Source organism: Phascolarctos cinereus, unplaced genomic scaffold (assembly GCF_003287225.1).
Source record: "Phascolarctos cinereus isolate Bilbo 61053 unplaced genomic scaffold, phaCin_HiC Scaffold_5;HRSCAF=322, whole genome shotgun sequence".
Taxonomy (NCBI): Eukaryota; Metazoa; Chordata; class Mammalia; order Diprotodontia; family Phascolarctidae; genus Phascolarctos; species Phascolarctos cinereus.
This window is the reverse complement of record NW_027555958.1, coordinates 92,600,294-92,885,009: the sequence shown is the minus strand read 5'-3', so window position 1 is coordinate 92,885,009 and position 284,716 is coordinate 92,600,294. Positions and strand designations below refer to the sequence as shown.

Sequence of the window (284,716 nt, the reverse complement as noted above, 5' to 3'; positions counted from 1 at the left end):
TTTCTATTACTCAGATCTCAACATAGATTTAGAGGAATACCATATGAATCTTGGCCAACAGTCAGTACATCTGGGACAGAATAGGTGAAGAATGAACAGGCACCAGCATTGAATGGGAGTGGAAGAGCAGGTTAGATTGTTTGGGGAAATTGCAAAATGCTTTTTAACAATCTCAGGTTTTCCAGAAAAGCCAATGCCCATCTTTCTTTCTTTTGAGGCAATAGAGTTGAATGATTTGCCCAGGGTCACACAGCTACTAAATGTCTGAGACCAAATTTGAACTGATAATCTCCTGATTCCAAGGTTGGTGCTCTATCCACTGCATCACCTAGCTGCTTCTTTCTTCTTTCTTTCTTTCTTTCTTTCTCTTCTTTCTTTCTTTCTTTCTTTCTTTCTTTCTTTCTTTCTTTCTTTTTCTTTCTTTCTTTCTTTCTTTCTTTCTTTCTTTCTTTCTTTCCTTCCTTCCTTCTCCCATCTTTTAAAGACTTTGATTTGCTTCACTTAAGGTCCAGTGATTGTGTTGTCAGAGTTTTGATTAATCAGTTCAAGTTGCATTGTGAGCTCTGACTCCCAAGCCAGAAAAACAGCTCTTGAGAAAACTAAATTATTAGTATATTCATTATACATATCCTATCGATCAATATGAAAATTATACATTCCTTGCTCAATGTGATCAGACTGCAACATATTATCAATGAGGATCTCTAAAGAAAAACAGAAATAAAAGACATCATGAAGCAATTATATGAAAAGAAAAGAAGATGGGCTGGTCACATACTACTAGTGACAGATTACAAGTAGACAACCCAAATGCTCCACTGGTACCCTTGAGATGTTGGAGGAAATGTAAGAAAGACTCCAGCATACTGGGTGGAACTCCTGTGATGAACTTTTTCTTTTCTTTTCTTTTTTCAGCCAAAGACAAGGTTTATTAGAACATCCGTCATATTGGGCAGACTCTTAAGGAGTCTGAACATAATAATCTGAGCAGTGGCTGGATTTTAAGAATCTAAGCACCTTAATGGAGACAAGATGGACTTTATATACAGAAAGACTGTGGGAGGGATCTAGAAGTGGCCAAGTAGTTTGGGGTGACTGGAGGAGGGGTCTAAGGAGGATCTGGATGGGAGTGGCCAGTAAGCTGGGGTGAACAGAACACCAGGGACCTAGGTTTTTCCTTTCTGGGGTCCAGATCCCAACCCTTGTGATGAACTTTTAAAAAACCATAAACAGAATTACAGAGTATGGGCAGGCCTGGATAGGTTGTGATTTCTATCAATAGAGGGAATTACTGAATTGATAAGCTCACAGATCCATTTGAGGATTTTATCAGTATACATGTTGCTTCCATCTAATAGATGGTAAGCTTCTGGAGGGCAAGGACTGCTTCATTTTCATTTTTGCATTTGCAGAGCCTAACATGGTGCCTGGCATACTTTTGGTATTTAATAAACACTTGTTGAATTGAATGGAATTGTAAAACATCAGGGTTCTGTAGAATATAATTTGAGAACTATGGCTCTAGTTCAACTCCATCATTTTAACAGAGGAGGAATTTGAAGCCCAGAGAGGTTAATTTGACTTGCCTTAATTCACAGGGTTAGTCAGGGACCGAGTCAAGATTAGAACTCAAAACTCCTGAAAATTCCAATGCTCTTTCCACTACGCTTAATCAACAACTATTTCTTGAGTTCCTAGTCTCTGTCTAGGTATGGGATGATTTCATGTGGAATGAGTTCCTACGAGATCAGACATATTGATATCCAAGTGAAATACAGAAAATAATGTTAAATAGAAAGCATCATTATTTTCAAACATTGATTGAGCACCTATCACATGCTGGGTACTGAAGATGGAAAGAAGTGGGAGCCAAGTCCCAGCCCTCCGGGACGTTGTGATTTGGTTGGGGGTGGCAGGGAGGAAAGGACCTGCCTAGAGATGATAATGAATAATAGAGAGCATCGCTTATCACTTTCAGCTGAGGCAGAGAAGGCTTCCTGGAGAAAGAAACTGAAGCTGGGCCTGAAGTTCAGAGGAAAGAGGGAAGATGTTTGGATTCCATACAACTCCACAAACATTCATTAAGTATCACTCCAGGACAAAGTGAAGGAATAGGAAATAATCACGGAATTTAGAAGCTCACATGTTAAAGTTCTCCCTTATCGCATTTGATTGATTTCAATTAGTAGGTTTCCTATAAGATCCCAATATAATGCAGACTTTTTTTTTCATGTTGAATGTAAACTCATTGAAGGCAGGCAGTATTTTGATTTTTTTTGTCTTTGCTTCCACAAGGCCTAGCTCCATGCCTGGCTCATAACAGGTACTCAAGAAGTACCTGAAGAGTTAAATTGAATTCAAGCAACTACCATGTGCAAAGAAAGCACTGTGCTAGAATGCAAAGACAAAATCCACACTGTCTTTACCCTCAAGGAGCTGGCATTCTACCAAATCATCCTACTTTTTTTTTCATTCTCAATCTAAAGGATTCCTGCAATTCTACACTTAGACAATAATGGCTGAAATTTTTAGCCCAGAAATTATTTTCTTGATAATAAATACATTTTTTTTACCATAGGTGGCGTGGTTCAGTCATTACCTACTCTTTGTGACCCCATTTGAAGTTTTCTCAGCAAAGATACTAGTGCAATTTGCCGTTTCCTTCTCCAGCTCATTTTTACAGATGAGGAAACTGAGGCAAACAGAGTTAAGTGACTTGCCCGGGGTTATACAGCCAGTAAATGTCTGATGCCGGATGTGAACTCAAGTCTTCCTGACTCCAGGGCTGACATTCTATCCACTGTACCACCATGTTGCCATAGGTAGCATGGTATTAATATTTTACAGATGAAACCCATACAGAAGAGACTAAAAGTTCAGGGAGGTTTTGCTCAAGGTAAAACAGCTAGTAAATGTCAGAGCTAAGGTTTGATCCCAAGTCTTCTTATTTTAAGTCTAGTATGTCTATACCATGACTCCTCTCTGCCAGATCTTTTTGTTTAGGGCTTGTTTAAGGCAAATATCCCTGACAGAAGTAAATCTACTCCATCATTTATAGGTCAGTGTAAATGAACTTATCAGATCTTTTAGTGAGAACAAGTTTCAATAGCAGAGAAAGCAGGGGATGACCTCTAGCATCCCTCCTCACTCTAAATGTATGAGCCTATGAAGGTCCCCATACACTGGGATCCTGGTAGGCAGAGAGGTCAGAAGGTCACAGATTTAGAGCTGGATTTTAGAAACCTCGGACACTATCTCGTCCAACTCTTCATTTTACAAGTGGGGAGACTGAGGTCAAGGGAGGTTGTAACTTACACAAGGTCATACAGGTAGTGTCAGAAGTGAGATTTGAATCTAGGTTTTCTGGCTGCAATGGAGTTCGTATGCCCAGCTAGGTAACTCGTCTGCAGAGCACTGGCCTTGGAGTCAGGAAGACTCATCTTCCTGCGTTCAAATTTGGCCTCTGACACTTACTAGCTGTGTGACCCTGGGCAAATCACTGAACCCTGTTTGCCTCAGATTCCTCATCTGTAAAATGAGCTGGAGAAGAAAATGGCAAACCAGTATCTCTGCCAAAAAATCCCCAACGGGGTCAGGAAGAGTCAAACACAACTGAAACGACTAAACATCTTCGGACTCCAGAGACGGTGCTCTTTTCATTGTACCAAAGTGAATAAAAAATAAGCTTAGAGTAGAAGAAAACAAGCATTTATTATGCATCTACTATGTCCCAGGCTGTGCTAAGTACCTTACAAATATTTTTTTTTCATTTGATCCTCACAATAATCCTGGGAGGTAGGTGTTACTATTATCTCCATTTTACAGTTGAGGAAACTGAGATAGAGGTTAAGTGACTTGTCCAGGATCATATAACTGGCAAACGCCTAAGGCCAGATTTGAACTCAGGTGTCCCTGATTCCAGGCCCAGTCCTTTAGCCACTATGACACCTTGCTGGGGACATAAACATCACAGTTTTAGGTAGAGATATCTAAGTTCAGCAAAGTTATTATGAAGTAGGGAGTAATGTTATGTTGTGGGAAAAACACTGAATTTGAAGACAACACTTGGGTTCTCGTCCTAATCTTATCATTCACTAGTTGGGAAACAAGTCATTACACCAGTATTTCCTGATGTTTAAAATGAGGATATTGGATTAGGTGACCTATGGATCACTTCCAAGGTCCTCTTTTCAGCTCTTGATTCTATAAAACAAATCAGCTCTTTCTATGCTGTTCTCTGAAGGGTGGCAATGTGAAAGTTAAAAAACCACAGCTCGGTTAGGGTCATTCACAGCCTTTGAAAGTGAGGACTGCTAGAGATCAGATAGGATTTGATTCCATCTGGATCTAAATAGGTCTTGGATATTATAAGCTGTAACCCAATCTGTGCAGTCACATGTTACAGTTATGTCTACCAGTTGTCCCTTTGGGGGTGCCTTTTGGAAGGAATGGCTTTCCATGCTTACAGTTCTGAGTCATCAGCCAGATATGTCCCTCTAACCTTTCTCCTTTTCCTTCTCCTTCTTAGCCTCCTTCTCTTTTTCTTTTCTCTCCTTCTCCTTTTCCTTTCCCTTCTTCTTCTCTGTGTCCCTCTGCTTCTTCTCTAGCCTCAGACGAGCTTTCTGATTTCATATGACTAAAGCTGTTGGATTGTGCTCCAAAAGTTTTGTCTCTTTACAGATCAGTGGCCTGGAACGGCTCGATGTTAGCTTTCAATCTTCTCCATGCATCGGTGGGCTGGTGTCAGTTGCTTGGACAGTCTCATGCACACCCTCCTCCCTAGTTATTCATGTTCTGGATTTAATGAAAATTAAGTATGGCTAAGATCCCATAGTGGGTGCTCCATAAGCCATAAATACAACCAACTGTTAATCATTGATTTGGGCGAACATGAGCTAAGACTCAGAAGGCTTGCATGTAGTCATGCTTTGAGGGCTAACTAAATGGGTGACCTTGGGCATCCCTAAGTGTCTTTTTCATCATTTATAAAAGAGGAGTAATTAGGGCAGCCCCAAGGTAAAATGTTTCCCTTCCCCACTCAGGGCACCAATCCCGTCCCTTGCTCAATCTGGGTCTTCCCAACCCTGTTCTCAGCAAAAGATTCTGATATCAGTATGAAGTTTAAGTCGATGCCCAGAGTCAGTACAGTTTTAAACATAATCTCTAATTGTGGAATGAAGAGGATTTTTTTTTCTTCCCCTCTTGCTCTCTCTTTTTTTTCTTTTTCTTTCAAGGAAATTGGGGTTAAGTGACTTGCTTCTACCAGCTTTTCTCTCTACCACCATTCCTGAACCACCTGTCTTCCTATGAGGTTCATTCTATCACAATTTATTAATCTAGATTCTGGTGGCAGTTACCTACAACTTCCAAGGACATTCTTCCTTGTTTCCCAATGACTTTAGTGCCAGGCTTTCTACCTCAACTCTCGCTTACATACTGGGGGACCTCATTATTCTGTAAATGTTGATGTCCCCATATGTATCCCAACTCTCCAGGCCCTCAATCTACTCAGCTTCCATGACCCTTTCTGCCCCTCCACCTTAGATTCACACGGATTGTTTACCTTTGATCTGGCCATCTCCCATAAGCGTTCCACTTCCACCATCAAGAATTCTGAAATTACTTTATCCAAACACAATCTCCCACCATTCCATCTCCCTGTGCCCTTTTTCCTATGCTTTGCTCTCACCATGACTACAACTTGTTCACTTCTCACTACTTTGCCAGGTCATAACAGCTGCTGTGGCTATATTCTTTTCCTCTCCCAATCTCTACCCTTTACTGAAAACAGTTCAATTTATATAGTTATTCCTTCCACATCGCAACTTTACCATCGTGGTTTTGATATATCGCGGGTCGGCATAAGAAATTAAATGGGAATTTGGAGGCAGTTTTGCAGAAGCCACAGACAACATGCAAAAACCAGCAGATGACATAGAACCTATGACCAAATAATCAAATTTTACAATAAGGTACTGTCAACATAAAAGAAAAAGAAAAAAATTCAGACTTCTCTCTTATGAAAGGAGGGTGAAAAAATTTGATGTGGATCACAGGATCCACAGGATCACAGGAGTGCCGCACCCCTAACCCCAGTGAGGTAGAAGGGATAACTGTACTACGCTCTACTCTCAAACCCCTTGCACTTGTCCTACTGCCAATTTGCCAAATCCCAACCCTAGATTATTTCTAGCATTAGCCTTTTCCAATCCTACTCATGTACTGCTGAATGAGTTTGTGATGACTAGATCCGCTACAAATTTATGTAATCTAATCTCAACTGAACCCTCACTATAAAAATAATCCTTTTACTCTTCCCTAATTGAATCTCTATCCTGCTCTCCTCAATGGCTGTTCCAAACTTTCTCTTCTTTCCTCAAAGCCCTTACAGCATTCCCTTCTTCTACCCTTTCAAATGAAGTACCTGTCTCATTTACTGAAAAATAGAGGTCATTCACCAAGACTTTCTTCTTCTTCCCCATGTATCCTCCTGTCTTCTCCAGCATTTTGCCTCTGCTATCAACCCCCCTCTCTGATCTTCAATACCTCCCAATCTACTGATTCCTTTCCTGTTGTCTACAAGCATACCCAAATTTTCCCAGTCCTAAAAAATTAAAACAAACAACAAACGAACAACCTCATTAAATCTCCCTCCTACCAGCACTTTCTCAGCCGAACTCCTTGAAAAGGCCAGCTACACTTGCTGCCTTTAACTTTCTCTAACAAACCCTCTAAAATCTAGCTTCTGATCTCATCAACAGATACTGTTCCCTCCAAAGTTGGCAAGGATTCTTCTCTCTTCCCCAGGTCTCTGTCTGGGACCCTCTTCTTTTTTCCTTCCATATTATCTTGCCTGATAATCTCATAACCGCCTGTGGAATCAATTATCACCTCTGTGCAGATGATTCTAAGGTCAATATGTCTAGCCCTCTTCTGACCTCTAATCTCGAAGCACTAACTGACACTTGGACTTCTCAATTTGGATGTCCCAGAGACATCTCAACATGTCCAAAACAGAGTTTATGTTCCTTATCTCTCCTCTTCCAAAATTCCTTATTACTGTCAAAGGCATCATCATCATCCTCTCAGTTACCTAGGCTTGTAACATCTACTCCCCACTCTCGCTCACCCCACAAATCCAATCTGTTGTCAAATCTTGTCATTTCTAACTTCATAGTGTCTTTTGTATACGTCCCCTTCTCTTCATTCACACAGCCACCACTCTTGTACAGGTCCTCACTTCTCCCCAGGGACTAGTGCAGTAAACCCTGCCGCATCTTTCCCCATTCTAGACCATGCTCCACTCAGGTGTCAAAGTGATCTTATTAAAGAACAAATCTGGCCATTTTCTTCCCCTCCTCCCATAAACTTCAGTGGCTCCCTATTGCCCCCAGGCAGGATCAAATACAAAATCTCTTTGGCATTTCCAGCTATTTACAACCTGGTTCTTTCTTAGATTTCCAGTCTTCTTACACTTTATTCTTCTCCACACTCTATGATCCAAATACACTGGAATACTTGTTGTGACTCATATGTGATACTCTGATCTCCTGACTCTAGCATGATTCAATGGTAAATAGCCTTAGATTTGGAGTCAGAAGAACTGTATTCAAATTCTGCCTCAGTGTCTTCCTAGATATGTGATCCTAGGCAAATCAATCCACCTCTTTAGGTCTCCTTTTTCTCCTCTGTATAATGATGTGGTTGGATGTGATGACTTTTGGGGGTCTTTCCAGCTCTAATCCTTGAGCCTATGAGCCTATGTGTTGCAGAGCCCAACCCACTTATTTCCCATCTTCCCACCTCTACCCTTGACCTTTCTAAGCCCCTGCTGCTCACACCTACTTCTTGCTGGTTAGTGCGCTGGGGAGAGCTGAAGTCAACTTGCTCTTGGGTCCAAGAGTGGAAATTTCCAGATGTACCTCACACTGTTTACATCTGCTCGGGCTATGCAACCGTATAATCTTTGTGTACAAAATATGCCAGACTGCAACACTAGCGTACTAGCATACTATGGTAGGGCTCTGTTTGATTATATAGATAGCAAGAAAGATGATAGCTATGTTTTAGGGGCTGCTAATGTACACTCAGGGCATCTCTAATCATGAAACTAATTTCTAGAACGAGGGAAGGGTAGGGTGCTGTTTTGCTTTGGGGGTGGCTTTAGCCTTATCACAGAACTAAAGTTCCTGAGGGTTTTTTGGTTTTGTTATTTGAAAAAAACAAAAAACCAAAAAAACTGCCCCACCCTTAGCTCCCTGATTAAATTCAATTTTCCTGCTCTATGTTGAAGGCTAAGCAACTGAAATCGAGGGTTTGGGCGCTCTCTACTGGTCGAAGGCTTGCCAGTGCAGGCTCTGAGTGACAAATTTCCAAACACCAGAATTCTCTGTATGGTTAGGTGGAACCCAAGTCTTGGTTTGACTTACAGTAGTTCCTCATTAACCTCAGCACACACTAGCAATAATAATGCTGGCTATTTAAGAGACCAACGTTAATAGCAACTAATTGGGGTCAGTTCTTTGGTGGTGAAAACAAACTAGTTGGAATGTGTGAACTAGCTAGACCTCTTCCAGTTATATATCTGTGATCCCATGATCAGCTTTAGGGAAAGTTGGAATTCCCATCTCTGGCCCTCAGTTTCCTTACCTGCAAAATGAAGGGACTGATTTACCATAATGTGTTTAAACGTACTTCTGGCCCAGCTTTCAGTGTCCCTAAAGGATACGTTAACAAGTCTGGTAGTAGTAACAAGTTTACATATGTGTGGATGTTGGGGGAGGGAATATTTTTTAACAAGAAGTGTGTATGTGTGTGTGTGTGTCCCTGCCTAAAGGGTATTTTTTTGGGTGATGCCGCACTACCTTCCACCTTTCCCCTGCCATTGCATATCAAATTCCCACAATTAGAATGACCTCTTAAAGATAAGCGTGATTCCAGAAAAACCATGTTAAATTATACATGTTAACTGGGCAGAGTAGAAAAACCAGCAACCATAAAAAAAAAAAGAAACCAAGTTCACAGACCACAGGTTACATAGCTTATCAAATGAACATGCTGTCAATCTTAAAAATGAAGAGAAGGAAAAGTCCTGAATGTGAAGCTTCTTCTACCGGGAGTTCTTGACCTGGGGTCTGTGAACTTGGTTATTTTTTTAATTTAATAGTTGTATTTTAATATAAGTGTTTTCTTCATGTTATGAGAATTTTTGATTTTTGATTTCATTAATTTATGTTATTTGGGGGAAGGTCAGAGCTGTTTCTCCTAGTTAAAAGGTTATTGAAGTGGCCAAAACCTGTTCCAAGGTCTGCACAAATTTGCTTAAGGCCTCAAACATTCCTCAGATAAGAAGCCAAAAATGGTGACAAGGCTTCCCAAGTAATATGACTTGTGGAAGGAGTCATCTGATTCTGACTCTGTAGGCATATAAATCTCCCACCTCAATCAGTCAGCCCATTGTGAACCCTCTAAATGTAGTTTAATTTGTAACCTGACTTAGTTTACCTATAGAGTCTGTTTAACTAGATTTGTTTCTTTTGGGGAATCTGAGTTTATGACTCAGTTTGTTCAGCTTTTATGACATTATAGGAAGCATGGGATTATGAATCGGTCTTCTTAAACTTTTATAGCCTAAAGAACATACAAGATTGGAACGTGCAAAAGAATTATTTCTCTGTCATTCTAATGTAATTTTATCTATAAGATACCTTACCTTGTTAGAATCCTAATCATTGTTCATGGAGTATTTTTTTACCCCTTCGAACCTGTGCCTAAGCATAATGAAACCTAGGTTTTTACCTTTATAATTCTGTGGTATAGTAGCTCTATTTCAGCAACAGTTACCTACCACATGAACTCAAGAAAGAGATAGTACTCCCATAACATTATTTAACCCTTTGTATTTTATTTTCTGTGTTTAGAAATATTCTGATACTATTGTGCTATAAGAAATGATGAACAGGCTGACTTCAGAAAAACCTGGAAAGACTTGTATGGTCTGATGCTGAATGAAGTGAGCAGAACCAGGAGAATGTTGCACATAGTAACAGCCACGTTGTATGATGACTAACATTGACAGAATTAGCCCTTCTCAGCAGTACAAGGATCTAAGACATCTCCAAAGGCCTCATGATGGAAGATGCTATTCATATCCAAAGAAAAAACTATGGAGTTTGAATGCAGATTGAAGCATACTATTTGCTATTTTTTCTTCTGTTTCATTTCCTCTTTCTGGTGGTTCCTTCTATTAGTTCTAATTCTTACAACATGACTAATGTGAAAATATGTTTAATAGGATGTATATATATAGCCTATATCAGATGGTGCGCCATCTTGGGGAGGGAGGTGGGGAGGAAGGAGGAGAAAAATTTAAAACTCAAGAGCTTATGAAAGTGATTGTTGATAATTCAAAATATATTAATTCTAAAAAAAGAAATATTCTGAGAAGGGGTCCATAGGTTTCCCCATGTTGCCACAGGGATCCATGACACAAAATGGTTAAGAATCCCTAAGATATAGGGAGAAGGACAGTGTTTCTAGGCAGTAATTGAGCTCTCAGATGATGGGGGACAGTGAAGGGATAGGGAATTCTGGGAGAGAGGGTCAGAAGTCAGTCACTTCTGTTTCATAATTCTGCTATGTGTGTATATGCATGTGCAGTGAGATTGTACAATTCTGGAATTTCAAACCTGTTGCTAAGTTAGAAGTGATTTCTCTTCCTAAAGGACATCTCTTGCCCCTTCTAAAGGCCTTATGTTTTAGAACACTCAAGTACCTGAATAAACATGGCTTGGCAAGTGGCTAAACCATTGTAAACTTATCTGACAGATGCTAAAACTTTGAATGTACTGTAAGTGGTGCTGGAGGTAGTGGTATCGGGGGAGACTTTGACCTTTAGACCTCATTTACTTTTGTGAGAAGGAATGCAGAGTTGGTCTTATGTGCATTGCTAGAGAAGGCAATCATCCAAATAGCGTAATTTAACAGGTACCAGGGAGGCACCCATAGAATGAGCTCTCCCCCTTGGTCTACCATCTTATTCCTGAAATTCTTCATTAGAAATTCATTCCTGGGGCAGCTAGGTGGTGCAGTGGATAGAGTTTCGGCCTTGGAATCAGGAGGACCTGAGTTCAAATCTAACCTCAGACACTTACTAGCTGTGTGACCCTGGGCAAGTCACTTAACCTCAATTGCCAAAAAAAAAGGAAAGAAAAAGAAGAAAAAGAAATTCACTGTTTTGAGTGAAAGCATTTGTGTAGGAGTCCTTCTAAAAATTTTCCCTGAAAGGGGCAGCACAGTGACTTTTTCTGTAATGAGGCTGGGATTAGAAAAGATTAGTTTGTGAGACTGCTTTGCAACCTGACAGCGTAATAAGAGAGAATGGGTCAGCCATCTACTGTACATTGGCAGAACAAGCAGTCACCTACTCTTGCAAATTAAGGGGTTCCAGGAAGGCCCCACTGTTCATCTCTCTCATCCTATGTTCACATGGCCTCAGATTCTTGGTTTGGGGGACTATGTATATTTGTTAAAAAGGAGGGCCTGTATTTGGGGGGTGGGAGAAGGCTGCAGGTGAGGGGTAATTATGAAAAAAAGGACAGCAGTAAAACATTTTTAAATGCACAGAAGAAAACAAGAAAGTGCAAAAAATGAACGAAAACAAAAGAGCAATTTTGTTACTGCCTTGTTAAATTTAATATACACATGCTTCTTAAGAATATTGTATAACGGACGTTTCTTATGTAGTTTTTATTCTTTTTTATATATTAAAATGTTTGTGTATTGACAATTTGTGGATAAAAAAGAAAAATTTTAAAAGTTTTACCTTCAACTTATCACTCTACCTGAAATTTGCCAACTAGAATAGCCCCCTGTATTGGGATGCCCCTCTCCTGTCCTCCCAGTTACTTTTCCCTCACTTCCACTTATCAAAATCCTGCTCATCCTTATGGCCAGTTCCAATGTCCTCTTCTCTAGGAAGTAATCCCTGATCCCTAGAGTTAGTAATGAATCTCCCTACCCACCCATGACACCTCCTTCCATAGCAATCAATTTACACATACTTCCATTTGCCCACATATCATGCATCATTTTGCACAAGTATTTATGTATATAGACTGCCTTTCTTATTTCTCATTATATATCTACCCTTCAACATAACAAAGTAGTAGACTCTTAGAAAATATTTGGTAAAGTTTGTTCTTGAATCTGATCTTCCAAAATGCAAATACCCTCCAAAGACTAATAATAATAGCTAACACTTATATAGCCATTTAAAGTTTACAATGCACTTTACATATATTATATCATATAATGGCTAGGTGCCAGCTAGGGGCTCAGTGGATAGAGTGCTAGGCCTGGAGTCAGGAAGTACTAAATTCAAATCTGGCCTCAGACACTCACTAGCTGTGTGACCCTGGGCAAGTCACTTAACCTTGTTTGCCTCAGTTTCCTCATCTGTAAAATGAGCTGGAGAAAAAAAAAAAAGAAAACCACTCTAGTATTTTTGCCAAGAAATCCCCCAATGGGGCCGTGAAAAGTCAGACATTACTGAATGACTGAACAACAACAAATGAGATTGGTGCTTTTATTATCATCCCCATTTTACAGAGGAGGAAACTGATGCTGAGAAATTAAGTGACTCCTCCAATTTCAATACAGGATTGCAGTGTAGGTGTTCTTTTTTTTTTAAGGCAATTGGGGTTAAGTGACTTGCCCAGGGTCACACAGCTAGTAAGTGTCAAGTGTTTGGTCTGAGGTCAGATTTGAACTCGGGTCGTCCTGACTTCAGGGCCGGTGCTCTATGCATTGTGCCACCTCGCTGTTCCTCAGCATAGGTGCTCTTGATACCAGCTCCGGTGCTGCATCACACCTGCCACAAGGGTGCTATAAGTTACTTATACCACAGTATAAATTAGTTTAATAAGTTTATATTCCTTTAATGGATTAGGATCTGCTAATGCTGAAGGAATGGGTGTCATTCTGGGAAGGGAAGCTGGATGAAGAAGTAATTCTGAACATGGAAGACTGCTGGGGCAATCAGGCATAAGTCTGTTTAAAGTAGGGAGATTCGGGCATTGAGTGAACAGTGAGCAGAAATGGGGCATCAGGAGGCGTTGTTGTTCGTCCTTCATTCTTGAGGGAGGTGGAGGACGCCATAAAAGATTACTACCTATTTTCCAATTCTATTTATAGTAGGTCCTATGTATTTTTTTTTGTTACTATGGAAGGATTTTGTTGTTTGTTGTGGGTTGTTGGTTTTTTTTGCCTTTTGCTAGGGCAGTCGGTGTTAAGTGACTTGCCTAGGGTCACACAGCTAGTAAGTGTCATGTGTTGTGTGTCTGAGACTGGATTTGAACTCAGGTCCTCCTGACTCCAAGGCCAGAGCTCTATCCACTGTGCCACCTAGTTACTCCCTATTATTGTTGTTATAAAACCAGGAAATAGTAGTGGAATTTGTTTTAGTTTTTTAATAATTAGAAATAAAAACTCTGGATGTTCATTTTTAAAAGCTCATTGACTGAATAGAATAAGCTCTACTTTAACTTGATTGTTCAACATTTCAATTTTGTCTGTCATTCCCTCTCCTCTTCCTACCCCTGTGACTTTGAGTTGAATGATTTTGACCACATTTGGGACAACTGTTGAGAGGTATCAAAATATATTCCAAGTTCCTTTTGTGATTTGGTCTATCATATGGAAACAACATTTTCAAATGGGCATGACTGAAATAATTTTAAACCAATTTCAAGGCAAATTTGGTGTGTGAGGGTCAGGGTTACAGAGTGGTATGATTACACTGAGTAAGGTCTATAGTTCACAGAATGATTAAACCTATTTGTACCAAACTGGAGATGTAGACTAAGTAAGTGACAAGGCCCTGAAAGACCATCTAAATCATTCAGATGGGCAGTTTCTACACAGGGACTAAGCTTTTTGAGGTCGCTGGTCCCTGGTTTGATGCACAGCTTGAGATGACTGCTAGTTACTGCTTAAGAAGAGGGAATTAAAAGTCATGACTTGAGAATGCTTGTCAGCTGGCATCCACTCCCAAAGGCATTCCTGAGTGTCATACCTCAGGAAAGTAGGCCAGTTACAATCATTCCAGATAAAGTCCCTGGCTTTCACTCGGTGATGATACATGACATAAATAAAACAGAATCATAAATCAGAAGGGACTTGCTAAAATGTTTGTTTCCTATTACACAGACATAGCCAAAGGGGCATTTTTTTCTTTTAGGATTTGGGTGAAAAGGCTTAAAGAACAGTAGGGGCCAAAAAATGAACTCAGAACCCTTGTGTTGGCTTCTCCATGAGGCTTTCTCTGTATATAGGAATTGCTTTAGGAAATACGAAATGGGGGCAGCTAGGTGGCACAGTGGATAGAGCAGGACAACCTGAGTTCAAATCCGCCCTCAAACCAAACACTTGACACTTACTAGCTGTGTGACCCTAGGCAAGTCACTTAACCCCAATTGCCTTAAAAAAAAAAAAGAGGAAATAAGAAATGATTGAACAATGGAGCCAATTTATAAAAAGGCTCTACTTGACTTGGACATGCAGAAGCCAGTTTAGTACTATGGCCTCCATCAATGTCAATCCTCTAATGACTCATCTACTTGGATGTTGTTTGTCATGGGCCCTGAATTCTCAAAGGAGAGCATAAGCTTCAAGTATAGATCCTATGACAGGCACAGGTATGAATAGACTGTGGGCTGTATGTGTCAATATGCCCTGGAAAAGTTTCCAATGGGCATGACTCCTATAATTTAAACAAGATTTCAAGTAATTTAATATGTGGACATTGGCTCTTATAGAGATGTAGATTTAAAGGCAAAAATTACCTTAGAGGTCTAATCCTTTCACTTTACAGATAGGGAAACTGAGTCCCTGAGAGGTGTAGTGATTTGCCCATGGGTCACCTAGTTAGCAGACTTCTGAGGCAAGATTCAAATCTAAATCTTCTGACCCTAAGGCCAATGCTCTGTCAACTGTACTATACCGCCTTTCCTTCCCTCATAGGGGACAAGTAATATTCACCCCAGGGTGTACTGGCAAACCTTACCCATATTTTATGTACATCTAAAGAGATTGACTGTTCCATTGTCCAAGGGCCTTCATACATAGTCTATCGATCTGGCAGAGATGTTTATTATCACCACAAGCATAACCACCAGGTGATGAAAGATTGTTTTGGCCAAAGCAACTCATGAAAACTATCTATACTTTCATAGAAGTTTGTGAGTTCCTGTGGGGTGAGTTCCCATCTGTATGAAATAACAAATCTTTTAAAATACTGAAGTGTAGGACTACTGACTAACAAGATTCCCTCCAAAGGAGTGTCAATGCCCCTAACAAATAAATCCCCATGAAGTGATCAGATTGATTCTGTCCTTTTTTAATTAATCATATTTACAGTTAATTGATTTTGTCATGTAACTGCCGAAATCATGGTTCTTTGTCTCTGAACTTAGTTCAGAAATTCAGCTGAATGAGTTAAGTTTAGAAGTCTAGTTCTCCTGCTAATCATTGTTTTATTCTTTTTTTAATTTTTTTACATTGTTTTATTGCTGCCTCAAGGAAATCTGTTATCCTTAAGGGATGTGGTTAGATACTAGGGAGTCTGGTCTAGTATCTTTACATCATCAAGCTATCCTTCAAGGATCTCCAGCTTGCTATCCAAAGAAGTCTGGTCCACTATCTCTAACCTTTCAGGTGGACTAAAACAATGAACATTTCTTGGTCAGAGGTGGGAAGGAGGGGGCTGTTGCTAGCCCCTCATTCCCAATTTCCAAACAATCATATTGTCCTCCACACCTCAACCCTGTAACCAGTCATACTGATTTCTCCATTCATGAAGTTAATCTCTTTTAACCAATCATAACTTGTTCCTCCCCTGAACAAATTCTTTGTTTTATGTTCTCCCAAAACTATAATAGAGAGCTGTGCCCCTCATTTGGGGTATTAGCTTCGCTGAGAAAGATGAGATCCTGTTTATTGGTAAATTCACAATTTACTAGTAAATTGATCATGCTTGGAATTTTGTGCCTCAGTTTACCTTATTAATATTAACTGTTACACCTAGAATCATACTTGTTGATTGACAGTATGGTACTGAAAACTGTCACTGACCCTGGCTAGCTTTCAGTAATCCACATTGTTTAATTATTGAGTCAAGAAGGTCAATTTGTTCTTTATATAGATAGATTTTAGAATCTAGTATTCTGAGAACAACGATGAGAGATATGTCAGATGTCTAGATAGCAAAGCTTGAGTTGGTGGGACAGTGGAGTACAAGATGGCAGAAATACCAAACATGAGTGAAATCAAAACAGGAATATGAGTGGTCTATAACACATATCTGAATTACAATGGCTTTAAAATATTCTTTCTGAATCCAGGTTCTCCCCTACCAATATGTCCTAGATAGTAATCTTCCTTAAATGTTGCTTTCATCGTGCTCCTCTCCTACTCAAAAACCTTTAATAACTCCCTATTTTCTATTGTATCTCAATTTAAAGCCCTTTGCCTTGCAAAGGGAGGCAGTGTGGAAGGGACTCTGGACTCAGAGTGAGAAAGCTTGCGCTTGAGTCCCAGCTGTGATGCCAACAATGTAGACCATGAAGAAGTCATGTCCTGAGTCTCAGCTTCCCCATTTGTAAAGTAGGAATCACAGAACTCATACTACTTACCTCACAGGGTTCTTATGAGAAAAACACTTTGTATTTCAGGGACTAACTTTAAAGCAATATAGACAATTGAATAATTTACTTTCATTTTATTCCATATCTTGCCTTCTTAGCCAAGAGGTTTCCTTGGTTTACATGATAAAGAAAAGGCTTTAAAAAAAAATTAATTGGATTTCTTTCTCAGTTTTAAAATTCAAAGGAGTTGGGGGCAGCTAGGTGGCGCAGTAGATAGAGCCCTGAAGTCAGGAGTGCCTGAATTCAAATCTGGCCTCAGACCAAACACTTGACACTTATTAGCCGTGTGACCCTGGACAAGTCACTTAACCCCAATTGCCTAAAAAGAAACAAACAAACAAACAAAAATTCAAAGGAGTTACCTAGCAGAACAACAGTTAACACATTTTTTTTTAAAAGAATGCATTTTGGATTGGGGTAAGCTTTTTTTCTTTTCCTGACAGCTCTTCCCCTCACCCATCAGCTTTTCCTCTCTTTTCTTGCCTACCTGCCTTCTTGCTCAGCCCTGGGTCAGCACGCTCAAGAGCCCAAATCATCATTTGAATTCCATTTAGACACATTAACTGTGGAGAAACACACAGGTTTTCTTCTTGCTTTTGTACTTTCTTTGTTTGTTGCTATCTCAGTTACACAAATGTATGTTTCTATATGTCTTTACATATGCAGACAAAGTACATGTGTAGTAGGGGTGATAAAGATCAGACCGTGGAGCCAGGAAGACCTGGGCTCAATACCTGCATTGCTGCATCCGGGCAAAGCACTTATCTCTCTCCTCATCCTCTGCTGGTGGTGAAGTGGATAAAGTGCTGGTCCTGGAGTCAGGAAGTCCTGACTTTAAATCCAGCCCCCGATATTGAATAGCTGTGTGACCCTTGGCAAGTCACCTAACCTCAATTTCCTCACCTATAAAATGGAGATTACAATGGCACCTTCCTCACAAGGCTGTTGGGAGTTATAAAGTGAGATTTTTTTTTTAAAGCACTTAGCACACCACTGGGCACAGAGCAGACCCTATACAAATGTTTATTTCCTTCCCCAGCCCTCTCCTCAGTGCTCTCCAGAGATGCCAGACTACTCCCAAGGGTGCTGAGCACCAAATTAAATGCAACTGGGAAATGTTTAACAACTAAAAATACACTACAACATAGATGACACTAATTTGTGGTTTTCTGGATCAATATGCAGCAGCAGGGATCCATCCCTGCTGAGCAATTCTCAAAAATTTTAAGTTGCAGAAAAAGTGCTGAGCATCATTAGTAGAGGGCTTTTCCTTGTCTCTGGATTCCCTGGACCAATAAAATAACAGTATAATATCTATTACATTGATAGATAGATATAGATGTACATATAGTAACAGAGCTATAGATACAGGTCTGTATAGAGATACAGCTATAAATCTATCTAGTTATATGCATAGACATATATACATATACACACATAAATATTTTATCCACTGGGCCATGATTGCCTCTACACATAAATTGCACTTGCATGCATGCATGTGCATGCGCGCACACACACACACACACACACACACACACACACACACACAAGAGGCTGAGTAACACGTGTACAGAGGGCCAGCCCTGAAGTCAGGAAGAACTAGGGTAAAATCCTGTCTGTGACACACACTCTCTGTGTGATCACACACAGGATACTTAACCTTTCAGTGTTCTGGGGAAATTACTGAGATTGGAAGTTACTAAGGAGTCACTAATTGACATTGGTAAAGAAAATTTCCACAATGGGAGGTTGCTACACTGATGAAATTACAGGTCTGGGCCAAAGAAATACAACCACTCACATTCATATACATGTAAACATACATGAACCACACACGTGCCAATACATGTATTCTGCATGTGCATACATGTACAAATAGGTTAGTCATGCCAGAGAAGAACTTACTGTTCGAATAAAAAGCTGGAGATAAATAAGGAAGTACATAAGATATCAAAAGGAAACAGCCAGCAAAGTAAAAACCTAGAGCTGTGCCCAAGAAAAGGAAGTTGCAGTGAAGAACAGGAAGGAGAGCTAAGTAATTTCCGAAGGTGAAGTAGGTTCTATAGGTTTCTAGTCCACAGGCCTGTACTTTATAGAAATATAGTTTCTCCTTCTTTTCTTTTTTCGGTGAGGCAATTGGGGTTAAGTGACTTGCCTAGAATCACACAGCTAATAAGTATGTGTCTAAGGATGGATTTGAACTCAGCTCCTCCTGACTCCAGGGCCCATGCTCTATCCACTGCGCCACCTAGCTGCCCCTGTTTTTCCTTCTCTTAAAAAAAAAAATCAGTATCTCATCTGTAGCTTTTGATTCTTTTTAGCATAAAGGCTGTTTACAAATATATTTGCCTCCACCTCCAATGCAGTAACACAATCTCTAAAATGCCCCAAGCCGGGGCCTGCCTGGGTGCCCCTCTCCATCACGGCTGTATTTATAGGCACAGATGAATTGAACAAAGACAGCGTTAAAGTCAGACTGATTATCGTGAGATGATTAGTAACCAGCCACCAGCCACTCGTTAGACTTCTCATTCGGTCACGTATGCACATTGTCTGGCAGGCTTGTACATGGAGATGTGGCCTTAAACTCCTTTCAAATTGCACAAATGTCATAAAGAGCTCATCAAACTTCCCCTCTGGGGTCATACGTGTCTTCGCTGAGATTGTGGGGTCTTAAGCGTGTCTACTTTAGGCTCCTATGCCGTGTATGAAGCCTTCCTAATCATTCTTGTGCCCTTGTCTTCCTGCCAAGGAACATGTTGGGAACAGCTGCCATTCTCACGGGAAGATCTCTGTCTATATCCAGTGCTAGCTCCAATTTCCCAGGAAATACTGCTTGGAGGTGTCAAAAGGGTATTTGGGCTTCAAGCTTAACCTTCCCTTTCTATCAATCCTTGATTGATAATGCTGTTTGCTCTGCATGAACACTGTAAAGATTCCTTTAAGAGATTCGGTTCCATCTCGAGTGAACTTAAAGTCACATCAGACCTCTTATTGCCCTCTGTTGCATGAAAAAATTTAATCCCACATTAAGAACTGAGTTTTCTTCCTCCAGGACTAAGTTTTGAAAACTCAGTTTCCTGGACAAGTGTTGAATTTTTCTGTATTTACTCTTCCTTAAATCAAGTAATAATAATGATATTTTACAACTTGTGGAATTGGACACGATCTGACAGCAGGGTTGCTGCATATTGTATGTTTCATAGATGGGGAAATGATTAAAAAAAAAGTGAGTTAAGAGCATTGGAAAGCCAATATCTTTTATAGGAATAGAAACCCTAAAGTCATGGGCTGGTTTATGCAGTGAAGCTCAAAATAATTATTTTATTTCCTTTGCCTTTTTAAAAAGTAGGACCTTAATTTACTGTTTAACCACAGGCTATGAATTATTTTTAGTCCCCTCTTGGATGGTAACTTTAATATAGTTGTCTCCCTGGAATAATATGGTGCTTTACTTCCCCAGAACAAAAACCTCTTGTACTCACCGGGTTCTGTGTTGTGGTTGCCATCAAAGCTTCCCCTTCGTGCTGCTCCCTGAGACTGTGGATGAAGCATGATGGTGTTGATTCGGCTTTTGAAAGAGCTGAGTTTATAATCTCATGACTAAACTAGAACTGAGTGGTCAGAACGGTTGACTAGCATTTCCATTCAGGGCTAATGAGAAGATTCCAAGCTGAGTGTACACACACACACACACACACACACACACACACACACACACGCCAGCTAGTCCCTCTCCACAACAAAAAAATCCAAACAGTAGTTCTTGCTCACTGGCGCTGTCTCATACACCAAGTGAGATCCCACACTTTGACCTGCCACGTTCTTAAGAGATTCGTGCTGCAAGGGTCTGTTTTCAGCATATGCATGTGCATAGGACTGACCTTGTGCAAACTGGATTGCAGAGCACCTCTGGATTCGGTAACAGTGATCAGCTTGCTGACAGGCTTCTATGTTGGGAAGGTGGTTTGGAAGCTCTGTGCTCTTCCCCTGGATGTTAAACAGAAAGGGGTTACCGGAGTTGCTGCTTTTTATAGCGTGCACAGGTGGCTCTGGTCCTCTCTCCCATATGGGCCTTTGGCTTGTGTTCAGAAGGGAGAGAAGCTCTGATCAACCCTGTGCTTTCTTTTGGAGACCTAACACTGCCTGGTGCTCACAGAATCTCAGCAACATAAGCAACCTGAGTGGCCCAAACAGTCCCACCCAAACCTGCACAAGAATCCCCTGTGTAACCCACCCAACAAGAGGTCATCAAGCCTTTACTTGAAGGCCTCCAGAGAGAAGAACCCACCACTTTCTGAGTCTTCCGGGTGTCAAGTCTAAATTTGCTTCTTAGCAACTTCCATTCAAACTCCTGAGAGCAAGAAGAACACATCTAATCTCTCTTTTATGTGAGAGTCCTTCAAAACCTGGAGATTGCTATCATGCTCCCTCCCTTCCAAACATCTGATGCATGATCTGACCATAATTAATTTGTTTTTAGTTTTCAACATTCACTTCCACAAGATTTTGAGTTCTAAATTTTCTCCTCATCTCTCCCCTCTCCCCCCACTCCAAGACTGCGTGCATTCCAAATACCCCTTCTATGCAACTGGGAAATGATCATATTAATTTTATAATTGATTGAATCTTTTCACACAACATCTATCTTACGACTTGAGGTGTTTTTGCTGGCTGTCCCCCATGCCAGGAACTCTTCCTCCTCATTTACACCTCCTGGCTTCTCTGACTTCCCTTAGATTTTACCTTCTCCAAGAAGCTTTTGCCAATCCCTCTCAATTCCAGCTCTGCTGATTATCTCCAGTTTATCTTGTATATAGCTTGTTTGCACATAGTTGTTTGTATGTTGTCTCCCCCTCTAGACTGTGAGCTCCTGGAGAACAGGAACTAATTTTTTTGGTTTGTTTTTGCTTTCTTTGCATCCCTAAATCTTAGCACAGTGCCTGGCACACAGTAGGCACTTAATAAATGCTTGTTGACTTGAGAACTTGGCGGTAACATAGAGTGCACTTTTAGACATTTCCCTGGTATGAGTACTCCTTCCCCCAAAACAGATCACAACCTTTCTATACTCGAGTAGATGATCTTCAAGAATTATTATGGCCAAAAATAACTTTTTTGAATTGTCTTGTGGTCAGCCTCCTGGTGATGAGCCTTTCTGGATTTAGGTAGGCTGGTTTGTGAATAACAGACGTACTGATAAGCATCAAACCCATACACATAAAACCACAGGAATTTTCCATAGCAACATATTTGTTGTTGCTCTGACCTGTGATTTTACCAATGGGTACTTCTTTCCCACCAATGCACTGAATAACCTGCCCAGGGTCTCACAGGTTGTATATGAAGGATTTGCACCTAGGCCTTCCTGGCTCTGATGCTAGCCCCTCTATTCATTATGCCACACTTCCTCTTACTGAGCTAATGCGCTATAAGATCTTGAGAAGAACTTTTAGCACATTGAGGGGCTCCACTGTAGAGGATCTATAAAGACTATGGATTAGAATCACACAGGTTGAGAAAGCATAGATGAGTTTGATCTATACCAAAGCAGAGGAATACCGACATGGCTGAGATCCCAGATCCACTGAAGTATTAGAATACTGATGTACCTATTCTAGGTATTAAGAAGTCCTTGGAAGAGCTGTATTTTGATGACAAATATCAACTTGGTAAGATTGGAAAAGTATTTTGTCTATTGCAGACATTGCAGTCTTTCCTATTCACCTAGTCTTTACTTCATTTATATTTAGCTTGAATGGTCACAGTGGCTACAGATACTTCCATGCACTGGAATAAATTTTCAATAGCCTTCACTTTAACAGAATTACACACCCTGAAAAATGGAGACTCGCAGTATAGTGGAAAGTGCACCGAATATAAAATCACAGAATTTGGGTTCAAGGCCTGCCTCTGAATTTTATTAGCACAGGGGCAAAGCTCTTAATCTCCCCTTGCCTCAGTTCCCTTATCTGTAAAATAAGGGGATTATAGATCTACCATGGGACTATGCTCATTTTATAGATGAGGAAACTGAGGCATAGAGACATTCAGTGACCCGAGTAAGGTCGTTACCAGTGGGTTGCGACCGTTGTTCAGTCACTTTTTCAGTCATATCTGACTCTTCATGAACTCATCTGGGGTTTTCTTGGCAAAGATATTAAGAATAGTTTGTCATTCCCTTTTCCTGCTCATTTTATAGATGAGGAAACTGAGGCAAACAGGGTTAAGTGACTTGCCCAGGGTCATACAGCTAGTAAGTGTCAGAGGCCAGATTTGAACTCAGAAAGATGAGTCTTCCTGACTCCAGGCGTGGTGCTCTGTGCAATATGGTGCCACCAACTGTCCATCACAGGTGAGACTTGAATCCAAATCCTTTAACCCCAGAGCCAGTGTTCTTTCCACTGTATCATGTAGTGGGTGAACTAGATAGCCTCTAAAGTCCTTTCTAGATCTAGAACTGTGACCCTAAACGTCAGCCTTTTTAAAATCTATCCCAGATGAATCAGCTAAAATTTACAGAGAGAAATTTTCAAAAGAACCACATACTAAGAAAATGACTACTTCATGCTTTTTCAAGCATCTTAAACTACTCAAGGAAATGATCCACCCCATTCCAAGAATAAAAGGAAACTCTTCAAGGAATATTCAATTTTGTTGAGATGAGGTTGCTTTCTTTTTCCACAGTGAAAGATGAACAGATTCATTGATTAAAAAGCAGAGAAATTTGAAATAAATTTCATCTTTCATGAAATACTTATTGGAATTAATTCCATGCTAAAGGAATTGTGAAGGACATGCACTGAGGGCAGCTTTAAAGAGATAAATGGCAGGAACCATAATTCTTCACTAACATTGACTCCCATCAGAAAGAAGGCTAATCAATTTTTGTAACTCAGAGTTACAAACTGGCAGAGACAAGTGGATAGTAATGAAATCTTAGCCTCTTTCTTTTGCCCCTTTTCCTTGACATAGATTGCATGGCTATGTTAAAATTATGTGACTGGGTGAGGGTGGAGAGTAGGGGAAACTTTCTGCAAACTACATATTTCCTGGGTTGGTAGTTTGATTTGGGATGATATTGCCAGCCCCAGCTTTAAAAGTTCTGTGTATTTTCTCTCCAAATATCAGCAATTACTATTATAAATAATGTGTTTATCACAAGCTCAAACACAAGCTTAAAATGTGTATCCAAATTGCTAAAATTACTTATCTCATGGTTTTAAAGGAGGGAGAGAGTATGAGAGTTATCCTTTCTTTTTTATCTGATGGCCTTGGTGGCTGAAGTAAGTGCTTAGAGCTTGGTCAGACATTGAAGATGCCAAGGTCATCCACCACACCCTGGTTCATTGCCAGTTGTCCTGACTTTTGTCCTGCCATTGGACTTCTATGACTCACAAAGAGAGAATGAGGCTCAGGACTTTGTGCAACTCTGCCTCACCTAAATCCAATTCACTGGCAAGTCAAGACATCACCCAAATGAAGGGCAAACAACAAGGGTCTCATTTAAGAAAGGTTCTAATTTCAGCTGAATGGTGAGGAAAATATGGAAGAAGTCACACAAATGATTGATAATCATGCTGTCTCATCCCCTTTCTGTATTTGATAGAGTGAAGAATGGGCAGGGAAAATGCAATGACCTTTTGGAAGAGTAATTCTTTATTGAAATGTGGCCTTATCAGAAATAAATTGGCAAAGCCAGAAGACACACTAAGATTAGTTAATATTTCATTTTTTTTTTCATTCCCTAGTTATTACTTATGAGATGCATGAAGGAGGATTTATATGTTTGGGCGAAGATATAATATTCCTACATGAGCTATACTGAATCTCATTCATATACACTGAATCAGTTCTATCAGATTTTGAGGGAGCATCTCAGGGAGTGAATTCAGTCCTTAGGGTAATAGGTTGGAATTATAGGATTTTAGTTTTAGAGCTAGAAGGGATCTTAGAGACCATCTAGTCTAATCTCCCTTCATTTTACAAATGAGAAAACTGAGGCAAAGAGAAGTTAAGTGACTTGCCCATGGTCACATAGCTAGTATCAGAGGCAAGATATGAACCCAGGCCTTCCTAATTCCAAGTCCCCCAAGTCTACTAGGCCACAAAGGCAAGCAAAGCATCTCACAAATCTTAAAGCACTATATAAACATTATTATTATCATTATCATTATATATTGTAGAAAAATCATTATTTTAGTCTTGTTCAGTTCAGATAGAAGGAGTTAATTAGGACAGAAAGGGGCAGTTAGGTGGCACAGTAGATACAGTGCCAGACCTGGAGTCAGGAAAACCCATCTTCTTGAGTTCAAATCTGGCCTCAGATACTAGTTCAGATACTCAGATCTTACCCTAGGCAAGTCACTCAAGCCTGTTTGCCTCAGTTTCCTCATCTGTAAAATGAGCTGGAGAAGGAAACGGCAAACCACTCCAGGACTTACGCTAAGAAAACCCCAAATGGGGTCACAAAGAATTGGACACAACTGAGCAACAATAAAGACAGAAAGTCTTGGGACAAGTTACTCTGTGGCTATAATTCTTTTATTTTAAAACACATTTTGTGTAGTATTTTATAGGTGGATAAAATAACCATCCTCTCTAGATAAAAGTATTAAGATGTAAGCTCATCTTTGGTAGGCTCACTGAAAGCATCCTTGCTACAATCTAGCGGCAAATAGGTCAGTGAGGATGATCTAACCTTCATACTGTTTCCACAAGATTTTTTTTTTGTTTTAGGCAATGGGGTTAAGTGACTTGCCCAGGGTCACACAGCTAGTAAGCATTATGTGTCTGAGGTCAGATTTGAACTCAGGTCCTCCTGAATCCAGGGCCGATACTCTATCCACTGCACCACCTAGCTGCCCCAAGATTTTGATGACTTATGGTAGATCTCTATATTTTGAAAGCTTATCATTCTATGGAGCTTGGAGGTTATGAGTATTTGGTACAACAGCATCTATTAGAAATGCTGTTTTTAAGTTTTTATGGATCAATGATATGTACAAACAATTGTGGGCAACAGTTCATCTGTGACAATGGGCCAGTTCCAGTTTATTGGTTGATAAATGTGGGTCTGTATTAGTAATATGGAGATTTGTTTGCTAGCTTATGAAAGACAGCAAGATTCTGATGAATAATCCTAGCCATCAAACTATATCCTACTACGTATTTGATAAGTGCTAACTTTTTGCAACCTAAAGTAGGGTGTTGTCTAGTTTCTATCATTTCATTGCATAATCTTGAAGTGGCTAGGTGGTGCAATGGATAGAGCACTAGGCCTGCAGTCAGAAAGTGCTGACCAGACACTTACTAGCTATGTGACCCTGGGTAAATCAGTTAACCTCCATTGGTCCCAGTTTTCTCAACTATACAATCGGGATCATAATAAAGCCTACCTCTCCCTACCCTGGGTCATTATAGACATTAAATGAGATATTTGTAAAATGCTTGGCATATAATGGATTTTTAATAAATGCTCATTGCTCCTTATCTTCCCACCCACCCGCCTCCATAATCTACATTGATAATTAAGTCAAGAGTCCTTAAAGAAAAATTTTTTTTTGTGATTTCTGATAGGTGATGATCTGGTCTTAAATTGCCATCATAAAGCTTTTTGTTTCTACAAATAAATCCATATGGCTCAGATGTTTGCTTGATGCATTTTGCCTACATATCATTAGCTGAATTCATGTAGATATCACCCATGGAAGTCCTTTTGATTTCACCATGTTTGGCATTCCTGAACTTTGTCATTCCCTCTCCCCTAGCCTCCTCTTTCCTGTTATGTGGACTACAGGTTAGGCTTTGAGAGGGTTATTATTATTGTTGTTGTTATTGGCACTGGAGTGCATTTACTCTGCTTGGGATTAGAAATCTGCAACAATACCTGATCCCCTCCCAGACTGAAAGTGCCTGGTCTTCTTCAGTGTCTAACTTTACTACCAGGGAGGGACTGATTGATTTTGGACAAATAGAAGACATCGTGTTCCATGTTTCTATCTGATTTGCTGCCTCAGGCATACTTCTTGTACATGAATTTGAACTTTTTAAACTTTTTAGTTTGCATGTTATATTTTGGCTATTAGCATATCTTATTTCTGTCTTCAGGGTGTTTGCCCTTATGCCCTCTACCTTCCATGTTATTTGTAGCAGCTACTTAGCCTGTATCATCTGCTGTTTGGACAAGCATGACTTTTGTCCCTTCTCTTAGATGTTTAAATAAAGCCTGGACAGCCCTCTGAGCCCCTGACAAGATTCTTCCTGGAGCAACATATGCTGTCATTTGTAATTCCTTTTATGTGTCATCCTTTGGTCTACTGTTAGGTTTTGACTATGCTTTTCTCTGCTGAGAAATTAGTTGTTACTACTCAATCAGAGTCTATTCTGGCCATATTCAGCACTTTAGGTTGTTTAAAATATAACTTTAGTTGTATTTAACAGCCATAGTCAATTCAATATTAATCATCTACGCTGGGCAAGGTTCTATGCTCCTTAAGATAGATAGTTACAATACAGTTCCTGTTCTTAAGGACCTCAAAATTGAATGGAGGTAAACAAGAAGTCCACAGATAATTGTGATAAATGGAGACAAAGAAGGATTTAAAAGGAAGGGCTAGGCACCCATTTGAAATCTGAGGAGGGAGAAAAATAACTTTAACCTAGACAGGACAGGGGAACATCTAGGCTGGATCTTGAAGAAACCATGTTGGGAAAAATTTCAACAGGTAAAGAAGGAGTTCATTTAGGGCATGGGTTAGAAGGTAAACAAAGGCATGGATGTGGAAGAGGACAGGAAGAGAACAAGGGATGGAGAGCAGTCGATTTGACTAGAATATAGACTGTGAGGAGAAATATCTTCCTGTGCGACCTTGGGAAGGTCACTTAACCTTCTCAGGACTCACTTATTCCATCTGTAAAATGATAGGGTTGGACTAATTAGAGTTCCTTTCTAGCTCTAGACCAATGATAGTATGAGGTAAGACCTGGCCAGACAGTTTGTGAAACTCCAGAGTTTCTGGAAATCAAATCAAATTATCAGAATATGTGGGCTTTATCGTTACCTTTCCATTCAAAGATATGGCTGATTTAGGAAATCAAAGTGCATGCAAGTTACTCTTTAATTCTTCAGTGGATCCATGATCTCACTGATGTATTTCCTTCACTAATGCAGATCACAGGCATCTTCTCATCCTGTGTGATTCTTGTCTATCTCACAGAATTCCTCTATCCAATATCCACTCAATATTTTAAAGGCTTTCTTCTAAGTCTTATTATTTTTCTTGGGTATCAAGGTAGTAGTTATTGAACTTTAAATGATAACAAGGGGAGGTGACAAATATACATATACATGTTTCATAGAGGGCATAATTATACGTGTTATTGATGGAAGAATACACACATACACATACACATGCAGAGAAATTCACATCCCTGTGGGGATAATAATAACACTTCCTTCCCAGGGTTGTGAGGATCAAATGAGAAAATATATATAATTTGAATTCCACACAACAACTCCAGGAGGTAGGTGCCATTATTATTTCAATTTAACACATGGAGAAACTGAGGCAAATAGAGTGAAGTGACTTGCCCAGGGTCACACAGCTAACAAGTGTCTGAGGCCAGATTTGAATGTGTGAAGATGAGTCTTTTTGATTATTTTTAAATAAGGGAACTACTCCTACTGCACTATAATCATAATAAACATTAAAACTTGTGAGAAATGTGGTGCAGTATTTGTCAATTTAAGGTAAGTAATTCCAGCTGTTTTTTCCTTAGCTGTTTTATGAAAAACCTCAAATAAAAAGGGCATGTTTTGCAATGAAATTTCAGAGTCACTGGAAGAAAAATGAAAGCATCAGTGAATATGAGCTGTCCTTACCACCTTTCCATCCATCCAGAGGACAAGACACATGATATGTCGTGGCACAATTATGTCCTGTGTTATTTTAATACTGCTGCCCTGCATTTGATTTTGGCCCAGAAAAACCTTGGGTATTTGGAGGGATCTAGAGCCTTAGTCAGCAAAATACAGGAAAGAGAAATATTCCCTGGTTGGCACATTATAGGAAGTGAATTAAGGGGCAGGCATTATTCAACATTAGAAGTACAGCCACAGTTTAAAAATTAATGTATAGCAGTATTGGTGGTGAATTCTGAAATTCAATTTACCTCTATTATAGATGCAGGCAATAAGTTTGTCACTTTGTATGGCAGAGAACCCTGTGCCTTCCGTCCATTATAATCACAAGCATACAGGGTATTATTTGGGTGTTGCAAATAAACTTAACCATTGGAAGTCATATATTGGTCAGAAATCACAGAGCAGTTTTATTTTTACAAAGCATATTTAATACTGAAATAGAGAATTGGATTCTTCATGCTCTGCTCTATTATTTTTGCCTAGCTCCTTGCAGTGTGGTACAAATTCCAAATCTAGGGCAGAATCCTCTAATGTGTCAGTGAATAATCGCTGTCACAGTCTAAAAGAAAATTAAAGTAATACTTTAGGTGTATAAGATATTTCTGGTAGGGAGGTCAAAGACCTTGATAGACAATGGTCTCATGAAACTATTTGTTACCATGGTGAAGAAAGCAGTGTGGTATAATGGGAAGAGGATTGCAGGAAGGACACTAGTAATCTGGAGAGAATCCAGAGGAAGTTAATCAGGATGATTAAGGGCTCTGAATTCATGCCATAAAAGCATAAGCTGAAGAAAATGGGGTGTTTAGCTTAGAGAAGAGAAGACTTGGAGGGGGAGGGACAGGTGAAGTTTGATGGAAAGGCATAATTCTAGTATTTGAAGTCCTATCATGTGAAAGTGAAAGATGGGTTAGACTTGTTTGCATGGCCCAAAGAGATTAGAACTAAAAGCAATGGGTGGGAATTGTAGACACACAGATTTAGTCTTGGGGTAAGGAAAAACTAGGACAACTAGGTGGCACAGTGGATAGAGTGTTGGGCCTAGAGTCAAGAAGACTCATCTTCCTGAGTTCAAATCTGGCCTCAGACATTTACTAGCTCTGTGACCCAGGGCAAATCACTCAATCCTGTTTGCCTCAGTTTCCTCATCTGCAAAATGAGCTGGAGAAGGCAATGGCGAACCACTCCAATATATTTGCCAAGAAAACCCCAAATGGGGTCATGAAGGGTCAGACATGACTGAAAAAGCAACTGAACAACAACAAAGGAAAAACTTCATAACAATTAGAGCTGTCCAAAAGTGAAACTGGCTACCTAGGGAGGCAATGAGTTCCTCCTCACTAGAGATCTCCAAGTAAAGGCTAGATGAATGTTTAGTTATGTTGAAGAAGGGCTTTTTGTCTGGGTGTGAGTTGCACTAGATGACCTCCAAGGTCACTCCCAACTCTGAGCTTCTATGATTATGAAAACAGGATTTGGAATTAGAAGATGTGGATTCAAATCTTAGTTCTGCTACTTATTAACTGTGTGATCATGGGCAAATCACTTATCTTCTCTGAGACTGTGTCCTCTATAAAACTAAGATAATGCTACTGAGACTACCTACCTCACAAGGGGGATGTAGTGTTCAACTGAGATGATGTATGTAAAGCACTATGTAAATGTAAACTATTATGACTAACAAGGAAGTCATACATTATTTTATCTCATTCATTCTTCTTTCTGACTGCTACTACCCTAGATCAAGCCCTTATTGGATTACCGTAACACTCAGTTTGGTTGCTTTATTTCCAGACTCTCCAGATTCAATTCAATTCAGGTCAATTCAATAAACATGTTATCAAATATCTACTATATGCAAAATAGTGTGATAGTTTCTGGGAAAGATTCAAAGCATATGTACAGATACAGAATAAGAAAAGCATTTTTGGACTGGGCCAACATTTGTTTTGCTTGACTATGCTTGTATAATAGAAGGATTCTGTATCTTAATTCTTTCCTTCCTTCTTCCTTCCTTTATTCTTCCCTCTCACCCTCTCTTTCTTTCTTCTTCCAGTGGGGGAGGAAAAAAGTTTGATAATTGAGAAAAAAATTGTTAAAAAATAAAACACTGCTTTCATTCTAACCCTGTTGAAGAAACTACAATGGCTCACTGCTGACTACCACATCATGTTCAATTCCTTGGCAGCATGGAAGCAGAAAAACTGTTGAATCTGGAGCCAAAGACTTTGCTTGCCATCCTGGCCCTGCTGTTTAGGGTATGTGCAATCTTGGGTAATTTGGGCAAGGCCTCTCTAGGCCCCAGTGAACCTTATCTATAAAATAAGAGGATTGAGCAAGATAATCTCAACAGTCCCTTCCAGCTCTTAATCAAATGGGATAAAATGCATGTGAAATATTTTGCAAAACCTTAAAGTGCTAAAATGTGACCTTCTACTGCTGCTGCTGTTATTAGATCTATAATCCCATGATCCTCTGTCTAATTTTTAAGGTCCTCTGTAATGCATCTCTACACTATCTAATTTTTTTCTCATTACTGGTTAGTACACACCTCTCTTACAGTCAGGTAAGTCTTTTCACTATTCCCAGCACATACCATGCTTTTTTACATCTACATGCCTTTGTTCAATCTATCTTCCTGCTAAGAATGCCCTTTATACTTCTTACATATCCCACAAGACTCAAGTTAGAGCCATCTTGTTTCATGTGTCTTTCATTTACCACTTTAGCACCTATATCTCCCTTCTCCGAATTCCTGTTGTACTTATATCTCATACTATAGAACATTTAGTTCTTCTCTATTTGTTTCTGATTTTCTGGCCAGAGAGGAAGGTCCTTCAGAATTGAGGCAATGTCTTACACTTCTTTTGTGCTGTGAGGGTATCTAGCTCATTGCTGGTCCCATGGTTGTTCACCCTTTGTTTTTTAAATAGGACCAATGACACCAAAGGTGATGTCTTGACTTGCGCGTGAATTAGATTTAAGTGAGGCAGAGTTGTGCAAAGTCGTCAGCCTCACTGTCTCTTCTAGTCATTGAAGTCCAGTGGCAAGACGAAAGTCAGGATGACTGGTGATGGCCTGGAATGCAGTGGATGACCTTAGTGCCCTTCATGTATGACTAAGCTCTAAGCACTCCAAAGCACCTGCTTCAGTCACCTTCATGGCCATTGGAACAAAATGTTCTCATCCACCCATTCCACCAGGGAAAGTCTTCACATGCTTGGGGTAGACATCCCCTTAACTCACTGAGAGGTCTGAGCCCTATTGGTTACCCTCAACCTAATTTAGCCTGTCTGCCAAGAAGTTTTACCAGGGTGTGGCCACTGCACATGCTATAGCTTTTGGGAGCTTTGGTTGAAGGTAGACATGGTGGATGAGCAGGCCTGAAAAAGACTCAGCAAGCCCTCATACCAGAGATGCTAGTTCTTCCTTTATACCCCGTACACCCCAGTCTCATAGTAGTCGCTAAACAGTTATTGGTTAATTGACTGACTGACAGAGGAGGAAACTGAGGCCAAAAAAGCTAGGTGATTTTCTTAGGCTCACACAGTGAGTCACCACAGAGGCAAAAAAGAACACCTATTTCTCAGGGTATCACTCTAATCAGGGCACTGATGCCTCTTACTTTATTATCAAAATAGAAAGTCTTCAGTTGTAAAATCCACACAGTTTAGGAATATCCTATCCAATTAGTTCATGCGAAAATCTGTGACTGAAAACCCTCAACTAGATGTGAACTAGAAATATGTTTGGATGGAAAATTTTTTTCAAGTAAAAATAAAGTATAAATTCATCCCATTAATTCAGCATTCCATTGATTTGTGAGCTCACATTACATATACAGAGCTTTGGAGTAGGGGTTGGAGGCTTGCTATTGCCATGTTTCAGAGTAGAGAAAAGATCTCATCTCCCAGATCTTTAGCCAGTCAAAGTGGACAGATAATGTCATTTCTAGTCAGCAACCTGTTATCTCGATCATGAGTCTCTGCTTCCTCCTGGTGGTGGACAATTGTATGGTGATAATGGTTATTGGGATGATTATCATAATAATTTACATTTTATAGTACTTTGAGGTTTTAAAAGTATTTTCCTAACAATAACCCTGTGAAGCAGATTATGTAAATATAATTATCCCTGTTTTTACAGATAAATAGTATACCAAGAGCAGAAAAATGGAGAATGAATGGAACAGAATCATAGAACTGGAAGGAACCATAGAGCTCATCCAATTTACCAGTGGATAGGGCACTGGATTTGGAATCACAAGTCCTGGGCTCAAATCCTGGCTCTGCTATTTAGCCCCTATGTGCCTTAGTTTCCTCATCTGCAAAAAGAGAGAAATTGCATTCCAGTTCTAAGTCTTTGACTCTACAACCCCCTTAACTTTACAGATAAAGAAATTTCAGGTCAGTGAGAGTAATGTATTTAAATTTACATAGGTAATTGGTAGCAGAACCAGGACCTGGATGCAAATGTGACTCTCAGTCTAATGCTCTTTGCTGTGGAAATCTTTCTTCAGCTGCTGCCTCATCCAAGAAGCCTTCTCATATTCTCCAAGGTGCAAGTGACTTTCTTCCTCAAATGTTTTGTGTACTTTATCTCAATCTCTTCTACTTCTCAAACATTTCCTACATTTATCTAACCTTCCTCTTTACAGAAAGGTACATGAAACAGTTAACAGCTCAACACAGTACATGCTTAAGTATCATGATGAAGCATCATGGATCTTTAGAGATCCTGTTCTTTCCCTACCTGATTGGTTAATCAACTGACTGCCTGACAGAAAAAGGAGAAATCAGGCTGAAAGACTAGGTAATTTCTTGATACTGTCACTTCTAGGTTTTTTGGTACCATCATTTCTATTGCCCCAAGATAGCAGATAATTCCAGAATTCAGAGGTGGAAGTGACCTCTATTAGTCTATTTAGTTCAATAAGAATAAGACTCTCTCTCTCTCTCTCTCTCTCTCTCTCTCTCTCTCTCTCTCTCTCTCTATATATATATATAATATATATATATATATATATGTATATATGTATGTATATATATGTATGTGTATATATGTGTGTGTATGTATGTATATATACATATATATGAATGATATATGACATATGGTTAGTCAGTATTTGCCTAAAGACCTCCAGTAAGGGGGGATCTTTTACCACCATCTTAGATAGCTCTAATTGTTAGAAAGTTTTGCCTCCTGTTAAACTAAAATTTGCTTCTTTCTAGTTTCATAGGCTTGTAGGCTGGAAGTGATGTTATAAATCATCAACTCCAAATCCTCACTTTATTTAATGAGCTGTTGTTGTTTGTCCTTCATTCTAGAACAGAACCGTGACATCAGGGAGGTGATACCATGACTTGCAAATAAATTGGATTTAAGTGAGGGAGGTCTGTGCAAAGTCACCAGCCTCACTTTTTCCTCCTGAGCCATCTGGGTCCAGGGGGAAGATATAGATCAGGATGACTGGAGATGGCCTCAGATGCAGTGGGAGTTCTTGGTCTTTTTAAGCTAAGGTTTTCTAAGTTCTCACCTTGACTGAGGCAATGCCCATTCAGTGATTAAGGCTAGTTAAGAAATGAGCCTAGGAATGGCCCCTTTTCTCTAATAAAAAAAAAAAATCAGGGAGGAGAAGACCGTCAGGGTTTCTGGCCAAAACAGAAACAATTACTATTTGCACTTGATGAGCTAACTGCGTCCCAAAGAGGTTAAAGTCACACAAATAGCAAGCAACAGAACCAGAAACAGAACCCAAATTCTCTTTGAGTCTAGCCCTCTTTTTACTGTACCATGATTAATGCATTCAGTTTTTTAGTTGCTCTTGACTCATATTGAGTTTACAGCTTATGAAAATTTCCAGCGTCTTTTTTATACAATTGTCTAGGTTATATGCCTCCCATACAGATCTTTTGCCTTGTGAAGATAATTTTTTGAATCCAAGTGTCAGATTTTATTATTTTTTAAAATTCCATCTTATTGGGTTTAAAATATCATCAGCACTTATTAAGAGCCTTTGGGATCCTGGTTCTGTTAACAGACTAGCTGTTCCTCCCACATTCCTGTCATTCATAGATCTGTTAAGAATGCCATCTAGCTCTGGAGTCAAGCCACTGATAATTTTTAACAGAATAGGATAAAGGATAAATCTCTTGGCACAACATTAGATATTTCTCTGGGTTGACTCCTGGTTCAATGAAGGCAAGTGGCTTTTGTCATCAATACAACCCATACAAATAATAAGTAATACAATATGTAATGCTGTAAAAGGGAGTCAAAAGAGTCTTGCTGGATTCCAGTTAGAACTAAGAGTTCAGGGAAGGAAGCACATGAGCTGTTCTTAAAATCTTGGCATTTTAGTTATTAATACTTTAATAATTTTATAGTTATTTTGTATTATAGTTATCTATGTTGACATATTCCTCACTACACTGCTTTGTGAGGACCAGGACTCTGTTTTGGATAAGCTTATCTTTCCTAGCACCTAACCTAGTGATCTGCAAACAGTAAACGATTAATAAATGTTTATTGAATTACTGTTTGTTCTGATAGTTAACCAAAAAGCATTAAATGCCATTATTATTAACAATCTTGTTCAGGCTACTCCTGAAATTTGACCTGTGTTAAGCGTAAGCAAGCTGCGATGTGTTTCCAAATAGAAAACAACATAATGCCACAAGGAAAGGAGGTGGCCCTGCTTTGTAGAAAGAGTGAGGAATAACATGTAGAGCCCATAGTGTTGCGGAGGTTTCCTAGGAAATACTGCAGGACTTAGAGAGAGACCTAGTGTCTCCAGCAGACTTTCTACGCAAGATTTATAGGGTAAGCACCAGAACTGCACAAAATGAGAAGACTTAGATGGGCTGCACCTGCAGTGATGGATGGAGAAATTTACTTCCTGAGATCTCAGGTTGTTTTAACTTGAAATAAATAACCTTAGCAAATTTATTGGAACCCTGTTCAGCATTCCCTGGCATTCTGTAGTACAGCTAATATAGCATAAAATGGAAAATGTACATGTGATATCTGTTAGTGATTAATTAATCCTCTTGTAAATTTCAAACACAGGTTAAATTATTAAGAGAGAGCTTCTACGTCTATCTAGGTTACTTGGTCAAGAGGGAAAATGAATTTAAAAAATAATTCTAGATGAAAGGTAGCAACTTTTTTTTTTGAATTGTATTTGGCACAGGGCTTTTGGGTACCATTAAGAACTGAAATTATCAGAGAAATATGTATTATGGCCAGCAGTCATTCTAGCAGAAATGCAATTTTGCATGATGTTGTAAAGAAAAAAAGCAAAGATTTATGCATACACAAACTGCATGTGCATATTATGATTGTATTAAGACATAATGCATGCACATTTTAGTGATATTAGATATAATTCATGCTATCAGTGAGGAGTAGCACTGTAATTTGGCAGGGGGAGGGAATAGTTTTAATTTTGTACCCTTACAACTGAGTGTTAGGTCTCTTTGGAACACCTCTCCCACCTTTTCCCTATTCCTTCCTCTTCCCTGATTTCTCTTTTGTGTCTCTTCTTCTTCTGGCAATTGGAGTTAAGCGATTTCTCTAGGATTACACAGTTAGTAAGTGTCAAGTGTCTGAAGTCAAATTTGAACTCAGGTCCTCCTGACTATAGGGCCTGTGCTCTATCCACTCACCACCTAGCTGCCCCTCTCCTATACTTATATTATCTCTTTATTCCTCTCCCTATCTTCAAGATTTCTCCCTCCTCAAACAGGAAGAAGCTATTCCAGTTTCTTTTTCTCATGCTTAATCCACAACATAATGTGACATGCATTACCTGATTTGGGATCAGTTAGGATAAGAAAAACTACTGGCTCTGTTTTCAGAGTAGCAAACAGATAAATTTGTCCTTAAAAGATGGGGGGGGGTGTCAGAAAAGATGAACAAGAAACAAGGGTTTTAAACAATGATTTCCCAGTTTCTAAAAATTCCTGTTTTTTTTCCTACAAAAGCTATAATATCATGGAATTTAAAGTCTAATTGTAAATGTTCTCTATGAAGTCTTACAGAGGTCACTATTAAAAGATGATTAGGAGCAAGCATTCGGTTACCAGTGAAGGGAATTTAAACTGCCAAAATTGCAAAAGTAATGTATTACATAATTTAGACTTCCTTTATTTCTTTTTCTTTTATCTAAACCTAGAAGGTGGCCCTGTAAGATAAATAAGTACATATTTCCTCCTCCATCTGAAAATATTCTCCTAACCACACAATCTTTTGTTGGTCTTATACTGTAACTCTCTGTCTCTGGCTGGCTGGCTGGCCCCATAATTCCTGGATAAGTTTTAGAAATATTGTGACCATAAGTCCAGATTTTAAATATCCCTAAGAAAGAAAACATTTTTCTATTATTGTTATGTTTTTAACGTTGCATTTTACTAGGAATCTTCAACCTTTTGTGAAAAGAGACTACTTTTCATTTTCTTAAAGACTTTTTATCATGGTATATTGCAGTATGGCTCTGTGTTTGTATCTGTGCATGTGCATGTATGTATGTATGTATGTATGTATGAAGGAAAAAGAGAGAGAGAGAGAGAGAGAGAGAGAGAGAGAGAGAGAGAGAGAGAGAGAGAGAGAGAGCTTGCTCGCTAGTTGAGTTTGGGAAGGGATTCAGTAGTTACTGACAGCAAAGTTTCCAGCCAAGACTGGGCTAGTTGTACTTTTATGCCCACCAGGAATAGCAGAAAATTTAAGGGAGAGAGGAGTGAACGTTAGCAACAAGTGAGGGGGATGATGATGGTAGCATCTGCTTAAGGAGGCATCACACAAGAAAGAATTTGAGGGATAGCTGTATATTCCTAATCCAGTGTTTGGAGGTCTCTGAAATTAACCTAAATTATAACATAATCCTTGTTATTTCCTTTGCCAAAGCCATGGGCAAACTGGAAGTCAAAGCTCTGCTGTCCAGAATGGAATTTTTTTCTTGTTATGACCCACACGTTAAGAAGGGGCTGAGTTTCAAAGAGACAGTGATATTTCTTTTCGCTATGTCAAGAAGGTGAAATAAACTGGGTCACCCATATGTGAGGCAGATGCTGAGCATGAGATTTGACTGGGAATAAGAAGAGCTTCAGAAGAAGAATGGAAATGATGACAAAGTCTGATAGTGATGAATTCCTTTCCCCAATCCTCCCATGAGAAAACTCAAGTGAAAGTCATTTTGTTTCTGCCTTTTTTTCTTTATCTTTCACCCACAAAGAAAAAGTGTGTGTATATACATGTACACATATACATCTATCTATCTATCTATCTATCTATCTATCTATCTATCTATCTATCTATCTATCTATCTATCTATCTATCTATCTTCAGAGTGCTTATCACTTTCCTTTTCTTTAAAGTTACATTTATCCTTTCGGTTTAATTACAGTAGCCTAGAACAGAGGTGGGGAACCTGATGTGGCCCTCTAGGTCCTCAAGTTTGGCCCTTTGACTGAATCCAAACTTCACAGAACACAGGTTTGGATTCAGTCAAAGGGCTACACTTGAGGACTTAGAGGCCCACATGTGGCCTCAAGGCCGCAGGTTCCTCACCCCTCTTTTAGAATAAAGGAATGATTCTAACTTTTGCTAGTTGTCTACCTCATTATTTGTAAAAGGCAATTATAAAAAAAGAAGACAGGGCAGAGTGGCTCAAATATATGAGAAAAAGATAAAGATAGGGAGGATCAAGACCTTCTTGAATTGCCAAGATTCTATCCTGGCAGGGCGCTTTAGAGTCACTGAGAAAGAATCCCAGGGATTATATTATAGTTTATAAACTTTCTAAAGCAGAGTGAAAGAGGAGACTCCAGTTTTCCCTTGACAAAAATCTGAGTCATAAGAAAGCAGATTTCCCTCAAAAATTCCCTCAGGTGATTCAGGCAAATTTATTTCTACCACTGTTCTCTGGCATTGATTAAGGGTAAGTCATGCCCTTGAGACTAGCTGAGGGCAGGTGTTAAGAAAGAGTAGCTCTGCCCTTACAAAAGTGACTGGCCAGATGACAGGCAGTAGCTAGTTTTGCTGTTAAACTATTTCCAATCCCAACACATTGTTACATTTGGAGGATTGTCCTTAGGAGAAATATCTATCTATCTATCTATCTATCTATCTATCTATCTATCTATCTATCTATCTATCTATCTCTATCTATCTATCTTATATTTGCTATCATTTTATCATTTGCTATCTTACAATAAAAATAAACACATATAAAATATTATACACATACATAAAATATACCTAATAGCTAATAATAGCTAACATTTATAGAGCACTTACTATGTGCCAGGCACGACACTAAGACTTTACAATTTTTATCTCATTTGATCCCCACAACAACCCTGGGAGATAAGTGCTTATTATTGTCTCCACATCTCCATAGTATCCCCATATTAGTATTCCTGCATTTTTTTTTCTGCTTGGAGGTCGTAAAACTATTTAAATTTGGGTTTTTCCCCCCGTTTCTTTTAAGCAGACTGTCTAGCAGGCATTGGAGATACTTGAATTACAAAAAAAAAATTAATTTTGTTTTTTTTCTGAATATTCATTTTTTCCTTTTGTATTTTTGTCTTTACAGCTTTGAGTTTAGAATTGACTTTAATTAAACATTTGCTACTTTTGACAAGAATTATTATTTATTGAATTAAAATAATTTAATTTGCATTTTTGGAATTATAACTTTGGTATACACTTTTGTTGCCTTTTTAACTGGGCTTTTATTTTGCTATATTTGGATTTCATTTATTGTGGATTATTTTTTGTTTTTCTTTTCTTTCTGTTATCTACCTTTCTGTTGTTGTTGTTCAGTCATTTCAGTAGTGTCCAATTTTTTGTGACCCATTTGGGTTTGTTTGGGTTTTTTTTTTTGGCAAAAATACTGGAGTGGTTTGCCATTTCCTTCTCCACTCTTTTTATAGATGAGATAACTGAGGCAAACAGGGTTAAGTGACTTGTCCAAGGTCACATAGCTAGTGAGTATCTGGGGCCAGACTGGAATTTAGGAAGATAGGTCTTTCTTATTCTAGGTCAGGCACTCTATCCACTGCCAACCAGCTGCCCTTCACTTACCTTTACACTTTGTCTAATTGTATACATTACATTGGCACTGTATATGTATGGCATATAGCATTGGCTTATGAATAAATGCTTATTATTTCATTATGCTAACATGAACACTACTATTTAACAACAAATGGAATGCTGTTGCTATTATGGATGTTAATCTGCAGATTTGTCTTCGTGATACTTGCTAAACCAAATATTTTAGTACACTGTAGCATTTGTATAATTTAAAATTGATCAACTAATATAATTTTCCTTTAGTAACTGGTCAAATATTGGCATTGTGGTCAAATATTGGTATTACAGATCACAATTGTTAAAATATTATATTTTCATATTATATTATTTGCATTAATGTTTTCAGTTTAAATATTATATTTCACTCATTCAATGGCTCTCTCATTACCTTCAGGAACAAATATATTTACTATTTTAATATTATTTAAAGTTCTTTACCACCTAGCCTTCTCCTACCTTTCCAGGCTTCTTATACTTTACATCCTCCACCTCTGCAATTTAGCCATACTGACCCACTTGCTGTCCCTAACAGAGGAGGCTATCTCCCGTCTCTGGCTCTTTGCACTGGCTGCTTACTATGCCTGAGATGTCTTTGCTCATTGCTACCTCCTTGAATCTCTGACTTCAAGACTAAACTCAAATGCTACTTTCTATAAAGACTCTTTGCACTCCTCTTACCTGCTAGCGGCCTTCCCTCTAAAGCTCCCTTCCATCGGCTCTATCTATATCTTGCTTGTACTTATTTATTTACATGCCACCTTTCCCACTAGAATGTAAGTGCCTGCAGGCAAGAACTGTTTTTGCCTTTCTTTGTTAAGGCTAGCCTTTGGTACCACTCACTGCCTGGCATTTGTTGTTGTTGAATCGTTTCAGTCACGTCTGACTCTTCGTGACCCCACTGGGGGTTTTCTTGGCAAAGATACTGGAGTGGTTTGCCATTTCTTTCTCCAGCTCATTTTACAGATGAGGGAACTGAGGCTAACAGGGCTAAGTGACTTGCCCAGGGTCACACAGCTAGTAAGTATCTGAGACTAATTTGAACTCAGGTCCTCTTGCCTCTAGGCCCAGCACTCTCTCCACATAGCTGCCCCAACCGGACATATAGTAAGTGCTTAACAAATAGTTGTGATGATTGATTTATCCATGGTCTCCCACAAATCCTCCAAAAAGTCTTCCTGAAAGAACTATCTTGGGAGGAAGTGGATTAGAGGGCTTCAATCAAAGAATGAATTAGCAATCTGTCAGAAACATCATAGAAGATATTTCTATTCAGATACAAGTTGCACTTCAAGGTCTCTTCAAACCTTGAGATCCTGGGATTTCACTGAGCTCAGCTGCTTTCTCTCAGAGCAGGCAAATGGGGCCAGTGTCAATAGCACAGAAAAGGTTCTTCAAAGTTTGCATAATATCTATTATTTGTAGAGCACTTTATTCTTTTCAAAGTGTTTGTCATGCCATGTGGCCAATATAGATTTTCCTCAGGAAAGAAGCAGAACATTTTTAAAGAGATCAAAAAATCACGGATTTTCAGAGTTAGAAGGCATTTAAATGGTCATCTAGTCTGACCCTTACTCTAATGGAATCCTCATTATGATCTACCTGACAAGTGGTTGTCCCATCTCTGATTGAACACCTTTGAGGAGGGAGAACCTCTTTTTTTTTCCAGGTTATAGTGTTTTAAAATTTGTATTATTTTGATTTATCAACAATCATTTCCATAAGCTTTTGAGTTTTAAATTTTTCTTCCCCTCCCTCTCCATTTCCCTCCCCAAGACGGCACGCAATCTGATATAGGCTATACATATACATTCCTATTAAACATTTTCACATTAGTCATATTTGTAAGGAAGAATTAGAACCAATAGGAGGAACCACCAGAAAGAGGAAACAAAACAGAAGAAAAAAAATAGCAAATAGCATGCTTCGATCTGCATTCAAACTCCATAGTTCTTGCTTTGGATGTGGATAGCATTTTCCATCATGAGACTTTTGAAGATGTCTTAAATCCTTTCATTGCTGAGAAGGGCTAAATCTATCAACATTAGTCATCGCACAACGTGGCTGTTACTGTGTGCAACATTCTGAGGGAGAACCTCTTAATGAATCCCAGTCCACTTTGGGGGAACTTGAATTCTTAGGAAGTTTCTTGGGATAAATTTCTAAAGAATATCTGCCCAGCATGCTGGAGACTTTCTTTTAACTTTTTTTTTTTTAAACATTCTAGTAGCACCAGGGCAACACCTGGGCTACCCATCTCTGACCACCCCATGAACAAAGAAAATCAATGCACTTAGTAAATGATTAAAACAAGGCCTCTACCTTGGAGACTCATCTAGTTGGGGAGACAGGATACATGCATGAAATGACAAATAACAATAGAAGGAAAAACATGCTAAGTGCAAAATAAGTGGTTGAATATGCTTAATAATACCATGTTACAGAGTAAACATTTTTTAGGGGAAAAAGTAGGTCCTATTTGTGCACATGTGTTCTTGTGACAGTCCTTTATTTTTATCTTAGGATGGCTGAATGCTTGATTACACCAAAAAATAATGATATAGTACAAAGAACACACCCTCATATTTCAAGTCTATTTCGTGTTAACATGCCTGAGTTTCAATCTGGGCTTACAGCCAAGTATACCTAGTTTAACTTAATGAACTTAATCAACTAGGTCTCTTGACTTAGTTGAAAGTAGTCAAGGGATCAGTGCAAAAATAGCAGAGCAGTTGGTACTTTATAAGCTAGGAATTTGAGGGATTTCCTGTTTAATCATATCAGATAAAATATACAGACTCCCGTCCTTTCTGCTGGAGTCATCTCAGGCTGGAGAGGTAACCCAGAAGCCAGCCTGGAGTTGAACCAACCTCCTGGGATGGAACCAGATTGCAGATCCACTTCCCTCAATGTCTTCCCTCCATCCAATGACAGTTTATGAGTCAACAATTGGGTTTCAGAGACCTGGTCTTGATTTTGCTCTTGGGGTGGTTTTTTAGTAAAATATTTTTTATTGCTATCTTTTGTTTTTACATCCCTTGTATCACCCAAAATATTCTGGAGAGTCATCCACAACAAAGAATAAAGAGGGGAAAAATGTGGAGTAGAACTAATCCAAATGTTGACAAAGTCTGCCATTATCCATAGTATTCTTCAACTTATACTCCCCTAACTCTGCAAAGAAGAGAGGAAAGTTTTCTATCTATTTTTTGTTGCCCTTCTTGGTTATTTCACAGCATTCACTTTTGCTTGTTCTTTTCATCCACATTGTCGTAGTTGTGTATATTGTATTACAGGTCCTGTTTAATTCACTTCACATCAGTTCATATGTCTTCCCATGTTTCTCTGTATTTATCATTTCTTTGAGTGCAGTAGTATTCCATTATATTTACCACAATTTATTTAGCCATTCTGTAATCATTGGGCTTCCTCTTTGTTTATAATAAATTGCTACTATAAAAAGCTATGAATATTTTGATGTCCATATGAGTCCCTTTTTGTCATCAATCTCCTAGTGGTAGTACATACCTATCAGTAGGATCTCTGTGTCAGAAGACAGGGACATTTCAGTCATTTGCTCCATCAGCAATGCGTTGGTGAGCTCATCTTTCCAAAAACCCTTTAAATATTGGCTTTTCCAATTTTCTTCATTTCTTTCAACTTGTTGGGGGTGAGAAAATTTCAGAGGTGTTTTGATTTCCATTTTTCTTATTATTGATTTGGAGCATTCTTATATCTTATATCTTTTGGGGAATGGCTTCTGGTGTTTATAGTTCATCCAGATGCCTATATATCTTTTATCAGAACCTTATCAGAGTTAAAAAAGACTTTTTCCCTCATTGACTATTTCCTGTCTTATCCCAATTGCGTTAATTTTGGTTGTGAAAAAATGCTTTTCAATTTCACGTAAGTTGAAATGTAACAATCTAGATTGCCTCAATCCTGGGTTTGTTTTTTAAAAACAAATCACCTTTGGAGTAACTTCTATGATTCCCTTTACCTTACTTTTTACAATAAAGAGTAATGATATTTGACATCCCTGGGTTACTGAGGCATACCACCTCAGAAAACAAGCCAAATTTTCATGTGGACTTGTTAACTGGTGTTTTACCTGATTTAAGACATTCCAGTTGTGGCTGGTTGTAGGGAAAAGAGTGAAGCAAGGAAAATAGGCTGCAACATTTTAATCCTGGGTTTTAGCAGACAATTTGTAGATGGTACAGTGGAGAGAGTGCTGGGCCTGAAGTCAGAAAACCCTCAGTTTAAATCCTACCTCAGATGTTTTTTAGCTGTATAACCTTGGGCAAGTCTTAACTTAACTTGTTTGCCTTAGTTTCCTCAATTGTAAACTGGGGATAGTAATAGTACCTACCTTCTAGGGTTGTTGTAAGAATCAAATGAGATTGCATTTGTAAAATATTTAGCACAGTGCTTATAGTAGGTGCTATATAAAAAAGCTAGCTATTGTTGTTATTATTATCATTACAGCTAATTAAAGGTTGTCACTGTGGAAATTAAAAATCATATGGGAACAGATCTTCCACTAATGTCCCACTTTTATGCCTCAACATGGAGTCACCATAACCTGGATTCTCAAACGTTATGTCAATAAGGTGAGAATTCCAATAGATCCTACCAAGTTGGAAAGGCTTTGAATACAGGCCAAATGAATGAATGAATGGAAAATAAAACCAATACTAAGCATTTACTATGTGTCAAACAGTGTTCTATGCATTGGACATGTGAATACAAAAGTGAAGACAGTCCCTGCTTTCAAGTAACTAACAGTTTAATACAGATAGACCACATAATAGGGGAATGGTGGTAAGGGAAGGGTATTATGGTTTGGAAAGTTACAAGGATATGATTGGCCCCATAGAGTAGATTGATAAGATTTCTGGTTTCAATAGCAATATTGATTTGTTTAGAGTTCCAGAACTGGAAAGCAATAGTGGGTTGAGGGGATGGAAAAGGCAGCTGGAGGGGGAATGATCAGGAAGTAAAATGAAATATGGTTAGAACCTGCTTAGATATAGTGGGCCACATGAGGCAATCAGAAAAATGAAATCCCAAGGCAAAGATTCTGGTTTCTACAGCAATGTGGCTAGTGAGAAGATAGCCACTGAATGAAGTCCAGTGACTGGGTGACTGTTGTATTAAGATCAACCTAATTCAATTCTGAGAAACTTTGCTGTTGTTCAATCATGTCTGACTTTTCATAACCCTGTTGGCCCACTGTCCATGGGGTTTTCTTGGCTATGATACTAGAGTAGTTTGCCATTTCCTTCTCCAGTTTTATACACGCAGGGGTTAGTGACTTGTCCAGGTCACACAGCCAGCTAGTAAGTTTCTGAGGTCATATTTGAACTCTGGTCTTTCTGACTCTAGGCCTAGTGCTCTATCCACTGTGCTACCTAATTGCTCAGTTAAGTCCAGAGAAACTTGCTACCAGGTTAACCAAAAGAAAATGGATTTTTTTTGGCCACAGCTATTCTTGAAGATCATTGACTAATTTATAGAGGGGTTACAATCTGCATCAAAGGAAGGATTATCAATACCCAAGAAAATCACTAGATCCTTGAAGTATTTAAGTATACTTAAATATTATGAGTACTTAATATATAATAATATAATAAGTATACATTAAAAAAAGGAGAGGAGAGTAGTATCCTGCAGGAGAGTCATAGAAGTATTTTGAGGTACACAGGGGCTTTGAGGCAACTCTCAGATCATATGGGTGCCCAATGATGCATAACTGTAACTTAACTATTTCTCCCATAACCATACTTGAAGGGATATAACACCAGGTATTATAGGAGTTGGGGAGGAATAATAATAAATAATAATAATAGCTAGCATTCATATAGCACTTTAAAATGTACAAAAACTTTTATATATACAGTATTATTTAGATTAATAAGAAATAAAGGAAAACACTGTGCAGTGACCACTGTATCTACAGTATTGGGTATTCCTGTCCTTAATGTTAAGCTCTTAGGGAGTCTCCTTCTATTCGATTACCACAAAATTACGCAGTGATACTTGGAATAGGTGCAGAGTTTGCTGATATCAAGATAGCTTTTCTCTGGCCCCTAAAGATTCTAGTTTCTAATGACAAAGTATATAATATACATACACACATACATAGAGATGCATTTGCATTCCGAGAGCAAATTACTCATGACTTTATTGATTCAGAGTAGGCTGTCATACAAGGTGTATCTGTGTACATAGTAAGGTACATAGTACCTGACAGTACTTTTGAACTTGGTGCCAAATGCCACCCAGGGCTTCTACTATTTCCTTGGCATTTGAGCTAATTATACCAATTACTTTGGAACATTTCCCTGTAACTGGCACTGTCTAGACTATTTGTCTAGCATCTTTGGGGCAATATGCCCAGTTGTTCATGATCTATTCAGTAATTAGTATCTCCATGTAGAGAGTAGTTTTAATAGCTGGAAATACATAGTTCCAAGAATCATAAAATTTGAGAGTTGGGAGAGGTCTTTGGATTCATCTAGACCAAATGATTCATTTTAGAGAGGAAACAGGCTCAGAGAAATTAGGTGTCCTGTCCAAGGTCACAAAGTTAGTGACAGAACTAGGGATGGGATTAGAAATTTTGGGTCTCAATTTAAGGATCTTTCTAGTACATCATGCTATCTCTCTGACTTGAGGTTGTGGGAATCAATAACCAAAATCTCTGAAAATTTCTCTCCTTGAACTAGTCAACACTCGATTTATTGGTGGTTATTAAAAAAAACAACCCAATATTGATAATTATCTGATTTAGCAAAAGAAATGCATAATTCATTTTCTGGAAAAAAAATGACATTTTCACTATTTGGTTCTTTCCTATTGCTTAATTGCACGAACAATATGTGTTTGTGTGTATATATACATATGCACACACACGTATATGTGTATATGTTTATAGAACCTGTAGATACATAAAGAAATATTAGTTGATGATAAAGTTGTCTTTATATTGCTGGATCTGATAGTTATAAATACTTGTCTACTATGTAGATCAGTGGCAGGTGGCTAGTTCCTTTTGAGTAGCTGTAGCCACTGCTTTTCAAAGGACTGGGACTGAAGCTCCATGTAATTTTCAAAAAGCTTGTTTTCTGGGAAGTGCTTTGATGAGGTGAGTGCTATCAAATAAATGCTACCGTCATTAGAGACCTATACAGTTCTTTCTAACACTGCATCAGGGCTTTGGACCTGGATAAACCTAGGAGGTCCACTCTGGCTTTGTACCATTAGACCTTGCTTGAGATCTAACTAGCCTCCAAGGTTTTAGGTGAAAGGCTCAGGATTTTTATTTTGCTCTAAAATCTGGTAGTAGACCTGAACAAGTATAATTGTATTTGGGAGCAACTTGGCATCTTTCTGTATAGATGTGAATTGGACATAAGAAGTATTTATGATCACAACTGACTAATTTCTCCTCTCCCAAATAGTATTTATAGTGGGATGGGTAGTTCAAACAATGAGATTAAGAAAAAAATGTTAATAGAAAAAAAAAAAAACATACCCCAGAGCATGAAGAAAGATCAGAAATGAAGTCATTTCCCAAAAGATATATTAAAAAAAAATTGAACAAACAGTTCTCAAAAGAAGAATTGCAAACAACTCTCAAGAAACAACACAGTCAGCTGAGGCAGTGTGGTGTTGTGGATGGAGAGCCAAACCTGGAGAATCTGGATTCAAGGCCTGCCTCTGACGTGCCAATCAATCCACATTTATTAAGCCCTTACAATATATCAGGCACTGTGCTAAGTACTGGGGATACAAATACCAAAAAAGCCCTCAATGATATCCAATGAGGGAAGACAAAAGACAAAAGGAGCTGAAAAGGGGAAGGGGAGGACAGGAGAAGGTACCCAAAGTGGGTCATACGGGGAAAAGGTAGAGAAGTCCCAAGTAGTGCAGCCAATTGAGAAGTGAGCTCTTTTTGAGCTGAGCTCTTTCCTTAAATGGAGGTTTGGAGTTTATGGTCCCATCCTCCAATCAGAGAGGTGGAGAATAGTAATGAGGTACCCAGGCTGCTGTAGGCTGTGGAACCAGCTTCTCAGTGTCTCAGGCAGCTTTCTAATGCTATAAGGTGCAGAACAGGTATCCATGTGTACTGAAAGGAGGAGTTTGGTCATCAGGCATTCCTAACATTAATGAACTCACAGGTCTGGTCTCCACTAACCAAAACCCACTGACAATTTGAAAGATGGATCCAAATAACTGATAATAAGAGAAATGCAAATTAAAACAATTTTAAGGTTTCATCTACCACAAAGAAAATTGGCTAAGATACAAAAGTAGGAAATAATGCTGGAGGAGCTGGAGGAAGATAGGCACACTGTTGGTGGAGCTATTAATTGGTCTGTTTTGAAAAACTTGGTATTACAACAAAGGTAATTAAATCGTTCTTACTTTTTGATCCAGAGATTCCACTACTAGACATTTCAAAGAAGTCAAAGACAACAAGAAAGGTTTGCTATGTACTAAAATATTCATAGCAAAACGTTTTGTGGTAGCAAAGAACTGGAAACAAAATTAGTATCTATTGATAAGAACATGGCTAAACAGTGTTGATATAATGCATATAATGAAATATTATTGCATTGTAACAAATATGAAAATTCAAAGAAAGATAGAAGACACATTAACTGATACAGGACAAAGGAAACAGAACCAGGAAAACAAAATACATAATGACAATAATATAAAAAAAGAGCAATACGACAGGACTGTGTAATTAAAATGATCAATCTTATGCCTGAAGAATAGATGAAGAAATGTATATCTACTTTTCATTGCTGAAGCTGATGAATCAGGTGGTTTTACCTAAATGTTTTTTCTTTGTTACATTGGAAGGCTTAAAGATAGTCTATCTGGAAATGATTATGATGAAAACAAAAGTGATCAATACAACTTTTTAAAAAAGAAAATGAAGTTGGAAGAAGGCAGGGAAGGGAAGATGGTATGCTATTCAACTCAATAAATATTTACTGAACTTCAGAGTTCTTGAAGCATTTACTGGTCTTTGATTTGAAAGGCCCAAATTGTAATACTCTTATTGTTAGTCACAAAATATTATGAAAATGCATACCATGTGCAAAGTACTGTGCTAGGTGCTAGACATACAAAGACAAATGAAATCGTCTCTGCTGTAAAGGAATTTCCATTCCTTTTCCACATAAAAGTTTCAGGGGGAAAAATAGGGAGAGAAATTATAACACATATTTACAGAGTACTCTTCTCACAATTACCCTGTTTGGTAGGTAGAGTATTTATTATTTTTCCTGTCTTACCGATGAGGAAAAGGAGACTCAGAGGAGTTAAATGACCTGCTTATGATTACACAACTAGTTACGCACACCAAGGATGCAAACTCAAGTTTTTCAGCTTTCAACCCCAGTGCCCTATCCATGGTACTCTTTCTCTCTAGCATGAGCTTAGGTGAATTTGGTAGTTTTTCACGCACTCAGTGTCCTGCGTCATCCAGAGGCGTGCTGGCCGTGGGATGCCAGTCAGCAGAGAAACCTAGATGAATGCTTCAGCTAGCAGACATCTTTAATCTTGTTTCAAGGACACTTCATTTATCCCACCTGCTGGCTGCCCCATTACTGTATGGATACCAGGGAGACCAAACACAATAGCAGGAAGGTTTCCAAGAGCATCAATGGGAAGAAAAAGGAACTGTAGAGTAAGCAAGCAGGGAGGCTTCGGCTAGGGGTACTTCTGGAATTCTAGCAGCTCCAGATCAAGGTTTTGATCAGACTATTCCTTCCCCAGAGCAGATGTGGAAACTTTTGACTAGGGCAGTACAGTTCTTTGTATAGTAAACACTTGTTGCCAAGCAAATATCATTGGAAGGAAGAATTCTTTCTGATGCCAGAGGGAAAAAGACTAGAATTAGGAGTGATAGGGAAAAGCAGCTGAGAGAAACTGGTTGTACTGAGAACATAGTGCATTGGTAGTGGATAAGAACGGTTCATTTCATAATCAGCTAAAAACTGCTTCAAAGATAAGTCTGGAAAAAAAAAGTGAAAAGAATTTTCACATAATAGGAGTACCTGGGCAGTTATTTCACTTCTACTGCCTTTCCAAATATGGGGCATTTCCCAAGAATCTCATTTTACCTCTTTCAGAGAACAGCTAAGTCTGAGTGCACCATGGTTAACAGCCACTGGTATCACTGGTCACCTGATGTCCTGGATGGGTTCTGAATCTCTCCCACAGCTTTGGCTGATTCTGAAAACGAATTGAACTGAGAGACGGAACCAGTTTCTGATGATATTCCTGGGATTGGTGTTGAGCAGTTTATATATTCTAGAACCCAGAATGTTTTCCTAGATTTCTTAGCTTGAGCCTACACTTGTGTGGCATGGTTTGGCAAAAGTGAATTCTCTCCACAAGCAGAACATGATTAGAGAGTGAAAACAATATTTGTGCTATAATTATGTTAAGTACTACTTAAAGTCTTATGTTCTACTTTTACCTGCCAGAGCTTTGGGAAAGTGATCAAGCCACTCTGATTTCTGTTCTCTCCACACACAACAAAATGAGAATAAGCCCTAGCTCAATGACTTTGATCATGTCTTAGATTAAAAAGCTCCAAACAGTAATGCTCTTACTAGTCACATAATATCATGAAACAAATTAGGACTAATCTAGGGCATTATTTTCTAAGTGAGGTATCCATGGATCCTGAGTGTTTGGGAAGATGGCCTATAAGACTCCTGCAGACTGAGACAAAAATATCCAAATAAATAGGCCCTACTTTCACTAAGGAGTCCATGTTGAAGTTGATTTGCGTTAAAGTCAACAGAAAAGTTTAAGAGTAAGGTGCCTGCCAGTTTTTGGAAGAAAAAAAAATCAAAGGCATCAATAGTCATATGAAAAAATGCTCTAAATTACTAGTAATTATAGAAATGCAAATTAAAACAACTTTCAGGTACCACTTTGCACCTATTAGATTGGCTAACATGACAGAAGAGGAGAAGGACAAATGCTGGAAGGGATGTAGAAATGCAGGGACACTAATGCCCTATGAGTTGTGAACTGGTCCAACCATTCTGGAGAACAATCTGGAACTATATCCTTTGACCCAGCAATACCACTACTAGGTCTGTATTTCAAAGAGATCAAAGAAAAAGGGAAAGGGCTTATATGTACAAAAATATCTGTAGTAGCTCTTTTTTCTGTAATGGCAAAGAATTGGAAATTAAGGGGATGCCCATCAGAGAATGGCCAAACAAGTTGTGGCATATGATTGTGACAGAATACGATCATGCTACAAGAAATGGTGAGGGGGATGGGTTCAGGAAAAACTAAGACATATGAACTAATGTCAGTAAAGTGAGCAGAACCAGAACACTGTACACAGTAACAGCAATATCCTAAGGATGATCAAAACTGTGAAAGACTTCATTACTCTGAATGATATAATGATCCAGGATAATCCCAAAGGGCTAATGATGAAAAATGCTATCTACCACCACAGAAAGAACTGTTGAACTCTTAAGTGAAGATTGAAGAATATTTTTTTCACTTTATTTTTCTTGCTTTTTTTTTTGCAACATGGCTAATATAGAAATGTATTTTGCATGACTTCGAATGCATGACAGGTATATTACCTGCCTTGTCAATGGGTTGGGGAGAGGCTGGAGGGAGAGAATTTGGAATTTAAAAAAATGTTAAAAATTTAAGTTAGAAAAAAGAATTAAGTATCTGAAAGTCAATCAAAAATTCAATTAAAAATATCAATTGATACTAAGCACATTCACTAACTGTATAGATTAAATTACAATTAAAGAAATAAATAAATAGCTGGAGGAATATTCAGTGCTTGTAGCTGATCCATTGCAATATAACTATGACAATACTACCTAAGTTAATTTGCAAATTAGTGCTATACCAAACTACCAAAGGGATACCTTATACAACTATAAAAATAACAACAAAAAACCCCTCAAAACTTTCTTTCCTTGGAGAAACAAAGTAATTTCAAGGGAAAAAATTAAAATAGGTTAAGAATGAAGAGGGAATAACACTTCCAGACCTCAAACTATATCATAAAGCATCAATCATCAAAAAACCATTTGGTGTTGGTTAAAAAACCAGAGAAACTGATCAACGGGAACAGGCTAGACAAGGAAAAAAATCACATACTTCCACACACTACTTTCTGTCCCCATTCAATAACTGCCAGTTAGAAACTGCATTTCTAACTTTTCTAAATTCTATTCCTGTCATTTACTTCTTTCTTATTTTGGTTAATTTGTCTAGCTCTAAAAGGGGTACATTGACGTTCCCCATTTTTATCTATTTCTCCCTTTCACTCAGTTTTTAAGTATTTAGATACTATGCCATTTAGCGTACATATATTAGCTACTGAGATTGTCTATGGTATCTTTTAAACAAATGTAGTTTCCTTGTTTATCTCTTTTAATTAAGTCTATATATTTTGCCATTATCCTAGAGATTGCTACCCTTTTTTGAGTTCAGCTAAAGAACAGATTCGCTCCAGCCATTTAAGTTTGTGTAGCTTTGTTTCAAACGTTTCTAGTAAACATTTTGTTGGATTCTGCTTTCTAATCCATTCTATCTTGTTTTATATGAAAGTTCATCTCATTCACTTTTAGTTATGATTTTTATGCCTTTCCCTCCATCCTATTGTCTCATACTTTTCATTCTTTGCTCCTTGCCCTCTTTACACAGGAGGGTTTGGAATAGAAATGTGCTTAGTACCAGCGCTCTAAAATTGATACAGCTTCCACTGTCCTTTCTCTCTTCTCTATCCTCCAAATAAACTGCTACTTGCATCTCCCATTAGGGGGTTAGTTCACTTCTCTTCACTTCCAGTACATCTCCTTCACCCTCTTTCCTTTCAAAACATAACACCACTACTCCCAGGTGCTCCAGTGTATTTGATATCCTCAATGACCCCGGATAAGTTTACACTTCTTAAGATATACTAGCATCACCTTCACCTTCCTCTATTAGAATGCAAATATTTCAACCTTTGACTTTTCTGACTGCTCACCTAAATCTTTTTATGTTTCTTTCTACTCCCATGTTTGTATTACAAAGTTTCTACCCAAGTCTAGTCTTTTCATCAGGAATGCTTAGACATACATATACCCTCTTTCATTAAATATCTATTTTTTTTCTCCTATAAGATTATATTTAGTTTTGCTGGTAAGTTATTCCTGGCTTTAAGCCTGTTATCTTTTGCTTTCTGCTTTTTTTTTTTAAACAAAATCATGCTCTTCTCTCTCCCTACCTCAGTAACTTTTTCTCCTTCTAGGGTCTTGTTCATTATGCAACTCCCAAACTCTGTTAATAATAAACAGAGGGAAGACACAGGCAGGAGGTTTAAGACTTGCATGTGGTTCAAGCCAAACCCCCATGTACAAATTAGGAGTAATAAAAACACACATATCAAGACAACCAATTAAAACTCAACGAATCATTTTTATTAAACATCCAAAACAAAAGTTCACACTAAAGAACTTTCATTCCCAACTACCCTATGCTACAGACTACTGAAAACGAGAGGCTTATACTTACTGACCATCAGCTGTAGCCCTTGATTTTTCCACAATGGTAAAAATTCTTTAAATTGATAAACTGTAAACCACCCAGATTTTTAAGAAATCAACTGCACTGAGCTTTTCAATACACTTTCTAATTTTCTGGAGTTGAGGCAATTAACTCAAACCTGTCCTCCCCAATATACGTAAGTATATCAGGAAAAATATTTAAAACTGTCAGCAGTTTAGACAACAGTTAAAACTGCCTTTCATTTCTTGAAACTGTAAGTTGTAGCAACTCCAACTATGGTAGGTCAGTGAAGATTTCGGGTTCACAACTCAACCTCAGTTACTTAAGCCCAATCCAATAGTGATACACAAAAATTGTATCATTTGGATGTGTCCTACTTGGCCAGGAAACTGACAAAGTTTATTTGATATTTCATATAAGAAATGTTTTATTTTCCTTGATTTTCAGGTTTTATTCTAAACCTGCCCATTCCCTTATGATTCTGGTAAAAAAAAAATAAACGTAACAACTGCAATATCAACTTTCAAAAATTTCAAAGTTAAAATAAACACCTCCTAACTTACCTAATATTCCACCCCAACAATGTCTTAGTTAGGAATTTCCCATTATAAATCCTTTTTTCTTCATCTCTTAGGAAGATACTTTTAGGATAACTAAAGTTTTTGCACTGGCTTCCCAGTAAAAGATTAAAGGACGTGCTTAATGAGTACCATTAACATCCTCATTACAAATTTCTTTATAGATCATCCAATTAAAACACCAGAGCTAGAGCGCTCTCCCAGGTGCTTTTTATCAAGTCACTAAAAATGAAGCATAACTGTTCAACGATTTACTCAATATCTTCTGGGTTAGAAATCACCTTGGAAAACAAGAAACATCTTCAAAAAGCTTAGAAATAAAAACCGTCCTACTACGCAGCAGCATTAGAAAAATGCTATTATAAATGATCACTCCCACGAACAGTAACACGGTCATTTTCTAATTCTGCTTAAAGAAAGTATTGCTAGACTAGGTTAATAAATAATACAGATCTGCTCAGTTACTGTTCCTCGGGTGCTCAAACTTGCAAGACCTCAAGGCCCCAACGCCGGAACCAAAGCCACTTTTCTCAGTTTCTGTCACCTGATAATTTTTCAGGCGGTTTCCTGCTTAATTCTTGCGCAGAGGCAGGGAGATGAGTCAGCTTTGTGGCCAGTCGGCTGTTTTCAGAAGCACCGGGATCTGTCTGCAAGCCCGAGCCGTCTTTTTTTTGTCTGATCGTTCGTAACGCCGGGCTTTGGTCCTTCACTGGTTCTGCACTATCTTCCCGTAGCCTCCTCTCCCGGCGTCGTAGTCCTGTCTGTACTCGTCTCGCACCTGGCCCCCGGACCGGCCGCGGCCGTACTGGCGGCCCTCCCGGAAGCCCGCGTCCCAGTCCGTGCGGATGATGCGGTCGTCCAGACGAGTCCCGTTAATGTAGCGCATGGCGTTTTCGGCGTCGGCGCGGCAGTAGTACTCCACGAAGCAGAAGCCGCAGGCCGTCTTCTTCACCTTATCCAGGCCCATGATGATCTTCTTGATGTCCCCGCTTTTGCTGAAGAGTTCGTAGATCTGTTCCTCCGTGGTATAAAAGGACAGGTTGCCGACGTACAGCGTGCAGCTTTTCTTTAGTAACTTTTCCTGGTCGTCCATTTTACCTCGGAAGTGCTGGTCGCGGTACCAGCCGAGCTCCACGTAGGAGTCGCTCTGCAGCGCGCTCAGGAGTCCCCCCGACATGATGGCGGCGGTGGTACAGGGCGACGGGCAGCGAACGGCGGCGGCGGTGGTGGAGCGAGGTGGTCCGACTAAGAGAACTGGCACCGCAGAACACCAGCACGACGAGCGGCGCGATCTGGCGCTCACTGAGGCGACTCTGCAGCGGTTGGCAGCGGACTTCCGGGGAATACCGGAAGCTTCTCCCGCTGGGACCAATCACAGGGCGCGCCGGCCGGAAGCGCTGCCTTAGTATCTCTTGCCCCGCTGTAGCGAAAGAGTCGTAGTCTTTGCTGCCCTCTACTGTCGGATGACTTTGTTCCGCTGAGACCTTCTAGCAGTGTTGCCTGGAGATGTAAAATGCATAGAATAAAAGGCGCGTCATTTTCCTTTTCCTGTTCACCCTCTTCCGGCGCCCTGCGCCCCGCCCCCTTTCCTGCTTGCCTTTGGGAATTCCTCTACCACGCCCACGTAAAGCTTCTAGGCTTGGAGGATATAAACAAAAGAGAACTAGATGGCCCCTGCCCTCAAGAAGCTTACATTCTAAGATTCTGTGATTCAATTAGGTGGAACATAAACATAATAACAGAACAAGCAAAGGAGTTCTGGGTTCTGACCCTAAACCTCAGTTTCTTCGTCTGTAAAATAGGAACATGATGCTTCTGCCCCAGGGTTGTTATGAAGAAAGAGATTTCTAACTTGAAAAGGCCTAACATGAATTATTATTAGATTTTTTATTGATGGTGGTAGATTGAGAGGGAAGTCCAGAAAAAAAAAAGAACAACATGAAAGAAGGAATGACCGTGATCGGTTCACTAGACAGTGAGAAGACTGTAACTGGCTACAGTAGGGAGAAAGGGGAAGCATTGCATTGCTTCTCTTTAGGGAAGTGTTATGTAGGGTATGCTATTAAATGCACTGAACCTTCAAATGGGATCTGTCTTCAACAGACCGCACATATTTGACTTGCCATATGCATCAGAATACTTTATGGGCAGGCAAAAAAGAAATTCTTGTCATAAAGCCAAAGCACAAGTTTGCAATCTAATAAAAATACATTAAAAAATAGAATAGGTTCAAGATGTGGATTGAAATTATTATCAAAAGGATGCACACATGGAGAACGGACACATGAGCAGGGGTGGGAGTGGGTGTGTCAGGATTTTTACTGAGCCGTCCTCTAATCTGAGAATGCTCCCAGCCACACAAAATCAGGCCTTTGAGACCCAGTGACAGTAATCAATTTAATTAATCAGTTTCAGAGTGAGGAATGTTCTCCTAGCTGAAGTAAAAGCACGGGTTATATACTTAAATCACAACTGGGGAAGGAGAAGGTGCATTACAAAAAATCAGTTTCCCACAAGAAAACTACAATACAACAATTCTGGAGTCAAGTCTGGGGGTTGTGACCTCCCCTAATGTACGGCACCATTCTGTGACAGCAACAGGTTCTACATTCTTTGATTCGATTCACTTAAGGTCTAGTGATTCTGAGTTTTGTCAGATTGTCAGAGTTTTGATTAATCAGTTTAAGCTGCAGTTGTGAGCTCTGACTCCCAAGCCAGGGAGGCAGCTCTTGAGAAAACTTATTAGTATATTCATTACACATATCATATTGATTAATATAAAAATAAGTGCCTTCTCAAGTGGAAACCGGAAGTCATAAATTTTACAAATTAAAAAAGTGGACTTAGGCCTGTACATACAACTTTGCCTATACTCGAGCCTCAGGCAGAACTAGGTAGAATAGAGATTTGTAAAGTTTGAAACCAAAAAAATCCTTAATCCTCAGAAAATGTTTATCTTCTTTGAGGATGGAATTTGAAATGGATTTAAATTTTTTTTAAAAGTATGTTTTTTCATTAATGTACTTATTTATTGCTTTTTTTATTTTATTTTTTTTTGGCAAGGCAATGGGGTAAAGTGACTTGCCCAGGGTCACACAGCTTAGTATCAAGTGTCTGAAGCTGGATTTGAACTCAGGTCTTCCTGAAGGAGGGCCAGTGCTTTATCTACTGTACCATCTAGCTGCCCTTTATTGTTTTTGTTTTTGTTTTAACCACCATAGGAGGTAAAAGGTAAAAAAAATAGTAAACAAATTTGTAAATAATTATAAATAGTTCCATGGGTAGACAGTGGGGGCTTTACCAGCCTTAGTATTCACTAGTATGGAACATGGGTGCACCAATTTCTTTAAGTAGGCTCTCTATTTGAATATTATTATTTATTATAATGGGCAGCTAGGTGGCAAAGTGGATAGAGTACCTGGCCTGGAGGCAGGAAGACTCATTTTCCTGAGTTCAAATCTGACCTCAGACACTTACTAGCTGTTTGACCCTGAGCAAGCCACTTAACCCTGTCTGCCTCAGTTTACTTATCTGTAAAATGAGTTAGAGAAGGAAATGGCAAACCACTCCAGTGTCTTTGCCAAGAAAACCCCAAATGAGGTCACAAATGGGAACATCATTGAAACACTTGAACAACAACAAATTGATTATAATAATTATAGAAGTCAGAGAAAGGTTCATTAGATCATAGAGAATGTTAGAGGGGGCAGAAACCTTTGGTTTCACTTTCAATACCTATAGAAGCAGCTGGTAGCAGTAGCTGTAGCACTGGACCTTGTGTCAGGAAGACCTGAGTTCAAATCCAACTTCAGACACTTAGTAGCTGTGCGACTGTGGGAAAGTCACTTAACTTTTGTTTGCTTAAGGTGCCTCAACTGTGAAATGAGAATAATAATGGCACCTACCTCACATATGTGAGGATCGTATGAGACAATATTTGTAGAAAATTGCTTAGTACAGTTCCTGGCATGCGCATGTATGTATGTATCATATAAATTATATTATATATGTATATGTTTATATATACATATATGTATGTATACATATATGTGTGTATACATGTATGTATGTGTATATAGATATAGCCTGGTGTTATATAAATGCATAAAATATATAAACACAATAAATATATAAAATATGTAAACGTCATATACACGCTTATCCCCTGCCCCATCCCCCTTTCTATTTATTAGCTGAAGACCACATAGGTGAGCTTGGTCAATTCTTTTCTTTCTCTTTTATCCAGGCTTGTAGAGTTATGTGATACGGCAATACAAAAAAATCTAATTCCAAATCTGGGCCACATTAAAAGAGCAGACCTATAGAAGGAGAGAACTCTAGAGGTGATTGTAACCTTTCTCTGCCCTGATCAGACCCCATCTGGAATATTGTGGGCACCCCATTTTAAGAAGGATATTGATAAGCAAGAGACCATCCAGAAGAGGGCAGCCAGGATGGGGAAGGGTATCAAGTTCACAACATAGAGAATCAGCTAGGCCAAAAAAGAGAAGGGAAACAGGGTATCATTTGGAAGGCTACTACCTACAAGAGCAGATGAGATTTTCTCTGCTGATCTTCCAGGGCAGAACTATGAGAAGGGGGTGGAAGATGTAACAAGGCAAGTTAAAACTAAATAGAAGGAAGAACTTCCCATCAGCTAGAGCAATTGAAAAGTGGAATGAAGGGCCTCAGGCAGTGATTGACTCTCCCTTGCTGGGGCCTCTTCGGCAAAGGTTGGATGTCACTTTGTCAGCTTCCTGATAGAGGGGATTGTTCAGGAGTGAATTGAACTTGATGGACACTGAGGTCCCTTTCAACACTGTGATTCTGTGATCATTTGTTGATATATTCTAACACAAACACTCCAGTAAGAAATTTCTAGTAAGAAATTTATGTCTAGTAAGAAATTTATAATTTTCATATTAATCGATATGATATGTGTAATGAATATACCAATAATTTAGTTTTCTCAAGAACTGCCTCTCTGCCTCGGGGGTCAGAGCTCACAATGCAGCTTGAACTGATTAATCAAAACTCTGACAATGCTCACAATCACTAGACCTTAAGTGAAACAAATCAAAGATTGTAGATCCTGTTCCTGTCACAGAACTATGGTTCTGTACTTTAGGGGAGATGGTCACAGCCCCCAAAGATTTGACTCCAGAATTGCTGTATTGTGGGACTTATGGGTTTCTCGGGGGAAACCATTAGTTGATTGTAATCAGCTAGGAGAACATTCTTCACTCCGAAGCTGATTAATTAAACTACTTGATTACTGTGGCTTCCACCTCTAGGCCTACTTTGTGTGGCTGGGAACATTCTCAGGTTAGAGATTGGCTCAGTAAAAATCCTGTTACCAGTAACAAGGGTTTCATCTAAATGAATAGACACAATCTATAAACCATCAGGCTTACTGGAACAGTGAGTTGACCTAGGAAGGTAAAGCCAATCTTTCTACATCATATTTGTTTGAACGGACCATCTGTTTATATGTATTTGCTGAATGGCTCCCTGAATAACCAATCACTGATCATACAAGATAGGGCAGTCATGAAGGCCTAGGTTCTGGGCCCACTTTATTCCCCTATCCAGATAACTCCCCTGAGAGCCTATAGGTTATAGCACGTGATGCCTTTTGGGTGTTTTAGACACCACCTTCATATAGTGGTTGTCCCCTGTTAATTCTGGTTGAGTAAGCTGTACAACTCTTGTGCAGAACACAGATGCCTGAGTTATGACTCTCAGGAATAAGCCTGATCAGAGAGAGACCTGGAACACTTGTTTTGGCCCACCACTGCATTATCCCCACCAAGAGCTCTCACGGGGAAACTCATATCGTAGCATTTGGGAATGGTAGTGGAATTCAGTTAGAGTGAGGGGAACTTAGGAGGTGGACCATGACTTCTTTAGATTTATGTAGCTGTGCTCAATGGCAACTAGGTGGCACAGTGGATGGAGCTTGGGATGGGCATCAGGAAGACTCATCTTTGTGAGTTCAAATCTGGCCTTAGACACTTGTAAGCTGTGTGACCCTGGGCAAGTCACTTCACCCTGGAGCTGGAGAAGGGAATGGCAAACCACTCCAATATCTTTGCCAAGAAAACCCCACCATGGGATCACGGAGAGTCGGACATGACTGAAATGACTGAAAAACAGCAACAAGAAACTATGGTAAATGGGGAAAGGAGTATGGTGAGGAAAGGATACAAAAAGGATGAGACTGGGGAAGAAGGAAAGACAAAATAATAATGAGAGGCCAAAGGTGGGGAAACTGAGCAGAGAAATGATATGAGGGCATCAGGAATAATTCTCTGTTCACATGGAAACAACCCTAGTGGAAGTCCTTGTCACCTCTCACCTGGACTGTTTGGGTGGCCTCCTCGTTGGTCACTCAGCTTGCAGCTCTTCCCTCTCCAATCCATTCTCCATGTAGCTGCCAAGATGATTTTCCTAAAGCACAGTTTCAACCATATCACTTCCCTCCTCAAGCATTTTCAGTGGTTCCTTAATGCTACTGGGAAAAAATACAAATTCCTCAGCATGCCATTTAAAGCCCTTCACAGCTTGATCTCAATCTACCTTTCCAGACTTATTTAACATAATTTTCTTTGAGACAAACAAAGGCTTTTTGGCAAAATGGAATTTTTGTTCACTAACATCTCTCCCTCCTTCCCTCCTCCTTTCTCTCCCTCTGTCTCTCTTTCCCTGTCTCTCTCTCTCTCTCCTTATCTTTCCCCCACTCTCATACTTTCAGAGTTCTGATTATGTCATGATTAGAAAATATCATCAGAGAAACTTTCTTTTTTCCTGGATGATAACTCCAAAATGTGTTTGTCTAAGGCTAGGCACTAGCTCAAGTTGCAAGGAAAATTGTCTTATATCTGTGAAAATGAAATAATGCTAATGTCAAAAGATATTATTAGCATATCCTAATAATATAATAATAAATATATAATCAAAGAAATGAATATTAAAATAGGGCAGCTAGATGCACAGTGGATAGAGTACCTGGCCTGGAGTCTGGAAGAACTCTCTTCCTGAGTTCAAATCTGGCCTCAGACACTTACTAGCTGTTTGACCCTGAGCAAGTCACTTAACCCTGTTTGCCTCAGTTTCCTCATCTGTAAAATGAGCTGGAGAAGGAAATGGCAAACCACTCCAGTGTCTTTGCCAAGAAAACCCCAAATGAGGTCATGACAAATCTGAACATGAACAACTGAACAATAACAACTTCCAGCCAGGCTAGTTTTACTTAGAATATGGATTAGTCTATTTCCAAGGATCTCATTCTCACTGATCCTTGCATAATAAATCACAGGGTCATAGATTTATAACTGAAAGAGATCTTAGAAAAAAATCTAATCCATTTTGGATTTTTAAAAGTTCTTTTTTTTCTTAATCTCTTCATTTTACAGATGAAGAAACTGAGACCCATGAAGTGAATTGACTTGACCAGAGGTCACCCTGGTAATTAGTAGCAAAGGCAGAAATTTGAGCCTAGATCCTTTGACTTCAAATTCAGTGATTTATTCCACTGAGTCTCACAAACATTCATTTCTTTGACTTAAGGCCTCCTTCCCTAAAATGTAATATTTCTTTTGGAATGATTAGACATTAATGATACAGTATAAATTAATTGATGAGTTAACTTTAGGCTTTCATAGGAGGAAGAATGGGAGAAAATGAGGACACAAAAGGGCCTGATAGAGGTATAAGAGGGGAGGCTTGGGATTGGGAAAAGGCATAAAAAGGGGTCAGGGACAGTCTAAATATATTTGTTCTCCAATTTTCCCTAGAGCTGGCACGATTGGAAAGCATGTTGTCACCTTCCCCCCACACACACACACACACACACACACACACACACACACACACACATACACACATTAGGTAATGTGAGGCAGGATGAGATCCTACCTCCTGCATCCTCAGAATTTTGATGCCTCTCTGTGTTAGTGAGGCTAAAGCTTCATAACAGCCTTCAAGAATGATCCAGATGTCATTTCTCAGACAAATGACGGGAAAGAATGTAGCCAGACTTTTCTGTTTCTGAGAGTTTCTGTCAATTGACTTGGGCCTGAAGCTTGGGTACCTCTGATAACGTACTTTGCACACAACGGACTTGCGAACTAGCATAGTGCTCAGTGCTCAAATACTGTTGATTAATTGGCGATGTCCTTTCTGTTGGCCCTTGTTGGGTCTGGGGAAAGCACACACTGGGAAGGCAGCCCACATCTGTTTTCTTAAATTTAATGAGTGCCTGGGCCAAGTTTTACAATCGACAACTACAATTTGGAGACTCTTCCTAGCTTTCGAACCCCACCCACACTCACCATTGCCACCGCAACTAACCAAGCCCACTTTTTTCCTCCTGATTTCCATGCTATACCATTAAGTGTCTGTCTAGAGGAAAACGGACAAGGGATTGTTAAAAAGCAAATTTAAAAGAAAAAGAGACGCAGTTTATTAGGATTTACCTAAGTTTTAAAGTCTGATTTAATTTAACCCTAGCCTGGTTTCTTTTAGCTTACAAGTTCTTAGATGAGTATTAATAGGCAGTTTGTCTCATAGTCCATTTATTATTTTCATCTGACATGAATCTGTGAAAAGTTTGGAAAATAAACCAGAAATTAAAGTTTGTCTTCTTTAGGCCCATATGAAGAGACCTATTTAGAATCCTCTAAAACTGGGGCAGAGCTAGCTTGGATGAAGATTGAGGGTGAGTACTTCAAATGTATCTTATCCCTCTACCACAGGAATGACTCCAGGACTCCTCTGATCACCATAGGAAGGATCTATAGTTTGATATCTGCCCTGCTGCTAAATGCCACACCCTTCAGAGCCCCATTAACTCCCACTGCTGTCCACCTTTTGCTCAGGAGTTGGAATCAAATTGCCATAACCATTGCTACTGTAAAGGGGATGATAATCTTTCATGGCTTCACTAGGAATCCTGGTGATTCTAAATCACGGTCTGCCAGGCTGAAAGCTCTCTTCCCTGGCCACCCTCACCCCCAGAATCAGCCCTGTTCCCCTCCTGCCCCTATCCTACTATTCATTTAGCCCCCATTCTGCTGTTTGTTTCTGCTTTTTGGATCATTCCTCTGATTTCATCTGTATAGGGAGCTCCCAATGAGGTACTCTTTTTGCCAATACAGACAGGTACCTTTTCAAAAAATTATAGGCTTGAAAATTGCCCAGAGCTACAAAGAAGAAATAAATGACTTATCCCCGGTTGGCATAGTCAATGTGTTTCAGAGGTAGGACATGCTACTACTATTACTACAACTTTGGCTCCTCCTCCTCCTCCTCCTACTGCCAACTACTGCTGCTACTGCTCTACTACTATTACTACTACTGCTACTGCTACTACTGCTACTGCTACTGCTACTGCCATTACTATTACTACTGCTGCTACTACTTTACTACTATTACTACTACTGCTACTGCCACTACTATTACTACTGCTGCTGCTGCTACTACTTTACTACTATTACTACTACTGCTACTGCCACTACTATTATTATTGCTGCTACTACTTTACTACTACTGCTGCTATTTCTACTATTACTGATGCTGCTACTACTACTACTATTGCTGCTACCGCTACTATTTCTATTATTGCTACTGCTGCTACTACTACCATACCTAAGTCATTCTCTAAGAAGAGTAATTCTCTAAGACTATATAAGTTGCATTGATAAAGGAAGTTTCCTCACCTGGGATTTACCTATGCTAATGAAATTATAGGTCCAGTTTCTATGGCTATGTTTTATATTTCATTTTCTATGTACATATTGTTTCTTTCAATAGAACGTAAGTTCCTTGAGGTTAGGGGAATGTTTTGTTTTGTTTTTTAATCTGTAAACTCTCTTCATTTTAAAGCCTGCCCTCTGCTGATTATCTTTAATTATACACCCCCACACACATATCTTGTTTGCATATAGTTGTTTGTATTTTGTCTCCCCTGCTGTTAGATTGTAAATTCCTAGAGGGTAGGAGCTGTTATTGCTATTCTTAGTATCCCTAGAACTTAGCATAGTGCCTGGCACATAGCAGGCACTTAATAAAGTCTTGTTGACTGCATTTGACCTTGTATTCTGGTTGGTTACTAATGTCTTATCTTAACTATTAGACAGTAAATTCTGAGGGAAGGGACAGTATCTTATTTTCTTTATATTCCCCACAGTACCTTAAACATAGTCAGCACTCAATAAACATTTCTTGAAAGGATGCATCTTAGAAACAGGCTTTATCTTGTTTCTTAATCACAAAATATTACACCTGGGAGGAACTTTAAAAATTATCTCCTGCATCTACTCATTTTACTGTTGAGGAACTGAAGGATTCTGTTGTAGGCCCTCTTTTCCCTCTATACAACTTTACTTGGTAATATCAGCTCCCAATGGATTCAATCATCATTTCTATGCCGATCATTCTCAAATCAGCTTCAACCTCCTCAAATCCTAACCTCTCTCCTAACCTTCATTTTGCATTTCCAATTACCTGTTGGACATTTGGGACTGCATGTTCCATAGACGTCTTATACTTAACATCTCTGAAACAGAACTCATCTCTCCTCCCAAACCCTCCCCTCTTTTTTAACTTCTCTATTACTGTTGAGGGTACCACTCTTCTCCTGGGTGACTATCCAGGCTTGAAACTTAAGTGCTATCCTCAACACCTTCTCTCACACTGCCACCCCCCACCCAATCCAATCTGTTGCCAAGACCTATTGATTCTACTTCTGTAATAACTCTTATATATACTCCCTTCTTTCCTCTGAAACTGCCACCACAGTGGTACAGGTCCTCATCATCTCATTCTTGGACAATTACAATAGCCTATTGATTAGACTGCTTGCCACAAGTCTTCCCATTCCAGTCCATCCTCCTTTCAGCTGTCAAAGTGATCTTACCTGAAGCCCAAGTCTAACCATGCCACCGCCATACTCCATAAATTCCAGGGGCTCCCTAATACCTCCAGGATCAAATATAAAATCCTATCTGGTGTTCAAAGCCCTTCATAACCTGTTCCTTTCTTATTTTTCCAGACTTCTTACATCTTACACAAGCCAAATACCGTGCAATCTAATGTATTTAAAGGCAGTTCAGAATATTAGAAGGGCTAATGACTTGTATTATCCTGGAGGATGATTTGAACACATGAATTCATTCACTAGCCCAGTAGTGAGGGCCAGGAGTTTATGAGGAGATGATGTGATCAAAAGGTCCGCTCCATCAGAGCAGTAATGTGTCTGGTATTGGTGCCAAATGGGCTGGAACAAAGAAACTTTTCTGCGTGCTTGTAAATTTCTAGAAGGAGTTAGAAAGCCACAGTAAGAAATGTTCATAAAGTGGTTCCTTTTTTCTTTTTGAAAATGAAAGATAGTAATGATTTGGAAACATCTTTTTAGGCAGTCTTCCTTAGACACAGGCATACTAGAAGTGGGAACAGAATCAGAATCAGAACACTGAAGTGAGTTCTTTGATCTTCTAATCAAATCAAGGACAATCTCAAATGAATCCAGGGCAGATTATTCTGAACTAGTGATGCGAAAAATCTCAGATTTGTACTGTGTAACACTGAAATAGTACACTTATGTGCACCACTGTAGAAAAGTACACCCTCCACTGTAAGAAGACATGTAAACACAGATTTTATAAATCTTAAAAAATTTAAAAATGGATCAAAGAATTTAAATTTCCCAAAGGTTGCAAAAGTTTGTCAATCACAAGGCTTAAGGTAATGAGATTCCATTTATCTTCTACACCACCCAGCATATTAGGCACACAGTAGTTGCCCAATATGTACTTATAGATTACTTCACTTTTGTTTAGACCAATCTTTCCATATTTATTTGCGTATTTATTGAGCATTTGCTGTATACCTACTATTGTGCCAGGAGTCATACAAAAGAAGCACAAAACAGAAGATCAACACAAGAAACACATATGAACTAGTGAGCAATAAAAAGATTTGGTTTTCCATGTAAGTCCTCCTCTGATGCTTTACCATGATATGGAGGTGACCCTTGTTGCTCAAAGTTTATGTCAGCAGAACACAAGCTCTGGTATACCTTACCAAACTAGAAAGTCTTGGAGTACAGGCTCAGGGAAAGACTATATCCCCGTTGTTCAAGGATCAGCCTATTGAAATCTGGAGATGTTTTTCACCAGAAGGTTGGTAACCAACCGATGATTTTTTTTTTTTTGGCCAAAGCAATGCATTAAATGATTCCACTACCTGTGGAAAGGACTGTAATCCATATTTAATCAATCAATCAACAGGCATGGATTAAGTGCCTACTGTGTGCTATTCACTATGTATACCAAACCAAAAATAAAATGGTGCCTGCCTCTGAGCTGTTTATATTCTACTGGATGAGATGACATGTACATACATATGTATATACAAAATAAACAAGGCCATTTTGTAGAGGAAGGGTACTAGTAGCTGGAAGGATCAGGAAAGCTCTGATGAGGTGGCATTTGTGCTGAGCTTTGAAGGGATTCCAAGGGATTCAAAGAAGTGGAGGTGAGTGGAGACAGAAGATGGAATGTCATATGTGAGGAACAGCAGGAAAAGTGTTTGGCTAAGTCCAGGGGTGGGGAACCTGTGGCCTCGAGGCCCTATGTGGCCCTTTAGGTCTTCAAGTATAGCCCTTTGGCTGAATTCAAACTTCACAGAACAAATGCCCTTCATAAAAGGATTTGTTCTATAAAACTTGGACTCAGTCAAAAGGCCCCACCTCAAGGTGGCCTCAAGGCTGCAGGTTCCCCACCCCTGGACTAAACCATAGAGTGCAAGAGAAGGAGTAATGAAAAGTTAGAAAGGTAGTTTGGAGCCAGATTGTGAAGGACTTTAAATGTCAAATAGAGGTAGGTATATTCAATTTTACAAATAATAGGAAGCTGCTGGAGTTTATCGAGAAGGGTACTGACTGCAGCCCTCATTAGCCTTTCCCCTTTCTCAATTCTTTTAGGACTTTGTGTCTCACCACTTGGTCAGACATACCCTTTAGGAAAAAATATTTTAGCATCTTTGAGGATGATAGATAGGAGAGGGAAGAGATTTGAGGCAGGGAGACCAATTAGAAAGATATTAAAATGGTCCAGATGAGTGGTGATGAGGTCTGGAACTAGAGTGGTGGCCAAATGAGTAGAGGGAAGGAATACAGGGGACAGATGGTGTAATTGTAAAACTTACAAGATTTAGCAACTATGGGTAGGGAAAGTGGGGAATTAAGAACCAATTGGAGGTTGTGAACTTGGGGGACCAGAAGGACATAAGAGTTAGCATTTGCATAGCACTTTAAGGTTTGCAAAGCACTTCACAAATATCTCATTTTATCCTCACAATAATCCTGAGAGGTAAGTGCTATTACCACCATTTTACAGATGAGGTAGCTAGAGGTTAAGTGACATGTCCAGTAGTAAGGCAGAACTTGAACTCAGGTCTTTCTGATGCTAGGTCTAGTTCTGTTTTAGACATATTGAGTTTGAGATGCCTTTAGAACCTCCAGTTAAAAATGCCCAATAGGCATTTTGGCACAAGGAAAATTCAAAAAAGAGAGAGATCAAGGAAGGCTGCTGTAGGATTTTGGTCTCATGAGATCATAGATTCAGACCTGGGAGGATCTCAAAGGCAAACTAGTCCAATCTGACAGGCTAAGTGACTTGTCCAAGGTCATCAGAGAAGGGTTCCTGAAAGGAGAAGTATTTGGGCTGTATTCTAATCTGGTCATGTTTCTAAAGTATTAAGGTAGAAGTTGTATGGTTTATTTGCTTTTTTGTGACTTAACATCTAGATTTTTAGGCTTGCTGATAACACCTCCAAGAAGCCTGGTTGAATGTTGGATGCTAGAAAAAATTTATGTGGGCTATGCTGCCTCAGAATGCCACATGCATATTATCTTACTTGATATTCACCACAGCCCTGTGAAAGAAGTGGTATATCATTATTCCCATTATACAGATGAAGAAACTGAGGCTTAGAAGCAGCCAGGTGGCACAGTGAACAGGACCATGGGACGTGGAATCAAGAAGACCTGAATTAAAATCCTGACTCAGACACTTAACAAGTATGTAACCCTGGGGCAAGTCACAACCTCTGCCTGCCTTAGTTTCCTTAATTGTAAAATGTGGATAATAATAGTATCTATCTATCAGGGTTGTTGTGAGGACTGAATGAGCAAACATATGTGAAGTGCTTTGCAAATCTTTTTTGGGGGGGGCACTAGGCAATGAGGTTAGGTGACTTGCCCAGGGTCACATGGCTACTAAGGGTCAAATACCTGAGGCAGGATTTGGACTCAGGTCCTCCTGACTTCAGGGCCAATTTGCTATACACTTCACCACTTAGCTGCCCCAAGCTTTGCAAATCTTTTAGTGCTATAGAAATGCTAGCTATTAATTAGAGAAAGCAAGTTACTTTTCCAAGGTCATATAGATACCTTAAACAACACTATTGGAAGAGAGATATATACTTATATTATCTGAAGTGTTTTTTTCTTCCATATAGTTTATACAGTATTTTGGAACCTATGTCTGGATGCATTTCCTCCTCATATCTGTCCCTTCAAATCCTCTTACTTCAAGGTTCATCTTAGGGGCCAACTTCATCCTGATCTTCCCATCAGAGTGCAATTTCTCTTCCTTTTCAAAGTTCCTAGTGCCCTTTGTTAAGATCTGTCTTTTGCCTGTTTCATTCTACCTTGTACCACCTTTGTGTCCCTACTGTATTCCCTTTTTAGACTGTAAGTTCCTTTGAGGGCAGGGATTCTGTCATTTTTAAAATCTTTGTATGCCCGAAAGCTGAGCCTGTGCTTTGTATTGGTAGGTGCTTAACATAGGTTTGTTGAATTGATGTGACACTAGTGACACGAACAGAGTACCTGTAATAGTCCACTATATAAAAATGACAGCAGTTGGGGGAATCAAGATCAAATAAGTCTATTCTTTAGGCAGACTAATAGGCAGGGCTGTTTAAAATCAGCATGTGATAGCCAGAGAAAAGATGGTCAGGCATAATAAAATGCATAAGGAAAAACAAATGATTGATTTAGTTATGAGCAGGAAGGATAGGGCAAGCCACAAAACAGAGAGAAATCTGGAAACGGATGTTAAGCATTTTGGATAAGGTTCATGTCTGCATTATCCGGAGCTATTTATTTAAGAGGACAAAGTGGATTCCTTGGTTTGGAAGTTAAAAGGCTTTTTTAGAGCCAAAGAACAAGGGAGGGGAGAGGAGCGAAGGAATTTCCTTGGCTTGTTCCCTTTACACATAAATCATTACCTCTCCAGAAACACCAACCAGATTTCAAACCGCATCCCTCAGTCACCCTCCACCCATTTGGTCTCTCCCTTGCTCCGCCTTTCTGGGCACCCCATCCCGCAGTGCCCCCTGCGCTGTCCGCGCGACCCGGCAGGGGGAGGCAGAGGAACACATAGAAAGAGCATCAGCCCGGGCAAAAGCCTCCTCAGTGATGAAGTGCGGTGCTGGGGTGTGAAAGACGCACGGACGGCACAGGCGGGCGCTGGTCACTGCTCCTGTGAGGGTGTAGCGGGGAGGGAGAGAGCTGGGAGCTGGGTTGCATCACAGCCAGCATTTGTGGGGACTGCCCCAGGACCGGTAACTCGCTTGCCTTCGCGGAGTCCTCTTCCTGCCCTCCCGTCTGGGGTCTGGCAGAAGCAGTGAGCCATTCTGCAAGGCTGGTAATAACGTACACTCCGGGCTCCATGGCTCTCACGGGGCGCGCATCCCGGCTCCCCGGGCTCCCGCTGCTCTTCCTGGCCGCGCTCGTCTACTTAGCCTCCGCGGAGGCACCAGGTACAGTTCCCCAGTCCCAGGGGAGCAGGTTCTCCTCCCCTTATTCTTCTCCCCTCACTCGTCTTTTCTCCCCTTCCATTTCTCTTCTCCATCTCTCCTCCTCCCACCGCTCCATGCCACCGTCCTGTCGCTTCCTGGAGGGGCCAATTCCAGCCCCACTGTGCTTTGCAGTGTGTCACTAACCTGTCCATCCTCATTCACTCCAGCAAGGAAAGGGGGTGGCAGATGGAGAGGGTGGCTGGTCGGGGCATCTTTTGAGGACAGTAGCCGGACACGGGAAGGTGATGACCGTAAGCTTGGTCGCCACCAGCGTCACCCCTGACTCCGGATTCGCTTTGACCCGGAATCCTCGGAGACAGCTCCCGGGGCTTGTGGAACTGGAAGGCACACTTTGCGCTCAGGATTCGCGTCTTTGCGCGCGGAACGCCAGGAGCACTTGGGTGTCCTTTCCTATATTTTAACCTTCCCTCTCCTCTGCTTCACCGGTTAGCAAGGGTGGCGACAGCTGCGGGAAGAGAAGGGAAAGTGTTGGGCACGCAGAATTTTCTTAGAGAAACTAGGAGCTCCCGTGGGACCATCCTAAGTCTGAGTTTGAGAAGGAGCAAAACTTGTTCGCAGCGAAGGAAGTCCGCGTCAGGCTTCAGGCACTCTTGCATTGAGCAGCCAGCCGCTGTGACTTTGCGTGGGAAGTTTCTAATCAGGATAAAGGGTTGTTGTGGTATCTCCCCCTCAAACCTCCCCCACTCCTTTGTGGGGAACGAGGTGGGAAGAAAGGGGAAGAGAATTGATGTTGGGGGGTTGGGAAGGAGGGATTGAGGCAGGAAGGAGAAACTTCAGCTCTCTTGAGGGTTTTTCTGAAAGCAGAGGCTTTAAACAGAGATGGATGCTGTGGGTGCTGAAATGTTGGAAAGGCACTTAAAAAATGTCAGTGCTTCTGTAACTTTCGGGGGAGGGGAACCCGTTTCTCAGAGGCTAGAAGTCATGCCTGTCGCGGTTTGTTTCCTTCATCCTAAAGCATTTGGTGGCTTCTGTTCCCACCTCCTCTCTTGCAGGCCTTTTCACTTTTTGAAAATGTGTGGGTTTTGTTTATGTCATCAGTTTGTAGGAGTCCAAAAAGCTGAAATATTTGTTGATAGTAGTCACTCCCAGGCAGGAGAAGAAAGCCCATTTTGATTAGGGGTTCTTGTTTGATGTTATGTAGTATGAATCCTTTCCTTTTTGATTGTAATTAAAATGCCAAAGTGCCAGAATAAAGGGGGAAATCCCTCCAGGGAATGGGAGTGGGGTGGGGTTCTTTGCGTTGTCTACTTTTTTCTTGATGGCATAATCATAGGAATACAGATCATTAGAACTGAAGGGTCAACTTAGAATCCATCTCATAAAAGTTTAAAGCTTTGCTAAGTAAGTCTTAAGGTGGAGTATTCAAACACATCCTTCACAGATTTTATTAAACATTTTTTTTAGAGAAATCATGTATTCAATTAAAATTTTTTTTGAATCCTCTCTAAATCTCCCATTCCTATCTACATTAGTTATATATGGGTACTTGCACATATGCATATATTCGTATTAACTTTGAGTTAATGAAAGTGTGTTGTTCCAGAAAGTTGACTAAATTGGAGTTTTTGCTAAAATGCCTTTATGACTGTTACACCTTCAAGCACCTGGGTCAGGCAATGGTATTAGAATTTAGAAGCCACGATGTCAGGAATTTGGGAACCAGGGTTTGTTCCTAGTAGTCCACTGACTTCCATCATATTTCCCCTCCTTTTACTACAGCTTTGCTTTTCATAAATCACAGAAAAGCTGTGGAATGCTTCAGTTGGAATATTTTCTGGCATTCCACTTCACCGTGTTGACATGGGGTTTATAGTTAAATGATCTCCAGCTCAGAAGTAGACAATGTAGGACAACATACTTTGGAGTGGCTGACAATCAGGCTTAAGTTAAATAATGCTACAAAACAAACAAACTAACAAAAAGCCCACAGAAACCTGTAGAGCATTCCACATAACTATGGAAGAAATGACAGGATATATAATTTATTTCATCTGCTATTGTGGGTAAGTGTCCTGTCTGTACTCCAGTATTAAAAAGTTAAAGTATCATCCTTCATAGGACTTAGGTGCTTCATCTATACATCATAAAGTGAAGTGAGATTTTGACAAATGGTTGCTTAATTTGATTAGTGTCGATGATCAAGTTGTATAAGCCAAGACAAAAAAGAAATATCCCCCCCACACACATTCTGAATCTGCTATATCTATACTCCATTTGAGGCGTGAAGATACAACTAGAGCTGTAGTTTGATGGTGACAGATGATCACAATTCTAAAAATGGCTTTCAGGGTAAACTGAAGTTTGTAAATTACTAAAGCCTTGAGCAAAGATTTTTAAAGCCTTTACTTTCTAGTAACTTTCTCTTCTTTGTTATAGAGATCATTTTAAAATGTTTTTACCAAGCCAAGAGCAAAGTTTTTAAAGGTAGATAACATTATAGGTTTAGAGTTGAAAAGGCCATCAAGTTATCTAATCCAAAGCCTTCCTTTTATAGATCAGGAAACTGAGACCGAGAAAAGTGGTTTGTTCAAAGCCACATAGAGAGTAGTAGAATCTGTATTCAAACTCTAATGCATCTGATTCCCAATCCATTGCAGTCTTCACTGAACCACAAATTCAGATGACTAGATTCTTTTTCTGCTTTTTCTGTAGTCTTTATAAACAGAATAGCTGATCTTTGCTTCTCAAGGCAGATGAAAAAGAAGTGGCATTCTGTTATTTGGCTGCTAGGTGGCGCAGTGGATGGAGCACTGGGGCCTGAAGTCAGGAAGACTTCAAATCCAGTTCAAACCCAGCCTTAGACTTAACCGTGTTCGCTCCAGTTTCCTCATCTTTCAAATGAGCTGAAGAAGGAATGGGCAAACCACTTCACTATCTTTGCCAAGAAAACCCGAAATGGGGTTATGAAGAGTCAGACACTACTAAAACTATTGAACAACAACAATAAATCTCTTGTTTACCTTGTTGGGCCCCTGTCATTTTCGTGTCTTATCCTGATCTAGAAAGGCAGGCCTTGTATATCAGTGTGACAGAGGGTTGCCTTTTGGATGGAATTTGAAGGGTACAAGGAAGGCACTTTTTATTGTAACATATATTTGGAACTCTATGGCCACACATAGTCTAAAATTCTACCAAGAGATTAATTTCTTTGGATTTAACCAACCCCTAGTCCAGTTTGTACTTTACATGTGCAGATACTGAGAGGCAACAAGTTAGAGGATAGTCAGACTTGGGATCAGGAAGACCTGGGTTCTAGTCCTGCCTCTGATATATATAGTCCCTCCAAGTCACTTAATCTCTTAGTGCCCCATGGCAACTGTCTTAAGAGAATAAGTTGAAGAATAGGAACTAACTTGTATTGGTAGAAATTCCTCAACAGAGGTTCCCTATGCCAATGAGATTTTATGTTCAAAAAAGAAACCAAAAAAAAATGTAGATGCCACTTGGAGAGTGGAACATTTTAAGATGTTATCAGTCGTTAATGTCTTACTCTAATTTGTCTAATTGCTTTTTGCCTAGACATATTAGTTGGGATTGGGGCTCTGGCAAAACGAGAGTTTTGAAGTGGAGTATGGAGGGAGAAATAATTAAGGAGCATAAGGCATTGGGTTAGGTGAGGACTCTGACAGATGCTTAAGATAGATAGTATAAGGGAACAAGGCCATGCTTGTACAATATATTGGAATCCTGGCATGGGGGGGAAGTAGAAGAACCAAGGTGGGAGGGTATCCATTCAAACTTTGCCTGATTTAAATTTTTACATAGGGAAGGCTACATGATTGAATCAGCTTTATAAGAACAATGGTGGAGAGTAGAAAGGGCTATTAACAGTGTTGCCTCTCACCAGGTTGTTGTTCTGTTTATCCTTTGTTCTTGAAGAGGACCGTGACATCAAGGAGATGATGACAAGACTTGCAATTGACTTTAAAGTGAGTGAGGGAGGCTGTGCAAAGTCAGCAGCCTCACTTTCTCCTCCAGAGCCATCTGGGTCCAGTGGCCAGATATTCCTCAGGACGACTGGAGATGGCTCAGAATACAATGGGAGACCCTGGCCCTTTTAAACTAAGGTCTTTTAAGGTTCTCACTTTGAGTGAGGCAACTCCCATTTAGTGAAGAGGCCTCTTTAAGAAGTTAAGTCCAGGGATGGCTCCTTTAATAAAACAAGCAAACTAACTGAGAGGGGAAGACCCTCAGGGTTGCTGGCCAAAAAAGAAACAGTTACTAATTACATTCACTCAGAGCCCTGAGGACCCAAAAAGTAACCATTAAGTGGTGCTTGGGTGGGGACCTATTGTTGTCCAACCCTTGAGATCCAGCCTGAATTGGATTTCAGGCTTGGTCTTTGAGAAAGAAATTTACCCAGTAAACCCCAAGTTAACCAGGTTGCTTTTGGCCATCAGCGGAGAGGAGAGGAGGAGAGGAAAGGAGTTATCCAATTGGAACTGGCCAGCTGAGTTCCACACCATTCAGGCAGCTCAGACTACTCACAGGTTGTTTGTCCTTCCTTCTCAAAGGACCATGACTTTAGGGAGATGATGACATGACTTGCAATTGACTTTGATTTGAGTGAGTGAGGGCTCTCATCAAGAGGTTCCATGAACTTCTCTTCTTTCCACAGAACCTTGTAAGAGATTTCTTATGAAGGGCAATGGAAGAGAGACAAGTCTGGAAGGTGGAGAGGTTCCTGGAATCATGAGGTGTAGGGCTGGAAGGGACCTAAGAGGTCATTTAGTCCAACTCTCACATTGTACAGATAAGGAAACTGAGGTCTAGGGAGAAATGATTTAAGATTATACAAATTTTAAGTAACAAGACACAGTATTCAAACTCCTATCTTCTGACTCAAAGCTAGTGTGCTTTCCATTATACTGGGCTCTTATCTACTTTATTATCTTATGATATCAAAATTTCACTGTTAACATGATTTTTTATGTTTATATTTTTCTGATCTTCAGTATTGCTGCTCATATAATTTGCACCACTGAAAATCCACTTCTCTGGGGTTTTTTTTGTTTGTTTGTTTGGTTAGGCAGTGGGGTTAAGTGACCTGCCCAGGGTCACACAGCTAGTAAGTGGTATTGTGTGTCTGAGGTCAGATTTGAACTCAGGTCCTCCTGAATCCAGGGCTGGTGCTCTATCCACTGCGCCACCTAGCTGACCCTGAAAATCCACTTCTCTGGAAGTTTTCCCTGAGTACCTTTACCACAGCAATCATTCAGTCAACAATCATTTATTAAGTGGTTACTATTTGTCAAATAATCATTATTCAATATTTTAATTGGTTCCAATCAATTATCTCTTTATGTCTCTATTTGTATCTATAGTTGTATCTATAGCTATATCTATGTCTTTATATATCCATAGTGTACACACATTTATAATCAACTTAGGATCTATAATTATTCAATTTCGTTCCAAAAAATATTTATTAAACGCCCACTGTATACATAAGACTGTGATACATTCCAGGATAGAAAGGCCTTGACTTTAAAAAACTTATAATCCAATAGGGAGGAGTCTCTGTGGAGTCTAACTCTACCAGGTAGAGTTAGTTAAAGACCTAAGAGAGATCTATAGAAAAAGCTCTAAGAAAATTAAGACTATTTTCAGGAAAGTCTCTTTCTCAAAATATTTAAATACCTACCGTGTGTTAGGCGCTGAGGTAGCATTGGTAATACATATAAAAATGATGAAATGATTCTTACTCTCAAGGAGCTTCTATTCTATTTGGAGTGACAACATGTACATATTTATACATAAATATAATATATAATTATGCTTTAAATGCTTAAAACTACATGACAACTTTTGGAACATCCTTTGTATAAATATATAGAGAAAAGATACAAGGTAGTTAAGGAGGGAGGGTTGGGGGAATCATTATTACAGATCAAAGTACAGGAAGGCCCAAGGTATCACCTATACCTACTTTCATATGGATAAGGCTTTACATACGAGGGCACCTTACTCTACTCCCCCATGGACAGTTTAAACCTTGATATCCTTTATGTAACCTCGGCCCCTGTTGTCTTTCAGTCTTACCGAGGGGATTATCTCCCCTCACCAAGAGCTGTGTACATATTATGATGATATAATGATAATTGTATACATAATGATATTGTAAAAGGTATATTCCCTGATTGATAAGAACTGAAGAAATTTAAATCTGGAGACTAAACACAAAAATTAAAAAAAAAACCCCAACACCTTTCAACATTTGTTGATAAGGGAAGGCAGGACTAATTCTCTCTTCATTCTCTCAACAATTCAAGATTTTCCTTGGGATGGTAACTGCAGCTTTGTTATTTGGTCGTTTCAGTCATGTCTTACCCTTCATGACCACATTTGGGGTTCTCTTGGCAAAGATACTGGAGTGGTTTGCCATTTCCTTCTCCTGCTCATTTTACAGATGAGGAGACTGAGGCAAACAGGGGTAAGTGACTTGCCTAGGGTCACCCAGCTACTAAGTATTTGAGGCCAGATTTGAACTCAGGAAGATGAGTCTTCCTGACTCTAAGTCCATTTGTAGCACAGCAGATAGAGTCCTGACTCTGGAGTCAGAAGCAGTTGAATTCAAATCTGGCCTTAGACACCTACTAGCAATGTGACCCTGGCAAGTCATTGAATCCTGTCTGATACTTACTACCAGTCATTTTGGACAGGTCACTGACCCTCTCTGGGACTCAATTTCTGCAACTGTAAAATGATGGGGTTGTACAAAATAAATGGGAGTGTGATAGATGAAAAATGAAATCACTGAGGAAAAAAAGGTTCAATCGTCTGAGCGAGTCAGTTTGTTAAGCAGTGCATGGCAATTGCCCAACAAACAGGGATCAGACCTCCTCAGCTTAGTCTTGGACCCCAAATACAGAGAGAGACAGACTTTTTATACATTAAGAACAATTAATTACATAAGGCCAATTAATTAAAAGGAAACAGCACAACATTAGGAATCTGATTTCTAATTCGAGGGAAGATTAGGGACTTTCCAAGTTGGGAAGTAACAATTGCAGTTTCCTGAATTCAGAAGAAGAGGTGTCCCACTCTTCCCAAGTGTCTGTAAGCAATCAAAGGAACATAGAAACAATAACTGATTGATCAGTATGGAGCCAGTTTTCAGATAAGGTATGGGTTGCTTGAGGTGTATAATTGTGAAAAAAAATCCTTGCATCAATCTTTGAATCTGACTGAATTTCTGGTCAGCATAACCTAGATCCTTAGGTAAGGGTTTCTAAGCAGCAGGTAGAATGGTCCAGCTTCTCAGCCACACAGGGCTAGGTTCAAACAATGCAATAAGGTTTTCTCCCAATTCCCACAATGGAATGAAGTTTTCTCACAGGACAGAATTTGGATGAGAGCCATAACTGAATAGAAAGGGAACTGAGCTAGCTCCAGAATTGAGTCACAAGACAGAGTCTGTGTAGTTCACTCAATTCCCAAATTGACTACTTGCCGTCTTAATCCCCTCAGTTCCCACAGGAGATAGATCCTTTCTGGTTCTGAATCCATGATCCTATCACCATAATTCATTGGCCACATTGCCATTGCCTTGACTTCCAACTTTTACAGAGTACCTGCTCTACAACAAGTCCTTACGCTGTAAGGACTTATGAACAAGTTATTAAGGTAGGCATAGTACCTACATCACAGGGCTGTTGTGAGGATCAAATGTCGTAACATACGTACAGTGCCTTGTGAACCTTAAAGCCACATATAAATGTTAGCCACCACCAGCGCCAGCACCAGCACCAGCCCCATCCTCTAGCACAGGGGCCAGGGATGGCCAATTGTATCTTTTCTTTTTCAGCATGTTCCCTCCCTTCCTCCTGAAAGTTTTATTCCAGTGGTGGTTATCATGGATCTGAATTAATGTGCCCCATGGAAAATGGGACCCCAGGAAGGATGTCTGCTAAAGAACAAAAAATAACAACAACAACAACAAAAACCACTCTTCACATAGCTAAAAGTTTTCAAGAAGCGCTCTTAGAATTTTCCTTGTTTCAAGAAATGCTTTTAACTCTGTGAGAGAGGTGGGGCCCCATTTTCTCCATCCTCCCCCTCTAAGAAGCTCAAGTAAAATTGCAGTTCCGAAATCCTTTAGTCATCAGAGGGCGCTCATGGCATTCCAGTGGCATAGCAATTCATTCTGTGTATACATTCCTTTCCTTCAGATGAAGGAATCCATATATCACCCCAACAAGAGGAACCAGCAGCAGTAACTGCGGTTTGTTGCTGGGGTGTGTGCAAGTTATTATATATTCATGTCTAATTTTTGTTGAGACTTTCATTTGTTTTAGGGTCAAGCATTGTTTTCTGTGATTTCTGCTTTGTAATGTGCAGGATTCTGGAGGTCTGGGTGAATTATGTAACAAAGGAAAACAAAATTAGGGTAAAGTTTCATTTACCTAAAAGTAAACTCTCTAGGGTGCTGCTGCTTCCTCAGCTGCCCCCCTCTTTTCCCTCTTTCATTAGTTGCAGGAAATTTCATCATAGGATAAGTCAAGAAGGAAAAATTCTCTTAATTAGCCATTTGGGCTACTCATTAGTAGGTAACAAGGTATTTTGAAAGCCTCTAGCTCATCTTCACCCCCACTACATGCAGAAAATATTTGAATTCTCTTTGGTTCTAAGTGTTGACAGTAAGGCTAAGCAGTGAGTGCTCAGCAGTATGCGATAAACAGGAAAGAAAAAAAAAGGAAGACGAAAAATAAAGGAGGCTTGAGGAGAGAGGAAGAGAAGGAAGAACACTGATTCCATGCCAGTCGATCTGGTTTCTGAGTCCCTACTCAAACCTACAGTCCCTATAATAACACTAGAAGAGTCTAAAACCTTTGTTTAATAAGTAGATCCAAAGATAAAGTAGGTAGGAAAGGTAGGTCAATGATCTTTCAAATGCCAACCACATCAGACATAGGATACTCTTCCAAAACAGATCAGTCAGGCAGGCAATAATTATTTATTAATACTTATTGTGTGCCAGGGACTGTGCTAAGTTCTGGGATAACAACATGTGAACAATTATGTATAGACAAGCTATATATATACATATATATGTATACACACACACACACACACCACATACATACACACACAGGATTGTTGTTAAGTAAGTCATTTTTCAGTTGCATCCACCTCTCCATAACCCCATTTGGGGTTTTCTTGGCAGAGATACCATAGTGGTTTGCCATTTTCTTCTCTAGCTCATTTTATAAATGAGAAACTGAGGCAAGCAGGTTTAGGTGATTTGCCCAGGGTCACACAATTAATAAGTGTCTAAGGCCAGATTTGAACTCAGGAAGATGAGTCTTCTTGATTCCAAGCCCAGTCCTCTATCCACTGTGTCACCTAGCTGCCATTTATACACAGGATAAAGAGGAAATAATCCAGAGGGGAAAACTCTAGAATTCGGAGAGATTTAGAAAGGCTTCCTGTAGAAAGTGGAATTTTAGCTGGAACTTGAAGGAAGCTAGGGAAGCCAGGAGGTGGAGATAAGGAGGGAGAGTATTCCAGGCATGAGCGATGATGGATGAAAATGCCAGGAATTGATTGAAAGTATCTTATTTGAAGAATGTCAAGGAGAAGAGTAGCGTCCCTCAGATTCCAAACCTAAAGTTCTGCCTGCTATGCCGTGCTGAGCATCAGTTCATTATTTGTCTATTTGAGTCATGCAGTAATTAGATATGAGAGGATACCATTTAAGCCACACTTCATAATTTACAATAATTCCATATTACTCCCATTTGCTCTCCATTCCAGCCAAATAAGCCTCCTAGATGTTCCCCAGATGCTTCATTCCACTTTCTGTCTCTGAACCTGGGCCCAGTATCTCCCCTTTCCTGGAAAGCATTCCTTCCTCTGCCACTTACATTCCCTAACTTTGTTCAAGATTCAGTCAGTACATTACCCCCTACTGCAGGGGTCCTTAACCTGGGGTCCATGTACTTGCTTTAAAAGATATTTTGATAATTTTATTTCAATATAATTTGTTTGCGTTGTAAGTCAAAGTAACTTATTTTGTTCATTTAAAAACATCATTCAGAGAAGGGGTTCATAGGCTTCTCCAGGCTGTCAAAGGGGTTCTGGACACTCAAAAAGAATCCCTGCTTTAAGGTTAATTTCCTATCCATGAAAGACATCCCCCTTCCTCACCCTCTAGTTCATAGGCTTCTTGTACGAGAGTGTCTATTACTTTACCTATATTTTCTGTAAGTCAGTCGCCTGTCCATGATAAGCCATACTTCACTGGCTACCATTGGCACCATGTCCAGTGATCATATTTTTTAACTAAAAATTCCTTTAGCTCCCACAATACAGTTGCAATATTCATTAACTTGAAGGTCACAGGGTGGGTGGGTGGGTGGCTATCTGTCCTGGGATTGTATGAGTTAGCATAAATGAATTGTAAGCCGGAATATGCAGGAGAACACCAATTCCCCTACCAGATTTGCAGAGGACATTAAACCCTTGATACATAGGGAAAAATAGTTAAGTGGCAGAAAGATCTCACAAAGGTGTGTTAGTGGCAGAAAAGTGGTAATTGTGCTTCAGTAAGGGCAAGTGGAAGTTAAATAAGGAGACAAAAAATAATATAAACTTTAAATAAGGATGCTAGGCTCAGGGTTATCAGTGAGAACTCAGGTGAGTGATTCCTGTGTCATTGTGGGTCACTCTCTGAAAAAAACTGTTCCAAAGGCCAACAAAATACATTATTAGGAAGGTAACTGATAATAGAACTAAACCTTTTGTTCAAAACATTGGTGTGTCTGTTGGCCTCCAAACTACTTTTTCTAGTTCTGGTTACCTAGTTTTATTGGCACCACGTGCCCAGAGATGGCATATTTGCAGATTTCTAAAAGGTACCTTATGTTGATACCATAAAGGAAAAAAGGAAGGAAGGAAATGAAGGAAAAGAATGAAGAAAAGAAGGAAGAGATGAAAGGAAGGAAGGAAAGGAAGGAAGGAAGGAAAAAGGAAAGAATGAAGGGAAAAGAGGAAGGAAAGAAAGGAAAAGAAGGAAAGGAGGGAAGGAAAGGAAGGGAGGAAAAACAAAGGGAAGGAATGAAGGGAAGGAAAGAAGAAAAGAAGAGAGGAAAGGAACTAGCATTTATTAGGTGCTGACTATGTACCAGGCACTGTGCTAGGCACAGGGGATATAAATGAAAGTAAAAAGTAAAACAGTCTCTGCCCTCAAGGAGCTTACATTCTAATGGGGGAAGTCAGCCCACAAAAGGGAACTGCAAAAAGTGTGTTGGGCTGTGTGTGTGTGTGTGTGTGTGTGTGTGTGTGTGTGTGTGTGTGTGGTATGTGTGAAGGTACCTGGCACAAGGGTGTGGTTTTGAAGTCCAAAAGCCAGGAACAGGGTCAGGAGAGTAATAATGACTTGGTTCCTTTCCTTGAGGAGACTTTGATCCAGTTCAGGGGCTGGGACATATACCTCTGAAATGACCTGAAGTGAGAACTGTGGTTCTGGGGTCTGGTCATTGGATTCCCCATATGAAAGGTATCTCAGAGGCCTTCTCACTCATCCCAGCTAATCCAGTAGTGTTTTCTAAACTAATTTGGACCCAGAACATGTTGCAGCTTGAGATACATTGGCAGGAGCCATTGAGGGCAGGTTTATCAGCCAGGGCCAGAGTTACCACTTGGGTAGAAAATGATTGTTTTTTAAAGTAAATCACAGGGTAAGAATAAGTCTTTTTAGCTTTTCTCTAACTTTTTTTTTTTGAGGGGCAGTGGAGCAGGCAAGATCCTGTGTAAAGAAGGACTAAGAAAGATGTTAGGGTCTATGGCACTTGGTTGGGATGGATGATAGGAGTAGGTGCTTCCTGACAACATTAGGTATATATTTCAATTTCTCAGAACCTCAGTTTCCTCATCAGTAAAAAGAAAGGGTTAGACTAGATGATCTTTACAATCCCTTCCTACTGCAAATTTTGTGAAACTGTGATTTCTTGTCACACACTAAGATATTGGCCCCGTGAACCTGGAGATGCAACCAACTACTGTGTTAGGGGTGAGGGGAAGAAAAAGACACCACCAGGTTTAGCCAGGGCCTATGAAACAAGTTATATAACCATTTGTTTTCATCTTAGTTGAGAGGGACCCTAAGCTAATTTGAGAGGAGAGGTGTACTCTTCTAAGATGGCTCACTGATATTAAAATTTTCACTGGGATTTCCTATTCCCAAAATGCTGGAGTTTTAGGCTTCCATGTTAAAATGCTGGGATATAGTAAGAAAAATTATTACTTATTCAAGTTTGAAAGCAACTTTCATTTCCTCTAAATACCTGTGGCCTTGTCGATAATGCTTTTTCTGAACACAGCACACCTCCCTTTCCACACAGGAAATGGAAAACTTAAGTTCTTCTTTCACATGGAAGTAGTTTGTTAATATAATTAGGGATCAGTTTGCCTTCAAAGAATGCTTTGAAGAGTCGTTTTGTTTCTGTAGTTTGTAAAGAGACCTGTGGATCAGATGTGTTGAGAGTGAGAGAGAAAGGGACTTCAAAATTTTTTTCTTCTTTCTGCCTTGCCCAATGTAACTTACTCTATGCAAAATCCCACCCACAGGCTACTTTAGCATTTTGCTGAAGCATCTTGTTACATGATGCCACTTGGCAGGGGATGGCTCCAAATCCATGCAAGATGGCAAATAGAGATAAGAGACTCCTTAAAGCAAAGGCTTTAGATAGACTCAAGCTGGAGGGGCATATTGGCAAATAATACTAAGGAATCCATCACTGTCTTTGTCTTTATTTATTCACAAGGAAGAAGGCCAGAGGGAATTTGTTAATTTTTTTAAAGGCACACCCACTAACACAACAATCATCCCTTTATGAAATAATGTAAAGCATTAACCATTAAACAATAACCTTTGTTAAAAAGTTATAATAAAATGCATTATTGTATATTAACACAACTAATGAAACTTGCTGAGTAATGATATATTGAGATTAATTTTAGTGCATAAAATAGCACACCAATTTATCAGTTCTTTCCTCTAAGCTCCCATCAGGATACTGTCAACAAGCGTCTATTTATTTATTTGGCTATCCATTCATTCATTCATTCATTCATTCATTTGTTTGTTTGTTTATTTATTTTAATGAGGCAATCCCAGTTAAATGACTTGCCCAGAGTCACAAGTATTTTTTTTTTGGCTAGGCAGTGGGGTTAAGTGACTTGCCCAGGGTCACAAGTCTAGTAAGTGTTATGTGTCTGAGGCTGGATTTGAACTCAGGTCCTCCTGAATCCAAGGCCGGAGCTCTATCCACTGCGCCACCTCGCTGCCCCCAGCAAGTATTTATTAAGTTACAGGCAGGTAGGTGGCACCATAGATAGAATGCTGGGCCTAGAGTCAGCAAGATTCATCTTCATGAGTTCAAATCTAGCTTCAGACACTAGCTGTGTGACCCTGGGCAAGTCACTTTACCCTGATTGCCTCAATTTCCTCATCTGTAAAGTGAGCTGGAAAAGGAAATGGCAAACCACTCCGGTATTTTTGCCAAGAAAACCACAAAAAGGGGTCACAAGGAGTTGGACATGACTAAACAATAACAATTTATTAAGCACCTACTATGTACCCAGCATTTTACTAAACATTGGGGATACAAAGAAAGACAGCAAAACAGTCCTTGCTCACCAGGATCCCACAGTCTAACTGTCCATTCAGTCTCATGTACTTCTCCTTTTGTGTGGCTATAATTAGTGGACATTCCTTTCTGTTGTTCTGATTTCATGCTTTGCATTATTTTGTAAAGGTGCATTCGGATTTCTTTGCATTCCTCAAACTTGCCCATCTTAATGGCATTTTTATATTCTACTTCATTAACGTAGTACAATTTAGAGCAAATGAGATAGTGTGTGAAGGTTTTTTTAAAAATTTTAACGACCCTCAAAGTGCTATATATAAATGTGAACTGTCATGCTTCTTAGTTAACTATTCCTTGTAGGATATTTAAGTAATAGTTTCATCTTTAGGAGCCAAAAGGCCAATAATGGGAATTTGGTGGCAGTTTTACAGTTGTAAGAGACTTTAAAAGGCATCTGAGACTTGCAAATCACAAGCATGAAATAGGAGTTCTGGTGCCTATGTTAGTCCTAATGAATAATAAAGCAGGTTGGATGCTATCTTAATTATTTTTTATCTTTAGTTATTCTAAGCAATTCAGAAGTAATGCCTTAAAGAATTATTCATATTATGGTAATTTTGACCTAATTATTCCTAAATCATCATAGAACTTTGGTAGTAGATTGTAAGCTTAGTAGAATCATCTGTGACCTCCCACTCCCAATGTAATGTAATCTTTCATGACATGGAGAGGTGTAGATGGATAGAGGGAAGTGGTAGGCCCCCTGTCTTTTGCCATGGTCACACTACATCTGGCATATTGCGTTCCGTTCTGGGCACTACATTTTAGGAATGTTGTTGATAAGGTGGAGATTCCAGAGGAAGGCAAACAGGATAGTGAAGGGTCTCGAGTCTGTGTAATATAAGGATCAAGTGAAGGAACTGGAGATGTTTAGCCCAGAGAAAAGTCTTCTTGGGGTACGTGACAGTTGTTTTCAAGTATGTGAAGATGGGTTAAATTTTCTGATTGAAATTAGAGAGCAGGAATGGGAGTAATGGCTGGATATTGTAGAGCTGAGAGTGAAATAGATGACCTTGGGAGGTCATGGGTTGTCTCTCATTGGAAATTTTCCTGCAAAACTTAGACAATTGTTGGGTATATTGTAAAGAAGGTTCTTTTTCAGATATGGGTTGGACTATATGGTCACCAAGATCCCTTCCAACCCTGAAATTGTGTTATTCCTAACATTGAAGCATAGACATATGCCTTATTGAATGCTTTATTACTTTTTCGGGCCACCAGTGAATGACCAGGCATTCAACATGTGAATGACCCATAGTTTGACCTGCTTGAGATTTTTGTCAATATGTAGCTATAATATCTGTATTTAGAAAAACACCATGTATAGTGCATAAAGGGGTGTCTTTAATAGCTAGCATAAATATGGTGCTTTACAGATATTATCCCACTTGATCCTTTACAAATACTGTCTCCTTGATTCTTCACAATCTGTGAAGTAGGTGCTATTATTGTCTGAATTTTTTAGATGAGGAACATGAGGCTAAGAGTCTAAGTGACTCACCCAAGGCTACAAAGCTGCTACCAAGTGTCTGAGGTAGGATTTGAATTCAGGTCTGTATGAGTCCATGTCCAGCACTCTATTTGCTGGAGTTAGGAAGAGCTGCATTTAGTTTTGCCTTTGACACGTACTAGCAGTGTGACCCTGGATCTGACATTTGGCAAGGAAGTCTATTGGCACACCTTCTTGGTTTGGAAAACCATGGATGCATTCCCTTGACTTTTTGCCACCATAGCAAAGGGGCTATTTTAACAACTCACATTTGGTTTCTTTCTTCCTTAAGAGGTTGTTTTTTTTTCCATGTCTGTTCTTCATTGATAAGTGTTTTCCTCTGATATTTTCAAAGTGATTTCCCAGTCTATTCCCCATGCTTCTATATGTATTGCAGTCTGTTTCCCATCATGCCTCATATTCTGTTGGATCTGTTCCTGCTACAAAATATTTGCTTGACTTCTCTTTCTTCTGGTTATTATTTGTCAAGGAACTTTCTGAGTAACACAAGTGCTAACTTAGGGAATGGCAACGATCATTTGGGTGCTCAACATAGCTAGACAATGACTTTAGCATTTCAAGAAAGAATGAGTATTTCAAAGAGATTATTGGCTGGCTTGTTAAGTAATTTACAGTAGGCTGGATTTTAAGCCAGACCAACAATAGTAGTGCTTTTAAGAAACTATTTCTCAATTACAGAATGAATGTAAGGAATGTGAAGAAAGTCCTACCAAAAAAACCCCAAAACATTTCAGGCTTGCTGTCTGATACCATAGAGAAGGAGGCAAGATCCCTGCAAATTCTTCTTACTTTTCTTCTGAATTGTAGGTTGATTTTCCCCAAAATTTTTTGAGGCACTAGTCGACTAGATTTTTAGTTGGAGAATGTGGTTTTTGAAATGTTACTTTTTACTTTTTCTGATCCTAGTACAAAATGGCAAAGTGTGAGAGGCCCAAAAAACTCAAGGATGAGGGGCAAGGGGAGATCACCCATCCTTGATATGACCTACCTTTCATCTTGACATGCCCCTTCTTTCTACCTTTAACTTCTCTTCTGCCCCCTTTCTGGACCATCTCCCTCCCTCCCTCTCTGCTTTGGAACCATATCTGTAATTTTCCTCAGTGGAGGCTTTGAACTTCTACCTAATTGGCACCTACCTTTCTGTGGCATCAAAACTGATACATTTTTAAGGTGTGTCTGAGTGAGACCTGGATCCTCCTGGCTCTGAATGTGTAAGTAGCCCAATTGTGTGGTGTTAGAATGTGAGCTCCTTAAGGCTAAAGACTGGTTTTGCTTTTGTATCCCCAGCACCTAGCATTTAATAAATGTTTGTTGACTTGCTGACTGATTGATATAACCCAAGTGAACCTCAAAAGAGGTGAAGTTGCTGAGTGATAGCAGTAAAGGGAAAGTTTGAAGATGGCATTGGAGAGCAAAGAGTATTTTGATTACCCTACTGAGGCCAGTGAAGTGGGAAGCTATGAAAGAAAGTGCAACAAATACTGGTAAAGGATGACCAGGGATTAAGTGTCATTAAGCCACATGTCAGTGAGTGCCAGAAATGAGACAGGGCAAGACAGGAAGAGGTCTAAAATGAAAGGAAGTGGGTTAATCACAAAATGGGCATTCTAAAGGAACGGGTAGATAGATCCAGAGTGTGACATTGGCAGAATAGAGTTGAGGTGGATGGGAATGAGAGAGCAGAGAACTACATTTGTTGGCAGTTAAAGGCTCAGTATCACCAAGATCAGGAGAGTAAGAGGGGACAGGAATTGACTAACCTTTGGGGAATAAAGTATAGCTCTTGGTGCAGCCATTAAATATCTGATCTTATAGCACTGTTGTTGCTGCATCCCTGGGACATACCTGGCCTCCTAAGCAAGCACAAGTAGGACCTGAAAAGTAAATAGTCTGAGGATCTTTGCTTCAGAGATCAAAATTCCCAGATGCTTCATTTTTAACCTGATCTTCTATTTTTTAGAGAGAGAGGAAGAAAGAGGGAGGAGGGAGAAAGAAAGGGAGAGACAGAGAGAGACAGAGAGAGAAAAAGAGAGAGACAAAGAAAGAGAGAGAGAGAGAGAGAGAGAGAGAGAGAGAGAGAGAGAGAGAAAGAAAGAGAGAGAAGAGAGAGACAGAGAGAGATAGAGACAGATAGAGACAAAGGGAACATATGGTGAAATAAAGGAGGACTTTTGGGAGCCTGGTAAGGCATCAAAAGGTGCTGCTGTGACCTGGGACGTGGGACAGCCTGACGATTCTAGTGACAATCAGGTGAAATGATCAAAGATCACTTACTATTTTGCTTCTTCTTTGGAGATCTTTGAGTCTCTCCCAAGAGCCACAATTGATTGGGACATAAACAAAGAGCTTTAAATTCTTAACTCTATGGATCTACTGGGGTTTTGTTCATTAATGTTTAAGATCAATTTTAATCTTTTATTACTTTGTGTTATGGAAGGATGCATTTCCTTAAGTCACTAGCTGCTTTGACCTCTGCTTTGCACTTAATTATTTCCTAATATGTAGCAATCATTGGGCCCTTCTACTGGACTATAGACTCCTAGAAGGTGAGGAGACTATTATTTTTCATGTTTATACCCTCAACAGCTAGTTCAGTGCTTTATATATAATTGATGCTTAACAAATGTTTAGGCAGCTAGGTGGCATAGTGGATGGAGCACTGGGGCTAGAGTCAGGAAGACCTGAATGGTGTGACCCTGGGCAAGTCACTTAACCCTGTTTGCCTCAGTTCCTTATCAGTAAAATGAGCTGGAGAAGGAAATGGAGAACCAGTCCAGTATCTTTGCCAAGAAAACCCTAAATGAGGTCACAAAGAGTCAGACACAAATGGAATGACCAAACAACAACAATAAATGTTTGTTGAATTGGATAAAGCAATGGTCAAATGTCCAATGTCAAGATTCACTGGATGAGCTAAAGAGAAAAATGTTAGTTTTTTAAAAAATTACTTGTAAAATAGCCTCCTGCTTTTTTTCCTGAATGTTTCAAATGGTGACTCTGGTTTAATCTGGCACAAGCTATTGAAATATTACGCAGTAGTTGGGGATAGAATGTAGAACTTGGCCAAATAAATTACAACTCAAAATATCTCAAGGCTAGAACTTATCAGCAGGTGTCTTAATGTCTTAACCCACTTGGTTAAGGAGGAGATGGCATTGATGGGAAGAGAAGCATCTAGGAGAGTACAGTCAATAACTGGAATACGAAGATTTAGACTGCACTCATCTACTTAGTCATAGTCTGAGGATCTTTGCTTCAGAATCAAAATTCCCAGACATTTCATTTTTAGGCAGAGAGAGAGAGAGACAGAGAGAGAGACAGAGAGACAGAGACAGAGACAGAAACAGAGACAGAAACAGAGAGACAGAACATGGTGAAATAAACATGATGAGATGACGAAGGGGAATAATGTGATATAAAAAGTGTTCCAGTATATGGACATTCCTTCTCTTCCCATTCCTGTCAAGGGAAAAAAATTCACCCAGAAGTAATCTTAAACAAACCCAGTGCACTATGTATAGATTCGGCTGGTGACAGTGTGAGATGAGGATCTGGTGACTGGCTAGAACATTATTTCTCAAGCTGTGCTTCAAAGAACTCTGTAATATCCCAAGTTTTTTTTAAAAAATAAATTTTATTGATATATTTTGCTTTTTACTTCTTCATAGTTTTCTCCAATATCTATCTTAGAGAAACATCTCATATAACAAACAATGTTTTTAAAAAGTATTTTAATGAATCTTATGTTGTTGTTAATAAATATTAAGTATAATTTTTGAGGGTTTTACTGCAGAGGTTCTGCCAAAGTTTTGTTTAAACTGAAGGGCTCCATCACTGGAAAAGTTTGAGAATCACTGGGCCAGAAGATATGGATCAAAGTATCTAGTAATATCTTGAAAAGGGAAGAGGAAGGAAAGAATTATTATCACCTCTCTTTCATCCTAAGGACCCTCTAATCTAGTTGAGGGTGTAGCTAGAGAAGGTAACTCTCAGATCAGATTAGACATTGTTTCTCTTTTAAAAATCCACAGTTAGGAAAGGGTCAGTTCACCTCACAGAATCATAGACTGTTAGATGAAATCTTAGACATTGTTGTCTCTTCTAGTGCAACATTCTCATTTTACAGATGAGGCAACAGGCTCTGAAAGATTAAGTGATTTATTTATGATCACCCATTTAGAAGGAAAAGCTGGGATCATAATCCAGGTCTTCTGTCTCTAATTCTATTATTATTATTATTATTATTATTATTTTTGTACCATACTACAGGCTACAGAAAAATACTGGACCCTACTGCAACATATATGTATGGAAGAGTAATTGCCTGGAACTGGAATCTGGGGGATGAGGAATTAAATCTCCTGAAATTTCTCACTTCCAGTTTTCTAGAGCCTGAAGAAGAAATGCAACCAATGGGATAGTATCACTGAATTGGTGGCCATTAGGATCAAAGGTCAAAAAATTTCTTGGTGCTTTGGTGGGTCTTTGTGGGTACCCATACCATTGACATGGATCCTTCCACATTATCTCATCCTATCCAATTCTTGCTTGTGTTTTCTCATAAATCCCCCATACATTGTCTACACCACAATAGACACTGGAGTTCTACCTTTTGTTCTTTTCATATTTCAGAGATGCAAAAGTACCATTTTGGTTCTGTCTTTTTTTTTTTTTTAGGTTCTGTGTCTTTTATGCCTCATTCTTGCTAGATAATTGGATCTTTCCTCCTCCTCTTTTTCTATCTTCTTCTTGTCCTCCTCTTCTTTCTCATCTCAAGATTTCCCTCCTTGTTCTTGTCTGCTGTTTTCCCAAAGCAGCTCAGTAGAGCTGTTAACTCCATGCCTCTGTTTGTTCATGGGGCCTGTTTCTGCTAAGGGTTTGGCTCTTTAAGTAAACAATTTGCATATGTATTTGTATATAGTGAATAACATGTCTCTTTGATACTTAATCCTTGTAAAGAACAAAAACTCAACGCAGACACATGCCAACTTCAGGATTGACTAAAATATATTATGTTAGACTTTGATTATAATAAATTAGCAATGTTATTTACAGAAAGCTCATTGGTGGGCCAATTTTGTGGGGTGTACTCATACAGACAACAAACAAGTGCTTTGTATATTGGATGGTTCCTTTGCATTTTGAAATTTCAGATTTTTTTAAACTTATATATGTGTTCTCAGAACAGAGAAAGATCAAGGTGTATTCTCTAGACCCTAGCATGATGGAACAAATCACTTTCAAAAAGTTTTCAAGTGATTATAGGCATATCTTGGAGATATTACAGGTTTGGTTCCAGATTATGACAATAAAGTAAATATAACCGTAAAACGACTTTTTGGTATTCCCAGTGCATATAAAAGTTATGTTTATACTATATTGTAGTCTATTAAATGTGCAATAGTATTATGTCTAAAAACCAACATATATACCTTAATTTAAAAAACATCAGTTGCTAAAAAATGCTAACCTTCACTTGAACTTTCAGTGAGTTATAATCTTTTTACTGGTAGAGGATTTTGCCTTGATATTGAAGACTGCTGACTGATTAAGGTGATGGTTGCTGAAGGTTGGGGTGGCTGTGGCAATTTCATACAATAAGACAACAATGAAATTTGCCCCATCAATTGACTGTTCCCTTAGAGGTCATTGTAGGGTTATTAATTGGCCTAATTTCAATATTGTTGTGTTTCAGTAAACAGGGAGGTCCAAGGAGAGGGAGAGAGATAGATAGGAACCACTGGTTGGTGGAGCAGTCAGAACACAGACAACCTTTATTGATTAAGTTCACCATCTTATATGGATGTGATTCATGGTACCCCAAAACAATTAAAGAGTAACATCAAAGTTCACTGATCACAGTGACTCTAACAGATATTATTGCTGCTGTTCAGTTGTGTCCAACTCTTCATGACCCCATTTGGGATTTTCTTGGCAAAGGTACTGGCGTGGTTTGTCATTTCCTTCTCCAGCTCATTTTATAGATGAGGTAAACTGAGTTAAATGACTTGCCCAAGGTCATACAGCTAGTAAGTATCTGAGGTCAGATTTGAACTCAGGAAGATGAGTCTTCTGGATTCCAGGCCCAGCACCCTATCCACTGTGCCACCTCGTTGCCTTATAACAGATATAATAATAATGAACAAGTTTAAAATATTGAGAGAATTACCCAAATGCAACACAGAGATACAGTGTGAGCACGTGCTGTTGGAAAAATGGTACTGATAGACATGCTTGACACAGGGTTGCCGCAAACTTTCAATTAAAAAAAACACAGTATCTGCAAAATGCAATAAAGTGAAGCACAACAAAATGAGGTATGCCTGTATAGGACATCACAAGTTACTTTGAATCTAGCTACTTCCCACTCCCTGTTGAGTCTGGTTGGAAGGAAGGACAAGGGCTGAGGGACTTTTAAAGCTGCAAAATTTATTTAGCCTTCTGCTCCCTGATGATGAAAGAACAATGATTTACATTCAGATGATAAAATGACAGATTAATGTGTCTAGCTTCTGCTCTTGAGTTACTATTGTAGTGTAGTGTATTCTAGTCTATTCTAGCCCTGTTCTTCCACAGACGTGTTCCCCCCCACCAAAAAAAAAAAACCCTTGCAAACAAAAATTGTGACATTGCTTCAGGGAAGGGAAGAAGTGGCCCTTTCCTTATTCCACAAGAGCTATAGATGGACACCCAGAGAACCTGAATCTCCTAACTCCCAGCCTTAAAGAGGTTCTGAATGCTGAGGCTTTCTTAGGGGAAGTGATAGATGTTGGGGAAGAGAAATAGTAAGAATGAGGTATAACAGAGGAAAGCTGCTGCTGGTTTCATCCTCATTTCTCCCTCTTGAATTTTCCATGGAGTAAGAGGGGCCTACATCTAGATGTTTGGCCTGTGTGATGTACAGACAGAGCCAACCAATGCTTGCTTCTGGGTCTCAAAAATAAGACCCATCTTTCTGTGTAGGTGTGGCATAGGAAGGAGTACCAGTTGAGATGCTTGTCATAGGGGACTGCATGGTCCCCTATGTGAATGATGGTAGCAATGACAATGTAGAAAGGCTATAAACTAACTCTGATGATCTCTGAAGATTAGCAAGTGGCTCACGTTCAAAGATTTGGATGGTTCCACGTGGCTCCTTTGAGCTGGTACACAAAAAATGCGATTCACTATTGTGTCCAGTGACTTTTGAAGATCCGTTGTAAGCACATTGGCATTTATGTGTGTGAATTGAGCCTTTCAGGCTAAATGAAATAATGCTTTGTGGGTAATGAAGGCCTGGGAAATGTTAGAGGAGCCACGGGCAATTTGCAGTGAAGTCAGGTTTCGTGGAGGGCCTGACATAATAGAGAAGTGATAGAGGTGTGCCAACACACACATGTGCTAAGTCTGAATGCAAACATGGTGGTAGTGTCTGCTAAGATTGGGCAAAGGCAGAGTAAGTGGGTTGAGGTCATTTCCCAGTAGACAGCAATTACCTGTGGTTCATGCTTTTGAAAACCATCCCAGTATGTTTTCACTCCCCTTAATTTCATACCCAGTTTTTCACAAACATTGCTACTAGGTCACGTGAATGTAATTGTTCTTGTTTTGTTTGATCCTCAAAACAGTCCTGTGAGGTAGGTGTTATTATTATCCCCATTTTATTGATGAGGACACTGGGGCTGTGGGGTTAAATGACTTCTCCAGGGTCACATGGCTGTTAAGTACCCAAGGCAGGATTTTGAACTTAGATCTTCCTGACTTCAAGTCTGAAACTATTCATTGTGTCACCTACCTTCCCCTAGGCAAATGAAATAAAGGAGGAAAAGTCTCTTATGAACATGTTCTATGTGTGCAGTGAGGTTTCTGGAGAGGGCTCAGCCTTTTAGTTTAAGATTCAACATTCTTTCATTCAACAGCTATTTTCTTAAGTTCAGTGATATGCATAGCAGTTGTGTTAGTTTTTTTTAGGATTTTAGATTAAGGGTCCTCAAATTGTGGTCTGGGGAGCCTCCGGGTTCAAAGCTGCTTTTAGGGGATCTGTGAGGTTAAAGGAGGCAGCTAGGAAACACAGTGGATAGAGCACGGGGCCTGCAGTCAGAACAACTCATCTTTCTGGGTTCAAATCTGGTCTCAGACATTTACTAGCTGTGTGACCCTGGGCAAGTCACTTAACCCTCTTTGCCTCAGTTTCCTCACCTGTAGAATGAGCCAGAGAAGGAAATGGCAAATCACTCCAGTATCTTTGTCAAGAAAACCCCACATGGGGTCACTGAACAACAAAAATTAGGTTAAATCAATTTTCATAATAATATTAAAATATTTTCCTTTCTGGTGTAGTAAATATCTACTACAGATATAAACTACATAAACAAAAGCTCTTTGGGGTCCTCAGTAATTTGGGGGGGGTAAAGCAATCCCTAGATCAAAAAAGTGGTCTCTGGCCTTTGGGAGTTTATAGTATATCAGTGTTGGTTGGGGTGAGGAGGGAAGGGAGAGACAAATTCAAAAGCTCAGTAATGCTCAATAAATATTTGTTGAATGAACGAATGTTTACAGAATATCAAACTTCTGGGTGAAAAATTATCTCATACTTTTGCATGTTTTCAGTACTTTAGCTGGTTGCATGTGTTTTGCAGTCCCATAACCTTTGATTTCATGGATATCTTGCATAATTGCGTGACCAGGGATACTGATACTGAGTAAAGATCAAGGCTATCTCTACAATATGACAAAACATTTAACCAGATGAACTTTGTGAAAAACATCAGTCAATCATTCTGTGTTTTGGCCTTATTGTGCCCAACATCTGATTATTTCCAAATTCCTGAAGGTGTGGAATCCTGCAGACAACTATTAGCTGAGTTATTCTCTTTCTTTCTGACTCTTTGGCATTCATTTTGAATTACATTTACAGATTTGTTTTCTCCTCTAGTAATAATGGACTTAGAGTTCATAGGAGCCTTTTCTGACTGGCCTATTGATTTTCTTTGTTGAAAAAGTGTGATTATGCTGAAATCTATGTTTTCTCCATTTCACAGTCTGGGAAGTTTTTGGCCAGTTCTAGTGGAAAGTTAAACTTGCACTTTGAGTGGAGATGAAATAGAAAGTCCTTACATAAACACAGAGACCTTTCTTTGTTGCATAAAAAAATAATCTCTCATACATATAAAGGAACTAGTTGATCTTGGATTTAAAAAAAATTTATGGCAAAAATATCTTACATTCCTTTAGTTTTTTTCCATAATTGAAAGATTAACAATTGTTAGTAGTATATTTCCTGTTGAGTTACAATGATTGCAGTTAAAACATCAGATACATAGGAGAGGATTTGCAGGCATGATTTAAAAAAAAAATAAAGCTTTATTTTGGTGTCCGCCCTCCTTGCCTTGTGTAGATGGGTGTGCCTGTGTTGGCTGACTTCTTAAATCTAGTGAATTAGAGACTCTCGGGAATTAAATTTGAATTCTTTGGAAGAACCCTATTACATTTCAGATTTGAGTTGAAAAGCTAGTCAGGAATCTAGAATCACACTCAGTGCCTTGAGCTAAAGGCTAAAAGTGCAGGACTGAGGCATTGTCTAGTGCAGGGGTGGGGAACCTGCAGCCTTGAGGCCACCTTGAGGTGAGGCCTTTTGACTGAGTCCAAGTCTTACAGAACAAATCCTTTTATTCAGGAGATTTGTTCTGTGAAGATTGGATTCAGTCAAAGGGCAGCACTTGAGGACCTAGAGGGCCACATGGGGCCTTGAGGCCGCAGGTTCCCTACCCCTGGTCTACTTTAGCAAGAAGGGAGGAAAAAAGACCCCGTCTGGGAGTCAGAAGACCTAGACTAGAGTCTCAGCTCAGCAACTCATTAAGCTGTGTGACATTGGGGAAATCACTAATGTCTCTGAGACTCAGTTTCTTTGTTTATAAAATGGAGCTGGATTCTATGGACTCTAAGGTCCCTTCTAGGTTTTATTACCTATCAATCTAAATCAATATTTTACTTTGACTAAGAAATAGTCTTTTTTGTGTGGGGCATTAACATCATGAAGTATGAGATTCAGAAAAAAATTTCCAGGGGTTTAAGTTTTATACATTTTCAGTAGTTTTTGATAATTCCCAGAAGAATATATTTTAAAACATTTTTTCACTATAATAGAAACATCCCTTTTTATCACTTCCATACAAATATTCCATTTGCCATTTTTTATATGACTCTATTGGGCTATTAGAACTGAAGGAATGGTGTGAAGTACAAGAAAGTGCTTTGAGATTCATGGATGAATAAAATTAAAATGGATGCTAATAAATTTTTTAAATTTATTTTAAAAAACAAATCAGGTTTTTCATTTGAAGTTGGTATTGGGAGGCAACATGATTTCTTGAAATGGGCACCAGATTTATAGTTAAATGATTGTCAAGTTCTGGTTTTGACATTTGCTGATTCTTATCTGACCTTGGGCAAGTAATAACCTCTCTGAGCCTCAGTTTCCCCCTGCTTTATAAAACAGATAATAAAATTTTCATTACCAACCTCATAGAGTCACTTTGAGAAAAGAAATTACTTTGCAAACTTTCAGGTCTTATATAAAAATCAGTTATTATTGATATTTGACAAAATTTATTAATATGAAATAGGTACTGTGACATAGTAGGAAAAGTATTAGATCAACAGTCAGAAGACCTGTGTTCTAATCTTAAACTCAGCTACTAACTAGCTGTTTGTCCTCAGGCAAATCATCTCACTTTTAAGAGCCTCAGCACCCTCATCTGAAAGGTGGAGATTTGGGGAATGCTGTGGATATCATTTACCTAGATTTTCAGCAAAGCTTAAGAAAAGAAAATATCTTGTACTATTTTTGTGGAGAAGATGGAGAGATGTGGGCCCGATAACACAATTCAGGATATTTAAATTTGGTTGGATGGATTGACCCAAGAGTAGTTGTTAATTGTTCCTTTTTAACCTGGAGGAAGGTCCCCCAGAACAGTGATTGTTTTTATTTTTTTAATCAATGACTTGGATGTAGTTGGAGATGGCATGCCTATTAAATGTACAGATGATGCCAAGCTGAGAGAGGCAAGACTTGTAGAGATCTTAACAGGCTAGAATACTAGGAGGAATTGAATAAGATGAAATTCATTGAAGATAAATGGCTTTGGCCTTCTGCTGGTCAAAATCTTTATCAATGACCTGGATAAAGGCGTAGGTGATGGTGCGCTCACTAGTTGCTTGGATGAAGGCGTGAATGATGGCGTTCTTATCAAATCTGCAGAAGACTTGAAACTGGAATTGAATCTGTTGGATCAGGGTCTGAATCCTGGTAGGCCAGAACAACGGTCCAAATCTAATAAGATGAATACTTTTAAGGATATATGGGAAAAGCTAGAGTTTGGTTTTTTAAAATCAACTATATTATTACAGGATGAGGGGAGGCATGAATTGACAATAGTTTGTGTTGTGGAAGCATATTAAAAATATTTTTAGTTTCTCTAAAAATATTAAGAATAATATTTTTCTCTAAAACTCTTTCCAGATTCTTGGGGAAAACCGCTTGGAAGGGTGGGTGAGACAGATCAGGACCAAAGGAAAGAGGGCTGTTTATTAGGTGAATAGAAGGCAGCTAGTATTTCAGTGGATGGAGCATTGGGCCCCTAGTCAGGAAGACTTAAGTTCAGATAGCCTCACTGGGCAAGTTCAAGTCTGACCTCAGTCAATTAGCTGTGTGACCCTGGGCAAGTCACTTAATCCTGTTTACCTCAGTTTCCTTCTCTGCAAAATGAGCTAGAGAAGGAAATGGCAAACCATTCCAGTATCTTTGCTAAGAAAATCCCAAATGGGGTCACGAAGAGTCAGACATGTCTGAAATGACTAAACAACAACTATAATAACAGCAACATTTTGATTATCATCCTTAATCCATTGACATAATTTTGCTGTTGTTCAGTCATGTCCGACTCTTTGTGGCCTCATTTGGGGTTTTCTTGGCAAAGATACTGGTGTGGTTTGCCATTTACTTCTACAACTCATTTTACAGATGAGGAAACTGAGGCAAATAGGGTTAAGTGACATGCCCAGGGTCACACAGCTAATTGCCTGGGGTCAGACTTGAACTCAGGAAGATGCCTTCTTGACGCCAGGCCTGGCGCTGTATCCACTGTGCCACCTCACTGTCCCAACTGAAAATTTAACCTTGTCTGTGTAAGAACTTTGCCTTTCCCCACTGTGGATATTTGACTTTTCTAAGGGCAATCTAATCCTTCTATCCCATGAAAGAAAACACACCAGAGTCCACCCCAAAGAAAGTACCCTCTTCTATTCAACTGGAAGCACTCAGACCACTTCCTATTCAATTTAGATTTACAGTGTAGATCTATGGAAGGAGCTCCATTGATTCCTAGTAAAGCAGTACAGGAAGGAGAGGATAGAAATATAGGCGTTCAATTCTGAAATGTTATCCTAGGCTGTATTGTAAGATATCTTTTCTTGGTTCAAGAGTCCCATAAATATTAACTGAAATTTTCTTGGGGGAAAAAGTCTTGCCAGGAGGAATGGGGGCCTATGTTAGTTTGGACAACTTCCTCTCCAAGAAAGAAATGGTTTGGATATTAGGTTAATGAAAATTGTTTCTGGCAGACCTGAGTCTAAGAGAGTACACTATTAGTATTCATATTTTTTTTTCTTTGACAACGTGAAAAGATCTGGGCATTTTAGTGGATTACAAGCTTGGTGTAAGTTAAAAATGTTACATTAAGCAGGCCAAAAAATTAATGCCTTCTTAGACTGCATCCTACTATCCAGGAGGTGGGTGTGATATTTCTCTGGTAGACTTCCCTGCAGTGTTGTATGCAGGTCTAGGTAACAGATTTAAAATTGGCATTGACAAACTGGAACAAGGTAAAAGTCGAGTGAGCAGGAGAAAATACGCTAGGAAGGTCAATTGAAGGAAATAGGATGTTTGTGTTGGAGAAAGCAAGATTTTTGGGGGAAATGATAAGGATGTGACTTCAAGAATTTGAAGGGCTGTCATATGGAAGAGGGATAGATTTATTTTGTTTGGGCCCAGAGGTCAAACTAGGAGCAGTGAATACAACTTGCCAAATGCCAGATTTTGGTTTCATTGTAGGGAAGAAACTTCCTTCCTATTTGGGCTTTCAAAAAATGGAAAGGGTTAATTTGAGAGATTTATGGGTTTTGCATGAAGCCTGGATGATCACAGTAGAGGAGATTCATTTTCAGGATTCATTTTAGATTGGCTTAGATCACCTGTAAGGACGTTTTCAATTCTGAGATTCTATGGTGAGGAGCCTCCAAGGTCCCTTCAAGCTCTCAGGACCAATGATTTTTGGTTTGAGGATTCAGTTTAATAAGCATTTATTAAATACCTATGACCTGAAAGTCATTGTGCTAAGTACTTAGATTATAAAGATAAAAAATGGCAGTCCCTGCTCTTGAAATATTTGTAATGTAATGGGAGGGGGATAGTTGATGTTATTACAATTCAGTCATGTCTGACTCTTCATTTCCTTTTTGCCATTTCCTTCTCCAGCTTTATCAGGAGCTCTCTACACCAATAAAATCACAGGTCCAGTAAAAAACAATTAAGAAAGAGTGAAGCTGTTTGTTGAATAAGAGCTCGTTCTTGTCATGAGGTAACTGGATTAAATGGGAAGATTTTCTTTAGGATTGAGAATTTGCAGAATGCCTTCATATTACCCTGGGATGTCCTAGAATTGGAGACAGTTTAAAAAGTCAAAATGGTAGTTGCTAACACAAGGTGAGGTCTAGGTAGCAGAGAAGAAACACGCTGGAACATGTGTGATAGAAGGAAGATTGTGGGCCCCAGAGAAAGTATAACATACCAGATTTTCTGCTTTTATGACAGCCTCAAATTCTTTTCTTTAAAATGACAGTTATGTGTATGTGTTATTGTTGTTCAGTCATGTCTGACTCTTCATGACCCCATTTGGGGTTTTCTTGATAAAGATACTGGAGTGGTTTTGCCATTTCCTTCTGCAGCTCATTTTACAGATGAGAGAACTGATTCAAACAATGTTAAGTGACATGCCTAAGGTCATACAGCCACTAAATGTCTGTGACAGGATCTGAACTCAGGTTTTCCTGACTCCAGAGCTAGTGCTTTGTGCACTGCTCTACTTAGCTGGCAGCAGGTGATCTATTTCTGACCTGGTCCTGGACTCTGTTCTGATCTCAAGCCTTTTCACAAAGTGTTCTAGGACATGCTTTTGATGATATCTGGTCTGGGGACCATAGGGAGGTTAGGGCTAATTTTGGAAACAACAGAAGATTGATGTCCATTCTAGCACAGGTCTGAGAGATGGCAATAAAAATAGTTTTCATATACATGCACACACATAAATAAATAAATACACACACACACACACACACACACATATACAAACTTTAAGGTTTCTATGGTACTTACCTTACTCTAATCCCATGTGAGATGGGGTAAGAATTATTCCTATTTTACAGATGAAGAACCTGACCTTCAGTCAGTCAGTCAGTGAGTTTCCTAAGGTCACACAGCTAATTAGTGGAATAACTAGAACTCAAACATAGATTTTCTGATTTGGGGACCAGATTTTCTTCTATTTTGCCTCTCAAGATCTATAGGAGTGCCCTTATTTACCTTTGAGAATACCCAAATCCATGCTTTGGCCCTTGAATTGTCTTGGTCTTTCAAGATTCCTCTAGGCCAAATCTGAATCTCTGAGGCTGACCAGAGTGGGATTGGTCGTTCTGAGTGGGGAAGTCAGTTACTCTTTTTGTATTCTTACTTTTTATTCCCACTCTGAGTCAATTAGTCAAGAGACATTTTTATTAAGTAACTACTATTACAGAACCTGAGTTCAAATCCAGCCTTAGATAGTTCCTAGCTGTGTGACTCTGGGCAAGTCACTTAACTGTATTTGTCTCAGTTTGCTCATCTGTAAAATAAACTGGAGAAGGAAATGGCAAACCCCTCCAGTCTAAGAAAACCCCAAGTGGGGACAACTGAAATGACTGAACAACAAAAAATATGCAAGGCATTGTACTGGACCCTAGGCTCTAGGAAGACAAAAATGAAACAGCCCCTGACCTCAGGAAGCTTATTTTCTATGGGGAGGGAGAAATGATACATAGATGTATGTATACAGGATATATACAAAGTAAATAAAAGGCACCACAGTGGATAGAGCTCTAGGCCTGGAGTCAGGAAGACCTGAGTTCAGATATGGCCTTGGATACTTACTAGCTATGTGACCCTAGGCAAGTCACTTAACCCTGTTTGCCTCAGTTTCCTCATTTGTCAAATGAACTGAGAGGGAAATGGCAAACCACTCCAGCATCATTGCTAAGAAAACCCCATGGTCATGGTCATGAGAAATTGAGCATGACTGAAACAATTAAATGCACTCACAAGCATACACACACGCACACACACACACACACACACAGAGGTAATTCTGACAGGGACAACATTAACAGCTGGTGGAATCAGAAAAGTCCTCACATGGAATGTGGTGCTTTATCTAAGTTTAGATCGAAACAAGGGATTGTAAGAGGTGAGGAGGGGGTGCATCATGGGCATGGGAGGGAGCCAGTAAAAAGGCATGGAGAGGGGATTGGAGAATTCCATGGGAGTAACAACAATAAGTCTGGTCTGGCTGAAGTGTAGGGCGTAGAAAGGAGAGGGGTAATAATGTATAAAGGAGAGGAGTATAATGTCTGTAAAGGCAAGTTGAGGCGAGATTGTGAAGGACTTTGAAAGCCAAACTGTTTGTATTTGATTCTAAAGGCAATAGGGATCCATCTGAATTTATTGCACAAGGGAGTGACATGGTCAGACGTGCACTTTAGGAAAACTCACTTAGGGACAGCTAGGTCGCGCAGTGGATAGAGCACCGGCCTTGAAATCAGGAGGACCTGAGTTCAAATCTGGCCTCAGACCAAACACTTGACACTTACTAGCTGTGTGACCCTGGGCAAGTCACTTAACCCCAATTGCCTAAAAACAAAAAACAAAAAACAAAACAAAAAAAAAAGGAAAACTCACTTAGACTTGAGGCAGAAAGACCTATCAGGGAGCTATTGCAATAGAATAAGAAAAAGCTGATGGGAGCTTAAATTAGGTAGTGGCCATCTGAGTGAGTGGTAGGGGACAGAGCTAAGAATGTTCATTGGATCATAAACACAGAGCTGGATAGGACCTCAGAGTCGATGTTATCCAACATGAGGAAAGTGAAGCACAGGTTGGGGTACTTCAAGGTCAAATATAAAATCTTCTGTTTCACATTCAAAGCCCTTCATAATAGGCCTGCTCCCGACCCCCCAAATACATTTCCATTAGTCTTCTTACACCATGCCATGCACTCTGTGGGTCAGTGGTACTGGCCTTCTTGGTATTTTCCATCTTCTGCCTTGGCATTTTCTCTGACTGTCCCCTATGCCTGGAATTCTCTCCTTTTTCATCTCTGCCTCCTGGTCTCTTTGGCTTCCTTCAAGTCCCAGCTAAAATTCCACCTTCTACAGGAACCCCTCTTAATTAGTGCCTTCCCTTTGTTGATTATTTCCGACTTATTGTATATGTAATTTTTTTTGTGTGTAGTTGTGTATATATTGCCTCCCTCCTGTTAAATTGTGATCTCCTTGAGAACAGGGATTGTCTTTTACCTTTCTTTGTATCCCCAGCACTTAGCACAGTGCCTGGCACATCGTAGATGCCTATAAATGTTTATTGACCGACTGACTACAAGAGGGGGCTCTTGACAAGCTACCTTTATTTTCTTAGCAAGTATGAGGCTCACCTAAGCTATGAGAATGGGAGGAAGAAATGATTTGGGAGGCTTAGAAAATATATTTCTAAGAAAAATCTGTTAGTAATAGCTTCTGGGGCAGGGATGGGGAATCTGTGGTCTTAAGGCCACACATGGCCCGCTAGGTCCTCAAATGCTGTGGCCCCTTAATAAAAGGATTTGTTCCGTAAAACTTGGACTCAGTCAAAAGGCCACACCCAAGGACCTAGGGGCCACATGTGGCCTTGAGGCTGCAGGTTCTCCACCCCTCTATTTAGGGTGAAGAATAAATTATGCAGTAATAGAAGTATTGCCTTGCTACAGTGGGGGCCCATTTTAGATTAGATAATATAAGTTTGAAGTAGATTCAGTCATTATAATTCCATGATGTCCTCCAATTCTGTTCAGTAACAACAGAGTAGGATTGAAGGAGGCAGATGATACTTTGGAGTAATCTAGTTTTGGGATTTGGCAAGGCATAATTAGTGACAAGTGAGTAAGGGAAGGCATTAAAGAGTAGAGAATAGTGTATAGGCTGAACTAGTTCACTTTAGGGAAAGTAAAAAAAAATATTGCTACAGTAAAGGACCAGTCGAGATTAGTTAATAGAAATTTTTAGTGGAGCCAATCAACGTGGTTGTGTGGTTACTGTAGCTGTCTTTCATAGCATGGGGGGTATTTCACAGGAATAGATGGTAGGGAACAGATTGTAAGCTCCTTGAGGACAGGGACTGTCTTTTGCCTCTTTTTGTATCCCCAGAGTGCTTGGCACAGTATTTAATAAATGTTTATTGATTGATTGATGTGAGTATTGGTAGTACAAAGGGGCAAGGAATTCAAGAGAACAGGACAGTGGAGAGTTGAGCTACTTAACTACAGGGTGAAGGTTAGGAAAAGAGGAAAGTGAAGTTGGAGGTTGAAGACTGAGCAACCCCTAATTAGAACCCAAATTAAAACTTTCTTTTTTTTTTCCTCAAAAAAAGAACTATAAAATGACCTTTTAATGTCTCAGGGTTTCATATCAGTAATTAGCAGCTGGCTTCTGTGATAAAATATTGGCAGGTAATGATCTCAAATGGACCCAGCACCACCTAGCCTGGTGATTTTCACACTTAACATTCCTTGGGTAGTACCTTGTTTTTTGCAAATGTATCAGCAAAATCATCAAAGGGTCACACTGGTATTGTTTTATGCAGGGTCCACTATACAAGGTCTGGATAACATTGACTGTGGGGAGCCACAAGTAACAATACCAGTGATAAAGTGAAGTAGCTTGAGCCCCAACACACTGTTTCCAGTTGCCCAGCCCTGTCTGGAGGAACTGAGCATATGTCTCTCTTGAATGGGTGGGGATGGGGAAAGATCCAGGGAGGAAATTCTTCTTTTTATTTAACCTAAATCCCTTATGCTGCAGCTTAAACCCATTTCCTCATTTTGCTTCCTCTGGAGAAAAAGAACATCTGGTAACCAAACGAGTAGACAATAACCTGTCACATACTCTAGTCTTCTTCAGCTACCTCCCACCCTTTTCTGTATCAAGTTAAATGATTCCAGTTGCATCTTAAGATCCCCTCTTTTGTAGTTCCTTTTTTCTTTGGAGTGCCAGCTATCAGGATGTTAAAAGGAGGTCCCAGTAGCGTTTGCCTAAGATAAGCAGAATATCCAATGAGAATTTGTGATTTCAAGTGGAAACCCCATATCTAAGGTACATAGTGGTATTTGCTTTTTATTTGTATCCTCAGCATAATCCCTATGCTAAGAGTTGGATTACTGTCTGTAGCTTAGAAGATAAGTCTCAGAGAGTTGTGTGAGGTCCACAGATATTAGGTGACTTGCCCATTCATGCTCAGCTAGTGTCAGAGGAAAGATATGTGTCCAGTTCTCCCTTACTCCAGGACCAGAAATCTACGAGTACATCATGCTTTCCCTCAAGAAGAATTAATTCTAAAGGAGATTCTGTTGTTTTTTGTTGTTCAGTTATTCAGTTGTCTCTGACTCTTCTCATGACCCCATGGACTATAGCACACAAGCCCCACCATCTCCCAAAGTCTGTCCAAGCTCATGTTCATTGCTTCCATGACACTATCTATCCATCTCTGCCATTCCCTTTTCCTTTTGCCTTCAATCTTTCCCAACATCAGAGTCTTTTACAATGAGTCCTGTCTTCTCATCATGTGGCCAAAGTATTTAAACCTTCCAGTGAATAGTCTGAATTAATTCTTTAAGTGTTGAATGATTTCATCTCCTTGCTGTCCAAGGGACTCTCAGAAGTCTTCTCCAGCATCACAATTCAAAAGCACCAATTCTTCAGTGCCTGGCTTTCCTTATAGTTTAACTCTCACAGCCATACATTGCTACTGAAAAAACCATCACTTTGACTATATGGATCTTTGTTGGTGAGGTGATACATCTGCTTTTTAGTATGCTGTCCAGATTAGCCACCTAAAGAAGATAATTACATTGGGGAGGACGTTCTACCTTAACCTTCCAGGCTAGTTCAAATCAACAAGCATTTATTAAGCGCTTTCTATGTGCCAGGACTTTGTTGCATTCTTTTATAATCTCCCAACATGACACAATGCCAACTCCCAAACTGTTAGTGACTGCATGATTTTATAGTAAAAACAAACAAACAAAACCTCAACAACAACAAAGCCATGTAGGTCTTCAAAATAAAGATGAGAAATAGAGGGAAATGTCATACTTCTGGCAATGAAAGCAAATTTTTCGTCAGACCATTTCCTATCAGGCAGATCTACACCTGCCTAAAATGCTTTCCTCCCAGAACCATGTAAGTAACCTTCAGTACCCATACAGGGGAGTCGTCAGTTGCTTTGACAAGAGTTCGCCTCAGGCTAAAAGGATTGAGAAGGGAAAAAAGGGACCTCAGCAAAGGTTGTCTTTTGCCCAGCTTATTCCCATTTCCTTTCTGGTTGGGCTAGGTGTTGATAATGTTGGGTAAGAATCCCGTCTGGGACATCAGCTTCAAACATCAAGGTTGAAAAGATAGTCTTAAAAAAAGTGGCTATTGATAGACTTTGTTTACTTGTTTGGGAAAATGTTATTCATTCACATGTTGCCACATGGAGTAATCTACTTTGTGAAACAAGAAACTTAAATTCATTTTGACTTTATGAACAGGTAGAGTATATGGAGGCCTGCATGGTATGATTTCAGCCGCCTGAGAAAGGCCCTGATACTCCCAAAATACTTCCACCATCCATGTTGCTTATGTTTCAGATCTTGTCATTCAAGATTCATTTTGTTTGTTTAAGGCTTTTTATACAGGTAAAATTCAAATATCTCTAGGAGAGTTGTCTTTGAAGCCTTATTGATTATTTGTATTTCGGTATGAAAGCATTTCTAAGATACCTTTCTGAATGAGTTCACTGAGCACTGACTAATAGGGGGTAGTTTAGAGTGTATAGGGAAATGTGAGAAAGAGACCATACATGAAAAGGGAGAAAGGTTCAGAAAAGAAAGGATGTAACAACCAAAAATAGACTTTAGTCTCTTCATAGTTTGGCTTAGGTCAGCTCTGGCCAAATTGATTAGCTTTCAATTGATACAATAAATTGGCAAAGTCATTCATGGCAAATTTCATTAAGAAGGTAATTTATGTTGTATCAGGGACATCCATTCTGTTGTCTTTATTTTAGAGTAAAAATGAGATTTATTTCCTTTTGTTTTCCAAGTGCTATAAAGGCAGTGACTGAGCCAAATTGTCAGTAGAATAGTTTGACACCATTTCAGATGAATCAAGACACTGATTACTTATTAGTAATTACTTATAATTGAAGCAAAAACCAAGTTATTTCTGAATTAGGATAAACAGAAACAAATAAAACAATGAACTCTATTAGGAGGTATGTGTGGGACATTCAGGTTTTGGGAATTAGGCTATTTTGAAAGGCCGAACTATTTCATGTTAGGCCCAGATTTATTTCTTCCTTTTATTTGATCAGTACCAGTAGTCCAGATGGTTTTGAATAATCCTAAATGGCTAAACTCCTTTTTTTTTGTCGGGGGAGAGGGAATGTTGTCTAACCTTTTGAGGACAGATGAATTCCTGGGTATGGATTGTAATGTATATCACAGTGAAAGATAAAGCCAGCAGGTATGAAGAGAGAAAAAAACTGGCAGATTCGTGAATTATCCCATTAACAAAGGCTAATTATTTGACATAGGTGGATTCTGTGTTGTTTACAAACTAAGTATTGAATTCACAATTATGTTTGAATTAAAGACTTTACATTTCATGACAAAGCCAATCTCCTTCAGTTTTCCTGTGCAAACTCTTCTCATCAAGGCATGATGTTTTACTTTCAAAATAGAATTCAATGGTAAGGAAAAGGATTATTCATAAATTTCCATTTCTCCCCCGGCTTTTGCTCAATAACCTGTATACTTATATATATGTATATAATTTGATTAGTGGATAATAGTGTAACCCATGCCATCAAGTGGACATTCTTTATCTAAAAGCTTCAAATATCATCAAATCCTTCTATCACTTGGGAGTTTCTTTGATCAAAAAGTGCTTCACTTTTAAAGACAAAAAGCTGACTTTTGAAAAGAATAACCAGAATTTTTTAGTTTGTAACTATATTTCCAAAACATTTACTAATTAAATTCAGTCCTCTCATTCAGTGTTAAAAATCATTTACCCCATCATGTTTCCATCCCTTAACATAATGTGTGTGCCATCCTTTTCCCCTTCCTCTTTTGTAAATGTTACTAATTTTAAAATTTTTATTTAAAACTCTCTGTTTTATTGAGTGTGATTTTTCTTTGATGTGAGTGCCTTATGTTCCACAATAGTAAGCATCAGATCCAGACTGCCAGAAAGTTGATGGAGCATAGCTTGGCTATTTAATGTCCTCCCTTTGTATTGTTATAAGTTACCTAGTCATAGTCTATTTTGTTAAAATTAATGCAGTTTTAGCGACTCATTTTTAAACACTGGGGAATGGTTTGGAGGCTATCAATTTAAAATTAAAGCTATATTCTATTGTGCTTATAAATTATCCTTTTGTCTTCTTCAGAGTCAAGAGGGTTGAACCTTGAAATCAGGTATAAAATGAAGAATCAGATCGCTTACCTTGAGTTGCTGGCATCTTAGTTTGTCTCTTCATAAAAAAGAATTTGAATATTTCCATGTCTTAACCTTGAATTCAGTAGCTTTTCCTCACTAATTATGATAGAATGGCATTATTCTTCTTAGATTAAAAAAATACTCCTAAGCCACCAGCTTTATCACTCAAATCCTGCTATTGCTTTACAATGTTTACTTAGAGTGTGTTTCTCTATACATACAATATGCAAAAGCATTAGTTCATTTTTGTTTAAAAAAAAAAGGATCATCACAGAGAGGGAGAAGGTATAGTTTCTTTTGATTTGCTGGTCGATATGCTTGTGGGCTTATTGTGTTTGTTTTCCTATTGTGGTTGTGAAGAACTAATAACTGAATGTTACTGTATTTAAAATCCTTTGATTCCCTTGCTTTTAAAGGTATTTTCAAAATGATATGATTTTAAATACAGGGTGTCCCAAATGCTTTAGTGCAGTTTTAAGCTTTTAATAGTACTAAGACCTTTGGGACCCATTGTAGATGGTCACTGATTACAGCCATAGCTTCTGAAGGCAGTTATTCATTTACCCTGACTGATAGTCTTGTACCAAACTTCGTGTTACTCTAAGTTGATAGTTACGCTGTTTGCATAGTTGATCACCCTCTGAAGCCAAAGAATGTGAGACTGCAGTCCACTAAGAGGGGCCTGAAAGTCACGTGGGAACCACCCAAAGAGGCAACCACTAGACCTGTGGAGTATTACAACATTGCCTATGGGAAGTCACTGAAAAATCTTAGCTACATCAAGGTGAATGGTGATACGCACTCCTTCCTTATTGAGGATGTGGGTAAGTGACACAATGGTCTTGCTTTCCCAAACTCCACTTTTGGTGGTCTGAATGATTCAAACATGATGTATGTATGATGATTGTTGATGTAATACAAGGTGGCCTACAGTTAAAGAGGAGGCGATTTCAGCATGAGTGACCTGATGGCCGCTTCAAACTCTTCTGGCCCTCTTACCTGGTCCTCTTGTACAAGCCATTTTACCTCACTATGTTTCAGCTTTTCACGTATTCATATTAGCTAATATATAGGGTAAACCTAATAACTAAGCCAAGTTTAGGTATGTCTTCAAAATGCTTCATTTCAGACACATGAATTGAAATATTATCAATTTTGTATTTCAGAAACTGTGAATTTTGTGTATTCAGGTATAGTAAAGATGGCATAATGAGGCAAATATGATATGTAAGTAATATCTATAAAAATGAAAATTCAGCTTAGTTATACACCACCCCTCTGTATATTCTCTGCTTCCGTCACTGAAATAATGTGAAGTTTCGTCAGCAAATGATTCCTGTAAATTATATGTAATTACAATGTCATTGAAGAATTATTTCATAGGGACCTTTCTGAGATATAAGCCAATAATGTGCATAAGCCTATAAAAATTTGTCAACTCAAGAAATTTAATAGCCTGTTTTTGAAATTTTAATTAGAAAGTTAAAAAAACCTACTTATAACTGAGAACTACAGCAGAATGGCTGAAAATTCATAAGGTTTGTTCACAGTACTTCACAATAGGCTATTTTCCTTCTCAACTGTAATTCATTTGATTTGTAGCCCTTTAAATTTTGCCAGAATGCCTACACTTTAAATTCTACAATATTCCAAATATATCTTAGATGAAATCATAGAGTTAGAGTTTTGACTACAGTCTATGGACAGGCTTCTTGATTTCCTTGAATTTCTTATTGCCTTGGAAGCTATTTATCCTGAAACTCCACCCACTCTAATCATTTTGGAGCAAATGCCTTAAGTCACTTTAAAGGAAGAAGCACTAATAGCCAAGAATAGCTGTGAAAATCAATCAGTCAACAATAGCAAATGGCAAGCCTCTCTATTAGCTTTGCCAAGAGAGCCTCAAATGGGATCAGACACAACTGAGAAAAATGACTGAATGACAGCAACGTATGTCAGTAGTCAAGTTCTTTGTTCTTGGCCTAAATTTTCTTTCCCCCCTTTACCCTTTCCTTTGAAGCTCTCCTTCAGTTAAGTTATAGTCTTCATTTGGCTCGTAAGCATTCACTATTATTCACCTTACTTGTCCCACCATCAAATATTGAGATTTTTATTCATGGGATAATAAAGCAGGAGATCTGTAATACTAATTCCTTACACACATATCTATGTATATACATATATATTCATCCCAATTTACAAAGGTTTCCCTCACAATATTCTGCTAGGTAGTTAATAAATCATACCCCCACTTTACAGCTGAGAAAACTGAGGCTCAGAGAGGTTAAGATACTTGTCTTGGGCCACATGAGCATGAGATGTTAGAGCAGAAATTCAGCCAAGTCTTTAGGCTCTAAGTCTAGTGTTTCATCTAATCTGCCATCTTGCCTCCTGGTGATGGAAAGGTAAAAAGCATTAAATTGTTCTCATCCTAATTCCAACTAGCAATGCATTCATTTTACTCTGGTACTTATTTCAAATGTTCTATGGAGGGCTTACCCTGAGTACACACATCTCTTCCAACAGTATCTTATTTAGCGTTGGGTTGAAGGCTTTACAACTTTGAATTAAATGAAATTTAATCGTTGTGGAGCCTGAGTAGCATTTCCCCCCTAAAGTACCCATTTTGTCTCACCTCTGTTGCCACTTGAGGATACTTTTTTCCCCCAGTTCTTCCCCACAGGAAAATGGTGCCATTAAGATCTTGGCTTAAGGAGCTCTGGAATTTTGAATTGAAAACACTACTAGACTAACAGTAGGTAAAAAGGGCAAGACAGTCATTCATCTCTTGACTATCCAAATCTCCTTCCCAGAATTGTTGTGGTTTGAGATTATTATGAGAAACCTCACTTTGGCTTTGTTTGGCCATAGGTATCTTTTCTAGGTGTAAAGAAATGGATAAACCTGTCAGTAAAGCAAGAGTTACGTATCTTCTTAAATTTCTAACTTGCTCAAACCATGAGACTTCTGGGTTCAGGATGGAACTGGACCTTTTGGGATTGTGTTTCATGGACAGCTCCCAAAATGCTGTAGAGGAGGAAATGCTTTTAAGCATGTATAAAGAGAGTTCCACAGCTCTTTAAACAACAAATGATTCTTACCAAGCAACTTTCTGATGAGTTAAGTTTAAGTCAATCAGAAACATGTGGATTAAATTTCCTTTGAAATACAAGTAAATTTAAAGAGTGAGGAGAAAAAGTGCTTGACAAAGCATGATTTTGTGTTTTGTCTGAACGAAAAGCGTTTGTAAATTAGTCCGAGAAATTGTGCCAAACCCCAAATGCCACTGGGCTCTACCCTGGCGAGTCAGAAATAATACCAACCCTGGAAACACTAAACATACCAGATGATATCTACTGCATCTGTTGTTGCTGTATCCCTGGCTTGTCAACCAAAAGTACTCTCAGGGGAAATGCTCCCCACGTAAAGAGAATGGTTATTATTTCTTTTGACAAAGCTAAAATCCACTTCTCAAGCAAAACAAAACAAAACAAAACCTCAAACCTTCATCTCTTCTTCAGGCCTATGATCTGTACCTTTAGAAAAGCACTGATTGATCAGAATGGAAAAATAACGCTAGTAGGGGCTTATTTTTTGAAACAGGAAGTCCAGTGGAGACATGCTTCCTGAAAATTGTACTGTCAGGGGTAGTTTAATATCTTTTCCTAATGCTAGAATATCTTGGGACTCAGCCAAAAATGGACAAATAAGCCAAACCATCTAACCTTTCCAAATAAACTCAGATCAAATAAGTGGAACCAAGTTTCACCATATGAGCACCTCCTAAATATTGCACATTATTCTGTCTCCTTTTTATTGATATTTTCAAGAGACAGTGAGCAAACATTGTTAAAGGGAGCATTACTTCTTGCAATAGAGTTCTTTGTTAATTCAGATATTGTGATGAATGTTGCACATACTTCTAATCCTTAGAGATGGATTTCAAGTTCCCTCACCTGTAGTAGTTTGATATTTTTACTAAAATCGTGTGAAAATTTTCTTTTGGAGCTTCTGTGTTGGAATTTTTGACCCTGAAAATTCAATGGAGAGACTTCTTCCATTTTGCAAATTTCTTTTCTTCAACTTTTGAATTCACGTGGAAAAGCTGCTAATGTTCTCTGTCATATAGATGCAGATCTATGGCAATGTGTATGTATTTTGGTATAAAGTAATTTATTTTTGAGGGAGTGGAGTCAGGTGCACTTTCCTTATGTTTAGAACAAAGTAAGCCATCTCAATTTAAAATGATAATATATGAGGAAGCTGTGGTTCGGCTCATTATTTAATTCAGTTTTTCAAGTTTTATTATAACATTTAAACTAATGATTAGTAAATCCAACTGTGTTGCTCCTGGAGATGTGAAACAGTGGCTTGATATAAACCATATGTTTCAGAGCCTGGGGTAGTGTACTTTGTGCTGGTTACTTCAGAGAACCACAGCGGAGTGAGTCGCCCAGTGTACAGAGCTGAAAGCCTGCTTGGTAAGTCTTATGAGAATTGGAGGTTGTCTTGGGTCACCTGGATTGGAAATGGCAATAAACCTTCCCTGCTTCCTTAAGGTCATAGCAAAGGCTGAATTTTTTTAGGAGGATTAAACAAGTTAGCAGTAAGGTTGGAGGTTGAGAAACCAGATTATAGACCCTTTTCTTTCCTTTAGAATATTTGAAATAGACAGGTGAGTTTGTTTTTCCTCCCTATAACCTGTATGTATTATATATTAAGTGAGTATATATTAAGTTATGTGAGTATATATTAAAATGAGTATATATTAAAATAAACTATATAGTTGAGTTTATAGGGACAGAAGCCATTATTTCATTGGTAGGGGGAGCTCTCAGGCAAGGAAATTCCCACACCAATGCAAGTTGATATCTTCTGTGAATCTTAGAATCTCAGAGGGTTGCCTAGAGCACTCAGAGGATATGTGACTTGCTCAGGGTCACACAGTCAGGATGTGTCAGAGACAGGATTTGAATGCAGGCCATATTGTCTTTGAGATTAGCTCTCTGCCCAATAGCCCCTGCTGCCTCTCCATTGCTGAGTGACATGAAATGTATATATCTCAGTATAGCAGACCCATCCTTTGCAATCCAATTCTCAACCATATAATTTAAACATATATTAAGGAGGGAGTGAAATATGGAAAAGCCAAGTTTCCTTTTTTTCTCCCTAATTTTCAAGTTGCGTTTTCCTAATTTAGGAGGTGAATGGATCAAGATTGATGGTTTTGCCATTAAGGGTCCAGAACCACTTAATGAGACCGTGACAGGTACTATTCGCTCATTTGGTTCACGTCTCCACTGAAGCACAATCTACCAAGAGGGTTGTGCTTCCCATCACACACATCCTCTTACAAACATCTCATTTAGTTCCCATCGCTAAACTAACACACGTGTTGCACATATTTTTGATTAATCTGTTTTTGCGCCTGATGTACCAAGCTGCAGCAATTGTTGTCAATCTGTGATTGTTCTTTCATGTTCTTCTGTGTGGAAATGTCTGAGCCTCTATGTTTGTTCCACAATTCTGGTAACCATTGACATGTGCTACTCAAATATGGTGGTTGAGATGGTTCTATGGACATGACCAGAATGTATTTACTTCTCAAGCCAGTAAGTGGTATAAATAAGTAAGTGGCATCCAGGGGTAATGGCTTTAAAGGGCAAATCCATTGCCTCAAGGCTACCTTTGTTAAAAGGATGTTCTGGAGAACACCCCTTCCATCTCTACTCCATATTTGCTCATTGCTTATCAATGTCTGTTGGTGATGATGTTATTTTTCCCTCTAGGGAGAAATGCTGAAATTTCTGCTGTGTTTCTTGAGTTTATTTTAATGATAGTGTAAGAACAATACAAAGTACTTGCAGCGTTTGTTTTTTTTTTCAGAATGTGGTTGGGTAGTATCCTGAAGGGGATTTTGTGGACGGCCACATTTTAGTTTTGTGTATTATATTTCTTAATAAACTCAATGTGACATTGTTTGTGAAGAGAAGGTGAGTATGTAAAAAAAACCAAATCAATAACATTTTCTTTTGCGCTCAGGTTTTGCCATTCTGAGTAGTTTTCAGAGCCTTTTCCGAATGAAAAAGGAGACAGCAGAAAGAAAGAAGTTTTGAAAGGAAGCTAGTTTGGGGGGCGATGGGAATGAATTCTGTTTTAAACATTTTGAGCTTCTGATGATGGCAGAATATCCAAGGGGAAGTGTCTTGTAGGCCCTTCAGAATGAGGCCCTAGAGCTGAGAAGAGGGGTGAAGGATAGAGTTACCAAAGTTAGTTACTCATAGGTGATACTTGTAGCCATGGGAGTTGGTTAGTTCACTGAAGGAGAAAGTATGGAGTCAGAAGAGTAGATGGCAAAGATGGAAGCTTCAGAAATATTATAGTTAGGGAGAGGGTGATATTTTGAGTATCTACTATTTGTAACGTGTAAGATGCTGAGAATACAAAGATAAGTTTTTGTTAAGTCAAGGAGGTGACAGATAAAGAGGCGTCGGTCCACAAAAAAGGGGTCTATGCCATGGGAACAATTGGAATGGGTTGTAATGGGGAAGTGTGAGGGAGAACAAAAACAGAAGAATCTCTCTAGGCTAATAAGTATTTGGAATAAAGTAGAGAAGGTTTTTTTTTAATTTCTTGATTCTAAATTCACTTTCCAAAGAAATAAGGGAAAACAAAGGAAAGTTATGTGGAAAAATAAATTGAGAAGGCAAAGAAGCCAGAGTACTTGTGAGTGTACAGTAAAATTCAGGAGTAGAAAGTGACAAAGGAGAGAGAAGTAAGAGCAGCAAGATAAAAGGGAAATGATGACAGAAATGGGATAGAAAAGGGAGTCATTTAGAAACCAAGGAGAAGTGAGGTACAGGGCTAACCTGGGTCAAAGACTTAATAAATGTAAAGAAGTGGGAGACAGTCCAGTCCATTGAAATGTTGTATGCTACTATTTAAGGAATTCAGGCGTAGGTCTTAGAGGACCTGAAGAGAATTATACTCTTAATTAAGAGAATAGAAACAAACTGTACTTACCTTTAGAATTAATAGGAAGTTAGATAAAGTGTTTATTAAGTACTTACTCTGTGCCAGGCATTGTGCTAAGCATCGGAGATTTAAATACAACCAAACAAGACAGTTCCTGTCCTCAAGGAGCTTACATTCGAATGGTGGAAGGGGTACTGACAGAAGGACGGGGCAAGGATACCCTCCAGGAATTTCCACTTGAATGGGGAACTACAACTCAAAAGGGAGTTCTGGAGAAAGGTGGGGCAAGGGTACCCATGAAAGGGCATGGTGAAGAGACTGTGAGAAAAGACATGGAGGCCTGCGTCCTGGCAAGATAAGGCAGAAGGCTCACTTATCATCATACAGATCTGGTCTCACTTACTCCCTGTTTGAATTTTATGTTTTGCTTTTAGGTTTCATGTTTACTTTTACTTTCCTTCTCATATAGCTCTCTGGGGGAAATTATTTTTAGAACAGCAATTAATTCCTTATGCATTCTTTAGACGAGTTAATATGATTGCCATCTTGCTGAGTGAGCTTGGGTTACAGAAATTCTGGGAATCGAGGATGACAGTCATGTCACCCTGACTAGCATGTAAGCTCGTTGAGAGTAGGGTCTCTTTTTTCATCATTCTTTATATTCCTCCCAGAACTTATCCAAGTGTAACCTGTGCCACAAAGTAGATACTCAAATTTGCTAAATGATTATCACTTATTTTCACTTAGTGTGTTTTGTCGTTGAGTCTTATTCAATATGCGTGACTCTCCGTGACTCCATTTTTGGCAAAGATCCTGGAGTGGTTTGCTGTTTCTTCTCCAGCTCATTTTACAGATGAGGAAACTGAGGCAAACAGTGTTAAGTGATTGCCCAGGGTCACACAGATAGTTAAGTGTCAGAGGTTGGATTTGAGTACAGGTCCTCCTGACTCCAGGGCCGGTGCTCTATCCACTTGCCACTTAGCTGCCCCAGGAGTGTGGGGGCTCTGTGTTAACTTAGTGTAAACCAATATATATCCTTTTCATGCTTTAGTAAGACAGAGCATATTTGGGAGTACCCAACTATTGAAGGCAACATTTTGCTTGCCACTTTTAGAGCTTTTCTTTCCTTTCCTTTCCTTTTCTTTTTTCTTTTCTTTTCTTTTCTTTTCTTTTCTTTTCTTTTCTTTTCTTTTCTTTTCTTTTCTTTTCTTTTCTTTTCTTTTCTTTTCTTTTCTTTTCTTTTCTTTTCTTTTCTTTCCTTTTCTTTTCTTTTCTTTTATAAATTGATAAGAGAATGCTAGTTAAAATTATTTGCAGCACATAGTGTAAGGCAGACCTTAGATCCAAGTCAAGTGTATTAAGAATGTACTGATCGGAGGGAAGTGCCTCTATAGCCAATGTATGAATAGGACATTTTGTTGTTGGGATAATTTATTCAGAATTGTCACAGTGATCATTTTCACCTAAACCTTTCTTTATGGGACTTGGAAAATATGCTGTGCTAGCATTGGTCAGCTGTTTTAAGGTATGTGAATTCTGTCCATTTTTAAGGCATTTTGGATGCCAAATATCCATATTGAGAGATTTATTAGGAATCCTGTCTCATAAATCAGACATTATTGTTGGCAACTGGTACAGTGCCCAATGTTCTTGGCTCTAATTCTTTGAATGTGCCATATTTCTCCTTGTGTTTTGTCTGAAACCAAGAGGGAAAACATTCCCTTATTATTCCATAAGTGGTAGTGATATAAAAAGCATTTATTAAGTGCTTCCTCTGTGTAGGGTATGGGGGATACAAATTCAAAAGTGAAGCAGCCGCTGCCCAGCTAGGTGATCGAGTGGACAACATGTTAGATTTTGGGTCTGGAAGACCTAAGTTCAAATCTTGCCTCAGATACTTATAAGCTGCATGAGCTATTTTTCTAAAAAGGAGAGACTATGTATGGAGAGGGAATGTTTTGGTTTGGAAAGTTGCAGGGATAGTGAGAGGATCCAGAAGGGAGTAGTACCCTGTCTAGTAACAATGGCAGCCTTGATTTATTTATAATTCCAGAGCTGGATGGAAGGTATGCCAGTAGGCTGGATGGAGAGAAGATGGCTCAGGTGTAGACTGAAGCATTACTGCAGCCAGCCTATATACAGAGTGGTTCCTAAGAAAGGCATTCATCAACCAGGGCATCACAAGACCAGGGGTGAAGTTTAAAAGTTGAATGCATGACTCTCTGTGACCCCATTTTTGTCAAAGATCCTGGAGTGGTTTGCTGTTTTCTTCTCCAGCTCATTTTACAGATGAGGAGACTGAGGCAAAGAGGGTTGAGTGACTGCCCAGGTTCACACAGATAGTTAAGTGTCTGAGGCTGGATTTGAGTGCAGGTCCTCCTGACTCCAGGGTCTGTCCACTTGTCACCTAGATGCCCCAGGAGTGCAGAGGTCACTAGAGGACCTGGACAACGGTATAAAACTCAAATAGAATCAGGGACACCAAGCCATATATAAGGATCTCTGTAGGCGCATGTTGACTTAGAAAACCACATGTTAACATCTATGTTTCATTGTATTTTTATTTATTTTCTTAAATACTTCCCAGTTACATTGTGTGGTAGGCCAATACTTCTGTTCTAGGGAATAATGTTTGGCCCATAAATGTCTTCCTTATCAATTCTCAAGAGTTATGCCAAGCAATTTGGGGGCTATTTTGTTTATAATTATATTATATATCTAATATAATATATCATAATTATATTTATCAAATTATTTATTAATATAAATTTAATAATATAAATATATATATACAGACTAAAAGTACAAAAAAATCCCTTCCTGTACATTTTCCAGTGAAAAAGCTTCATTTCTTTTTGTGAGATTATGTGGTAGAAGGCCTATAGCCAATGGGCCAGTCTTACAGACATGGACACATGCCAATAAGAGTTACTTCAGGGATACCAACTGTGGGAAGTGAAGGCAGAACTGATAGTAGAATTTAACAGGTTTTGCTTACTCAGAGGTGGGGGAGAGCCCCAGACTTTCAGAGTTCTGGAGTTATAGGGGAAGGGTAATGGTATAGCAGCATACAACTGGGAATCATTTCATGGCATGCAGTAGGACGATGATACACATTGTACCAGAACACTCGAGAATTAGTAATGGTGGTAGGGATGGGACCAGAATCTCTAGCCCTGGATTTAGAACCAAGAGATGTGGTTTTAAGTCTTACTTCTGCCACTGATCAGCTATATGAATGTGGTGGTAAGCCTTTGGGGATTAGTTTTTTCATCAGCAAAATGAGGAGGTGGAATTATATGATCTGTAAGTTTCCTTCCAGATTTAATAATCTCTAAGTCTTTAAGTATACACATACCTCCTTTAGTTGGCTTTTCTTTAAGGAAGCAATGGTCACATTCTCATGTGAAAGGATGGATGTGGTTATGGTTTTATTCTGCGGGAGAAGCTTGGCACTTTCTTGAGAAGTAACCATTTGTCAAATGTTGAAGACAAGACAAAGCAAAACAAAGCAAAAACTACCCAAATTTTTTGAGTAGTCTATTAAAGGAAAGCAGTCTGTTAAATTAGATAATCAAAAATATAAAAGCATTGCATTAGAAAATGCCTCCAAAAGGTCATGTTTTCTATAACCTCAAGTAAGATTGCATTCACTCAGTATCATATTCTGAAAAATATCTCACAACAGATCTATACAGTTTCTGAGGAGCTCATCACAGTGCCTCACACAACTTAGAATATCTTCTTTATTTTTATTTTTTGGCTAGGCAATGGAGTTAAGTGACTTGCCCGGGGTCACACAGCTAGTAAGTGTCAAGTGTTTTGGTCTGAGGTCATATCTGAACTCAGGTACTCCTGACTTCAGGGCCGGTGCTCTATCCACTGCACTACCTAGCTGCCCCCTCCTTTGTCTTTTTTGCTCCTATTCTGTCAGGCACAGAGTTAGGCATCTCCACCAGCATCATCACTGCCAATATCATCAACCTTATCATGAATTCAATTTAACAAATAATTATTAGGTGCCTGTCATGTATGTGCTTTGCTGGGTGTTGATAGAAAGACAGAAGTGACATATTTTTTTACATCTACAGTGTGCACAAATCAAAATATCAAATGGATTTTGTTTAGTTCATGCCTCTTATGTAGAGTTGACGTCGGGATAAAACCTTATTTTATCACAGTATTTCATGTATAAGATGGAATCACAACATGTGTTAGTGAAACTCTTTACTATCTATGTATTTTTGGCTTAATGCATCTTGGTGAAAGTTTCCAGGTTTCTGCTAGGTACAACTATAAGGTACATTTGACAGTTATAGTGGGGGATTAAAAAATACATAGAGAATCATAGCATTTCAGAGTTAGAAATGACCTCAAAAGTCATCTAGTGCATCACCCTACTTGAGATAGGAATATTCTATAGAATAGCCTCAATTCAACAAGCATTTACTTTTTACTAATTGTAATTGCTATTATGTTCAAGTAGTGATTATCCATTTCTACTTGAAGGTATGTAGTGTTATCACTAACTCCTGAGGCATTTTTGTATAATCTCTCAGTGCTAGGAAGTTTGCACATACACACATATTAACATACTGAAAAATCCAACATAATGTGGCTGCCCCCAAAGCTAATGCAATCTTACCCTGTTACTGAGAGACGTAGCTTCCAGGAATAAGGAGGTGAGTATTTCTCTTTACTTTAATCTGACCACATCTGGAGCATGATAATCAGTTTGGGGTACCACAGTTTTAAAAGGACATTGTTAAAATGGAAAGTATCCAGAGGAATTCAGCCCCAGTGGTGAAAAGAGTTTAGTTCATGTTATATAAAAAGTAGTTGAAGGAACATGGGATGTTTAGCCTGGAGGAGAGAATGTTGGCGGGGTGGGGTAGGGGGGAGAATGGATAATTGCTGTCTTCAAGTATACGAAGTGCTGTCATGGAAGAGGAATCAGACTTGTTTTGTTTGGCTTCAGAGGACAGGGCCAGGAGCAATAAGTAGACGTTGCAAAGAAGAAAATTTAGGCTTAATGTCTGGAAAAATCTTTCTAACAATTAGAACTTTCCAAAGCAGAATTGGCTGCCTCAAGAAGTGGTGACTTCCCTTTCCTTGGTGGTAAAGACCAGATGACTATTTGCCAGGTTAGCCATAGGGCTGATTCATCTCTGGTGTGGGTTGCACAAGATGGGGTCCCTTCCAGCTCTCCGATTTTGTGATTCGGGGATTTCGTGTATACACATACAGTGATGTTGAGTCATTTTGGTCGTGTCTGATTCTTTGTGACCCTATTTTGGGATTTTCTTAGCGAAGATACTGGAGTGGTTTGCCATTTCCTTCTCTAGCTTATTTTACAGATGAGGAGACTGAGGCAAAGAAGGTTAAGTGACATGCCCAGGGTCACACAACTAGTCAGTGTCTGAGGCTGAATTTGAACTCTAGAAGATGAGTCTTCCTGATTCCAAGCCCAGTGCTCTATCCACTGAGTCACCTAGCTGCCCAGTATGTGTACACAGACATATATGAATGACGTGCACTTGTCATTTCATCTTTGTAAAGATCTTCCAAGTGTAGAAACTCCCTCCACTGAAGCAGATCCACAATTCCTGTGACTTTTAGAATTAAGGAGTTTCCTGGGGGAATAGAAAGGTTAAATGACTTCTCTAGTCATATAGCCAGTATGTATCAGAGAAACCTGAACCCAGGTTTTCCCAAATCCAAGACTAACCCTTATCCAATATGACATACTGCATAATAATACATGATGTCCATGTACATATATATGTTCACGTGTACCTATGTGTGTGTGTATGTGTGTGTATAGCAAGGGGGGGGAGAGAGAGAGAAAGAGAGAGAGAGAGGATCGTTTTCATACATATTATAAGGAATGGAATTTCTGAATCAGGTGATAAGCCTATAAACCAATGGTTTAAATCAATTCTCCTATTTCTCCAATTTAATTCCTTTCTATATAATAGTGTAAATTAAGGAAGTAGGAAGATGTCTCTGTCTTACCTAAACAATGCTAGCTAAAATCCATATATGCCTTAACAGATATTTACAACTTAATTTATTAACAGTCACTCTTTATTGCCTTGTTAGGTTATCCTTGAGGGTTCCACAGATAGGGATTTACTCTCATGGGCCTGATTTCTTGGGTACTGTTCAACTTGAGTTCAAGATTGTCAAGGAAGAAGACACCAACCTTGTATAATGATAGCGATGCTTTTTCTTGTCTAACTCTTACATCAGAGATTCTCGCATGAGCTGAAGAACTCTTTTGTACTTTGGGGAATTTCTCATTTCTCTAGCTTCTTGCCTTCACCCAGATAATTTGGGAGCTTCACTATCTGTCACCACTCAGTATATTGTCACTAACTCTCCTTACAATTACATAGTTCGTCAGGTTCAAAAAAAAGGGGGGAAAGTTTTATTTATAGTAGGATGAAAACAAATAACTCTCATCAAAAATAATGTCAATGGGTGACCTTTCCTCAGGAGATCATATAGCTCCAGTGACTTAATCATAATAATGACCTGGGCAGGTACTGCTTATGGCGTGAGCTCTCATTATATGTCTTATTGAAGTTTTTCAAAACCCCCTGCAGGTGGTACGTTTGGTTGTACTTCAACATAGTGGATCGAATGCCAGATCTAGAGTCAAGATGACTCTTCTTCCTGTGTTCAAATTTGGCCTCAGACACTTACTAGCTGTGTGACCCTGGGCAAGTCACTTAGCACTGTTTGCCTCAGTTTCCCCATCTGTCAAATGAACTGGAGAAGGAAATGGCAAACCACTCCAGTGTCTTTGATGAGAAAACCCCAAATGGGGCCATGGAGAGTTGGACACAACTGAACAACAACGACGACAACAATATTACAGATTCCCATCACAATTCTGTTACCTTGCTTTGCCTGTAATTCTTTGCATATGATGCTCAATGCCCTTTTATATAGCTCTCAGCCAAAAGTTCATCATCATTCCAGAATTTAGCACAGTGCCTGACACATAATAGGTGCTTAATGAATATTGATTGATTGATTCCACCTTGTTGTGATCTGTCCTTTGTTCTCAAAGAGGACCGTGACATCAGGAAGATGATGTCATGACTTACAGGTGGATTGGATTTGAGGGAGGGAGGTCTGTGCAAAGTCATCAGCCTCACTTTCTCCTCCAGAGCCATCTGGGTCCAGTGGCAAGATATAGCTCAGTATGACTGGAGATGGCCCAGGATGCAGGATTCCACCTGTAGCTCTCTACAAGTACCTTCTTCATCACCCATTTCTGCAGCTCCCATCTAACAATGTTCTACTAAAGGCTCCTTCCAGAGATCCGTCTTTAGCTGAAGGGATTTCCTCAGAGCGCCATTGTCCTAGCTCGAGACACTTGTTTTCCTTGTATCCAGTTCTAATACAGTGCCAAACAAGGGACCTGCATTGCATTTCTCCCTTACATGATGTAGATTCTGGCAACTTTTGGCCTGACAGAAATTTGTCTAATGATCAGAAACACATGGTCCTTCTCACAGTCCAAGTGTGGCTTTCTCTTTGATACCAGCTTGGGTAAGAGTGAATTCAATCATCTAATGTCCTCTCCTCACCTCCCGTGCTTGGGCACTGTGCCTTCAGCTCGTTGAGCATCTCTCACAAACCTAAGGGCTCTGTGGGGCTCTCAAATCCTCTCCCAGCCTCAGCCCATGGAGTAGTCCCTCAGGTTTGCGTGTTTTTGTCTGAGACCAATGGCTAGCATTATTCAGAATCCCCAGGGCTTCTTCTCTTGGTGGTCATGGGATGAGGGTAAAAAGTCTTTCTCCTCGTTTTTCTGACAAGGAAGAGAAATATTTACAAATTCCCATTACATCTTGTGTGAAGGTGTTTTAGACTTTTTAAAGTGATTTTCACTAGCTCATATATTACAAAGTTATTAAAATGTAATTTGAGAATTTGTACCATTAAAGTAGGTGAAAAATACACTAGTGGCATGATGCTTTCACATGGAGAGTTAAAGCACAAAATCCTACTCTGAGATGAACTGCTTCTCTATCAGATGACCTAGTTTCCTAGAAGGGCAAAAATGCAGCCTGTGAAATACATCTTATGAATTAAACCTAAAGCATAACCAGTTTAGAAAAGCATTCATTTTACAGTCTTCAAAGCTCTTTATCATTGCTGAAAGCCATTATTGCTGTAGTGGAAAAGAAAGGACAGAGAGAAATAGGAGAAGCCAGAAGTTCACCAAACTATTACTGTTTTAGCTGGCCCGCCTTTCACAGGAAATATCTGTGGAAAAATGAGAAATGGACCCTCCCACTACAATATTTTTGTTCTTTCCACAAATGTTTCATTGAAATATGCAGTGTATTGAGCACTCTTCTCTACGAGTATGTACTCAACAGCTTATTGGTTTAAATTTGTGGAGTTTTAAAAGAAAAATGTGGCAGGTATAGGATTGGAAAACTCGGAGCTTAAGTGAGTTCCCTGCATTTCGCCTTGCTCACAGAAAGGTATGCCTTTTACTTAGGTACTTCAAGCATCCCTGCTTCTTATCACTGAAACCCCCCATTCACCGACATAGCTCATGACCCCCTGCATAAGTTACTAGATCATCCTGGGGAGTGACTGTGGCTGAGAAACATCATCACTGGATGATCAGCTTTCTAGTCTCATTGTTGTGTTGTTTCAGTCATGTCTGACTTTCTGTGACCCCATTTGGGGTTTTCTTTGCAAAGATACTGGAGAGGTTTGCCATTTCCTTCTCCAGCTCATTTGACAGATGAGGAAACTGAGGCAAACAGGGTAAGTGACTTGCCTAGAGTCACACAGCCAGGAAGTATGTGAGGCCAGATTTGAACTCAGGTCTTCCTGACTCCAGGCCTGGCACTCTCCCAATGTACCATCTAGCTGCCCTTTCTAGTCTCCGGCTTCTCTGAATTAGTCAGGCTGGTTCCCAGAAAACAGACCTACAATCTAGTCAGTACCCAAGCTGTGCCTTTGCCTATAAGTCACTTCTGAACCACAATGAGGCATCAGTGTAGGAATTTAGAAGAGGAAGAACATTTTAAAAAATTATACTTATTTAATTGGTACCTTTTGTCATTATATCATCATTTCCCAATATCTCTCTCTCTTTCCCTTCCTAGAAAGCAATCCCTATGAGAACGATTAAAAAAGAGAAAAAAGGGGGCAGCAACTAGATAGCACAGTGGATAGAACACTGGCACTGGCATCAAGAGGACCTGAGTTCAAATCTGGTCTCAGACAAGATACTTGACACTTACTAGCTCTGTGACCCTGGGCAAGTCACTTAACCCTAATTGCCTCATCCAAAAAAAATTTTTTTTAAAGGAGAAAAAGAAAAAGCATTTCAGCTAAACTAACCAACACATTGAACAACTTTGACCCTATATCCAATGTTTCACACCTATTTGGCAGTAAAACAAATTGGGAGAATGTATGGATCAGAAAACTTATTAGCTGTGTGGTGTTAAGCCAAGTTATCTCAGCTTACTAATTCAACCATATAAAAATAATGCCTAACATGAATGTGATTAGAAATATGGTTTACAAAAGTGAACTCTTCTTTGATCTCTCTAAATCTCTTCTGGGCCAAACTTGGTCATTATAATTTCACAGCATTTTTTTGTTTTTTGCTGCTGCTGTTCTTTCTATTTACACTATTTTAGTTACTATGTATATTGTTTTTTTTTTCTGGTTCTGAGGAAGGGCACAGCTGATGTATTCCATTAATATTTATTTTTCACTGCGTATAAATATCTGATAGACTAGAAACAGACAACATGTTGCTGTGGAGAGAGAGAGTTCTACTGGTAATCACAATACCTGGGCTTGGAGCCTGGCTTTTGCTGTTAACTAGCTAGCTGTATGGGCTTGGACGAGACACAGAGAGTTTGTTCACCTATAAAATGAAGGGATTGGATAGATGACTGCCAAGGCATTTAAACATTTTAAGGATTACTATTTCAATGTACAAAAAACATAAAAAGGATTGTATATGAAACAACTTATATATAGTTTGTTGTGTTCATTTATAGAAAATTAAATTTAACATGATCTTATCAAACCCACCTTGCTTTTCTGTGTCCCTTTCTGAATTTCTGATTTCTTCTCTATATTTTGATGCTTCGTTGACACACTTTCATTTATTTTTTTCTTTATTGTACCCACTGCCCTCTTCTCCTACACAATACTCTCCCTACCCCCTCCAAAAATAAATGTTTTCCCTTGTAACAAATACATATGGTCAGTCAAAGCAAATTCATACATCGGATATGTCTGAGAGTATATATCTCATTCTGAACCTCTTGTCAACCATCTCTCTGCCAAGAAATGAAGGGAAGCATAGGCTCATCGTCAGTCTTCTGGAGTTACGACTAGTCCTTGCATTGATCAGCATTCTTTAGTTTTTTAAATTCTTTTTCCTTTATAGCATTATGGTCACTGCAAATTTTTCCTCTTGTTTCTACTCACTTTCTAAGGTATTTTCCAACTCCAACTTTCTATCTTTCTTCTATTCTATTTGAACTAATTATACTTTTCATTATGAATGATACATATGGAACTAAGAAAAGAATAATGTTCCAGTGACTAGAGGAAATAGGTTCAAATCTAAGCTCCGCTATTTAATTTTTGAGTGACATTGAATTAGTCATTTAAATTCTCTAGGTCACAATTTCCTCCTTAGTAAAATGTGGAGTTTGGTCTAGCTGAATTTTAAGGTTTCTTTTACCTCTAAACCCTATGATCCACCTTAGGAATGATGTTCAACAATCTGTAATATGGAAAAAAAAAGTTTTTTTTCTTATCCCTCTTTCTTGTTCTCTGTGTTTCCTGAGAAGGTTAGATCTCTTTTATCTAAATATGAATTTCAGAAACTCCTAGTCAATTTTGATAGAATAAGCTCTGAAGAATTCTGAAGTCTGTTCCTATGGATAATACACGAGCAAGTTGTTAAGGGTTTCTTTGAGAGTTTGTTCATATTTAATTCAATATCTCTGTATTGTAGCAGTGGACTTGGAACTGCACCTTCTAGACTTCACAGAAAAACCATATGGAAAGGATTCAGAAATGATCGAGTTGCCTGGAAAAGGAAATATTTAGTAGCTTTCTGCTACAGCAGGGTTTAAACCAACATTTTGTGGTATTTCATCACAGCAGTTTGTTATATTATACATTTATGTATGTATATATGACTACAGATTTTGCTTTTTGTGAATTCCCAGGGGGTAGGCAATTGTGAAAGATTCCTCTTTTTCTGATGCCAATCTACATGCTTATTTCAGCCAGTAATTAGTGTGTCTCTCCCAAGTGGGTGAGAGGCCTAGCTGTGGAATGGTTAACTAAGAAATGAAGGAACTGCCTCTGAACCAGATTCATCATCTCTGCTTGTGTGGCCATCAAATAAAATGGCATATAGCTGACTTTGACTTCATGCCACAGTGAGACCTACAGTAGTTTAACAAAACCTGATACCTTTGACTAGGTCATCCATTGTTGGAGGTCAAAGTCTTTCTGTCTGGAGACTGTTTGAGGGTTTTGATATTCAGGAGAAGAGGAAAATCACCAGTGGCAGTTCTAAATTGTAACTGTGTGGATTAGCATCTCTTCTTAAAAGAATTGGAAAAGGGCATCTAAGAAAAAAACCTTATTTCTTAGGGGTTTTTTTACCCTTGTTTTCAGTTTTTATTAGCTTTTATTTGTGGACATATGTATGACTCATGATCTTTATATTTAGTTAGCAGAGATAAAAAACACAGGCATTGTCAATGGTTAAAATTGTGTTACTTCCTCACAGCAAGGTAGACTGTATTTTACTAGGACTCCAAATACGTAGAACACTTCCTATCGTCTACATTGCCCTCTCTGCTGGAGGCTGTTTAGGGGTTACAATCTACTGGGTGCTTAATTTGTTTGTTGATTGATTTTATGGTGCAGTGGGGTGGGGTGGAGTTAGGGCATAAGTATACAACTTGTGAGATGAATGTGAATGACTGGAAAAGCAAGTGAGCTTGAGCTCATTATAACCCTGAGATGATAAAATAACGCAAGGAAGACCTCCAATGCTTTGCATAGATGTAGTCTAGAGAATTTGTGGGAAAACATAGGCAAGAATTGTATGTAGGAGAAGAAGGCATATATGGGGCTGTAATTGGTGTTAGTGGAGGGAGCATCCTCACTGATGAAGCAATGGATATTTCAGAGTCTCAGGGTTGGAAGGAAATTTTTTCTTTGCCTTCCCATAATGCCTCCATCTATCGGATTACCTTTGTTCTCTCTCTCTTTCTCTTCCTCACTCACTCTTTCTCTCTTTCTCTCTCAACTTATATGCATATATATGTATTTTATATATTCTGTATACTTGGTTATTTACATGTTGCCTCTCCTCCTTTAGAATGTATATTTCGTGAGGGCAGGTTCTGTGAGTTTTTTGTTTTGCATTTCTTTGTGTCTCTAGTGTTTAGCACAGTTCTTGGCACGTAGTAAACACTTAACAAATGCTTATTGACTCACTGATCTCAGAAGTCATCTAGTACAACCCATACTTGAACAGGAATCCCATTTGCGATATACCTGGCAAGTTGTCATCTGAACTCCACTCAGAGATCTCCAGTGTTATGGGCCTGACTTGTTCCTGTTGCAGTCCATTCAACTTTTTATTTATTTTTTATTTTTTTTTCATATGCTTTTGAGTTGAAAATTTTTTCTCCCTTTTTCTCCCCCCCCCACCCTCCTCAAGACGGCACACAATCTGACATAGGCTTTACATTTATATACCCATTAAATATATTTTCACATTAGTGAAGTTGTAAGTAAAAATTAAAACCAATAGGAGGAACCATCAGAAAGATGAAACAAAACTCAACTGAAGGTAAAAATAAGTGAGAGCGATTCGACTTCCATAGTTCTTTCTTTGGATGTGGACAGTATTTTCCATCCGGAGGCCTCTGGAGATGTCTTAGATCCTCTTAATGCTGAGAAGGGTTCAGTTTAACATTCTTAGTCATTGCATAACGTGGCTGCTATTGTATACAAAGTCCTCTTGGTTCTGCTCACTTCACTCAGCATCAGACCATATAAGTCTTCCCAGGTTTTTCTGAAGTCAGCCTGTTCATCATTTCTTATAGAACAATAGTATTCCATTACATTCATATACCACAACTTGCTCAGCCAACTTTTGAACAGTATGAATTGCTAGGAACTTTTTCTTTAAACCAAACTGAAATCTGTCTCTCTGTAACTCCTAACCACTGCTCCCAGTTCTGTCCTCTGGCACCATACAGAACAAATCACATCCTTCCATGTGAAAAACTTGTAAATACTCAAAGCAGTTGCATCTTCTTATCCCCAAGTCGCTTGGCACAACACCTGGCACACAGTAGGAATTGAGGTAAATGTTGGTTGATTGGTAAGCCATTAAAAACTTTTATGGTGTTGTTTTTGGTCCTGGTACTATCCCAGTCTTCCTCCTCTGACTAACAATCATTTGTCAATATCCTTCCTAAAATGTGGCACCTAGAATCCAGTACTCTAGATGTGACCTGATCAGGGCAGAAAACAATGGGATTTCCCCCTTCTCCCTTGTTCCAGGCAGCATACTTCTCTTAATGCACACTTATTTTGCATCAGCTTTAAAAATATCAAACTATGGATAAGTGTGTGCATTTAATAGGCAAGAAAACTGAGACTCAGAGAAATTAAGAAACTTACAAGATGATACAGGTATCATTGGCAGAAGTAGAAGTGGAACCCTGGTCTTCTAACATCAAAGACAGAATTCTTTCCAACGTGTTCCACAAATTCTTTGGAATCTGAGAAATTTTAGTGCTAAATAGATTCAATTCGATATAGAATAAGAAAAACATAAATTGACTAAGTAGGGGGACTAGTTCAAAAGGATGTGAAGTCTCTTCATAGAGATGATTAAGAATTGAATTGATGATAAGCTTGGGCCGCCATGTTTATAATGCCCCTAGCTGGTATGAGGGAGCAGACTCAAATGATATTTTTTCCTTCCAGATAATTCGTTCTAGGCCATTATATATTTATTAGGTATCTTTAGTCTTTTGGTGAGGAGGAAAGAGATACTTTTAATTTTCCCAAAGCCATGTGGTAACTAAAGGTTATGAGAGTCGTTTTCATGAAATTTCTGGGTGTGTAAGCTTTGATGACAGCAAAGTCCCTAAGTGGAGTGAGGAAAAGGGTTACTTTGGCCAACTTTGCTCCTTATTTAAAAAATTCTATCAAATTTCAGAGTGGTAAGTAAGATACAATGGTAGGTATCACAGAGGCAACTAGCTTGGAGGTCTACCTGAGAAGACTTTGAAATATCCTGGTAGTTCCTAAGCTACCAGTTCTTTGGGGGCTCCATTCTACGTCTGTCCTATTTATCATTTGTCTGTGCTTCTTTGGAACCATTCTGTCCTCCCAAAAGCCAATTTGTAGACTCAATTTCTTTCTAAATCCTTACTCGATTCCTCACTAAGTCACAGGATTGTAATGTTTAGTGCTGAAGGAGACATTTGGGATCATCTATTCCAACTCTGTCATTTTGCAGGTGAGGAAACTGAGGCTCAGAGAGGTTAAAGGACTTTCCCGAGTCATAGGAGATGGATAGCAGAATCAGGATTTTACTCCAAGTCCTCTAAACCCCTTGCAAATATCCAGGTGGAGCCAAAGCTTTGATTCTCTCCCAGGACTTTCAATTCACATTTTGGTTCTCACTCATTCTTCTACAACCTAGCTCTCATAGACCTTTTCTTTCCTTTTTACTTTTCCCTTCCTTCTCTGTCCCACTTCTCCTCCCTTCATCTTTTTCATACTTAATCACACAAAAATATATATTAATATCTTCATTGGCATGGCTCTGTCATGGAGGGTGGGGGATTAGGGGAGGCCTATGGAATGGGAGGTAGATGAAGAAGGCTAACGAAAAGGTAGCTTCTAGTTTTTTGGTTTGTTTGGGTTTTTTTTTAAGGATATAGTGAGCTCTAGGGACAGTTGGGCTCTTTAGCCATGTGTCTTTGAAACTTTGGTCACAAGCAGCATGTCAGGCCAGTCTGTGGCAGCAGAAATGGTGCCATCCCAGGTAAATATGTTGCCCAGGACTGTTAGCTATAGGGCAAATGACTGAATTCCCCCTCTGCTTACTAAGGAAGGAGAGGATTCTGGGAACTTTCATGAAGGCCAAGGGCATTTGATGGGCAGATTGAAAACCTTTGTAACCTCATTTATGTATGCAAAATATATTGCTCTACACAGAATAGGTGCTCTACAGATATTTCTTAGTCATGAGGAATTATTAAAGCAGTTTTCAACTCATAGTAGAAAAAAGAAGAGTGGAAACAATGCCATATTTGGAAACATTTTCACTTTAATCAACATTTTCACTCTAGTGGCCATCATGATCTTTTTTTAAAATCAATTAATCAGACACTTACTAGCTGCATGACTCTAGGCAAGTCACTTAACCCTGTTTGCCTCAGTTTCCTCATCAGTAAAATGAGCTGGAGAAGGAAATAGCTTTAAACCACTTCAGTATCTTTGCCAAGAAAACCCAAATAGGGTCACAAAGAGTCAGACATGACTGAAACGACTCAACCACCACCACCACCACCACCATGCATTTATTAAGGGCCTAGTGGGTGCCAGCTGTCTTAGGAGCAAAAAGACAGAAAAGAAATAGTCCTTTCCTTGCATTCTATCTAGGAGAAACTTGCATGCTATCTAGGGTAAGAAGATGCACAAACATAAGTAAATACCAAATACAAAGTAAATACAACCCTGGGGAGGGGAGAGGCACTAGCAGATGGGAAGATTGTGTAGGCAAGGACACTTATACTGTAGAGTATGATTTATCTATTAACGTGCAACTCTGAGCATATTATTTAACCTTTCTGAGCCTTGGTTTTCTTTTCTTAAAATGAAGATAATAATAATAATAATACCTACCTCCCAGGATTGTTGTGATCAAAGGTGATAATCTGTATAAAGCCCTTTGCAAATCTTAGAATGCTACATAAATGCCAGCGATTGTTGTCTTGATTTCTAAAACCTCAGAATATCCTGAAATTTGCTTGCCTGATCTAGTACAAAATGGTAAGAAGTTGAGTTATAATTCCACTTTGCTTTTTTTTTTTTAATGACTGATGACTGTCTGGAAAAGGTTTCACTTAGTTGGTTTGCTCAATGGACAGTATATGGTGACTTTAGGATTGCTCTTGTAAATCCAGTTCTGAATAAAACTCACTTGATCTTATTGTGTTGTATTGTGAAAGACTGAGAAAAGTCTGTTTCCTTAAGTTAAAAATGCACTCAGCACTTGTGGATTTGAATTTGATTACTCTTGGCATTTGTGACTTCCTGTTTTCAAGATAAAAGACTTAGAGATTTATTAGAAAGATATAGGAGCTTTTGTGGGTATATTAAATAGTACTTAGAGAAAACACTTAAATGATTTAACTGTCAACAAATTTGAAACACGTGGATCAAGTTTCCTTCAGTGTCCATGTGGTTTAAAAATGATTAAAAAGTAAAACATAAAAGGTATTTGAAGTTTTATGTAATTTAGAAACCACTAAAAGAAAATAATTTAAAAGATTTAGGTAGAATTCTGAAATAACAAAATGCAGTTTGATATTTAAAACAGAAAGACTGGAAATTGTGATAGTTGTTAAGCTGCTAAAAGTTTCATTTAAGTAGTTTTTTAAAAAAAAATCTATGACCCATTGAATAGATTGAATAATAGTCACCTCCTTATTAGAGAGGATGGTTAAAAGCCAGTGTCCTGGAAAGAAGCTGTTCTGTTTCCATGTAGTTGGACGTATTGATCATCCATTTACTCAAAAATATTTATTCAGTGTTTATTCTGTGCAAGGCACTGGCGCAGATTCAGAGATGATCAAAACATCCTTAATCTTTGACATGAAGGAAATTATGGTATGGTAGACCCAGGGAGCACCCTATCTGTTGTACACATGGGTTTAAAAAAATTAACCTTGTAAGCATTTCATCTAAAAATATTTGGGGGTTTTCCAAAACTGCTATCTCTGTGTGAGTATGAGTCAACAGGGTGACATGACATCCCAAAAAACTAATGTGATTTTAGGTTGAATTAAAAGAGGTGAATAGTTTTCTTAAGTATGTCCAGGGTAGGCTAGATATTTGAGATATTATAGAAGAAATCCCTTTTCATGTAGAGTTTAGACTACTTGGCTTCTAGGGCATTCTGGGCTTCCTTCCACCTTGGAGATGTTGTTATTCCTAGAGGAGATACTGTGTCCTTTGCATAATGACGGCTATTTTTTGTTTTGTTTTGACTTTTTTTTAATTTTATTTTTATTTTGATTTATTAACAATCACTTCCATATGCTTTTGAGTTGAAAATTTTTCTCCCCCTTCCTGCCCCCCACCCTCCCCAAGATGGCGCACAATCTGATATAGGCTTTACATTTACATACCCAACATGAGAGCTATTAAGACCTGCTTTATTCTTACTTTCTGATCCTGACTCTTCACAAAATTTAACTTGACATTGCAATTAAGAAAGCCACTAGTATGGTTTTAGTGTAGTAGTACGGTGGTCTTGTGTGACTGGGTAGTGTAGTGACTAGAAAACCGGCCTCAGAGTCAGGAAGACCTGGATTCAAATTCTACCTCTAATGCACACTGGCTGTGTGTCATTTGCTTCTCATTGCTCTAGGCAACTCCCTAAGACACTAAAACCATGTTGCGGAGAAGATAGTGACCTGTATTAGTCAAAGGAATTTCCTCATTTGGGAAGTCCATAGACCAGTCAAGTCACATGTCCAATACCTATTCCTGCCCAAGTTGGTAGACTAAGTATTTCTGGTTCTTTTAAGGTGATCTCTGTATATCATGTTTTGTGATTATTGGTATATTTCTTCAATTGCGGCTCTAACAGTTGAATACAACATAGTGCATCGGATCACAGAACTAGAGGAAGAAGGGGCCTCAGAATCCATGAGGTCCAGGGAGGTTGAGTCCATAGTCATACAGTAAGTGATGGGATTTGAATTCCAATCTTCCTGACTCCAGAGCCAGTACTCTTTCCATTGTACCACATTGCTTCAGATGTGGTCTGTATAGGTCAGACTCCTGTAGGACTATTGCCTAACTCATTGTGGACGCAATATTTCTATTGACATTGGCTCTTTTTGCTTACCACATCACACTGTTGACTCACATTGACTTTGTAGTCCACTAAACCCCCTACTTGTTTTTCACATGAATTGCTTTTTAGCCATCTTGCCTAAAGGGTACTTGTGAAATAGATTTTTATTTGAATATAAATGCTGGACATTACAGTGATCACATTTTATTGTATTTTTCCAACACATTATTCTCACCTATTGAAATCTTTGGATCCTAATTTTGGCAATTTTGACAAACATATCATTAAATAAAGTCATTGATAAAAATGCTGAATAGAACAGGGCTAAGCACTGAGCCCCTTAGCAAACCAATAGAAACTTCCATTCCTATTGACACGATTTCTTAATCAACACCCTGAGCGTCTGGTTATTTAATCAGTTCTGAAACTATATGACTATACTATTATTTAGTTCATTTTTTATCTATTTGTCCACAAATAGGATACATGAGAGATTTTTTTTTCATATTTTTTTGAATTCTGCCATACATCTGCTGAATGTCTTCAACAGTTTAAAAAATCTTGTTTAAAAAATTAGTAAGTCTGGTATGACTTGTTCTCAAAGAACCCGTGTTAACTTGCTTCTTTTTCTAAGTACACATAGACCATCTGTTTAGTAATTCTAACATTTCTCTATTCTAGAAATTTTCCAGGGACCAATAGTTTGAAGAATCCACTGTCTTTATTTCTGTTTCATTTTTGTCTTTGTATCCCATATTTGCCTAGTGTAGTGTCTGGCACATAGTGAGACAATAAATATTTCTTGATTGGTTCATCTTTTTGTAAATAATTCTAGGTGCTGTGGAGGGATACAATAATAATAATAATTATAATAATAATAATAATAAACATTTATATAGAGCTTTAAGGTTTGCAAAGCACTTTACAAATATTACCTCATTTGGCCTCATAACAACCTTGGGAGATAGGTGCTATTATTATCCCAATTTTACAGATGAGGAAACCAAGGCAGACTTTCCCAAGGTCACGCAAATAAGTGTCTGAGGCTGGATTTGAACTCAGGTCTTCCTAACTCCACTTTCTCCACAGAGTCTCAGTCTTTTTATAGCAATATAAATAATTAAGTGTAAAGTGCACATCAGATTCCTAAAAATACGAAAGATTTTCCTAAACAGACAACAAAATAGTTCCTGGAAAAGTAAAGGTGGTTACTTACTTTGTTATTGTTAATATTCTCCAAATTCTTTCTATTATTAAACAAAAAAGTCTTCAAGATCCCTCTTTCATTTCAAAATGACCCTGTGTCCAAGGATCATGGATACAGAGCTGGGAGGAATCTTTTCGAGAGCATCCAGTCACGGCCCTCGTTTTACATGAGAACAAGTAAACTGCTCTTTGCCCAAAACTACATTAGTTTAAAAAAAAAAAAGAAAGAGGCTTTCTGGCTGTTCTGTGTTGTCACTTACACCTTCTATCTCCCAAGAATCTTTACATAGTAATTGCAATGGAAAGGAATGCTACTTGTTGTTGAGGTCAAACTCTGCTTGATTGGAAGTTTTCTTCCTGCCAGAGTCACCCAGCTAGGAGCTCGGAAACTCAATAAGACTTGGCAGCTGAGTTCTTGGACCCTCTACACAATGCTTATTTTTAGTACGAAACAAGAACTATCAATATGGAAATTCATCTGATTATTCATTTGTGCAACTTGCATCTTTGATGAGTTGGCATAGTGAATACTTTCTAAATTAATTTCCTTTTGGAAATTGTATTTTTTTAAGTATTACTTTTTGGATTTACCATTTTTCAGAGCTAGTTCTTGAAACGACGACTGAATACCACCAGATTTTTTATTCCATTGAGGCTATTTTGGTCAAAGGTCTAGAACACTAATGAGGCAGCTTGGAGAAGCAGTGGCTACAGCATTGGAGTGAGGATGTCCTGAGTTCAAATCCAGCTTCAGCCAGTTACTAGTTGCCTGATTCTGAACAAGTCATTGAACCTTTTTGTACCTCAGTTTCCTTATCTGTAAAAATATAGGGATGATAATGGAGCTTACCATCCCACCCCACCCTAGCTGTTGTAAGGCTAAAATGAGATAATATTTGTAAAGTTCTTTGCAAACCTTAAAGTGCTGTAAACATGCTATTATTTGCTATTATTATTTATTCTATTTGCAACACTAGGTGTCTCATAAAGGTGGTATAGCCAGCCATAAGACTACATTATTTTATGAAATGTTAATTAATTGCCTTCTAGAACACAGAGAAGGTTTTGAGTAAGGTGCAGTAACAGATTGTGTTATCATTCATCCAAAACCCAGTTTAGTTCAGTGTGAAAAATCTTATCCCCAGAAAGTTGATGAATTGTTTTGGTCAAAGCCAATCATGAAAACTGCCTATTGAGTTTTAAAAAGATCAGTATGTTGGCAGAGAATATACCCAACACCAATGGAATCACTCATTTTTTTGGGAATTAATTTTTAAGTAATTAACAGCACAGTGAAAAGATTCTGTAACTGAAAAGGAGTTATATAACCTTCATTTGCTAATTTGCATACATTAGATTTTCTGTGTAGCCTTCTAAGAATGTGGTAACACACCCACCCTTTGGACAACATTTTCTAAAACACTCATCTATATTCTTCTCCATTAGTTGCTGGCTGTTTGGACTTTTTAAGGGATGATTTTCATTAGATGTTGTATCAATTGTGTTTTGAAGGTTAGCTATTGCTGATTATGTTGTTTTTGTTCTCATGGCCGAATTCCATGATGTTAACTCAATTGAAGATCTTTCCTCAATTTGACTTTTTTTTTTTTGGTCTTCAAGGAATTTGCATTTTAGTGATGGAGACAATAATGCATACATATAAGTATATACAAAACAGATACAAGTACATTAGAGGGGAAGGCACTAATCCCTGAGGGGATGGGCTGAATCTGAAAGGGAACAAGGGTTTCCAAGGATCAGTGGTGAGATGAGAGCATATTCCAGGAATGGGGGACTTTCCATGCAAAGGATCATCCTGTAAGAAACAATGAGAAGACCCATTTTGGCTGTACTGGAGAGTAATATAATTAATTAAATTTTGTATATATATATATAAAATAGAAATAACATATATTAAATAGAATTAAAACTGCATTACATACTACTGGATTCAAAACAAACAAACCAAAAAGCTTCTTAGCATACCATAAATCTGAAGGAACCAAGATTTAAGAAAATCTTGAAAAAAAATCATTTATTCAGCATTTGATTTTGAGAGGGAAAACCTGCTAATTTAGAGTATTTTTCACCCTAAATTTTTGCAGAAAAAGAAATCATTTTGGACATTTTATTCAAATTTGAATTAATCCTTCTGTGTAAATTGATTAGATAGCAGCTAAACCTGTGATTTCCATGGAATAGACACTTCCTGGGTGAGGAAACTCCTCTCACTAACACAGGTTGATACCTTCTCTACAACTTATAAAATTTCCCAGGATAGTAAAGCTGGGCAAGGGAGGAGCCCAAATTCATGTGCTTCTGACCCTGAAGCTGGCTTTCCATCCACCACCCCACAATTTTTTCTCTAAATGCTGCTACATTTTCCTAAACTTTCCAATTTTATTACATCAAACAAAACTCGAGGTGGGATAGAGGAATGTGGAGAATAGAGGGAAGGATGCCCTGGTAAATACCTGCCTCATAACCTCATCCGTAGAGTAAGGACATGTCCAAAGTGGGGTAGATGTTGTGTGCTTGTGCCATATGCATGTTACCAGGTTGACTGTTTTGTTCAGTGTGAAACTGAAAGAACTTAGGCACTGAGTTATGGCTTCAGGGATTAATGACTTAGAAAATGTCAACAATTTAAGGAGTATCTTAAGAAACATCTACTTAGTAAAAAAAGAAAAAGGTGAGGATTTGTTAAGGACAGCATGGTTAAGGGTTTGTGTTGTGTTGCTTGGAAGGTCAGAAGCTCAAGAACGTGGGCAAATATAATTAAGACAGAAATGAAGTAATAGCAAGCCAAGAGAACTCATCATTTTCTGTGGAGGGTTGGATTTCTAATGGACAGTAGTAGTATGTGTAGGGCTGTACTGTACTTCTGCATTGACCTTTCACTCTTCTCAGATGATACTCTATTGTCCTTATTTGGCTTAAATTTGGGGAGGGGAAGGGTGCAAAAGGAAAAAAAGATAGAACATTTGAGAACGTCCATGGTTCCTAGCAGAAATTTTCGTTTGCTCCATTCTGTTTGACATTTGTTGTGGGAAAGATAGTGGCAGTGTCCCTTATCCTTCTTGTCAAGTGTTTTTCCTTGATGTTTTTGTTGAGTTTATCTGCAAACACAGCTCCAAATTTTGTGGCTACGCTTGCAGAGACACCGTACCTCTGTCGTCAAAACCTAAATGCTACGTTTTTGTGTTTTGTCTCTTTTTTAAGAAAAGGAAGTGCCAAACAAACCTTTGCGTGTTCGAGTCCGGTCTTCAGATGAGAAGCTCTCTGTTCAGTGGAAAGCACCACGTGCATCGGGCGTGAAGAGTCCACGGAGGTCCCAGGGTTTTCTACTGGGCTATGGAGAAAGTGGCAGGAAGATGAATTATGTTCCTCTGACAAGGGATGAACGAGCACATGAAATTAAAAAACTAGGTGAGTCCAGCTGCAGCATGACCACAATGTCGGTTGATCATGGTATGATGGTCTTTCTTCTATTACTCAGGAACTAGTTTACTTCAAAAAACAGTCAGTTATGGGAGTAACTCAAGATACTTTTAAACATTAAAAATTATACTGAATAAAATATCTTTCTTTTCTTATCCAATTAATTTTTTTTCACAGACTGTACTTGCTCATATTTCCCCCTCCAAATATATATTTATCGCATTTTGATAACAACAAAAAGAACAAGAAAACGATTTTGGCTTCACAAATTCCCTTTCATTTCATATGTCTTTATTTGTTTCCTTCTTTTAAAAAGCAACCACCCTATCATAAGATGCTTTTCTAATAGGAATTAATTTCCTCCTTAGCAGGGCGAGTCTCTACCAAACTTTTTGCAAAAAAAGATGCTTTCACATTCTTACCACTCATTCATTTTATAAGCCCTTGCCTCTGATCTCTGGCCTAAGCACTAGACTGAAAAATTGTCCCTCAAAGGTCACCAGTGACCTACCTCCTTATTCAATGATCTTCTCTCTATTCTCACCCTTCTGCTTTGTAGCATTTCAGTCAGTCGATCAAGAAACATTTAGGAACCACCGGCTGTGTGCCAGGCACTGTGCTAAATGCTGATGCACTTGGTGCTATTAGCCATCTTTCTTCTTTTTGTTATTGTCTCCTTTGGTTTCTGTGAATATCACACTCTCTTGATTTTCTTCTGTTTCTGGAACCATACCTTCTCTCTTGTCTGGTATTTCTTCCTGATCCTTTAATATTGATTTTCCTTAAGGTTTTGTCCATGGTCCTCCTTTGTTGTCTCTCTAGCCACTCCTCTATTGTCATCCTCATCCACTTCCGTGGCTTCAACTATAATTTCTATGCAGATGATTTCCAGCCATCCCTGAGCTCCAGACTCTCATTTCTGACCATTTACTAGACGTGTCCACTTGGATATCTTGTTGGCACCTCAGAATCAGTGTATCCAAAGGTAGAACTTACTATATTTTCACTAATCTGCTTCTAACTTTCCTATGTTTGTTCCCCCGTGTTGAAACAATGGTATCATCTATGACTTATCTGCCTCACGTCCCACAAGCAGACTTTTGTCTAATCTTGTCAAACCTTTCTCTGCGATATCTACCAATATGTTCCCTTCTAACCATTCCCACTGCCTTCACACTAGGATAAGCCCAAATTATTTCCTAATTAGTCCTCAAGACCCCTGTCTCTCCATTTATTTGATTTGTATTTCACCCCATTGAAAGATTTCTCTTCCTTATGTTCAAATGTGATCATGACGTGCAGTTGGACTGGCAGTTCACCATGTCATCTCATTCTTACATAGATCTTGGGCACACAGTGAAGATAGATAATGATCTGACCCTGGAATGAATAGAAGGAAGTGAGTTGGAAGGATTTACATTTACAAGTGGGAATACCTTCGTAAATAGAGGATAATGCCTGGATCTGTGATTTCATTGCTGTAGGGAACTTTTATCAGTGTAGATCTCTACCTTCTCTGTAACTTGTAATCCTTTCAGATTTGCCTGGATCACTGAGTGGTTAAGTGACTTACCCAAAGGGACCCAGTCAATATGTCATAGGCAGGACCTGCACCCAGGTCTTTCTGGCTTTGAGGCTTGCTTTCTTAGCTACTACAGGATGCTTCCTCTCACACAAATAGAAACAGAACTTGATTCCACCTTCAAATCCTTCTATTTGTGATGGGAAAAGGGTTGCAGAAATGTCTTTTTGTTTTCTTGGTAGCCTCTGAGTCGGTGTATGTGGTCTCCTTGCAGTCTGTGAACTCCCAGGGGCAGAGCCAGCCCGTGTATAGGGCTGCTTTGACCAAGCGAAAAACTGAAGGTAAGTTTTTGTCAGTACTTTTGGTTAACCTGCAGATCGTTGTACGTGATGGGTTTGGTGCTTGTAAGACAGCTGTGTCCTAATAAATAAATAAATAAATAATTATTTAATTATAATAAATAAAAATCACGTTCTGGAGAAACCTGAGCATCTTTTAAAAATTCATCCCCGTCCCCCTTTTAGTCCTATGTTGGCTTGGTCTTGGTGATGCTCCTCAGTTAAACAATAAATAAGCTCCACTGTAACATATTTATTCCGACTACACAGAAACCATCTCTTGGTAACAGCAGTTCTGAACAGGAGGAAGGATGGATGAATAGATATGTGCAGAGTGATTGCCTGAGATAAGCCCAATTCATATTGGTCTTATGCTAGTAATCACCCCTATTGTACATAGAAAATTGTTAGCATAGTAAAGTATGCAAAGCAATTAGTGACTCATGCAGTGGCTCATGGCCAGTAGATGTATCTGTCTTTGACTGTATATACACATCTGTGTTTATTTGAAATTCATTTACAAAATTATTGTAAAATGTTGTCAGAAAAGCAAATTATGACTTTGACTCACAGGCAAGCTCAGACTCTCCAGATTTGAGAACAATGTCACTTATTCTTTGTATTGGGAGAGTTTTCTTCTCTTAGCCCTCTTCCCTTACTTACAAGTATTTTTATTTTTAGTTACTGCTGTTGGTATTTTTTTTCTCTTTTTTGGTACAAACCCATGATTTCATCAATGTAGAGAACTCATGATGAGAAAACTGTCTCTAGTAATGTAGGTCAACAACATTTTGCAACTTATGGGGTTAGAAAGCTACTTGGGGCACTGAAATGTTAAGTGAGTTGCCCTTGACCACATATCTAGCATGTGTCAAAGGCAGCATTTGAAACCAGGACATTCTAAAATCAGAGGCCAGTTTTCTACCCACTATACCATGCTCTCTAATAAATTATAGATGCTTTTTCTGGGCTATTATTCAAGGAAAAAATTCCCATAATTTTTTGCCCTTTAACTCAAAGTATGAAAATTGACAACTAGGAGGCACAGCAGATAGAATACCAGGCCTGGAGTCAGGAAGACCTGAATTCAAATCTGGCCTCAGACACTTACTAGCTGTGTGACCCTGGGCAAGTCACTTAATCCTGTTTGCCTCAGTTTCCTCATCTGTAAAATGAAAAGGAAATGGCAAACCACTCTAGTATCTTTTCCAAGAAAACCCTAAATAGGGTCACAAAGAGTTGAACATGACTGAAAATGACTCAGTAACAACAACATAATTTCAGTCTCTCGTAGCATCCCACAATCTAAGATTGAACAACACCAATAATAATCACTGACATTTATATTATGCTTTAAAATTTGTGAAGTACTTCACATAAATTATCTAATCTGATCCTCACAACAACCCTGTTAGGTTGGTTTTAATATTTCTCCATTTTACAGAAGGCAAAACTGAGGTTTAGAAGTTAAATGACTTGCCCAGGATTGTATGGCTAATAAAGCAAAATTCAGACCTTAGTCTTCCTCAGTCTAGAGATCTGTCCCTTACACTGCCCCAATACTTTTTGTTGTGGGAACCAGAATTAGCATTTCATGCCAAAGTTATCAATTAATGCCATTATAACCAATTCCTAACTCTGCCCTGCCCCCACCCCCAAAGTAGTGCTAAGAATATTGTGTCATAAACTGATAAAATACTAAATAGCATCCTTGAGCAGAATGCCTTATATGAGGTATTTGTTTTTTATTAAGTGGTCAGGATAGTAAGGTGCCTTTTCGGCTGGAGATTTATTTTGGCTTAAATTTTCTATGTTGATTGCACAGATAATTGCTTAAGTCTTTACTCAGTCTCAGTCTAAAATGTAAGAGAGAGTCCTTCCTTTGTCCCTTCCTTTGTTCCTTCCTTCCTTTATTCCTCTTTCTTTCTTTTTTCTTTCTTTCTTCCTGTTTCTCTTCCTTTTCTCCTCTTCCTTCCTTTTTTCTTTCCTCCTTCATTCTTCCTTCTCTCTTTCTCTATCTTTTTTCTTCCTTCCTTCCTTCTGCCTTTCCCCAACACTGGTCAATGGGCTGGATTCAATAGCGATTTCTCAGAGGTTGCCTAGATTTTGTTGTAATTGCTCTGTTTTGTCATTTCAGAGGAGGATGAGCTAGAAGAGCCTGAAGACATAAATGTTCGAGTTATGTCATCTCAGTCAGTCCTTGTTGCCTGGGTGGATCCCATTTTGGAAAAACAGAAAAGGACAGTTGCATCCAGGTATTCTCACTTGTTTTACTGGGTCTTGGTTTTATTCACTGAGAGACATTCTGTGTGATGTAAGAGTCTGTGCTCAAACCCTCTGATTTCAGACATCTTGCTTTTCAGAGCTTCTCATGTTAAGTAGTGCTCGGTACCATCCTCGTGAATAATACATTCTTATTTATAACCACTTGATTACTGCAGAGATGTCATGAAGGAGATTGCATGGAAAAGAAATGCAGCAAACTGTGTTGAAAAGTTTAAGCCCTACAGTGTTGAAGATGCCCTTTCTTCTCAGAGTATAAGCTCCCCATGCCCAGGTTTTAGTTTTTTTCCTGTCTGCCTAGGGCATGCAATTAATTATTTTTTATTTTGTTCCCCAACTGGTGATAAGCCTGCTTTCCCATCAATTACAGTTCTGGTGTCAGTATTTGCTTTTCTATCCCTTACTGCCTCACCTCTTCTGTAGGTAGCAGGACTTTCCCTCTTGCATCACGTTTCTTAATCCTGTAGCTTCAGAGCCTTTGGGAGGAACCCTTCCCCAAAATACCAGATCTTGTCTTCCTTGGCCTCAAAATCCACAGCATTTCTACTGTGGATTTAATTTGGTTTCCTGAGCTGATAAATATAACCAAGAATTGATTTCCTTCCTGTTTGGTTTCCTTGCAGAGGCCATGCATCCTACACAGTCAATAGATAAAGAGGAGGAAGGACAGCAATACCCAGAGAATTTTGTTGAATAAATGCCAGCACTAAACTGTTTCTCATCAACAGGCAGTATACCGTGCGCTATCGAGAGAAAGGAGAATCGGCAAGGTGGGATTATAAGCAGGTTGCTGGAAGAAGGACTCTGATTGAGAATTTGATTCCAGACACCATGTACGAATTTGCAGTCCGTATTTCACAAGGTGAAAGAGATGGCAAATGGAGTACTTCAGTCTTTCAAAGAACACCAGAATCTGGTTTGTATTTAAAGGGTTCTTTGAATTTTCTGTCAGGGAGATACTCCTGCAGTAGGATTTATAGAGAATATAGTCCCAAGGCACCCAGGTTATTAGAGTCCAAGCATAGCAATGCATCAGAAAGGATACTCCTTTTAGAGAGGTTGGCTTTAAATTCTTTGGTCAAGTTTCCATGTATAAACACAAAGTTGTTGATTGACCATTTCCCCGGGGAACATACTTTGCCCTGTACTGAATTTTTATATTAAATCACTATTCTTTCAACATATGTTATCCATTAAACACCACTTGCATAATGTACATAAATAACCCTTGTGTATTATTGTGACTACAGAAGGAAAATAACCTCTCCCAGGATGAAGGCCTATGCTTGATTCTGAGAATGCATGTACTGAATCTGCCGTTATACTTTGTAGTATATCTTTATATTGACAGGTCATAGATTATGGGATCAGATGTGGAAGGAAACACAGAAATCAGGTTATTCACCATCTTCATTTTTCAAATAAGGAGACTGAGGCCCAGAGAGCATTGTTATTTTGTTCAAAATTTCTCCCTTGCCAAAGGTACAAAGATTGACCCATACAAAACCTTCTCTGGGCTGCTTCAATGCTCTCTTTAAAACTCCAGCTGAAATGGATCAAATACTCAACTTGAAGTCAGGAAGACCTGAGGTTGAATTCTGCCTCAGACACTTAGTAGATATTTGACCCCAGACAAGTTGCTTCATCCGTAAAATGAGGAGGTTGGACATGATGACCTCTAAATTTCCTTCCAGCTTTGAATCTATGATCCTGTATCTCAAAAATTAAAGCCAATACTTTCTTATTTTCCATTACTCTTCCATAATATTCTTTGCTCCCACCAAACTGGATCACTGATAACTCCATGAACATGCCATGCACTGTACTTTCCAAACTAGGCACCCTTGCTCATGATATTACCATCACCCTTTCTCACCTCCATCAGGAGATGGAGCCTTTTACACATTCTCTTCTTCCTTTAAGGACCATCTCAAACACCTCCTTTACTAGGACCTCTCTTTGTCCTTAAACTAGATGTGATCTCTCCCTCTTCTGTACTTTTGAGGCATTTTGTTTTTGCTGCCATTATAACATCATATTCATTGTATATTATATATGTGTATATTATATAATTATATATACACATGTATATTATGTATTTTATATATTATATAAATATTATAATATTTATCATATTATGCCTTGTACAACAACTATGGGTATGCTTGATTTTCCTCATGCTCCTTGTGAACTCCTTGAGGTCAAAAACTATTTCTTACTTGTCTTTGCATTGATCATAAAACTTAGCACAATGTTTTAAGCACATATTATACTTTCAAGATGCATCTGAGTGGGACAATAGATACAGTGCTAGACCTGGAATCAAGATGACCAGAATTCAAATCCAACCTCAGATGCTTACTCACTGTGTGACCCTGCTGCGATATGTAGGGTACTAGACCTGGAGTCTGAATGAAATGAGTTCAAATCCAGCTTATGACACTTGCTGTGTGACTCTGGGCAAGGCACTTAATCTTTGTTTGCCTCAATTTCCTCACTATAAAATGGGGATGATAGCAACTGCCTCCCAGGGTTGTTGTGAGAATAAAACAAGATACTATCTGTAAAGTACTTTGCAAACTTTAACAACATAAATGCTAGCCCTTATTATTATTCAATGAATATTTGGTGAATTGAATCTCTAAAACTACTAACCAGATTATTATTATAATATTTATTAGTGTTATTATTTTTGCAAGGCAGCCAGGGTTAAGTGACTTGCCCAGTGTCACACAACTAGTAAGTGTCAAGTGTCTAAGTCTGGATTTGACTGACTCCAGGGCTGGTGCTCTATCCACTGCACCACCTAGCTGTCCCAGGATTATTTTTAACTCATACTTATCTACTTCATAGATAGTGACAGTAGTAATATAAATTGCTATGTTACATCAGCATCAGCCATGAATTTGCTTCCTACATGTTCATTGACAATCAGTGACATCTGCTTAAATGATGTTTGTCTGCCAAGGACTATCAGCATGTGTCATTCGCCTTCTTAGACTCTACAACACCCCATATAACAACAGCATCAGCATGTATTTAAATAGTCATGTTCTTGATATAACATTTGCCTTTTTGAGTAATTTGTTTGTTTATAGCTCCTACCACAGCACCTGAAAACTTGGATGTCCGCCCTGTAAAAGGCAAACAAACTGCTGTCACTGCTTCTTGGGATGCCCTTCCAGAGACAGAGGGGAGAGTCAAAGGTAGGAAGTTTATTGTACAAAAATGCATGAGGAAATGGAAATGACCTATGCCGTATGCTTGAAGTGCCAGATGATTGATCAATACTGGCTATTCACATTATCCAAAAAGCAACTAGGGAGGTAGCATGCCTACTGGAGAGTTTTAATCTGGACAGGAAGGATAGTTGATGTAATTATTTTCTAGGTAATGAAGATGACTGTGCACAAAAATTAGTTTTGTCAATTTCTCCCAATATCCAGCTTCTTGTATTATCCTTCATGTCTTAATCTCACATTTGTGGCACTGTCCTCTTAACCCATCTGAACAATACACTGAAGTTTAAAATATTATGTATGTATGACCTATTCACTGTACCGCAGAGGAAGCGAAAAACCCAGCATTAACCACAAATATCCTTAACTAATTAGGGAAGTACGCGAGAATGCCTAGTGATGATGGATTTATATTCTTTTTGTCCAAGTCCCTTAGTGATGAAATATGGTTTTAAAATATAATTACATTTAAAATATACAAACTGAATAAACTATTCTCAGCTTGTCAATTCTCAAATATGTTTTCTGAGAATATAATAAACAAATCTTGCCCTTAATAATGTAGATAGTTATATATAAATATATATACATATATAAAGAGATGCATATGTACACATGTATACACACATGCCATGTATGTATTTGTGTGTGGGCTAACTGCATGTTAGTTATGCAGAGCAGATGGTACCTTATTGATATGGATAGGAAAGGTCTCATTTAAGAAGGCATCAATGTTATCCAGATTTTCTCTATTTTGAGATGATTTAATATTTTGTCTAGTGTTTTGTCTGTCCTGTTATATGGTTTTTCATTTTTCTTACTCTGGTTCTAGTCTAAAGGCTGGAAGGAATTTCTGGTTAGTGGCCAGTTAATTACATAGCCAGAAAGCACAGTCGCCACTGAGTTCCTAAAGCAAAAGCATCTGGCTGAATAGCTCCTCTCTGTTCACATTTCTCATCCATCCCTAGTCTGGCATTCTTATCACAAATTTTTTTTAAGTTTCAAGATCTGAAATTCATAATGACTGTTGCATTTGCTATGTATAGGAAGTGATACTACAGAATAGTAAATCCTGTACGTGATTGGAGTTGCTCCCTGTCCCTCATTCAACAGAGTGTAGTCCAAACTCCCTATTCTACCAATGTGGCTCTGAATAATGAATTTCTCCATTTCTTAACTTTTGACCACCACAAATGACTATGCTATACAAAGTTGAAATCACCAGTTGCATTGAGAAGAAAATAAGCTTGAATTGTGGGTTGGTACTGAAAAGAATGATATGTTTTAGGACATAATGTACTACTTAATCATTTCTGTAGCGAAGGCATTTTATTTTATCACTATTGAATATAATCTTTATTTTCAGAGTACTAGCATCAAAATAGCATTACAGAATTGAAATAATCTTTATAAGACTGAAATATTTGACTTATCCCACCTTTTGAATGTTATCAAATTAATTTTACCATTGCATACTTTGATCTAAAATATTGTAATTGCCACCATACATAAATGCCTTCTCAATCTGGAACTTATCTATATTAAATCATCAACTTGGTAACTAAGGCAGTAACACAAAATAATCACAATTTAATAAACAAAAAAATTTAAAGCTGTCCCAGCTAATTAGACTCAATCTCCAGTAGTTGCCGCTTCTCACTTGATTTTTTCCATCCCAGCGAATGACGAGGTAATAGGCAATAAAGGAAAAAAAAAACTATGTAAATGTTTTTGGTAAATACCATTAAGATTTGCCTCCTAGATTCCATATGCTTAACTTATTTAAAATACAAAATTGCTAGCTAATTAACTACATATCCTGTCTAGTAGCCTGAATGAGTGCTAGTTCAGATTCTCTCATATCTTTGTACTCCGGCTGTTGACTTGACGTGCATTGCTAGTGTTTTAATTTTAGTAATGCACGTTCTAATTCATCCTACCCATACAGTCTGTCTGCTGGACACAGGACTGTTTTCAGTTTCCTCCTTCCAACCGTCTGCCAAATCATTTCAGAATACATTCTTTCATACGCCCCGGCTCTCAAACCATTTGGAGCAAAGTCCCTCACCTATCCTGGAAAGACTACTTCTGCCATAGTGGATGGTCTGCAGCCTGGGGAACGCTATCTTTTCAAAATCCGGGCCGCAAACAGGAGAGGACAGGGTCCTCAGTCTAAAGCCTTCATTGTCGCTATGCCAACAAGTAAGCGTCTTGTATTCATTGCTTTCTCACTGTGTCCTTGTCTCTCATATATCATTCTGGCTCTTTGTCTTGTGTTACTTGAGATTATAGTCCTGAATTATAATGTATTGGATAGATAGATTTTATCACAAATTTGTGTTGAAATTTCAAAAAGGGGGAAAAAGAATCTTACGTAGTGATTCCTTTAAAAATAGATTTTTCCTCGGTAGGTTGCACTAAATTCCCCATGTAAGATGAAAAATGTCGTTAATTATAATTTAACTGATGTCATTCTCTAACTTTATATTGAAAATAAAAGGGAAATGAAACATTTAGATGTTAAATATGGACACTTTTGCTGTTGCTATGGTTATTTTGTTCCCCTTTGACCAAAATACTGGTTTTAAGTTTGTTTTGTATTGTATGTACTTGAACTATGTCTGAACAAAAAATGTGAAGGAAAGAATTGGCAGTGAACCAGTTTATCCAATCCATTTTGACAGCTAGTCAAGTTAACTCAGGCCTCAAAATGTACTGGGTTTTTTTTTTTTTTGTCCTATGTACATAGGTATGAATTATCTTATTTGGCCACCCACACTAAATTAACTAGGTAATTGCCAGTGCTTTATTTCACTGTGTGCTGTTCAGACTAGCCGTACATAGACATACCCAGGTCTGCTCTTAAGTTAAATTTTGAAGAAAGCCAAGTTCACCTTTGGATCCCCCAGTCTTCCCTATCTACACTCTTCATCCACAACACCACCTTATTATTAGGTAACCAGTGTCCACCTTCTGTTAAAGCTGATTCTTAAGAAAGGCTCTGATATTAATCTTATACACCTTAGGCCTCTCAAGGTCTTGCTGCATTCTAAGCCTTCTTTCCAATTATGAAACAAAGGTTTTGTCCCTTTTGAAAGAATGTTCAGGCATCAGAGAGGAGAGGGAAGAAGGCATGTTTTGAAGTATAAGAAATGTGAAGGCCTTTTGGTGACCTTGAAAGCATACCATGCAGGCCATGTACTCCACTTCATGTGATTTGGGGTAACAGTTATTCAGCATCAACATTTTTCTCATGTCTTAGCATATAATAAGACCTATTCTAGCTCATCTATATGTGACTATGAGAAGGATCTGTGTAATTGTGTCAGTGTGGGAAACTAGAATTTTGGAAACTCCTTCTACCAATGCAACTCAACGATGACTTTTTTTTTTTGTGAGGCAATTGGGGTAAAGTGATTTGCTCAGAGTCACACAGATAGCGAGTGTTATGTGTCTGAGGCCGGATTTGAACTCAGGTCCTCCTGACTTCAGGGTTGGTGCTCTATCTGCTGTGTTGCTGAGCTGCCCCTCAGTGATGACTCTTTAGATAAATCTAATGGAATTGCCTGGGGCACATAGAGATTAGGTAACTTGTCTATGGTCATACAGCTCATAAATGACATGGGCAGGATTTGAATCCAAGACTTCTTAATGCCTGTGCCACACTACTCCATCTCATTTAGGACACATTGAAAATTGTATTTGGGTAGCCTACCTTAATAAAAACATTTGAACTTTCAAAGCAGATAGTTTGAAGTTGATTACACACATTACAAACAGATCCTTTGCTTGACTAAAGGATTCACCTCATGATTCCTTTGAATATTCCTATTAAATATAAAGGAATTCAATTCTTTTAAAATGTTTAAAACTTGATCCAATTTACAGAAATTCAAGTTATTTACTCTTCTTTTCCCTTCAGGATCACATCTCTTGCACAAAGGGAAGTACATCTTTCCTTTTGGTTATTGTGGCCAGGGGGAGAAAAGTTATTTTTATTCTAATATATTACTTGGTATTTTTTGTAGTGGTTGATTATATCCTTTCCTCCATGCTGTCATAAATGATCATTTACTGCCTTATAGCTGTGGTTAATTTTCTTTACAATTCTATTGCAGCTGTCACCAGTGATCCAAATGCTCATCAGAGAATGAATATGGAAGACAAATTGGATCCTAAAAAGCCTGAGCCTTCACAAAAAGTCCCTCCCTCTAAACACATTCATTCACCTCTTTCTCCCAAGGGGAGAGATGCAAAAACCCCACTTCCTGATTTAAAGAATAAATTTTTGACTAATAGTGAGGTCCTTAGTAAATCCCAGCTACCCCCTAAAAAGAGAACAGAATTAGGCTCTGATCTCCAGTCAACAGAAGTCACTGATGATGACTTAGATTCCCATTCAGAGTCACCAGCATCACAGTCTAAGATCCAAGACACCAAGAGAAATGTTAGACCACCATTACCAAGTAGGTCCTTTCATTCTGTCTTAGGGCCTGGAAGGACCCCAGTGAGAGCCCGCATTCCCACATTACCCCAGAAGACAAACATAGATTCACATGATTCTTCATCTTCCTCTCAGGATTCACAGTCTGCTTCCACATCTCCATCATCATCATCTTTCCATGATGATGAAACCAGGCATTTGAGAATGCGTAACTCTCATCCTTCTTCCAGAGTCACTTCTGTTAACCCATCTCATGAAAACACTAGTAATGACCCAGTTGATGATGATGATGATGATGACAAGAAAGAAAGACATATTAAAGACCCTCTGCACTCAAAATATCCTTCATCTGGGAAGCCAGTTTCTAAAACTACAGAACGTTCTCGATTGACTGTACCATCAAATCGACAGCCTGTCCTACACCAGGAGAAGAGTCCTACACATGGTGAAGGAAAATCACATTTGCCTGCTCATACAAATGCTCCATCAGAGAACTGGGAGGAAAAATCGAGTTTTCTAATCCCAGCAACAAGAACTTCTTCCCCTGGGGGAGCTCCAAGGGCACTGCCAACCAGATTTGGATCTCATCCTCGTGTGCTAAAAAATGATCAGGAGGCAAGAGCTGTCAACTCTGCCATGCCATCACAGTCCACAGTTTCTTCTCCAGCCCGTCATAGGGCCACCCACTCACACCTCCCCTCAATGAGGCAGACACCAGATGAAAGGAATGGCTCAGATGATGATGGCAATGAAGACTATGATGCAGAAGATAAAAAGAGGCAAACGGATTCTACCTCTCCTACTTTTCGCTCCAGGTTGGCAACAGGTCAGCCTATCTCTGGGAACTTAAATTTTCCCAGACGTAGGCCATTTTCTTCCAGCAGTCGATATCCTAACAGGGTTAGCAGTAGCCAAGGTCCCCGGTCACAGCCTTCTAGCTCCCCTCAGTCCACAACATCATCTAGGGTTCATTCTCATCGTATTTCTGATCCTAGAGTTGGTTCAAATATTGATAGAGATGAAGAGGAAAAGGAAGAAGATGATGAAGAAAAACCACTTCCCTCTACTGTTGTAAATGATTATCTACCTTCTTCAAGGCAGCCTTCTTCACAGAGTTCAGATCACATAAGAAGAATCCCCCAGAGAGTGTCAAGTGTTCACCGAAAAGCGCCTGTCATGGAAAATGCAAAGTCTCCATTGACTTCTCAGTCATCTTCTTCTGAAGCACATTCTCAGGGCAATTCACCATCCTTTCCCAATAAACTACATACACAAGATGCTCATCGAAACACAGGAACAGTGGGGATTCCTGCCAGAGTAAGGCCTTTTATGAGATCTCAGCACCAATCAGGGTCTAGTGCACCCACAAAGGTAATGAAAGTCCAGGACTCGAGGTCTGCAGCACTTTCTTCAGAAAGGCATCCATCTTCACATCTTTCTACTTCTAAACATCAGCTTCATGACCATCAGGGTAAGGAAGTAGAAAATCCATTGTCCAAATCAAAACAATGGCACTCTATACCAGGAAATTCTTATTCCTCATCGCAAGATGTCCATTCCAACTCTCGCCCTTTCTTTAAAACAAGATCTGGTCAGTCCACCCTTTCTGCCAACTCTAGAGGGCAGCTCCCATCTCAAGCCTCCCGACAGAGTCATCAGGAATCAGGAAGTAGATATGATGATAGCCAGAATTACAGCACAGAACTGGAGGACCAAGATGTCAGGATACATACACATTCTACCCATCACAAAGATGGATTATCTCCTACCTCATCCCTTTCCAAACAGGAGCAAATAGGGGCACAGTCTAGAGATGCTGATGAAAAGTCCCAAAGCAGACATACCTCTTCCCCTTCTTCTAGAGACTCAGGTTCATCTTTGCCAGCTGGCAGGTCCAGTAGCTCCAGAGAAACCTATACAAAACCCACCTTACCTTTTGTTCATTCCCGTGCTCGAGCTCCTAGCAGAACAACGTCCCAGGTGGAGAAAAAAGATAGTCTCTACCAATCCACACCATCAAAAATAGAGCCTCCTTCTAAGAGTCCTCTGTCATCTTCCCTGAAGTCTCACCAGTCAGTCTCAAATGATGATGATGAAGATGATGATGATAATAGAGAATATACAAGAAGAAACAAAGAGGAAGATTCTATTTCTTCTTCAGTTTCAAAGTGGCCTCCTTCCTCCAGCGGTAAATACATAAATAGAAATGTTGGCAAGGATAAGGAGAAGTCTGTAAGTTCTCTTTTTCCTCCTAGAGTAAGATCTAACGAAGAAGAGAACTCTACTCCCTTAAAACGTCCTATTCTTCCACCATTGGGCAGTACTCCAAGAACCTCACAAATCCCTAATGCCCCTTCTAAATTTCTTCCACGTTCCCATGATACCCAGAGTCCCATCAGCAGTACCCCCTTGCATACTACCACCCATGCCCCACTTACTTATTCTTCCACCACACCCATGCTTTCACTACGTCAACGAATGCTAAACTCAAGATTACGCAACTCACCTTCAAGATACCCTGCAAGACCTTCTTATAGACCAGGTAATTTGTGCTTTCAAATGTTTGGTCCACTTTGCTTTTCATAAGATGCTTTCAGAAGTGACATGTGTTGTAGCTCTTGCATGGGCAGAGCACAGTCCCATAGGTTGTGTCCAACCATGTTGTCAAATTCTAGCTCCTGAGTCTGACAAAGGATTTTTACTCTTTTACGAGGTCAGCTTATTCAAAGTACTTAGATACACTTGAGCTGTACTTTGTGCAAGTGCACATCTGAACGTGAGCTTGGAAAAGCTCAGATGCTTTGGATATAATAGGTTAAGTATTTCAGCTATTGTGGTACATTCATAAAACATACTAAAGACTGGTATAATAACAAAGAAGCAATACAGTCAAATGTATTCAGGAAACAACTAGAGCCTTACAGTTCTATAAATGAGGATAGAATCTAGTCTTCTGTGGGCTGGTATCTACATCATCTCAGTATGAAATAGGGGTTTGGGTTCTGCCTTAAGCGTACATATGTTTATTTAGGTAGTACCTAGCATAGTGAGTGACTTGAGTATAGAAGATGTTCAGTACATGGTCATTGAATAAATGAACGGAAGGCATGGTCCTTATCTATTAGCTTAGTTTATCATCTGAATAAAATGTAACTACATACATTAATATAATAAAAATACTGCGTACATTAATAAATCCAGTGGATTTAAGACAGCTTCAACCATCTAAAGAAGAGTGAGAAGTATGAATTAAATGGAAGGATAAAACCCTTTGAACTGCATATACTTGTCAAGAAATCCATGTATTTTACTCAGTAGGAAAGGGGTTTTCATTTACTGTGAAATCAGGCAGCTGATTAGAAGTAGCAATTGTTGTCAAGTCAATCCAATGCAATTCAACAAACATTTTAAAGTAGTTAGCATATGCAAAGTATTGTCTAGGAGAAGCCACAGGAAAAGGGAGAAACAGAATAGCTTTCAAAGCTAAGTAATATGGGAGCCATCTACAATTATAATGCCTCCTATGTCTTCCCTGTAATTTCTATATACTATATTATACAAGACTTGATTATTATAACGTAATACAATAATTCACAATGATAACCTTCTCATTAAAAGGTTAAAATATGCATATGTTGACTAAACTCTGTTATAGTAAAAAAGAAATATGCAATATGTTGAAAAAGATTTATTTAAAAAATGGTTATTTTGTGGGAACTTAGTTGTGTGGAAAATTCATATATGTAGAACACCTGCTTCTCCAGTGATGCAGAATGACCAAACCATTATTGTGCTCTTAATACTCTTAAACATGTTAAAGCTTAAACAAGCTTTGGATGAAAATGTACAAGTCACAGCTTAAGACCATTTGCAACCTAGTACTTCAACTGGTGGTTTCAAACCCTGGTTGTCCTTCTGTATGTTGTGAAGTATTTCTTTAAAACTTTGGTATAAAACAAACTTTCTTGACCTATTGACTTTATTCAGTTCTGTTATTCTCTTGTACTGCATAGGTAATAATGGCAGACCAAATATAGATGGGAAAGTACTTCCGGGTAGTAATGGACAACTAAGTGGACAGAGAATTATCAATGGCCCTCAAGGAACAAAGTGGGTAGGGTAAACTTCTTTACAAATACAAGATGTTTTGATGCTATTGAAGGAAAAGAAATGGTAGTTCTGTGGAAAAATAGATACAATAGTCTTCCTTGTTCTTAACTATAGCCAAAACTAATGAGCACTTTTCATCAAATCTCCTTATGGCTTTCCTAATAATGACTCTGTGGCTAGAACCAATGGTGTGTATTGTTGATTGCTTGATGTTTAAACCAGGATTGCTTTCACTGGTTTAGGACTATTGAATATCTATCATTTTGAAAAAAGAACACCTCATTAAAAAAAAACAGCTTTCAGTTATAGATCCAACAAGAGAGGCAATATAGTTTGATGGATGGAAAGCTGGCTTCAAAGCCAAGAAAACTTGGGTTCAAGTCCTACCTAGCTGTGTGACCCATAGATCTATCATATAACCTTTCCATGCGCTAAGCAACTTTCTAAAACCATCAGTTGTAAAGAAGGTGCCAACTTGCTCTGGTAGAGGGAACCTTTTCCCTTAGGAATTTCCTGTACCAATGAAATCACAGGTCCAGTCTTTATTCCTTAACTTTGTGCAAGCTATCTGCAATACAAAGATAAAAAAATATTATAGTCTCTTCCCTTAAGAAGCTTACATTCTAATGGAGGTAGTGATGACATATGACCAATTTACAAATTAGTATGATATAGGACAGAATGTTTCAATATCAAAGGAGAGCCAAACAAAGCTCCAGGAGAAATTCTCTTCCACTGAGGAGAATTCATTTTTATCTGTAGTGATGGAAGACTTCTTGGAAGGGGAGTCATGTTCAACAGAAGGATTTATTCCTCCCAAGGGGGAGGATTCTATATCCAAAGAATGATCAAAAGTATGGAGATAAGAGTGGAAATAATGAGAATGGTTGATAGAAAACATATTAGTTTGGCCAGAAGTTAAAGTATGTGAAGGAGATCAGTAAAAGAGGTTAGATAGTTATACTGAAGCAAGATTATTGAAGGCATTGAATGTCACAGTCAAGAGTTTTATTATCTCTTAAAGGCTATCAAGAATTAGGAAGAGTACATGAGAACGACAAAATGCCCAGCTTAAAAAATAAGGATCTTTAGAATGTTTCAGGTACAGGTAATATGAAAATACATCTTGTAATTTCTAAAATATGAACTCTTGAAAATTCATGGAAACTGAATAGATTAAATATACCCCAAAATAAAATATTGCACACACATGCACACACACACACACACACACACACACACACACATACACATATACCTATATAGACTATTTTAATTTGGAAATAGGTTGTATTCCAAGACCGAATAATATGAGTAAATCTTAATTTAACTATCAATACAGCAACAAACACGATGCCTTTATAACTATTGTAGGTTCTCAATAATTACTTGTTTATTGATTAATTGATAAGGCGAAGCATAATTTTGCTCATTGAAGAGAATGTCAATCTTGTTTGTCCAAAGAGTGAGTGATTTTTTTTTTCATGTCTGGAGTGTTAGAATGTGGGAATCTGTGCATACATAATATTGTAGGGCATTAAGTGACACATTGCTTATGTTCCTTTTGTTATGACCATTGTTATTTTAGTATGAACAACACTTTTAAAAGCACTGGAACTTAGGGTATCTACTCCATTAAAATTGGCTACCTTTAATATTGATGGCAGAGAGAAAGAATGTACATCCTAGCAGGGGTGGGGAACCTACGGCCTTGAGGGCACATGTGGCCCTCTAGGTCCTCAAATGTGGCCGTTGTCTGAATCCAAACTGCACAGAACAAATCCTCTTAATAAAAGGATTTATTCTATAAAATTTGGACCCGGTCAAAAAAGCCATACCCAACGACCTAGAAGGCCACAGTTTCCCCACCCCTGCAGCTTAACAAAGAAACTTATTTTCATAAGTGTATCAAAGAATGAAATTCTTATTGCCCTGATTTTTAGATCTATAAAAGAAATGAGATTATTAGTATAATGACTATTTTATAATCTATTCTGGGCATCCCCCAGTGACATCCTTTCCCCCTGCATAGACTCTAGGTTCTTAAAGGTTATTTTACCATGCTCAAAAAGACTTTGATTATGCACCAGTATGGAACCAAATGTCTACTATTTGAGAACCAACTTGATTTAGTTTGGAGAGACCAGTTGCCAGTTTGCCCACAAGGTGATGGGAGGAGAGGGGTTGGCCATAGAAATTCTTGAAGATCATTTAAAATTAAGGGGCTGGCTGACATCTGTATCAGTGGAGTGAGCACCTGTACTGACAGAATTAAAGATATCTGAATTATCAAAGAACCCTGAAGATTATGAGGCTTAGTGACAGATAAATTATTAGTACTGTCATGAGGATACTTTTTCCTCCTTATATTAAAAAGATTAGGTATAATAATATAGTAGTTCAGGGAATGGAAATACATATGGGAAATATACAGGTAAAATTATTTTTAGTCTTCATTGCAAGTATTTTCAGAAACGTACATACAAGTATGCAGATATGCAATTAAAATGCTAAATATCATGGGGGATATTTTTCCCTTAAATTTAAAGTTTAAAATGCAAAATATAAAAGATGAATGTTTCCCTAATTTTTTTTAAATCATGAACATAAGAGACAGGCAGATTCTTGCTTGTTTATATTTGATCTTCCTTTCATGAGATCCTCCTACATAAATCTCTTGGACCAATAAATAAAAATTGAAGCAGGACCAACACTTTCTTTCCTTTCACTTTATTGGCTAACAGATTGTGGATCTTGATCGGGGGCTGGTATTAAATTCAGAAGGAAGGCACCTTCAGGACTCTCATGGAAATCCTCTTCGGGTTAAACTAGGAGGTGATGGTCGGACAATTGTGGGTAAGTGAAACTGGACCCTTTGAAAGACCCATTTTAAAAAATCTCCATTAAGGATATTATTCAGTAAGAGACTATCATGGCTGAGAGCAGAAAGAAGGAGAGCTAAGAAGTTCTCTGTTCTGTCTTCATCTTTTCAAAACTTATTTCTATCAGCCTGTGGTAGTGGATAGAGAGCTTGCTTTGATATCAGGAAGACCTGAGTTCAAGTTCTGATTTTGACACATATTAGCTATTAACCATACTAGCTGTGTGAACCCAGGCAAGCCAATCTCTCAGTGCCTTAGGCAATCTATAGGACTACAAATTGTAGAGTAGGTGCATCCTGGGGATACCTCCACTGATGTCCTTTTCTGATGCCTCAGTATAGACCCTAGGTTCTTAAAGGGTAGGACAGGTTTGATTATGGAATTGGTTGGAGGAATTTTCTCACTGGGACTCCCTCTAGGTGTTTATATTCATAATTGTGTGATAGAAATCAGCTTTAGAATGGTTTTCCTTTAAAAATGGCATAAGGGTGGTATTTCTTACTTCCCCAGTCTCTGTCTGTAGTCTCAATATAGTCCTTGGTAGAACAATATCCAAGGTGGAGAAAAAAGATGATTCATTTCAGGTCATAACATAAAAAAAGCAAAACCCACTGAGCTGATAGATTCTTTCCAACAATAATTCCTTTTACTCTTTTCACCACTTCTAGTCCATCCTTATGAGGCAATACATAGACACTACCCTCCAGCCCATACTATGCCAAACCTCTCATCAGTGCAGATTATAATCATCATCATCTTCATCAGTAAGAATGTATTCATGTGCCAGGTACCGTAATAAGTGCTGGGAATACAAAGAAAGACAAAAACATGGTCCCTGCTCTCAAGTAGCTAACATTCTAAGCAGGAGAGACAACATACAAGTGACTGTAGATATAAGGTATATACAAGATACATAGGAACTAATATAAGAGGGAAGATTATCAGTAGGGTAGGGGATGAGACAGGGAAATGGATGGAACTGGAAAGGCTTCCTGCAGAATGTGGGATCTGAGCTGACTCTTAAAGGGAGCCAAGAGGCCAAAGTGAATAGAGTATTCCAGGCATGATGGATAGCCAGTGGAAAGGCATGGAGTTAGGTATGGAGTGTCATGGGTAGGGGGAATGTATTTTCCAGAATCATGCCAGCATAATGATGTTAGTGTTTTGTTAACATCAGTGTCAAGAGATTGTTTGTGCCTGTGATATTTACATACTGATTCACGGGCCAGACTGTAGAACTGATGCCTCACCAGGGAGTAGATTTTGTTCTGTTGGAAAATTCAGCCTCTTAGGCAATGCCAACTCAAGGGACACTGGTCACTTGCTGACCTTTTACTTATTTTTATTCTAAATCCCTCAGTCAGAACCTTCACAGTTACCCATTTCCCCTTAGTCCCCTTGAACTTCCCAGTTCCGCTATGTGCTCATAAATTATTGCCACTACCTTTCATTACCATGCAGTCATGAAAGTTACCCCCTCCACCATAGAACCATAGTATGAGAAAGGTCAATGATTTTCATGAGGCTATTTGTTAAATCAGTGAAACCTGGAAAAAGAATAGTCACTAGTATTTAACTAACATCTGGTTTGTTAAGGTGAAAAGAATGTAAGTATGTCCTTGAGAAGTATGTTCTTTCCAAAATATGATGTATGCTGAAACCCCCCTTTTGAAGGGATATATATATATATCCCTCAATTTATGACAATGAAAGGCAAATGAACAATCGGAAGAATTTCAACTGAGAAAAAAATCTAAAAAATATTGAAAGCTCATGATATGATTATCATGTAATTATCATTGTCCTGTAATTACCTAATCTACCCCCACACATACCTCCCCCTATTTGGACCTTACTTCCAGTTAGTAAACCTCCTCTACTAATTCCGATTAGTAGCTGTTCTACAACTGCTAGTCCTGGAAAGTTGCCAGGGGCAGTGAGAAGTCAAGTAATGAACTCAGGGTCACATAGTCAATACTGTATGTGTCAAAATGAGACTTGAACCAAGTCTTGCAGAATCCAAGACCAGCCATGTTGCCCCTTTTAATTAAATATTGTAACTCATGATATATCTTTATCAGAAATGGTCTTTCAAGTTTAGATAGACCAGGAGTTCTTAACTTTTTGTGGATGTCATGTACCCCTTTGGCAGGCTGGTGAAGTGTATGGACCCTTTCTCAGAATGTTTTTAAATAATTGAATGAAATGCCCTATTTCAGTTAGAGGCTAGGAAAACTAAAGGCATATGTATGTGTGTGTGTGTGTGTGTGTGTGTGTGTGTATGTATATGTATGTGTGTGTGTATATATATATATATATATATATATATATGTATTGAGAGAGAGAGAGAGAGAGAGAGAGAGAGAGATTAAATCTATCCACAGAACCCTTGGGGTAGATCACTCTCTAATGACAGCTTAAACTCAGAAGCTACCAAAAGTGACTTGTGTTTCTGATAGCCTATAAAATAGTCCTCCTAAATAATTTTGCATTTATGGCTATAGATTTTTTAGGCTCAGCCTAACCTATAAGAGATCATGACTAAATCTGCAATTTATACCTATAACCATAGCATGAAGCCTTTTGTCGTTGTTTCTAGATATGGGAGGAACTCCAGTGGTGAGCCCTGATGGACTCCCCTTATTTGGTCAGGGACGACACGGCAAGCCTTTGGCTAGTGCCCAGGATAAGCCTGTGTTAAGCCTTGGAGGGAAGCCATTGATGGGTTTGGAGGTTATCAAAACAACCAAAACACCCACAACTACAACAACTCATCCCACTACAACTAAGGCAACTACAACTACCACCACCACCACCACCACCACCACCACAACCACTACCACCACCACTCCTGCCACCACCCCTGAGCCAACCACTCCTGAGCCAACCATTCCAGTCCCAACCTGTCCCCCAGGCACCCTTGAACAGCGCGATGATTATGGTAACTTACTAATGGGAGCAGATGGCATGCCTGAATGCTCCCCCGAGGAAGGTGAGCCTCTTTTATATTACTCTGATTCTCTATATTTGGAAGGTGGCATTTCAGATGAAACCTGTCATATAGAAAGTACTGTATATTTATTTCTCTTTGTACTTATCAAAAGAGAATCAGAACAGATTACAAACTCTAGAGAGTACAGGGAATGGTTTAGCGCTAGGCTGTTGTTTGTATTAAGTCATGTGAACTAAAAAATGAACCTGAAATGTGGAGAGATATTCTGTTAAATCAGGGGTTCTTAACCTTTTGTGTGTCATGGACCCCCCTGGCAGTCTGGCGAAACCTATGGACCCCTTCTTAGAATGTTTTTAAATGTATAAAATAAAATACATAGGATTATAATGGCAAACAATCATACTGAAATAAAATTATCAAAATATTTGTTAAACAAGTTCACAGACCACAGGTTAAGAACTCCTGACTAGATATTGCCAGATTTCTCATGGGTATGAGAACTACAAGGATTGAGACATTCTTGTATTCATGTGCCACCTGTTATACCCGTGGTTCTGCTGCTCCTTTGCCTATTCTACTAGGAGAATGAAGGTCAAACATTTTCCGTCACAGAGGAGCTGGGATGCTACACCATATCCTTTGATATTTTATTCTCTTGGGTAGATTACACTGCCCAAAGAAGAGGCTATCTTGGCTTTGAAAATAACATGCTCAGTTTTCCAGCTTCCTGTTAAAATGAAACATGGTACCTTTGGTATACATCCGCATTTAACAAGTGCAGCTCGAAAATTTTTAATCATCAGTCTGTCAAAGTGTTTGCCCAGCAGCCGTGATCAGTGATAGGCACCAAAAAAAACCCCATCAATAACCAACACGAGAGCCATGGAACTCAGATCTGCCTATGGAGAAGCTCCAAATCAAAGGGAGACATCTGAGAACTTCTTCTAAAGAGCCATGAGAAAACAAAACAAAATAAAATTGTAGATGTCATCTGGGAAAAGAGGATCGTCCCAAAGAAAATGTGCCTTTCATATGGATGGTGAGTATAAAGCAAAGTTTACTTTTGAATTCTTAAACAAAATCTTGTGTTCAGTCACTCATATTCATGCCCACATTCTGTATGCTCACATTTAGTGCTATGATTTAAAAGGCAAAGTTTCCTCATCTGTAAAATGAGCTGAAGAAAGAAATGGCAAACCACTACAGTACCTTTGGCAAGAAAACCCTACATGGGTTCATGAAGGGTTGGGCACAACTGAAAAATGAATGAAAAACAAATGCTGTACTAGGGAGGTTTTGACTTTTGCTTGACTTTTGCAGGTGAAAGAGAGTTGGATTTGGAATTGGAGGACCTGGGTTCAAATTCCAACTCTGCTGCTTACTCTCTGTGTGACCTTGGGCATGGGTATTAAGCTCTCCAGTCCTCATTCACCTCATCTATAAAATCAGAGGGTTGGATTAGATGAGCTTTGAGGTCCCTCCCAGCTCTAAGTCTTTGATCCTATCCATGAAGGGCATTTTAGTGGGATCTCACACATAGGTAGTGGTAGAGTAGAGAGAGAGTTGGCCTTAAGGCCCTGACATACAGTGGAAGTGTGACTTTGGGCAAATCACTCAACGCTTTCAGTACTACTGCTATACTTTGGTAGAAGAAGTTACTCATGGGGCTCCCAACATGTCAGTGAGATCACAGGACCAGTTGCTGTCCTTATCCCTCTTTACTTAGTGGTTTTCTGAGTAATTAACTTTAAGTGGAATGCTTATAATGAAAGTGGATACCATGAATCAAAGTCACAGAATCAAAGAAACCAAATGAAAAGGGATCTCAAAGGCTAATTGCTACATCCCTATGTGAATGAATAGTAATCCATGGTTTTATACTAGATAGGAGGCTATTGAGTTTCCACTTGAAATTCTCTGGGGAGGTAGAACCCTTCTAGGAAGCACTCTAATTATGGGGAAGCTTTTTTTTCTTATACTGAACCAAAATCTTCCTTTAATTTCTTTTTTTAAATTAAAAAATTATTTAGCATTTTCCCCAAATTACATGTAAAAACAACTTTTAACATTCATTTTTAAAACTTTGAGTTCCAAATTCTCTCTCTTCCTCCCTCTTCATCTCCTTCATTGAGAAGGCAAGCAATTCGATATAGGTAATACAAGTGTAGTAGTCATACAAAACATATTTCCATGTTAATCGTGTTGTGAAAGAAAACAGACCAAAAAAAAAAACCCAACTCAAGAGAAATAAAGAAAGTTAAAAAAGTATGTTTCAATCTGCATTCAAACAACATCAGTTCTTTCTCTGGGGATGGATAGCATTTTTTATCCTAAGTCCTTAAGAGTTGTCTTGGATCATTGTATTGCTGAGAATAGCTAAGTCATTCACAGCTAATCATCTTACAATCTTGCTCTTACTTTGTACATAGTACGTTTCACTTTGTATCAGCCCATGTAAGTCTTTCCAAGTTTTTGAGAGCATCCTGCTCATCACTTCTTATAGCACAATAGTATTCCATCGTAGTCACATACCACAGTTTATTCAGCCATTCTCCAATTGATGAGCATCCCCTCAATTTTCCAATTCTTTGCCACCAGAAAAGAGTTGCTATAAATATTTTTGTATATATAGGTTCTTTTCTTTTTTGTTTTTTATCTCTTTTTGGATACAGACCTAGTAGTGGTATTGCTAAGTCAAAGGGTATCATGGTTTTATAGCCTTTTAGTCATAGTTCCAAATTGATCTAGAGAATGGTTGAATCAGTTTACAACTCCACCAACAATGCTAATGCATAATGTCTCATTTTCTTTCAGTTTCTATTTTGCCCTCTGGTTCTAAAATATTGAGGCAGGTTTCCTTGATAATTTCTTGAAAGATGATGTCTAGGCTCTTGTTTTGATCATGGCTTTCAGATAGTCCAATAATTTTTAAGTTATCTCTCCTGGATCTGTTTTCCAGGTCAGTTGTTTTTCCAATGAGATATTTCACATTGTTTTCTATTTTTTTCATTCTTTTGAATTTGTTTTACAGTGTCTTGATTTCTCATAAAGTCACTAGCTTCCAATTGCTCCATTCTAATTTTTAAGGAAGTATTTTGTTCAGTAAGCTTTTGGACTTCTTTTTCCATTTGGCCAATTTTGCTTTTTAAGGCATTCTTCTCATTGACTTTTTGGACCTCTTTTGCCATTTGGGTTAGGTTATTTTTTAAGGTGTTATTTTCTTCAGTATTTTTTTTTTTGGTCTCCTTTAGCAAGCTGTTGACTAGCTTTTCATGATTTTCTTGCGTCATTCTCATTTCTCTTCCCAGCTTTTCCTCTACTTCTGTTACTTGCTTCTCAAAATCTTTTGAGCTCTTCCATGGCCTGGGACCAATTTATATTTTTCTTGGAGGCTTTGGATGTAGGAGCTTTGACTTTGTTGTCTTCTTCTGGTTGTATGTTTTGATCTTCTTTGTCACCAAAGAAGATTTTATGGTCTGACTTTTTTTGCACTGCTTGCTCATGATCCCAGTCAATTACTTGAGTTATAAACTCTTTGTTAAGGTAGGAGTCTATTTCCAGTGTGGAGAATGAACTGTCCCAAGCTTCAGGGGTTTTGTGCAGCAGTTTTCAGAGATACTTCTAAGGACCTGTAAATTTTCGGTTCTTCCAAGGTGCTATGATTAAGGGCGAGGTGTTTACTCCTTTCCTGGCCTGTGCTCTGATCTATGAGTGACCACAAGCTCTCTTTTCTGTCTTGGAACTGTGAGGATGATTTTCTCTGCACCGCCACTACAAGCTCCACTATGCCAGTGCTCCTCCTCACCCCAGGACCGCCACCCAGAACTGTGACCCAGATCCAAGCACGGGCAAAGCAAGAGAATTCTGCACCAGCAGAGAGATTCCTGCAATCCCCCTCTGATCAGCCACCTGATTCCTCCTTAGTCTGTGGGCCAGAAGCTCTGGAGGCAGCCACCGCCCCGGGCCTGTGCTTGGGTACTGGGGCTTGGACCTAGCTTCTCTCTCAAAGTGGTCACAGACTTTTCCTACTGACTTTCTAAGTTATCTTTGACATTCATGGGTTGAGAAATCTGGAAACTGCCACAGCTTCCAGTGATTCAGTCCTCTGAGGCCTACTCCAGGTTCGCTGCGGCCTGCCCACCATGCTGAACTGCGTTCCTCTCCCAGCTCGGCTTGATATACCTTTCCAATCAACCATCCAGGTTATCTTGGGCTGGAAATTTGTTTCACTGTGTCTTTTTGTGGGTTCTGCTGCTTTAGAATATGTTTAGAGTCATTTTTTACAGGTATTTGGAGGGGTTTGGGGGAGAGCTCAAGCAAGTCACTGCTTTTACTCCGCCATCTTGGCTCCGCCCCCCCATAATGTCTCATTTTCCCCACATCTCCTCCATTTGTCATTTTCCTTTTCTGTCCTAACAGTCAATCTAATAAGTGTGAGGTAGTACCTCAGAATTATTTTAATTTGTATTTCTCCAATCAATAATGACTTAGAGCATTTTTTTCATATGGCTGTAGATAGCTTTGATTACTTCATCTGAAAACTGTTCATATCTCTTGATCATTTAGCAATTGGAGAATGACTTTTATTTTTATAAAGTTGACTCAGAGCTCTAGATATTTGAGAAATGAAGTCTTTATCAGAGCAATTTTCTTCAAATTTTTTTTCACAGTTACAGTTGCTAAATGTAATTCCCTCTATCCTATTCCCATTTTTCTACTTTCTCCTTTCACCCTGTCCATCCTCAAAAGTGTTTCCTTTCTACCACCTCCCCCAATATACCTATGCCCAATTGAGTGTGATTGTTACTCTTTCTTTGAGCCAATTCTGATGAAAGTAAAGTTCCCTCACTCCCCACCCCTTACCTCCTTCATCTTCCCTTCCACCATAAAAGCTTTTTCTTGTCTCTTTTATATGACATAATTTACCCCATCTTATCTCTCCCTTTCCCTCTCTCCCAGTGCATTCTTCTTTCTCACCCCCTAATTTTATTTTTTTAAGTATCATCCCTTCATATGCAACTCACACCTGTGCCTTCTGTTTATATATATTTCTTCTAACTGCCCTAATCGTGAGAAAGGTCTTATGAGTTACCAGTATCATCTTCCCATGTAGGAACGTAAAATGTTTAACCTCATTAAGTCCCTTATGATTTCCCTTTTCTGTTTACCATTTCATGCTTCTTTTGAGTCTTGGATTTGAAAGTCAGGTTTTCTATTCAGTTCTGGTCTTTTCATCAAGAACACTTGAAAGTCCTTTATTTCATTGAATATTCATTTTCCCCCTGAAGGATTCTACTCAGTTTTGCTGGGTAGGTGATCCTCGGTTGTAATCCTGGGATCCTTTGCCCCCTAGAACATCATATTCTCAGCGCTCTGATTATTTAATGTAGAAGCTGCTAAATCTTGTGTTATCCTGACTGTGGCTCCACGGTGCTTGGATTTTTTTCTCCCTGTTTACTTGCAATAGTCTCTCGTTGACCTGGAAGTGTTGAAATTTGGCTATCATATTCCCAGGCACTTCATTTTGGGATCTCTTTTAGGAAGTGATTGGTGGATTCTTTCTATTTCTGTTTTACCCTCTAGTTCTAGAATATCAAGGCAGTTTTCCTTGATAATTTCTTGAAAGATAATGTCTAGGCTCTTTTTTTTTGATCATGGCTTTCAGGTAATCCAGTCATTTAAAAATTATCCCTCCTAGATCTATTTTCCAGGTCAGTTGTTTTTCCAGTGAGATATTTCACTTTGTCTTCAATTTTTTCATTCTTTTGGTCTTGTTTTATTGTTTCTTGATTTCTCATAAAGTTATTAGCTTCCATTTGCTCCATTCTAATTTTTAAGGAATTTCTGGCTTTTTTCAAGACTCAACTCAAATGCCGCCTTTTAAAAGACACCTTTCCCAGTTCCCTTAGTGGTTGTGCAGCTTCATAACATCTCTGTGGGGCAGGTGCTATTATTATCTCAATTTTACAGATTGGGAACATAAGGCTAAGAGAGGTTAGATAATGTTCCCAGGGACACAAACCTAGTAAGTGTTTAAGGTAAAATTTGAATTGACATCTTCCTGTCTCCAAATCCAACAGCAATGGCAATAATATTTAACATCACTGAAAAATGATCACACAGTAATAATAATAATAATAATAATAATAATAATAATAATAACAATTGACATTTGGCTTTCAAGTTTACAAAGTGTTTTTTTTCCTGACGTCATCTCATTTGAGCTGCCTAGCATCCCATTTCATAGGGTTGCAGCAGATTACAAAGTCTGGCAGGACTTAGAACACAGGCTCAACAATAGACTTTGGTGTGTGTGAAGGCCAGCCTGGCTAAGATCAAAGAAATTCCTTACCAGAAGTTTGGCCCCCAGAGGATGAATCTTTTCTGGCAAAAGCAAGTCACAAAGTAGCCTATTAAGTGGTTGCAATATGGATTAGTGGGAAAAATGCCCACACTGAAGAGAGCTTGGTTCCTTCGGGTGAGGGGGAGGAAGGGGAATCTATATCTATATCCATACACATACATGCATATGCACACGAGTACTCACACATATAAATTGTTACATGCACATATATGTGCACATCTATAAGATAAATGCATGAAGTATGCATATATGTAATTGCAGTTATACATCTGTGCATATGTGTATGCACATAAATGCAGGTTATATGTATATGCCTATACATTTATATTGTATACATATATAGCACATTTACATAATGTATATTTTTATATTTTATTTGGTTGTTCTGCATCTTTAGTTCTTTTATTTTTTTTTATCAATCTTAAATTTTCCATTAGATAAAACCCTTGAAGTTAAGACGGATTCTGTTCATTAAAAAATTTAATTTCAATGAACAGATATTAATTTACTTTCCCTCACACCCCTTTGCAATGGAAAAAAAATGTAAAGCAATATGCTTGTGAAAAATGTTCAGTTAAGTAAAACAAATTCCCATTTGGCCATAGAAAAATGACTGTCTTGTTCTATACCTTGAGTCCATCACCTTTCTTGTCAGGAGGTGGATAGGTAGCATTTTTCATCATTGGTCCTTTGGAATCATGGTTGGTCATTGCGTTGATTAGAATTCTGAAGTCTTTCAGATTTGTTTGTCTTTACAATGTTGCTATTGTAATTATTCTCTTGGTTCTGCTCACTTCACTCATTATCAATTCACTCAGGTCTCTGAAACAATCTCTTATCATTTCTCATGGCTCATTAATATTCATTTGCCAACTTTGTTCAGCCATTGCCCAAATAATTAGTAGGATTAGTAATATTAACTAGTAATATTGATAGTAATTAATACTAATTAATAGTAATATTAAATAGTAAAAAATAGTAATAATTAGTAGAATCTTAATTTTCAGTTCTTTCCTACTATAAAAAGAGCTGTTATAAATATATTTTTATACGCACGAGTCCTTTTTCTCTGTCTTTGATCTCTTCGAGGTTTAAGCTTAGCAGTCGTAGATTCTATCAGTCAATATGGTTGATTATTTTGATCACTTCATTGGTTAAAAAAGTAATAAAATCTATTCTTCATTTTCAGGATCCTACTCTTCAAGTGTATTTGATCTTCATATATTTGGTTGGAGATGTTATGCCCTTCAGGAGAATTTTGGAAATCTAAAGCATTTATTATTCTTGAAAACTCCCTGGCCCTTAACTATCCTTCCAGCAAAGTGACTAAAGGAAGATTTTGCTTGATCTGAGCCAGCTGCTTCTCTCCTGTTTGAAAAGATCCATGATGTCACCACTGTGGGAATTCCCTCTACCAATAAGATTACAATGCTTCTATATTTCAATAATACCTTTCATGCATTGCAGTGATCAAAAATAAATTCATCACTTGATGGCCACCAACCTATGCTCCAGAGCTTCCTTTCTGCTGGGATAGCCTGAGAGAACTTAGTGTCACCTTTACGCCATGATATTGGAAGAGGACTTTGGTGGAAAGGAATGGCCACATAAGTCTTAAGTATTTTTGATTCATTGGGCTTCTGTCTTCTTTTCAAACCTAAGATGAGAATAATATTTTTTCATGAAACAAGTCTAGCATTAACATACTGTTGTGACTTTGGATATATATTTATCTATTCTCATGACCACGGGGATGAATAGTTCCAGAGAATAAACCCCTACTGTAGGAGATTAATAATTAGCAATTGACTTTTAATATCATAAACTTAAAGAATTCGCCATTGATGATGGATGTACCTATCTTCTAAACTTTAACTTTTGAATTCTTCAAAATGTAGTCAAGCGTGGACACTTGACCATTCTGCTTAGAAATTTATGCCATTACTTTCTGAATATCAGATCAGGATATTATTTGTCATTGCTAGTGATTCTTTTCTCATGGTGTCAAGATGGCACTGTTCCAGAAAAGTCATTCCAGTCTCCATTAGTTCTGAAGGAAAGGCTTTTCAATATTCTGCAGGGTGATTTCCAAATGACTCATGGAGTTTAAAGGTTACGCATCCTGTGATGATCAGACATGTTTGAAAAGCAAAATAAAAGGACTGTGTTGGTCAAATGAACACATCTGAATATGTCATCACTCAGAGGGAATCACATTCAACACCAGGAAACTACAAAGGGAATTACATGGACTTTTTCCTTTCCCTCCTGTTTACTTAAGGATATAAAATGACTACATTTTACACATTTGACATGACTGAGGATATTAAGTCAATGGAAGAAATCTGGCCACATGCTGAGGAAAAGCAGTGTTTCTGTACCTAAAAATTAAATATACAAAAAGAAGAAAAGGCCAGTTATATAAAACCTGCCAAAACACCTAAGCTCCTGGCATAGCGAACCCTGAAGTTATCAGATTTGAACCATGTTGGGAACACGTTCTCTTGGCCTGAAGAAAAATTGTGTATGATAGTTTATATGAAGGGACTGTCCTGTCCAGAGGGTGAATGTTTCAAGTTTCTTGCTTCTCAGCACTGACTAGACTCACCAAGAAGCTCAGAGGATGACCTCTTCACATAACAGCAGTCCTGGAACACTCATGGGGACTGCCCAATGCTGGATGAAGATTTCCACATATAAATCTCCGGTTGTTCCACATTTTAACGGGATATTCATAATGTATACAGTCAGGGTTTATTTGAGTCTCAACACTACTTAGTTCTAGTCAGTCTAGGCTTTAAAAAAAGCTCAGGTTATCATCTTTAGGCATGAGAAATTTTGGGTAAATCATCCTCAGTAATGTTCTAAAAATGAAAACGGTAACAATTGTTTATGCCATTTTCATTTTCTTTCTGGAGTTATTACATTAACACCAGCCCTGTAGCCACACTGCCTTCAGATCACATGTATACACTAGTAACTTAAGAGGCTGCAGTAATACATTCCATATCCTAACCTGGATATCTTTTATTTTTCCTTTGTACACTTGGTTTTGTATAAGTTTTCCTGCTCTCACAGAAAGAAAGAAAACAGAGACCATCTACATGTTTGTTGGCTCGCTTATTATTTCTTTCTGATAGAGCAGTGGTAGAATTTGTAGCAGAAACCAAGGGTGTGAGTCTCAGTCTGGTGTCTAAATAATTTTCCTTAAAGTCAAAATTCTCACGTCTATGATTCCTGGTTTTGTAACTGCCTACTTGGGGGGAATCAGCTTAATTGTTCTGTGCCTCGGTTTTCCTTTCCATAAAAAGAGGATAATGATTCTGGCATATATCCTGAAGAATGAATGACTAATTAACTTAAAGAAATGCATTGTCGAAGTTGAACTACTTAATTGCAGTATGCTATTCATTAACAAGGAGAGACCTGAAAAATTCTCTAGGAGTTTATTGGAAGTAAAAATAGTTTGTTCAGTTTGATACGGCAATGACTGTTCTCATTTGAAAGTTGTGTCTATACTTTCAAATGGAGTGGCGAACTTTTACAATCATCCATTTCACGTCTATGTATTATTTGCTAATTGTCTTGATTCTCCACTTTTCTTTATAGAGGTATGCTGAGCCCAAATGTAATCTTGGTCATTCAGAATCTTAATTCAGGCAGAGTGGTCAATCAAGGATTCCTGTGTAGGATATAGCTCTCTTGCTGCTTATAGTCAGCCCAAGATTGATAAGAATTGATCCTTTAAATATAGTTATGCTGAAATGATGTTATGATAATAGACTAATTTAAACCCAAACTATCTTTAGGAAAGGTTTGTGACTTTTGGCAAATTATGTATGAATCTCATTAACAACTTTAGAATTTTGTATATATAACCAAAAACTTGGGGCCGGGTACCCTGGAGAAAAGTTGGAGGATAAAAGAATGGGGGAACAAGGGAGAGTATGAAAATATATGTACCTATTGATGTAGGCAATGATTAAAGGGATGGGAAGGCCAGGGAATCCAGACCTCCCACCCCAGAAAAGAAGCATTCCTAGGGCCGTGGAGCCATCCACATTGGGGGTGGGGGAGAAAGAGCAGGACAGAGAGGCACACATTTTGAGTGGCTTTGCCATAAAGCTTCGTCTTTCATCCACTAATGCCTCTTTCTTCCCACTCAAACCCTCAAAGCTTACAGTTTTATACCCCACTAATTGTGCAACAGGAGGGAATTTTTGTCAGCTACCACACAGAGGCTGGGGGAAGGGCTTAGCAACAGCTCTGAGAGTGCTTGAAAGGCTCTCATATATAAGTATGACTTAGCTAAGTTGGAAGGGAAGGAATGGGAAGGGTTTTTTTTTTTCCCTTGAGCTCAGGTAGAGATTCTATTTGCGTCCTTCTTGGCAGAAAATATGGGATAATAGTAACATGGAGAACTTGAGAACCTATACTTATAATATTGCTCTCTTTTCTAGTGTAGTGTCTGAAAGAACTCTGGATCCTTCTCTGCAAACAGGGTGAATTTAGTCCCCTTGTCATTATTGTGAATGAATTGTTGTGTACCGAGATATAATTCTGAAGGGAAAGAGAGGGAAGGAATAAATGTTGTCAGCATTTGGCTACTTTTTTCCTTTGCTTCCAACAGATAATTTCTCTGGGTTGGAGACAGATACAGCAATACCCACGGAAGAAGCTTATGTTGTGTATGATGAAGGTAATAACAGACTGAAGATTTTATATGAATGAAGTTAATTCCCATCAAAGGACCTTTTGAAATTAGGAAGCAGAGATAACTTTTCACCTTGCATTTGTGATTTCACTCATATCTTTGTCTTTTTGCCTCCCCTCCCCCCATCTGTAGAAACTCTTTGCGTAGTTAACTTTTTTGAATCATAATGTCCTTTTTCCATTGCTCTTCCTTTTCTTCCTCTCCTTGTCGTTTTTCATAAAATCTTTTCCACTATGGATGTCATGAATCTTTAGCCACAGGATCATATTATTAGGACAGGGTACCACATAATTATGAGTTTCCATCTTTACAACATAGTGGAGTTGTACTTATTAGACGTAGACTTAAAAGTTTAAACAGTGCAACAATAAACTTGTAGTCATAGCAGGATGTATGTCCATTGGCATTTACCAGTAGCCAAAAAGGGTGTCCTCCTCAAGGAAGCCCTTCTAACTTCCTTTGCCCTTCAGATTAATTAACTTTTACATCAAACTGTCTCAAAACACAAAATGCTTCAGGAGTGCCATCCTTTTTTTTTTTAACCTAGTTGTAATCAAGTTTCATGTAGTGGTTCCAATCCTAGCTGTTTCAGGCTAAACTTGACTAATAAAAACACACACATTGTTTCAAACAGGTATTTGAAAGCAAAGAAAGATGTTTTATCAGCAATGAAAACATTAAGTATCTTTTTAACTATCTACATGCGGCTGAGATAATTAAGCATAATGTCATCTTTAAATACAAACAAATTACGACTCTCCTGCTCCCCATATGCAAACCACATAAAGAATGCAATCTTACGTTCCATTGTGGTCCTTCATGGACTGCAGAAGGGAGATATATTTAGTGAAATGAGCTGGAAGAGCATTGGAATGGGGCCTCATAGATTTCAGTTCCAGTTTTGGATAGCTAGCTGTGTGACCTTAGGCAAGTCATACAACTTCTCCAGGCCTTAATTTCCTCTTCTGTAATATCAGATGATTTTGAAGGTTCCTTCCTGCTTTAACACCCTGCTACTCTAAAACCTCAGCACTTCCTTCTCTGTTTCTACGTAATACAGGTAGATGCGTTTGCTTCTTTTGTTGACCATTGTTAGAGGTGGGCAATGGGAAGAAATGAAGCAGAGGGAATTAAGACACTTTTATAGAAGGGTTGAAGAGCAAATTACATTTGAACAAGTAGTAAAAAAAATGACTGCATTTATTCATTTCATATTCTATATACCTGTTGGATGAAAAGAAATTGTTTTGAAGTAGAATTAATTTTTTTAAAAATAAAAAATAAAAACAGTGCCAGTTTACCAGGCTACAAACATAGAGTCCTCTTCAGGCAAATGCCCTATTACAAAACCTTATATCTTTTTCAGATTATGAATTTGAAACCACATTGCCTCCAACCACTACCAAGTCCTCAACTACTACAATAGCTGTACCAAAAGTCATCTCACCAGAGGGGTCAATCAGTTCTTTTCCAGAGGAAGAATTTGATCTGGCTGGAAAGAAACGATTTGTTGGTAAATTTGCTTTCCTTAATAGAATGCATATGGTCACATGGCTCTTTTTTAAAAAATTACACTGTTTAGTTCCTTAAGTCCCAATCATAACGCTGATTTCTTATCCTAGCTACAGCTGTGCACTTTGATGGGCTTTTTCCCAGACAAACATTTCCCAGCTGTAATAAGTGACTCATTTCTGCTCAGGTGCCCGTGAACTATCTCTAGAGTCTGAAAATAAGTAAGGGAAGAAGAGAATGTAGTTTAGAAATGATTGGCTTTTTAGACCAAACCTAATTTTCCCCTCTTAAGATAGCAGATCAAAAATAGCAACCTGAAGAGTTCTTATATACCAGACTTTAACAAGACAAACATTTCAAAAAATGACATTTTTTCCCACTGAGGGTTGTCTAAATATTGTTTTAGAAATATGTCCTAAAAGATTTAATACTTTAACATTTGCAACAATAGCATTTTGATAGTGTTTTAAGATTTGCAAGGCATTTTACATGTTAGCATATTTGATCCTCATAACAGCCCTGTGAGCTAAGTGCTGTTATTATCTTTGTTTTACAGAGAAGAAATCTGGGGCAGCTAGGTAGCACAGTGGATAAAGGGCTGGGCCTGGAGTTAGGAAAACTCATCTCCCCTAGCTCAAATCTGGCCTCAGACACTTACTGGCTATGTGACCCTGGGCAAGTCACTTAACCCTGTTTGCCTCAGTTTCTTCATCTGTCAAATGAGCTGGAGAAGGAAATGGCCAACCTCTCCAGTATCTCTGCCAAGAAAACACTAAATGGGGTCACGAAGAGCCAGCCATGACTGAAAGACCGACCAACAGCAAGTTTTCACCTTGGCAGGTGTCTGAGGCAGGATTTGAACTCGGGTCTTTGTGACTGTTAAAAACTTGACCATCTATCCATGCACTACCTAGCTACCTCTTCTACTGCATTTACTGCCATTTGCTGGATGGAGTCACTAGTAGTTATTAACTGAGAACAGCAGCGCAAAATCTTTGAGTTTTTAAATCCATAGGAATATAAATTTAAAGTTAAAAGTGACCCTAGTAGCACTCTGAGGAGATTGTCACCTGGCCAGAGTCATACAATTGATAAATATCACCAAAGTGGAGTGTGATGACTTCGAAGTCATAGCTCTTGAGTCAGCTAGGTGGCTCAGTGAATAGAACTCTGGCCTTGGGGTCAAGAGGACCTAAGTTCAAATGCAGCTTCAGACACTTAACCTTATTAGCTGTGTGACCCTGGGCAAGTCACTTAACCCCTATCCCCCCACCAAAAAAAAAAAAGCAAAAAAGCAGAGTCATAGCTCTTTCCAATATATCATGATATTCCTTGTTAATTCTCCATCTCTTTAGAGACTGAAAGATTGGAACCTCTCTTTGGGGAGGAAAAAAAAAACCAACCGCCCTTAAAATAGGGAGTTTACACTTCCTATTGCAATGTAATTTGTTGCTGCAATCAGTCATTAAATCTCCCCTAATGAACTAATTACTCACTAACTACTTTATCTTAGTTCATATATTACTAAGGAGAGAGAAGTGAACAGCTTAGCTAAGATCATGCTTTTCTGTTTCCAAAACAGTGTTCAGTGGTGAACTGAGGACAGCTTTGGCCATCCAAGACTCTGTTACTGCAGATCAAAACCACACTTCCTTGAATAGCAAGAATCTTAATTTGACTTAACATTCCCGAGGAAAACTGTAATATTTTTCTCATTATTGCTCCAGCCCCACCAGATTTACTTAAAATGACTTCCTTTTCTCCCCAAACTTTCACAACAAAAATTGAAATCCACTGAGCACTGTTATCTAACTCACTGAAGTCCTTAAGTACTAAGAGACTCTTTTGCCTGGATGTTTTCAAAGCAGAATTAACTCCGAGAATGTTCTTGATTGTATTTATGAATTGTGTTTATTTTAAAAACTGGACAATAGAAAATAATTGAAAATGGAGTCAGGGAAAGTATGAATGCCATTCAGTACAGAAAACTTGCACTGAGAGAGGGAATCAGAAAGAAAGTAATTAGCAAGTAATGTAATTGTAAATTCATAGGATGATGGATCTCGAGCTGAAAGGGCCCTCAGAGGCCACCTAATCTAACCTGTCATTTCACAGATGAGGAAACTTAGATTCAGGGAGACTTGCCCAAAGTTACATAGGTAGTAAGTGACCAAAGTGAGATTTTAACCCATGTCATCTGATTAAGAAATGCAGCATTCCTTCTCCTACACAATGCTATCCTCCAAGGCATTCTGAGAAATGAACTCGGGCAGGAAAACAATAGATAAGTAAGTGAGAGTCTTGTTTGACTCATTTCTTTTTCAAATTCAGAACAGAACTGACTACGTGAGAAATGGCAAAAATATTTTGGCCTAATCCTGCACTTGTTTTTAAATACTGAAATGGCTATGCCTGCCCAGGTGATTAAGCAAGACATCACTTGACTGCTTTAGAAATCTTTGAGAAAGATCTGTCAGGTTTGGTAAAAGCCATTAGGTCTTTTGTGGTAATGATAAACTATCGTGAAGATTTTAGGTAAATTGATTGATGACCGATCCATAAGAGGTTATTAAGCATCATTAGAAACACGTAAGATCCATCCTTAACTTTTGAGTACAATGACTGGGAACAAGAGACTTCAGGACGGGTACGTTCTGTTCTGGCCAGAATCTTTAAGGGTCTTCCTCTTTCAGATGGATGTTCTTTGTGATGGGAAATCAGGCCATCTGTTGTCTCAATTCTTAGCTAGCCCTTAGTCACTGAATGTGCATCGCCTCAGACAAACTGAGGCCTGAGAAAGACCTTGATTTAGAAAGGCCAAAGTGATCCACTGCATCCTGGGCAATCATCAGTCGTGCTGGCCTTGGTCTCGCCACTGGACTTTGATGACTGTGGAGGAGAGAGGGAGGCTGATGACTTTGTGTAACTCTGCCTCATTCAAATACAGTCCAAGTGCAGCTCAAGACATCATCCCATGATGTCATCCGTCCTCTTTGAAAACAAAGGACTGACAACAGCAACAACCAGGCTTGATCAGAAACAGGGTGACAGTGCCCAAGTGGATTCTTGTTTTATTTTTTGATGACCATACCAGAGGTTTCACTCATACAGGAAGCTCTGGTAGGGAGCTTCATTTATCAATGCAGTTTGGCTCCTCTTCACCTCATCATCTTAGTTGCCTGGGGCACTAATATCTTGAGTCATTTGCTGAGCGTCACACAGCCAGCTCTTGTCATTTATATGACTTCCCTGTGTTTATGGCAGACAAAGGCCTTCAGTCATCTGATTGTATATCTTTTTTTTTTTATTCCAGCTCCTTATGTGACCTATCTAAATAAAGACCCACTGGCTCCATGTTCTTTGACGGAAGCTCTGGACCACTTCCAAGTGGACAGTTTGGATGAAATCATTCCCAGTGACCTGACGAAGAGTGACTCACCTCCTCAGCATGCTCCCCGAAACATCACCGTGGTGGCTGTGGAAGGGTGCCACTCCTTCGTTATTGTTGACTGGGACAAATCCACTCAGGGGGATGTGGTTACAGGTGGGTCAGATGGAACTTGCTTGGTGTCCAGACCAGTGCTCTGTACTGAGGAATAGATTCTGAATGAAGGAATGAGGGCAGGAAGGCAGAAGGCTTGTAAATGGGAATGAAATCCTAGAAAGGGCTCAGTTTAATGCCTGAGTCATTTGAGCTTTTTTCAGCTTCTCCTATTACAGTTGCTTGTTACAAACAAATGCTTCAGGACCCCAAGCTTCTTGGCTGCTCTACTGGTTTCTCTCTTTGGTTCATGAAATCTTGGCCAAAATTCAATGCGAATATAAATTCACTCACAAAACCTCTTGCTAGGACTTAATTTAAAATTGTTGATTAATATTCATTAGTGATTTTAGCCTATAATGCTGTTTCTTTGTCTTATCTGTACTTAGCTTAGGTATATTGGGACTATATTTGTCTCATAGAAGAGGTATTATGTAAATTCTTTCAAAAGAGGATTGATACTTGGGCATCCCTTCCTCTGGACAGTTCCATACTGGACAATTTGTTTTTTTCCTGATGGGTACGTGATGGGGAAAGGGAGACAAATGAAGTTTAAAATGGTATCTTTTCCTTTTTGTTAGTGCTATTGATAAAAAGTCTCAAATTTTAAAATTTAAAATTTGCTATTTATTTCTAATTTTAGCTCTCAAAAAAGAAAAGAACATTTCCAGAAGGATCCAGGATAATAATTCCATTCTGGAATTTATACACTTGCCCACAGAATATCATTTGTGATCCTGGAAAAAAAGGCCAAACTGCTGAGTCAGGGTAGAGAGTCTAAATCCCACAGGGATATATGACCTGGAGAAGAGAAGACTTGGCAGGGTGGGAAGGACATGATAGCCGTCTTCAAGTATTTGAAGATAGGGAATAGGGATAGGAATTGTTTTTCTTGGCCCCAGATGGTGGAACTTAGAGCAATGAGTGAAAGTGGCAGGAAGACAGATTTAGCATCTTTGTAAGGAACATAACAATTATACAACAGGGGGGTGGACTCCACTGAGATGTGATAGGTTCTGCCTCACTCTAGGGTCTTCCAATGAAGGGTGTATGACCACTTGTTGGGGGGTATTGTAGAAAGAATTCTGAGTAAGGCACATAATCTACTAGTTGGCCTCTCAGCTCTTGGGTTCTATGATTCTCTGATGATGGAAAAGCATAATACATAAAACTTGATTTTTAACTCTGACATAGTCATTAATTGTATGTGTGACTTTGGGTATGTCCTTTTAACTCTGTGGACTGCAGACTCAGTTTGAATTCTTAAATGTTTGCTGGCACATATCTGCTTTGAGGTCCCCGATTTTTGTTTTTTATTTCCAAATAAATGAATGGATTTGTATATGCTTGGGCACTAGACATTTCACTCTGGACTGACTGTTGAACCTAGAAAGCTGTAGGTTGGGACAATAGGGAACAGTACTATGGTACTTACCAAACCATCTAAAACCATCTCTAGTATTTTTGCTGTTGGCGTTTAAGATTATGGATCTAAAAGTGGAAGAGACCTTATAAATGACATCTGGGTTGAATCATAGAAGCCTCTAACAAACTGTAAAGAGTGTATATTAAATGTAGGGAAAAGAGCTTGGCTCTGGGTTCAAGTCCTGGCTATGAGACCTCAGAAGAGCTACATGAACTGATGCAGAGTGAAGTAAACAGAGCAAATATATACAATAACTACAACAATGTAAATGGAAAGACCCATGCATACAAAAAATCAAAAGTGAATGTAACAAAATTCTAAATATTAAGCATGACTTGAATGAAGAGAGATAAGACACCCCTCAGCCCACCCTTTTGTGGAGGTGGGAGGTTCACAGGTGTTACACATTCCACGTGGTTTTTTTTGAAGTTTTTCAATGTATCAATCAATTGTGCTGATTTATTTTCCTCTTTGAAAAATATTCTTTGTTATATGAGATGGCTCTTTGGGACAGTCTAGGGGAAGGATACTGGGAATAACTATGATGATATAAGAAATAAGACATCAATCAAAACTTTTTTTTAAAAAAACAAACCTATAGATAGTAAAGATTTGAACAGAAGTCATTCTCTGACTCCAGAGTTTCTTTCCACTGCACCATGCAGGCCTCTGATGTTTTTTTCTTTGTCACAAAAATATCATTTTGCTAGAAAGCCACCATCTCAAAACCAAAACTCCTGCTGGCTTTCCCTACTGCCTCCTGGCTGCACATAGGACCTTGTCCCATTGGCTTAGCAAAGCCTCAGACTGTGATTAACGTAATTGTGATTGATTGGTTTTTCCTTCTTTGCTTTCACAGGTTACTTGGTTTATAGTGCATCTTATGAAGATTTCATCAGGAACAAGTGGTCCGCCCAGAGTTCAGGGGTTACTCATTTACCTATTGAGAACCTCAAACCAAATACAAGGTATGACGATGCTAGTCACACAATACAAAAAAGACTGAGATGATGCTATTTGCATGGTCAGTTACGTGTCACACTAATGTCACAAGCATTACCTAAAGAATCTTTTAAGTTAAGGAGCAAAATACCATACATTTAAATGGAAACTGAAGCTAATGCTGTTATTTTATTTATATTTTCATACTTAGCTTTCCAAATGTGAACTAAATAATTACTATCAATTGAGTTCAGTGGGTTAAAAAGGAAGGAATGGATTGTTTTTAGAATACCCCTGAAATTATAGTGGTATTGGGCGGCCAAAACTCTACCCTCATTCATAAAAATGAACTCATTTAAGTAGTCATTTTCCATACATTTTGAACAATCAGTGTTCAAGTTTTGATTTTTCTCTGATTTATAATCATAGTATAATAGAGCAAGAGCTTCTAAGGGACCTCAGAAGTCATTCAGTTCAGCATCCTCATTATACAATTGAGGAAATTGAGGGCAAAGAAGAATAAGTGATTTGCTCAATGTAACACAATTGTTAAACAGCTGAGCTTGAATTTTAACTTGGCTCTTTCGACTCTTGGGGCAGCTAGGTAGGGTAGTGGATAGAGTGCCAGACCTGGGGTCAAGAAGACTCATCTTCCTGATTTCAAATCTGGTCTCAGACACTTATTAGCAGTGTGACCCTGGGCAAGTCACTTCACCCTGTTTGCCTCAGTTTTCTCATCTGTAAAATGAACTGGACAAGGAAATGTCAAACCACTCCATACTTGGAAGATACTCTTCCAAGAAAAGCCCAAATGGGGTCACAAAGACTGTTAAACAACAACAACTACAACTACTACTACTACTACTACTACTTGTAACTCTAAGTTAAATATGCTTTCCACTTTTTGAAATGCAAAAATTGAATCCTTTCCCATGTATTTTGGAAGTTTTAGGTATGTCTTCCAAGTCCTGGACTTTGAAAATGGTGGAATTATCATTCTGACACTAATAAATTATCATGTCATCTTGGATAAACTGGAGAGAAACATTTTACTTCGTGCCTTTCTGCCAACAGTTATTCCCCTTCAAAAAGTGAAATCTGTTCACTGATTGACCACAGCTGCATTCACAGGGACAAGTGGGGTGTGCAGAACACAAATTCCATCAGGAAGTCAGCTTCTAAAGCAGTGTGGGGAGGAAGATGAATGGGAGTTAGAGCATTTACACAAGCCCAAGACAGGGCCTGTTACACTTTGTAGGGATATATATGTTACTATATAGAAGAACATGACAAAAGGACAGGCACAGGAGGGTTAACTGATTTTCCAGGTAAGGCTAGGGAGCCATGTGATAGCAGCAGAGTCTGAAGGGAGTCTGAAGGGCAGCGGCAGCAGCATAGAAGATGCTTATTTGCTCAAGTATTGTTGGAAGAAGGTAGATTTTTTGAGTCTGTCTCATGCAGTTGACAGGTCTCGCTGACTTTCGTTAAAAAAAATGATAACTTAGGAGCATCTCCCGCATGCTTAGCCAAATATACCCTCGAAATAAGTGGGACAAAATATTAAAGTTGAGCACTATTAGAGGTATACTATAATGAGGATTTTTTAAACAAACCAACCAGAATTTATATATCCAAATAAACATTATCATTTAAGTTGTCACCTTGGGAAACCATAAGCATACTCCAGTTTTCCTGACTTTATTCAAAATGATTTTAGAATTACTTTCAAAGTATCTTCAGAAAAGCACACATACATACACCATTAGTCTTGTATTTTAGTGTGTGGGGAAGTCCCCATCACAAAAGGGGGCCCCTGAAAAGCTAAATCAGGTGCAAGGTACCCTAGGAGTCAGTATCCAGTCAAAATCTTAGCTCATGAACCCTCAACAATAAGTTTGCTCTTACTAGCTAGTCAGAAGACACAATGAATTCAAAGCAAAGGTGCTTAATGAAATAATATAGTAAGAAAAGTAGCAATGGAACATTCCTCCTGTAAACCTGGAGGACATGCTTCCACAAATCCAACTCAAAAAACATTACTTAAGTACCTGCTAGGCAGTGTGCTAAATTCTGCGGATACAATTAATAAAAAGAAAGACAGTTCCTGTCCTCAAAAAGCTTACAGTCTAAAGGAAGAAATAATATACAGTGGGGTGGGGAGGAATGAGATACCACAAGGTATGTGTGTGGAAGCTTCTTGTTTTGTGGAGTTGAAACTAGACAGGGCAGCAGGTGCAAAGTGGAGTAAGCTAAGAGTCCAGTTTCTAGCCTCTGTAAAGGAAAGCATTGGGGAAAATTTGGTACTCAGTACTCCACACCTCTAATCAGAGGGGAAAGGATGCTGAGGGAGGTGGTTTCAATTAGGACTCCAGTTAGCAGCATGGTGGTGAGTTTGGAAGTGATGAGCTCACCCTGGGTAGTTGGTGTTGTTGTTCAGACTTTGCAGTCGTGTCTGACTCTTCATGACCCCATTTGGATTTTTCTTGGTAAAGATACTGAAGTGGTTTGCCATTTCCTTCTCCAGCTCATTTGACAGACGAGGAAACTGAGACAAACAGGGTTAAGTGACTTGCCCAGAGTCATGTCTAAGGCCAGATTTGAACTTGGAAAGAGGAGTCTTTCTGACTCCAGACCCAGTGCTCTATCATCTGTGCCATCTAGTTGCCCCTCCTGGGCGGGGCAGTTTGTTCTACGGTGTTGAAACCGTGTGGCGTTGAAACCAGACAGGGCAGCAGATGCAAAGGGGAGTGAATTCTCTGCTACCACCACTGGTTGTTGTCTTTATTGGGCGTTCTTGTTCTCTGCCTCTATCTCCACTTCTGTGTTTCTTTCCCTCTCCCTCTCTGCCTCTATGTCTTTCTCTATCTCTTGTCTCTCCTCCCAATCCTTCCACCACAAATGTCAGTCCATTGAGTGTGTTACTCCACTAGAAATGTGGTTGTTTTGGGGCCTTGTTCCCTACTACCAGCATATGACCTTCAGTTCAGGTCCACTTGCCATCTATCTTAGCTCTGATCTGCTAGTTTATGGAGAATAGAAAATCTGTCCTTGAGAAAGGTGGGCTAATAGTCCTTCCATTATAGATGGAGGCTATGAACCATCACATGTAGCAAACAAAATCCAGAGTGCCTCTAGGCTAAATAAAACTATTCTTTTAAGTCCTGTTTCTAAGTCTGAGATCTGAGAACTTTGTTGCTGACAGCTATCTGACTCTGAGTTAGAAATTCCCAAGCTCCTCTCTGGCTTTACACACAAATGAATCTGAGTCAGAACAAAAGGTAATCAAAGGAGGCAAGCTCTTTAGCTTGACCCACTTGGTCCTCATTTCAAACTTTATCATGTAGATAATATGCCAACAGCAAAATTCATTTCTTTGGTGACATATTTTGGGCAGCAAAACACCTCACTATCTCCCTTATTATTTTTTAGTAACACCTCCTTTTGACTTTAAATGGTGTCACATATTTTGTTCCAAATTGTTTTTGGCTTTTTCCAGAAAACAAATACACCCTCAGAAGATTAAGATTTTTCAGCATTTAGGGTATTAAGAGGAATATACTATAGATTCATAGTGAAAGAGGAAACATTAGTATCTCTTTGTGGCAGGGGAGAGGCAGAGAGTAAACATGTGGTTGAGAACTTTATGAAATATTTGTTTTATTTGATAGAGGAAAGTGTGGTACATGGTTTTTAAAATAGGAATAACATTTTTGCATCATTTCACATGGCTTTTCATCTCAGCATTTTAAATTTATGTTGCCATGTTAGGCAAAATCAGAAATGAAATATATAGTTGCTTAATTTGTATCTGGAATATATGAGCTTTGTGGTAGGCTAGAAACATGGGGTACAAGGGGAAGGTTTATCTTGAGTACTAACTCAGTTTCAGTGGCAAAACAATATAAAGAAAGAAATTGGAGTGGTTTATTTTAGAATATTAGTCATCTCTTTTCATATACCCTTAGTTATATAGCATCAATTCCCTTCCACTGGGGCTAAGTGATTGTTATTGAGTTGGCTTTAACTCTGAGTTTTAAAGTTATTTCTTTAAAATCCCACATTTAGTATTGGCTTTCTAAAGACACTATTCAGCAGAGACATCTTTAACAGCCTTTGTGTATATTTATGTGGGTTTCTTATTTTTTAATTCTTTTTAAAAAATACTAGGTTAACATGGACTGTTATCATTTGTGTATGCCAAAGCCACAGCTCACACTGACTACATATTGTTGCCTTAAATAACTCCATCACCATTGAATAGAAGTATGCATAATTCGGAAAATGCAAACTACTTGGATGATCTGAACCTAGGAAACCCATGTGTTCTCAATTGTGCATGTATCTGTTTCTCCTTAAGTGAATAAAAGACCTTTCTTAAATGAGATGTGAATGACTTTATTGAGAGTTTTGAAAGGAGAACAATCGCACTGTCAAACAGGCTTTTCTTTTCTCTCTGTTTAACCATGGTGAAATTAAGAAATCTCTGTAGTGCATGAGTAGGGAGAGACATAGTGGTCCTCAGCTATATAGAATTATGACTTGGTCACAGAACTATTTCTGTGTCTAAATACATGTAATTTGGCTTTCTTTTTATTTACCAGTTTCAAGTTTGATTTTTGGTTTTTGTCCTAGAGTTAACTAGGGCAGCGAGGTGGCATCATGGTTAGAGTGCCGAGTCTGGAGTCAAGAAGACTCATCTCTCTGAATTCAAATGTGGCCTCAGACACTTACTAGCTATGTGACCCTGGTCAAGTCACTGTTTGACTCACTTTCCCAGTCTGTAAAATGATCTGGAGAAGGAAATGGCAAATCACTCCACTATCTTTGCCAAGAAAACTGGGAGAGTCATGAAGAGTCAGACACAACTGAAACAACTGAACAACAATAACAAAGAGCTGAAGTATAGGCTTAGATTCATTAGCTTTCCAGACTAACCAGAGTGACAGCCTATATCAGTCTGGTGGTTATACCATGGAAATCAAACCTGACTGCAGTTCCTATGGTGTTTTACAAGACGGCAGTTTAATTAGAAGGGGAAGAAAGCCACCCCGTATCACTCTGAAATATGGTGAGGCCTCTACAATTCTCTGGTGAGGGCCAGAAATATGCCCTCTTGTGAGCTTTTCAGAATGGTAAAGGCTTACTACTGACAGGTATCTTTAACTTCATTCTGCTATCTGGGGCCCAGCTCCCTCCCAACTTCTCACAAATGGCCTGCTCGCTGGGGAGGATTTAGGGTCTGGAATGCCAGCAGAGTGAAAAAGTAGAAATGGAAGGGCAGAGGTGAAGTGGATTATTATTGCTATGTGATGTTTCTAGTTATGATATTGTTGTTTTAACCTGAGAGGCAGAATAGAGGCTGATCTTGGAATTAAATAATCCGAATTTAATGCTTTACCCTGACATTTGTTACATGTGACTGTGGGCAAGTCACTTAACTAACATTCGAGTGCCCTGGGCAACTCTTTTAGATTTTAAGGTTCATATGTGTAGAGAGTTTCCAAAGTGCAGGTCTCAATACCATATTACAGCTCTAGACAAAAAACAAACAAACAAAAAAACCCAAAAATCCTAGTATTATTTTCTAAGAACGTGATATTCTACTACATGAAAGAGTAGACTCCCAATCCTCTTGGCTGACCAGCCTCTTTTCCTGTGAGATGGCTCAAATGGTGTACTTACTAACTTGCTGTAAGGTCCAAGTCAGAATATGATCCCAAAGCTATGCTGATTTCTCCAGGCCTTTTCCATATCTCCTTTCTTGGGATTGCTTGTCTTCCTTCCAGAAATTTAGTCCATGTCACAGGGAAATTTAGACCATCCAATCTCAGACTTTTAAGCCAGCCATCCTCCCAATGGCCTTCCAATATTATTCTAATGTTAGTTCCACTTAGGAAGCCAACTTTTGTGAATTTCTCACCCTTAGTCCTGCCTACAAATGGGTCATATGAGTTGAGTCATTTCTGAATTGAAATCCTTCTTTTCATATAAACTTTAATGGCAGAAATTAAGATAAGATTCAATTGATAGATTTCTTTATGAAAAGAAATTTAAATGGCTTATAATGGTGATAGCATGAATTCTTAAAATTAAATTTGTTTTCATTGCTAGCTAGGCAAATTTATAAAGCAACTATAATTCTTTTTTAAAAATAATTATATATATATATGTACATGTACATATGCATATATACATATACACATATAGGTATATATATATACATATATATACATATATACACATACACACACACACACACACACCCCCATACATACATAACAAAACACAAAGAAATTCCTGACTTACGTTAAGGAAAATTTGCAGAGAAGTGACCAATTTGCAGATTCAATTCACTAACATTTTTCTGGTATCTATTATATGCCAGAAAATGTGCTGGGCACATTTAATTTTAGAAGGGCAAAAGAGCCCACCCAAATGTTATCTGTCTCTCTAGGAGAACTGAGAAGAGGATAAAATTAATAAGTATTGCTTGCTTTGGTCCTAGGGAGGTACCATTTCTACAGTGGTATTTCCTTGAAAATTGGCTTTGATGTGTAACTCTCATAGAAATAGAAAGGAGAGTGTATGGGTTGGAGGAAGGTAGGATTTACTAAGCAGAATTAAGCCTGAAACAAATTGACAGAAATTATTCTTTCTCGACTTAGTCTCCAATTTTAGATTTGGCCGGTTTGAGAGCATTAAATGAGAAAATAAATGTAAATCAGATTATACTTAGATTTTATATGCCTGTTACATTTCTGCAACTGAATTAGCCCTTTCCCTTAGGCCTGTTGAAGAAGTCACAAAAGTCATGGGAGTATTTCTGCCCCCCCCATGTCCCTTCGCCTACAATATAGACATCCCTGAAAGATATTTTAATAATTCAGGACAAGTTTGCAAGACAAGTAGCCAGAGTGTTTCTCTTATCTTTTTACCCGTTCCATACAAATCACTTCTGAGGAAAGAAGCTTCTTTGACCAGTCACATAGAATTGTTGAATCTTAGCACTAAGGAAATTTAGAGATAATCTCACCCAACCCTTCTGTATTAAAGATGATTGAAGTCTGGGAAGAAGTGACACACAGTTAAGTTAATGGCCGAGTTGGGACCAGACACAGTTTACTAGACTTCTGGGCTATCGTCAGTTCCACCCAATGCCCTCCAACTATACCATGCTGTCCTCATTTTCTTCTTGACGTGTTCAGAGAAATTAATTGTTATTTCTCCCTCAGTAAAACATTCCAGTGCATGGTGACCCTTTCATATCCAATCTAAACCACCCCTTGCAGTATTTTGGTTATTTCCTCTATTTCTGCCCATGGTTAAAGCAAACTTCTCTGTATCTTTATCCATTAAATGGCTGCTCACATATTTGCTTAAACCTTATGTTCTTCATGCTTATCAGAGTTGGAGCTAGAGGATGGACAATATAGACAGTTGCCTAGGGCACTATACATGTGAGGATACAACTGGGAACATTATTCATATTACAGTTTACAATTATACCTATTTTTAATACTACAAAATTCCACTCTCTGTGGCACATGGATATTAATTTTTTTTTTTAATAAATCAAGTGTTAGAGTAAAGGCTGAAATTCTGTGGCAACATAGCAGGCACTTAATAAATGTTTATTGGGTTGAAATAGGACACAATTTTCAAATGGTGAGTTTCAGAGCAGGGAGAGGGACATACAAATGCCTTGTTCCAACCCTGTTGTGCATCCATCATAGGCTTTCATCATGGGCCTTCTTTTTCCACGTCTTTAATCATTTTGTATCTCTCCTCTAATCCTCTCCAAGTTCTTTACATCTTTCTTTAGTTGTGGAATTCAACCACTATTGAGTGTAAGTCAGAATTTGCTCATGGAAGGTTTGTAGTTAAGAATTTTGACTTGAGGAAGCCAACTCAATTCAGAAAACATATATCTTAAGTAACTCGTGCAACATCTGTCTCTGGAAATAATGAAACCCTCCAAATAATTACAGAATCACAGAATTTTAGAGCTAGAAGTGACCTTAATATACTTGTCTGTTTTTCTTCCCTGATTTCTTTTTGGTGTGGTACCTTTATTCATTAACAATTGCATTTGTAACAATTAGTCACATTTATGTTGGAGTATGTGTTAGCTATATTATTTTTCAAAATAGTTTGAAAACAATTCTAAGAGAATCCCTACATCAGTAGTATTTACCATTGGCAAGTGACTTCTATCTTTAATATAAGTAATTGGTATGCTTAGATTATAAATACTGCTCAGCAAATAAAGTGAAATAAAATTTTTGTATTTTAGATATTATTTTAAAGTACAAGCAAAAAATCCCTATGGTTATGGACCTATCAGTCCTTCAGTCTCTTTTGTTACAGAATCAGGTATGTATTATTATATATTTTGGATTTCTTTTTCTTTTTAAAAAATCATTTTTTGATTTAATGTTTTTAAATTACCTGCATTTCCCAATGTAGCCTTCTACTCTCTCCCCTTTTCTTCTTTTTCTCCTCTCAGATAACTATGCTTTATTTTAAAAAAAGGGGGGGAGCTTCACTAAAAAAATCTAACATTATTTTCAATGTTCTACTATAGTCCTCTACTTCTGCAAAGAAAAGACAGAAATGGCTTCTCGTATTTCTTATTTAGAGTCAGGTTTGATCATTTCACAGTATTCAGTTTTCTATTATTTTGTTGTTCTTTCCATTTACATTTGTTGTAGTCATTGTGCATGTTTTCCTCGTCTTGCTTATTTCACTTTGCATGAGTTAATATAAGCCTCCCTATGTTTCTCTGTGTTTATCATATTCATTTTTTCTTACAGCAGTCATATTCCATTACATTCATTGTACCACAACTTGATTAACTATGCCCCCAATCAATAGGCATGATCAAATATATAACCAGATGGGCAAAATCAGTATTTTTCTGTGTTAAAAAAAAGAATCCCTCATAATAAGTACAATTAAGTGAGAAACAAAACAAGAAAGGTCCTAGTCTTAGCAAAACCACCTCTGATCTTTCTCTTTTGAAAAAAATAAAGTGTTTTTTCCCCATCATACTAATAGTATTAAGAGAAGTTTCCATATAAGTTGCCTCAGTAACAAAAAGGTTAAATTCCATAGTAGAGAAATCTATTTTTCAACAGTATGGGAATAAGTTTGAAAGTATCTGTAAAAGATTTAGTTACAAAGTTTAAAAATTTGTTTCTAATTCTGAACAGCTGAAGAGTATAAAAGTAATTTGGTTTGAGACATCGAATACACAGTTGTTTACTCAAAAGTAAATTTTATCTTCTTTACAAAAACAAAACAAAAATATAACAACTCACCAGAATTTGCCTGGACTTGCTTAACGGTAATAGTGCGATTAAGATATTATTTAAGCTGAAAAATGTACGAAATGAGCTAATTTCTTCCAATTGACTCATGTTACTTGGGGTAGCATCCTTAACCTTTGCAGAGATTGACATAGAGCATAGCCATGTGCTAGTCATCCCTGTCAAAGACCCAATACCGGACAGATCATGCCTGGCTCTAGCCCAGTAAATCAGTTCTTAACATTGTTTTCTTAACAAATATTCTTCATTCTGCAACAAGATGGATTTCTAAGGCAGCTGAAGTACTCTACCACACATGTGGCTGCATGACACGCACAAGTAAGAGAATGGTGAACAGCAAAAATAGTACCTCTACCAGGGAGTTTTGTGGAGTTAGCTCACTACATAATTGTAAACTCATCACAAAGGATTTGTCACTGGGAGATCATTTCTTAAAGCTAGGGAAATAAAAGGGAACTAAATCAAAACTTAAACAGGTGAAATATCTTAGGGAAGGACTTTGCCCTCAGAAATGTTTTCACACTCTTCATTTTAACAATTTTCTAGTGAAATCATTTCCATTTGTAAATGGGGAAGATGAAAAGAAGATGTTATTCATCAGAATTCTTGGAAAGTTGGCAAATTAGTTGAGGATAAAATCTCTGGATATAAGGTTAGAGATTTGGCCTTTATTAGGTTAACTGACCTAAGGTCACCCCCAAAGCCAGGCAATTCAAAATTAACAATCTAGTAAACAAAAGTCTAAAAATCTACATTGGTGTTTGGGTGGTGTTACAAATGTTAAGTTTAGGGCCCTAAAGTAAGACTTTTTAAAAAAAAAAACAGCCTCCTAAGAAACACCCTCTCCATGAACCTTCTTCCCTCTCTTGACTCCAAGCCACTGCATCAGCTTCTGGTGGTGGTAGTTATGCCTTAACCCCAGTCTCACAGGTCTGAATTGTCTAGTTGGACTATATAGAGATCTAGTCAATCCTTTTGTATCATCATATACAATAACAAAAATTTCAGGAAACAACAGGGTTTCTTTATTACTAACAAGGTTGTGAATTTTTAAAAGCGCACTACTCTCAGATAAATGATTTGGATATAAATATTGTGGAAAATCTTTGAGATCTACCAAATAATCTGCGTTTTCCTTTTCTACTTTTCTATGGAGTTTGCATTTTATGGCTTGGTTAGTCTAAGCAGGCTCCATGTAATGCAATATAGCTTGAAGGACAGCAAATATATCCTGTCATGTGAACAGCAAATAGATGAAGTAAGATAATTCAATAAGCTCTTTTTTTGCTTTCTTACAGACAATCCGCTGCTTGTTGTAAGACCTCCAGGTAAGTTGCATTCCATGACAGGTGTCTTAAGATATGCCTTTGATGAAATTGAATTTAGAAATTATTAAATATTTTCTTATATCACTCTAACATGTGATTAATAGGACAATGCTAAATTTTCATCCAACACATTCTAGATGATCCAATAGTTAAATTTCACCCCATCTTCTCAACTAGAGAAGAGAAATGATTCAGGAATTCCCAGTAGTGGTAGCTGCTGGAGAAAAAAGATCCAGCCATTTGAAGACCCACATCTGGGAAAAGAGGTTCTGATTACATTAAGCTTTTTGTATTCAACATTTCAGTTCCATGAGCATTTTTTGATTAAGCTTTGACTATATGATACCACTTTCTGCTTTCTTTTCAAACAAGTCAATTAGCTCATGCTGCTAGAAGTCAAAGTCAGTTTTATGGGTCAACCTCTGAAGAGGGGCATCAGGTAATCTTCCTTACCCTCAAAAGATTAACCCCTCCCCCAGTTGTCATTCTTCCATAGTTTACTTTCTTGGGGTCTAAATTGCTTTCAAATTTCCTGGAGTCCATTGTTAAAATACATACACTCCTAAGAAATATTGAGCCTTCTTATCAGAGAGCAACCTCCTGAGAAATAGACCACTGGGGCAAAGGGAGGTGAGCCATTATGCTGAATCTAATATGATGAAAATTAACAGGAACACATTTAGGTTAAAAAAGTCAACTTCAGAAATACAAGTCAGGGGCTGAATAGCAGTTTATCTGAAAAAAAGATACGAGGATTTTAGTGGACTGTGTCAACAGTATGGGAGGACAGCCAAAAAAGCTAACACAGTATTAGGCTACATTGAGACGACAGTAAGGATCAGCCTTGCAAAAGTCCTAGTCAGACTTGAATATTGAGTTCTATTTTCATTACCATGTTTAAATAAAAGAATTAATAATGACAACAATAGTAACTAGCATTTATATACTTAGCACTTACTTTGTGCTAGGCAACATGTCAAATGCTTTAATAAATATTGTCTTATTTGATCCCCACAACAACCTTAGGAGGTGGGTGTTATTATTATCCTCATTGAGGAAACTTAAACAAACAGACATTAAGTGAGTTGCTAGCAAGCGACTGAGGGTAAATTTGAACTCAGTTCTTCCAGTACTCTATGGCTCTACTGTGTTAACAAGCTGCCCTATTGATTAGCTGGAAAGTGAGTGTCCAGAGAAGGGTGACCAGTAGGGGAAGGTCCTTCATATTATAGCATATGCAGATTAGTTGGAAAAAGCTGGAAATACTTAGCTTAGAGCTAAGAAGACTTAGGAAGCATGATGGCTATCTTTAAAGATTTGAAGGGCATCCATATTGAAAAGTGACCAGACCTATTCTGTTTGACCTCAAATGGGGACATCAGAGAGCAATGGGAGGCAAACATCCCCTGGATGTAAGGAAATACTTCCTTACAATTGTTCAAAAGTAGAAACGGTTGCCTTAGGAAGTCTCGGGTTCCTCTGGAAATCTTTAAGCAGAGCCTGAATAACCACTGTCAGGTATGATGCAGAGAGGATTCTTGTTCAATTAGACTAGATGACTTCTAGGGGGTCTCTTCCAACTAGGAGATTTTGCAAAGGATTTCATAATAGGACAGTTAGGACAACATCACAGTTTTACCCAAGACCCAAGGCTGTGCTTCCATCGAAGTCATGCTCCAAAGGATCTGGCAGAGAACAAAAGCTTTTGGTAGACGTCCATCCAAACTAGAAAGGTTCCAAGTATACACTAATGTACTGTGTATTGGTCCTCCTAGGACCAGTCTGGCTAAGTGCAAAGAGAATAATTACCATGAGCTTGGTCACCAGGTGATGGGTTTATTTGGCTACTCCAAGTCATAAAAACCACTTACTAAGTCACGGACGAGTTGGGATCTCTGCTGGCAGAAGAACATCAATAAAATAACAAATCTTTTGAAGGAAGTATTTAATTGAATCCATATGGGTCTTGTTTTAAATGAAGGGCCTCATTTCCTTATTAACTTATATCCCGGTCAATGAAAGGAGGGAGGCATGGTAGAGAGAAGAGAATGCTAGATTGGGTATCAAGTTGGAATCCTAGCTTTGTCAAGTACTACCTATGTGACCCTGAGCAAGTCATTTAATTTTGCTAGGTCTCTTCTTCTTCATTTTTAAAATGAAAGGTTTAGAGTAAATGACTTCCGAGGTTGCTTCCAGCTCTATGACTCAATGTTGCCTAAATTGGCAAAATGAATTTCAGTTGCAAATTCATAGCTACCAGTGGGAAAAAGTATGAGGGAATTTTTTTAAATTCAGGGAATAATTTATAACTTTAACTCACAGTTACAAAAAGATTACAGACTACAATTTCATGAGGAACTATAACCATTTTGCACTGTTGTTCATCATATTCTTTAGGCTAAGTGTTCTTTTAGTGACAAATAATTTAATTGATACACAATCAGAGGGAACCACTTCAAGACAATGTAAAAGGGGAGTGGATTTTTCTTCTTGTTAAAAAAAAAAAGGAAGAATCAATTAAAGTGTCTTTAGGCCACCTGTGCTGTGAAATACTAAAACTGAGTCAGAATGCCTTTTATCACCTTTTGTGTTATCAAGGTGGGGAGCCCATCTGGATTCCGTTTGCTTTCAAACGTGATCCTAGCTACACAGATTGCCATGGGAGACAATACGTGAAGCGAACATGGTACAGAAAATTTGTGGGAGTTGTTCTTTGTAATTCACTGAGGTACAAGATTTACCTCAGTGATAACCTGAAAGGTAAGGTCTCTGGGAGGGGTTTGCTGTTGATTGACACCTAATGAAGCCATTTGGATTTTTTAATGTTCTGACTCAACATTATCAATGTTATCTTGACTATACCCTGGTCCTGACTTAAGTACAATGCAGCAAAGGATAATCTGCTTGTTAGGAATGTATCCTTTTGGGGGAATCCTCTTCCCTTTTCCCCACAAGTAGAATAGTAGAAAGAATACAATGTAGGATCAGAAGGTAAGAGTTTATATCCAAACTCACCATTTCCCCCAGCCTTTAATTTCTGCTATCTTTGTTGCGTGATAGAAAGTACTCTAGATTTGGAGCCAGAAACTCCCAAGCTCAAATATTTGCTCTGTCACGTATGACCTGCATGACCTTGGTAAATCACTTAACCTCTCTGGACCTCAATTTGTTCATCTGTAAAATTAGAGGAATGGACTCAGCCTCTAAGGACCCCACCCACACAGTTTTGACTATTAATCATCTTTTTTTGTAAGCTACAAATGCTCCTAATGAAGCAACGTGGTTGTGTTTTTATGGAGTGTCTGATCTTTTCAGATACCTTCTACAGCATTGGAGATAGTTGGGGAAGAGGTGAGGACCATTGCCAGTTTGTAGATTCACACCTGGATGGAAGAACAGGTCCTCAGTCATACGTAGAAGCCCTGCCTACTGTTCAAGGTAAGAGGAGTAATAGTCACATTTGTGTTTCCCAATTGGCACATAAGTGACTTTTTGCCTACAAACAAAGCAACACTGGAGCTGGAGGGAAAGAGTAGAAGGAAGGGCCTAAATAGGGGTGTGGAACTCTTTATGACTGTGCCATTGGAGTGGCCAATTAAAGTATGTGCAGTTTTGTAGCATTTCAGGAAGCTTGCTTGGTTAAATATAGGGCATCTCAACACTTCATCCAAAATCAAATCAGTGCCAAACTAAGGGCTTCCTGTACATACAACATTGCTCCATTTTGTGCAGTATTATACACGTAAAATGTGGTCTCTGCCCTCAAAGAGCTGTCAGTCCGTCTAGGAAGAGGAGACAAAAACACATGAAAAGTCAAATATCACTCGAAGATCTAAAGGACTGTTCAAGACAATGAGGGAAAAGATGTCACCCATACACGTAGTAACTGCTATTTGAATTGAGAGGAAGGACAGCACTTTATGCTGTGGTTGTCAGGGAAGGCTATACAGAGGAGGTGGGTTTCGAGATGAGTCTCTAAAGGGTGGGTGGTATGTGACTAGGCACAAGAAAAGGAGAAAAGACTCAGGGCTTTCAGGAAGGTAGAACCATAAGCAGATGGGTACTCAGGTGGTGTTACAACTCAACGTTGTAAAGAAGGAGAGGACTGTATAAGGCAAACTAGAGATTTTAAACTGTACTATTTCATTCATGGGGGAAGGGAAAAGAGACTCATTAAATACATGAGAATTCTGGACATAATGATCATTGGAGTAATTACCAAATGTGTACCTATCAGTGTCCTTCGGAAAGAAGGCTACTTCACATTTCTTTTTTCCCCCTCAAATAATGATGTTACATTCTTCTTTCATCTTCCTGCTTTCTCACCTTTCATCTTACCTATTTCCCTTTCTTAACCATCCCAGGTTATTATCGCCAATATCGTCAGGAGCCTGTAGGATTTGGCCGAATTGGTTTTGGAACACCCTACTATTATGTGGGTTGGTATGAGTGTGGTGTCTCCATTCCAGGAAAATGGTAACCCAATCACCACTGCAAGTCTAGCTCACACCTCTCAGACCTGTCAAACTACTTTTACCAAGAGACGATGAGGTCTTAGGAAGAAAATAAAGACAGCGGTAGAGAACCTCCTAAGTTCAGGTGCTCAGAAGACCTAAAGCCCAACTCCCATGCACTTCTCACACTTAAATCTGGAAGTCTGCTTCATTACTTGACCTGGGACTGAGAACCGGATTTGCGTTTGACATTCAAATTCCACTTTGCTCCTCTGTTGTATGTGTGTGTGTGTGTGTTTTAAAAAGTCAACATATCCACAGAGAAATAATAAATAAGCAACTGAAATGGATTGCACTTTTCCTCAGTGAGACTTTCAAACTTTACTAAGCACAAAATTTGGACGTTTCATGTATCTCAGAGGAACGACCTAAGCATGCTGTGCTTGCTTAATGGAATGCTAAATAATTTTCCATTGTTATTAATGGAATGTTCTGTAACCGGCAGAGTTTTAAGCTTCAGAACTTTATTTTGTTTTTGTTTTTTTTCCTATTCAGCAATGCCGAGCTACTAAAAACACCCACTCAAGGCAACATAGTCTACATAAGCCATGCTCTGTGAGCTTGCTCCACTGCTGACTAATGCACCAAATCACATTGTAAATTCACAAGGTATATATGTGTATGTGTATGTATGTATGTGTGTGTGTATATATATATATATATATATGCATATATATATGCATATATGTGTGTGTATATATATGTCTGCAAGAATATTACTTAGAATTGCTCATTTTTTCATGTCTTCTAGATAAATGTTTTGAATTTTTGTGCAAAAGGTGCTGTTTATTAACAGGTTTTTTAAAAAAATGTTTCCATGGATATGTACTATGCATAATATAACAACCATAGAAAGTACTGTTCCATTTACAAATACTGTTAAACATCAGCAATCATCTGCACGAGTACCATATTCATTAATGTTTCAAAGAGTCATCTTGATTTCTGGCCCCAAACTAAATGTCTCAGTCCAGTTTGGTTTTCTTATTTTTTCATTTTTGTCACTTCCCTCGATATTTAATTCTTGAACCTGAGGCTTTTTGTTTCTCTGTGATACAGCATGAGTTCTTTTTAAAGATACACTAACAATTTTTAACTTAAAAAAACCCCATATACTTGTGAATGTGCTCATTCCATCAGCCTCTGTCATAAAGATCCATTTAAGGAGGACAGATTGCATTGTTGGCATAATGAATATTGTATCATTTCAGTCATTCAACTAGTTCAAAATCCACCTAATTATACTACCATCAGAAAGATTCCATCATACTGTGGACAGAGGGAAGCACTGTCCTGGAATCCCTAAGCTTTACCTTTACATACCACAGTGGTCTAAATATAATCCATACTTCCTCCTTTCCACAACTGGCTTGTATAAAACCTGAGTGTAGCCTCTTAGTTATTTTCAATATACACCTATACATTTTCCCTTCAAAGGAATTTCACTATAAGGGTGGAGCCATATATTTGGGGGTAGCCAGTTTGGAATCAATAGGATGAATTAATAGCATAATAAACCCAAGTACCTAAATAAAATAATCACCATTTTCAGCATTAATGATGTGGATTATAGGGTCTCTGTAGATGAATATAATAAAGTGAAACCTGGCACACCTAGAAGATTTTAGCCTTGAAAGCAAAACTTGCTGGGGGAATTGGGGAACTCTGTAGCATCTATGTATTAAAGCTTAATAGTGACAATGAAACCCTGAAGAGCAATGATAATAAAAATGGCTCACATTTACACAATGCCTTACGGTTTACAAAGTTCATTGCATGAGTACAGTCTAATGTGAATGGTCCATTTTTAACTGAATGACAAGGATTAAACCTCTGCATCTTATATTTTCCTGAAATGCTTTTTCCCTACTTCAGTGTGAAGCAACAGTAAATAAGATGCAAGTCTGGGAAAATAAGAGAGTACTACTATCTGGAAAAGGATGAGCTGATAGGACGTTCATATGACATTAACAATATAATTTACAAACCCAAGGGAAAGACTTTTAAAGTTGCTTTTAGATCCTTATAAATATATGGGAAGGGAGTGATTTAAAAACTAAAAGTAACTACAACAATGTCTAAAAGGAGTATTTCATTTAAAGAGATGAAGGTTTAAATACCTTTAAGCATTTTACTTTACAATGCTAAGACAAATGATAGGATCTTTAGGAAACAATGAACTTTTTCTAACAAGCCTATAACATGATTCCTTTTAGATAAAAACAAACCAAAACAAAACTGTCCAGTTTGTTGGTATCCAATAGTCTGACACTGGAAAACATATGACCAGTGCTACAATGTCATACTTATGTAGGAGTGTATCTTGCTAGATTCTCTTGAATGAACTGAGAAGGATTCAAGTGTAGATTTCTTGACAATGTCCTGAGATTCAAATTACTTATTGGGATTTACACGTGACAAGATGAGTGCTGACTGACTTCAGGTTCTTGCATTGGGTTGGGGTTTCCTTTGGTGAGGAGGCAGAAAGAGCAGTAGGGGCAATGTTCTTAGTACAAATTCAGAAGTGAGGTGTTAATTCGGCCTTTTGAATACTATAAGGACCTCAAATCCATAGGGATGACTTAGACCTGAAGGGTAAACTATCCATTTGCACTTGTCATTCATTCATTCATTCATTCATTCATTCATTCATTCATTCATTCATCAAACACTCACAAAGCACTAAACACACACACACATATATATATACATATATACACACACATATATACAGACATATTTTTGTATATGTCTGTATATATGTGTGTGTGTATACACACACACACACACACATATATATATACATATATATACATACATATATATATATACATACATACATATATATATATATATATATAAAAATTCTGTGCTGGTGAATGAGGATACAAATCAGATATTATATAAATCCTGCTCTCAAAATATTAATGGGAAGAAAAATAGGTAAAAGTCACTGTGTCACAAGGCAGAATGAGATAAAGCACCAAAGAGATGTCCAGGCAAAGTACTATGAGAAATCTGAGAAGGGAAAGGGAGAACGGGCATTTACGAAGCACCAGTGCTGAGGGCTTTACAGTTATTTACACCGGCCAGGCACAGTGCTAAGTGTTTTACAAGTTTTATCTCATTTGATTCTCACAACAACCATGGGAGGTAGGTATTATTAATAGCCTCATTTTACAGTTGAGGAAACTGAGGCAGGCAGAGGTTAAGTGCAAGGTCCCATAGCTACTATGTATCTAAGGCCATTTTTGAATTAGGTCTTCCTGACTCCAGACCTGGTGTTCTATCCAGTGTTTCATCTAGCTCCCATGAGATAAGCACACGGGGGTGAATGGGTAAAAAGGGGATTGTCAAAGATTTCATGAAGGAGGTTTTAGGTCTTGAAAGGCGGGCATGGCTTCAATACATGAGGGTAAGTGGGGGTTGGGGAGGGCAGAGGAGGGAGGCTATCAGAGCATGTGGGAATGGTATGAACAAAGGCTTGGAGATGGGCATGGGGAACAGAGACTTCTTTGGGGCCTTTCTATGCTCTTTTACCCAGACACCATTTTCTTCAAATCCAGAGCAATTTGTGCCTTGGGGAAGGAAAAATGAACAGCTAATGGATACTTAGTTTCTTGTCTTGAGTAGAATTTAAGAAAACTTGTGTATAAAATCTTCAAACTGCTGATACTGTTAGACTAAACTGAATCCAAATACACAGAGACCATTTGACCAACCTTGTCTTCCAAAGGAACAAAAATAATTATTCCATTACCACTGTATATCCGAGATCTGATCAATTTCAGGCCAAGGTGAATCCTGGAGTTGAAAAACAAATTCTTTCCTGCAAAAGAATCAGGCAAAATAATAACCTGAACCACTAAAATCCAAGGATTACAGTGTTGACCACCTCCTTTTCCTGGACTCTCTCTTCTTTTCTATTTGTTTCTCCTACATTTCTTGCCATTTCATCCCAGTCTCCTTTTCTGATCATCATCTACCACTTATGAGTGCATCTCTGTCTTAGGCCCTCTTCTCTCACTACACCTTTTCTCTTAGTGATCTCATCATTTCCTCCTGGATTTAACTATTACCTACATGCAGGTAATAGATCTAGAAATCCAGTCCTAATCTAGCTGTTGGATTTCATATTGGACATGATCAGTGAGATATATCATAGGCATCTCATTTAGTCAGTGATCAGGCATTTACTAATCATTCATTTTGTCCTAGGTACTGTTTGTTTGTCCTTCATTTTCAAAGAGGACCAATGACAGCACAGGTGATATCTTGACTTGTGCGTGAATTAGATTTAAGCGAAGCAGAGTTGTGCAGAGTTGACAGCCTCCCTCTCTCTTCCAGAGTCATTGTTGTCCAGTGGCAAGACAAAAGTCAGGATGACTGGCAAGGGCCTGGAATGCATTAGATGACCGTGATGTCTTCAATATCTGACCAAACTCCAAGTGCTCCACAGTGCCTGTTTAAGCTGCCTTCATGGCCATTGGAACAAATTGTTCTCATCAGCCCATTCTGTTGGGGGAAGTCTTCACCTCCAATGGGTTTGTGGGCTATTGGTTACCCTCAATTTGGTTTAGACTGTCTGCTGAGATAGTTTACTAGGGTATGGTCACTTTGCATGCTACAGCTTCTTGGGGCCACAAGGAAGAGTTGAATGCAAAGTGGACACCAGAAGTTGTTAAGCAACCCTGAAAAGGGCTTGGCAAGCCCTCATGCCAGAACCACTAGTCCTCCTTGAATACCCCATACACCCCTCTAAGCACTGGGGATACAAAGAAAAGCAAAAACATGATCTCTACCCTCATTGGAACTCAACATGTACAAAATAGGTCATATGATCACATGTTAGATATACTACAGAGGAGATTCATGCATAGGTTGGACTAAACTGCTGCTAGAATACATTCCAGCTCTCAGGTTGGTTTATTTTATTCAAAGGTTTATTTTCTCTTTGGGTAGAATTAGTGAGAAGCCATTGCAATCTTTTGTTCCCTCCCCTGTTCTCTTTCCTTTTCTTCTCCTACCTCCTCTCTCTACTCTGTCTCCCAAGTCTGACCTATACCAGGCTGTTTTACCCATAAACTATGAATCCCTTAGATTAACATGTTTGGGCTTAGGGAATGGTAAGAAGAGGAAAACTCTCAAATTATAATATATCTGCTAAAGTCCCTTTCTGACTATCACCTCCTTGTGATAATCTTGGTCTTTGTTGATGAGTTTTGAGGTACTAGGGAATCTCTTTTTGACTAAGTCTCTTGCAAGCATGGTGGTATCACAGCATGTTACAGTATTTGGAAAAGTTAACATCTTTCATTTATCTTTTGGTTAAAGAAACAATTCTAGCTCTTACCCAGATGTATTTGTAATCTAACCCTTCTTTTTTTGCCATTTTCTTGCATTAACTACATGGCACAGTCATGACCCTCAGAGTAGGAAGATGAAGGATCTGAAGACAAATCAGGTCAAAATGGGCTTAGTGATCTTAGATATGGGGGGAAATATAAAATAGTTGGGACACTAATTTATTGGTGGAACTATGAACTGATCCAACCATTTTGGAGAGCAATCTGGAATTATGCCCAACTAGTTACTAAACTGCTTATCCTTTGATCCAGCAATACCACTACTAGGTCTGTTTCCCAAGATGACTAGGGAAAAAGGAAAAGAACATATATGTTCTAAGATATTTATAGCAGCTTTCTTTGTGGTGGTAAAGAACTAGAAATTGAGGGGGATGCCCATCAATTGGGGAATGGCTGAACAAGTTACAGTAAATGGAAACATCCAGCATTCCTATAACATGTTACAGGTTTTAGATGGTTCAAAACATTCCCTATAGAATGTATCCATTTTACAATTAAAGAAGAGAAATACATTTACCAAGAAATAAACTGACTTCTGGGCATGTAGCATGTGAAGATTAAGACAACAATTCTCAGTTTAGCTAATAATTCTTAGTTAAACTGTGGCAGAATCCAAGGAACACCAACTAAGAGTGAAGGTATATTTTGTTTTAAATCTCAATTTTAAATTTCTGTAAAACCTTTCAATTCATACGGCACAATAGCTAAAATTTCCAGTGTATCTTATTGCAATGTCTTCACTATTTGGAGTCTACCCAATATAAGGTATTATTTTTTTCCTCTGTTTTTTTATACTGTTGAGCTGTCATAGAGCAATCAAGCTTTTTTCACACCGAGGAAGCAAATGGATTTTATTTCCCCTCAGATTAAAGGATGTTTGTGATCAATGTTATTTCATATGTCAAAAAATAAAGACTGCATTCATTCATTCATACCAATATATTTAAAAAAAAATAGATGCCTTCTTTTCATTTCCAGAGTTCTATTCATAGAACTAGAAAACATCCTCTGTGTATGCTGGTTGTTATTTCTTCTTCTCTATTCTAGATAAAAAATGGGAATACTAGTTAGCAAAACAGTTGCCTTTCAGAACCTGGTTCATTGACAGCATTTGGATCAGAAAGAGAAGGGAAATCCTCAAAAGCATTGGGGAGGCAAATTTTCATGGAAATCTAAAGAATATGGGTGGTGATTTGGGAGATCCAAGAATCAGACCATGGCTAGAGGGTGGAAAAAACTGAAGCAACACGGCCCTTCCCAAGAACTGTTGACTTATGGCAGTAGGGTAGCACCTGGAATAATAGCTAACATTTATGTGGGACTTTAAGGTTTGCAAAGTTTTAGTATCCTCATTTTAATATAAGAAAAGTAAGACTTAAAGAGATTAAGTGATTTTATATATGTTAACTCATTTAATCCTCACAACAACTCTGGGAGGTAGGTATTATCATTATCCTCCATTTTACAGAGGAGGAAACAGGCTGAGTAAGTGAGTTGCCCATGATCATGTAGCTAGTAAGTGCTTAAGGCAGGAATCAAATCCAGGTCTCCCTGACTCTAGGTTTAGCACTTTACCCCTTGCCCCTAGGCTCTGGGCTTGCTCTTACTGCTTCAGTACACACATGTCTTAATGTATTCATGAAGGTTAATTCCAATTTTGTGATGGTTAAATTGAAGGGGGACCATGTAATCCCAAGCCAAATCAACCTTGCAGCTGGGAACAAGGATGCCAAATTTCATTACTGCTCAAAATCGTTTGGAGATTAAGTTTAGTTTTAGTAAAGATTAAAAAAAATAACTTTACAAGTGGTCTTAACTATGAATCTAAATGCCTTGTTGTGGCTATAGGATACAGCATGATATGTCAGGACATGTTGTTTTTTGGGGGGAGGTATCTAGTGTTTCTTCTTTCCCATCCTGCCATTAATTCCAAGAAGACAAGATACTTCCTTGGAACATCTTAATTTTCTTTTCTGAGATCTCCCAAGAATTCCTAAATACATACAAAAAAACCTTGAGAAAAAGAACATTCAAAATATTTTTTGGTTGGAAAGAAGGTGTTTGCTAAAGGGACAGAGAATGCCAGCTATGGTGACCATGTACCTGGTTAGATATCATTAAATACATGTCTCAGTAATGCCTTAGCCATTTGACTTTCCCAATCTTGTTCTAGAATCACATCTTGGCATCTTGAAGCATTCCTGATCACTATGAGTGATCAATGTTCTCTTACTCCCATCAACTACATATCTATGGGTAATATGCAAGGGTATCTTAATTTCTCAAGAGGTGGAGAGTAAATTTCCAGAGGTCCCACTTCATTTGAAGCAAATGCATAGTAAGAATGCTGGTACCTTAAGCATAAAAAGATGTGGAGGTTTTTGTTTATTTGTTTGTTTTCTGGTCTAGGCATATGATTTCATCAGTGTAGGGGGCTACCCCAATAGGAATTCTGTCTATCAGTGCAAATCTGGAAGTACTTTACAATTTAAAGTCTTAGAGAGTGGCTTGGGCCATGGAGAGGTTAAGTGATTTGCCCACAGTCATGATAGCCAGTATGTGTCAAAGGCCCAATTTGAACTAAGGCTACCCTGACTGCGAGGCCAGGTCTCTATCCACAATACCACACTGCCTCTCATAAAGAGAAATATTGGTTAGGGAATGGGTAGGGTCATCAGACCTGCAAAAACTAGCAGCGAGGCAGAGAACAATATAAATGCCGCACTTTGCAAAGGGGAATCTGAGACCAAAGAACATCAGACATCATGCGCAACTCATGAGGAAAGAATTCTACATGACCACATCCATGAGAAATCATTCCAATTTTCTCCAAGGTCTTCAGAAAGAGTTTAACATGCAACAGATGAAGAGTGGACAACGATGTACTCTTTTGTGAATGTAAGGAGGTTTATTTAGACTCACTAGGGAATGCTTTTTGACAGAGAGGACCTTCAATCTCTTCTTGGCCTTCATATATGCTGTAGGTAGAATGTATTGAATCAAGGATATGTTCCATAAAGGTTAAAGGTCTAGAGCTGGAAGGGACTTTAGAGGCAGTCTATTCGAACATGCATATTTTTAAAAAAAGAAAACTGAGGTCCCATATTCTATGTCATAACAGGTAGTAAGTAGCCATCAGGATTTAAACCCAGGCTGACTGATTCCAGTCTTAGCACTCTTTCCATCACACCATATATTCTCTCTCTCTGTTAGGATAGAGTGCTGGGTCTGCAATCAGGAAGACCTGAGTTCAAATCTGGAGTCATACATTAGCTGTGTGTCTTTGGGTAAGCCACCTAACCTCTCTCTGTCTCAGTTTCCTTGTCTATAAAATGGAGATAATAGTATGTACTCTCTAAGGTTATAGAAATGGCAGCTATTATTAAATTAAGAGAATTCAATTTAATTGAATGAGCAGAAGCATTTATTAAGTCACTACTAGCATTTATCAAGTCACTAAGCCTAGTGCTAGAAACTGAAACAAGGTAGGAAGCATGGCTTTTTGGTTAGAGCCTTCCTCTAATTCAGAAACACTTGGCTTCATCCTCTCAGCCTCAGTTTCTTCTGGAAAATGATAATAATAGCACCTACTTTACAAAGTTGTTGTGATAATGAAATCAAATGATATAATTTATATATAATTATATAAATATCAGTTATTACTGGCTGGAAAAATTTCCCACATCAATAAAATTATAGACATAGAACTCCCCCTAAAAATATGCCTGCCCGCTACGCTAGGAAAATAAAGGCAAGAATGAAAAATTTTCCCCATCCAGGAGGTTACATTCTATTGTAGAGAAACAACGTGTTGATAGAAGAATAAGTACAAAATAAATGTAAAGTCTTCTTTGTGGGATGGAGAACCACTTCTTGCACTGATCAAGGAAGTTTCTACTTGAAGGAGTAAGGAAAGACCTCTTGAGGAGGTTGAAAAAGCCAACTTGGCCATTTCTGAAAATTTTAAATTTAATTATTTTGTGATTCTTTTGTTCTTCCTAAGGAGCAATGTGTCTAAAGGTAGAGTATCTTAAAGAAAAACTACTATCTATCTCTTGAGAATGAAATTGTCCTTGTATGTTATCCACAGATATTTAGTTGGGGGGGGAGAACATTGACCAATATAAGAGCAATGATGTATTTTTAAAGGAATGCTTTTCCAAATTAGCTGTAAACTCCTGTCTACAGGTGAATGACTATTTTTACATACACAGTAGCAGAACAATTACAGAATTGTACCAGCTTTGAATGTTTGGCCAGAACAAAGAACCACAAGGAGACAGTCCTCACAGTACCATGTTCTATAGAGACCCAGATGTAAGAATTGCTATGATCACAATGGCAACTGTAGGTGAAGCAACAGTCAAGAGGTGCTACTCCTTTTACTGTTTGTCTCCATTTCTCTCACTCTTAGTCACTGTCTTCTAGCTCCTTCCATACCTAATTGGCTGGTAAGGAATGAGAAGGATCTGATCTCAATACAAATCCCTAAGCACACAAGCATGCATAGAATGACAAGATCTTGAGTTTGACAACAAAGCGCCCAGAGGGAGATATAGAGAGGAGGCAGAAAGAGCCATCAGGACTAAACCACTACCACGATCACAGCTTCTCTTTAGACTCTTCATAATATGACACAGGACACCATGCCCAAGAACTCTAGAAAGAGCGGTGTACCCTCAGCACTGGTCCTGCCTCCGGACTGGTCTGAGCCTCCAACATTCAGGGACCAATAGCCATGGAGACATGGCCTGACAGCTATCTCTGCAGGTGCCACACCTCCTGCCTTCTCAATAGCCATAACTAATGAAAACCCAGGAAAGAAAGTCTTTATGACCAAAGTCCTTGGTACTATCAACTGGTTTGATATCAGAAACAGACATGCTTTGGGCACCAGAAATGGGGCTTTAGAAGTTGTCTTTTCTTTTTTTTTTTTAACATTAAGGGGCATAGGACTTGGATTCAAAGGACCTGGGTGTGAAATCCAGCTCTGCCATTTACTGACTGTGTTACCTTGGGTCACTTTACCTCTATTATTTATAAAATGTGGGGGCTGGACCTAATGATTGGTGAGATCTCTTTTGGCTCTTTACCTATGAAGGGGTCATATCACTTCTTTGTTCTACTTTTCATTATAAGGGCACAAGTATAACTTAAGGGAATTTCTCACATTTTTTGGTTCATTGTCTGACCCAGATAATCTGGGTACTTCCTATCTGTCACTGTCCAGTGTATTATCACCAACTTCCCTTAAAAGCGTATGGCTCACAAAGCTTGAGAATGAAAAGGACCATAGATTTAGAGCCACAAGATACCCTAAAGGTCATCTAGCCTAGCCCTCTCATTACTAAATCCCAGGGGATTTAGTAATATGTCTAAAAAGTATTGCGTAGGTTAGTAAGTTGCCAAGTTAGGACTAAAACCTAGGTCTTCTCTCCCTAAATCTACCACTTTTTCCATGTGCCAAGTTAGTCATTTCACAAACAGAATCTATATTGGAACCCAGACAGATAATAATATGCAGGGAACAATAAATGAACAATCCTTCCCAAATGGGGAGGGGGGGTGAACAGTCAATCCTTCTCCAGAGACCTGTGTAGCATCAGCCATTTATAAGCATGTTCTGGGTAGAGCGCTCACCTCTCAGTGAGTGGCCTCTCGGACTTCCATGGTTCACTATTTCATTTGATTTCCCCTATACAGTTTATCTCTCCATTGGTACAATATAGCACACTGTTCTGCTTGCAGTTGCAGATAGATGACATGCATGATTCCCTTTCCAAAGAAAGTAGCCCTCTCTCAAAACTATAGGGCCTTCAGAGTCTTTGTCATGACTGAGTGATTATAGTTCAAAATTGGGCTCCAGACTAACATGTCTCCATTTCCCTTGTATATGGTTCCCAAGACTTTGGATCTCACATATGAGTTTGCCCATAGGTCAGAAACCTACCTGTGTCCTTACTTGTGAGAAAGGAGCCTTTCACTCTCAAACACCTGATCTTCTCAGGTTTTCCTTGACAAAAGAGCAGATGGGGGAAGTCAAGCATGATTCTGGATAGCTTCTACTCTACATAGTAACAGATTTAAGGCATGATTTAGAATCTTTCTAAACCTATGTTTACACACATGGTGACAGAACAATTACAGAATTGTACTAACTGTGAACATTTGGTCAAACCAAACAACCACAAGTGATCTGTCTTTTCGGCAGGACATTCTACACAGGCCCAGAAGTAGGGGCTGCTTTGATTCTAAACACTCATCATCAAGCTGCCACGTCAGCTGATCTTCCCACTAATTAATAACAATAACTCATAATTTTGCAGCACTTTATGGCTCACAAAGCATTTTTTTCTCACAACAATCAGTTTTCATGGCTCCCAACAACTTTAAAGGGCAATGCAATTGTGTGTTTAAGAAGAGGCTGAGGAGAGGTAAGGGTGGGGGGCTGACACTATGTTGCTTTGTTGCTAAACCCATTCCCCACCACTACTGACCCCAAGATGATGATTCTGTAGCTTCTTCTTCCCATAGAGTTCCCTCATGGAAACCTGTAGCCTCTTTCTCTCGGCTTGAGAAAGCCTTGGGAAAGCCTGTCTTTGTTTTAATGTTTATTCTAAATTTATAAATAGTATTAATCAGAGGCATTTTTAGTCTGTATATATTATTGGGAATGCAGTTGGAAGGAGACAATTGAGAGGGAAGCATCTCCAGAGAAGAGAGAAACAGATCCAATATTGAGATGTTTTCTCAAACTACCATCTCTGGCTGGGGGCTCAGAAATGAAAGAAAGAAAGAAAGAAAGAAAGAAAGAAAGAAAGAAAGAAAGAAAGAAAGAAAGAAAGAAAGAAAGAAAGAAAGAAAGAAAGAAAGAAAGAAGAAAGAAAGAAAGAAAGAAAGAAAGAAAGAAAGAAAGAAAGAAAGAAAGAAAGAAAGAAAGAAAGAAAGAAAGAAAGAAAGAAAGAAAGAAAGAAGAAAGAAAGAAAGGAAGAAAGAGAGGGAGAGAGGGAGGGAGGGAGGGAGGAAGGAGGGAAGGAAGGAAGGAAGGAAGGAAGGAAGGAAGGAAGGAAGGAAGGAAGGAAGGGAAAAAGGCAGGCAGACAGACAAAAAGAAAGAAAAAAAGTAGACAGAATTACAGATTATTTAACGGTACTTCCCGTCATAGAGAAGAAGCATCTAGTTAGTAGTGGGGAAAGGATATGTGGCAAATAGGAGTGGTTAGACAGAACTGCTCATGATATCACCACTCCATCACCATGTATGTATACCCTTTGGCCCAGTCATATCACTACTAGGTATATACCCTAAAGAGACTGAACACAAAGAAAAATAATTCATATGAACAAATGTATTGATAGCAGTGCTTTAGTACTTTTTATTGTAGCAAAGAACAAAAAACAGAACAGGTACCCAACCCATCAAGTGGGATATGGCTAAACAAATTATGGTATATGAAAGTAATGGAATATTATTGGGCCATAAGGAAGACAAAAAGGATGGATTCAGAAAAACCTAGGAAGAGCTGTATGAGCTGATACAGAGCTCTGGGCAGAATAAGGAGAGTAGATCTTTGCTAGTTCCAATTTCATGGTTAAGGAAACATTGGAAAGAACAGTAAAAGTTTGTTGCTATGCTAGGTTGGTTATATTTTTAGTGGATAACTGCTTTCATTTCTCTTATTTTAAGTATTGAAAACTCAGACCCTAGACTCTGATTAGTGAGCTTTCATCTTAGACATCTAGCCCAGGCATGGTATCTGTCTTGAAACCCCACTTCCTTCACTCTTTCTAGTATGCCTCACTCTCCCCAACCTGTACTCATACTGTTAGTTGTAGGGTTTTCCCAGGCCCTGAGTCTACTATGATTTCCCAGGCATCTCTAAACCATGCCACTTGTACTCTGGACTCTTACAACTTGGACGTTGATTTCTGACTGGAGAGCTTTCAACTGATCTTTCCTGGTCCTGGTCCAACCACAAAACTTCTTGGACATCTACAAGCTATTCTTATTTGAGTACACCCTACTTCCAGCTCTTGTGCCACTAGATATCTTGTCTTGCCCTATGAAAATATAAACTTCTTGGGGGTGATTATCTTGCTTGCCTATATTTGTATCTTGGCACTTAACACACTTCCAGGCACATATTACAAACTTTAAAATTGTTTTTCCTTCCTTCCTTCCTTTCTTTCTTTCTTTCTTTCTTTCTTTCTTTCTCTTTCTTTCTTTCTTTCTTTCTTTCTTTCTCTTTCTTTCTTTCTTCTTTCTTTCTTTCTTTCTTTCTTTCTTTCTTCTTTCTTTCTTCTTTCTTTTTCTTTCTCTTTCTTTCTTTCTTTCTTTCTTTCTTTCTTTCTTTCTTTCTTTCTTTCTTTCTTTCTTTCTTTCTTCCTTCCTTCCTTCCTTCCTTCCTTCCTTCTTTCCTTCCTTCTTTCATTCCTTTGAACATACTATAGAGTCTATGTGACTCTAGTCCATTTCACTGAAATAATTTTGAAATGTTTACCTTCTTTTTGGAGGAAGGTTGGAAAATGTTACCTTGTATCCAAGGATTGGATTTTTTCTTTTCTGCTTACCATTTTTTTTTAATGTCCATGCAAAGCACAACTGTGACAAGTTCCTCTGAATCCCATTTATAGTATTTCTGAGTGGTCCTTTCGGAGAGGAAATGTTTATATGATGACTCTGGCTGCTTTCTGTTTTCTCATGCTGAATGGGAAATTCTGTTTATCCACTTGGAATGCTACAGTTAATGGGAAACAAATGATGGTCAGACATGTTTTAAACTTACAGCAAAGATTTTCTTGGTTTGAGTTCAGAGCCTTATCTTTAGATTTGGAATTTGGATCTTCCTTCTCTTTTTGAAATTTGAAATTAGTTTTATGCTAGTAATAAGATTCAAGTTCAGGATATCTGTCACTCTTGCCTCCATGGATATGATTTAAAAAGACATTTACATTGAAAGGAGTCCCAGTGAAGGGAAAAGAAATTTCTTTTCCATATTTGGTACTTATAGTGATTTATGTAAAAGTGTTTATGAATATAAAACAAAAACATTTGGTGGGAAGAAACAGAATAAATAAGTGGGCTTATGAGTCAGGAGAAACCTGAATTGTGTGACCATGGACAAATCACAGAATATCTCAAAGCTTCAATTTCCTTAACTATATGACATCATGGATCATGTCTTGACTTGCATGCGAATTGGATTTAAGTGAGGCAGAGTTGCACAGAGTCGTCAGCCTCACTCTGTCTTCCTGAGTCAGCAAAGTCCAGTGGTGAGACCTAAGTCAGGATGAGGGCAATTGGAACAGATTACCAACTTTTTAATTGTGCTAAGATTTTAAAAACAATTATTATTTGCATGGCATTTTTTAGAAATTGTTTTAAAGTCTAAATTTCATCCACAAAAGTCCTACCCTGATGCTTTTTCACAGATGATGTTGGGTTATCAAAAGCTGTGTCAGTGAATAACAAAAACTGGCACCTTCTAGGAATTTAGAAAAGGCTTAAGTTATGGTTCCAGACATAGCAGCTTGATTTATGACCTGAGGACTATTCTATTTAAGTATGGAGGTGGATGGTCACTAGGTAATGAATTCTTTGGCCATGGTGGTAGCTTCTTGGTGTAGCACCAGATCTGTAGTCAGAAAGACCTGAATTCAAATCCAGCCTCAGACTCTTACTAGCTGTGTGACCCTAGGCAAATTCACTTGACCTCTGCCTGCCTCAGTTTCCTCATATGTAATATGAGGATAATAATGGTACCTACCTTCCAAGGTTGTTGTAAGGATAATACGAACTATTTGTAAAGTGCTTTGCAATCTTTAAGGTGCTATGCAAATTCTAGTTATCATCATCATCATTATTGTTATTATTTTTATTATTGCCCCCAAAGCAGACAAAAATACAAAATGTTTCTCAATCAGGGCTCTTTTCTAAATCCACACTGATGGTAGTGGGATGGCAGAAGAGGGAGTAGAAAGCACTATGAATAATTGAACTGTTCATCATTCCCTTGATGTAAGATCTTTTTCCAATAACCAGTGAGTTGAATTTCAGTTCAGTCATTTTCCAGTTGTGTCCAACTCTTCTTGACCCCATTTGGGGTTTTCTTGGCAAAAATACTGGACTTGTTTGCCATTTCCTTCTCTAGCTCATTTTACAGATGAGGAAACTGAGGCAAAAGGGTGACTTGCCCAGGGTCACACAGCTAGTGAGGGTCTGAGGCCAGATTTGAATTCTGGAAGATAAGTCTTCCTGACTTCAGGCCCAGCATTCTATTCACTATGCCACCTACCTTCCCTTAGTGAGATGAAACACCCCTGAAAAAATTAAGTGCATCAATATCACAGGCATCAGAACCCCACAGGACCAGAAGATCCACACGGGTTACACTCTGTACCAAGGGAGGTTGTACCTGTACTGACAGGTAACAGATGCCAACTAGATGGTAAGCTTCATGAAGGCAGAGGGCAGTATCTTATTTCAACTTTCAAATCTCTCAGAATGTAACCCTGTACTCTGAACGAAATAGTTGGCTAACAAATATTTCTTGAATTGTCATGAAGATATATGTCCATTCCTATACCTACATCTAGGTCTATACATGAGAGGTAACATAGTACAGTGGATAGATGGACTTGGTATCAGGAATGCCTGGGTTCTAATCCCACTTCTGACACTAGCTGTGTAACTTTGGGCAAGACTTTTAATCACGCTACACTTCAACTTCCTCATTTGTAATTTTGTTATTCAGTTGTATCTGACTTCTCTTAACACCATTTTGGGGTTTTCTTGGCAAAGATGCTGCAGTGGTTTGCCATTTCCTTCTACAGCTCATTTTACAGATGAGGAAACTGAGGCAAACAGGTTAAGTGACTTGTCATACAGCTAGTAAATGTCTGAGGCTGGATTTGAACTCATGAAGATGAGTCTTCCTGATTCCAAGCCCAGTGCTCTATCTACTATGCCACCTAGCTGCCCTCTCATCTGTAAAAGAGGGTAATAATACTTAGTGGACTTTCCTTAGAGGGTTGTTGTGATGCCCAAATAAGGCAATATAAGTAAAGCACTTTGCAAATTTTAAAGTGCTACATAATGACTAATTATCAGTGTAAATAGTTGGCAACTTAAATTTGTGTGTGCAGATCCTGAAAAGAAAGCTGTCATCCTTACATGCATGTCTTATTTTGTAAGGATACCCCTTCAGTCCTTTACAAAATTGGCTTATTAGACATCTTGAACTGTTTTTCATATGCTTTCAACTTGATTGAAACCCCAAAAATTTTTTTTTGTATTTTTGCAAGGACTCTTTCCTTAGGACTGAATGCCATAGTACAAATTTGATTTATGATGATTCATTTACAGTTATTTCATTAAAATTTCATTTAGTCAGACCCCATTTCAACCTCACTCCCAGTCCTCCTCATCTTGAGGAAGAAATTACAATTTAAAACCGTGTAATAACCAAAAGTTCTACTCCAGTCTGAAATTCCAAATCTTTTCATTTTCAGAAGGTTCTGACTGGTCCATGGAGGTAATCTTTGGCTTAAAGAGATTTTCACTTGCTATCTCCATGATGTTATCCTACCATATTGAGAGGCAGCAAGGAGCAGTGGAAAGAGCATTGGAAGAGAGCTCAGAAGATTTAGGTCCAAAAATCAGCTCCTCTGCTTAAAAACTATAATTAATTTCTTAGACAAGGATTAATCTTTATCTTTTTTGTGTCACAGACCCCTTTAACAGTCTGGTGAAGCCTATGAACCCCTTCTCAAAATAATTAAATGCATAAAAGAAATACATATGATTACTAAGGAAACCAATTATATTGAAATGAATATGCCAAAATATTTTTTTAAAAAACCATTCACAGACCCCAGGTTAAGAACCCTTATCCTAGCGTCTCAGTTTCCTCATTCATAAAATGGGAATAATGATACTTGCCCTCTAAAACTTGAAGGACTATTTTAAGGATTAGGTGACATAATGTATGTAAAAGTCCCTTCCTGCCTAAAGCATTAGATAAATTTAAAGTGTATAGTCCTGAAGGTACATATAGCAGGCAATATGCAGATTTACATTTGTTTGTCAGACAATTTTTTTAGGATTAGATGCCAACTCTGAACACACAGAAATTTATAATGAGAAAAATAGGGGCATTAAAAAAAATCTCTGTATCAGTTTATCAAAAAGGCATTAATAAATAAGTACCTTTAAGTCTCCTTAAGAAGTTCTTAAAAGAACTGTCAGACTTCCTTCTAGAATCTGTTTGGTACTTGTTTTGGCTACATATGCACTAAAATCAGAAAGATACAGAGAAGATTTGCACAGCCTCTGAGCAAGGACAACATGCAAATTTGTGAAGCATTCCATATTTTTGAGAAAGAGAGAGGGAAGAAGGAGAAGAAGAAGAAGAAGAAGAAGAAGAAGAGAAGAAGAAGAAGAAGAAGAAGAAAAGAAGAAGAAGAAGAAGAAGAAGAGGAAGGAGAAGGAGAAGGAGAAGGAGAAGGAGAAGGAGAAGGAGAAGGAGAAGGAGAAGGAAGGAGAAGGAGGAGGAGGAGGAGGAGAAGAAGAAGAAGAAGAAGAAGAAGAAGAAGAAGAAGAAGAGAAGAAGAAGAAGAAGAAGAAGAAGAAGAAGAAGAAGAAGAAGAAGAAGAAGAAGACAAAGATTAAGGAAGAGGAGGAAGAGGAGGAGGAGGAGGAGGAGAGGAGAAGGCGAAGGCATTCTGAAACTTATGATACCATTGAAAGTGTTCTTAGTTTCCTGTAATGAAAACCAGGTTGAGATTACAAACAAGATCACAATATACAATGAGCTTTATATAGCATCATATTAATAAGATGTTATGGATTTCTTATAGCAGTGCTCTATTAAACATTATACTTTGAAAATTTTTGTACTATCCAGAACTTGTTTAGAGTTATTTAAATACGGTGCCTGTAACCTTTTACAAAATAAAGTTGACCTTTAGGCCCTTAGTAAGGAACCTAGTTCCCTATTGTGTGATATTTCTTTGGGGAAAGATGCAATTCAATTCAATTCAACAGACATTTCCTGAGTATCTATGTGATAGGTCCTGTGCCAGGGATGCCTTTTCCAGGAAAACATTTCAGCATTCTAATGGATTTGTGATCTTATTAATAACAACAACACATAATCACAACCCATCCATTCCTGCATGTCTTTAATGGCTTTCATCCATGTACTCCCAAATATTTGCCACAGAGGTTCTACCCAATGTGATGAGGGTTTTACATTCTCCTTAAGTTGTGTGAGTAAATAACCCTCTATAAATGAGAGAACTGCCTGTATTCTCTCTTTCATCTACGCTTCAGTCATAGCATTATAAACACATGTAGGGGACCAAATGAAAGGCCATACTTAAGTTCTTAGATAGTTTTTAAGCATTCTTACTTACAAATGTCTACTTAGTGATTTGCAAAAGAACATATGGAACTGAGTTTCCTGCATATAAGCATATAAATCTTTGTATAAACTGAATACTAAGAATGTTAGAAAGATACTTAAATGAGAAGATTTTGAAGAATCCAGTCTCTGTTTTCTATTATAGTTACTTCATATGTACCATAATCAAAGCCTGAAACTGAACTGGGAAGCAAAATGGAACTTTTATTTTTATGTTGAAAAGAGGATACAAAACATTTTGGTTAGTAATTATAAAAAGTTACTCAAATGGATTTAGTTCTGCCCACTTTTCTTACATACTAACTTAAGGCCAAGGCTTTGGTTATTCATAACACTTCATTGCATCACATGGCACTTTAGAAGGCACTGTCAGTATAGCTTTTCAGGATGTCTCAATAACACCTAAGATGCTTCCATATACATTGTATAAGAGGTATAAATTACAGGTAGAGTTGGGAACCTGCTGAAGTATACTTGGGAAAGAGAAAGAGAAAATGAGAGTGAGGTGAAGTACCAGGTAAGAACTGGTAGATGTGCCTGCTGAACCAATGTGAGTATCAGTCATATTTAAAAGAAAGATCATGAAGAATGAGAAAATTGCTGCATTTTTATTGATGGCTTAGATAAAGGCATGGATAGCAAAATTTGCTAGGTGATGAAAAGTATGAATGACAAGTTAAATGAATCAGGATCCAAAAATAGATTTCAACAGATAGGAAGATTAGGCCAAATCAAATAAGATGAACATAAACAGGAAAAAGTATAAAATCTTACCCTTGGGGTTCAAAAAAAATCATGATTATAATATGGGATAGGTATGATTCCATAGCAGTTCATCTGAAAAAGAAATGAGGGTATTAGTAGACTGAAAGTTCAATAGGAACAAAGTTTATTATGGAAGCCAATAAAAGATAATTATGATCTATAAATTGCTTTGCAAACTTTAAGGCACTATATAAGTGTAGAGGAAGAGGAAGAAAAGAAAGAAGAGGAAAGAGAAGAAAAAGAAAGAAGAAATGAGAAGTCTGACAATGGCTTATGCCACTCTATTTATAGAATAGAATCAATCTTTTGCTTCTGCATGGAGGCTATGAAATAGTTAAGATCCAAGAGTGTAATGAAAGGCCATCCTTGGGTGACATCTACTTGAATTTAACAACACTATTATATGTCAATAAAAAATTCTATAAATGGTTGTCATGTGGATTTGCTTATATTAATAAGGTTCTTGTGAAAATTATATAGAAATGTAAGATGAAGGGAAGGAGGAGAAGGAGGAGGAGGAGGAGAAGAAGAAGATGATGATGATAATGATGATGATGATGATGAAGACAATGATGATGACAATAACAACTAATTTATCATCTGTGTCATGGAGTTGGGTGGTGGGCCAACACCAAACTCAAGGAATGCCAGTCACAATAATAGACATCAGGATCACTGTGTACTCTGAGACTCCAGTGGTAGTTGTGAAGACCTGGCCTAAAATACTGCCCTCTGATGACACCACTGGTTGAGTTAGAACCTTATCCAGTGTGAGGTAACTACTCATATGAATCCAAAAAAATAAATAGGGCAGTATAGAATTGCAGGCCAGTTCTACTCAGATCAGTGTGACATGAAGGCCAGAGGAAAGAGTCATGCCTCTTCACTTTTTTTTTTTGCTTTTTGGTGAGGCAATGGGGTTAAGTGACTTGCCCAGGGTCACACAGCTAGTAAGTGTACTGCGCCACATAGCAGCCCCCAAAATGGAGGACCCTCTTCATATTCTTGTACCACAAGAAGGTAAGTACAATTCAGAAATGCAAATATCTCATCTGCTGGAAATATTTCAATACAGACAGCACTGACCCTGAAGCAGATAAGCTCAAAATGGACTGAAGACATGTATGCTTTTATTATGCAACAGAATTTTATCATAAAAATGTAAACAAATCTTACTGATTTTAGGCAAGGATTTCATATTGCTTTTTGTCAGTGATATTTCTGTTTCAAAATACATAACTACATAATACATATCAGTGCAGGGCATTCCAAAGAAATAACAGTTTCTAAGTCCAGATTAGATGAAACTGCTTGCTACTATTTGGCTTGCCTCTTAAAGGATAGTGTTAATTGCTTCATCACTCCTTTTGGGACAACTGGACTATAGAGCAAATACACTGGAGCGTTAACTGACAGTAACGTATCTTTCATGACTCTGAATACCTCTAGGAGCTAAGCTATTTTAACTTTCTGTTGCTTGACACCCAGGGTTCACATAACCTTTATACAAAAGGTCTCTTCTAGTAACTGTGGGAAGATTGCTTTCAAATGGTTCTGTTTTTAACTCTGGGACAGTTCACAGTGACTCCATAGCCATTAACTCCTTCCTTTTTCCAGCATCTAGATGCTGTGCTTCCCACTTATGCCAATACCTCCCATTGAGTCTTTTGGGGTTCAGAGAGGAACTCAGTCTTATTTAATTATCTTCTTGTCTCTCATCTTCCTCCACCTTCCTTCTAATGCCTTACTCTCCTCCCCACCTCCCCAACCCCAGCCTTGTATTCTTTGAGCCAGTGACACTGACCTCCTTTGCTGGTCCCCACAGAAGATACTCCATCTCCCAGTTCCAGGCATTTTCACTGGCTGTCCCCTGCTTGGAATTCCCTTCTTCTTCATCTCTGCCCCCAAGATTTCCTGTCTTCCTTCAAGACTCTGCTAAAATGCCACCTTCTACAAGAAGCCTTTCCCCAATCCCTTTATTGCCATTGATTATCTGCAATTTATTCTGCATATGGCTTGCTTGTACAAAGTTGTTAAGTTACCTTCCCCATAGACTGGGAGCTCCCTGAGAGCAGGGCCTATCTTTTGCCTTTCATTGTATCCCCTAGTACTTAGCAGAGGGTCTGGCACATAATGGGTTTTTAATAAATGTTATTGGCTGACTGACTCCATGGCATCTGGGTTTGGTTATGCAAATTTCCTGGGGTTGCTTCTCAAAGAGCTTCCAAAAGGAAGGAGACAGAGTCAGATCCAAAAGCTTCCAGAAGCTGATCCCAGCATAAGATGCTATGACTCAGAGGGGGAGGAACAACCTCTTAGTACCATAGTGAAGTACATAGCATAATGAGTGTGTATTATGGTTGCATGACCTGGATTTCATCAGTATAGAGAATTCTGTGTGAGAAAACTCCCTCTATTAATGAAGATTAGTGCTTGCTCTGCAATTTATAGTCTTAGAGAGTTGGTTAAAGATTAAGTGATCTATCCCGGGTCATATAGTTTGGGGTTACTTATCCAGAGTGAGAGGTAAAATGCCAAAGTATACAGAGCTATCTCAATGTCAGGAAGAACCAGGTTCAAGTCCTGCACGCAGAAGGAACTCAAATGTTTGTTGAATTGAATTCAAATCCACTTAAATTTAAAGGTTTCGCTTTTTAAAATTTCTTCCAAATATTGTGTTCATTTTAACAGTTAAAGTTAAATACATGGTTAAATCTTCCAGATGTTTTTGTTTTTGGATGACATTGTGGTGATTGCATCAAGCCCCAACACATTGTAGAGCCTACTGAAAGAGATCTGTAATCACACCAAGGACTTTGGCCTTTCCATCAACACAGGAAATACCAAATGGATGAAGGATGTCTATTGCTCAGATTTCAACACGCATCTAAATGGACACCCTCTTGAACCTGTCCAACAGAATGTACATCTGACATAGATAACATAGGTAGGCAATGAACTGGGTCCAGTGTTGAAAAGGAGAAGATTGAGATGGACAGTTTTCAGGAAATTGCAAAGCACCTTTAATGACCCTAAGTTTCCTGTAACAGCAAAGACTCATATTTTCAATATCAGTGTTGCCCAATGGCAGCAAATCTGGAATATACGTGCATCTAAAGAAATAAAGATGAACATCACACAATGGAAAGGTGCATGGTGTGTGTGTGTGTGTGTGTGTGTGTGTGTGTGTGTGTGTGTGTGTGTGAACAGGCTGTAACATACAACCATTGAGGAACTTCAAAGAAGAATAGGAGCAAAAGATCTCTTCAAGGAAAGATGCAACAAAATAAGCTAGGGTCAGGAGTATGCTAGAGACAACTTATACTGGCTCACAAGAACCATGAAATTTTTAGTGTGAACATGTACGTGCTGGAAATCAATAAATGGTAGTAGTCTTGCATCTTGGGATCTGTACACCATTCCCTACTTCTGAAACGTACCTGATTAAGAACAGTTGGCAGTCATTTAATGATAAATAGAAGCATGGAATTAGAGCTAAATGGATCCTTAGAGATCTTCTTGTCCAATCCTCTTCATTTTTTCCAGTGAAGGAACTTAATGATCAAATTCACATATGTATTAAGTGGAAGCAATTAGATTTTTGTCGCCAGTGACTCAGTGTTGCATCAACTGGAAGAGTGTGAAATGAAGAGACTGGGCCAGGTGGGTCAGTGAAAGACTGAGCCATTTATTATTCTGAAGGTCCAGTTTAAATAGTGAAAGCTAACAATCACCCCTGAGGCATTCCCACAATTCTTACTGTGACTAACCCCAGCCCTTATGCATATCCTTAGTGGTTCACACCTGCTTGCTATCAAGGTCTAAGGGCCAGAGTGTTTTAACACCTCCTAGGCAGGGGAAATTGGTGAGCCAAATATTCTGAATAAATAAGCCCTTACAGGTAGGAAGAGGAAAGCTCTAACCTAAATTCCTTATCCCATATTAGACTCTTCAGCTCTGGCCCTCAACAAATCCCCTTTTCTGTTTTTAAAATTGACTTAAGGTGATGAACATCTGTACCCAAAGACTTGAACCATGATTTTGACGTAGATAATATAATAAGCAATAATGAGATATAACAAACAATGTTGCCCATGAAAACAGATGACAAAGTAAAGCAGGCACTTTTTAAATATATTGGTTACGCCCAATTTTCCAGAATTTCTCGGGCTAGGTTCCGGGGTTGAGTCCCTGGGAAATGACTGTTAGCAAAAGACAAATCAGAATCAAAGATCTCCAATAAATTCAACACTATGTCAATGATACCTTCCAAGCCAATGCTCCAGTATATACAATAAGTGATACGAAGGATACAATATCCCACATAGCACAATGAAGCTGTTGCCAAATGATATTGATGAGACAATAAATGATACAAATAATACAATATCCCAGACAACACAATGATCAAAAGTCACCTCTATCCTAAAACACATTGGAAGCATACTGGCTTTCCCTTTGCCATGGCATAATCCCCCTGCAAGGTGGTAAGCAATGCAAACATGACTCTCTTTGTACGATGTTAGTCACTTTAGCAATGTGTCCTGGGGTTGACTGTTCCCTTGAGAAATCACATTCCACGGTGGAGGAGAGGAGAAGACTTAATTCTAACCAGCTTGCCCTTGTAAAATGAAAGAGTACATTGTACAGGCACTGAAGAAAAACAACACCTCAAGGCTGCAGGGAAAATGAGACTCAATGCTTTTATCAAACTCCAGGGTCTTGCTCCCATAAACCTTAAAGTGTTTTTCAGCTGGGGTATAGCCTTCTTATCAGATGTAAGAAAATTTAGAGCATATACCACTTGTGCCAATTGCCTTTGTGGCCTTCCCCTTACTTCTCCCCCTTTTTGCTTTTGAAGAAGCCTTTTCAGGGATCTATTTTTTCGTTCCACCATTGTTTGTCCCGTAGGGTTATCTGGGATTCCAGTGTTGTGTTTTATTTGGAAAAGCATGAAAAACATTCCATTATTATTTTTCTCCCTTTATTCAAAGGACAGTCAATGCCACTAGACTGGTTAGAATTAGTGAAAACAGATGCATTATCTGTGGTGTTCTATAGCAGAATGACTGATTTTAAGAGTGCATTTCATGTATAAATTGAGCAAGCATGGGCTGTTGGTGCACCTTATATTCAGTAATCTGTTATGCATGCTGGCAAAATTTCTTCCTATACTTTGGAGGTACCACAGGCCTTTTCATCCAGTTACTGATTATATAAAATACATACAGAATGTTAATGCAGTTTTATAATGGTAAAATGTGTAAAGTGTTATTAATTGATATAACTGATAACAGATCAAATGTGCCTGACAAAATCTTGTACCATACACAATATGTTAGGTTTTTGACTATTATGGACTTCAGTGGAATAGTCTTTAGATATTTCAAACCTTTGTTTTATTTACACAGTGGTGCTCTATTCTGTGCCTTTTCTCCTTTCCAAGAGGCATTTGAACACTTGTATTACATATTACATCCAAAGGAGTCTAAATGTAATTGGTTTTTCTAAAAGCTTTTGTTTTGCAGTCACTGTATAATAGTCAAATTTCCACTCTATTTCTTCTCATCTTAGAACATTTATTTTACACACTCTGTGCTGACTTGGACCAGATAAGTCAGTAAAAATTACAAAAGATGAATCGATTCCACATTGCCTTTGGAGTGTGTCTGTATCCAGATAAAGTCTTAACAGCTTTAATTTAAGCTAATAAAAACCAGGGACTTGTTATTCTCCAATAGTGCTTTTGCATCAATGACTTCCCTGTGAAATGGTCACTTGCTATGAACTTCTGTGTATAACTTTCTTCCAGTGGATTTGATCTTTGTATTTGTACAGTGGCTCAGTGAAACAGGTTGCCATGAGTTGATATTCTAACCAATAAACAGGTGCTTTTAATCAGAAAATTTCCAAATATCCTAAAAACTCAGTATAATGAAATTCAATTTCTCTAAGTTCACAGTAGGACATGTCACTCATAGTGTCATTGTATTATTTGAATGCCTTGAAGTATGTGCAAACAATTCCTTGTTGGCCATTTGTCTACTACCTATTCTTTGATATATTTGGAAAGTGTACTTTGGTTGTAAGTACAATTTCATTATCTACTTTATCATCATTCATTTAAGCTGCTTGAGCTTTCCGCCTCTCCACAAATGTTGGTGAACAAATGGGTGTGGGGCCCTGGCTGCTTACAGAATCAAAGACAGCATCTGAAACACTCATGTTACTCTGATGTAAAGCATCTTAATTAGCTGAGATTGGCAATTATATATGATCTTGCTTTCTGGGAGGGAAATAAATCTGCCATAGTAATAGAGATCCCTGTTCTGGACTTTATTGTATCTTTTAGTACTATAATATTATTTTGTACTATAATATTATTTTGCTAACATCTAAGTTTAATCTTTAGGTATTTAAAAGACCCTGTATGTGGTTTCCATAACAATTCTCTTTTTCCAGCTGTTTTTAGCTGATCTACTTTAATTCTTTACAAAGATGCACCTTCTGGCTGCTTAAACTACTTATCTATAACTGGTCAATGGTTTTGTAAGTTCCAAAGGTTCCTCAACATGTTCTTCCATGCCATGATTTGTCTGTTTAAGATTTTCAATATGCTCCACTTTCCTAACCTCTTTTTGATAGCAAATATTGGGCAGTTCCATGTACTCGTGGATGGCTCTATGCGTCCTGCAGCTAATTGTTCCTCTGCTATCTGTTGAAAAGCCCTGATTTTTTCTAAGTTAAGTGGTCACTGGTCCACCCACATGGGAGGCCCTTCTTTCCGAGTTATTTTTGGAACTTGTACTGTTCTTTTATCTTCGGCTGTGACCCCTACAAAATTTTTTTTTGCTACTTATGATGACATTCATATGTTTCAGCAAATCTCTTCCCTGTACTTCATCTTTAATGTAGGTCTGGCATCTGTGATAGTTCTACATCAAAACATCCCTGTGCTTCCAAACCTTTCTGTTCCTCTTAAAAGATTTACATTGAGAAACCCAATGAGTACCACAGTCACCTTTGGGACAGAGCATACTGGGAGAATTTTGTGGTATCCTTTTGTGTATCTTACATTCTCTTTTTATGTGACCTGGTTTCCCACAATTAGAGCATTTTAATATTCATTGAGTCCTTGAAGTATTATTAAATGCTGCTGACATCACTTGTGCCTGAAAATGTATGGTTCCTATATCCTGACATCTCTGGATCATTTCTCCTACAGTTATATTAAGTTTACCTCCCTGTAAAGCTTTCTGGAATTACCCCCAGTCTCAGAAGTTCTCTCTAACTGTCCCAAAATGAACAATTTCCCAATTTCTTAATGATTAATCTCAAAATCTCAGAATCTGCTAAGATGTTTCTACCTGTATAAAACTTTTCACTGTAAGTCCAGGTTGGCTAGGCCTGGATCCACAAGGAAAGGAGTTTTACAATTTGTTGCTTCCCTAGCTGCAGCCCCCAGAAGTTTCTGGCTGCATTTAAAATTCTATAAAGTATAGTTACATACAGAGACACACCCCAACATACAAACTGACAGGACAAATACAATAGCTAGTGACATAGTGTGCACTTAATGACACCGAGAGAAGAAATTAGAGGCTTGTTAAAAAAGACCCTTGACACAAATTGTCTACTATTATTATTATTCTGAGAAATTTGAAGGGAAAATTGCAATTTTTCCTGTAATTCTGTGTATCTCCCTGTTCCTGTTAATTGTTTGAAAGAAATAGGAACTCCTGTTCTGTTGTTATATTTTACTTGTTCTTGACCTTGCTCAAAGTATTCTGACTTCCATAGGAAATAATCTCCAGGATCAAGACATGTCTTTACTATAGAATACCAGTCATATGGGGCTAATGCTGTATTGGATACTGTGTCCAACCATGTTTGTATATAAGGACTATTAGGTCCATAATTAACTGAAGCCTGTTTTAATTCCTTTAACAATTTAAATTCAAACTGTCTATGAATTCTGATGTTTGTACTTGGGTTATTTACATCTTCCTCCTCATATACTGGCAATAGCATAGTTTTTGGCACAGCTAATTTTAATTCCATGGGTACTTCCTCTCCTTTTTCCTCTGCTTTTATAATTACTTATTCTAATATCCCTTTACAATGTATTTTATGGGTTTTTTTATCTTTATTTGTCTCCTCACTATCTTCTCTGTATGAGCTTGATCTATATGAAGGTAGGGGATGTGGTGGTGCTGAAGGTGTGATAGATTTTGCATAGATAACATCTTCTTCTACAATTCTTAGCTTTTCCTCAAATACTCTATCTCTTCTTCTTCCTCAGTTCCCACCCCCACATCTGCCTTAAGTACTTTTGTTGTTAATAACACTTTCTCTGGAGGAGTAAGACATATTTTTAACATGTTCCAAATTGAGAATGTAGCTATGGAGAATGTACCTGGACCTACTTCTTTGTAGTACTCACTCATTTGTTGGCCCACCATTTCCCATGTTTCTAAGTCTATTGTTCCTTCTGGAGGAAACCATAGGCAGCATGTTTCTACACATTCCAAAAATTCCTGTAACTGACCATCTGTAATAAATAAACCTATTTCTTTCACTATTTCCTTGAAAAGTTGTAGATAATATTCTCTGTCTTTGCTTCTGCTCCATGTTTGACCCATACTTTCGATCCTAGGCATGCCTCCCAAAACCGAAAGTAAGTTCACGTGGCCATTCCAAAGTGACAGTATTCTTATGATCGAGCCCTTTTTCTTTTCTTTTCTTATGCTCCTATTACCGAACCTTTCTCTTTTCTTTCCCCTATATCCCCACTTGGCCTGGTGTCCTTTCAGCCCTAAAACTGCTAAAAGATAGAGTGTTGTGACCATCACTCTCTTTACCTTGTTTCCACAGTGTTGAGCTGCCAAGGACCTTGTTTCCACAGCAAAGAGCTGCCAAGGTTTTTCTTTTCTCCGGAGTTCCTAAGAGAGCCACTCCTCTTGTACCTTCTTTTCAGGTCCCTGTTTGGGCGCCACCTGTCGCCCACGACTAAGTGTTGCTCAAATGGAGGAGTGCAAAATGAAGAGATGTGGGCCAGGAGGGTCAGTGAAAGACTGAGCCATTTATTATTCTGAGGGTCCAGTTTAAATAGTGAAAGCTAACAATCACCCCCGAGGCATTCCCATAATTCTTACATGACTAACCCCAGCCCTTATGCATATCCTTAGTGGTTCACACCTACTTGCTATCAAGGTCTAAGGGCCAGAGTATTCTAATACCTCCTAGGCAGGGGGAATTGGTGAGCCAAATATTCTGAATAAATAAGCCCTTACAGGTAGGAAAAGGAAAGAGTCAAGCTCTAACCTAAATTCCTTATCCCATATTAGACTCTTCAGCTCTGGCCCTCAACAGATTTTACTGTCTCATCCCAAATACAGAGCTCCAAAACTAAGACTAGCAGAGAAGGCAAGAAAGATAAACTGCATCCTTCACATTTTGCTTTGGGTTGGCCTTACTAAGAGGAGTTAATGTAGTTCCCATGAATTGACTGCTAATTCAAGAATAACCTAACGGAATCAAAGTTTCTATCTTTATTATACATTTATATTCCCATGGATTTGATTCCTTCCTGTGACCTAATGCATTCTTGTCACTTGCAATCCTTTTTCTTAATCCTTTTTAAGTTCTGAGATTCTATTTTCCCACCATCCACATTCCATTTTTTATGATCACTGATATCCTAGCAGCCAAAGACAGCAAGCCAGTAAAATATATCTCTTCTGGTTCCAAGACACAAAGATCTCATGCCCTTCTAAAAGAATTTAGTGGAAAGAATGGGTCAGTTTTTAAACCATTCTATCAAAAAGTTGGATTCTTTAAACAGTGAAATCATGACTATATTTTGATCGTAGAAGTTCAGTTGCATACTTTCTAGAAACATTTCTTGGCCTTGACATATACGAACAAATGCCACCCTTCCCTCAAGGTTTTTTTTTTTTTAAGGAAAATGATTGATTTGGTGGCTTTATATTGTCTATTGCTTTTTGGAGATGGATACTTCTCTTGGAAGCAGCAAGGAGCTGTCCAGCTGAAGATAATTTAGAAGTCAGAAGGCAGAACCAGCCTCCTGGGCTCAAGAAGGGATTTATACATGCACTTGCAAGATGCCAAGTGATGCAAATTATCTCAGATGTTTTATGAAACGCAAACCCTCTTCATCTTCCCTTCTTTGTCTTTTCAGTGTCTGAACCTTCCATATGTCCCAGACCACATCTCTTTACCTATACTTCAAATAATACTATTTTTTGATACTCATACTTCTGACCCATCCCCTGCCTCCAACTCCTCTGCTTTGTATCTCTACTGCTTATAACAGTGCCTGGCACATGGTAGGCACTTGATAACTTACTGACTGACAGCTTAGTAACCCATACCTTTGGTAGCAGAACCTACCTTTGCTCTACTTGACCACTGAGATGCTTCTGGCCACTCGCTCAATGAGAAGTCTTCATGACCATGTCCCTTTCTTGTTTCTTGGCCCCCAAAGTCTGTACCATGTGGGACCTCAAGTCTCAGTCCATGGTGGGCCCTGTCCAATAAGGAAAGATTGTAATCATATATACATCAGGTTTTAATAAAGTCAACTTAATCCAATCTCATTCAACAAATATTTATTAAACATCTAGTTTACACATAGCACTCTGCAACATCTGTAACAAAGCTGGAAGCATGTTCCTTAGCCTCAAGAAGTTAAGGTCTAGTTGATGAGAAAACACTTGTATACACAAAAATACTAGAGAATAAAAGCATTAAGATAATAGCATTAGAATAATATTAGAGTAGAATAAAAGTACTAGAGAACAAAAGTATTGTCAGAAAGAAGGATATGGGAAGTGAATATCTGGCTAACAGGATGGTACTAGAGAATGAGCCTTGGATTTCTGGATGAAAATTTCATATATAAGAATGGTGAGCTTTTGACCACTGATATTTCTTCATTTGCAGAATGAAGATAATAGAATGTATCTCACAGGATTGTTGGGTAGTCAAATGAAATAATATTTGTATAGCACTTTTAAAGCCTTAAAGTTCTGTATATATGTTAGTTATTACCATTATCATTATCTAGGAGGCAGTTTGGTGCAGTGGAAGGGTGTCAGATTTGGAACCAGAGGACTTGTGTTGAAATCCCAGCTCTGTAACTTATAACTTGTGTGACATTTGGGCATATAACTTAAACTGTCTGTGCCTTAGTTCCTTATCTGAAAAATGAGGGCATTAGATAGTTAATGTCTAAGGTTCCATCTACCTCTAAATTTTTGATCCTGTGGTCCATTCAAAAATGAAATTAACTGCTATAAAAGGTAGTGAGTTCCCCATCACTGGAGATATTTAAACAAAGATGAGATAATCACTTTTCAACAGAGGGCATTCCTCTTCCATTGCAGATTAGACTAGGTAATTTGTAAGGTGCTGTCCAAGTCACATTCTATAATTCTATGAATTTCGAGGTATGCATATATGATTAACACAATAATGTTGTATGGAATATACACAGAGTATCTGACAAAATTCAAAGTAGGAACCAGAATCACTGTGGGTTGAGTCTAATCAGGGAGGGCTCTATGGAGATAATTCTGAAGATAGGTTTTTAGGGAAGTATAGTATTTGAAATGATGTAGAGGAGTGAGGCATGTTGCTAAAACATAAGCCTTTTCTTACTGTTGAATATTTAGTTCACTCCAACAAACAAGTCCCTACTGTGGTCAAAGCATTGTGCCAGCTACTGCGAAAAATACAAAGATTATATATGGAACAGACCCTGCCATCATGAAGCTCACAGTCTAGTAATGGGATGTAACAAATACACAAACAATCTGCAGTACAACATAGAACATAAATGCACAAGGGAATCACAAAGAGGTATATGATATATGATGAAGGAAAGATAATTTCCACCAGAGTATTAAAAAAGTTCCACATAAAGGATAGAATTTGAAATAGATAATGAAAGATAGGTAGGTTTCAACAGACAGTTATGAGGATCAGAACATTCTAGGCACAACCTGATGTGAGCAAAGATACACAGAGTCTGGGTGCCATTACTTCTCTCTGTCTCTGTCTCCATACATACACATACATACATACATAAACTTATCCAAATATATGCATATACATGTATATGCACAGGATAGTGAGTAGCTCAGTTTGGCTGGAGTGTAGTATATATGGAGAAGAGTATTTGAAATATGAATGGAGGAGTTGATTGGTTCTATATAATAGAAGGATTTAGCTGGCAGGCAAACAAGTTAGGGGTGATAGAGAATGCAGGTTAGAGTTGGATGGCAGTTGCAATAGCTGTGACTGGAGGTGTCAAGGAGGAGTTTGTAAGGATACATGGACAGACAGTCAAGTTAGAAGCTAGGTCCCTCTCCTGGAAGACAGTTTGGATATGCCAGGAGACCCAAGGTGGGATTGCCAATGAGGAGTCATAACTACAGAGTTTGAGCTAGGTCTTGAAGCATGGGATGAATGGGAACAGAATCCTGGGGGAGTTTGTAATGGTCAATGCATGGCAACTCTTTCTTGTTGACTCTTAAATGCATGTTATCTATACAGGCCCATTCTTTTAGAAATGCCCTGTAACAATAGTGAGCTCTCTTATCTTTAATTTGTGGAAGGGTATGTACAGTATCATGCCTACCAGGTAGCAGGACTTGACTTCTTCGTCTTAAAACATGCATAAGAACTAAATTCAGCTTTTCAAACACCATGGATGCTCATAATTCCCTTACAAAAAGCTGTTTGGGATTGACAGTTCCCATCCTTTAAATAATCAGGTAGCAAGTCAATGGCAGAAGAGAAAAAAAGGTTGGCTTCCTACACATTTCCAAATGCTCTATTTTTTATGAAAGTGTTTTAGTTGCCTTAACAGTCACCAAATGACTGCCCACTATTTATATTTTCTACTTCCCAAACCCTTTGAGAATATTAAATAGATACAGCCAAACTGAGGCAATGCGAGACAGTGGAAAGATGGCTAGCTCTAGAATTCAAAGACCTTCAAATTCTGCCCCTGAATTTGTGTTACCCTAAGCAAGTTGTGTAACTTCCTGGGCCTTCATTTACTTATCTTCAAAATGGTGAAATTAAGCTACATGGCCTCTAAGGTCCAGTTTAGATCTATTATTGTCATATATTTCTTTCATATAATATTCCTTAAACCAAAGAATTATGTATACACTAGGTGGATATTAAATACTTATGGAAAGATCTTTGCTGAATTTAGGAACTTGATTTTCTTTCATTTTCTAGGGGACATAGTTGATCATGTCAAAGTTCTCTGGTCAGAATACATGACTAGTTCTTCTACCTCATGGGGACATGGATTTATATCAAGGTTCTAATAGATTTTTGCCATTTAGAAAATTAGTGATACAGTAGTGAGTTCAGGAGAGCTAAGGTTTGCTGAGTTGTAAAAAGTTCCACAGGCACATTACTTTTCCTGAACTACTTCTTGTCCATTCCAGGCAGTTATTTCTGAAGTAGTTCAAATGTACCTTTGGAAAACTAACTAGACTGTTTGGAATCTAGACTGGGTATCCAGACCTGTGGGTTCCAGTGTGATTGATCCCAGTGTGGCCTTGGGCAAGTCTCTTTGTCTCTCTGAGCCTCAGTTTCCTTATCTGTAAAAATGAAGGCATTGGACTAGATGCTTCTAAAGTTCCTTTCAGCTCCTAAAAAAAAAATCTACACACTCTATGTGGGAAGTTAGCAAAAACATAGGTCCACGGCCAGAGATGGGTTAGCTGATAAGTCTAGCAGAGAAACTCTGGAAATCATTTATTCTGGAAAAGAAGAGTGAGACATTGATGCCACTTGTTTGCCCTCCCTTCTCACGAGATCCTCTGTCCTTGGGGCCTGCTTATAGCAGCTTGATTGTTTTCACATTGCTCTCACTCACAACTACCACTGGACATAGTATGAGATCACCTCTGTGTACACAAACCAAGGCAGGGGATGAATAAACTGCTAATGGACTTGGAGACCACATTTAAACTTGGGTCTGTTTTTAGAGTTTTGACATTTTCTTCTTGTCACCAATTCAATAGAGCATTAAAAGCTTTTCCAAGCACTGCATTCATCATAACTCCATGAAGCAGACACAGGCAGGCCTTCCCTCCCTGCACGGAGGCATCACCCTCACGAGGAGGGGCTGCATGATTTAGTAGCAGTGGTTGTGAGTAAAGGAGGAAAAGGCAAATCACGGCGGTAGCAATTAGGGGCCCCAGAGGGAGAAGAACATTACATTTTGGAGATATGCAGAAAAGTAATCCTGAGTTTGCTCTTTAGTAAGTCTTGGGGTCCAAGAAGCTTCTCCTGAATACTAGCACAGGGAAAACACAAAACAATTCTATGACAAAGACCTTGATTTATTGATTCAGCCCTGGCTAGGATTTTGATGCTGGGTAGGAATAAACTGCTCAAGGGGAGAAAAGAGCAAATACCTCACTTAGACATGGTCCTGCCATGTGATTGTTCATTCCTAAACAACTCAATAAAATTCTGTTCCTTCACTTCTGGAATAATCTTTCACAATTTATTTTCCAAGGGCTGGGGTTCTAAAGAAATCAGATCTGTTGATGGGGACCAAAAGGCTTCCTGCAGGCACCAGTAGCCAACAAAAAAGTATAAGGGAAATAAATTTATCCAGCATTAAAGAGGCTGATATGTTTGCCAGGCTCTGGCCAAACTGGAAGCAAGGGTCAGCAGCTCAACCCATAAAATACTTTGTGCTGAGCATTGAAAGTATTTTATGTTGTCACATACACACACACAAAAATTACACATCTTTATTAAAAATTGCTCATCCTTTTTTAATATAGTCTAATGACTTACTGCTGAATAGGCAGCATTCACACAGAACTTGAAGGAGTAAGCTGGTTCTTTGGTACTGTGCAGTCTCCCTAAACTCAGTCATTTAACTTAATTGGTGAAGTCAGGAGATCTGGGTTTGAGCCTAATTCTATTTAACATCTGTGTGATCTCAGGTAAGTTGATGAGTCTTCCTGAGCCTCAGTTTCCTCATTTGTAAAATAAGGTGGCTCAGATAGATAGCCTCTCAATTCCTTTTGGTGGTTTAAGTATTATCTCCATCTTACAGATGGGAAAACTGAGGCTCAGAGAGGTTAAATGACTGGCTTAAGGTTACGGATCTGTAATTCCATGGTTTCTCAGGGCCTCAGTTTTCTCTTCTGTAATATTTAAGGGAGAGTGATCTCTAAGATCCCCTATGGCTCTAAATGCCATAAACTCATGACATTTTCACTCTTTATACAGTTGTGTTTAGTGTTGTATAGCCAGAGTCAGTTGATGAAGATTCCATTTAGATTTGGGAACAAACCAGTCAAGACCCAGTAGAAGGCAAGCAGGGTTTGGCAGTATAAGCATCATTAGGTCATTCTAGATGAGAAAGTGGGGATTGAGATTAGGAGAGTCAAATAGGGATTGAAGCATGAAGCAGGTATCCCCATTCTTAATAGCAGTTTGGGATGCAATTGGGAGTAGGGACTCCCACTCAGGCAGACTGGTAATGAATGCATAGAGCAATAGGGTTTATTAAAACGAGCTTTAATTCACAAAAGAGGAGGCTCCAAACACCCAGGGGCAGCAACATAGGTGACCAGGGTAAGGAAAGGATACAACCAAAGCAGTCAACAGGTACTCAGATATATGGTCTTAAGGCCATGCTAGGAGGAAAATGACAGTAGAGTCAGCAATGATACTTTGGAGAAGCTAGCCTCAGGCTTGGTACAACCAGCTCTGGAGAATTTCTCTACTATCCCTCCTAGCTAGACTGGGATGCCTGGGGTACAATCACCTTCACACTATGGCAGTTCTCTGAAGGAGCTGAAGATCGTGGGTTTTACAAAAAGGGTGGCAATTCTCTCTTAGGCAAATCTAGCTGGTTTCCCATCTCTCAGGTCACAGACAGGGAGATACAAGGTACTGGATGGAGGTGGGGTTGGTTAAATCAAATAAGGAGCATAATCCTTATCTTTATTTTTATTTTGTACATGCTTATACATATACTTATCTCCCCTAGTAGAATATAAGTTCATATTGAGCAGACACTCTTTTATTCTTTGCATTTGTATCCCCAGTGCCTAGTATTGTGCCTGGAATATTGGTACTTCATAGATGCTCACTGATTGATCACTTAAATATGGGGTATGGAAATTTTGAAAAAGGGGCAGAAGCAGCTTGGCATAAGTGAGGCTTAGGGACCTCAAACAGGCTTACAGACTGTCGGATTTGGGGACTGTAACAAAAGACAAATGATACTAGGCATTGAGACAAGATGTAAATTGGAAAGTTGGTTAATCTGGATAATTGGTTATTCTTGAGAGCTAAAGGTTAGGAATGAGCCAGGGATTCATTCCAAAGCCAGGGAGTTAAGACAGAAGAAGCTGGCTTTCCTTATCGATGATGAGAAATCAAGAACACAATGAGTCAGTTGACAACTAAAGGAATAGAAACATCTTAGGGCAGGCAAAGAATCTGGAATGCAAGGAGGTAAGTTGCATAGCACTCGGACCCCATCTCTACACACACACACACACACACACACACACACACACACACACACACACACACACACAGAGCGAGAGCCTCTGAACGCTACCCCAGGTTCAAGCCATGCTGTGGGTGTGGAACAGCATCAGCTCAAAATCTTAGTTTGTGAGCCCTTATCAACACATCTTTTCTTCCAGCTAACAGAAGTCACAGCAATTCAAAACAAAATAGGGTAGCAACATAAGTAATAAAGATTTCACCATATACCCAAAGGTATACTCTCCCACAGGTTACTACACAACCATTGGGGAATGAAATGCACTCATGAATACATACGATTGGGGGACACACGTTAGAGCACATGTATAGAGAATACATGGTCAGCCTACGTGAACATTCAAGGCAACTCAAATCTTCAAAAGACCGTAAAACTGCATATGTTCCCTGATATTGTCACTGGATGAGACGCTTTCTTTTCCTTTGTTTTCTCCTGGGGTTGCGCTCTCTTGGATGCCTCTGTTGCTGGATGTTCTGCTGGGCATCTCCACTGAGTTGCTTTCTGCTACCATCTGCTGGTGTTCAGTTATGCAGTCTCTTCAGACCTGCTGCTCCTTCCTACTCTTTGAAGGCATGCTGCTGGTAGGCAGATTCCCCTTATAGGGAAAGAGTTAAGTTTTAGTCATGGCTACATTCAGCTGGGCAGCCATAAGAAACCCTAAGACTAAAATTAAGTCTGTCCTTCTAACTTATTTTTTTTTTTCTTGCAGGGCTTGGATTGCCTGATCCCAGTCTTCTATCTGGCTTTGAGTTAGAAAATTCCTTTCAACTCCTGTCATGCCCCTGGTCATTAGTCTGTATCCCTATAAATTACCCAAAGACTCTACTTGGCCAAACTGCAGAAGAATTGAATGGAGCTAGATAGACGTCAACCCTCATAATGGCCCCAGTTACTCTTCAAAACAACTTGGGGCAAGACCAAAAAAGGCTAAGTAGTACTGGTAAGAACTAGCATCTCTAGCCTAGATCCTTTGTTCTACATTCATTCTTTATTTGTAATTCTAACAACAGCAACAAAAAAAAATCATGGGTCTTACCAAGAGGTAGGATGAGTGGAAAGCATAAACTTAATCTGATCCTAAAGCAAAAGGATTTATGATCTGGACTTTCACATTCAAACTTACTAACAGGGCAGGAAGTGCTCATAGGTCTGATCTAGTATATATGCAGAGGGAAGGGATGGCAAGTGCCTGAATTAACCTACAGAAAAGGTGAAAGTGATTTAATCAATCTACCAATTAATCTACAAGAATTTATTGAGCCCTTGACACATTCCAGGCACTGTGCTAAGTGCTGGAGATAGAAATTAAAAAACAAAAACAATATCTGCCCCTTAAGGAGCTTACATTCTAGTGTGGGAAACAACAGCTTTATATTTATACATAAACATACATGCAAGATACATAGAGAGTAGAATGAAGGTTAACCTTAGAGGGGAAAGCACTAGTAGCTGGGGGGACTGGGAAAAGCCTCCCAGTCAAAGTGGCACCTGAGCTAAGTCTTGAAGGAGTGAGAAGGTATAAGAAGAGGTGGAGGGAAGAAGAGAACATTTTAAAAATAGAGGTCAGATAACGAAAAGCACTGAGATGAAAGATGGAGCCTTGTGTGTGAACAATAGCAGGTTGGCCAATATGGTTGAAGGTTGCCCAAGGTGAGTTCTGACAAGGTAATCACAGGGGTGGGATGCGGATGAGCTCTGATGTTTCTAACAGGAACTAGAGGCATAGGCATTGTAAGATTGCCTGTTGAATATAGTCATGTCAGTCTTAAAAATGAGTTCAACTGTTTTTTCACTGACCTTGCCAGTTCTACTCTTCAGGAACGAACAATAACTATCATAACTTCTTATATGCTCTGCCTTCCTGTGTTAAAGTTTACCAGATCAAAATGATACAAAAGTGAAACTAATATTTTGATAGAATTCAGGTTGAAGTGTATCTACATTGTAATGAGTGTGATGGAGAGAGGATATTGGATGTGGAGTCAGAAAACTTAGGCTCAAATTCTAGTGTTGCCACTTATGAGCTATGTAATCTTGAGCAAGTAAGTTTCCTCATTTGTAAAGTGGAGATCATAATACTTTCACTAGCCACCTACCAGGGCTGTGATGGAAAAGGCTTTTTGTAAACCTCAACATGCTATGAAAACCTGAGCAACAATGATACATGAGAAGCAGGTGTGGCATAGTCGATGAAGATCTAGTCTCAGAGTCAGCAACTCTTGGGTTCAGGTCCCACTTCTGACTCATATTGGCTGTGTGAACTGGACAAATCACTTAACCTCTCAGTGGTCCAGGAAATTCTCCAAGACTGAAAGTTGCAGAGAAAGTGCTGATTTACAGTGGGGCACAATTCCTTAGTAGGAGTTCCTTAAATTGATAAAATAACGGGTTTGGGCTGAAAAAAAATCAATGAATAAATAAGACATAGTCCAGTATGATGGATAGTGAACTGACCTTGGAGTCAAGAAGACCTGGGTTCAGGACCTGCTTCTGACATAAATGGCTTGGCAATCTTGGACAAGTAATTCAATCCTTCAGTGCCCTCCCCCCCAAAAAAATTCTCCAAGACTGTAAGTTGAAAAAGAAGTTTCAGAGTCCCAATTTCCTCATAAAGAAATTCCTATACAGATGTAATCACCAATCCAAACCAAAATTGGTAAATAAGATTTCATTTTTATAAGAAAATACTATTATTAAGGTGATTGATGTCATGTATTAGGAGTTTTCCTAATTCTAAAGTGTTTTATAGCACATTGCTCTCCATTCTCTCCCCTTTTAAGGGAGCAAGTCAGTGAAGACAGTGAAGAAGTTGAATTAGCCTACTGCAGGGGGTAGTGGAAAGAATGCCAGAAAGATTGAGGAGCCCTAGATTTGAATCTTACCAGCTGTTTGCCCCTTGGCAAATCACTTTAACATCTCTGAGCCTCAGTTTCCTTATCTATAAAATGGGGATATAACTTAATGAATACCTTGGAACACTCAGGACCAACGGTCATGGAGACTTGGTGAGTTGAAATGTATCTAGCATACATTTCCCTGAGTTATGGATTTCAGGTTCATTTGGCCTCGATGGATATTTCACCTAGGACTTGGCAGCCGGCAGAAGGAAGAAAGGAAATAAGCATTTATTAAATGTTCACTATGTATGGGGCAATGAACAAAATGCTGTGGATACATGTACAAGCAAAGAGAAAGTCTCTGCTTTTGAGGAATTTATATTCTAATGGGAAACAACACAAAAACAAAGTGGTGAGAAGTAGAGAGAATAAAGGTGGGATGCATGGTTTTGAATTCTGGAAGTCAGGACCAGAGTGGAGAGTGGCCAACCGTCCACAAAATAGAGGAGGCCCCAGGAGAAGCTCATTAATGTGAGCAGGAGAAAGAAGAGGTGAAAATACCAAAAGCAGAAATGCTAACTAGATTTAGAGAGGGCCAGAGACAGCTGGAGATAGAGCAGTGATTTCTCCTGAGCTCTTCTTATAGACTATACAAAGATGGGAGGTTCTTCAATTTGCCAATCATGTTTGACACCGCATATATCACTGAGTACCAGTCAGAAGTTCCCTATGTCATTCCCAACAAGTCATATGTGTTTCAGCAACGAATCAGAAAACAGATGCAGCTCCATGAGAGGTGCCTCAATCCTGCAAACAGAGATTTTCCTGCTCACCCTGTTACAGGGGAAATAATGCTTCCAGTACTTCTTTTACATGGTTGTGAGGAAAGAACCCTGTGAACTCATGACTGACTATAGAAATGCGAGTGGTTATTGCTTGCTGTCTTCATGTGACTAGTTCTAGATGAGTCTCATAACAGAAAACTGAGAAAAAGTTCTTAAGACTGCACTATACACTTCATCTTTAAAAAGTCACAGTTCGTAAAACGTTTTGGAACAAGTTAGAGAATCTCCCATTTTTACTGGAGGCTTTTACATTGTCTTTTTAAGACATTCTCTCATTGCATTCGTATTTAAAGCAAGCTGTCAGAGCAGGGAATCTATTTCTTGTATAATTGAGAAAGAACAAGAGATACCTTTCTGAAACAAGGGCTCAAAGAGGTAAAATTTAAACGTGCACCATTGTGCAGAGGGCACAAGATGACTGGCCTAAATACACACCAGCAGAGCATCAGGGTAAAGGAACACGTATTTAAGAACACGAAGGAAAATGTCCCAAGCAAGGCCAGTTACATCAAAGTAGGTTGATGGCGGGGCGCTGGATTGGAGAGACATTTGATTACATTGCAAGAACATAAAGTACTGAGTAATTGATCAATGTCTTAAAAACAACATCAGAAAAAAACATAGAACGACAGGAGCAATATTCTTTTGAATCAAGTCTGTGTTTCCAAAAAGTGCTGATGTGTCTCATTGCAAACTTCCATAAAATTGTGGTGAGAAAAGGGAAATTTATATTGGAAATCCTCCACCAGTCAGCTGAATTTCCATAGTGGTGTGCACAAAACCTCGCTGGCTAGCTCCTGGTTGATGTATTCTTTGGGTAAGAAACATCACCAGGCACAGACTCAGACCCAACCTCAGCAAGTTGCTGCGGAAATTAAACCAAAAGAGGAAGAAGATATCAAACTTGGAAAGGCAATATAAAACAAACACTACTGAAGAAATAATGGATAGTGTGAGGGACAAAGGGGAGGGTAAAACAGAAGAAGGGAGAGAGAGCCTTAAATCAAAACTTTTCTCCATAGAATACTATTACTGGGGGGGGGGTGCGTGTGCATGCACGTGCGTGTGTGTATTACACACATACACACCCCAGTAATAGTTTCAATATAACATATATATATGGTAGAAGGCTGTCTTCTATGTCTATGTATCTATCTATCTATCTAAGCATAGATAGATATGTAGACACAGAAGGCAACCTTCTACTATCTCATGCCTTCTATGTGTGTAAATATGTATACATACATACATACATACATACATACATACATACATATACATACACACAAATATTCTACCGTCTCAGACAATGGAGAGAATGAACTGAAGAGAATGTGCAGTTGGTCTAAGAATGTCTAATAGTCTAATAATGGAAGAGAAGGTCAAGATATTGATGAAATCACACACTTGAAGTCTGCCTTGCCAAGAGCAAATAAATCACTCTTGCATTTTCTCATGCTCAGAAGATGCAGCCACAAAGATGTGGTGTGACTAAATTGTGCTGACTGCTGCTCCTTCATTCTAACCACCAGCTGAAGAAAGAATTGCAAGATGCTATTTAGAAAGACTTTGGAAAATATGTCCTCTCAGTTATAAAACTTGGTTTGGGATTCTTGAAATTTGCCCAGTGCCTATAGTTAGTTATTCTGGAGAGTTGTTGTTCCATTGCCTCAGCCTCTTTCTCTCTGTTTCCTTCACTTTCTTTTTCTTCAATTGCTACTTTCCCACACCTCCTCGGCAAAAATAGGACATGTAGGATGATTTTGCCACCAGGACCTCTTGTCATCCACCTTCTACTTGAAGACTTTCCTTATCTCCCCCTACACTAAAAAATTGCATTGTACTTAGCATATATATTACACACACACACACACACACACACACACACACACACACACACACACACACATACACACACTTATTTGGATTAGAATGGATTAGGAGTTAAGCAAAGGAAAAGTTGAAGGGAGGGAAGATGATAAAATTGAATTTGAGATGTCTATGGGACATCCAGGAGGCAACTGACAAGGCATGCCTAGACTTTTGGAGAAAGGTTAGTAATACATGCAAGCACACATAAACACATATTTATATGGGTATATATGTACACATCGATATATACATATATATGTGTGTATGTGTGTGTGTATAGATATATGTATATACATATGTGTGTGTATATATTTATATTCCCAAGGGGTGTGTGTGTGTGTGTGTGTGTGTGTGTGTATACACACACACACCATGGGAATTCATTACACTAATGAAATTACATATACATTGTCTGATCTCATGTATGCCTGTTCATATGACTCTCTAATGTGGCTTAGGGAAGAAATGTCGGTATGGACAGGGTTATAGGGCTCTTCCAGCTCTTGGAGCTTGGGATCTTGGTCTTTAAGAAGGTTAGTGGAAGATGAAGGAAGCCATCACAGATACACTATCGCAGAACTATAAGGGAAAATTTGAGGAAATGTCCAGAGATGGCCATTAAAGACATCCTCTGAACAAAAGTGGGTCATAGATCCTGAAGTCTGTAAATGTTAACAAAGGCCAGCTAAGCTCTATAATTCTAGAACCGGTGAGTTCTTTGGAAATTTAGTAGCATCCAGAGACCTGTTTGTTAGCACTGGCAAGCTCCTCTATGCAGTGACTTTGGTCAAGTCCCAGAAGGAATGTGGGATTGAAGAATGTAAATAATAACTGTGTGGTTATAAATTAACCCTCCACCAAAGGTCTACTCCAGTGCTTCACCATAGCCTGGCAGTGACCTTTGGCTTTCTAAGACTGTACCAGTGGAACACCAGCACAGGGCCTAGGAAACTGGAAAGACTAGTCAGAGGTCTGGAAATGGATGATGTGACTGTGTGTGCTGCTGCTCCTGCTGTTGTCCAAGGATCATCGTAGGTTGGAAAGACCTGGCACTAGAAGACTGGCCACTGGGTGATTATTTGTTCCAGAGCAAGTCATGAAGGATGACTACTAAGGCATGAAGGATGTATCCACACTAATCAAATATATTATCTTTTAAAGTCTTCAAATGTAAAATGAATATTTTGAAAAGCCCAGATCCCCTTAAAATACAGAATTTAAACTGGGTACTTGAACCAAAAGCACATTCAACAAACATTTCAAAAGGCTTTTCTTAAATGCCTACCATGTGCCAGGCACCTTTCTAGGTACTGGGGAATTAAAGACAAAAATGAAATCATCCTTCCCTCGAGGAGCTGATATTCTACTGGGGTGATATGACATATACACAGATTAGCAAATACAAAATATAGGCGGAAAATACCAAGTAATTTCGTAAGAGAAATAGCCTTAACAAGTATGGTTGGGGGAAGGGACTCCTGTGGTAGGTGGTACATGATTTGTATACTAAAAGAAGCCCGGCATTTCAAGAGGCAGAGGTGTGGAGAGAAGGCATTCCAGATATGGGAGACGGGCACATATTTTTTTGCCTGTTTGTGGGCATTGATGAATTTATATACTTTCCTTCTGAAGAGTGTCCTGATCTCACCTACCCACATATTTATTTGATGTTCATATAGGAATTCAGAATGGTACCTTAGTGACTGAAAATAATAATGCTATTTTTGGAGAGAAGCTTTATTCTGGGAAAGACAGGGACTGAAAAGGTCTTCATATAAGCCTTAGATCAGGGCAGGGAACCTGCAGCCTCGAGGTCACATGTGGCCCTCTAGGTCCTCAAGTGCAACCCTTTGATTTAATCTAAACTTAGATCACTCACCTATCCCATTCATAGAAGTGGTACAGCAGGAGGTAGAAGTGGTAGGATAATAGTATTAATAGAAACTCCCAAGTAGTCTGGTGACAGAGGCCACTGCACAGAGAATGTAAATTGACTCTTTGCTACTATACTAGGCTCAGTAACTGCCTATAACTGAAAATTAAAGCAATACCTTATCAGTAAACATTTCCCATCTAGGTACCTTACACTCATAGGGATGCTCAAATACCATTTAGATGTGGTAGGTTAGAACCATAGAATGTTAGAGCTGAAGAGGACCTTCAATGCTCTCTGGTCCTCTAGGTGAGGATATTGGGGCTCAGAAAGTTTAAAGGACTTGCTTAAGGTCACATAGCTAGCCATTGACAGAGCCGAGAATAGAGTCTCTGCTTCCAAATGTCCAGTTCAATACTTTTCCCACCACACCACGCTGCTGATAAATTATATTGTTTTGTAGAGTAAGTTGTATTCAAAGAAATTGCTTAATAATACCAAATAGGGTAGAAAATTAAGGGTTTTCTCAGTACCTAAAGTGGTAGTTTCTGGAACAATATCAATTTGTGGCATAATAGCTAGGAACTAGAACAATTTATTTCTCTTTAAGCCATTGAATCTCAATTCAGATTTGGTTGGGCAACCCGGCTATTAATTAATAAAAGCTTGTAGAAAGTATGATTTCCTTTGCTGTCCTTGGCATGAGAAGATGTTTTACAAAGCTCAGTTCAACATATTGTAAAGTCTGGCTCTTCAACCAACCAATGAGCACACAAGCTTGAGTCACATTTCAAAAGATGGGTGTGGTTCATTTCTTTTCAGGTTCAATCATTTGCTTTGGGTCTATGAAATGGAGTGCTAAGCTCATTGTGAATAAAGATCATGTCATTCTTTGTACTTTTGTCCCCACTGTCCAGCATAGGGCCTGGAATATAGCAGGAGCTTGCTAAATATTTAATTGATTGATTCATTGATTTTCTGTTGGTCACCATTACTACAATTATCCCTTCCATATCTGGGGGCTAGGGGTATGGCACCCCAAGATCTGAAAAATCTGAGTAAAATATTTTGGCCCTCTCTTTATACCAGAGAAGAAGTCTGAATTATTATGGTATTAAAAGTTAAAATATGTTGATGTTATATAAAACTATACGTATATTTTATGCATTTCAGAGTTTCTAAACTTTTTCTGTGTCATCTGTGGCTTCCATAAAACTCCCTTAAAAATTCCCATTTAATTTTTTATGCCCACTTATGATATATTGAAACTATGATGGGGAAAGTCACAATGTGGAAGGAATAACTGTATTTTCAGAACACCAGGCCTTTGCTATATCAATACCCAATAGATGGAATTTAGAATAAGGCAAGTCTTTCTTCAACAACCCCGTCTGAGTCCTTCTTTATTATATTAGGTGGGCTTATATCACTTTTGGAGGCCAAAATCATAAGATCCTGACACTAAGTACACAGCTCTCAAATTCCTGAAAGTATGCGTTTATTTTGGGGCTACTATGATATAGAGGTCATGTCCAGACCAGAACCCCAAAATTCCAAGAGTAAGTTCCCTGATCTATTCCTTTTCTCTACCCTCCCCACTGTCCCCCAGCCAAAACAATATCTTTGTTCTTAATTCCACCTACTCTCCTGGTTTCAGAGTTTAGCCAATTGGTAGCATTACAATAAAAGCAACACCACCACCCCCATCACCAGCACCGCTGTCTACTTCGGTGGCCCTGTCATCCCACCCACACACTGGCATTACTGACATTTAGCAATATCTCATCCTCAAGTTTCCTACCGACTTGCTTCCAGATGGCCAAATAGCAAACAAACTTCACTGAAGGTGACATCTTTCAGACCGTAAATATGGGTAGAATTCATAAGCACACAATGGATCAAGGAGATTATAAAGAAAAAGTAAATTATGAAGAAAATAGATCATGTTTATTGTATCAATTTTAAAAGCTTTTTTTCATGGAGATAATTAGTGCAGCCAGAATTAGGAGAAAAACTTATGTACTAGGGGTTCTTTATTTCAAACATCTCTGTTCATGCAGAGATGAATACAAGCCCCTACCATATCATTCTTTTCCCCAAATCCCTCCCCCAAGTTCAAAAGACTATAGCTCCATCCAAATACCTAAGTTTAGAAAAAACTGGCCCTGTAACAGTGAACCTGTGAGGGTAAAGAAGGACAAATCCTTGGATCTAGTTGAATAACAAATTAGTAGGCTGCTCCTTTCCTGCTGCTCTCACCCTTTCAGACAACCCCCACCCCCAACGGGTCCGGGCATTTGATCTTTCCCTGCTCAGTTGAGATTGAAAATGAATGCTCCAAATCTGAGGTATGGAAATCATCCCGTGCCATAATAAATGAAATAAATTTACTGAGCAGTGCAGTCACCCTTAGAGACACAGTGTTTACATGTCTGACTCCTAACAACAAAGGAAAGGGAAGTGAGTTAAAACAATGATCTGGACACCATTATAGGAAGCCAAAAAGAAGTCTGACATGACAAGAGTTTTCTGGGGCAATCCAGGGCCATTTGGCTTCTAGCTTTGTCTGCACCACTCACAACACAGATCTTCCTTGTGTACACTTGCCTTTATTTAAATATTTAATTTCTCTAGTAACAGAATGTGCTACTCCTTCTGGAAGCCATCCTTCTGATTTCTTTTATTGCATTTTGGAAGAATCGAGACCCCTGTAAAGTTCAGCTAAACATCTGCTACCTGAAGGCTACCTGAGCTCTTTCTCCCTGGTCTCTCTCAGCTCCAGACGTCTCTGCAAGGAAGGAAGCTAAGTTTAAGTGGCTGAAACAAAATTTGCAACTTACAGAAATCAAGAAACATTTTCCTCTCTCCCCAACAGGGACAGGATATTGCAAAACTTGCTTCTATGTTTCTAGAATGATTCTAGCCTTTTTTTTAACCTGCTAGGAGACAACCCTTATATACCAAGGACACTGCTAATAGTCTAGGAAAAAATGGTACTGATTACTTCGTTGTGGGGGGCCAGGGTATTTCCAGAGAGGGTGGCTCTTAGTTCTAAGGTAAAAGTGAGAATAAGTGGAATTGGCCTAAGTACACTGATGATACTGTCTAATTTCTTTTCCACCAGAAAATAGTGAAGTACTTCTGTCAAACTATACATTTCTTCTAGAGTCCGTGGAAAAGCCTGTACAATATGCAAAAACAAAGACATCATGGAAATGTTTAATAATTGTGACCCAATCTGTTCTACACATGATTCACCATCATCATCATCATCATCACAGCTAACATTTGTATAGTACCTACTATGTGTCTTAATTATGATCCCATTTGATTCTCACAACAACCCTGAGAGGTAGGTGCTATTATTATCCCCATTTTATAGTTGAGGGAACGGAGGCAACCGGAAGTGAGGTGGCTTGCCCGAGGTCACAAAGCCAGTAAGTGTCTGAGGTTGGATCTAAACTAAGGTTCCCTGACTTCAGGCCCAGCGATCTAACCATTGTGCCAATCAATCAATCAATAAGCATTTATTAATCACCTACTATGTTCACCATGCTAAGTGCCATGGCAATTTGGAAATACAACATACCATTCTTCCATAGGGGAGCAGTATGCTTAGGCCTAACCAGATTAAATGATATGATATCCTACCAAATGACAGAGATAGAAAGGACCTCAGAGGTCATCTATTCCAACTGCTATCTGAACTCAAATTTCCTCTATGACAAACCCAACCAACGGTGAACCCAGCCTTTCTTTGAACAAGTCCAGTGAACTCACTCCCTCCTGAAGCAGCCTATTTAATTGGGAATTGCTTTAACTGTTGGGAATTTTTTTCCTCGTGTCAAGCCAAGATCTGCCTTTCTGTAACTTCCCCACACGACTTCTAGATCTGTGATCCTGGGCCAAGCACAAGTCTATTCCCCTTCCACATGGCAATCCTTCCAATGCTTGAAAACAAGAGGGTCAGATTCTCCCTCACCGTGTCTTCTCTCCTCTGGGTTAAACATTCCAATGTTAGTTAGTTAACGAGGCTACTTAACTAAGTAGGCTAGCTAACTAGTTCCTTTGGTTAATTTTCCTTATGCCATAATCTTGAGCCCTAGCAGTATCTCTGTCAGCCACCTAGTATGTATCCTACTTTGTCAGTGCTCTTCTTAAAATGCGATGCCTAGAGCGGAACATGGTACTCCAGCTGTGGTTCATCTGAGGTTGAACATGGTGGGACTCTAGCGTATCCTGTTTTGGATGCTATGTTAATCCCTTATTGGCTTCTTTAAAAATAATCCTCCCTTTCTACTGATTCTTTGTAATCAACTGCAAAAGAAAATTATGCCAACCGATAATAGACAATATGGCACCCAAAGCCAGGTAGCCAAAATTTTGTGAATTTGAACGTATTCCTTCATAGACTAGATAATGTTATTTTATTTTCCCCTGGGGAAAATCAGGACATTGCGTTTCTTTCCACCAACAAAATAATGGATCTAGACCAAAATATAAAAAAAGAGTACTACAGAGGGTCATGGGTTGAGTAACTAGACACATAGGTTCCATAGGACTCTGAAACAAGAAGGAAAATGACTGGATTGAAGAGATGGGTTGTAATGAAGGTCAAAGCAAATGGGAGGTAGCCAATAAGTGGACAGTGCTATTTATACCATGTAACTGACTCCAAGGCTGTGCACTTGTTCCTACGTTCTCTGACTGATCCTATTTCCATTTTCCAGTTGAATAAGAAAATATCCTTAAAATATATTTATATAGGTGGTGCAATGGATAGAGCATCAGCCCTGAAGTCAGGAGTACCTGAGTTCAAATCCAGCTTCAGACCAAAGACTGGACACTTACTAGCTATGTGATCCTGGGCAAGTCACTTAACCCCAATTGCCTAAAAATTAAAAAAAATACATATTTATATACATATATATGTATATGTTATTTATCTTTTGGTTTTACATCACCTAAATTTCCTCTTGTACCCTTCCACTTACCTTTTCCAAGAAAGCCATCTCCTACATGAATCATAAATTCTTAAACTGCGGATTCTTAGTCCTAGCTTAGCTGAGAATGTTTTCACTATGTGGGCAAAAACATGTTCTATGTTGCTGCAGGGGTAAAATGGATGGAAGTCACAGGGAAACAGATTTTGGCTTAATACAATGAAAATCTTTTACATAATTAAAATTGTCCTATCTTTTTTCTATCAAAACTTAGATGACAAAACAAAGCCCTTCGCAGGTCTTCAAATATTTAGAGACAGCTCTTTTATCCCTACCCTAAGTTTTGTCTTCTGTAGGCTAAACATGCTGAATTCTTTTGACCATTCCTTAAATGAAATTGTTTCCTGACCCCTTTCTACCTTTTAGTGTCCTCTGCATGCAAAATAGTTTGTCAAAATTCTACTTAATGTTTTAGTCAGACCTAAGTACAATGTTCCTGTATGGTCTGATTGAATAAAATACAGTAGGACTATTATCTCCCTGGATCAAAACACTACATTTTTATTAATTAACCTTTCCCTTAGTTAAAACATTATACTTCTATTAATCAACTAATTTCTATTCTAAGATTGAATTTAGCTATTTCAGCAGCTATATCATATTTTTGGCTCATATCAATCTTACGGCTGATCGAATGCTCCAGCTCTTTTTCAAAGTAATTAAGACAATTCTCCCTCATTCTGTATTGGTACAATATCATTTGTATTTTTTTTAAAAGTTATACATAGAAATTCGCAATTCTATCTATTAAATTTTGTTGTGTGGATTTAAGCCCATTATTCTAACCTAGTGAAACAATTGTGAAGCCCTAGTACAACTTCTATTAGACTAGTGTCCCTCCAGGCCTTATGTTGTCATCCACAAATTTGTCAAACATGCCTTATATCTTCTTCATCTAAGTCAGGGCTTCTTAAAGGTTTTCCACTCACACCCCCTTTTTACCCAAGAAATTTTTATGCAACCCCAGGTATGTAGGTATATAAAACAGGTATATACATCAAACATTTACTGATAATAAATCATAAAGAAATTCATTTTAAAACAATTCTTTGGTATACACATAATTTTACCATTTATTAAAGGCAAAATCAAATTTGCATACTGATGAGATGGACGTGCTTGTTTATTTTTACAGAAATTTTGTTTTCTAAGATCTAATAGAAAGTGAAGATTATAAGCAGTGAAAGAAAAAGCATTTAAAGAAAATTTGGCAAGAAGCCCAACTAAGTAATGTCACCCCAAGGAGATTTAGGGATGAAACTGCAAGGAGACAACAAAAGAGTGAAAAAAGATATGTAAATAATTTTATAACTACATCTTTTCACTATCCAGGAAAATTGAGGCCCTGGGTTAGGATTTTGTCCTAGATGTGATTCTTGAGAAAGTAGTAAAGGCACTAAAGAAAACAAAAAAGGGAAAGGCAATTGGATTAGATAAAGTATAGAAAGATAAGGTCTATGTCAAGGTGATGTAATTTTTAGGACATTCTCAGATATCTGAAGAAGGAGAAGATATCAAAGACAATTAAAAATTCTCAAACCTAATTATAACAAAAAGAGGTAACAAAGAGAACATTAACTACTGCATTTATGTGTGTGTCTGGGTGTGTGTGTGCACGTGTGTATGTGTATGTGAATATATATACATATGTAATATATAATATGTATAAAATATGTAATATTTTCATAAGAATATAGGATGAGCATGCATGGATGGGTTGCAATCTGCACCATTGGAGGGAATATTATCCATTGTATACACACAACAAAATGACTAGCCTTCTTCTCTGTGAGTTATAACTTGAGTACTTATTTACTCTGCCTCTGAAGGCACTTCATATAGAGAAGGAAGATGTTGCTATATGATACTATCACAATAGTGTTCTCCATTTTAGAATAGCTATCTGAAAGTTAGAAACAAAATATTACAGAGTGGTGTGAATGGAACCATGATGAGGCAGCTCACCTGTCACTGGCTCATTTTCCCTTCTGGAGATCTTATCACATGGATATGGGTTGAGGTTGCTGAACCAGACTGTTTAATGATGGCATTCCAAGGATCAAGAAGAGAAATTGGAGCCAAGGAATCTGAGGACCCATGGAATCAAAACTGGCACTGTTGGCAGTTTTGTATTCCCAAATGTTCTGTGTATACCTGATTTGTTTTTACCCCTCCATCTACCCCTCTGTTCTTAATTTGCTATTCCTTTGCATCACTGCTGATGGCGAGACCTATACATAAAGTTAAGACAAAGAGAAGTTTTTCCTGACTTTTTTTTTGCAGAATCTAAGTGCTACTCTCACTCATTTATTCACTCACTCATTCGTTTAACAAACATTTACTGAATGTATGCTACGTACAAGACACTGAACTAGAAGTTATTGGGCAAATAATAAAACATGATGATAACCCATAGTTATATAAGACTAAGTTCGTAGATAATACAAATATTATTTTTTCTAATTTTATAAAGGTGAAATATGAAACTCAGAGAGATTAAGCAATTTGTGCATGATCACACATATAGTAAATGTCAGAGCCAGAATTCAAACCCAGGTATTGTAACTCTAGAATCCCTTCCATTAAAGCCCTGTAATAAGGCACAGTTCCTACTCTCAAGGAGCTTACCATCAGAAATGACTGGAATTTCCTGGGAATTTGCCAATTATTTTTCCCACACTATTTTGATGACTTTTAAGGTCTGGAGGGAAAATCATTGCTTCTATTCCAGGTATTGTTAAATAATGAAACACATTGTCAGTTCCTATGTGAAATGAGGAAAAGCTGCAATCATCATCACTGTCCTGGTTCCTTTCAGCCATTTGCTCTCTCAAAAAATGACCAAGATGATATGTTTACATCTGATGGAAACTGGCCTCATGACAACAAAAGGAAGTGGCTGCCAACATTGGGACAGGAGCCATATTCCTGCTTTGTTAATTGCATCTGTTTCTTTTTAGGGAGAAGAGCAACTAATCAACCTCCATGACAGCTTTGAAGATTTTAATGAAGGGTATTACATTATTGAAGGAGACAGGAGACTACAATCTCTGTCCCAGTTGAGCAGCAACAAATGTGACAGGAGGCTATGTTCTTCAAACTTTAAAAATGTCAGGAGGAAGTGGTTCAGAGAATCCTCATCCATCTTTTTCAGTTATTCTGTGCTACCAGAACCTGATTTTCCATTTCCCTCCACTCCTCTGGGCATTTTCCCCTTAACCCCAACTCCCTCTGAGCTTTGTGAAGGAAAGGAAGACAGCAATCACTCAATTAATAAGTGATTATTCATCTTATTAATACAAAGACAAAAATCAAACAGTTCCTACCTATATTGCAATCAGGGGAAACAACATGTACACATTAGTATATATAACATATACAAAGCAAATACAAAGCAGTTTCTGGGAGAAACACTAGCTGCTACTGGGGAACCAGGAAAAGGTATCATGGAGGAAGTAGTCCATGAGTGAACTTTGAGGGGAACTAAGGATACTAGGACAGAATGCATTCCAGACACAAAGAGGGAGTCTATGCAAAAATAAAGAGCTAAACAGACAAGGCATATGATATTCCAAGTCCTTTGAATCTGGGGATCTCTTTTTAAAACAAGGGTCCTTCACATTTTTGGGGTCCTGGATCCCTTTGCATTCTGGTGAAGCCTATGGACCCTTTTTCAGAATTATGATTTGTAAAGAATTACAAAAGAAAACAATGATATTGACATATAGTTATCAAAATATTTCTAAAAAACCAATTTCATGGACTTCTGGTTAAGAACCCCTGTTTTAAATTTTACGTGTGTGTGTGTGTGTGTGTGTGTGTGTGTGTGTGTGTGTGTGTGTGTGTGTGTGTGTGTATTCATTCATGGTACAGGATGGAGAGAGAAAAGGCTTTTTGTATAGAAATAGACATAAAAAAGTTATGTGATGTTCTTGATCATTTTGACTACAATGTGAACTTTACTATTGCCTATTCTTGGCACACAGTAAATGCTTAGTCAATGCTTGTTGCTTTTTCTAACCTTGCAAATCAAGGAGAACAATGTGGCTGTGGAGCTACTGCTAGAATGGAGACGTACCAGCTTCCTACACTGACCCCATCCCCCACTCCAAGCTTCCTCTGAGACCCATCATGTTGATTAGTTGTGGTGAGAATGTCAGTTCTGGGCACTTTTCCCACCTGTCACCAGTTTCGTAAACCAACCCTGTTTAAAGCTGATCGAGATCCTTCTTCCATCTTTAGTGACATATGAAATCATTTTGTTCAGTATTAACAATGGAAAAATTGTTTATGAGGGAGGTAACCTCATTGTGACTGACTCAATTCCAAATTCCCATTGCCTTTATCAGGGAGCTTTCTCCGTGTAACAACACTCTTGTCAGTTATTCCAAACCAAAGGACCCTAGACTTACTTCCAGGTTTGAAAACAAATTCCCAGAGCCCTTTCTATTGTCCCAATGCACCTTTTCAAATTCAGCTATTTCAGACCTCACAGTCTTTAGTCCTTCTCCTTTCTCAGGACAGTTACTAGGAGAGCAAGGCTATTTTACATATTGTACATGAAAGCTTAATTCTCTGGTTGGCTCAAATAATAATAATATTTTATAGTGATTTAAAGTTTTCAAAGTGAAAGAAACTAGGCCAAGAGGTATTTTCTCTTTTTTATGTATTAGTTTTAATTTATAATACAGTAAATAGCAATAGATATAATCCACAAAACAAAGCTCTCTGGGTCCCAATAGGTATTTTCTATATTTGTTCTCAGATATTTCCTGGCAAGTTATGGATTCCTTCCTTGGTCTTTATGGCTTTAACCCCCAGCTCAGTTTTGATGGGCAAAGTATCTCCTTCTTCCTATCTGTACCTTAAGTAAACACAATCTTGTTGGCCAACAAACTTTACCATACTTTATCATAGGTTAACAACTGAAGACAAAATGTAAACAAACATTTAGAAAAAGAGTAAAGCTTTTAAACCTAGATGCTTGTCAAGAACCTAGAAGAATAACAGAAGCATAAATTGAAAAGGGACTCACAAACTAAGAGATTGGCTTCTCACTATAGAAAGAAAGAGAAAGGGAAAGCATCAGTCATGATCTCATCTTCTTTCACCATCCTTGGTCAGCAAGGAAGGTTCAGTTGAACTGAACAGTTTTCCAGAACAAATTCTTTCATTAAGGAGATTTGTTCTGTGAAATTTGGATTCAGTCAAGGGGTCATACTTGAGGACCTAGAGGGCCACGTGTGGCCTCGAAGCCACAGATTCCCCACCCCTGGTTCGGACCATATTTCATGCTTGGGATGTCCCCATTGTCCTCTGATCTAGGTCCTTATTGGATGGTTCCATTACAAGGGCCACTCCAGCGTGGCTCCTCCTCCTTTTTCTCTACAACCTGTTCCAATTCAAGGTCAAGGGCAGACTCCAGACTCCAGGAGAATGGTAGGGAAGCTCTCCCACAGTCAGGGAGGTTCATTCCTTCAAATTCTGCTTCCTGTGAGCAGGGCTAAAAGGCAGATTGTTGTTGTTGTTCCATTGTTTCAGTTGTGTCCAATTCTTTCTGACTCTGTTTTGGGGTTTTCTTGGCAAAGATACTGGAGTGCCTTGCCATTTCCTTTTCTAGCTCATTTTGTTGTTTTTATGTAGTTCAGGTGTTTCAGGTGTATCTAGCTCTTTGTGACTTCATTTTGGGGTTTTCTTGGCAAAGATACTGGAATGGTTCTGCCATTTCCTTCTCTAGCTCATTTGACAGATGAGGAAACTGAGGCAAACAAGGTTAAGTAGCTGGTAGACTTTGTAATTACTTTGTAATAATAATAACAACAACTAGCATTTATGTAGTGCTCTAAGGTAAAGAACTTTACAAATATTAACCCATTTTATCTTTACAACAACACTGGTATATAAGGGCTATTACTATTTCCATTTTACAGATGAGGAAAATGAGGCAGACAAAGGTCAAGTATCTTACCCAAAGTCACACAGCTAGTAAGCGTCTAAGGAGGGATTTGACTCCAGCTCCAGTACATCCACTAGCACCACTTAATTGCCTCTGTATAATTTTGTATAAAATAGTATAATTTTATAAGTATTTATCCGTATAGATGTTGCTTCCCTCCAGTAGAATATAAATTCCTTGAGAGGAGAGACCATTTCCCTTTTTGTCTTTGTATCTTTGACTCACACAGCACAGTGTCTGGCACATAGCAGGTTCTTTATACTTACTGAATGGAATTGAAAATTAAAAATTTTTGTTTTAGGATGTAGATGTTAGAAGGTGAAAATACATCTTGTAGCTTCCTATTTTAGTTAATCATTCTTGCTAACTAGGTGCTAGAGAAACAGCATAATGTTGTGGCTAAACCTTGAAGTCCAGAAGATCTCGTTTCATGTCCTACTTTTGGTGAGACCTTCTACAAAACAGTTAATTTCTCAGAGAACCAGGCACCTCTCCAAGACTATAAGCTACAGAATATTTGCTAGCCCACATTAGAAGAATGAATTTCCTTACTCAGAGTTCCCTATACCAGTACATTATAGATTAGAATGAACTAAAAATCTGAGTATAGCATGACAGCACAAGCAGCTACCTCTGTTACTTCCTACTCACATGACCTTGGGCAAGTCACTTAAACTTCCTAGGCCTCAATTTTCTCATCTAGAAAATAAGGAGGTTGGATAAAATGGCTCCCGAAATTCCTTCTAGCTACAAATCTATGATGATGTTGATAATATATAATTTATATTTCAGAAAAGTATTTGATAAAATGTCTCATTAGTCCCACGGAGAAGTTGGAGAGATATGGCCTAAATCAGCAGTTCTCACATTTTTTGGTCTCAGTACCACTTTACACTCTTAAAAATGATTGAGAAGCTCAAAGACCTTTTTCCAAAAAAAAAATGTTGGTTATATCTATTGGTGTTTACTATATTATAAATTAAAATGTCTTACTATTATTATGAACATAGCTTTGACCTGGAAGACTCCCTTCAGTGGTCCCCAGGTCATATTTTGAGAACCACTGATCTAACCAATAATGCAACTAAATGAAATTGGTTTTGGTCACAGCAACTCACAAAAACACATAGAGTATACTTGTAACTAAGAGGGGAACTTTTCCCCAGGGCACAGAAATTTAATTGCCAAAACTGAAAATAACAATTTTAAAATACTGTTCAACTTTAAAATTTGGTGCGCATATATTTTGACAACATTTCCCCCTATCCTTCAATAGTGTAGAAACTAATTAGCAAACATAACTGGTTAGCCTAGGAAGAGATTAGGCCATGTGTCCCCTCCCCAGTTCCTATGGACACAAAGCATTTAGCAGCATCTCCAGCAGTGTCCTTGTGGTTGTCTTAGGATCTTTCTTCATGTGGCCAGTGTTAGAGATATTCCCCTCCACAGCGAGCAAATGTCCCTGGGTCTCTCAACCCTCTATTGATTCAAAGGCATGTTTAGCCCAGGGCAGCATTTCCTGCCTCTTGCTCCAGGTATAAAATTGATAATTATAGCTCTGGCATGAGGGAGTTATGATGTGTATCACCAGGAGAAGTCATATGGACAAAATCACAGATCCTTAAAAGTACTGGAATATAATTGGCCAATCTTTTATCCTTGTATTTTAATTAGAGGACTTTTGGAATGCTCAGTTCCCAGAAATTTAACCTAACAGATGTAGCAAAATCCTGAGACTGTATTGTTCAGTGGTTAGAAACACTAAATTTCCCATAGAATTAATTGGATATGGGCTATCAGGAAGACTCCTGGAAACAGAACAACTTCCCATTGACTTCATTATAATTTTGGCCAGGCTGTTGTGGATTTTTTTTTACCCTGAGGTACAAGAAAAACCACAATTCAGAATGTTATACATCTTTGAAAACGGCATGTTTCAAACGGAAAACAATTACTTCCTGATTTGAATAGTGATAATGATGATAAGTGGAAAAGTCAAATAATAGGAATGAAAAGTAGCCAAAAAGTTGTTGGGATTTTTTATGTTTGGTACAGAAACCCAAAGGCCTTTAGGGAAAACAATAATGGCTTTACTGAAAGAACTGAAGAGTCCTTTCCTGTCTCTAGTATTTCTTCAAGATCCCATGCGACTGTCCATGCTTTCCTAGAAGCTGCCGACTTTTAGAGATAAATAGGATAAAAAAAACTCTCAACAATACTTTTTGTAGTAATAAAGAATTAGAAATAAAGTAGGTATCCATCAATTGGGAAATGGCTAAATAAATTGTGGCAAATGTATAATACAACTCTTCAACTATAATTATGTCACATGTGAATATAATGGACTATTACTCTTTTATAAAATAATAATGTTAATATGAAGAATTCAGAGGATGAGAAGACATATGAACTGATCCAAAACAAAGAAACAGAACCAGGAAAACAATATACTTATTGGCTACAGCCACGGACAGGTATGGAACAATGCATATACAGTCAGATTTGGTGGATTAGCTTTATCGAACTGCTTTTCTTCCTTTTCAAATATTTGTTACAAGGAATGGGTTATTGGGTAGAGAAAAGGGAGAGACTATATTTGGAGACAAAGGTAATATAAAAGCCAAAGACAGAAAATTTAAAAAGAAAAATGAATAAATTGATTTGGGATAAAAGGCAGAGAATATAAAAGTCCATACAGGCAATGATCCATTATACAGTAAATAATGAAAGATCAAGGGTACACATGTGTTGTAACATAACAGATTAAAAGAATCAGTCAACAATTGAGTCTATTTACATAGAACATATGGCTAAGAAGACCTGAAAACACAATATAGTTAATTCCAAATAATAGAATTTAGAGCAGGGAAAGATTTCCCAGAAAGCTCTGCATGAGTCTGTGATATGGTAATGTCATCAAGAGGAAACTCTACTTTGGCGATGGTGGGGGCATGGGGGGAGGGGGACAGAGATAATGACATCAGGGCAGAGTACACCTAGCTATTGTATCCTTAAACTGTGCCCTGCCATTTTGGATGGTGATGATTATTTCAAGAGCTATGGCAATAAGTTTAGGTATTCATCTGGTTCCTGGAAAGTCAGAGTCCACTAGACAAACACAACAAGTTGCTATTCTTTTGAATAAATTTTCTGACTTATGCATTCTTTAATAGAAGATTTTGCTAGAATTTCTGTATAATGAATTTTAGTTCTCAGCTCACCCAGTGAAGGTAAAAGAACCATGCCACAATATAAAAAAAATAAAAAATTTGGAATCACCAGGGCTTTCTACTTAATGTGTGACCTTAGGTTCTTCCTCTCTAGGCTTTAGTTTACTCATATTTAAAATGAAAGGATTGATGTATATGATCTCTTAGTTCCCTTTCTTCACCAAATACTACACACACACACACACACACACACACACACACACACACAGAGATATGCTTTTTTTAAAAAATTGCTATTATTTTTAAATACACCACCCTCCAAAGACCCCTCTGTTATTAAAAAAAAGAGGAATTTACTCAAGAAAAACAAACCAACATATTCACCATAAATGACAGAATGTGACTCATTCTGTACCTGTAGTCTACCAAGATAAGATAGTTAATGTTGAATCATTAGTCCCCATCCTAGAGTAAATATTGTGCATTGTATTGCTGTGAGTTCTGCTATTTTTGGTGTTGTTTTCCTTTTCGTTACTATAATCACTGTATATACTTCCTTCTTGGTTCTAGTTTCTTCACTGTGCCAGTTCATGTAAACTTCCTAGTTTCTTTGAATTTGCCATATTTGTCATTTTTATACATAACATTCTGTTGCATTCATATACCATCATTTGTTCTGCCATTATTCAACTGAACAACATATATATCCAAAATTTTTTATAATGTAAACAGTAGCATTAAAAATCAGTCAAACTCTGGTGAATTCTAATAAGCTCCCTCAGTCCTAGATAATTGATAAAGGGAATACACCTTTTTTCTTTCAGTAGAGAAATGGGGACTTTAGATAGCAGATGTGTTTTACACTGTCAGAGCTGGCCATTGTGTTGGCTGGTTTTCCTTAAATTCTTTTTTACAAAGAAAGACTTAAGATTGGGAGTGATTGAAGGCAAATATCTGGAGTATAAAAGCAAAAGGCAACTTAGAAAAAAACAACCCTTAAATCAATTGCTCTATGCTTGAAAAGGTATATATTCTTTTTTCTTTTCACTTAAAAAGTTTATTCATTTCTGCTATTATCCCTTCAATCTTGGACTTTAGGAACTTATTACTTCTTTTTGAGTCTCATTACTGAGAAACAATACCTGGATTATTACAATACCCTGAAAGTTAATCTTTCTGCCTCCAGTCTCTTTCCTATGCAATCCATACTTCACATTGCTTCCATATTAATTAAAGGACAAGGCTGGCAAAACAACAACAGAATTCATTTGGAGAAAATAAAGTTCTAGAAAAGGGCTTCTTAGCCTAGAGAACATGAATGCTGTATAATGCACAGAAATGTGAATGTGAAGTTTGGATTCAGTCAAAGGGCTGTACTTTAGGATCTAGAGGGTCACATGTGGCCTCGAGGCTGCAGGTTCCCCACTCCTGGCTAGCTTGTCAAAGTTAGGTTTCATCAGTCACATAGTTAGGTCAAACACCAAAGGCAGATGGAGGAACAAGGAGGAGAATACAGGGAGATCTCCCAAACTCATAGGCCATCCATCTCCAAATCAAGTAAATGAGTATTTATTAAGTACCTACTGTGTTCTAGGCACTGTGTTAATGTTGGAGACATTGTGTTAAATTGAACGTGGTTGAAGTTAGGAGGATTGTATGTTAAATGGATCATGGATGCACTTAAGAGTAAGAAAATCATAAATCGTTTCACTAGGTCAAGAATGATGTGTGTCTTCCAGGTATTACTGTCTTGGTTTTACATTTACACATTCTGCTTACCTAGGTTGCATACCCCCAGCGTATCCTACATGTTTCAACTCACTCAATCCTTAAGCAGTTCCAGTAAGACATATAAAAAGCTTAAGAATAAAGCCCGTGCACAGACTTGTGCTATGGCATGCCCTGCTGCTTGCTGTCTCTCGCAATGTACTACTGTAGGGGTCTCCTGTAAGTAAATCCCCTAGTAAAGATTGGACTGATCATACTGGTTTTGTGTGCTCCTTTCCTTGGAATTCCTGCATCATAAGCAGATACAATAGCAGGCTTCAGTGCCCTAATCTATAACAACTGGCATAGTCAGCAGGACTCCCAGGAAATGGGATGGAAGAGAGAGGAAAGTACCAGAAAGATTCCCAGATGGCCATCTATGGGAATGTGGGTGGCAGTGGCTTGGGTGATAGATTCATCTGGTCCACCTAGAGAGTGAGAGGATGTCCCTAAGACTCGACTTTACTGGCTGAAATAAAATTTCCAGCTACTGGTAAAGAGGCTAGGACAACAATTGTTAATGCAGTTTGCCCACTGTTAACTGCTTTGTGCTATGTAACAGTTAGCTGCTGAGGCTCAAGCATGTAAATTGGAAGAATACCTAAGGCTAGGATGAGATATATGGACTGCCACCTTCCATAATGAAGGATTTTCCTGGAAAAGGGGAAAAAATAACTCTCCAGCTTAGCATGATTTTTTGCAAGGGCCCTTTGGGGCATCAAATACCAAAAATTAAGGTCAGAGGTCTTGTAGCATCTAAAAGATGGGATTGAGGACATGGGACCCAGAGGAAATGGATTTAGATGAAGAATGGGAGGTAGTGTCAGAGCTTGAGGGGGAGAGAGCAGACACAGACCCTCTGCAGTCATACCAAATTAGATCAGTATTAGAGAGACACATCAAGCTGGGGTCTATAGGTACTGAATCAAGGTCCGCCATCCCTAGCACAAAGTATCATGAGCCTCAGAGATTATGCCCCAGGAGAGTTAATAGACAGTTATAGTGGGCAGATAGAATTAATTTATCCAAGGCTGAAAAGAAGAATAGTGTCACCACATATCCAGTGTTAAGACAGTGGTTGAATGGCACAAGAAGAATTCAGGGGAATTATTCCCCATTAGATTGGATTATTAATGCCTGTAGGGATCCTTAGATAGATCCATTGATATGCCAGTAGTATGGATCCCTTAGAACAGTGTGGAAGAGGCCCAGACCTCTTCCATTAGGGGGATGGCCACGCAATCTGCCATATAGACCCCTGAGTTCCATGGGTATGACGCAAAACCTGTTATAGCTGGGATCTAAAGATAGCCAATATTCATTGGAAGGGACCCTTGTTAGCTATTTTAGGCTCCCTGGTAGGGCACTGGCTATGACTTTGGGGAAGCACTGGCCAAATCGACTGAGATCTAAGACCTAAACCCTACCAGAGTAAGATCCATATAAGGAAAGCCAGAAAAGACTTTGGCAACAAACAGGGCAAAGAGGGTTAATGGAAATCAAATACAATTTGACTTGTTATGGGGCAGGAAGTGGGGTGGGGTATAATGAGAAGAAATAAACAACCTAACGTCGTGTACTAAAGATCCTTGCAACAAACCTGTGAAGCAAGTGCTACCACTATTCCTGTTTTACAGATGAGGAAACTGAGGCAGACAGAAGTTAAGTGGCTTGCCCAGGTTCACACAGCTGGTAAGTGTCTGAACCAGGATTTGAACTTAGGTATTACTGACTCTAGGTCCAGTGGCCTACATGATGCACCACATAGCTGCCATATAAATAAATAAGGCTAGAGAGGTAGGGTGGGGCCAGTGAGTAGAGGGCCTGACATGCCAGGTGAGGGAGTTTTCATCAGAGGCAATAGGGAGCCACTGACGGTTTTCAGAGAGGAGAGTGACATGGTCAGACCTGTTTCTTAGGGAAATTTTTTGGCAGTTGAGCAGAAGGTAAATTAGAGAAAATCTCTGAGGAGAAATTATCTCTGAGGCCCTTTCTCTTCCACCTCAGAGATCCTACGGTTTCAGCCCAGATACACACAGAGAGATAGAGAGAAGCCTGAAGAGCTCTAACCAGTAAAGTCTTTCCTGAGAGTTTGGCTCATGGGAGCCTTCTAGCCCATGGACAAAAGTTGAAAAGTGAATCCTGATACACTGTGTACATTACTGTCTAATAATAATAATAACTGACATTTATAAAGCACATTAAAGTTTTTGAAATGCCTTATATGTTTTCTCTCATTTGGGTATCACACAACCCTGTGAGGTAGTATTATCCCTATTTTATAAATGAAATTCTAGCTTGGAGGGGCTAAATGACTAGCCCACAGTGCCTCAGGTAGTAAGTATCAGGGCTGGGATCTGAACCTATATTTTCCTGATTCCATCTCCTACACATTATCCCCTCCTCCATGCTATCTCTCCAAGTTCCCTGCTTGTTTCCCTAAATAGACCAGAGTCAGACCTTTATCTATACTGTGTCTAAAATATCAGTAAATATATCTCTCTGTAGAAGTCTATAAAGCATACCCCAGGTTAACATCATGAAGATCCTTATTTTTTCTCCCTGTGTTCTAATCAAATAATGTCCAATCTTACTGTGACCTGAGCTGTCCTCCAAAATGTGAATCCTAAGAGTCAGAAAAAAGTCTTTCCAGAAAAGTAAGGCAAACTTCTGCAAAGGAGAAAGCAAAGTCATGCCTTCTCCATATTGACTCTCAGCCACCCTCCTGATTGCAACAACCAAACCCAACCAAAATGCTGAGACTTTCGTCTTGCTGGTACCATTCTTTAAGCCATGGCTACACTCAGGGATTAACTGAGCTCGCAGAAAAGGAGCAGGAGAGGAGTGAGGGAAAAGGAAATTTCCCTTTTTATAATATATTGGGAAAAAGAAAAAAATCCCCAAATTGTCATTGTTGTTTAAGCAACTGAAGCCATGTGGAAACTCTGGAGAGCTGGAACAGGACCATTTGTCAAGGCATATCGGGTTTCAAACAAGAATCTTAATAGTCACCATTAAAATCTTGCAGATTTCAGGAGCCAACTAAGCTCTTTCAGAGACCCAGGCAGATGTTTCTTTCTTTAAAAAACCCTTCTTACCTAATGTGTGTGTCCTTGGTGAGTGGACATAGGTTATTTGCTCTTGGGGCTATGACACATGCATTTTGTTGACTGATAACCTCTAGGCTTGCCAGGTTAATCTAACCTCTAAGGCACACACAAGCATAAACAAGCATAGAGTTCAGAGCAGGAGTGCCTGTGGTCATTGGAAGGATTAGTATTCCATACCCAAAATAAAGGGATTTCTTTCATAATGGGCATATGAAACTCAAGTCACTACCGACACTGACAAGAACATGTGGGGTTCCTCTCATCATTGTTCATACAGTTCTTTGCCAAGCTATAAAGTGATCAACCAATGTCTCTATTTGATAAAAAGAAAATACAGAGACCTTCTGAAGATGGCAGAGAGAATGGTAACACATAGCCTAGTTCAATCACACAACCAGTCCATCAAAGATTCAAAAAAGAGAATTGAATTGAATAATGGTCAAAAAAATCTATGGAGAAACAAAAGTATGCATATTTTTCCAGTCCAGATACACAGAAAGAGACAGAGGAGCCTTTGGGCACTAGGGAACGACTCAAGCAAGTAAGGTCTGTCTTGGGAGTGTGGCTCATGGAAGCCTTCCAGCCCATGGGTAAGAGCTGAGCTAGGGAAGACTGGACCCTACAGCTAGGTACCTGGGAGCAGCTGTGTGGAAGCACATATATGTGGAACCTATTGTTATGTCACTGACTCCAGTCTTCTAGTGAAGAGTCTGTGAAGCCAGGTTGCTGCTGTCACATCTCATTGACTTGACATCACCCCCACTTCAGATCCTAGAAGAATACAGCACTCAGTTCCTGGATGAAGCAGTGGCAGGACCTTAGAACAGAGGTGTCAAAATTACAGCCCAGAGGCCAATAGGGGGCCCTCAAAATTCTCAAATGTGGTCTGAACCAGGTTAAAATGTAATTGAGAAATATTTAACAAAATAAGTGAAAGAACAATACAATATAGATAATGTTAATTTGTGGTTTTCTAAGTCAATATGCAGCAAGCCAAGATCCATTTTTATTTGAGTTCAGTGACATTGCTCATAGAAAATACAAAGTATCATTTCAGGAAATAAGGCTGAAAAATGAATAAACAAAAAAACTGATATAGCAATATTATGGAGCTAAGGACAACCAAGACACAAATGCAGAAGATGATTAACTCCACAATATCTAAAGTGAACTATCAAACAGAAACATATTTGTTCCAAGTTCTACCAGAATTCGTAGAAGAAATAAATTGAAAGTTTAAAAAAATACTATTTAAAAAAATGAGAGCTGGAGAGGAAAGAATTGAAGGTGAATAAACAGCTTAGTAATGGAGTTTAAAAACCTTAACTAACAGATACTATGAAAATTATATTAGACCAAACAAAAATAAATGACTTAATGAGATAACAAGAAATACTAGAAAAACATTTTAAAACAACGGGAGAAAACATAAGGGATGTCCTATCAAAAACAAATGATGAAGAAAACAGGTTAGAGATCATCTAAGAATCATTAGAGTACCTTAAAACTATCACCAAAAAGAAAAAATCTAGACACTATGTTCTAAGAAATCACAAATAAACACTACTTAAACTTATTAGAATTAAAGGACAAAGTTAAAATAGTAGAAATTCATTGGTCACCTCTTGAAAGAAACCCCCAAATGTAAACTAATAGGAATATAATGGCCAAAATCTAAAGCTTCAAGCACAGAGAAAAGAAATACTGCTAGCAATCCGAAAGAAAGAATTCAATACCAAGGAGCCATAGTCAGAATCACATAAGACCTAGCAGATACGACTTTAAGGAGAAAAGAGTTTGGAATATGTTATTCCAGAAGGCAAAGTATATGGAAAATATAACTTATCCAGGAAAACTAAGAAAAATTCTATGGGGAAAATGGACTTTAATGGAATAGATTGAACTCATGGGGTCCAAGGGTGAGGAACATGCTACCTGGCAAGTGAAACTCTAGGAAACATCAACAGCTGCTGTATAAGAATGAGCCCCTGTGGAATACAGTAAGACTGATAGTATAGACTGAAGGAAGAGTTGATTTACTGTGAGGAAGTCCCTTCCTGGGAGTTCAAGTATTCTTTGATGCAGAGGCACTGGCTGATCAGAGCTTGCAAGACTCCTACAACCTCAAGCAATGTGCAGAGGCTACCTTCTTGGAATTAGTCAGCAAGAATTGGTTCACTCCAATCAAGATGATCAAACGTAGCCAAAATGAGCTGGTGTAGTTGACTAAAGACCCAAAACCTTGCCATGGGTTTCAAATCCAAATGTTGGCTGCTTCCTTCTGTTGGTCCCTGAAGGCTTACTAGACCTCCTCCAGAAAAGCTTCTTGGAGTCCAAGATAAATTTCAGCCCATGAAATAGGGCATGGCTCAGCAGGCCTCTAATTACGAAGCACATCCAAGTGTATTGAGAAATCCAACTGATGCAGTTACATGTTAAGCTACCTGTGGGCTAAGTAATTGTAAATCAATGCCAGGAGGCTGCCAAATTCCTTTGGTCTTTGGTGGGGCCAGCCAGGGATCCAAAGCAGCTGTTGATGTTTCCTAGAGTTTCACTTGCCAGGCAGCATGTTCTTCAGCCTTGGACCCCATGAGTTCTATCTAGGTGGAGGCTTGAGTCTGCAGGACTTCAACATTTACAGAAAGATCCCCCATCTCCTTAGGTGGTTGAATCCAATATTGTGTTTAACTTACAGTGGTTGCTTGATAAATACTTGTTGATTAAGTGAAGCAAAATGCCCCATTTGGGGGACTGTGGGAGATTCTCATACACGGTAGCAGGTAGAACTATGCACAAAGAATAATCGGATTCTCCAGAGCCATAACTGATAAGCTGGTCTAGTTGGGTAACTTGGAAGACACAATGTAGAACTTTCTCAGGGACTTGATGTCAACAACTTGATAGAAGGAAAGACTAGCTTCCTGAAAGGTAGTCTTTATGCAGATCATGCTCAAGGAGAGAGGCTGTTTCAATGAAGCTCTGTAGGCGGAGATCTTTTTTTTTTTCTAGGACAGTTGAAGTTTATTTGGTTGATCTGGGCTTACAATATCTGGGTCAACTACAACAGTTTGGGTTCCCCAGAAAGAATTAGTCTTCCTCACCCAGCCACCATTACTTTCCAGTTCCCAAGGAACTGGACAAGACAACTTGCTGTGGCGGACCTAAAGGCAGAAAACCTGAGTTCACATTCCAGCTGGGACATTTTTATTATGCAAGTTACATCTCTGCTTTCAGCATCAAGATAAAACGTAAATGACGCGGTTGAACCAGATGGACGTCTAAGGTCTCTTCCAGCTCTAAATTTATAAGCCTATAATCCTCCACAAAGGACTGGAAGTTCAGCTGGAACCTTGATCCCTTTCCGAAGTGAAGAGTCTAAATTTGTCATTTACTCGGTGCACCATGACCCAATCACCACCTGTGCTAGATAAAAGTCCGGGGCCCTGATAAAAGGAGCATTTTGTCTATAAACACAAAGCAATGAGAAATTCATTAAGGCTTTCAAATACAGCAGCCCTTGTTTTGATACAATATTTGGCAAGGCTTCTTTCAAAGGCATCAGCTTTATCCAAAAAAGGATTTAGGTTTGCAAACAACGTATTGAGAAATATAGGATGTCACAAAATAGTTCATATTAAGTTCAATTCGAAATGTAATGACCTCCATTCCATGCTCTGTAGTTATTTAACTGCCTCAGGAACAGATACTGCTTATTTAGGTATGCAACTGAGAACATTTTATGTTTTAATATAAATTCTATTTGCATAAATTTCATAAATTTTAACATTAAATATAAACTTTAAACATTTATATAGGAACATAGGTTGAAATCACTTAGAGCCCATCAAATAGCCTCTCATAGGCTGAGTCTGTACTTGTACTTGAGCAATATGGAGCCAAAAGTTCCATCTAAATGCATTCAGCCTATCTATATGCATAGGGCCATTTGAATGTGCATCAAAAATTTTACTGGAGACATGTGTTCCTCCTGCGCTAAACCACCCAATGCTGCTCCCAAGTAATAATCCTGCTGTTGGGTATAGGGAAATGATTTGATTTTCCCTACCTTTTTGGTTCTTTTTTTAAAAATACTTTAGCTTTGGGTAAGAAATGTAGCATGTTTACATATACAAATAGGTTGTGAAAAATGACTGAATATAAGTAACTGGTTGTTATTATTTGATATTTGTCCATATCCCACCCCTGCAGCTACCATCCATGGGAGATTCACTCTTTGGAGAAGGAGCTTACCAGCAGTGCCATAACCAATACCGACTGCTTACCAACTGCCACCAATGGGTCAGGCAACTCAGCCTAGCAGAAGCAGCAAGGAACCCTGACAGACAGATGGGACACGTCATCACCAAGTGTGTCAGACCATCACAACCCAAGAGCCCCAGGCATAATGGTGTCCTCGGAGAAAAAGGAGTCTTTCTTTTTTATTTGTATCTTTAGCACTGACCACAGTGTTTTGCACAGAGGAAACATTCAATAAATCCTTTTTCATTCTCTATTTCACTCTGCACACATGAAGGAGGGTCAATGTATTTTATAGAAAATTGTCAGAATCTAACATTTCCCTCCTTGTCTCATGATTTCTCTTTGCTAACAAGTCTAAAAAGCAATTTAAAGAATAAGCAAGACCTTTCTACATGATTCTACAGGCAACTACAATTTAAAAGAGTAACTTAGTAATGGGAAAACAATTCTAGGCAAGCAAATAGCCAACTTAAGAGGAGAAATGATCATTTATACCAAAGTCATAATAAATAGGTTGACAACTCAAACATATAACAGTTTATGGTTTTAAATGCACTTTCTTAATACCAACCCAGTGATTTAAGTAGCAGCAGTACTTTTACCTCCATTCTGCAGCTGAAAAAAAAAAAAACGGAAGTACTAGAAGGCTTACTGACTTGCTGATGCACTTATCTAGTGTGTGATTGAGGCTAGATTCAACCCCAGGTCTCCTGACTCCAAATCCAGCACTCTATCTATTATACTAAACCATCTTCTGACATATTTTGCTACCTATCCATTTCTTAGGGAGAGGGAAGGCTCATGAAAATAACTTCTATTGGTTTACCAATTTGATACCAAATTATAAGACTGAATTAACTCATCTGTGCCACACAAGCTATTTTTTTAAGTTGCTGAACTTGGACCAACAATGGGTCATACAAAAAACAACTTATTGAATAACTAACAACTTAGTTCAATTATTGGTTTATAACTAATTAACAACTGCTTATCTCAAAGTCATAAAATGTGCACTCTTTAAGGCAGTGACTATTTCTTTTTTTTTCTTTGTGTTTCTACCATGTATCAAGATTTGGCAATTGATTTGATATACTGGGAAAAGGAAGGTGAATGGGCAAGAATAGATAGATCAATAGGTAGATATGGGTTTAAGAAACACTGATGTAGTCCACATCTCTCCGTCTTGTCCACAAAAAGAATATAAAATACTTTCTCAAAATTTATCTGGGTAAACCATATCTACCTCATCACCCTCATCTACCTTTTTAGTTATCTTGTCAAAGGAGATGAAGTTAGGCTGACATGACCTGATCTCGATGTGTAGGCTATTTATAATCACTTATCTTTTTACATGCTCACCAACTATCTCCCTAATCATCTGCTCTAGAATTTTCCTAGGAATCAAAGTTAAGTATGTTAGCTTATAATTTGCAAACTCTGCTCTCTTCTCTTTTTTGATATTTGGGACATTTGGCCTTCTCCAATCTTGTCATACTGTTCCATTCTTCCATAACCTTTCAAATATGACTGTCTGTGGCTCAGCATCTGCTACTTCTTTCAGTAGCTGAGGATACAGTTCATCTGAGTTGAGTATCTTAGAATTCATCAAGGACAGCTAGGGGCTTTCCTACTACTGCTTTACTTACTCCATATTAGCCATGTTTGTTTTTATCTTTTCCAGCGCAAAGATCATTCTCCTTGGCAGAAAACAACAACAACAACAAATTAAATGAGAGCTGGACAGCACTGCCTTCCTCCTTCTGTCAGTTATCATTAGCTCATTCACCCCAAGCACAGGTCCACTTGCTTCCTTGACTCTCCTTTCTCTCCCAGTGAAGCTATAAAATACTTTTTTGATGTCCTTAGATTTCCTCATCAAGTTTTCTGTTCAGTATTTTTAGCACTGCTGGAAATTTTTATAAGATCTTGTCCTCCTTTTATATTCATCTTCTGTTTTCTGGCCTTGCTCCATCTTCTGTAAATGTCTTTTTAAAACCTAAAGTTGTTAGTGAATTATCTGTGTATCTATATGTGTCTCTTTAGACAACTCCCATTTTTTCCCCCCTCAGAATTGTTTCCCTTTTTATCTTCATCTTCGAGAATATCTCATCCTTAATGGGCTTTCATTGATGACAAATTTTAGGCCTATCTGTCCTTCCTCTGAACTCTTTAAATTTTGCTTTCCCAAAATCTAGGGTGCATTTCAGACTCTTTTTCTTTATCTATCATGAACTTCAGGAAGGAGTATTTTCCCACTAGGGTTCTCATTTGTTTACATTTCAATAACCAGTCTCTTCCTGTTAGTGAGAATCATATCTGGAATCAAAATTCCCCTTATTAGTACTTCCATTTTTTGAAGGATTAAATTACCGTTAAGTGAGGTCAAGAAGTTCTTAGTTCCTCTGATTTTATCAGTAGCTGCTTGGGTAATTAATGTATCCCATCATTATTATAATAGTCCTCTATGTCAGCCCTGTGATTTGCCTTTTAAGCAACAATTTCATCTTTCTGTCTACTCTCTTGACAAAATCATTTGTTTGTCTCTTCATTCATCTGGACCAAATGCTTTCTAGTATGCTTCTCCACTCCAGTTCCCAGATTTCTTCACATTAGTAGGCTTTCTTAATATCAATCCACTAATCAATAAGTATTTGCTAAGCACTTACTGTGTGTCAGACACTATGTCAGGGGTGGGGAACCTGTGGCCTCAAGGCCACATGTGGCCCTCTAGGTCCTCAAGTGCAGCCCTTTGAATCCAAACTTCACAGAACAAATCTCCTTAACAAAAGAATTTGTTCTGTAAAACTTGGACTTGGTCAAAAAGCTTTACTTGAGGACCTAGAAGGCCACCTGTGGCCTTGAGGCAGCATGTTCCCCACCCCTGCTGACTGTGCTACGCTGGGGACACAAGAACAAAGAATGAAACAATCCTTATTATTAGGAATTTACCTTATGCTGGTATCCTAAATATAAAAAGAGTTATATTCTAGTCATGGCTGTCATCCCACCTGGTTTTCAGGCTATGTCTGAGATCAAACTTCTTTCTTTGCATTAGGGTTTCACCCTGCTCTTGCCTAAACTTTGTGTGTTTGTCCATAGACCCTAGAAGCCATGAATGTTACTCTTATCTCCTTTCTATAATTTTCCCTACTATGAGCTTCTAAGAATTTCAATAGTGATTCTTCCTATATCATCTATTCTCTCCATAGCATATATCTTGATGTGTGTGTGTGTGTGTGTCTGCAATTCCCTTTCCCCCAATCCAACTTCTCTGTTTAAACTTTTTAAAAATTAGATTTGCAAGGCACCCAATAAATGCATTCTTAGCAGCCTTTCTTTGGTACATGCTATTCCTGGCTAGAAGCCTATCCTTCCAGACATATCATCAACAAATAGGAATAATTTTATCTCCTTTTTTTACCTACCTTTCTGCCTTTAATTTCTCTTGTCATTGCTATTGCTAATATTTCCAGAACTATATCACACAATAATGGAGAGAGTGGACACCCTTGCTTTATTGCCATATTTATTGAAAAAGTTTTAAATGTATACCCATTGTATACGATGCTTGCTTTGGTTTTGGATAGATACATCTTATGATATGTTAAAAGGTTCCTCTCTGCCTATACTTTGTAGGATTTGTAGCATAAATCAGTATTGTAGATTATCAAAGTCTTTTGCTGCATAGATTTCAGATAATTATATGTATTTATATGCTTTGTTTTGTGTATAATTATATGGATTTTTTCAAGTGTTGAATTATCCCTGCAAAGGTGGCATAAATCCAAATTGGTAATAATGAATGAATTCTTGGATGAATCACTGCAGTCTGTCAGAATTGTACTTAAAAATTTTAAGTCATTATTCAGTAATAATATTGATCTCTAGTTCTCTTTCTATGTTTTATTCTTCCCTGATTTAGGTATTAGGCCTACCTTTGTCTCATAAAAGAAAACTGGTAAGATGCTTTCTTTCTTAATTTTTAAGAATAATTTATATAGTGTTGGTACCAATGGTTCTTTGAAAGTTTGATAGAATTTTCCTGTGAATCCACGAGAACCAGGAGTTGGGTTTTTTCCCTGCTTCGGTATTACCTTTACAATTAGTTCTTTCCTTTTTCTTAGACTGGATTACTTAAGATTTTTATTTGTTCTTCTATTAACTTGGGCATATTATGTTTTGACAAATATTCCTCTATATCTTTCATGTTCTCAGTCTTGTTAGTACACATAACTGTGTCCTGATAATTCTTTTATCTGAATTCTGATAATTTTTAAAATTTCTTCTGGTTGGATTGTGATTTCACCTTGTTCCTTTTATATTTTGCTGATTTGATTTTCTTTTCTCTTTTTAATAATATTAGCTAACAGTTTATCAATTTTATTAGTCAGCTCAAAGAATCAGCTTCCAGTTTTATTTATCATTTAAACAGATTATTTTTTCCTTTTGGTTTCCAGTTTATCTATTTATCCTCTAATGTTTAATATCTTCTCTTCATATTTAGTTTAGGTTTCTTCATCTTTTGGTTTTCCAATTTTAAAAAAAATACATATTCAGCTCATTAATCATCTCTCTATTTTGTTAAAGTATATTTGTGGGGATAAGATATTTTTACTTGAGACATACTTTAGCTGCATCCCAGAAATTTTGGCATGTTATTTCATCATTCTTATTTTCTTTCATATAATTATTAATTCTATGCTTTGTTCTTTGATACATTTGTTACCTAGGATTTCAATGTTAAGTCTCCATTTTGGGTCTGTGTCTTTTGTCTGTGTTCCCTGAATTCCCCGAATACTATTTTTATTGACTTATAGAGTGTAAAAGATGTGTCTACTGTTCCTGCCTTTTAAAATTTTTTGAAATATCTCTGTGTCCTAACGAATGGTCAATTTTTGTAAAAATTATATGTGATACTTATAAATATATGCATTCTTTATCAATCTCATCAAGTAATTTGTTCATTTCTTTATTTTCCTTTCTGTTCATTTTTTTCTCTGCTAGACTTATCCAAAACAGAGTTTAATATTAATATTGGTGTGTTAAGGTTTTTTCAGCATAATGTAGTTTTTTGTTCTTCTCTTTTTATGTTTTTTGCTTTGTTTGATAATATGATTGCAATTCCTGCTTTTTTATTTAATATTTTATTTTCCCCAATTACATGTAAAAACAATTTTAACATTCTTTTTTCAAATTTTGAGTTCCAAATTCTCTCCGTTTCTCCCTCCACCCCCATTGAGAAGGCAAGCAATTTGATATGTTATACATATGTAGTCATGCAAAACACATTTCCATGTAGGTCATGCTGTGAAAGAAAACACAGACAAAAAAAAGAAACCTCAAGAAAAAGAAAGCAAAGAAAAATTATACTTGACTGGCATTCAGAGATGGATAGAATTTTTCATCATAAGTCCTTCAGAATTGTCTTGGATTACTGTATTGTATTGCTCAAAGTAAGTAAATCATGCACAGTTGAGCATCACACAATATTGTTATTACTGTATACAATGCTGTCTTGTTTCTGCTCATTTCACTTTGCATCAGTTCATATAAGTCTTTTCAGGTTTTTCTGAGAGCATCCTGCTTGTCATTTTCTAAAGGACTACGGTATTCCATCACATCATATACAACTTGTTTAGCCATTCCCCAACTGATGAACATCCCCCCAATATCCAATTCTTTGCCACCACTAAAAGAGCTGCTATAAATATTTTTGTATATATAGGTCCTTTTCCTTTTTTTTAAAATCTCTTTGGGATACAGACCCACTAGTGGTACTGCTTAGTCAGAGGGTATGCATAGTTTTATAGCTCTTTTGGCATAGCTTCTAATTGTTCTACAGAATGGTTGGGTTAGTATACAACTTCACCAACAGTGCATTACTCCTTTCCCAATCTTGAAACAATTGTTCCATGTTGAATTCTAACTGTTGCTTGTTGGCCCATATACAAGTTCTTCAGGAAACAAGTAAGATAACCTGGTACTTCTATCTCCTCGAGGACTTGCCACATTTTGTGTTCCACACAGGCGAAAGCTTAAGTGTAGTCAATAAAACAAAAGTAGATATTTTTCTGGAACTTCCTTGCTTTCTCCATAATCCAGAGAATTTTGGCAATTTGGTCTCTAGTTCCTCTGCCTCTTTGAAAATCAGCCACAGGTTTGGTAATTCTCAGTTCACATATTGCAGAAGCCTAGCTTGCAGAATCTTAAGCATAACCTTGCCAGCATGTGAAATGAGCACAATAGTTTGAATATTCTTTGGCATTGCCCTTCTTTAGGATTGGGATATAAGCTGACCTTTTCCAAACTAGTGGCCACTGTTGCATTTTCAAAATTTGCTGGCATATTGAGTACAACACTTTAACAGTACCATCTATTAGGATTTTAAATAGTTCAGCTGGAGTTCTATCTACCTCCACTAGCCTTATTGTTAGCAGTGCCTCTTAAGGCCCACTTTACTTCATTTTCCAGGATGTATGGCTAACAATTAGCCATCACCAAAGAACCACAAACAGGATTAATGAATTTGCAAGTAATTACTACCTATTCATACACTTTGATCCAAACTTGGACTCTTAAGTATTAGATTTCAACATATCAAGGATCTGTGATTTCGTCAGTACCAGTCCTCACCACCAATCCCAGATCAGAAGTGATCTTTGCATTAGTAAATGTTTTTTATAACTCTCTGTAACAACAACAAGAACATCTGGTTGCCAAATTTCTTGTGATAAGGTTCTTGGAACTCTATAAAACTATTTCTCAGATGCTAGACATGCAGTCAGTCACACAGTCCATACTAAAAGTATTCCAGTTTGGCAGGACTTGCCAATATTACACACACACATGCACGCAGATGCACATGCACGTATACACATGTATGCATGTATGCACATGTATACACATACATAGTATCCCAAAAGTCTTATTGAATGTTTAAGCTTTTAATAACAGCAATTACATTAAGACTTTTGGGAAACACTATGCTGATACAGGTATACATATGTAAGGGGATATGTGTGTAGTTGTGACATTTTGCCTACATAGGTTATATATGTCCACATGGGTCTGCCTAGACATGGCTCACAGGGAGGTGAGAATATAAACCTCTAGAGTTTCTTCCCCCTACTTCTATCCAAGGGAGACTTTGATTACTGAAGGGAGGTTGGGATCAGAGGGTAGCCAGTCTACCTTCCTCAGAGAGAAGGGCTACCAGGCTAGAATTAGATCTTTCTTCTGTAAATAGTTAGGCTAAAGGAAATAATTTTTAGTTTCAAACTACACTCCTAATCGCTATCCCTTAATGGGAGAGTAGGGCCCCAAGCTATATATCCAAGGTTTGACTCTCTTCCCACCAAATGCCAGTTTTACAATGAATGGATAGAGCAAATAGCAAATAAACCCACTTGTCCAAGTTGATAGCAAAATAGAATCAGAGAAAGTGTACATAGGATAACATATACCAGACAATACAGAGTGAATAAACTCTCCCTTTGGGAGCAAAATAACTTAGCTTAACTGAGAGAGAAACCCAGATCTTACCCAAAACGAAATTCCCCAAAGTTTCCAGTATAGCAAAGTGGAGACAGGGCCATGGTAGAGTCTGCCAGCTCCTTTATATGTTGCTTTTTCCCAGGGTCTTTCCCTCTTCAAAGATCTGAAAAAAGCATGAAATCTTGCACCTTTTTCATGAAAGAGGAAGTCAGGAAAGACAAGTTCTCTCTTTTCTCTAGCTCTCACTAACTCGACCCCTCATGAAAGTGTGGAGCATTTAATAATCAATTTCTACCAATTAGAAGAGCCCCATGAATTGGCACTTTGAGCTGAGGGTTACACATACATACATACATACATACATACATACATACATACATACATACAATCATACATACATATATACCCATATGAGGAAGGGGGAGCATGTTTTTATGGAAGGTAAGAAAGGTAATCACAGAGGTAACACATTAAGCGGGGGATGGAGGGGGCAAGAAGTCTCCTGCAGAAGAAGATTATATCTCAGCTAAGACTTGAAGGGAGCCAGGGAAGCCAATAGGCCTAGGAAAAGAGGGAGAGCATCCCAAGGATGGGGGACTGGCAGTGAAAAGTTGGAATTTTTGGAATTTGAGAGATGGAGTGTTGTGTGAAAGGAATAGCAAGTAGGTTGGTGTTACTGGATTGTAGTGTTTATGAAAGGGAGTAGAGTATAAAAAAGATACTAAGGGCCAAGGTGGTGAAGGGCATGAAATAAAAAAGAGAGGACTTTATTTTTAATTTGGAAGATAAGAGGGGCACCCTGAAGCTTAATGGATGGAGAGCAGTTATAAACTTTAGGGTCACAGAGGAAGAATAAAGAAAAGTTTGCCTTTACATAACATCAAAACCAGTAATCAATTCAAAGTGATGGGGAAGAGGGGTGAGGAGGTGAGACCAGTCAAATTGGCTGCTTGGTGCTTTTATGTTGTATTTCTTTTTAAAAGAACCTAATCAAAAGAAAGAACTATGGAAGCTGAATTATTTTTTTCTCTTCTGTTGAGTTTTGTTTCCTCTTTCTGGTGGTTCCTCCTATTGGTTCTAATTTTTACTTACAACATCACTAATATGAAAATATGTTTAATAGGAATGTATATATATAGCCTATATCAAATTGTGAGCTGTCTTGGGGAGGGTGGTGGGGAGGAAGGGGGAGAAAAATTTTAAACTCAAAAGCATATGGAAGTGATTGTTGATAAATCAAAATAAATTAATAAAAAAAAATTTTTTTAAGAACCTAATCAAAATTCCCATATAGAACAATAACTCTATGTGATTTATAGTCTTTGAGAGTTGTCTGCAATACTCAGCAGTTAAATGTCTTCTTCATAATCACACGGCTATGTCAGACTCCAGCCTTCTTGAGTACGAGGCTGGCTCCTATGCCATATGACTTGGTATCATAGAGTCAAAACATCAATTTGATTGAACTTTTCACTTGTTATCCAGATGTTTTGGCCATCCTTTAGCACTCAGACAAAACCAAAGGGTAACAATCAAAAACAGCTGATCTTTGGTAACAGAAAGCATATGGGTTGAAAGAGTTCAAGGGAGAGCTAAATAAAACAATGATGGGAGCATCAAAATCCAGAGAGAGTAGTCTGAATTTGCCATAGAAAATGATGGTGAGTCAGTGCATGAAGATGTGAACAGTATTAGAGAAAGTATAATTTCTTCCAACCAGCTAGTCTAGGTGAATATGGTTGAAATTGAAAATGGAGCCCAGAGTCTGATTGCAGAATAAGGATAAAGGGAAACCCAAAAGGCATGTAATAGTAGCTGCTCTCATTTATATACCACTTTAATATTACCAAATACTTTGTTTACATTATTTCATCTGATCCTCACAACAGGCTTCTAGGGGTAAGTAGTGTAAATAGTATTGCCTTCATTTTGTAGAAAGGGAAACTGAGACTCAAAGAGGAGGTCAAGTGACTGGCCAACACCACATATCTAATAATTGACGGAGTGAGGACTTGAATCCTGATCTTCTGATTTTAAGTTTGGTGTTCTTTTTTCTTCTTAATTATTTTTAGTCCCAAACTATCTTTCCATCCCCACCATTTGCTAACTCTGACTCAGTGAAGATTTACTTTTGATAAGGCTTCAGGTTCATTATCAATAAAAGAAATTATAATAGCTCCTAATTAGAGGCCAAATTGTTCGGATACTTTTAAAAGGAAGTTTACTTAATGATGTCACAGAACTTTGAAGATGAAAAGCGATAGAAAGATGTTTAATGACAAGATGTTTTCATTATTTGAAATAAATGTTCTCACTGCTTAATAACTCTTAGAGGCTGAGGCTGAACTCTATTGTTAGGACAAAAGCTTTTCTCAGTTACATGCATAAATTGATTTATTCTCACAAGATTGGAGGAAGGGAGGGGGAGAGACAAAAGCGGCTATGAATGCTGCTGGCAATGCATCCCATAGGTTTTCCTCATTAAAAGAGTTATTCTAGGGGGGAAAAAAAGTCATATTGTGAATATGGAAAGTGATACAGGCCTGTGTGTATATATAAAAAAAGATTTATAATCTTCAGTTACTCTTGTTCTGAGTTTGGACAAATAGTTTTTTGTGCCTGATTGTTAACTTTTATTTAATAATTGGAAAGGAAAACATTCAGCCTAATTGAGGTTCAAGGAAAATATACCAAATATACTCTGTTTATCTACTTGACCAGTTCCAATAGCTTTTAAGAACGATTGAAATTTGGGCAATACTACAGATAATGAATGTAATGTAAAGTTTATCAGTTTTTAAATGTACCTTCATCATTTTCCAAGTAATGTCAAGTTGAAATATTCTGCATTTGGTATTATTTTATTGGGATGTGTGTGTGTGTGTGTGTGTGTGTGTTTTAATTTTAGAAAAGTTTTAGAATACCACTTCAAAAATTTTACAACATTGTTTTCAGTAATGTTTTAGATATCATAAACTCATTACTCTGTGAAGTGGGTATCTATCTCATTTTTAAAAGATATCCAAGAAAGAGGGTCTTCAAAACTCCTTCAGCTTACAGAGAGTAGGTTCAAACTTGGCTGGTGGTAGAGGGAGAGAGGCTGCTTCCAAAATTCCTAAATCTCAGGCTCATTTTGCCCTCACCCAGAGATTCCTCCAGGAATCCCAGAACACAGATCATTTCTAGGTCTCCACAAATATGGGCAAACAGGGAGAAAAATAATTCCTGTACCTGTGCAAGCACCCAAATCCATGGGAACTGATGATACCACCCAGCAAAATAGTATAGAGTAGGAGATCCTTAACTTGTTTTTGTCATGAAGTCCTCTGGCAGTCTCATGATGCCTATGGACCCCTTATCAGAATAATGTTTTCAAAAGCATAAAATAAAATGCATAGGATAACAAAGAAAAATAAAGGATAGAGAAAATAAATATGTATTTTTCCAATCCCAGTTGACAGCTCCCTTCCCAAATCTATCCATAGACTGCTGGACCCCAGATTCGTAATGCTTGGTATAGAGGAAAAGAGGGACCAGAAATAAACATTGGTGGATATCTGGGGTTAATGGGCATCATCTGAAGGAAGTCCCAGCAAAGGAAGAGTCAAAAGGAGTGGTTAAACTGATAGGAGAAGAACACAGAGAAAGCAACATCATGAAAACTAGGGATGAGAGAATACATAGGAGAAAAGGGTGAGCAACTGTATCAGATGCTGCAAAAAGGCCAAGAAGGAAAAGGATTGACAAAAAGCCATTAGATTCAGCAATTAAGAGATCACTGGTAACTTTGAAGAAGGAAGTTTAAATTGAACAATGAAGTCAGAAGCCAAATTACAGGGACTTTAGAAGACTAAAGGAGAAAGAGTGGCACCTTCTCAAAGGATTTAGCCAAGAAAGAGAAAAGAGATTTTGAATAATAACTATCAGAGATGGTTAGATCAAGCAAGGAATTTTTTATGATGGGGGCTGGGGGAGGAGGATATGGGTGTGTCTATATAGGTAACAGAGAAGGAGTCAGCATATAGAGACTAGAGATTGAAAAGAGAGAGAGAGAGAGAGAGAGAGAGAGAGAGAGAGAGAGAGAGAGAGAGAGAGAGAGAGAGAGAGAATGATAGTGGGGGTAATCTGGAGAAGACTAAAGGAGGTGGGTTTAAGGGGTCATATAGAAAGGGCTGCATTTGTAAGAAGGCCCATCTCTTCATGAGAGATGGGGTGAAATAAGAGACAATAGGGGAAGATGTCAGAGGAATATGAGAGATGAAAGTAGGAAGAAAGGATAGAGGAAACTCCTGGCAAACAGCTTCATTTTTTTTCAGTGAAGTATGAAAAGAGGTCATTAACCAGGGTTGTTGAAGGATTGGGATTGGGGGGAAGTGCTGTAGGAGATGTGAAGAAAGATGAGAAGTTCTGATATAGTGACAACGGTGAGTGGGATAGCAAATCAATTAGGGAGCTATAAGAGGGTTGCACTGCTGCAATGAGGGCTAAGTAGAAATTATATAGCGGAAACTTCTAATCAATCCAATTAGCAAGGTCCATGATTTTCTCCAGCTACGTTCACCAAATACACAAATAGAACAAAAAAAGCAGATTGTGAAAGTACTCCAAAGGCCTACAGAAATCTCCATTTAATTCAATTTAACAAACATCCATTAAATGTCTAATATGTGTAAGGCCCACCCACATTATTGTTCAGCTGTTCCAGTTGTATTTGACTGTGATCTCATTTGGGGTTTTCTTGGCAAAAGTGCTGCAGTGGCCTGCCATTTCCTTCTCCAGCTCATTTTCCTCCCTGATGTCATGGCTGTCTTCGAGAATGAAGGACAAACAACAAAAAAAAACATAAACCACAGCAATAACAGATGAGGAAACTAAGGCAAAAAGGGTTAAGTGACTTGCCCAGGGTCACACAGCTAGTCAGTGTCTGAGGCTGGATTTGAACCCATGAAAATGAGTCTCCTGATTTCAAACTCAGTGCTTTATTCACATTAGTGTTTCATAATAACGAAACTCCTTGATAACGAAGGAGTAGAAAGATCATGTTGTCTCCAAAAACAGGAATTGCTTAACTGCTTTTTGCCTTCTTTTATCCTATCACTTAGATAGTGTCCTGCACATAGCAGGTGCTTGACTTAGGTCTTTATTGTGTCTTCAATTTTAAATCAATGAACCTATGACCTCTGTGCTCTGTGCAGTCTAGAAATCTTGAAGAATATCAGATGCTACTCCTCATTTAAGACACTAATACTTTGTCTAGATCCCTATTCTCAACATCCTTCTAGGGAAGTCTCAGTAAGTCTGAGACTCTCAGAGTTAGAAAGATCTTTACTTAACCCCTACCGGTAAGCTCAGTCCCATCCTATACCCAGGGACTAATTTTGAATGGAGACAGTGGAGATATAACAGGCACTTGTTAGGCTCTTATATTTGGACCCCTGGCTTCTGCCTAACCCATAGGTCTGTTTATACTCCTAGTTCTAGCCTGTCCTAGTCTGTTCCTTCAAGAAATTGCCTAAACTCTAGTTATGACAGCCATCAACTTTTCATAGTCACATCTGGTTCCATGTTTGGCTTTTCCAGAAATACACAAGAGACATTTAATGAAACCAGCAGAAGGCTGTAAGATGGAGCCTTTAATTGAATGTATCCATAGGCATTCCTTCAGAAATAACACTAAGGGTTAAGGGAAGAGGGTTTTGCCATGTGGTTTGCTCAATCCATCTGATCTACATTTCAAGAATCCATAGACAGAAACCACCTTTAGGTGCAGCCAGAATAACCTCATATGGGTATTGAGATACTCAATTGAAAGAAACATAGAGACAATTAGAAGAAGAGGTTTGGAAAGAAAGGATAGGCAAGTCAGCAGTGCAGGGATAAAGATTCTTCTAGGAAGGCAGGCTACTAAGCAGTCCAGAAATATGTTCGTCTTGCTAATAGCTTTCCTGTAACCACATGTTAAGAACCACAGCTTGCAATAAAATCTCAAGCAGTCACCAATTAGAATGCCATCATTGCACATAGGACATACAGACAGAAAAACTTTTCTCCTCTATTAAGAGCTCATGTGTAGGAGTGGGAGATTTGGAGTAGGTTCATTTGTTTTTCCAAAGGTTTAGAGGAAAGTTCACAGGTCATATTCCTTTCAGTCAGTTTCTATTTTTTCTGAGAAAATGCTTATATAGAATGACATTGATTAAACTAATTCCATAAAAATGAGATATTACTTTAAAAATAGTTGCATAATTATAGGACCAGGACAATTACTAGTGATTAGATACAAAATTCCATAAAGTCATAGGGCGAAGTAGTTATGATTTTTGAGCACACAGGAGAACATAGAAGACAATAAATTTTAAAAGAGTTCCATTTAGTACAGTTAAGACTATACCTAGGACTATTTTAAATTAGATTAATCAATCAATCAACAAGTCTATATCTAGCACCAACTATGTGTGAGGCTTGATGCTAAGTGCTGTGGATACCAAGACAACAGTTGAAAAAAAAATCCCTACTCACGAAGACCTTACATTCTAATGGAAAAGACCACAACCACACATGCAATATATACAGAATATGTATCAACAGAACAAATACGTATACAAAGTATTAATTACAATCTATTTTGCTAGGGAAGACACTAACTAGTGGTGGGAGGTGGAGAAGGTCAGGAAAGGCTTTGTGGAGAAGGTGGTGCTTATTGTCTTGAAGGAAAAGGTAATACTATAAAGTGGAGGTGAAGAAGGAGAGTGTTACAAGCATGGCAGGCAGTGAAAAGGCATAGAAAAGGGAGACTGATGTGTGAGGAACAGAGAGATGGTCACACTGGCTAGAACACAGGTTGTGGGAGGAAGAGTAAATTCCACTGAGGATGGAAAGATAGGTTGGGACAAGGTTGTGAAGGACCTTAAATGTCAAACGGGAGTTTACATTTGTTCCTAGAGGCAAAAGGAAGCTACTGTAGTTGATTAAGTGAGTCAAGAAGGAAAACTTCTTTGAAATTGGGTCTCCCATCACCAATTGTGCACTAGATATTTCAAATTAGATGTCTTGGAGATACCTCAAACTCAACATGTCCACAACTGAACTTATCTTCTTTCCTCCTAAATCCTCCTTTCTTCTTAATTTCCCAATGAGGAACTGATAAAAGTTTGTATTAGTTTCTGTGGGAAATGAAATAGGGAATCGATTATGGCAGTATAAAAGGATTTCCTTACTACTATGAAGGCTCAGTTGAAGTTAGGGCATGAAAGTACAGAAAGCTAGGGTTGGAGATGGCTTTCTCCTCCTGGTGATCAGTTAAAGGGATAAGGAGAGAAATAGGAGGTGATAGATTTTTACCCATAGAAGCAGTAATGGGAGTTAGATAAATAGTGAAGCTCATGGTCTCCAAAGGATGTTGAAATGGGTGCTGGGTTTGGCTTCCATCCTGCTGTTATAACTGTTGTTCTTCCAGGGAGACTAGGGGAGACATGAGGTGCAAAAGAAGGTCATTCCTCCCATCTCCAGTCAAGATAGTATGAATTCCTTGATGAGTTCAAGTCACCTGGCTCACTGGCTACTACAAGAGCTGACAGATGTGACTGCTAAGCCACTGTCTTTGAAAAATGGAGAGCAGGATTGGAGAAAAGCAAATGGCTTGGTTTAAAAAAAAAGGTAAGGGAGGATGGAATGTGCAAACTATAGAGCACTGAACTTGACCTGGCCTCCTGTCAAAATTCTAGGATGTAATATTAAAGGGATGGTTATCAAATATCTAGAAAAAGAAGCAATGTTCACCAAGAGCCAAAACAGTTTCATCAAGAAGAGATCATGACAGACCACCCTTTTTTCCCCATCTTACAGGATTACTAAACTAGTGTATCAGGGAAATGCTATAGATATAGGACATAAGTTACTTACATTTTGGTGAAGCATCTGAAAAGGTCTTTCTGGCTATTCTTGAAGAAAAGATAATATAAAGTGGACAAGAACAGTGGTCTACACATCTTTTTTGGTCCTGTATCCTCATCAGTAAAAAAAAAAATTGAGCCCACCTATCCATATGTATGTGTTTCCTTATTTATGAAATATATAACAGTCTACTATGCTATCATGCACATTACAAAACTGACATAAAAGTAGAGATATTAAGAGATCAGATAAAGATGAAATCGTATTTGATCATCAGTTTGTCATGGAAGATGGATTGGAGTGGGGAGACACTTAAGGCAGGAAGGCCAATTAGAAGGCAATTATAGTTGTCCAGGCAAGTGGTGATGAAAGCCTGATGAGGGGAATGGCTATTGGAATACAGAGAAGGGGATAAATACAAGAAACGTTGTGGAGATATTAACAATTAGGCTTGAAAAGTGATTGGATATTCAGGGTAAGGGTAAGTGAGGAGTTGAAGATGACACCAAGGATGAGAATCTGAGTGACTGGAAAGGATGATGGTGTCCTGTACAGAAATATGATAATACAGAAGAGGGGCAGATTTGGTGGTAAGATAATGTAATGAAATCTGTAATGAAAACTGAAACTCTTCCATGCCTACTCATCCTTTAGTGAAGAAAATCAGAGCAGGATTGGGAAAAGAAAAGAATAGGTCCAACTATAGCAGCCTCTTGGAGTCTCTATACAACAATGTCTTGTCTGGCCAGCCTCACTTCTTGACAGCCTATATATAACAAAATATTCCCTCTCTAGGGTAGCAAAGAATTGTACAATTGTATACATTGAGTGGGGGAGGGGTGTATGTGTGTGACTTTTTGAAATATATGAATATATTAAAATATTGCTGTACAGGAGAAGATGACAAATATGATGCACTCTGAGAAGCATGGAAAGATAATATCTGAAATGACACAAAGTAAAATAAAGAAAACCAAGAGAACAATACACACAATACTATAACAATATAAGCGAAAAGATCCCTAAAAGGAAGCTGAACTCTAAGTAAGTGAAAAACCAGTGAAGGTCCTGGACAACACATAATGGAATATACCAATTTCCACATGGCCTGGGGTGGGAAAACTGGGTGGTAGCAGGAAAAAAGTCTGGTAGAACAGAATGCTACATACACTGTCATTTTGGTTTGAATTTTTAAAATGATAATGGAAGATTTAATCTTAAATCTAAAGGCATCAATAAAACATTTTTTAAATTTTATTTTTAATTTGTGGGATAAAACAAGCATTTCCACAGCATAGGACAACAAAAAAAAATATTGCCCGTGAAACCACAAACCTACTATGCACAACTTGCTATTCTTTTCAAATATATGACAAAATTATCATGTAAATTTCTTTTCTTCTCTCCCCTGCCCCCACCTTGGAGATGGCTACCATAACACGCAAATAGTTATATGTATGTAAAATTATTCTATACATACTTCTATTTGTCAGTTCTTTCTCTGGATGTAAATAGAGTCTTTCTTCATATGTCCTTTATAAAAGCTACCTTGGGTATCTGTAATAGCCAAAATAATTTATTAATTCAAAGTCATTCTTAAAACAATGTTCTCTTGGTACTGCTCATTTCACTGTTAATTATATAGTATTCCATCACAATCACATACAACAACTTGTTCAGTCATTCCCCAATTGATGAACATCCCCACAATTCCCAGTTCTTTGCCACCATAAAAAGAGCTGCTATAAACATTTAAGAACATATAAATTCTTTTCTTTTTTCCCTAATTATCTTTGGAAATAGACCAGGTAGTGGTATTACTGGGTCAATAAAACATTTTTAAAAAATATTTACTATTTAAATTTTTTCATAAGACACACTTTAAAAAATTTTAAATAGAAAATATTCAGACTTCAGGGGTAGAGCCATGATGGTGTAGTAGAGAAAGCACTCAGTTGAGCTCTCTCAACATTCCCCTCGAAACAACTTTAAAATAACACCTCAAATCAAATTCTGGAATGGTAGGGCTAACAAAAGGTCAGAGTGAGACATTCTTCCTGCCTAAAACAACTTAGGAGGTTGGGAAAGAGAGATCTGTGACATGAGGATGGAGGCTGGCCTGGAGCCCATATGGATGAACAACCGTGGCACAACTAGGTAGTGATGACAGAGGCAGTAATGGCTTTGACAGCTCTCAAACCAGACAGTAAAGGAGCCTAGCAATTGGTCAGAAAGGGATTACAGGAGACCCTTTTGCTAGCACTGCGCAAAGGATCAGATGCTGTTTGACAACTCTTATTGCCTATGCCCACTTCTGGTTCATAGTTCAAGGGCAGAGAGGAGTACTTTTGATCAAGAGGGAGCAGGAGCCCTGAGAAGTATTGCTTTTGGTTACAATGGGTCAGGGATCCTGAAGAACAGTATCACTTCTGGTCCAAAGAGATCAGGGACCCTGAGGAACAGCATTATTTCTGGTTGCAAGGAGACAGGGACTCTGAGGAGCAGTAGTAATTCAAGGGATCAGAGGTCCTTCCTGGGTAAGAACAAGGGCACACACCAGGAGAACAGTGGCCATACCTCTCCCAGATCATACCACATTGGAAGCACCAAAAATTTCCCAACCTCCAGAACTAGCTCTGAAAATTACAGTGTAAAAAAGCCTGAAGCTTGAGGCAGTGCTTCTACCCACCCTATTCCAGGAACAGAGCCCAAGTTTAACATAAAGTTCAAAATCAAGAAATAGGGTAGAAAAATGTGCGAACAACAACAACAAAAAGAATCTGATCATAAGAAGTCACTATGGTGACAGGGAAAAATGAGACACAGACTTAGAAGATGATGAATTCAAAGCAGCTACAGACAAAGCCTCAATGAAAAATGTGCATTGGGATAGAGCACTGGCCCTGGAGTCAGGAGGACCTGAGTTCAAATCCAACCTCAGACACATGATACTCACTAGCTGTGTGACTCTGGGCAAGTCACTTAACTCTGATTGCCTCGCCAAAAAGAAAAAAAAAGTGCATTACACACAAGCCTAACAAGAATTCCTGAAAGAGCTTAAAAATTATTTTCAAAATCAAATAAGGGTGGTACAGGAAAATTACATTAAAAAATGAAAGCAAAGAATGAAAATTATGAAAAGACAATTAACAGCTTGGTAAAAGAGGCACCAAAAATACTGAAAAAAGTAACCGTTTAAAAAACAGAATTGGTCAAATGAAAAAAAAGGTACAAAAATTCACTGATGAAAATTTTTAAAAAGTAGAATTGGCCAAATGGAAAAAGAGGTACCAAATCTCAATGAAGAAAACAATTCCTTAAAAATTACAATTGTGTAAGTGGGAGCTAATGACTTCATGAAACAAGAAGAAACAATAAAACAAAATCAAAAGAATGAAAAAATAGAAGAAAACGTGAAATATCTCATCAGAAAAATGACTGACCTGGAAAACAGATTAAGGAGAGATAATTTAAGAATTATTGGACTACTTGAAAGCTATGATCAAAGAAAGAACCTACATATATTTCAAGAAATTATCAAGGTAAACTGACTTGATATCTTAGACCAGAGGGTAAAATATGCATCAAAAGAATCCATTGATCACCACCACCTCAGATACCAAAATGAAAACTCCCAGGAATACTACAGTCAAATTCCTGAGCTCCTAGATCAAAGAGAAAATACTTCAAGCTACCAGAAAGAAACCATTCAAATACTGTGGAACCACAGTAAAGATCACACAAGATTGGGCAGATATCACATTAAAGGAATGGAGGGCTTGGAATAAAATGTTTCAGAAAGCAGAAGAGCTGGGATTACAACCCAGGATAACCTAACCAGCAATCCTTCAAGAGGAAAAATGGATATTTAATGAAATAGAGACTGATAAAAAAGATCAGAGCTAAACAGAAAATGTGACTTTCAAATATAAGACTCAGGAGAAGCATAAAAAGATAAACATGAAAGAGAAATCATAAGGGACTCAATAAGTTAAACTGTTAACATTTCTATATGGGAAGATGATAAGTGTAACTTCTTTTTTAAAAAAAATATTTATTTTTAACATTTTCTTCTCGTTTAAAATTTTGAATTCCAAATTCTCTTCTTCCTATCCACTCCCTCCACCACCCACTGAGAAGGTAAGCAGTATGATGTCAATTACACACATGAAATCATGCAAAAATATATTTCCATATTAGTCATATTTTTAAAGCAAGAAAAACAAAGAAAGTGAGAAAATTATACTTCAATTTTTATTCAGAGCTCATCAGTTCTCTCTTTGGAGGTGGATAGCATTTTTTCATGATGAGTCCTTTGGAATTGTTTTGGATCATTGTACTAATCAGAGTAACCAAGTCTTTCACAGTTGGTGATCATTACAACATTGCTGTCACTATGCACAATGATCTCCTAGTTCCTCTCACTTCACTTTGCATTAGATTATATTGGTTTTGCCATGTTTTCTTTCTGAAGCCACCTCCCCTTGTCATTTCCCACAGATCCATCACAATCACGATTGTGATGAAATACTATTGTACTATAAGAAATTATGAACAGGCTCTTTCAGAAAAACCTGGGAAGACTTATATGAAATCATGCAAAGTGAACTGAGCAGAACCAGAAGAACACTGTACACAGTAACAACAATATTGCAAAAATGATCAACTGTGAAAGACTTAGCTACTTTGATCAAGACAATGATCTATGACAATTCCAAAGGACCCACGATGAAAAAGGCTATACACCTCCAGAGAGACAACTAATAAGATCTGAATGCAAACTGAAGCATACTTTTTTAAAACCTCTTCATTTTTCTTGGGCTTTTTTGTCTGTGTTTTCTTTTGTAATGTGGCTAATATAGAAGTATGTTTTGCATGACTTTACATGTATAATCAATATCAATTATATTTTTTTTATTTTTACTCAATTGTGGTTAAGTGACTTGCCCAGGGTCACAGAATATAATCAATATCAAATTGCCTGCCTTCTCAAAATTAAAAAGTAATGTTAATTTTTTACATAATTGTGAAATATTTAATAAGAATATATTAAAGAAAAAAACTGTAAATATGCACATCTGTTAGGGATAGTTTAGTCATGTTGCTACCTCCTTCCTCCAAATCAGTCTTCAACTTTAAATAGGTACAACAAAGGCAAAAGATAAGAAGGCAATTGTCTGAGAATTGCTTGTCTATGTAATCTAATTCTTATGAATCATATAGATAGATAGCACTCCCTTCTTGGGAGAAAACTCCACTTCAGCAAAAGAGATGGATCTTAAGTTCACCCAATGGGAAATTAAGTCTAACCAGATACAACTAGGACATAGGAACCAAGTGCAGGAGAACTAAGAGGACAGTTGCAATACAGAGTTTGAGGGCTTCCCTGCTCAGGTGATTTCCATGTAAAGAAAGAGGGCACAAATATCACTCCTGAGATCCATCACTCTTCTTTCTCCATGGACCACAAACCCAGGAGCAAATCAAGTTGCACCAGATACTTATGTCACAAAGAATTCCGATTGCTCTGAATTCCTAGAGTAGCAAGAACTAGTGTTGACCATTCCTTTAATCTAGCGGTGATAGGAGATGTGCCTCCTAAATGTTTAACTTTGGGGACTACCATGCTTTCCAAGCCATGCGGTATCCTTGTGTCATAAACCATTTAACTCTCCCCACCACGAACAGATCCTTGTAATACAGGGAGCAGCTCTCAGAAATAGGAATAGGCCATGTGAATATGACTAGAAGATTCTTTGTAATTATTTCCTGTACTCACATTCCTTTTCTTTTAATTAAAAAAAAAAATCTACATTTGGAAGATTGATTGCAAGTAATAACAAATGTATGTGTCTGTGTGTGTGTGTCTGTGTCTGTGTTTAAAAGGACCCAAGGCATTTTATGTCAACATATAATACAGGCTGGCCAAAATACCCACTGGGGAGCAGAGAGGAAGGCCTGGAAAATGTGCCCAAGTAGAGGGAAATGAAAAGAGTTACCTCTATAAAGATGAATGAAATTTAAGAACTAAATAATACTACTCCAATTTTTAAAGAAACAAGATTTTTTTCAAAAAAAAAGTTTTAAACATTAGGGATTGGAGAAGTAAGCAATTCAATTAATTCAATTCAAACATGTAAGTATACTGTGCTATGAACTGTACTTGGCAGATTCTCTAAGAGAAGAAATAAAACTCACACTTATTCTGTCTTGGTTTGCCTCCCAACTTCCTCACCTCTCCTCCACCTCCTCCTCCTCCTCCTCCTTCTCCTCCTTCACTGACTCAAAATCATGTCCCCTGACTGTTAGTGTTCTCTGAGGTTCAATCTTAGGCCCTTCAACCTAGGGGTTCTTAACTTAAGTCAATGAACAAATTTCAGGGTATCTATGAACTTGGGGGGGGGAAATCACATCTTTATTTCAACATAATTGGTTTCTTTTGTAAATTTACATATTTTATTTCATACATTTTTAAATATTACTGTGAGAACGGGTCTATAGGATCCTGTAGACCACCCCAAAGGGGTTCCTAAAAGTTTAAGAACCCATGCACTACACACACACTTCTGGTTTCCTCATAAGCTCCCATGGGTTTAACTATCATTCCTTTTTTTTTTTAACGTAAATTTATTTATTTTTAGTTTTCAACATTCACTCCCACAACTTTTTGAATTCCAAATTTTCACCCCATCTCCCTCCTCCCCCCACCCTAAGATGGCGTGCATTCTGAATATCCCTTATCCTACTCTGTCCTCTCTTCTATCTCTCTCCCCTTCTCTTATCCCCTTCCCATTCTATTTTCCTGTAGGACAGGATAGACTTCTGTACCCCATTTCTTGTATTTCTTATTTCCCAGTAGCATGTGAAAACATTTTTTTAAACATATGTTTTTAAAACTTTAGGTTTCAAATTTTCTCTCTTCCTCCCTCCCCACCTACCCTCATTGAAAAGGCAAGCAACCCAATATAGGTTGCATACGTGCAGTTGTGCAAAACACGTCCATAGTAGACATGTTGTGAAAAACTAACTCTATTTCCCTTAATCCTATCCTGCCCTCCCATTTATTCTATTCTTTCTTTTGACCCTGTCCCTCCTCAGAAGTATTTACTTCTGATTACCCCTTTCCCAATCTGCCCTCTCTCTATCATCCCCTGCTCTCTTGTCCCCTTCTCCCCTTTTTCCTGTAGGGTAAGACAGATTTCCATACCCAATTGAATGTGTATGTTATTCCCTCCTTAAGCCAAATCCTATGAGAATAAGATTCACTCATTCCCTCTCACCTTCCCCCATTTCCCCTCCACTGTAAGAGACTTTTCTTTTCTTTTTTTTTTGTGAGATAATTTACCCCATTCTACCTCTCCCTTTCTTCTTCTCCGAGTATAATCCTCTCTCATCCCTTAATTTTATTCTCCAGATATGACCCCTTAATCTTCAACTCACCCTGTGCCCTCTATCTATCTATCTATCTACATATACATACATATAATTTTTTTCCTCCAACTACCCTAATACTGACAAAGGTCTCATGAGTTATAAATATCATCTTTCCATGCAGGAATGTAAACAGTTCAATCTTAATAAGTCTCTTATGATTTCTCTTTCCTGTTTACCTCTTCATGTTCCACTTGAGTCCTGTATTTGAAAGTCAAATTTTCTATTCAGCTCTGGTCTTTTCATCAGAATGCTTGAAAGTCCTCTATTTCACTGAATGACCATTTTTTCCCCTGAAGGATTATACTCAGTTTTGCTGGGTAGGTGATTCTTGGTTGTAATCCTATCTCCTTTGCCCTCCGGAATATTATATTCCATGCCCTGCGGTCCTTTAATGTAGAAGCTGCTAAATCTTGTGTTATCCTGATTGTGTTTCCACAGTACTTGAATTGTTTCCTTCTGGCAGCTTGTAATATTTTCTCCTTGACCTGGGAACTCTGGAATTTGGCTACAATATTCCTAGGAGTTTTCCTTTGGGGATCTCTTTCAGGAGGAGATCTGTGGATTCTTTCAATTTCTATTTTGCCCTCTGGTTCTAATATATCAGGGCAGTTTTCCTTGATAATTTCTTGAAAGATGATGTCTAGGCTCTTTTTTTGATCATGGCTTTCAGATAGTCCAATAATTTTTAAATTCTCTCTCCTGGATCTATTTTCCAGGTCAGTTGTTTTTCCAATGAGATATTTCACATTGTTTTCTAATTTTTCATTCTTTTGGATTTGTTCTACTGTCATGATTTCTCATAAAGTCACTCTCTTCCAATTGCTCTATTCTAATTTTTAAGGAAGTATTTTCTTCAGTAATCTTTTGGACTTCCTTTTCCATTTGGCCAATTTTTCTTTTTAGGGCATTTTTCTCCTCATTGGCTTTTTGGACCTCTTTTGCCATTTGGGTTAGGCTATTTTTTAAGGTGTTATTTTCTTCAGTATTTTTTTGGGTCTCCTTTAGCAAGCTGTTGACTTGTTTTTCATGATTTTCTTGCATCACTCTCATTTCTCTTCCCAGTTTTTCCTCTACTTCCCTTACTTGCTTCTCAAAATCCCTTTTGAGCTCTTCCAAGGCCTGGGACTGATTCATATTTTTCTTGGAGGCTTTGGATGTAGGAGCTTTGACTTTGTTGTCTTCTTCTGGTTGTATATTTTGATCTTCTTTTTCACCAAAGTAAGATTCTATGGTCTGACTCTTTTTGTGCTGCTTGCTCATGATCCCAGCCAATTACTTGAGTTTTAAACTCTTTGTTAAGGTAAGAGTCTGCTTCCAATGTGGAGATGTACTGTCCCAAGCTTCAGGGGTTTTGTAGCTGTTTTCAGAGATACTTGTAGGGACCTGTAAATTTTCAGTTCTTCCAAGGTGGTATGATAAGGGGCGAGGTGTTTACTCCTTTCCTGGCCTGTGACCACAAGTATTCCTTTCTGTCCTGTAACTGTGAGGAGGGTTCCTCTCCACAGCCACTCCAAGCTCCACCACGCCAGCGTTCCTTCTCACCCCAGCAGCGCCACCCAGACCTGTAACCCATATCCAAATGTGGCAAAACAAGCGATTCCTGCCTCAGCACAGGCAAAGAGATCCCAGCAATCCCTCTCTTATCAGCCACTGAATTCCCCCTCAGTCTGTGGGCCGGAAGCTCGGGAAGCAGCTGCCCCCTCCAGGGCCACACTCTTGGGGAATGGAGCTGAAACCCCACCTTCCTGTCTCAGCACCGACAGAAACAGACTTTTCCCATTGACCTTCTAAGTTGTCTTTGGCATTGGTGGATTGAGGAGTCTGGAAACCACAGCTGCCCATGATTCAGTCCTCTGAGGCCTGCTCCAGGTTCCCTGTGGCCTGCGCACCCACGCCGCACTGCACTGCGTTCTGAGCCCGGCGCGGTACACCTTTCTGATCAATCATCCAGGTTGTCTTGGGCTGGAAATTTGATTCACTCTGTCTTTCTGTGGGTTCTGCTTCTTTAGAATTTGTTTGGAGCCATTTTTTATGAGTATTTGGAGGGGTTTGGAGGAGAGCTCAAGCAAGTCACTACTTTCACTCTACCATCTTGGCTCCGCCCCCGGTTTAACTATCATTTCCATGCAAATAATTTCCAGATCTCTATATCCAATCTTAGCCTCTTGCCCATCTTCAATCCTACAGTACCAATTGCTTATTGGACATTTCAATCATATGTCCCAGAAACATATCAAATTTAATATGTCTAAAACTGAATTATCTCCCTAACAGACACGCGCACACACACACACACACACTCTTTTTCCCAAACTTCTGTTGAAGGTACTACCATCTTTCTGGTCTCCCTGGTTCATAATCTTGGCATTTTCCTGGAATCCTCACTCTCTCTTATCCCACACAGCCAATCGGTTGGGAAATCTTGCTATCACTGCCTTCACAATATCTTTTGTACCTGACCCATTCTCTCTACTCACATCACCACCTCTTTAGTTCAGGCATTCATCATCTCTCACTTATATTATTGCAACAGCTGTCTAATTGGTATTACTGTCTCAAGTTTCTCCCCAATGCAGTCCCTTCCTACACACTTCCACCAAAGTAATTTTCCTTAAGCACAGAGCTGGCTATGTTACTTCCCAATACAACCAACTACAGTGGCTTCCTATTGCTTCTAGGATCAAATATAAACTCCTCTGTTTAGTTTTAAAAGCCCTTTACAACTTTGCCCCAACCTATCTTTCCAGCTTCATTAGGTTTTGTTCTATCTCCCACACTCTGATTAAATCAACCTGGCTTTCTCTCTGTTCCTCACACATAACACATATAATGTGATGCTTCCTGTCTCTATGCCTTTTCATTGGCCATATTACTAGCCTAAAATGCGCTACTTATCTTGGCCTCGAGGAATCCCTCTCTACCTTTAAGATGCAACTTAAGTACCATATTCTACGTGAAGCATTTCCCAATCCCAAATGCTAATGTCCTCCCTCCTAAACTACCTTGTATTTATAATAATGGTAACAATAATAATAACTAACATTTATATAATACTT

General features: G+C 38.5%; 2 protein-coding genes and 1 non-coding gene across 6 annotated transcripts; 2 read left to right on the top strand and 1 right to left on the bottom strand.

Annotated features, from left to right (window-relative positions):
* Positions 1-53,188: 53,188 nt before the first annotated feature.
* LOC110208600 (nuclear cap-binding protein subunit 2) lies at positions 53,189-55,210 on the bottom strand. Its single transcript, XM_020986717.2, has one exon. The coding sequence runs from the start codon at positions 55,051-55,053 to the stop codon at positions 54,583-54,585; it is 471 nt and encodes a 156-aa protein (XP_020842376.1). The 5' UTR covers positions 55,054-55,210; the 3' UTR covers positions 53,189-54,582.
* Positions 55,211-69,362: 14,152 nt separating this feature from the next.
* FNDC1 (fibronectin type III domain containing 1) lies at positions 69,363-193,747 on the top strand. Of its 4 annotated transcripts, XM_020986718.2 has the most exons (23): positions 69,363-69,707; positions 107,417-107,611; positions 111,182-111,268; positions 111,988-112,056; positions 136,339-136,545; positions 138,322-138,420; positions 140,555-140,672; positions 141,429-141,616; positions 143,799-143,906; positions 145,953-146,141; positions 148,058-150,925; positions 152,397-152,497; positions 155,238-155,349; positions 157,975-158,367; positions 169,323-169,391; positions 170,773-170,919; positions 174,232-174,462; positions 176,745-176,853; positions 185,121-185,200; positions 187,455-187,484; positions 190,083-190,244; positions 190,800-190,922; positions 191,849-193,747. In XM_020986718.2, the coding sequence occupies exons 1-23, from the start codon at positions 69,617-69,619 to the stop codon at positions 191,962-191,964; spliced, it is 5,892 nt and encodes a 1,963-aa protein (XP_020842377.1). In that variant the 5' UTR covers positions 69,363-69,616; the 3' UTR covers positions 191,965-193,747. The 4 variants fall into 4 exon arrangements, with proteins under 4 accessions (XP_020842377.1, XP_020842379.1, XP_020842380.1 ...); XM_020986720.2 differs by lacking the exon at positions 138,322-138,420; XM_020986721.2 differs by lacking the exon at positions 145,953-146,141.
* A 15,889-nt stretch (positions 193,748-209,636) lies between these two features.
* LOC144458028 (U6 spliceosomal RNA) lies at positions 209,637-209,739 on the top strand. Its single transcript, XR_013487589.1, has one exon. It is a non-coding gene; the product is annotated as a U6 spliceosomal RNA (small nuclear RNA).
* The last annotated feature ends 74,977 nt before the right edge of the window (positions 209,740-284,716 follow it).

Coding starts and splice junctions, on each gene's coding strand:
- LOC110208600 (XM_020986717.2), bottom strand. CDS start 55,053: ATGTCGGGGGGACTCCTGAGCGCGCTGCAGAGCGACTCCTACGTGGAG.
- FNDC1 (XM_020986718.2), top strand. CDS start 69,617: ATGGCTCTCACGGGGCGCGCATCCCGGCTCCCCGGGCTCCCGCTGCTC. Junction 158,368..169,322: donor TGAATGCTCCCCCGAGGAAG/GTGAGCCTCTTT, acceptor TGCTTCCAACAG/ATAATTTCTCTGGGTTGGAG. Junction 190,245..190,799: donor CCTCAGTGATAACCTGAAAG/GTAAGGTCTCTG, acceptor TGATCTTTTCAG/ATACCTTCTACAGCATTGGA.